Source organism: Gymnodraco acuticeps, unplaced genomic scaffold, assembly GCF_902827175.1.
Source record: "Gymnodraco acuticeps unplaced genomic scaffold, fGymAcu1.1, whole genome shotgun sequence".
NCBI classification, from domain to species: Eukaryota; Metazoa; Chordata; class Actinopteri; order Perciformes; family Bathydraconidae; genus Gymnodraco; species Gymnodraco acuticeps.
This window is the reverse complement of record NW_022989921.1, coordinates 8,214-296,571: the sequence shown is the minus strand read 5'-3', so window position 1 is coordinate 296,571 and position 288,358 is coordinate 8,214. Positions and strand designations below refer to the sequence as shown.

Here is a 288,358-nt window from a genome sequence, read left to right as displayed (position 1 = left end):
TGCCGTGAATACACCAAAATACATGTGTTGAAGCGGTTCGCTGCTGATTACTAACTTTAAATCTTCCATTTAAAGTGATGTTTTAAACTCAGTTAATGGGGCTAATTCACTGGAGCTTCCACAAACAACAATCAACTTAATTATTACATTCAAATGATGTACATTATTCAAGTTTACATTCACTTTGGATAATAACATGGGAGAAATTAGCGGAAGCGCTCTTTTCCTCTCTCCCTCTCTCTCTCTGTAGGTGTACTTTTACTCCACTACATGTATTTAATACCTTTTGTTACTAGATGTGGATGAATGAGGTGAAATATAATGAACTCTTAAATCAGACTTTAGTTCCACCTAGAGTAAATTCACAAGCTACCCTGCAGTATACAAAGTCATTCAAACTAGCTGCTAGTGATGTTACGTTCACGAACGATCCGATTCTTTTGAACGGCTCTTTGGTACGAATGAAGGGAACCAAGTCGTACTTGGTGAGAGCCATTATTTTTATCGTTGGTTCACTGCCTGCCATAAATCCACTCGACCCCTTAAAAAACGGCTCCTGGAAAGGAAACGGAGCCATAAGATCCGGGTCCCTTCAAAGAGCCGTAATTCCCATCACTACTAGCTGCACCTTTACCAGCTTTGAGAACACTTTCATGATCAATCATTATAAAACATATCATATATATTATTCTGAAATGGGACCAATCTGCACAACGACTACTTTTACTGTCGCTACTTTCACTATATTTTGATGATAATACTTTTCTACTTTTACTTGACGAACATTTTGAATGCAGGATTTTTCCTACACTCTGGTACTTCTACTTTTACTCAAGAACAAGATCTGAGTACTTCTACTTTTACTAAAGTACAAGATCTGAGTACTTCTACTTTTACTCGGAGTACAAGATCTGAGTACTTCTACTTTTACTCGGAGTACAAGATCTGAGTACTTCTACTTTTAATCTAGTACATGATCTATACTTATACTAGGGCTGCTTGATTATGGCAAAAATCATAATCACGATTATTTTGGTCAATAATTGATATCACGATTATTAAATACGATTATTTATTGACTTTGAAAACATCAATTTATTGAACTTTAAAACAAATACAAATAATAATTTGAACAGTATCTTTTTAACTGTTGATTCCCCTGAACGTATAATTCAACTGAAAAACCAATACGAACATAAATTAAATAAATGATACATTTATATAATAATATCAAAATAATAAATACCAATACAAGATCAACAAATATTTGAGCGCACTTCAACAAGCTACTAAACATATATAAATATGATAAATAAAAATAAATTGACTAAAATAAATTAGATCAAATATGTTGCACTGTCAAACCTAACAAAGGAAAATAAAATAATTGTTTCGATTATTTTGTTTTCATAATTGTGGCAGGCCAAAATTCTAATTGCGATTAAAATATGATTAATTGCACAGCCCTAACTTATACCACCTCTGTTTATAGCCTATGAAAAAAACTATTAGAAAACGAAGGCTAAAGCTAACGTTAGCAGATAGTAAAAATGTATGCTAGTTAGCTAGCTCAACGATACCTTAAATAATATTGCTCTCGCCCCCCCCCCCCCAAAAAAAAATATCTTTATTGCAGATCTACATGAATCACCCAAACGACCTATTTTGGAATCAAAACGGCGAATTTCGCCGAAAGGTGACAAGTTTGCACCCCTACTCACAGAATTGCCATGCACCCCACGGGACTCTGCACAGATTGCAATAAACCGGAAACCGACAAACACTGTGGGGAATCTGCTAGGGACATCAGAGGAAGTCTTTAAACTGCTGAAATAATTCTTAAAAACAACTGGAATAATAGAAAAAAAATGTAGGTTTACTTTTATAATTTTTTTGCATTTATTTTCTCTTTTTTTCAATCTACTGCTCCACACTCCAGTCCAGTAGGTGGCGGTAATGCACCCGTGTGTTGGTTGCCAACCGCCAATAAACCCATAGAAGAAGAAGAAGAAGAAGAAGAAGAAGAAGAAGAAGAAGAAGAAGAAGAAGAAGAAGAAGAAGAAGAAGAAGAAGAAGAAGAAGAAGAAGAAGAAGAAGAAGAAGAAGAAGAAGAAAGACCTCTGGATAAAAAGAGAGTTAATAGAAAGAGTGAATAAAGAGGGAACAGACCTGCTCTGTGGATCTGAGGCTGTAAAACAGTGTCCAGTAGATTCCGGTGTCTCTCGTTCTCCTGTTTTGAACGAGACAGTTCCTCCTCGTACTCTGATATCGTTCTTTCAAACAGAACAAAGATGTCTTCAGCAGCCGCAGTGAGTCGCTGCTTCACCAACGAGAGCAGCACAACACTCATGTTTACTAAATCACCACTTCCCGTTTCTCTCACTCTGTGTTGCTAGCGTGTTACCAGCTAGCATGCTAAGCTAACATGCTAAGCTAGCTTCTAGAGTCCGAGCTAAAGGCTTCAGAAGAAAGAGCACAACGTCAGAGGTTCATCCAGACACACAGACGATGGATCAGCTGCTCACACACACTGTCTCAGGAACACCGAGAGAGAACCATAGATGTAGATAGAGAACCCACAAGACGCGATCTGGTTCCCAGTTAGAAAGAGCGGGTCCATCACTTCCGGTGCAGAGGACTTCAAAATAAAAGTGGCTATGATTTCTCCTTCTTCTTCTCTTTTTTAATGGCAGATCGCAAAAAGCTTTTAGTTGTATACCGCCACCTACTGTACATGAGTGTGTATCATCATGTCATTCCAACTCTAATAAAACAAAATAAGGAAAAATAAAATAAACAAAACAACAATCCATGATCTATTCTAACCTAATGTTAAATTGTTTTCCTACCCCAGTTTCACTCAGAAAGGTAAACAGTGCCTTTCTGGTAGCTCCTTCTCCTTCTGTTCCCAGAATACCAAACACACTCCCTCTCTGCCTCTAAAACTTCATCTTTTAGTTTTTCTCATTCAGCTTTATAGATGTCACAATGTAATAAGATATGTTCTACATCTTCCTTGACTCCACAGTTCCCACACTTGTCACTGTCACTTTCCCCCATGACATACAGAGTACCATTCAATGCTGTGTGATCCAGTCTGAGTGTAGGTATCGTGATGTCCTCCCTTCTGTTTCTTTCTTTATACATATTAATTGTAATTGTCTTTTGAACTTTATGATACTCTTTCTCCGCCTCTGTGCAGTCTTAACAGACTATGATTAAGTTCTATGAGTATGTCTTCTCTGACAGTTGTTGTTGACTTTATGCTTTTTAATATGGACAATGAATCTGTGCATATCACCACCCTATCTGGTCTGACCTCTCCTCTGACCTCCCACTGTAATCCTATTATTACTGCCAGCATTTCTGCTGTGTACACTGATAATTGATCTGATGCTCTTTTTGAGATCAAAATGTTAAGGTCTGGGATATATCAATCAGAAACAGGTTTATTGCCAGGTAGGTTCACACATACGAGGAATTTGACTTGATGTCATGGTGCAGACATAAAATATAAAACAAGTCGCTTTGGATAAAAGCGTCTAACAAATGACATGTAATGTAATGTAATGTAAAAACAAGAAATCTCCATAAAAAACAAAAAATCTTTAAGGAGACCATAATAAAATATAGTTAAAGAGCAATAAAATAAATCAGTAATTTACATGGAAATAGAATGCTATGAATGAATTATAGGATATGAAATATGAAACAAGAAATATGTAAGCAGTATGAACATTGTGTGCATTAAAGGTACCATGTCATGCTTTTCCGGTTATTACCCGTCCCCTTGTATGTTATGAAGGTTTTATGCATGTAAACGGTCTGCAGAGTCAAAAACCCTCAAAGTACACCCTGTAGCGAGTAAAACACTAACACAGAAAATACCTCCCCAAAAAGCCTCGATGTAAGATTTCTCATTTTCTTCCTGGGTACTCTGACGTGTGAACACCCAGAGGCCACACCCTCTGCCAGCATTTCACGAAACAAAGCTTCACAAACCTTTCAGCGATTCATGCCGGATATGTACAGCATAGGGCACTGAAGAACGATGCTGTTCCTACTTTGTTTGGACCAGTAGGAGATTCGGGTACACAATCTGCAATATTCATTGTTGTTTGTGTATTTATGATGTTTAAAACAAACAAGGTATCTACCACGACTGTTTAAATGGGTAAACGTTTTTCGGGCTACTAAGTTGGGATCGCGGAGAAATGCTCTCCGCAGACCCATTCTCACAGCGTTATAAGCCTTTTTCTTACTCAATATCAAGCCACACTTATTGTTTTTACTACGGCTGTGAGTGTTTGTGTATGCTCAGGATGAGTTTCGCTTGTTCTCGCTGTATCGCGAGAGGCTCGTTGCTGCGATCTGCTGCGAGGAGCGGACAGGCTTCCGCTCCTCGCAGCTGATCACAGCAACGAGCCTCTCAACGTCCCGACCAATCAGAGCACACTGGGCTCACAGGGAGGTGGGGGGCAGGAGCTCCAACAAGCCGTTTAGGACAGAGAGTGAATACACATACTATACAGAGATGCTGGATGAGAAACCAATGTGAGTTTGGAAAATTGCACAGTATAAATCTATTTTAGTAGACCTCAACAATGGAATTATGATCAGTAGAAATGGCCATGACATGGGACTTTTAATGTAATGCATATAGAGACTACGTCGTGGCTGAGGTAAGTGTCAGTGGGGGGGCCGGGCCTTGTTTAAGAGGGGGTGGCGGAGCGGAAGAAACTGTTCAGGTGGCGAGAGGTTTTGGTCCTGATGGAGCGCAGCCTCCTGCCAGAGGGGAGGGGGGTGAACAGTTTGTGTCCAGGGTGGGAGGGGTCGCCACTATCTTCCCTGCCCGCCTCAGGGTCCTGGAGGCATGCAGGTCGTGGAGGGATGGCAGATTACAGCCTTCTCTGCAGAGCGAATGACACGCTGCAGCCTGCCCTTATCCTTGGCTGTGGCTGCAGCGTACCAGATGGTGATGGAGGAGGTGAGGATGAACTCGATGATGGAGGTGTAGAAGTTCACCATCATCATCTTTGGCAGGTTGAATTTCTTCAGCTGCCTTAGGAAGAACATCATCTGCTGGGCTTTTTTGGTGAGGGAGCCGATGTTCTGCTCCCATTTGAGGTCCTGGGCGATGATGGTGCCCAGGAAGCGGAAAGACTCCACAGCAGTTACTGGGGTGTCACACAGAGTGATGGGGGGTCACACAGAGTGATGGGGAGTCACACAGAGTGATGGGGGGTCACACAGAGTTATGGGGGGTCACACAGAGTTATGGGGGGTCACACAGAGTGATGGGGGGTCACACAGAGTTATGGGGGGTCACACAGAGTGATGGGGGGTCACACAGAGTGATAGGGGGGGGGGGGGCTGCGTTCTTCCTAAAGTCCACAACCATCTCCACTGTCTTGAGGGCGTTGAGCTCCAGGTAGTTTTCCCCACACCAGGTCACAAGATGGTCCATCTCCCACCTGTAGGCAGACTCGTCCCCACCAGAGATGAGTCCGATGAGGGTGGTGTCGTCTGAACTTCAGGAGCTTGACAGACTGGTGACTGGAGGTGCAGCTGTTGGTGTACATGGAGAAGAGCAGAGGGGAAAGAACGCAGCCTTGAGGGGAACCGGTGCTAATGGTCCGGTGGTCAGAGACGTGTTTCCCCAGCCTCACGTGGTGCTTCCTGTCAGACAGGAAGTCTGTGATCCACCTGCAGGTGGAGTCGGGCACGTGCAGCTGGAAGAGCTTGTCCTGCAGCAGAGCCGGGATGATCGTGTTGAAGGCGGAGCTGAAGTCCATAAACAGGATCCTGGCGTAGGTTCCTGCTGTGTCCAGGTGTTGGAGGAGGAGGAAGTGAAGGGCCATGTTGACAGCATCGTCCTCAGACCTGTTGGCTCTGTAGGCGAACTGCAGGGGGTCCAGGAGGGGGTCTGTGATGGATTTTAGGTGGGACAGGACAAGGCGCTCAAAGGACTTCATAACCACAGTGGTCAGAACGACGACTCTGTAGTCATTTAATCCTGTGATCCTGTAATACCAATATATACGGCCTATATACCCTCGAGGGTGGGGCCTTCCCCCCACCCTCGACCCACACCAGTTTGCCTACAGAGCAAATAGATCCACTGAAGATGCCATAGCCATAGCTCTCCACTCTGCACTGAGCCACCTGGAGCATCGTGGGAGCTACGTCAGATTGCTCTTTATTGACTACAGCTCAGCATTCAACACAATCATCCCGGACATTATAGTTTGCAAACTATCAAACCTAGGCCTTCCCCCACCCACCTTTTCCTGGATCAAAGATTTCCTCACTAATCGCCCCCAGCGTGTGAGACTTGGCCCCCATCACTCCTCCACCCGCACTCTCAGCACCGGCTCTCCTCAGGGCTGTGTGGATGAGGCTCCAGAGAGTTGTAAAACCAGCACAGAGGATCATCGTCTGCCCTCTCCCCTCCCTGATGGACATTTACACCTCCCGCTGCCTCAGTAGAGCCAAAAACATTGTCAAGGACAGTTCACACCCCGGCTTTCACCGGTTCAACCTGCTGCCCTCCGGCAGGCGCTACAGGTGTATCACATCCAAAACAAACAGACTCAAAGACAGTTTTTTCCCAAGAGCCATCGTTGCTTTTAACACCTGAAATAATACCTCTTAATCATCATAAATGTGACTCTGTACATATATATCATTACTATTATTATTATTATTATTATTATTATTATTATAACCCGGTACGGGTAGCGCCGTTTGATCATCAGATCAAGGGGGAGTTGGGGAACTCCAGTTCGAAACCCGCTCTCGCCCCACTGCGTCAGGCCGTTGTGTCCTTGGGCAAGACACTTTACCCGAATTTGCTCCTGTGGGTATTGTCCACAGTAGATGACCATTACATGTATGTGTAATGTGTATTTGTAAAGCGCTTTGAGAGTCATTGATAAAGCGCTATAATAAATATAAGGATTATTATTATAAATACATAATATTATTATTATTTATTACATTACAGATTTTATTTTTATACTCCTGGAAATAATTACTGCACTTTATTCCTTATTCCTTTATTCCTTATTCCTAAGTATGTATGCTGCTTGTATTTTGTTGTCTTATGTTGTGATGTTTTTGTTTTGATGGCACCCTTGATAGGGAGAAGCATTTATTATTATCTCATTGTACATGTATAATGACATTAAACGATTCTATCTATTCTATCTATTATCCAAGGGTAGTTTTCACTATAAGTAAAAAAAAATGTTTGGACGGACACTATAATTTAGAGTTTTTTACTATGTTCAATCTGAATTTTCTTTAAAATAAAAAACATTTATATTGATTCTGACTTTTCTACATCCAACTCACAGGTTTATCATTACTTTGAGAAAAAAGTGTATTAATTTAACCCTTTTAGAAGGGAAGATATGGTCATTTGTTCTGGGAATGTCATTTTTGAGCCTGAGACCTGAAAAACAGGCTCAGGGCTAAACAGGTTAACATCTATCACTGTGTATATCACCATTCAAACATGTTTAAATAGCAAAATTATGGGGACACGCTGGATAAAAGTACCACATTTTTTCCATTTGTTCTACATCACCATAGCTTTAAATCCACCATCTTGATGACATGGCTCTTCATCAAGATGGCGGATGGTGGCCATCTTGGATTTCCAAGATGAGCCGCCACGTACAAGCTATAAGTGCCAATATCTCGGCTTCCAAGCCACTTAGAAGGCCAATCTTGGGTCAGGGAATGTATTAAAGCTGTTGAGAATATCAAAATGTGACTATTGAATTATTTGGTCCATTCGAGCAATATATTAATTCAATTTGGCTCATTCATTAGGACCCAATTTCAATGAATAAATTACTGAGATTGAACAAATATATTTTCTAAATTCCGACTCCCTTTTCATCTCTACCCACTGCCACTGACACAGCTTACATAGCCGAGTAGTGGGCGGGTACTATTAATCTTGTCAATTTCCACTCTCACAAAGCTGTCGCACTGGAGAAAGTGGCAGGTGACTGGCAGGTGCTGATGCTGCAGATGCCTTGCTGTAAGTAATTTTGTTCAAAGTGCATCGACAAAGACAAAGTCTACCCATTTAAGGTTTAGAAACGGGGTTGTGCAAGTAAAAAAAACAATAAATTCAAGTAAATAACATAAAATAAATAAAAGAACAATCAATAGAAGACTAGCTAACATTAGCTGCTTGCATTTATAGGTGCTACCTAGCTAGCTAGCTCTAGCTCTAGCTAGCTAGCTCTAGCTCTAGCTCTAGCTAGCTAGCTGGCTTACTAGTTACAGTATATTGATCAGGTGTTTATTTTTGTTGAGCATGCTATTCTCACTATGTGTAGTGTTAATAATGATAAAGTGTTGATGTCCATGAAATTGTGAAATGAGTGAAATCAGAAAACAATTGTAACTGTATCTCTAAGTTGTGGATATCCGTGCCTGTTCAGCACAGTATATATATAGACTCATATATTTTGTTATGTTGCAGTGGCAGCAGTCTTTGACTGAAGTATTGTGCACATAATGGATTGGGCATTGTGTATTGCATGCCAACAGCCTTTTGGTGGCTCAATTTCCGGTTCAGTTTGAGTCGCCGAGAGGCTAAGATTGGCTATAAACTGTGACGCGTTTACAAAGAGAAAGTCCATACTGAAGCAAGATAGTTTTATGATATTTAATAAACAATATCAAAACACAGTAATTATGGACAAAACGGTCAACAGAAAAAATTACAGCACAAACTCACCCTCTGTCATCCCGCTCTACCTGAAGCAGGTGACTTATATAAACAAACCACACCCATGTGACAATTACCGGAAGTGCTCAACAAACATATAAAAGTGACGTAAACAAATAATAATAATACAAATAATGAACTTGGGCTAAGTACCATTATGGCACCTACAATAACGGCCCCTAATTATAATTTCACAAAATTATAATTACACTATAATAAATGACAATACACACACAATATAAGTCCAGATCTCTTTCTTGAATTATTATAGTTTGAGTTCATATATTGCAGTCTTTTTGGAAAAGTGATCTTTACTCACTAATCAGTATCAGTAAAATGCTTAATGTGGTTTGTGTGTGTGCAGGGGGCAGGAGACAACAAATTAAATTAAAAAGGCCAAATTAGTCCATTTAGATTTGGCAAAAGTCTTCTGCCTCCTGAAGAAGGCTAACTTATTTGGTCTGCTCAGAAAAACAGTCTTGGTCTTGATCCGAAGCATACGTACGAGTCCCTTTTTGTCAATGATGGTCTCAGAAACGTTTCCAGTAAGCCAGGAGTTCTGAGGCGCTGAGTCATCCATGATGATCACAATGTCTCCTGGCGTGAAGTTGCGTCTGATTTTAGACAATTTATGTCATTCTTGAAGTAGGGGAAGATATTCTTTAAGCCCAAGGCTGTTTTTCATGTCTCAGTCTCGAAAATGACATTCCCAGAACAAATGACTTTTCACTTCTAAAAGGGGTAAATTAATAATATTTTTTCTCAAAGCAATGATAAACCTGTGAGTTGGATGTAGAAAGGGGATAATCAATATAGAATTTTTTTATTTTAAAGTAAATTCAGATTGAACATAGTAAAACATTTTAAATTATAGTGTCCGTCCAAAAATAAACCATTACTTATAGTGAAAACCACCCTTGAATGATGGGATCGGAGACTAAAAGCTTTAGCAATCCAAACTATAACATATAATAAGTACCCTGTATCAAGATTGATGCAAAACAAGTGACATTTGACCTTTTTAGAGAGGTTTTAGAGACCACCTATTGGGTCATTTGGGTGGAAATGGGTGTATCTGCCGTTTCTCTGGAACCCATTGGTCGATGTTGATGATTGACATCTCTTTTGAACCGTTAGAGCCACAAGAATCAAAGGGGAATTTCCACAGACACACGTTACCATTGAGAAGTCAGAGCTATGCACGCAGTTTGCCCAAAGCGAAACCTATCTTACGCTCTGAAATCTGAAAACTAGTTTTATTGCTGATGGATTATCAGAAATAATTTCAAAGTGACACATACACATTGTATTAACCTTCAGCAGCGTTTTATCGTTTTAATGCCATTGAAGACAACTTTTGATCAGAAAACAACAAAGGTCAAACATATTGCAGTGTTGGCTACCTAATGTTACATGGTGTGATGTCTTTGTTAGCTTCTCATGTCACAAGTTTCGGATCGGTCAGTAACAGTGGCGAGCAGTGACTTTTATACCTAGGCCCTCGAGAAAAAAAAGAAGAGATATTACGTCACAGCGTATACTTCAGCGGAATATCAAAACCGCGGCCCGGGGTGCAAAACGCATCAATGACAGCGACCCTCTACCACACAAAACAACACCATTTATATAAACACCTATCATGACAGGGCATCAACAGCCAAGTAACAATTACAAATGAATTAAATCGGCACGGCGGCCCACATTGAAAATGACTTAGGCCTACCTTTGATGATCAAATCACTTAAACACAAAGTCCATCCTCCTGACCTTTTGGATGAAGCACTTGCGGGTCATTCAGCTGATCTTTTGCCACTCCAGTTTATCATTGTAACTCAATCTTGAAAATGACTCGGTTAATAATTTCGCAACGATGTCATCACTATCACTGAAGTGAGCCATCATGAATGCTAATTATAAATCTATCGATCATAAATCTATCGTTTAGATTTATGATTCGAAAATAATAAAAGTAGGGTAGACACGTGGATATTATCCGGCTGAACAAAACGTGCATTTATCTAACAGGTTTGTTTTCCACAGACCTTATTTCGAGCTATTTTACAAAATCCTATGGAGAAATCCCGTTGCTTTCTGTCGAGGGAATCCGAGCCAAGCTTACTTCCGGGTTTTAGGTGCGTCACTGCACCACTTGCATAGTCCTCACAGTGGACGGAACTTGTCATAAAGTCCGCGAAAATAAAGCCCGCCCATTTAGAGGGAAGATATGATTGGTCAATTGTACTGTCATTTGACATTACTCTCTCATTGAGTTACTATAGCGGGCCCTCTGTGAATGTAGAGAGGGACCAACAAGCTCTCCCGTCTTCACATAACTCGCAGAGACGGCATTTAACCCTTCACATTCCAACAGAAACTGAACAGGCAGATTCGAAGGATTTATTTCTTTGGAAATATTATTTTAAATACAATTAAATCAAGTTATTTTGGTAAAACTAATGAAAAATGTAACAACAAAAAAATATTTTTAAAAAAACGTTATTTTTTTTAATGTTTTCAAATATTATTTTTTTGAATATCTTAGGCCCTCACAGAGGGCCTAGAGGGCCCTGACGGCTCACCACTGGTCAGTAATGATACCAATACCTGTCGAATCTGTGCAATCTCAGCTTGCTAATCGATATCTTGTTTTTGCAGATACGATAAGTAATAAGGGTCCCTTCTTGGCTGGAGGTTCACACACTTTAACCTTTTTTCACCCTCCTTTGCCTTACACCTCCTCCCACACACTTGAGCACTGCTCACTCGGATTAAACCCATCCATAGAAACCCCTCATAGAAAGTCATCTATTGGCCCTTTCCTCTGGAGCATTGTGCCAAAAGTGTGGATAAATGGCTTCATTCGGCTGGAATCAGGCCGACTGGGGACACCCGGGACCGGATAGTGCCCCAGGTAGAAGGAACTGGGTCGAATGGCCCAAAAGTGAAGAAAAAAGAAAAAGAAATAGATCCAGGCCAAAAGGGTGAAAATGAAAAAAAGTATCCGAAAATAGTGCCTCATAATGCAGGTAGAGTCCCCTGTCAACTCCCCTTGCATTCCTCCAGAGGCACATTTGTCAGTCAACTTTTGTGAGAACCAGGCAAAAGGGGTGAAAATGAAAAAAAGTATCCGAAAATAGGTCCTCATAATGCGGGTAGAGTCCCCTGTAAACTCCCCTTGCATTCCTCCAGAGGCACATTTGTCAGAGTAAACTTTTGTGAGAACCAGGCTGGGGGGGCTTGAGGCACAAAATAAGGCCGACCCAAAGTGCATTGTGAGCGAACACTTCACCTCCATGTTTACAGACAGCCGTTTTTTTTCTGAGCGCACCCAAAAACCAGCTTTCCGATTTCATGCAGACAGTAGTCCAAAATGTATGGATGAATATTTTTGACGGAGAAGGGAAAATTAAGCCCCGGACACTTTTCCCCTTCTCCGTTGGCATCTAGTAATGTTTTCGACAATTTTTTAAAACTTCATTTTTGATTATTTTAATATATAATTAACCGTTTTCTTCACTTGTTTCTTCTTTCCACGAGTAGGTGCGCCTGGCAGGCCGCCTATGAGCACCCAGTTTTGGCCTGGAACCTCCAGCATTTGTGGGCTAAGCTCCATAAACTGACAAAATCACCCAGAAATGTCACTTTCCTAGCCCAAAAATATATAATACAAATACATTTAAATAGTAAAAGGTACAATTGTGCTCCGAATTACCCGGAATTGGATTTAGCCCCATGATAGTGATTTAAAATCATTTTCATGGAAAAAAGTGTTAAAACGCCTGATTAAAGCATATACAGGACCCCAGTGAGCTCCAGAGTATTTACATTATTTCAGGGAACCATATTAATGATAAAATGTGCATATAAATGCAAAAATAATGCAGGGATCGACAGTAACGGTTGCCAGGTTGCCATTGGCAACCATTCAGAAAAAATATCAACCACTTTTTGGCCTTTGGTTGCTATCAGTGGTAACCAGTTTTTAACATAAAGAAATAAGGAGAGCAAACAGCTAAATGTGCACCCCAAAAGAGATAAATGTGAATTTGTACACTTAATAAATACATGTGTCATTATTATTATTATAAAGAAGATCCACAATATTATTTACATAGCATTATTAGTTATTCATAGCCATCTGTTCATTGAACACAAGAACAACATGATAACTGTCCACAATAAATATAACTACATTCCCAACTAAGACAGAAACCCTTATGCCTATCGCGCCACTTGGTTCGTCCCGGAACCTTCTTTGTCAGTGTCTGTTCCCCCAGAAGACTTTTTGGCCAAACACACTGGAGCGGACACAGGACGAAACAACATGGGTGAATGATAGATGTAAACTTTACAGTGTCCACTTATACAATCAAAAGCAACTTTAACGTCATGTTATATACACACCAATACATATTATTTGCACACAATGATTAATCTCAACCGCTGTCAATCTTACACAATCATAAACACTTTCGGCGCTCTCTCTGACTCCCCTCTCTTTTCAGGTGGAGCCGAGGACCCGACCAGTATCTGCCAGACGACATTCCAATTAATACGGTTTAATCATTTCATAAATACTACCTCAATAATTAGTATAAAATATGTAAAAATGTGCAAATATGCAATGTCAAACTGGACTGTGCAATCATGCTAATAAAGTGCAAACTGTTCACTACTAAAGTGCTGAGTGACATTATTTCTGGGCAAAAGGAAGTTGTTATATAAAGTGCAAACCCACATGTGCAATATTACAAGGGCCCAAAGCCGTCAGTCCATAGTAACGAATTTACCTCGTTGTATTAAGAGTGATGTTTAATTATTGTTGTGACCAGTCGGAACCTGATACTTAAGTTGCACGTGCATTGGTGTGATTACGGAGCCAGAAAGCGATGCACGTTTACTCATGTGCGCGGTGCATTCTATTATAGGGCTCTGGGTGCGCCGTGTATTTTTTTTACAACAAATGGCAAAGCAAATTAAGTTGTTTGATCGTGGGGTAAAAAGTTCGGCCAACCCGTCAACATCTCAAACTAATGTTCAAAGTGATTTAACTGATAAAGCGCAAGGTGAACCTGAACGAAAAGCAAAGAGGACATTTGTAAAGTCTTGGGAGGCGAAATATATATGTCCATTCTGCTCCGTTGTCCATTCACTTCAAGTTCCTTCAAAATAAGAGTCCCGATCTTATTAATACCAAAATAAAAGTGCAAAACGAAACTTTACCACAGAACATGTTTTTATGAACCACACAGCTTCCGGTCTTCCAAGACCCAACCGGACAAAAATACATGGTGCAGGCACGAAACATACTACCAATAGAAATACATTGCTTTTAAAATCGTTCTGTGTGACACGAAAAAAGGGGAAAATCGTGTTGGTGAACACGAATCAATAGATTAAATGTCGTGACTATAACGCGAAATGCCGTGAGACTGGGTTGCACAGACACATTGGATTAACCTATGGATTAAACTTCAGCAGCGTTTTTATCGTTTTAATGCCATTGAACACAACTTTTGATCAGAATAAAAGTAACGTTTTTTTTGTGCGGGCCCACAGAGAACAAGAATTCCCCCTCTATGTGGAGTCACTGAAGGCCCTCGTCCCATGGTTCTTCGCGCTTGATCACCAGAACTATGCCCAATGGATTCCTGTCTACATCCGGGACATGGAAAGCTTGCCCACGTCCATTCACAAGGAATTTGAAGAACATGGTCATTGGGTTGTTCCCAAAACCACAAACAGATTCTCAAGCATACCAATAGACCATGCTCATGAGCAGTATAATGATCTGGTTAAGTGTTCTGGGGTGCTGTGGGACTCACCAAGAACCCCTCAGCCTTCAAAAAGTGGATGATCCCAGGGCCTGAACAAGCACGATTCCTAAAAGAGTTTGAGCAGGACTATATTTTAGAAAAAGGCAGTAAACAACACCACCATGAAGAAGGAATGTCTACACAGAAGACATTCAAAGAGAAAGCACTACCAATCTTCTAATGCTGGACATACGGAATGTCATTGACAAGTCTGCTGTTAACACAGCCTGCACTGTGGAATCAGTGGGCAGAGATCAGTACAACAAGTACCATAAGACAGTGATCAGGAACCACAAACACGCGATTCATGAGCCCATGAAAAATAACTCACTGCTTCTCTTTAGATGCCCAACACCCAGGACCAAGACCAAGCAGGCAGGGCAGATCTCAAATGTTGAGGGATGATGTGGCACTCTTTACCCAATTATACATAGCCATGCAACACAGAGAGGGGGATATGAGCACCTTCTTCCTGTTAAGCCCGTAAGGACCCTAATCCAGGTCTGGCGGGTAGTTCTTTCACGAAACTGTGTCTCAGGGCTTCTTAATATTTAAAAACCTATTAATGTGTCATACTCACTTAATGGTTAGAAACTCAGCTAACTGAAGATATGAAGCATTTTTACCGAAACAAAGCACAAGTCTCACAAGAAGCGTCTAAATGCGTCCTGAGCAAAAAAATGGCAATGCAGTTAGCACAGAACTCACGGTATAAATATACGTATTACTTATCGTAACTGCACATACAATCCAGCGATTAGAAAAGTGAGATTCCACAGATTGCAGAAATATCAGTATCATCTCTGAGCGATCATAACTCGCGACAGGGGAAGCAAACACATACATCACAACACGTAGCTTTACGGAGCATTCACGGGAGATCGTCTCACCTTAGCTGTTATTCTGATCAAAAGTCGTGTTCAATGGCATTAAAACGATAAAACCACTGCTGAAGGTTAATCCAATGTGTCTGTGTCACTTTGAAATGATTACTGATAATCCATCATTCCATTTTTAAGTCAAAAACGGAGATTTCATATTAGCTGCTAATGATAGCCACCAGAGTATGCAGCTTCCGGTTCCGGGGCATTCTGGCTGTGCATCACTCATTAACCAATGGGTAATGTTTAGATGGATTTTATGGAACTTCCCCTTGATTTTATTGGCTCTAACGGTTAAAAAGAGGTGTCAATCATCAAAATCGAGCGAGGGGGGCCAGAGATATGGAAAATGCACCCAAATGACCCCAGAAGTGGGTATTTTTTTCTAAATCTTTAAAAAAGGTCAAATTTCACTTATTTTGCATCAATCTTGATACAGGGTACTTATTATATGTTATCGTTTGGATTCATAAAGCTTTTAGTCTACTATCCCATCATTCAAGGGTGGTTTTCACTATAAGTAGTCTTTGCTTTTGGACGGACACTATAATATACATTTTTTTACTATGTTCAATCTGAATTTACTTTAAAATAAAAACTTCTATATTGATTCTGAGACTTCTCCATCCAACTCAACTGTAATCTTGCTTTGAGAAAAAATATTATTAATATATCCATTTTAGAAGCGAAGATATGGTCATTTGTTCTGGGAATGTCATTTTCAAGCCTGAGACCTGAAAAACAGGCTCAGGGCTTAACAGGTTAAGAATGACAACCATCCATACTCTCCCTCTCTATCTGACAGAGGGAAACTACGGCTGGCAAATAAGTTAGATCTGCTAATTATTCTGACACAGAAGACACAAAAGGAACATCCAGGTAATTTTGATGTGAAAGTACTCTACGGTGCAGCTGTTGTGCACTTCCTGTTCACTACTAACATTACCACATTTGATGAATGTGCCAGTTGTGTCTTTGGTCAGCATATCATGAAGCTCTTGAAGACATCAGAAAGAGTTGATGTGGTCTGGGATACTTACATCACCAGAAGCATAAAAGAGTCAACAAGGGAGAAGCGAGGCAAAGGGATATGGCGGAAGGTTGCTGGTCAGAAGAAGCTGCCAAGGAACTGGCCAGATGTCTTGCTTGATCCCATGAACAAGCAGGAGCTCTTCACCTTGCTCTCCAGTAAAATTGCATCCACTGCCTGGCCGGTTGGCAAGCAGGTCTTCATTACATCTGGCGTCAGAGTAGTTGGCACAGACACCAGCCACTTCATGCTGCCATGTAACCATGAAGAGGCACCAGGATTATGATTCATCTGCTTGATTCCCTGGAGCATGGCTCTTCTACTTGCTTGGTACGCACTATGGATACGGATGTTGTCGTTATCCTCATTGGCAAGTTCCATGCCCTGCTCACCAAGTATTCAGCTGCAGACATCTGGGTTGCTTTTGTCACCTGCAAAAACTACACTTATCATCACATCAATACCATCTGCCATACTTTGGACAAAGACAGGTCAACGGCACTTCCTGTGTTCCACTGTTGCACCGGCTGTGACACAACCTCAGCCTTCTGCTGGAAGGGGAAGAAGTCAGCATGGGATGCTTGGAATTCCTACCCTGAGGTCACCCAAGCCTTCAACTATATGGCAGCGAATCCGCACACTCCCTTGACCATAGATGCCGAACACTTTCAACTTCTAGAGCGCTACAGAGTAATCCTTAACGAGTGATTTGGAATCTGTAAAGGAAGCATGAAGAGAGATGTTCCGCCAGAAGAACAGAACGATGGAACACAGAAAATGTATAATTTGACACCAAGATTGACCTTCTAAGTGGCTTGGAAGCCGAGATATTGTAAACACTGAGAGACTTTATTTGAAAATGTCATTAAAAAAGTAACGTTCATATTTCTCCTTTTGATTATTATAGTGTTGAAGCTTCAAAATATGGCATTTTGGAAAGTTACCACATAAGTTGTAAAATGCTGAATAAGCAACGTAACTTTCATGGTATAATTTCTCGGTAACAATCGGTTGTTTCCGTGAACATTCAAATGTTGTGTCACGGTAAATGTGTGTTACAAAAACATGGCCGACAGATGCATCTTGACTCGGGCTGAAGACGAATGGTCCATTTAGCTTAGGAACGTTCCTAATGACCCGGAAGTCCTTCAGTGGCAGCCATGATAAGTGCCGTTCGAATTCTCGAGATGATAGGAAAGGAGGTTTCAAACTTCCTTTATAACCTCCTTTAGCTTAGGAACCACTGGGCCTCCCTTGACGAAAGGAGAGGAGAAAATGCTGCCCCACAATGCCTTGCAGCCGCAGCATTTGCCGTCACACAACAGTCGGCCGTTCACGGAAACAACCGATTATGACGGAGAAATGATATCATGAAAGTTATGGTGCTTACTAAGCTTTTTAAAACGTATGTGGTAAGTTGCCAAAGTGCTTTGTTTTGAACGTTCATACAATCATACGTATTGGGATCATTTGTATTAATGTGGACTGGAGGGAGAGGGTTTCACTTTCCTTTTTTATTTCAATTCCAACTTTGGTCATGAAGAATATGTTTCTCTGTTGTCCACGTTCATAAAGCATAAAGCAACAGCATCAGAGCACGGTGCAGAGTCTCTAGATGAGTTTACAGTAGTCCCTCGTTCTTATTGAACATCCATGTTGTAGTCCGCTATAGAAAACTGTAGTTTCCATAGTTTCCCCACAGCAGCAGACGCACATTTATGATGTCCGCTGGCGCATCATAAACACGTCGGATAGTGAAAGTGCAGTCGGATTCTCTAAAGTACCGCAGTCTCTTCTCCTAAGTCCTTTTGAATTCTCCTATCCACTATCCCTTAACCCCGTGACGTTTCACACGGAGGTCAAGGAATAGGAGATAGGGTTAGAATTTAGGAGCTGATTTTTGGATTATCCGACAGCAACCTCGGTGTGTCAGGGCATTAAAGTCTCTTTTTACCCATACTCCTCTTTTAGTATTTTATACTATCGACCATGATATCTTATTGCAAAGACTAGAGCACTTAGTTGGCATACAGGGAACTGCTTTAGGCTGGTTTAGGTCCTATCTATCTGAACACTCTCAGTTTGTACGTGTCAATGATGAATCTTCCACGCAAACCAAAGTTAGCCATGGATTGCCACAGGGCTCAGTGCTCGGACCTATTTTGTTCAAATTATATATGCTTCCGTTAGGCAATATTATAAGGAATCATTCTGTACATTTTCATTGTAATGCGGATGATACTTAACTATATTTATCAATCAAGCCTGATGAAATTAATCATCTAAATAAAATTCAAGACTGCCTCAAGGACTTAAAAACGTGGATGACCTTAAACTTTTTGATGTTAAACACGACCAAAACTGAAGTTATTGTACTTGGCCCGAAGACTCTACGAAACAAATTATCTAAAGATATACTAACTATGGATGGCATTAATTTGGCCTCCAGTGAGACTGTAAGGAATCTTGGTGTTATATTTGATCAGGATTTATCCTTTAACACCCACATAAAATCTATTTCAAGGACCGCCTACTTCCATCTACGTAACATTGCAAAAATCAAGCATATCTTGCCTCAAAACGATGCAGAGAAACTAGTCCATGCATTTGTTACTTCAAGGCTGGATTATTGTAACTCCTTATTATCAGGGTGTACCAAGAAGTCAGTCAGTCGCTTCAGCTGATTCAAAATGCTGCAGCTCGTGTACTAACTAGAGTTAGGAAAAGGGTCCACATTACTCCTGTTCTGGCTGCCTTACACTGGCTCCCTATAGAACACAGGATATAATTTAAAATTCTTCTTCTCGCCTACAAAGCCCTTAATGGGCAGGCGCCATCTTACCTTAAAGAACTCATTACACCCTACTGTCCTACTAGGGCATTGCGTTCCAAGAATGCATGGTTGTTGGTTGTTCCTAGAGTCTCTAAAAGTACAATGGGAGCCAGAGCCTTTTCTTATCAAGCTCCACATTTGTGGAATCAGCTTCCAGTTTGTGTTCGGGCGGCAGACACCCTATCCGTTTTTAAGAGTGCGCTTAAGACCTTCCTTTTTGATAAAGCTTATAGTTAGGGCTGATTAGATTCAGCCCCTAGTTTTGCTGATATAGGCTTAGTTTGTCGGGGGACATCTTATTTCTTCCTTCTCTCCGTCTGTGCCTGTGTACTCTCATGTTCCGATTAACCCAGCTTCCCCAAATGTATTTCTTTTTGGTGTCTATATAGGCTGGGATCCGGAGTCATGGATGATCCTGTTGCTGCGGTCCTGGATTATAAGTCCTGGATGGATATCCTCGTGGATTCCTCTTCTTATTACAGACACATGCATTTCCAAACATTTGGACTACCTATGTTGCAAATGCATTATCTTTTCAATTTACACACGGCATATATTGCACGTCTGTCCGTCCTGGGAGAGGGATCCCTCCTCTGTTGCTCTCCCTGAGGTTTCTCCCATTTTTCCCTTTAAATTGTGGGTTTTCTCCAGAAGTTTTTCCTTGTACGATGTGAGGGTCTAAGGACAGAGGATGTTGTATTGTCTGATATTCTGTACAAACTGTGAAGCCCACTGAGACAAATGTAAAGTTTGTGATATTGGGCTATATAAATAAACATTGATTGATTGATATCTTATTGTGTGTCTACCATAGAAACTATGGAGGTATATATATATTGTTGATGTTTATATGCCTATACTTATCGTTTCAACTTTAGTGCAATGCCTTGTTTATTACTCGTTCCTGCAGCTACAACTAAATATAAAAGTAAATCTAATCTCATCTAAATAAACCTTCAATAAAGAGCAGAAAGAATGAAACTTAAAAAAGGCTAATATAGATTAAGACAGGTATAAAAAATAATAATACGAGTTACAATTCAGCGTTTGATATGAACAAGTATTTTATTTCTGCTTCCACTCTGATTCAACGGAGGTGAAAGGACTTCAATTTTCATTTAACAGAACACCAACAATGAAACACATGAGCCCGTACTAGTTTCAAAAAGCAGGAATAATCCTAAAAATCCATTTTAACTCTGAACTCCAAATGAGCTGAATGTAATCTGTGAACACAAACAATATGCAGGGATTTGAGTCTGTTTCGAAGGCATTTCTCTTTTATTTAGAAATGTATTTATTAGGATAAACCCCTTGAGATGCACCATCTCGTTTTCAAGGGGGTCCCGACAGAAGCAACAACTTACAGACATGAACAAAATAACAGAAAGCAAAACATGACAAACCACGTACAGTCTGTTAAGTAAAATTCATGAAGTAATACTTACAATTTGATAGACAGTAGTGTCCAATAGATATAGATAACAAGAGCAGACCAGGTGAAAGTGAGATGATAACGCATGCTTAAACAAACTCAAATATGCAAGGGATCTAATAGTAGCAGGTTAGTTTGGTTTGATAATATAAGCAAAATAGAACAGAATAAAACTGAAAACATCGTACAGTTTCTCTATATCAATAAGTCATTGGTTCTTCTTTTAGACCAGAACAGACTGATAACTCAACAGGAACTATCAAAAACATCCCAATGGAAGTTACAAGTCACAACTTTTCATTAACCAAACAGATTACAGATTAATCAGTCAGTTGTTATAGTATAAATCAAAAACGTAGTATGACAAAACATTAAACATATTCAAAACTTCTGTTGAAAAAGAGTTTATATGAAGTCATATATAAATATTGTCAAACAGTTTATACAGCCAGACAGATGTTTTCATGTGAATTCTCGAAGGACTAATTAATTGTCCTCTTTTTTTGTTACACATGCAGATTTGACTTGGAAAATGTCAGGTTCTGAAGAGTCTCCAGGGTTGTCTTCAGTCTCTGGTTGTAAATGTCGCTCTGGATCTGAGTTCCTGGCTGGTTCTGGTCCTCCACAGTCCTCTCCATCAGCTTCTGTTTCCATGTGTTCAGCTGAGCTGCTGGCTGGAGGCTCTGCCTCTCTGTTCTCCTCAGTTTGAGTTTGATGAAGCTGTGAGGACTGACGACCAACACACTTATGTCTTTTGACATAATGACTCCAGGTAAATCTTTTGTCACAAACACTGCAGCTGTATGGTTTCTCTCCTGTGTGAATTCTAATGTGGTCCTTTAAACTTCCTCTCACTGCAAAAGATTTCTTACAAATTGAGCAGCTAAATGGTTTCTCTCGTGTATGGATACTCACATTATCTTTTACATTTCCTTTCTGTCCAACCCTTTTCTCACACAAAGAGCAGCCAAATGCTTTCTCTCCTGCACTACGTCTTGAATCACAGACAGGGTCTTTTTTAGGTTTCTGACAGTTTGAACCTGTTTCTCTGGTCTTCTTCCAATCAGCACTGTCTTCAGTGTCAGTTTCAGTAGAATCTGCAGTGTCAGTTTCAGAAGAGTCTCCAGTGTCAGTTTCAGAAGAGTCTCCAGGGTTGTCCTCAGTCTCTGGTTGTAAATGTCTCTCTGGATCTGAGTTCCTGGCTGGTTCTGGTCCTCCACAGTCCTCTCCATCAGCTTCTGTTTCCATGTGTTCAGCTGAGCTGCTGGCTGGAGGCTCTGCCTCTCTGTTCTCCTCAGTTTGAGTTTGATGAAGCTGTGAGGAATGACGACCAACACACTTATGGATTTTGACCGAACGACTCCGGGTGAATCTTTTGTCACAAACACTGCAGCTGAATGGTTTCTCTCCTGTGTGGATTCTCATGTGGCACTTTAAATGTCCTCTCTGTGCAAAAGATTTCGAACAGACTGAGCAGCTGAATGGTTTCGCTCCTGTGTGGATTCTTATGTGCCGATTTAGATTTCCTCTCTGTGTAAACGTTTTCTCACACGAAGAGCAGTCGAATGTTTTCTCTCCTGCACTACGTGTTGAATCACTGAAAGGGTCTTGTTTATTTCTCTGAGAGTTTGAACATGGTTCTCTGGTCTTCTTCCAATCAGCACTGTCTTCAGTGTCAGGTTCAGAAGAGTCTCCAGGATTGTCTTCAGTGTCAGTTTCAGAAGAGTCTCCAGGGTTGTCCTCAGTCTCTGGTTGTAAATGTTTCTCTGGATCTGAGTTCCTCGCTGGTTCTGGTCCTCCACAGTCATCTCCATCAGCTTCTCTTTCCAGGTGTTCAGTTTGTCTTTGATGAAGCTGAGAGGACTGAGGTTTCTCTTCATCATCTTCACTCTTCACAGGGACAGGAGTGAATATGGACTTGATGATATCAGCCTCCTCCAGCCATTGAAGCTGCTCTCCCTGCTGACTGATCCAGAGTTCCTCCTGTTCCTCTTTAATGTGTGGGGGGGGCTCTGGGTCCTCCGGGTTCAGACTGGAGCTCCACTCCTGCTGCTCAGGGGGAACCTCTTCTTTAACCACCACCAGCTGCTGGACGTCTGCAGGAAACAGGAAACACACAGAGACGTTAGAGAATAGCCGTTGTGTTCATTGCGTCACCGCTCAAATCCCCGTTTTGAACCCCTTATTTGTATATTCCTAATTAATATCATAAATACCTATGGCTAATATATTTTTACATTTATGCATCAACAATTATCGCAGAGAAAGGTACGTGTAATTATATTTTGAGTGGATACAGCTTGGGACCCGGATTGCCTTTTGTGTTTTTAAGGCAGCTCTAAATAGAGATATGAATGATTTAGAAGAGTAACTAGAGCTGTCAGTCATATGAAGTGAAGTCATGGGCTTACCCCCCATTACACTCAACGAGGTCTGGCCCTCTGTATTTCTTCTGAGGTGTATGTAATAAAATAAAACACTGAAATGAACAGGGCTCTATTAGACCAAGTCGTTTCTTACTTACACTGCAGAGCTTCAAGTTGGTTTCACTTGAGTGAATAAACTAGCAACATAGCTAAAGTTAAATACATTCATAAAATGTCTTGACATAAAAGTTGTCATCCTTACATGTCCAGATAAAAAAAGGATTGCAAGGTTTTACAGATCCTCATACATAACAACTTAACATATCATTTATGCTGCTGCCCTCCAGAGGGAGTTTTATAGGTTTTTGCATGCATTTCTAATTCAATGTGATCTGATCATCATGTAAGTCACAATTATAGACAAACACAATCCGTTTAATCTTGTAGAACACACATGTATTAGTTTCCATTTTGATTAAATCACTAAAAGTATGTGACCTCCTAGAATTTGACAAAAACTAATTGAGTTAGGAGTTAAAACACTTTGTTTTAATCAGTGAAATACGATAAGAAGTGCTGTTCCAGCGTTAACTTGTAAAAATCCCTCAAACATTAGTATTTGCTATTCACAAGTTTTAACTTCTGATGTGAACCATGCCTCGCAAAAAAAAGATATCGGAAGACCTACGAGGAAGAATTTTTGATTTCACCAAAAGTTAGGGATGCACCGTTAGGAGTACGAGTACATGAGGACAGTATCGGCCTGATACCCGTTAATGGGATCGGTATCGTTGCATCCCTGATAAAACACAGAGGGTTACAAGTGAATATCAAAGAGTTGAGATATTGATGAAGATGCAGGTTATGTATAATGGGTTACACGGTTAACCCTTGGTTGTGCAGCCTGATGGCTACAGGCACAAAAGATCGTCCGAGGCGCTTAGTGCTGTGCCGAGGGATGAGTCTGAGGCTCTTCATCTTCACTAGCTCTGCATGGAGGGATGAGTCTGAGGCTCCTCATCTTCACTAGCTCTGCATGGAGGGATGAGTCTGAGGCTCTTCATCTTCACTAGCTCTGCATTGAGAAGTTAGCCCTAACAGCGTTGTTTTTAAATCTGAAGGACAAAATATGAGGTCAAGGCATCATTTTAAAGGATTAGAACTGTCACTCTTCTGTAACTTTAAAGTCATTCAGAGGGGGGGAGAGGCGTCTCCTCTCCTCTGTGATGAGCTGCTGCTGAAGGGGGGGGGCATGATGAAGGGCTTCCGCCCCGTGTAGCGGGTGTCTGCAGGATCAGAAAATGAAATCCAACATTTAATGTTCTGGGGAGGACGTTGTTTACCCTGTCTGCACTGTGCAGCTCCTTCAGCGACAGGCTGCTGCACCCCCGCTGTCTCACGGAGAGATACCGCAGGTCCTTCCTTCCTGCAGCGATCAGACTATGTGCAAACTGTGCAATATACACCTGGCTGCTAAATCCTCAGAACTATTACAGGATGTGTATTTTGTAAATTGTGTCACTTTTTGTTGTTTTTTCTTTACTTATATTATTTATTTCATAACTTTAATACTTTTGCATGCAAGCTTCTACGTAACATTAAGCTGCCTTTGGCTCTTTTCTGTTGTAACAACGTATATTTCCCCTCTGAAAAGTATCCTGATTGATTTGACCTGGGGACACAACAACACGTTGTAAATGATAGGCTAAGGGGCAGAACATCTCTAAGTGGTCGACCAATCACAACAGCCGGCCAGTTAACCATTCAGAGCAGACTGGGCTCTGGTTTCAGACAGAGGCTGAAAAGAGGCAGTATGACAAAAATAAAGAGCTTTTTCAACATTAAAGCATGGAGACATGTCCCAGTGAAGACAATATACTAATACCAACCTGAAAATGAACAGAATATGTCATCCTTGTCGTTGTCCTTGGTCTCTGGTTGTAAATGTCTCTCTGGATCTGAGTTCCTGGCTGGTTCTGGTCCTCCACAGTCCTCTCCATCAGCTTCTGTTTCCATGTGTTCAGCTGAGCTGCTGGCTGGAGGCTCTGCCTCTCTGATCTCCTCACTTTGAGTTTGATGAAGCTGTGAGGACTGACGACCAACACACGTATGGCTTTTGACCTTATACCTCCAGGTGAATCTTTTGTCACAAATACTGCAGCTGAATGGTTTCTCTCCTGTGTGGATTCTAAAGTGGTCCTTTAAACTTCCTCTCACTGCAAAAGATTTCTTACAAATTGAGCAGCTGAATGGTTTCTCTCCTGTGTGGATTCTCATGTGGTCATTTAAATGTCCTCCCTGTTTAAAATATTTTTTACAAACTGAGCAGCTGAATTGTTTCTCTCCTGAATTACGTCTTGAATCACTGACAGAGTCTTGTTTATTTATCTGAGAGTTTGAACCTGGTTCTCTGGTCTCCTTCCAATCAGCACTGTATTCAGTGTCAGGTTCAGAAGAGTCTCCAGGGTTGTCCTCAGTCTCTGGTTGTAAATGTCTCTCTGGATCTGAGTTCCTGGCTGGTTCTGGTCCTCCACAGTCCTCTCCATCAGCTTCTGTTTCCAGGTGTTCAGTTTGTCTTTGATGAAGCTGAGAGGACTGAGGTTTCTCTTCATCATCTTCACTCTTCACAGGGACAGGAGTGAATGTGGACTTGGTGATATCAGCCTCCTCCAGCCCTTGAAGCTGCTCTCCCTCCTGACTGCTCCAGTGTTCCTCCTGTTCCTCTTTAATGTGTGGGGGAGGCTCTGGGTCCTTCTGGTCCAGACTGGAGCTCCACTCGTGCTGCTCAGCAGGAACCTCTTCTTTAACCACCACCAGCTGCTGGACGTCTGCAGGAAACAGGAAACACACACAGAGATGTTACAGAGAATAGCTGTTGTGTTCATTACGTCACTGCTCAAAGCCCCGTTTTGAACCCCCTTGTTATTTGTATATTCCTAATTAATATCATAAATACCTATGGCTAATATATTTTTACATTTATGCACCAACAACTATCGCAGAGAAAGGTAAGTGGAATTTGAGTGGTTTGTAGGGATGGGTATCGTTAAGGTTTTAACGGTACTACTACTTTTATCGATGCCACTTATCTGTCCGGTCTTTTAACGGTACTCTTATCGGTTCTTTTGAAATAAAATAAAAGGTAAACTAACTAAACACATTGTGAACAAAGCTAACATTGCTTTTTATTTAAATTAAATACATAATATTTCACATCAAAAGAAACAACGTTTTAACAGATCGTATTAAATAATCTGATGCCAGAATAGCTGAAACTTTAACAAAATAAATAACTAAGTTACCTCTAATTATAAATGTTTGTATAACTCCGTGTGTTGCTGCTAGCATACATAATACCTGACGTGGAAACGTTACTCGTGGATGGGGCTACAGAGCTACTAGAAAGACAGTCGAACCCGGTGCATTTCTCCGTCTGAATGTGGAGCACTTTTGTGAAATGTTTAGACAAATTGCTCGTGTTACCGCCCTTACATGCTCAACTCTTATTGCACTTTTGGTAACGAGCATTTTCGACATCGAGACGGGTAAAGTTTAACCACACCTCGGAGCGCGTTCTCTCCGCCATCTCCTCCGTGTGTGTGTGTTGCTGCATGTAGCAGCTGCGTGTGTGTAAACTGCCCCGCCCTCTCGCAAGCAGGCGAGGGAGAGAGATCGAAAATACTAAAAATAATCATAGAAGCATTTTGCAGTCTTTTTGCATGTTAGAAACGGAGTTGGCGACACTAAAACTGCAATGTAATGTTTGTGTAGCAATAATACACGACATATTTTTTACATTTCTCCAGTACCGATAAAAAGACCGCTAACGTCGGAGCATAACGGTACCACGGTCTTTAATAATTCAGCCCCGGGGCCCGTTTAATACCGGGGCTCGGGACCCATCCCTAGTGGTTTGGTACCCCTAAAATCACATGTGGATACAGCTTGGGACCCGGATTGCCTTTTGTGTTTTTAAGGCAGCTCTAAATAGAGATATGAATGATTTAGAAGAGTAACTAGAGCGGTCAGTCAATTGAAGTGCAGTCATGGCCTTACCCCCCATTAAACTCAACGAGGTCCGGCCCTCTGTATTTTTTCTGAGTTGTATATAATCAAATAAAAACACAAATGAACAGGGCTCTATTAGACTAAGTTGTTTCTTACTTACACTGCAGAGCTTCAAGTTGGTTTCACTTGAGTCAATAAACTAGCAACATAGCTAAAGTTAATTACATTCATCAAATGTCTTGACATTAACAATTTAATTAAACATTGTCAACATAAAGGTTTTCATCCTTACATGTCCAGATAAAAAAAGGATTGCAAGGTTTTACTGATTCTCATGCTTAACTTAATATAATTTGTAGAACACACATATATTCGTGTCCATTTTGATTAAATCACTAAAAGTATTTGACCTCCTAGAATTTAACAAAAACTAATTGAGTCAGGAGTTAAAACACTTTGTTTTAATCAGTGAAACACGATAAGAAGTGCTGTTCCAGCGTTAACTTGTAAAAATCCCTCAAACATTAGTATTTGCTATTAACAAGTTTTAACTTTTTTTTAACGCAAAAAAAAGATATCTGAAGACCTACGAGGAAGAATGTTTGATTTCACCAAAAGTTAGGGATGCACCGTTAGGAGTACGAGTACATGAGGACAGTATCGGCCTGATACCCGTTAATGGGATCGATCGTCGCATCCCTAATACAACACAGATGGTTAGTCGGAGTTTCACCGCGGCTGTCAGCTGTGTTTACTCCTGTCATTCAAACAGGATGCGCTGGAGAGGGGGCGGGGCTTATATCCATGTAAATACTGTGGTGGAAACCAACTACGACCAAATTAACCTATTTTACCGTGATTTCATTGTAAAACACGTTTCAAAATGATGCCGAAGTAACTAAATACTGATAATGGTTAGTAAAAACCATGCTTTAATGCTTTGACAAGTGTGCAGACAAGACGGCATGCGAAAAACCTTTTAAAATGCGCGTTTTGTGAATGGAGATTGGATCAATCAGGCTAAACTAACATTGTAGCTGCTCCGTCCAAACTCACAACAACGTCCTAAAGACAGAATTAAAGCAGCGACTGTATTCGTCATGACACAGACAGTCTGTGGTTTGTACTTGCTTAAAGGGATAGTGGAAATCCGCGAATTTTGGGTTTAACTTATGTATTTGTATTAAAAATAAGCATAATAAACAATTTTTTTTAATTTCATGCGCCTAGTTTCATTTTATTTTCAATTTTACTGCTCCCTCTCAATGAAACGAAATACTTCGGGAATCGTCGGGAATCTTCGAGTGATGACGAGAGCAGAGGAAGACGGGCACAAACAATGGCGGACATTCAATAGCATTTGCATGTGAATAGCCGACCTTTATTATGGTGAATAGATGTGTTTTGTATGGCTGTAGTGCGACAACAAATGCAGAGAATGGCGTATCGACTCATGCGTTTCCAAGAAACCCAGCCATTCGTCGTCAGTGGGTGAAATTTGTTCAGAAATTTTCACTATAGGTAATACTATAAGACTGTAAGACGGCAATACTTTATACCGAGTATATTGCCATAAATATGATGATTGATTATCAGTAAAAAATTCTACGTGACACAACGACATTGGATTAACCTTGAGATGCGTTTTTATTCCGTTGAACACAACTTTTGATCACAAATCAAAAAAGGTAAGACGTAATTATTGTAATATTTTTGGAACCGGATGTTGTTTACTTTCTCTTTTCTGGCTGATAGCTCCAGGAATTCGAGGTCTTACAGTGATGACATTACATCTGTGGAGTCTCAGCTTTAAATCGTATATCTTGTTTGTGCAGTTAAGATAGTAATAAGGGCATTTCCACCGTGTGTTGTGTGTAAAAAAGCGTTAGCATTAGTTAGCATTGTTTCGCTCAATGCTAATTCAAAGGCTTGGTATTACTCTTGTGTTTTTTCTAGCTAACAATTGTTCTTATTGTCAGTTAGCGGAGTTTCTTACCTTTAAAAGGGTATGAAACATTAATAGTTTCATAAATGTTAAGAAGCCCTGAGACATGTGAGAGAAAAAAAACTGTGGGAGGGGTCCACTGGGGGGACCTTCGGGCTTAACTGGTTAACAATGATTAATATTTGTAAAGGCTACAGGTGATCTTAAGATGCGTGAGCTATGCTTAGGGACCTACCAGTCAAGATTATTTGTGCGTAGGGGTGCATCATCTGGCGCCTGGTCCTGGTCATCCTCGCCATTGCCCATGCCGTGAACCATCACCTCGGGCTCGGGCTCGAACAAATAAGGACGTAATGGTCCATCGTCTGGCTCAATATTCTCACCATCGTCGCTTACTGAACCGGATTCAGATTCAGTTCCTAAAACGACATTTTCGTAGGAAAGCCGAGAGGATGTTTCTGACTCGCTATCATCACTGGATACCCCGTACAATCCTTCTTCTTTGTCTGGTATATTTGCCCTTCCACGTTCATTCTGCATAGACGCCATAGTTTGTTATCGTATCGTCTTCCTGAGTTTTCGTCACTTCCGGTTTGGCTGAGTCGAACATTTCGTTTCTAAAAAACTTCGGGGAAGCTGCAATAAAGTGCTTCTAACATGCGTAAGGCAATTATTATATTTTTTTATCAGGTGTGATTGTTTTGGTACGTAATTATGCTTGTATATAAGTTAAAACAAAACTATTTGAGGTTCCATTTCCACTATCCCTTTAACTTTTGTCCAGTTTCTGAACAGATATAAGGAGCTGTGAGGACACACACACGCTTTTGCATTTCAAAGTATTGCTTGTTCATACAGTTGGATGTTGGAGCTTCACTGTGTACTGCTGAATGATGTATGTGCAGAGTTTGACCCTTGAAGGTTGTTTCTTCAGCTCTGAAATGGATTATATTTGTTACATATTAATAGAATTTTTGATTTTTAGATTTCATTTCGGATTTGTGAATGGGAGAAGTAGTAGTTGGAAAACATACCAAACACTAATTATTCAAAGTAAAGTATTTCATTTTATATACGGTAATACTAAGGAGGCATAGGCCTATATGATGATACGATTATTGATATTAAAAAAGTGATTTGTTTTTTGTCAGTTATTTATTTGTAAGCTCCAAATCCTAATTTTTTCCTCAATGGCTTTTGTGCCCTGGCATGTTGCCTTTGCGCCCTGAAAAAATGTGTGACACCAAAGGCCAAATGGCATTGCCCCTAAAATGACGAAAATCCAAGCCTGTCGCTACGCATATCTAGGGTGCGGAGACGAACAAAAAAACCTCTTGGAGGGGTATAAAATAATGTACAGGAAGTCGGCCATTTTGAATTTGGCGTTGGGAAAAAACGCGATTTATCGCATTTTTAGTCCTCCGTACAAAATCTATCTTCTCCTAGGGACTTTATCCGTTCCACTCGAAATTCGTCGGGTAGCTTCTCGAGACATGGGCAATTAAAAGTTATCATGGAAAAACATTTATTTCGCACGACGTAGCCGTGATTTGGAGCCAAAGTTCGCGTTCACTCGATGCTAGGCGATCCCTCGCCATGGAACACGATGATGTCATAACTCAAACTGACATGCTCAGAACGCCACCAAACTTCACATGATGGTTAACACTGCAGCCCTGAACAGCTCTAGGTCAAATCTGATGTTACTTAATGTGGCGTTACCATGGCAACAGATCCTTCGCCATTAAACACGGTGTCGCTGTAACTCCAATGGACACGGTCCCATCGTCCCCCAATCTTCACTTTTATATCACCGGTCCATGCCTCAACAGCTCTACGTCAAATCTGAGATCTCACCATATGCCGTTTCCATGGCAACGCGTCCCTCGCCATAGGCAAGGCAAGGCAAGTTTATTTATATAGCACTTTTCAACACACGGCAATTCAAAGTGCTTTACAAAAAATGAAAGACATTAAGAAAATGGCATTTAAAATCAGTCATTAAAAAGAAAAGCGAATAAAATAAACATTAAAAGAAAAGATACATGGATAAAAGTTACAGTGCAGTCTAAGATATGAATAGTTCAATTAAAAGCAGCGACAAAAAGAAAAGTCTTCAGCCTGGATTTAAAAGTAGTAAGAGTTGCAGCGGACCTGCAGGTTTCTGGGAGTTTGTTCCAGATATTTGGAGCATAAAACACAATGTTGTCTTAAGTCAATGGAAAATGGTCCAAACTGCACCAAACTTCAGATGACAGTTAATGGTCCTCAACAGCTCTACGCCAATTAGGGGATTTCATCATATGTCGTTGCCATGGCGACAGATCCCTCACCATGAAACACGGTGTTGTCCTAACTCAATGTAAGGAATATGTCTGTCTTATGGACATAGTTAACATGGGACTTTTCCTTAAAATGTACTGAAGTCCGCACAATGTAAATGTGATGTCAACTACCAATGCAAATTCCCTGCCAAGGGCAAGACAAATGTTACCAACTATGCCTACACACATGCAACCCTTGGGGGTTCTATTTTGTTGTTATTCAGTGTTACCAGGGGCACGAACTTCTGACCGGTGTTCCCTCTTGGTTTAGTCCGTGGGGGAGTGCTTAAGTGTGGGTACACATGTTCACCTGGTGCACAAGGTTATGGAGGTGGGGGTCTTGCTGGTGCTCAAGTGCCCATATACATCACCCCATGTTCCCATGACTGTTACCCTGCTAAAGAGACACTATTTCGGGGTACAATGTATCCATGTTGACCCCTGGTTCTTGTTCCTTGTACACTGGATGCATGTAGATGGGCCTGGAAGAATGCAAGGTGTAGTTCCAATGCAAATTGGCTTAAGTCCTGTCACGGTCTGGACATGTTGCCATGACTGTTACCCTGCTAAAGAGACACTATTTCGGGGTAAAATGTATCCATGTTGACCCCTGGTTCTTCATCCTTGTACACTGGATGCATGCTGGTGTCCCTGGAAGAATGCAAGGTGTAGTTCCAATGCAAATTGGCTTAAGTCCAGTCAGGGTCTGGACATGTTGCCATGACTGGTACAAGAGACACTATTTCGGGGTAAAATGTATCCATGTTGACCCCTGGTTCTTCTCTCCTGGTGTCCATTTCATGTATATTTCCTCGTGTCCATTTCATGTACATTTCCTCGTGTCCATTTCATGTACATTTGATGGGGGAGTGACATGTGGATGAAATTGACCCAATTCCCGGAGGTTCCGGGCCGAATTTGGGAGCTCATATGCGGCCTGCCGTGCACCCCCACCCGTGGAAAGCAAACAAAAGTAAATAAAACGGTCAATTATATCTTAAATTCATCAAAAACTACGTTTTTAAAAATTGTCGAAAAACGGCTAAGTGCCAACGGGTGAGGGGACCAACCCTTCGGCGCTTCGGGCGGAAGCCCCGGAGACATTTCCACTGACCCGTTGCACTTTTCAACGTAGAGGGGAATTGAGACCTCCCCTCCTCCGTTAACAATTTTCATTCATCTTTTCCAAGCTACCTTCTGCACGAAATCGGAAACCCGGTTTTTGAGAGCACTTAGAAAAAAACGGCCTATTTCTCATGATGGGGAAATCATGGAGGAATGCGTCCGATGAGTGAGCACTTTGGATCGGACACAATTGTTGCCCGGAGGACCCCCAATCACGGTTCTTACAAAACTTTAAGTTTTTGAACTGGCCTCTGGAGGAATGCAAGGGGAGTTTCGACGGAATAACGAGACACTATTTTCGGACACATTGTTGCCTGGAGGACCCCCAATCACGGTTCTTACAAAACTTTAAGTTTTTGAACTGGCCTCTGGAGGAATGCAAGGGGAGTTTCGACGGAATAACGAGACACTATTTTCGGACACATTGTTGCCTGTAGGACCCCCAATCACGGTTCTTACAAAACTTTAAGTTTTTGAACTGGCCTCCGGACGAATGCAAGGGGAGTTTCGACGGAATAACGAGACACTATTTTCGGACACATTGTTGCCCGGAGGACCCCCAATCACGGTTCTTACAAAACTTTAAGTTTTTGAACTGGCCTCTGGAGGAATGCAAGGGGAGTTGCCAGGGGACTCTACCTGCATTATGAGGCACTATTTCCGGACACCTTTTCACCAATTTCACCCCTTTCTCTGGTTCTTCCAAAAGTTAACTTTAACTTTTTCTGACTCTGGAGGAATGCAAGGGGAGTTGCCAGGGGACTCTACCTGCATTATGATGCACTATTTCCGGACACCTTTTCACCAATTTCACCCCTTTCTCTGGTTCTCTCCAAAAGTTAACTTTAACTTTTTCTGACTCTGGAGGAATGCAAGGGGAGTTGCCAGGGGACTCTACCTGCATTATGAGGCACTATTTCCGGACACCTTTTCACCAATTTCACCCCTTTTCTGCGGTTCTTCCAAAAGTTAACTTTAACTTTTTCTGACTCTGGATGAATGTAGGGTGAGTTGTCAGGGGACTCTACCCGCCTTAGGAGGCACTATTCCCGGATACATTTTATCCATTTTAACCTCTTTCTCTGGTTCTCTGGTTGCATCCGTCTCTGGATCATGGAAGAATGCATCCGCTGCATGAGGACTTTGGATCGGATACAATTGTTGCCTGGATGACCCCCAATCATGGTTCTTACCAAACTTAACGTTTTGAACTGGTCTCCGGAAGAAAGTAAGGGGAGTTGCCAGGGGACTCGACCCGCCTTAGGAGGCACTATTTCACCCAGTTTTGGCTCCCGCCTTGCCTGGATGATAGGACCGATAGATGACAGGGATCTCTGCCCGCCTAACGAGTGCCTAAATGGGACACCTTTCGCACGATGATGCAAATTGGTTATTTATTGAAAATAAACCGGAGAGATTTGACATGGGGTCTTTCTAGTTCGCTGAGTGCAACTTTCTTATTTTCACCTATCCTTCTTTGTCCCCCCCGGTTCTATACATTATACTGGTGACACTTCCCGGTACCGAAATGCTCAGGCATACAAAAATGATGGCGATCGGTTGTCCTATCTGTAATAGTCCCTACCGTGCCCTGAGCAAGCACCTGCTGAGGAACCATAGTGTGCGTAATTTAGTGGAAAGAAGAATTCTGCTGTTGTTGGCGAAAGGACGGATAAACATTAGGCTCCATCCCTGCATTATTGCAGGATGCGAGTACAACGGGACAAGGCTGGACCGCCACTTGTACAGAAACCATGTTGAGCTGTCCCGGCAGGAATTACATGTGGTTTTAACTAAACTAAAAATGAAAGTGGCCACAAAGAAGCTTCATGAACTCAGTTTGACAAACCCCAGAGTAGCAATGATTACCTCTTGGGATGTTGACACTGTGGGTGATGATGTCCTGTCACAACCTCCACCCTTGTCCCCAGTGATTACATGTGACAACCCGGACTGTAAGGAATGGAGGATGGATGCAAACAGAATGAAGGCTCAGAGGGACATATATGCTGCTGAGGTGAAATCCCTGCGCTGCATGCTGCAGCAGAGGATTCAACGTAACCGAAAGAGGATGAACCAGAGGGCCGAGGACCAAGAGCGGGTGTTTCTAAGGAAACGATCCCGAACAGAGTCAACACCAAAGAGGCTGTCCAAGTCCAAAGGTCCCTCCTGCAGGAAGTCCCCCATTGCCTCTCACACACCTGTATCCAGCTCCTCAGAACCTGCATCCATAGATACCGAGGCCTCGTCATCCTCCCCTCCCATACATTCCCCCTGGTTCAGCGGCAGGGGCCGGGGGAATCGAATGCGGGACATTACATTCCCACGCATCATGGAGAAGTATCTGCAAGGCTACCGGGACCATTATGAGGGCATCGATCCAACAGTGAGGCTCCAAGAAAACGCAGTCTCCAAAATAAGCAGAGTCAAATCATTCCTAAGCTTCATGGCACACGGTTTCAATCGCCTGTCTGACTGGCTCTTTTTGAGGGATCTGAAGAGGATACGTGGGTGGTCCCGGAGCCTGATAAAGTCAAGCCTACAGGTCACGACATCTGACTTCTATATCAAAAATATATCACACTTTCTCAAGTACATGAATGAAACACCATGCAAGGGGAGCAGGCTCAACCAGAATGACATGATTTTAATCACACGGGAAGTTGCTGCCATCCTGAAGTCCATGAGAAAGAAGGTGTTTATCCACCAGATGCAGGTGAAGCGGGACAAGATGGAAGGTCTGCCAAGCCATAAAGACATCATGGCATGTTTGACTGCGGCCAAAACTCGCATCCCTCAGCTCCTGGACGTGATGACCAGCAACCCGACTCACACAACCCGGAGCCTGCTCTATGGGTACATGACCCTCAATTGGAGCTGCATTTATGGGCACCGTCCGGGGGTCTACTCCAACATGACCAACACGGAGGTCCTAAAGGCGGAGATAACTGGCACTGCCTTTGGCCACCTCATCCACGTGAGTGAGCTATTAAAACATGTGTTTATTCTGGCAGTGATACACATGTTGTGGATGATTGATACTTGTATTGACGCTCTCTAACTCTGTCATAACAGGTAAGCAACCACAAGACGGCCAACGCGTTCGGGGAAGCGCAGATGTATCTCACCATAGAAGAATTTGGATGGATGAAAAGGTGGCTGGAAATCAAGGGGACGCTGACCGGCACCAACAACCGCTATTTCCTCTGCACAGCGGGGAAGAACCCATCGAGGAACCTTGCCACCTTCCTGAGGTTAGCATGGGCTGATGTTGGACTAAAAGGTCCCATTAACTTCACCGACCTCCGCACAGTCCACGCCGATAATGCGAAGAGGTTTCAGGACATAAGCAACCGCCAAAGAGTGAGTGATTTCATGTGTCACAACACTGCAACTGCAGACACATTTTATGCCAAGAATCCTTCTTTGAAGGAGGCTGCGGACATACGAATGCTCTTCACAGAGTCACTGCAAGCAGCGGCCGCAGCAGCATCAGGGGTGAGTGAAGACAATTTGGGGGACATTGACATCCACAGTGACCGTGACAGCTCTGGAGAGGAGCATAGCCCTACTCCCTACCAAGACTCCACCGATACCGAGACGTCAGATGAATTATACAAAGACTTCAACGCTTGGAGAGCGGCGAAGAGGGAACAGTCAATGGCCGAACACAGTCCCTCAGACACGGGTGAAGAGAGGGTGCCAGCCTCTGCACCAACTTCACCCGATACGGACAATGTTGCCAGTGATCAACTTGTAAATATGCAATGTTTTGTTGTACTCAGTCCGCTTGTGCTGGATGAGTTAATAATGTTATAATGTTATAAAGTGTCAATGTATATATTTCTGTAAATAAAGTTTGTTAAAATTACTTAATTTGTCCTCTTTTTTATAACCCAATATGGGTGATTCCCCATTAAGATCCCCAGGGGCACGAGGTTCTGGTGGTGTGCATGAAGGGGTTTAGTCCACGTGAGGAGTGCTCAAATGTGGGAGGATGTGTAAGGCAGCGGAGGGTAAAATAAGTTAAAGTGTGAACCTCCAGCAGGGCAGGTGGTGCTGCTGTGAATAAGGCCGACTATGGAGTCCGATGGGCGGACTGTAAAGCACCGCAAAATACACCCCCTGATAGGTAACCAGGGCCATGAGAACATCCTCCACAGGAGGGTGGGTGGTGCTGCTGTGAATAAGTCCGACTATGGTGTCCGATGGGCGGACTGTAAAGCACCGCAAAATACACCCCCTGATAGGTTACCAGGGCCATGAGAATATCCTCCATAGGAGGGTGGGTGCTGCTGCTGTGAATAAGTCCGACTATGGTGTCCGATGGGCGGACTGTAAAGCACCGCAAAATAGACCCCCTGATAGGTTACCAGGGCCATGAGAACATCCTCCATAGGAGGGTGGGTGCTGCTGCTGTGAATAAGTCCGACTATGGTGTCCGATGGGCGGACTGTAAAGCACCGCAAAATAGACCCCCTGATAGGTTACCAGGGCCATGAGAACATCCTCCATAGGAGGGTGGGTGCTGCTGCTGTGAATAAGTCCGACTATGGTGTCCGATGGGCGGACTGTAAAGCACCGCAAAATAGACCCCCTTATAGGTTACATGGGGCACGAGTTTCTTGAGGGTGTAATCATCTGGGTTTAGTCCGTGGGGGAGTGCTTAAGTTCGGGGGCCCGGGGTCCCAAGGTGCGCGAGGTTATGGAAGTACGCATGTCAGGTAGATATGCTGGAGGTCTGTAGTCCGTGTTTTGGGTCTCTGTGAGGGGCCAAAGTGAGGTGGTTTTCCCGGTGTATGTCATGGAAGTCTGAAATAGCCTGTTTGCCCATGTCAAATCTTATGAGGCACTATTTTGGGATACATTTTATCCATTTTAACCCCTTTCTCTGGTTCTTCCAAAAGTGAACTTTAACTTATTTAGCCTCTGGAGGAATGCAAGGGGAGTTGCCAGGGGAGTCTACCTGCATTATGATGCACTATTTTGGGATACATTTTATCCATTTTAACCCCTTTCTCTGGTTCTTCCAAAAGTTCACTTATACTTATTTAGCCTGTGGAGGAATGCAAGGGTAGTTATCAGGGGAGTCTACCTGCATTATGAGGCACTATTCCCGGGTACATTTTATCCATTCTGTACATTTGGCTTACCGCGACTGGTAGTTAATGTCGCTACGGGGGACGCGTATATCCCTAAGGTATGGAAAAACGTCCAAACGGCACCAGATTTCAGATGATGGCTAATGGTCCTCAACACATCTAAGCATATTATGGGGTGTCATCAAATGCCGTTGCCATGGCGACAGATCACCCGCCATCAAACACAATGTTTGTGTTACTGCTGTAACTCAAAGACATTGTCCGATCGGCCTGAAACTTCCCACGTTTGCCAACGGCCAAGTCCTCGAGACACCTAGACACACACGTCGACGTGTGGACAACAGCCTGCGGAGCGTCGAAGACCCGCTCAATGCTGCTTGCAGCTTTAATTGTTATTATTATTATCTATTAATTATCTTTATATTACAGATACCACACCCAATTACTATTGCATGTTCAATTCACTACCATGGAGAGCCAATAAAGTTAGAACAGCCTGTGGAGAGCCGTTCTTCCTCGCAGAGAGTCACCGTCACCTTCTTACAGAGGACAGGACAATCTAGCTGCAGCACTACCCGTATATTTTCGCACGCCGTGTGCTCAACCCGGCTCTAGGGGCCGGAAAACTGGCTGCCCATTCACTCTCCTATCCCGCATGGGGTTCAGTTTCGGCATGTGTTCATGTGTGGGTACGAATAAAAGTTATTTCCCTGTTGGGGATAAATAAAAGTATATATTGTACCTTCAACAAACTTGGTACAGTGAAGGTAAAGAGTAATGAAAAGAATAAAGACTATAACAAAAAAAGTAGAGAAACAAGAGAACTGCTTAAACAGTCAGCCACTCACGGTGGCGTCAACACGTTGTAAAGGACAGGCTAAGGGACGGGACATCGCTAAGTGGTCGGCCAATCACAACAGAGTCGGCCAGCTAACCAATCAGAGCAGAATGGGCTCTGGTTTCAGATAGAGGGTGAAAAGTGGCAGTATGAGAAAAATAAAGATATTTTTTAACATTAAAGCATGGAGACATGTCCCAGTGAAGACAAAATACTAATACCAACCTGAAAATGAACAGAATATGTCATCTGTGTCATTGTCCTCAGTCTCTGGTTGTAAATGTCTCTCTGGATCCGAGTTCCTGGCTGGTTCTGGTCCTCCACAGTCCTCTCCATCAGCTTCTGTTTCCATGTGTTCAGCTGAGCTGCTGGCTGGAGGCTCTGCCTCTCTGTTCTCCTCAGTTTGAGTTTGATGAAGCTGTGAGGACTGACGACCAACACACTTATGGGTTTTGACCAGAGTACCCCGGATAAATCTTTTATCACAAAAACTACAATGGAATGGTTTCTCTCCTGTGTGGATTCTCATGTGTCTATTTAAATCTCCTCTATGTGTTAATGATTTCTCACAGACTGAGCAGCTGAATGGTTTCTCTCCTGTGTGGATTATCATGTGTCTCTTTAAACCTCCTTTCTGTGTAAAAGAATTGTTACAAACTGAGCAGCTGAATGGTTTCTCACCTGTGTGGATTTTCATGTGTGTCTGTAAACTTGATTTCTGAGTAAAAGAATTGTTACAAACTGAGCAGCTGAATGGTTTCCCTCTTGTGTGTGTGCTCATGGGTCTATTCAGATGTATCTTGCTGCAATTTTCTTTCCCGCACTGAGAGCATCTAAAGCGTTTCTCTCTAGCACTAGGTCTTGAATCACTGACAGGCTCTTGTTTGTTTTTCGCAGACTTTGAAGCTGACACAGGTTCTCTGGATTCCTTCCAATCAGCCCTGTCTTCAGTGTCAGGTTCAGAAGAGTCTCCTGGGTTGTCCTCAGTCTCTGGTTGTAAATTACTCTCTGGATCTGAGTTCCTGGCTGGTTCTGGTCCTCCACAGTCCTCTCCATCAGCTTCTGTTTCAAGGTGTTCAGTTTGTCTTTGATGAAGCTGAGAGGACTGAGGTTTCTCTTCATCATCTTCACTCTTCACAGGGACAGGAGTGAATGTGGACTTGGTGATATCAGCCTCCTCCAGCTCTTGAAGCTGCTCTCCCTCCCGACTGCTCCAGAGTTCCTCCTGTTCCTCTTTAATGTGTGGGGGAGGCTTTGGGTCCTCCTGGTCCAGACTGGAGCTCCACTCCTGCTGCTCAGGGGGAACCTCTTCTTTAACCACCACCAGCTGCTGGACGTCTGCAGGAAACAGGAAACACATATTCAGAAACTGTAGAATATTAGAATTGAAAATCTAACCACGATTAACACTTGATTAACTTTGCAGCCCTTATCCATTCCTTATTTTTAAATGCTTGCCTATTGTTTTGCTAAGTCCCGCACACTGTGTGTCTGTTGTGTTGATTGTCTGTCAATTACACCTTTTGTCCAGATGCTCTGGAGAGGTGAGCTTCAGTTAGTACTGTAGCTGATCTAAAACATAGTAACAGTGCTTAGTTTGGACAGGGCGAGCAAGGGGGCAAAGTTTCTACTTTTCTGTTTGCAGATATGAGTTGCTATATGTAGGTTTGAGTAATTCATGCTAATGTTAGTTAGCAGGGTTAGCTCTGTATTTACTGGCTGTATGAGGTGTTGGTCTTTTTTTAGTGATTGTTTTAGACAGTTGGAGGGGGCTCCTATTGAGGCACTGCTAGCTGTGCCCTTCATTTAACACTTAGAAAATAGGCAGGAGTAGTACTGTTGAGGAACCGGTGACCTACATTTGCATAGCATAACTACACCGTAGTTGTGAATATGATATGACAATATCACCAAGGGGGGTCCGGTGTGGGTGGCAGCTCTATCTCCAGTCCTCCAGAATTGTCCTAATCACAGAGTAAATGAGAAAAATAAAAATGTATCTAATTATACACAGGGGGGCAAAATTATGATTGCAAAATGTAACTCAGCATTACAGACAAAACAATATTAGCCATGACGTACTGATTTAGTTTAAAAAAAAGGAGAAGTGACAGTCACAGCTAGCATCCCTTTGACAGCACTCCAAAAACTTAAATCAAGCAAAAGTCTTCTGTCTATTTCTGATGGTCTTATTATTATTCTTATTATTATTATTCTTATTATTATGGGATAAGGATACATATTTCCTGGATTATTCGAACCACGCTCCGAAGCAGTACTTAAAGGTAGGGTAGGTAAGAAGGGAGAAACCAGCTCGAGTTAGCTAGAATTTGAAAGAACCCAACCAAAAAAAACTGCCCTTCCTTCAGACTTCCTCACAGAGCCCCTCCTCCAACACATACAAACGCACACATGACCAATGAGGGCACGAGATAAGTTTGTGCACAGAGGGAAGGCTGACAGGCAGGTAGGCCATCCAATCATCTGCCGTGGGCCGAGGCAGAATGGTCGTGCTTTTTACAGCGCCACAGCTTCCACAGATGAAATATTTGTATATATTTATTGTCAAAGCATTTAATATATTCATTGCTATCGATATGTTAAGAGCATTCCATGGGATATAACAAAAAGTGTTTCTGATGTGAATTACCTACCCCACCTTTAACATCACTACAGATTATGTTCCAAACCACATCAAGCATTATTTCTTTAACAGTATGGAGCTCAAACGCTTTCTCTCTTGCGGGTTTAGCACAAGGTGAGTTCCTTTTTGTCCGGCTTCTTTACACATACTCCCTCCAGTACAGCGTTAGCTCTGAGTATTAGCGATGCTTGCTAATGTAAACACAGACCATATTACTCCCAAAACACGTTGCACATTATTCTGATACAGCGATGTTTCTGATAGGTTGGGGCGGAACGTTTATTCAGTGTTTACCACTAGAACAATGCCATTGTATGTATTAGTATTGTCACGATACCAACATTTTTGTTTTGATACCGATAGCAAGTCTAGAATTGCGATTTCTTAAAAAAGGGGAAACTGTCTTAAATGTCTTTATTATGCTTTATTTCAAACCTGGAAAATGTTTTCAGTCATAACACAAACCTTTGAACAATGAGAATAATACATTAAAGCAATGGCATTCAAGGTAAAATGACAAGTGTTATGATATTAGGGTCATGCCGAGACAGATCGCTATCCCTTTAAGAGAGAGAGAGAGAGGTGTGTGTGTTTTGAAGCGAACGAAGCAGCAGCAAAATAGGTCTGTCGAGTGTCTTCAAAGTTAGATCTGTAAGAAAGACCTTAATAAATGCAACGGCCCCCAAAGAAGAGCTCGCTGTTCTGCCTTATTTCAAAGCGGGTTATTGAACGCGAAGTTTGTTGCTTCGGCCTTGGAAGACTGCAGAAAGTCAACCCCTGTTTTCCTGGACTACGGTCTGGGAGCCACAGGAAAGTTTAACACATTCATTTATATCAACTAAAATAGCAGCATCATCTGAAACAACAAACACAGTCTCTGAGAGGAGCTGACAGGCTGCGGGGAGTGGAAACAGAGCGCTGAACACACACAAGAAATACGGCTCTTATTAAAACAATGTCAGTCTTAAAATACCGATACTAATGAAATGGAGGAATCGCAACATTTTTAAAGGCAGGGTATCGCGATACCTTTCTAATATTGGTGCACCTTGCAACACTAGTATGTATTATATATTTAACAGCTTTACTCCAAGTCCCTCTCGTAAACATCCTGCTGAATACACAGACACACAGCTGAGGGAGGGGATTCAGCTAGCCGACTGTATATGGAGACGATAGTTTGGGAAGTGGGCGCAACGTTGCCAGGAGTTCAATGTAAAGCCAGCCCACTTTTTTAGTAATGTCATCATGACCGCAGCAAATCTGGATCAGCTCCGTTGTCTCCTCGTTTTTACAGATGTGGGTACGTTTTATTTTCTGACATTTGTGAGTCTCCTTACACACCGGGGGCACATATTTATGTCAAAAAGGGCATTTTGCATGATAGTTGACCTTCAAGATTAGATGATAAAATCAAATGGATATATTTCAAATATAATTTTGTAGCCCTACCTCCGAGCTGCATGAGCTGAAAGAAGAGGTTGTAATTTTTGCCCTAAGTTTAATAAACAATAAAACAATGCAACATGTCAGAGTCTAAAATAAAAAAGAGCAAACGGCAGCAACATGTCAGATTTATCATCACCCCGGACTGTGAGTTAAGCAGGTCTAATGTTTTCACTTTGATCTAGTTATGCACTTAATATAAAGGATAAGTTATCCATAACAGAGTCGAGATCTCTGTCTGACATTAGGAAGCTTCGGAGTTGATTTTAATATAAAATAGTAAACGGCAGCACGTGCAACTTCACTAACGTCACGTGTTTATCCGTATTATTTAAATGCAGTGGCGGCTGGCCCATAGGGGCGCTAGGGGCGCCGCCCCCCCCTCTTCCCACATGTTTGATTGTCATTAAAAAAAATATATATTTTTAATTTTTAATAAACAAGGTAAATATTATATAGTTGGTTGGTATCAGTAAAATGTATAATCTACAATAAAATCTCGTTTAAAATTGTTTTACGATGTCTAAAGTTACTGATAAGTCACATGTTTCCTGCCTGGCCGCAGCGTGTATCATTACCCTCTCTCGCCTGGGCGGTAAGAAAGGAGCCCTCAGCCAGAGCGGCAGCAGTCAAAAAACTGACTGTTGCTATCTGTAAACTATGCCGCCGAAACATAATTTCGGACAATCAGCGTTGTCAGATCTGATGCTCACAGGGCGGCAATTTCAGCGCCCGATGCAGTCTGTGAATTGTTTGGACTCGTATTGTAGAGTTAGATTTGTATTTATTCATGTTAGCAAACTATGGATAAGCTTAAAATGAGAATAATTTGGGTAAAACTGTGAGCTGCATTTGGGGCCTGTTGACATGTGTTTTTGAGGACAAAGGAAGATGGGGGAAGGTGAGAGCATGTCCTGATTTGCATTCAACTTAGAACAAGCTACAGTGGTTGTAATATTAAGAGAGGTCCCTTGGGTTTCTCTGGTGCTTATCAATAGTAGCAGTTAAGTGAATACTGTTCAAACAATACCTGTGTTTGTGTTTTATATTGATTTCTCTGTTTTATCCTTTCATAAATGTAAGGACTACAAATGGCTATAAACATTCTGGGCTGGTTGGAGTAAACAGGGTTTTATTGCTCTGTGGGGGAAGTGTAGGTATGCAGGCCTTGAGACCTTTTGTTGGAAAGTGAGCCTGTTTGGTTTCCTGCTGCGTTTCCTGCTGCGTTGCGTCTCCCAATGAGATGACCTGAAAAGATGACCAGCTGACCTAACACCAAACCCCTCCTTCTTACTCTGGTATATATCCGGTGGATCCCTGGCGTTCGGCCTCTTCTTCACATGCTGCCCTCGGGTGAAAGTAGCTCTGCAGTATGCGGACCAGAGCAGGAGTAAGCCGGCATTACTCCTTAAGCATTACAATATAACTGTAATATATCATGTTGTATTGTAATGATTGTATTGCATTGTCATATTGCCATTAAAGTAGATTATTGTTAACGGTTACTTTGTAGCTATGGATTCCTTCCTGTATTATAACCAGCTTCATAGGAACGCGCGGAGATTTGAAAAGCGGACCAGTTATCCCTCCAAATCTCTAACAAAATGGTGACCCGACGTCTAGAGATAACGAAGCTGAGGAAGAATTCAGACGCTTTCAAACATCTCAGACAATCAGCAGGACTCTGCAACTTTGCAAATAAGGTAAGCAGACGATGAAAGTCGCCTGTCTGTAATTGGATACGCTAAAACTTTAGGATTGTCTGTAGGCGTTTCAGTGTTTTTATAGTTTAAATGGAATATACAATGCATATTTTACTATGTTAGGAAAGTTATATACAAAACGTAAACGTTGATCGACAGGTAGACGAAAGTCCTGCGTGACGTAAAATAGAGCAGTTTGGCGCGGATCTGCAGGTAGAATATTCCTGAGTGGCGTAGAAATGGTGCAGTTTGTGTGAATGCGAGGTTTGAATCCTGCACGGCAAAACCTGGAAACTCGATAAATCAGATCGAGTCGCCGTTTAAAACTGGGGTTTAAATAACAGACCAATGCTAAAAGCTTAAAGCCAGAGGTCTGTTATATATTAAACCAAGGTAGAGCGTTTCCCTTTGTCTGGAAACTTCTGCTGCTGCCATCTAGTGGCTGAAAGGGGGTATCACACCCTTGAAACTTCTGCTGCTGCCATCTAGTGGCTGAAAGGGGGTATCACACCCTTGAAACTTCTGCTGCTGCCATCTAGTGGCTGAAAGGGGGTATCACACCCTTGAAACTTATGCGAGCTTAGAGTTTAATCATTACATTGCTGGCCGGTATTGAAGACGGGAAGCACGTTCCCAGTATATTAATTATAACTGATTTTGGTAAACTGGTACAAAACAATAAGGGATTGAACATTTTTTACAACGACAGCACCAGGAGATGAGTAAACTCAAGAATCTGTAGAGTGTAAATACATTGTGCAAAACACATTTTACACTCGAACTGTTTGCAAATGTAGACAATATAAATAAATGTTCAGAAAGAAGACATAGGCCTACACTTGATTCAAATTTCATTACTGTGATCCGATTGGTGTGCTCTGCAGGTTTACTATTGTTCGAAGTAACAGTGGGATTTAAAATGAGAGAAGATATGGAGATGTTCTTTCATAGTGTGTGGAATATGTGATGCTGGAAACATGTAAGTATTTCAGAGTTGTGTTGGGTAAATATGTAACAATGGATGAAACAATTTTTGGAGTGAGTTTTTGTAATATCATAAGTAGACATTAATTATGTTGTTTAGATGGCATTTAACAACTAAGACAGATAGTATGATTAGAAAGAGACAGAGTGGAAAGGGTTCGATTTATTTAACATCAGTGTGCTAGACTTCTTATAGGTAATGTGTACCGGGACCTGGACTCCCCCTCTGAGTTAGAAAGGCTTTGATCCCGACCCTCCAAGCAGACAACGAGACCTAACCCAACAGGAGACTCCTCCTTCTCCATCGTACAGACAGAGAACCAGAGCTGAACCAACAACAACAACAAGACTACATCAAGACTGCAGCCAGAACTATCTCCACCTGTGGCATCCAGAACCAAACCAGCATGCTGACATACAGAGAGATACTCTCATCGGTCCCTCAAACAGGACATGAAGTTCCAAACTGCGCTGCGAGATTTGGCACAATAGACATGAGAGCAGAATCCGCCCTCCATAAAAACAGCAGAGAGACTGTAAAGGAGGAGTGCAACAACAGTGGCATGATGGGGCTGCAGATGTGACTGGGCCAATGGCTGCCTACAAAAGTTACAGCGGATGGATTCAACAGCTGATGGACTGAAGAGAAGACAGAATCAGAGGAGTTGGCATGGTCGATTAGAAGTGAGGAGGCCGGGGTCACGGCTTGAGAAAACCAGGGGAGGAGGAAAGGAGAACGGGAATGAGTGAGTTACACATAAACACACTTATTCACGAAACGCACATTTAAATAACTTGAATTAACTTCATAAATACGTAAAGACAGAAAGATTTATTAATCATTTGGTAAATTAAAAATAGCAGTAAAGAGGAAACTATTAAAGTAAAATGATAATCATCCTAAAACACACTGACAGAGTAGAACCATATTCTTCAATATTTTCATCATGTTAACAATTCATTCTTTAAGAGATTTTTATTCACGTGTGAATAAAGTAGCGATCTCATTGGTTACAATATTGATCACCATTAAAAGGATAGTTTTAGGAACCACTCTATAGGACAAATCTTTGTTTGTATTAATGGCTAGTGCCAAGCCACATATTAAATTCCAATCTAAAGTGTTGATTTCACCATTGTGGCATAGTTATTACCAGACTTCGGTTTTAAATCCTTGATAAAGGAGGGAGTAATTGTTGCATGTTCGGACACCCAAAGTTCCACACACTGCTAAAGAGTTTAACATCGTTTTTTAAGTAGACCAGAACTATAGTGACCTATGAAATGCAGAGCGACACAGATCCTAGTAATGTTTTGACTCAAGATAATAGTTATTGTACAAAAGTTTCTGAAATAGATCATTAGACATTTTAATTAGTAGTGGTACTCGAAGGAAGTGAGTTTTGTACCAAGTTTCAGGAAAAGTGGGAGGCGGAAGTCCCAATGACAAGTGAGAATCATCTTGAAAATTATAGTTGAAATCGTGACATATTTTTGTAGACAAAGGATACTGGCCTATGCTGAAATGTCAAAGTCTCTGCAGAGCACGACACATGGCCAAAAAAGACGGAGACCAACTGACCTTTGACCCTGACCGACAGTGTAACTTGACAAGGCACTGTGGATGACTGACTCTGGGGTGAACCTGACCAAACTTGACATGACAACCAGACAGTGTGAGTGTGAATGAATGCCGGCATGTGATCAGTGTAACTGCATGATTCTAAAACAATAACTAACCAAGCATGTTTTTGGACTAACATATTATTTTGGAGCTCCAAGGGAAACGAGAGGTTTCCTAAAAATTCCACAAAAAGGGGAAACCGCACATGTGATATTTTACTCTCACATGAGTTGGCGGTTTGCAAATGTAAAACTACAATCTGAAGATTCTGTTTCTTTTAGGCCTGAAGGACGGAGAGGAACACTTCTTTTCACTGAAGTGTTCACTGTGGAAATAATGATAATAATGTTCGTTATGTCGCTAACCAATTACCTGACAGTTTTTGTTCCCCTCCCATTACAGGGTTTTGTTACACATGATTTCATGTGTAAAAGGGGGGAGTGAGTATAATGTATAAATGTTAACATGGCTGTAAAATTCACAATTTAAATTTTTCTTTTAAGGATTGACAGAAACCTTCCGCCCCAACCCAGATGTTCAAACTGAGCATTGAATGTAATTAACCTGCTCCATATCTGGGGATAAGATACTGTTTGATGAATGTTGAGATGTTTCTAAATATTGATTTGAATTATAACAGGTAACAAAGAAGCAGTGGCCAAGGGGCTACTGTGAAACCGAAGAAGTTGACCTGTGATAATGAAACAATTTTGTAATATTTTAACAGACATTAGAGCAACTGAGGTTTGAAATGTAGAAAGAACATATTACAGTTAAAGCTAAAACATAGTAGTGTATTGAGACAGAATTTAATTTAGACAACATCATGTAACTAGCCTGGTAAAGAAGTAAAAGCCATAGACTTTATTATTTAGGTCATTATGGGGATATACATTTCATCTAAATTTATAATAGAAAGACATTTGATGACAGTTTGTTGGAATTCTGTATTCATTTTTTCAGCGTGATAATATCTAAGCACTGACAGGTAGAAGCAGTATCACCAGGAAATCATTCACTTTGTTAGCATCGTGATTTTGGTTGTTTTTGAATCCATAACATTAGTGTGTTTCTTTACCAGAAACATTAGCAGTTCATATTAGATTTGGATTTTAAATAGGATTTCATTTAAAAATAAACACGGATGCTTGTCAGAAATTCAGAGCTATTGAAATATGTTATTTAGTTTACCTAAAGATGTTGAGGTTCTTATTTAGTTGGCACAGTCCAAGTATTAAGATTCTGAAGCTGCACTGGCAGATAGGAGGTCTACAATTAATTTGGAAAACCTGTTCACAGACGGCTGTTGTTTCAAGACACCCCACCAATAGGCTCCAAGTGGGTCAAAACAGCTGAGCGTAGGCTTGAGGGAGTTGTATCAGATTTCTCCACACAGGTCACTGGCGCCAAAAGGGGGACCCGAGAAGCACGAGGACAAAGTGGCTCAACCCCAGGCTCTCCGACCCCGACCGAGTGACCCAGCGGACCTCTTATGCCGTCTGCCTGGGAGAAAAGGGGGACAGCTCGTACCACGGGAGCCAATGTGCGGCGGGGAAACCACCTGCTAGGACCAGGGGACGACATCAGGACGGACGTGGCCCTGGCAGACGTGGATTACTCGGAAGCAGCAGACTGGAGGAGCAGGACCCTGGAGACATCCTTACAGCAGACGACCCGGGAGGCATCATCAGCGGGCCGGAGAAGGAGGACCCTGGAGACATCTCTACAGCATCGACCCGGAAGCCGCCATCAGCGGGCCGGAGGACGAGGAGGAGGAAGACATCTCTCTAGCAGGCAGCCCAGAAGCTGCCGTCAGCGGATTGGGGGACAAAGACACGGCAAGCCAGGACGGCACAGGGAACTTGTCGAGGCAGCAGAGGAGTCTACTTCGCTCTGATCAGTTCCACCCGTGAAGGGCAAGCTGCATCTCCCCCTCCCTATTAGCTGTCCTTGTGGGCTATTCCTCCGAGGGGGGGGGGCTGATGATTCTAGCACTCAGCTACCCCCTCATGGTTCCTTCACTGCCATGGAAAGTGGTGTTCGGTCTCCATGAAGGTTTCAAGTGCTCTGAATACCAGCTTCGGATGGATTTACGGACACAGTAGAAAATAATGACAGTGGGTATATTTCAAAATGCCTTGTCTAAGTTTATCTCTGGAGAAGGAGATAAAAAGGGGGATTTGTAGAGTTAGATTTGTATTTATTCATGTTAGCAAACTATGGATAAGCTTAAAATGAGAATAATTTGGGTAAAACTGTGAGCTGCATTTGGGGCCTGTTGACATGTGTTTTTGAGGACAAAGGAAGATGGGGGAAGGTGAGAGCATGTCCTGATTTGCATTCAACTTAGAACGAGCTACAGTGGTTGTGATATTAAGAGAGGTCCCTTGGGTTTCTCTGGTGCTTATCAATAGTAGCAGTTAAGTGAATACTGTTCAAACAATACCTGTGTTTGTGTTTTATATTGATTTCTCTGTTTTATCCTTTCATAAATGTAAGGACTACAAATGGCTATAAACATTCTGGGCTGGTTGGAGTAAACAGGGTTTTATGGCTCTTTGGGGGAGGTGTAGGTATGCAGGCCTTGAGACCTTTTGTTGGAAAGTGAGCCTGTTTGGTTTCCTGCTGCGTTTCCTGCTGCGTTGCGTCTCCCAATGAGATGACCTGAAAAGATGACCAGCTGACCTAACACCAAACCCCTCCTTCTTACTCTGGTATATATCCGGTGGATCCCTGGCGTTCGGCCTCTTCTTCACATGCTGCCCTCGGGTGAAAGTAGCTCTGCAGTATGCGGACCAGAGCAGGAGTAAGCCGGCATTACTCCTTAAGCATTGCAATATAACTGTAATATATCATGTTGTATTGTAATGATTGTATTGCATTGTCATATTGCCATTAAAGTAGATTATTGTTAACGGTTACTTTGTAGATATGGATTCCTTCCTGTATTATAACCAGCTTCATAGGAACGCGCGGAGATTTGAAAAGCGGACCAGTTATCCCTCCAAATCTCCAACAGTATCCAAGGTGACGCTACAGTCAGTAGTTAATGAGGATGGCTGCGTCTGCAGGTGGAGACTCCGGGTGCTAGTGGATTACCGGAGCTGTAGATTAACATTTACATGCTTATTGTAGTTGTAAGGGCAATGCCTGCAGCACCATGGAACATATGTGGGCTGGACCTGTATTTTACAGGAAAGGAGTGAGCAGAGGGTCGAGTTGTCGATTCTTGTTCAGTTTTCTGTGACTCCTCACCCTCTCAGACTTTGAGTTGTGCGCACTGCTAAAGAGACGCGCTACCATGGAAACCAAACAATGGTGTAGCTGTATTAAAGTCAGAGTGGAAACAGTCGTGAGTAAATCTGATTTTGTTAGAAATCGGGAGAAATATGACCCCGGGAGGAAACCGGGAGAGGGCAATGAAATCGGGAGTCTCCTGCGAAAATCGGGAGGGTTGGCAAGTAACACACACACACACACACTTCGTATTCAGTCTCCTGATTTTAAATGGGAATTAAATCATTTGAGTGTTTCCAAAGCACCAGTGTTCTGCAGTTTGTGTGGGCCTATTGTACTGTTGCACAGTTTATACTGTAGAAACTATGTCCAGGACAAGGTATTTGGAAGTTTTGGTTGATTCATAGCTAACCACACTGAAGATTATGGATTATCTCATATCCCATAGCCCCACCAAAAATATTTTCCACCAGCCGCCACTGTTTAAATGCAACAAGTTAATGCCCCTGGGTTTGACGTTAGTTATTAAAGTAAGTTAAACCCAATACTCACATGTGTAATTTAATAAAGTAAGTTAAACCCAATGTAATATTCCGACTGAATATGTGGATAGCACTGGTTAACAATAGGCTTGTTTGAGACGAGCGAGACCGACGCAGACATGCGCAATTGCGATCGCCGTCTTGCTAGTGCGTTGCATGATGGTTAGTCATTTTGTCCGACTTGCTCTGGAGTCTCGCCTATGGAGCTAATTTCCTGCCATAACTCCACAAACAAACTAAACAGGTTTTACAAATGCCTCATGATTCACTAACAAACACAATGTGGTTTGCAAATACAAAACACCATCTACAAACTAATGCATTTAGTTTTTTTCTAATAAATCATGTTTCAGAGACAAATTCAGCATAGGTGTTACGAGTACACAACTTTTTTTACAAGTACACAACTTTTTCTTCTCACTGCGGAATATTACTGCCAAAAGTCACGTGACTCACTCACGTGACTTTTGGCAGTAATATTCCGCAGCAGCTGGCTCATACACACTCACACATGCTCACTCACACATGCTCCACGGCAGCAGGGGGCACTACTGAGTCCATTGGGAAGGCGGGAGGTTGAGCAGAGAATGGAACAGCCCTTGCCAGTCTGATGGCAGGTGTATCTAGCGATCCAGCGATCTGGGTCAGTGTTATAGTGATAATATTATAAACAAGGGGAATTTAGCGATCACAACGAAAACAGCCAAGACACATATTGAGCCCAGAAAATGAATGTTATTAGAGCTGTAAATATAATAAGCCTATGGGTAAAACGGACAACATTGTAACTAAGGAGATTTAAACTATAAAGCGATTCTGCACTCGGTCAATCAGCTGCTCTTCATTTTCTTTCCTACTATATTCAATGAGTGATACAAATATGTTTTACCACAAGTTCTGAATAAAACTGACACTGTTGGACTCGGTACTAGTTGACTGCTACCAGAAATAAAATGAAGTATTTTACTGTGTACTTTGTGAGTAATCCTCTGCCAGAGTCCCCTCCATAGTACATAATGCATGTTTTCTGCTATCTTTGATGAATGATAAAAATAAAATGTTACCATTAGTTCTTAATGAAATTGATACTGTTTGACTTTGTATTGGTTAACATACTACTAACAATACATTGAAGTACTTTTACTGTGTATTTTTTTGAGGAATAGTCTGTCAAAGTCCCCTGCTGACAACAAAATCAAGCCACTTCTGCTAAATTTGATGAGGGAATTATTTTTTGTTGCCATTAGCTCTTCGTGAGATTGATCCTGTTGGACTCAGTACTAGTGAAACTACCCCCACAAGTACTATGAAGTACTTATTGTGTACTTTTCCAGTAATCCTCTGTCAATGTCCCCTCCTGAATACAAGAATGCATGTTTTCTTTTATTTTTCTTTAAAAACATTTCTTCATGAGACTGATATTGTTGGACGGAGTATTTTAAGAGGATGGTAGACATGATATCAGCAATATCTTCCAGTCAGTAATCCGGCAGCAGCATTTCTACCCCTTGGAAAGTCTTTAGAGTCTGGCCTGGATAGCTGGTCACAAATATCCTTCAGCAAAGTGACACACAAATATGTTCAACTGCTGTATTAATAAAGTTGCCACGTGTTTTCAAATTCAAGTTAAGGCACTATCTGTGCAGAACATTACAAATGTTCTTCATTTGCAGTATTTTAAAAGTGTTCAGAAAGACTGCATCAATTATATGATATCAATATTGTTATTAACTTCAACCAAAGTCAATTTAAATAGCAGGCAAAAATTGGTTAATTGCCATGGATGTGGTGTTTGATATAGTTTAAGTTTAACTATTTTAGGCAGCAAAACGTATATTGACTAAACCTTTTTTAATAATTTAGAAAGGTTTTTGTGAGAAATCATTTCAAAAGTAAACTTATTTTTTATTTTATATTTGAAATGTTTGCACACAACATTATTATTGTATACATTTTTTAAATTATGAATCCACTTATTTGATTGTATTTCCTTGAGGCTGGGGAACATATCCAGCATGTGGTTCAACATGTAATACAAGTAAGTATATGTACAACATGGAAAAGTAAATAAAATAAGTTTGATAGGAGGATGTGGATTTATTTTCTCTCACCTAGTAATTAATCAAACAATCTATAATTTAGCTCTGACCTTCACAAAAACATTTTGTTGAATTGGACATATTTTTCGAAGCTCTATTGACTGACATGCAATGACTGGGACTGATGGAAGAATCTGAGCCCCTTAAGAGGCCAACAAGAGTCACAAGGCAAGGCAAGTTTATTTATATAGCACCTTTCAACACAAGGCAATTCAAAGTGCTTTACAAAAAACGAAAGACATTCAGAAAATGGCATTTAAAATCAGTCATTAAAAAGAAAAGGAAAAAAAATAAACATTAAAAGAAAAAATACATGGATAAAAGTTACAGTGCAGTTTAAGATGTGAATAGTTCAATTAAAAGCAGCGACAAAAAGAAAAGTCTTCAGCCTGGATTTAAAAGTAGTCAGAGTTGCAGCGGACCTGCAGGTTTCTGGGAGTTTGTTCCAGATATTTGGAGCATAATAACTGAACGCTGCTTCTCCATGTTTAGTTCTGACTCTGGGGACAGAAAGCTGACCAGTCCCTGAAGACCTGAGAGATCTGGATGGTTCATCATTTAGCAGGAGGTCAGAAATGTATTTTGGGCCTAAACCATTCAAAGCTTTATAAACCAGCAGCAGTATTTTGAAATCTATTCTTTGACACACAGGAAGCCAGTGTAAAGACTTCAGAACAGGAGTGATGTGATCCACTTTCTTAGTGTTAGTGAGGACTCGAGCAGCGGCGTTCTGAATCAGCTGCAGCTTTCGAATAGATTTTTTAGTGAGACCTGTGAAGACACCATTGCAGTAGTCCAGTCTACTGAAGATAAAAGCATGGACAAGTTTTTCAAAATCCTGCTGTGACATTAGTCTTTTAATCCTAGATATATTCTTTAGGTGATAGTAGGCTGATTTAGTAACTGTTTTAATGTGACTGTTGAAACTCAGGTCAGAGTCCATGACTACACCTAGATTTCTGGCTTTATCTGTTGTTTTGAACATTGCAGACACAAGGGTGTGTCACTTTGCTGAAGGATATTTGTGACCAGCTATCCAGGCCAGACTCTAAAGACTTTCCAAGGGGTAAAAATGCTGCTGCTGGAGTACTGACTGGAAGTATTGCTGATATCATGTCTACCATCCTCTTAAAGTACTCTGTCCAAAAAGCAGTCTCATGAGAAAGGTGTTTCAACTAGTTGTGCACGATAATTATCGGCCCGATAATTATCGGTCCGATATTAGGAATTATGACGTCATCCCGATAAACCCGATAAAAGTATTAATAGCCCCGATAATATACAATATATTTTTTGGGTAAAAAAAAGAAGAAAAAAAATACTGCGGTGTGGGCGGATAGGGATGAGGGGCGCTTGTTTTCCCTCGGCTCCTCCCGTTTTGCCAGTACTGTGGTATTAGTGGTTTAGGAAGAGGGGAGTTTTTCACAAATCCAGCGCTCCCTAACTCGTGCCTGGCTGTGACGTAAATGGTGTGCGGCCGTGAAGCCAGGACAGTAAACAAACATGTCGTCGGTAGTATGGGACTATTTCAAAGTTTCAGAGTTAGATAGTTCGCTTGCTATTTGTATTAACAAATGCAGAAGTTCCACGAGGAGGGAAAAAGGCAACGAGCTATAATACTACCAACCTGATTAGTCACCTGAAACATCGCCAGCGCTACGATGGTGTGTTAAAAGCGTACGAAGACGCCTGTGCTACTAAACTAGCGGCGAATCCAAAGCCAGCTGCAAAGGCACCGGGGCTTTTACCGATCGACGAGGCTTTTGAAAAAGGTAAGAACTTTATTTGGGAAAATAAATATGGTCACTTTGAAGAGTCAAAACTGTTCTTGGCTTTGTTTTGTTCAAAGTAGTAATGCTCATGTAATTTGCTCACTACTAGTCTTTTTTTTTTACCACCAGGTGTGCAAAAACTACAGGTACATTTAATATATATATATATATTATATTATTATCGGTTATCGGTATCGGTCTTGAGAAGCAGGAAGTTATCGGTATCGGTTTCAAAAAACTAATATCGTGCATCCCTAGTTTCAACGCTTATTCAAAATAGCAGAGAAACATGCATTATTGTACTCAGGAGGGGACATTGACAGAGGATTACTCAAAAAGTACTTCATAGTACTTGTGGGAGTAGTTGCACTAGTACTGAGTCCCACTGTCAATCTCACAAAGAACTAATGGCAAAACATATTTTTTTCCCTCATCAAACTTAGCAGAAGAGGCTTGATTTTGTTCTCAGGATGGGACTTTGACAGAGGATTAAAAAAAAAAACACACACACAAGAAGTACTTCAATGTATTGTGATAGTAGGTGTAAGAAGGTTCAAAAGACCTCATGAAAGACGACACAGGAAGTGAGGATACCCGGCCCAGAGGAAGCCTGGGGTCCCCTTCTGGAGCCAGGCCCAGAAGTAGGACTCGTCGGCGAGGTGGCCGGGCTTGCCACGGAGCCCAGCACGGCACAGCCCGAAAAGGCAACGTGGGCAACACCTCCGCTTCACGGTCCCACCACCTACGGGAAACAGCGATGGGGTTGGGTGCGCTGCAAGAAGGGTGGCAGTGAAAGCAGAGGGTCTCGACGGACCAGAACCGGGCGACAGAAGCTGGCTTTGGGGACGTGGAACGTCACCTCTCTGGTGGGGAAGGAGCCGGAGCTTGTGCGGGAGGTGGAGCGTTACTAGTTGGATCTGGTTGGGCTCACCTCTACGCACAGCGTCGGCTCTGGAACCTTACTTCTGGATAGGGGTTGGACTCTATTCTTCTCCGGAGTTGCTCAAGGTGTGAGGAGCCGGGCGGGTGTGGGGATACTCTCAAGACCCCGGTTGGGTGCTTCGTTCTTGGAGTTTACCCCAGTGGACGAGAGGGTCGCCTCCCTACGCCTGCGGGTTATGGGGGGGAAAACTCTGACTGTTGTGTGTGCTTATGCACCAAACCGCAGTTCAGAGTATACGGCCTTCTTGGAGACCCTGGAAAGAGTCCTGTATGGGGCTCCTGAAGGGGACTCTTTAATCTTGCTGGGAGACTTCAACGCACATGTGGGCAATGATGGAGACACTTGGAGGGGCGTGATTGGGAGGAACGGCCCCCCTGATCTGAACCGGAGTGGTGGTTTGTTACTGGACTTCTGTGCTAGTCATGGATTGGCCATAACAAACACCATGTTCGAACATAAGGATGCTCATAAGTGTACATGGTAGGCAGAAGGTCCATGATCGATTTCGTTATCGTATCATCGGACCTGAGGCCGTATGTTTTGGACACTCGGGTAAAGAGAGGGGCGGAGTTGTCAACTGATCACCATCTGGTGGTGAGTTGGGTCGAGTGGCGGGGGAAGCCTCTGGATAGACCTGGTAAGCCCAAACGTGTAGTTCGGGTGAACTGGGAACGTCTGGAGGAGGCCCAAGTTCAGGAGGCCTTCAACCAGTGGCGTGCACAGACATTTATAGGGGCAGGTGCTCAAGAGAAAAAAAAGGGCACCTTCTGAGTCGTCGTGGCGGTCTGGCGTTCGTCCACGCGCAAAATTGTGCGCGGAAATTTGCCGGATAATGGCGGTTTCTTTTCGGTTTTTGGTTACTCCTTCCATCTCTCCCTCATTTTGGTCATCATCAGAGAGCACTGTTTCTGAACATGGTGCTGCTCTGGACTCTGACATTTCTGCTTCATCTGTGTCTGACTCAGAGATATTTTCTATGGATTTGTCTCCCTCATCTTAGATGGACTATTGCAGGACAGCAGGGGGCTGCTTCCCTGAGCCTGCTGTAGCAGCCTAGAATACTAACAATATAGAATATGATGTTTATTTCAATTATTTGGGTAAGGCAATGCAATGCATGATAACATTAAGACTCACCAGACTTTAACTGTCATGGCCAAAATTCAACACCCTACCACATAGTTGTTGTTTTTTTGTCATTTGGTAAGTAGCTTCATGTCTGATTTAGTATCACTTAGTGTGGTTAAAATAAATTATGGGCCTCTCAATACAATTATATTATTATTTAATATTATTATTATTATTATTATTATTATTATTACTACTATTATTATCACAGTTCAAATCTGAGCATGAAAGGGCTCTAGACAGACAGTGTGTCCCTTAACATGACTCTGGTATTGACTCTGACCTTTCTTCTTCATCTTCATCATTGATGATGGGTAAGGGTTCATCAGGCACATCTGCATCCTCAACTTCCTTGCTGGTAGGCTCAGGCTGCTTTACCCAGGAGAGCAGAGAGCTGCTTCCCCGGGCTGCCTGCTGTAGCTCTCTTTTCTTTTCTTATCCTGTCTCTTCTTGGCATTATTCTACAAGTGGTAAATGTAAATGAGCTAAATCAATGTACTGCTCTGCTGTGCATGATAATTAAGGGTTAATCTCCTAGAAACATTTAACAGCAGCATTAATGTAAACCTATAAGGTTACTACTACTTATATTGTAGGCCTACTTTATGAGGCATTTTTACTTTACTTGAGTATTTCCCATTTTCAATACATTTACTTCTACTCCACTACATCTCAGATGCAAATATTCTACTTTTACTCCACTACAATTATTTGAAAACTTTAGTTACTATGTAGATTTTGATTAAGATTAGTACAAAACATACATTTAATCACTTCAGCCCTAGCATAATGACGCATTGTGAGCGTGTAGATCTGCTATTTTCAAAAGTGCACAACGAGACTAAATGGATGGATGCAAGAAAAGAAGTAAAGTTATAGTTTAGTTTGGCATCTGATTTAGGGGACTAAACAATACACTCGTTGTATTTGTTACCTGGTGGTTACTTACTTGGTCGTCACTAGGGCACTTTTAATCGTGTTGCTGCACCACACACCCGCCGTGGCCTGTCTGACTGAGTGACTGACTGTCTGCTCTGCGCAATGCGCGTTCACGTTGAGAGCAGGGAGGGGCTGCAGCCAGGGCACGTACGGGAGTGCCGCGGGGCACGTGTGGGGATGTCTGACAAAATGACATCGCGCATTTGGGGCATTGTTGTATATATTAGAAGCTTTTAATCCAGAATTGATCGATGTTACCATGAGCCACATACAGTACACTGTAAACAAATTAAATAAAAAACTGTAAAAAACGAACTTTCAAAAAGAGCACATTGCTGTCCTGAGGGCAAAAATATCTATTTAAAAATCGATTTTATTTATATATATTTTTATTATTATTTATGTTTTTTTTTTGTTCTGGCTTAGTTTCAACCAAAATATAGACTAATGCTAATAATAGTAATAGTATTAATAATTGTAAATGGCCATTGGTCACACCACCAGTTTGTTTTACTGTAAACTTGGAGGAAGCCTGCGTGCAGAGCAGACTGCTGCTGCAGCACGCTACACACCGACCACACCCCCACCCCCCCTCTCCCTCACACGTGCGACTAAAGATGAACAAAGCGGCAGGTAAAAAGAGTTCCTCCTCGTGGAACTACTTCGAACTTACAAGTACAAAGGAAGTTAAATGCAAACTCTGCAAAAAGACGTTGGTCTATCACAGCTCAACCTCAACAATGCGTTCGCATTTGAGTGCGAAGCACGCCAAAGAGGTTACAGAGAAAAACGCAGCACAGCCGGCCATTACCAACTTCACTTCAAGGCCACGTCGTTGTGATGACATGCGTGCAGGTGAAATAACTGCACTAATCACCAATATGATGGTGAAGGACATGCTGCCAATACGTTTCGTGGAAGGAGGGGGTTTCCTTAAGCTTATGGCAAGCGTGGAACCAGAGTACAGGGTCCCGGGCCGTACTACAATAATCGCTTATTATTCGCCAGGGCTGCCGAATAATCGATTTTGATCATGGTCAGTTTCTGGCAACCCTAGATCAGAGGGTGTGTGCCAATTACAGAGGCATCACACTACTCAGCCTCACCGGGAAAGTTTACTCCAACTCGAAAGGAGGGTCAGGCCGATTGTCGAACCTCAGATTGAGGAGGAACAATGCGGATTCCGTCCTGGTCGTGGAACGATCAGCTTTTTACTCTCGCAAGGATCCTGGAGGGGGCCTGGGAGTGCGCTTCTCCGGTCTACATGTGTTTTGTAGACTTGGAGAAGGGTTTATGACCGAGTTCCCAGGGAGTTACTGTGGGAGGTGCTGCGGGAGTATGGGGTGAGGGGGTCTCTACTCAGGGCCATCCAATCTCTGTAATCCCAAAGCGAGAGCTGTGCTGTGTCCGGGTCCTCGGCAGTAAGTCGGACCCATTTCCGGTGAGGGTTGGCCTCCGCCAGGGCTGCGCTTTGTCACCAATCCTGTTTGTAATATACATGGATCGGATTTCGAGGCGTAGTCGTGGGGGAGGGGGTCTGCAGTTCGGTGGACTAAGGATTGCACCACTGCTTTTTGCAGATGATGTGGTTTTAATGACTTCATCGGTCTGCGACCTTCAGCACTCACTGGATCGGTTCACAACCGAGTGTGAAGCGGCTGGAATGAGGATCAGCACCTCCAAATCTGAGCCATGGTTCTCAGCAGGAAACCGATGGACTGTCCACTCCAAGTAGGGAATGAGTCCTTACCCCAAGTGAAGGAGTTCTAGTATCTCGGGGTCTTGTTCTTGAGTGAGGGAACAATGGAGCGTGAGATGGGCCGGAGAATCGGAGCAGCAGGAGCGGTACTGCAGTCGCTTTACCGCACCGGTGTGACGAAAAGAGAGCTGAGCTAGAAGGCAAAGCTCTCTGTCTACCGGGCCATTTTCGTTCCTACCCTCACCTATGGTCATGAAGGATGGGTCATGACCGAAAGAACAAAATCGCGGATACAAGCGGCCGAGATGGGTTTTCTCCGCAGGGTGGCTGGTGTCTCCCTTAGGGATAAGGTGAGAAGTTCAGTCATCCGGGAGGGACTCGGAGTTGAACCGCTCCTCCTTCGGGTCGAAAGGAGCCAGTTGAGGTGGTTCGGGCACCTAGTTAGGATGCCACCTGGGCGCCTCCCTCGGGAGATGTTCCAGGCACGTCCAGCTGGGAAGAGACCAAGGGGTAGACCTAGGACCAGGTGGAGGGATTATATCTCTTCGCTGGCCTGGGAGCGCCTTGGGATCCCCCAGTCAGAGCTGGTTGATGTGGCCAGGGAAAAGAAAGTTTGGGGCTCTCTACTGGAACTGCTACCCCTGCGACCCGACCACGGCAGGGTTTCCGTTAGCCGGTAATTACCGGTTTTTAGCTGGTAAAATTTAATAAAAACAGGTAAATTCTAAATCTGCCGGTCAAAATGTCCGCTAATAATTAGGGATGCTCCGATCCATTGGCCGCTGATCATTATCGGCCGATATTCACTCTTAATAGTTTGATCGGTGCTCTCTATAAAGGCCGATCAGGAGAGCTGGATCTGATCAATATGGACATAAACGCGAGTGAAGTATAACCGGACACGAGAGAGAAAAATCAGGTCAGCTGCTGCATAATCACCTGAAGCCCGCCCACTATTTAGCGCGCTGCATGAGAGACTGATGGGCTGTCAGGAGAGAGAGAGAGAGGGAGAGAGGAAAAGAGAAGATCCGTTTCTCCCGTGTTATTATTCAAAGTTAATGTAAACTTTTGAATAATGTACTTCATCTACAACAAGTAGTTTGTTTGAATGTAATAATGATGTTTGTTGTTTGTGGAATCATTTATTGAAAAATGAATCTGAAATGTTCGATCTGTAACGATTATAAACTGAAGCAATATAAAAATGACTCCCATTAACTGAGTTTTAAACATCAGCATATCCGGTCATAGTCCGGTAATTACCTGCCAACGGAAACTCTGATACACAATTCTTCTTATTATTATTGAAACATGACCGGTAAGTTTCAAATTTGTCCGGTAAAATCAATTCTGTCCGGACATTTGACCGGCGAGAAAAAAATCCTAGCGGAAACCCTGGACCACGGATAAGCGGGAGAAGATGGATGGTGCAAGAATACTGAGTCCAGCAATCTCAATATCATTAAGAACTTATGGTAAAATTGTCTTTTTAACGCTTATTCAAAATAGCAGAAAACATGCATTATGTACTATGGAGAGGCCTCTCACAAAGTACACAGTAAAAGTACTTCCTTTTATTTCTGGTAGCAGTCAACTAATACTGCTACAGTGCAACAGTATCAGTTTTATTCAGAACTTATGGTAACAAATATTTGTATCACTCATTGAATATAGCAGGAAAGAAAATGAAGAGCAGCTGATTTGAAAAGACAAACTCGAGAGACGGCTGAGTTGACCGCGGTGCAGAATCACTGTATAGTTTAAATCTCCTTACAATGTTGTCCATTTTACCCATAGGCTTATCATATTTACAGCTCTAATAACATTCATTTTCTGGGCTCAATATGTGTCTTGCTGTTTTCATTGTGATCACTAAATTCACCTTGTTTATAATATTATCACTATAACACTGACCTGGATCGCTAGAAACACCTGCCATCAGACTGGCAAGGGCTGTTCCATGCTCTGCTCAACCTCCCGCCTTCCCAATGGACTCAGTAGCGCCCCCTGCTGCCGTGGAGCATGTGTGAGTGAGCATGTGTGAGCCAGCCAAGGCGGAATATTACTGCCAAAAGTCACGTGACTTTTGTCAGTAATATTCCGTCATGAGAAGAAAAAGTGTTGTAATTGTAAAAAAAAAGTTGTGTACTTGAAAAAAAGTTGTGTACTTGTAAAACCTATACTGAATTTGTCTCTGAAACATGATTTATTAGAACAATGTTATGCATTTGTTTGATACGTTTTTTTTTGCAAAACTAAATGCATTAGTTTGTAGATGGTGTTTTGTATTTGCAAACCACATTGTGTTTGTTAGTGAATCATGAGGCATTTGTAAAAACCTGTTTAGTTTGTTTGTGGTGTTATGGAAGGAAATTAGCTCCACACTCGCCTACATGAGACGTTGAAATCTCGCGGGACAAAGACGCCCGCAGACTTGCGAGCGAGGCGCAGTTTCTCTCCACGGGCTGCGGAAGCGAAATGCTTGATGGGGAAACGACTCGCTGGTATCTCGAGCTGAGCGCTCATTGGTGGGTTTTACCCCGTGCTGGTGATGAAGCTCTCCCATTGGCTCGGCAAAAGTTTGTTGTTGTTTTGTGTCCGTTTTATGTCGCCACTTCCATTCACATTTGTCATCATTGTTCCACAATGTTTATCATCATGAAATTAATATCCATATATTTTATACTATACTTGCACTGCTTACCGTTTTCATACTTTATATATCTTAGCATATGCATACACACTGTTCATACTGCTCTCAAGCTGCTGTGTATATCTAGTGTATGCATACCCCTCACTGTTTATTCATCATTCAATTAATTCTATATGTTATTCTGTAGATTGTGTACATTACTTTTCACTTCACTGCTTGTTGCACCTGGTTAGAAGCTAAACTGCATTTCGTTGTCTCAGTACCTGTAATCTGTGCAATAACAATAAAGTTGAATCTAATCTTGAGCAGGAACAAATGTATTTACTTACTGTATCTGACATTAACAATTAAACACATTTGTGCATTCTTTATAAATGCAAACTGGTCAAGACCACTGACGGAAGTAGTTTTGAAAAGTAATAAGTGGTTCTGGTCTTTTACATGTAGGATTCAACCCCCCTTGTATTGATTTGTTTAAAAATGAACAGACACTTGAGTCATTCATTTGTAGTGATATAATAATTGTGGGATTTCTATTGCATCCACTTCATCTGCAACGAAGAACGGCAACGCTATTTCCGCCATTGCAAACAGAGTCAAGCCGACTCCGAGCTGTCCGACTTCAGGCGAGCATTTTGAGACCTCCCCCGGCTGCAATCGGCTATTCTCGTCTACTTTGGAGGCGAGACGCAGCTCATCTCAAACAAGCCTAATGTTTTTTTTTTATGATTGGCCCACGTGATGTGACCAGTATGCGTGCGCAGCCAGATAGTTGATTGAAGTTTACATTCCTACCAGACATGAATGTCTACGTCTCCGGTATAACAATAAACGTTGGATATAGCACGTCGTAGTCTGGAGTATTTCAGAGTGATACAGTACGAGAACAAAACACCCAATACTCACATTTATCAGTTATTAAAGTAAGTTAAACCCGATACTCACGTTTATCAGTTACTCCTCACGTGCTGCTTTCTCTCTGAGACCAACCGACATTTTGTTTGTTTCCTCGTCACCGGCGCGCATTGCATCCTGGGATACGGTGGGCTACGAGGAAGAGGACTCTTCGGGAAAAGAAGACGATCGCCCTCCCCCCCCTCTCTTCTGTCTGTCCGCAGAATCAGAAGTCCTTTATTGGTCCCACAGAGGGACATTAACATGGTTACAGCAACAGTGGAGATAGATGCTGCTCCCAGACCGTAGTGGAGGAATACAGGGGAGGACTCTCTGCAGTCTTCCCGGACTGAAGCACCAGGCTTCGGCTTCAATAACCCACTCTGAAATGAGGCAGACAGGCAGGCGGTTCCTTGGGAGGTCGCTGTGTTTCCTCAGGGCTTTGTTACACAGCTAACTGGAGACAGACTGATCACTGCTGCTACTCCCGCTCTCTTCCGGACATACACTACTCTCTCTCGCTCTACACATGCACGCGCCACACCTCCTTCTCTCTCTTAAAGGGATAGGCGAACCCATTCTGCATCACCCTGCTATTATTCGATTATTAGATAGATAGATAGATAGATAGATAGATAGATAGATAGATAGATGGATAGATGCATCACATTCATGAATTAGAGTGTTTGTATCAGACCTTAGGTAGAGGCTGTTCTGTAGAGCTGATGTTACTCTAGTTATCCTGAAGGTGGCAGCAGAGGGGGATATATATATATATATATTTGTAATCTCTCTAAATATTTATAGAAATAGAAATAAAGCAATGAAGTCAGTAAATAAATAAAATAACAAATAAAAAGATGTTATTTCACATGGAAGTTGGTCACCAAGAAGAAAGGACACAGGGAAAATGCCATTTGAGGGGGGGGCTCGCCAACTATTTGATATTTAAAATTATATTTTGAAACCTCTTTTCATACAACTTTATTTATATTTTGAGGACACGTTTATCCAGCAAAACAAATGCATGTATTATTTAAATTTTGGATTGTTTATTTCTAGCCTTTCAATTTCTCTAATGTTCAATGTCTTGTCTTTTTATGCTGCTGCCACACAAACATTTCCCTAGTTGGGATCAATAAAGTACTTCTTATCTCATCTTATGTTATCTTAATAACACGCAGGCCTGTTCCTCCTTGACTGCTATTCGGTGCTTTTATTAACATGCATTGTAGTTTTAGAGGTGACGGTGCTGGTATTTGTATGTTGCTATTTGCTTGTAGATGTGTCTTTACAACTGTTGATGTGTTGTTTATTTGTAATGGAGGTGCATCATGTTGTTCTCTCTTCTGAGGCTGAAAATATGTATACATTCTGGAAAACTTTAAGAAAGAGACCGGAGCTTCTGAGATCCACGTGTTTTAGAAATGGACATTTTCAAAAACCTCAAATAAACAGTTTGTGTATCTGTGAGTATTTTGTCCTTTATTTATTTATATAGCACATTTAAAACAACCTCAGTTGACCAAAGTATTCAACGCCAGTTCAAAGAGGTGGGTTTTTAGCTGAGATTTAAAAATGTCAATAGACTCAGCAGTCCGGATATGTACTGGGAGTCTGGGAGCTGCAACACTGAAAGCCCTGTCACCTCAGGTTTTTTTCCTGCACTGAGGAACCACCAACATATTTTGCTGAGCTGAGCGCAATGCTCTAGCTGGAGCATGGGGGTGCAACAACTCAGACAGGTAATGTGGTGCCAGTCCATGCAATTATTTAAAAACAACAAGTAAATACTTGAACTGGATCCTGTAACTGACAGGAAGCCAGTGAAGATCTGCCAAAACAGGTGTGATGTGGTCATATCGTCTCTTCCCTGTAAGAAGGCGTACAGCCGCATTTTGGACCAGCTGCAGGCGGCGGATCAAACACTTATCAACACCAATATACAGGGATTTACAATAGTCTAAACGAGACGTTATAAATAAGTGGATTAGCTGTTCAAATTCCTTACTAGGAAGATAGGCTTTTACCTTCCCCAGAAGCTGCAGCTGGAAGAAGCTTGTCTTGACAACTGAGCTTATCTGTTTGTCAAATTTAAAGTTGTCAAAGATGACTCCAAGATTTCTGTCAAAGTCTGTCAAGAGAGGGACGGCTGTAGGAGGCTAGTGGGCCGAGTACACTATTAAAGCCATCCAGGAGTAGAGACTGTCCAAATATTATAATCTCTGTCTTGTTTTCGTTGAGTCAAGAAGTTGATTTCCATCCATGATTTAATGTTTTTCAGACAGCTAAGCAAGGCACTCCTAGATTATTTATTTGCTTTTATAGGCAGGTAAACCTGCAAATCAACTGTAAAGCAATGGTACGAAATGTTATGCTTTTGAAAAATTGACCCCAGAGGTAGTAAATACAGACTGAACTAAATGGGGCCTAGGATAGAGCCTTGAGGGACCCCATATCCTAGTGGGGCTGCAGCTGAAGAATACTGGCCAAGATGCACAGAAAAAGTCCTTCCTGACGGATAGGATTGAAACAATTTTAGGACGTTACCTTTAATACCAACCCACAGTTCAAGGTATGATACAATAATTTGGTGGTCAATGGTATCAAAAGCAGCAGACAAATCTAAAAGCACAAGCACAGCAGAATTCCCAGAATCAGCAGTTAAAAGAAGATCATTACAAACTATTAGGAGAGCAGTTTATGTGCTGTGGCGTGATTTAAAACCAGACTGAAACTTTTCTGATATGCAGTTAAAATCAAGGTGTGACTGCAGTTGCACTAAAATACCTTTCTCTAGGACTTTAGACAGGAAGGGAAGCTTGGAAATAGGTCTAAAGTTGGAGAGAACAGAATGATCAAGGTTCTGTTTTTGATAAGAGGCTGCACTACAGCGTGTTTAAAAAAGGTTGGAACGCAGCCTGAGGTGAGAGAGATATTTATCAAAGTTAAAATATATGACCCAATAGTATTAAAAACGTCTTTCAGTAGTCTGGGAGGAATACTGTCCAAGGGCTATTGTGATGGCTTCAATTTTTTAACCACATCAGATAACTCGGACAGTGAAACCAGGTCAAACTGCTCGAAAACAGCTGAACACACAGGAGACACAGCTGGGTCTAAGGTGAGAGGAGGAGGTGAAGATCTGATAGCCAAGACTTTATCATTAGAAAGGAACTTATTACACATGGGGCTTTCACACCAACGCGGTTCCGGGGCCGGTTCGGAGCTAGAGCCTGAAAAGCACAGTTTTTTCCTGTTCACACCGCAGCGGAGCCGGTTTCAAACACCAAAAAATTGTTGGTCTTGAAGCAAGAATCGCTTACGTCGGAGGCGGGGGCGGGGGCAGGGGCGGGATCAACCTGAGCAATAACAGTTTATGGCGAGTACGGCAAATAAAAGTTGTAACAAGCAGCTGAGCAAAGTGACTAGAACGCAACCACCCGCTTTATAAAGTCAGGCAACACTAACCAGGCTTCGTGTGATTCTGTTTATTTGTACCTTACTTTGACCATCCGTTCACTGTTATTGATCATTGTGGAGAGAGGCAGACGTTTTGTTTTGTATTATAGCAGCTATCGGATGGAATCAATACATGGGCTGCACAGGTTGTCATTACTCATGTCCGACTATCACAAGTAGAATCATGATGAAAAATACGTCGGTAAAATGTGCCGGCTTATGCCACAATAGGATAGCAACAAGTAGTCAAGATAGTCAGTTTAGCTTCGGTTGCTATGCTAACATCACCCATTTTATACCAGAGACACTTTCATAACAGCGTTGTGATGCCAAACAGCGGGCAGAACTGCAGCTTTCGGTAAATTCCGCAGAACACCTTAATAAACAATGAACCACGGCACTCTGGAGAAAAGTATAAGGGTTGAGAAGTAGTTATTTAATTTAATCTGGCTTCGTATGATTAAAGCAACACGATCATCGACCCGACAGCGTTGTGGAGAAAATCAGCGACGTAAACGGTGACGTCATGACGCAGCAGCGGCAGCACCAGTCGGGCTCTGAGCGGTGTGAACAAAACGGGGGCTGAAAATAAAAACCGGTTCCGAACCAGAAAAGCTCTAGCATGGAGCTAGAACGGGAACCGCGTTGGTGTGAAATGGGCACTAGAGTAGATGATGGCACAACACAGGGAGAGTTAGAGGGATTTAAAAGACAATTAAGAGTGGTAAAAATGAACTGGGGCCTATTTCTGTTGTTGGACACAAGATTTGAAATAAAATGTGTTTTTGCACATTTATGCTCCCCAACGCTGAGTTATTTTAAGTCGAGGCTAAAAACACTACTTTTTACAGCTGCTTACCCAGAAGTCTTTTAACTTGTTTTAACACTTACTGTATTTACAAGGTTGTTTTTAAACTATTCTGTATCTCTTTTATGCATGTTTTTTATGAATCTGTTATTCCATTATGTTTTATTCATTTTATTGTGTTCCTTTCTTCTATGTGTTATTGTTGGGGAAATCCTGAATGTGCTCTTCCAATCTGAGAGTAACATGCTAACAAAGGTATCCCAACTGTAGCTGTGAACATGACAGGATGTGTGATTAGAAGAGCATCAGGACTGTTTGAGGCATATGATAGCTATGTGATTAACATGATGATTCAGCCTCTATGGAGATAGTAGACATATAACAAGCATGCTCATTTCTGACGTGGAGCTAATCTGAACTAAACATTGAATACTGCTTTCTATTCCTCCATCTTGTGACTGTAACTCCATCTAGTCAGATTTTTGACATTTTTGAGAAAAAGTCCGATTTTTGAGAAAAAATACCAACAAATTCCTTTTTTTTTATTTTGACTTCCATTCTTGAGAGGATAATAAATACATGGATCCTGAGATTGAAGCTCAAGCCGGTGACCAGTGATATTTTCCTAACACTTATTAAGTGTTAATGATGATGTAAAGCACTTTGAGTTGCCTCTGTGTCTGAAAATGTGTTATATAAATAAACGTACCTTACCTCTTTGAAGCGTCTTTGAGCACCTGATAAAGCGCTTGATAAATAATATGTATTTTTTTTTTTTTTTTTTAACAATGTTTTTATTAATATTTTATACAAAAAAAACACATAGTGTACAGTTCCACAGATACAGAGGTGCACTTCTCAAGGTCAAATTACACTGAGGTACAGGTGCAAAACAAAACACACTCCTTCATACAAAGACACATCTTACATTTCAAAATTGAATGACATTTCCAGCCACTTTGGTTCAATTCAAGGCAGTTTCATGGAACATAGTCTGAACTCAAAATAATCATATTATGAGGTTTACACTCTATTCAATCATCCTCACCATCTGCTAGCTCCATACCTTCCACAAACAGATGAAATGGTTTCAAGAATCTTGTCAAAAAAGTCTTGTTTGTCTTTTAGTATGTTATTCTGTCCAGAGGAAAAGTTGTTCACATTTGCCGGACCCAATATGTGACGCTTGGTCTGCTGGTCTTTTTCCAAAATAATGCAATAGATTTGTTTGCGTGCAAAAGACATATCTATGATTATTTGTTCGCCCTTGGTATACTTGTGACCTTTTGGGTAAAGTCCTAAAATAAAAAAAATCAGGATTCATCAAAAGCTATTTTGTGATCTTTTCTATTGTTTTTTTAAAAACGTTTTTCCAAAAAGCTTCGACCTTACTGCATTTTCACAAACAATGAAATAGAGTCCCCCTTTCCTCCATACATTGTATACATATATATGGAATATTACTATTATATTTATGTAATTTGGCTGGTGTGATATATGTTCTCATTATCCATCTGTAATGTAACATTTTTAATCTTGTGTTGACTGATTGGGATTGAGCCTTCTTGCATATTGATTCCCAGTCCTTTGAGGAGATCTCTGTTCCCAGATCTTTACTCCATGCATTTTGTTTATCTTCTGAGTTATCTCGTGAATTGGACATTATTAAATTGTATAGCTCTGATATAGCACCTTTGCTTAGCCTATCCTTAGTCATAATTTATTCCAATTCAGATGTTAAGGGTTTGGTTATAATACCGTTCTGACTTGTTCTTATGAAACTTCTTAGTTGGAGAAATGTAAAAAAATATTTTTGATCTACGTTATACTTATGTTTAATTTGTTCAAATGACATCATTCTATCTGAGTTGGGCAAATACAGATCCTGAATTGTTTCTATTCCCTTTGATGTCCATGTTCTAAATACAACATCTGCTCTCCCAGGAGTAAAGTGCTGGTTTCTCCATATCGGACTGTACTGAGACATTGTAGTAGTTCCTTTCAGACATTTTTTCACATCAGACCACACCTTGATCATATTTTTGACGATTGGATTATTAGTTATTTTCATCAAACTCGTGGAAGTATCTGAGTATAGGTAGAGGGGTAAAGGCAAACTTAAGCTCTCGGATTCCATTTCTTTCCATTGTGGAATGTCCTTCTTTGCTAAATGAAACTTGATGCTCCTTAGTTAGACTGCCCAATAATACCAGGTTATATTTGGAATGCTCAACCCCCCTTATTATACAGTATGGCAAGTATAGCAGGGACATGCAGTCTGGCTTGTTTATTTCCCCATATACATTCTGTAAATAATCTTCTAACTTTCTGAAAAAAGTCATTAAGTGGAGGTAAAGGAATATTCTGAAGTAAATAAAGTATCTTCTGTCCGTCTCATTAAGGAAAAGCATGGAGGATTTAGTGTGATTGATTGTATACCCTGATATGGCGCCGAACGAGCTTATTCATTCCAACACAGCAGGGATTGTTATATTTAGGTGCGAGATAAACAAAATGACGTCATCGCGTATAAGGAAAGCTTATGTTCTGTCTGCCAAATTGTTATTCCCACAATTTCTGTATGCATCCTTACAGCTAGTGCAAGTGGGTCGATTGCTAGAGTGAATAAAAGTGGGGACATGGGGCATCCCTGACGGCATCCTCTTTTAATTAGAAACCGTTCTGATATGTCTTTGTTAGTTAATATTTCTGCTGTAGGATTTAAATACAATAATCGAAACAATTAAAAAAAGATATTCTCATATCCAAATCTTTCCAAAGTGTTAAATAGGTAGGGTCATTCCACCTTATCAAAAGCCTTTTCTGTGTCTAAAGATAGGAGGGCCTTATCCCAAGTAACCTGCAAGCCTTGAATAATATTAAGGACCCTCCTAACGTTGTGGATACAAATTCTCACCAATTTTCTCAAATTCTGCCTTTTTCTCTCCAAATTCAGGCTTTTTTTCTGAAAAATGTCAGATGATAGAAAGGAAACAGTAACTCAAGTAACCACTTCTTACAAAAAAGGTATGCAGAAGACCATTTCTGCTGCGACATTCAGGCGGTAGGGTCAGAAGACAACATGAGAGCATGGATCCATCCTGCCTTGTATGGTTCAGGCTGGTGGGGCTGGTGTAACGGTGGGGGGGATATTTTCTTGGCATACTTTGGGCCCCTTAATACCAATTTATCATCATTTAAAAGCCACAGCCTACCTGAGTGTTGTTTCTGACCATGTCCATCCAAGCTCCCCCTAGGGGCGAGAGTTCTCCAATCATCCTATTTGTTATTTGTCTTATTATTTTGGTGGGGATTGCAAATTGAGTGTGTGTACAAATCAAGTTATACCTACTAAAAAAATATGATTGATTGGTTTGCTGAATGGTTTTATCATGACACGTGACACACATTACATTACATGTCACTTATTAGACGCTTTAATCCAAAGCGACTTACATACATTCAGTACTGTGGGCAATTTGGGGTGAAGTGTCCCATGGACACGACGACATGCTGACTGCAGTGGGACTCAAACTTGCTATCCCCTGATTCAAAGTTCAGCGCACTAAGTTCAGTGCATTATCCCACACAGTTCTATTTCGTATATATGGCTTCGCCCTCTAAGGCTATCGCTATTGGGTTATCCCCCTGCGCCCCCGCGCAGCACTGAAACACTTGTAGTCCACGCCCACCCGCTAGGTGGGCCCCACCCTCGGGCCTCCTTCCGGTATAAATAGGAAGGGGGCCCGGCAATCTGCTCCCTCTTTTCTTCAGCAACCAGCACAGTACTGAAGCAAAGCAATAGGCTACATGCACAGTCACTTCCGCATTCTACTCATAGCGGCCGATTCATTTCCTGTTTGAAAATGACGACCTTCTACACCCGCTGCCTACAAGAGCTTCCGAAATTAAAAATGTCAGATGTTCATCGGATTTGCCGGACGACTAAAGCCCCAGCCAGCAAACTCGATAAAGGCTTCAAATTATATGCTGCGTCATATATACACAACTATGAAGGTAAGAAGGTAACCGGTACTAACCAGCTAGCTTATGCTCCGGGTTACGCTAACATTAGCTGTCAAAAGCTAGGTAACGCCAGAGCCCTATAGTATAACTACTATTATTATTATTATTATTATACTACTACTATAGTAGACTACTATAGGGCTCTGGGTAACACTATGTACTGTTTCTGGTGTTAATTCTTTAAAACATTAGCCATTTTGCTAACAAATACTATCGTTTAATAGCCTTATAGCCTAGCCAAGGTTATCTTGTTGTTAGCCACACTGCATAATGGTATCAGCTTTTATAAAGCAATGTTGCCATAGATGTGTTGACGTGAGTATAGATCTAACGCTGTTGCTCTGTTTTTCTTCATTCAGTGTCCAATAAAGACAGGCTGACAGGGCAGGTCAGCGTGAGAGCCTTGTGCTACAGGTCAATGCGGAAGAGCGAGACAGCACACAGTTTTAGTGTAGGCAGGCAGCATTGACACTGTTCCCCCCTGTTTATTGAGTTTCAGTTCAGTTAAACATTAGTTTACCTTAAGGGAATCTCAACAGTGTCCTACTTCTCCCTGCTTTATCACAGCTGATTGGTCAGATATTATTACATTGATTATGGATGTGTAAGTTTGGGGGTTCAAATATATAGTAAAAAACTGCTTTAATACAATTTTCAAGGCATCTTAGTTTCCAAAGAAAGTTCATTGTGGTATTGTAGGGTAAGAGGGTAACACTAAGCATTCAGGAATACATGCTTCTTCTAGGATAATGGGTCAGTAAAAATAACCAATAATTCTACTCATAATAACCACTGCCACATCAACCAGCTCTGACTGGGGGATCCCAAGGCGCTCCCAGGCCAGCGAAGAGATATAATCCCTCCACCTGGTCCTAGGTCTACCCCTTGGTCTCTTCCCAGCTAGACGTGCCTGGAACACCTCCCTAGGGAGGCGCCCAGGTGGCATCCTAACTAGGTGCCCGAACCACCTCAACTGGCTCCTTTCGCCGCGAAGGAGGAGCGGCTCAACTCCGAGTCCCTCCCTGATGACCGAACTTCTCACCTTATCCCTAAGGGAGACACCAGCCACCCTGCGGAGAAAACCCATCTTGGCCGCTTGTATCCGCGATCTCGTTCTTTCGGTCATGACCCATCCTTCATGACCATAGGTGAGGGTAGGAACGAAAATGGCCCGGAAGACAGAGAGCTTTGCCTTCTAGCTCAGCTCTCTTTTCGTCACACCGGTGCGGTAAAGCGACTGCAGTACCGCTCCCGCTGCTCCGATTCTCCGGCCCATCTCACGCTCCATTGTTCCCTCACTCGAGAACAAGACCCCGAGATACTTGAACTCCTTCACTTGGGGTAAGGACTCATTCCCTACTTGGAGTGGACAGTCCATCGGTTTCCTGCTGAGAACCATGGCCTCAGATTTGGAGGTGCTGATCCTCATCCCAGCCGCTTCACACTCGGTTGCGAAACGATCCAGTGAGTGCTGAAGGTCGCAGACCGATGAAGCCATTAGAACCACATCATCTGCAAAAAGCAGTGGTGCAATCCTTAGTCCACCAAACTGCAGACCCCCTCCCCCATGACTACACCTCGAAATCCGATCCATGTATATTACAAACAGGATTGGTGACAAAGCGCAGCCCTGGCGGAGGCCAACCCTCACCGGAAATGGGTCCAACTTACTGCCGAGGACCCGGACACAGCTCTCGCTTTGGGAGTACAGAGATTGGATGGCCCTGAGTAGAGACCCCCTCACCCCATACTCCCGCAGCACCTCCCACAGTAACTCCCTGGGAACTCGGTCATACGCCTTCTCCAAGTCTACAAAACACATGTAGACCGGATAAGCGTACTCCCAGGCCCCCTCCATGATCCTTGTGAGAGTAAAAAGCTGATCCGTTGATTCCACGACCAGGACGGAATCCGCATTGTTCCTCCTCAATCTGAGGTTCGACAATCGGCCTGACCCTCCTTTCGAGTACCTTAGAGTAAACTTTCCCGGGGAGGCTGAGTAGTGTGATGCCTCTGTAATTGGCACACACCCTCTGATCCCCCTTTTTAAAAAGGGGAACCACCACCCCGTGTCTGCCACTCCTTCGGTACTGTTTCCGACTTCCACGCAACGTTGATGAGACGTGTCAACCATGACAGTCCCTCAACACCCAGAGCCTTCAGCATTTCCGGGTGGATCTCATCCACCCCCGGGGCTTTGCCACTGTGGAGTTGTTTGACGACCTCAGTGACCTCCCCCCGGGAGATTGGTGTTGATCCCCCGTCATACTCCAGCTCTGCCTCTAACATAGAGGGCGGAGTTGTCGGATTCAGGAGTTCCTCAAAGTGTTCCTTCCAACGCCCTAACACTCCATCAGTTGAGGTCAACAACGTCCCATCCTTACTGTACACAGCTTGGATGGTTCCCTGCTTCCCCCTCCTGAGATGTCGGACAGTTTTCCAGAACAACTTTGGTGCCGCCCGAAAGTCCTTCTCCATGTCTTCTCCGACCTTCTCCCACACCTGCTGCTTTGCCTCGGCCACGGATGAGGCTGCTGCCCTTCGGGCCTGTCGGTACCTTGCAACTGCCTCGGGAGTCCCCCGGGATAACAAATCCCTGAAGGCCTCCTTCAGTCGGACGGCTTCCCTGACCACCGGTGTCCACCAGGAGGTTCGAGGGTTACCGCCCCTTGAGGCACCTAGGACCTTGAGACCACAGCTCCCCGCCGCGGCTTCGGCAATAGAGGCTTTGAACACCGACCACTCTTGTTCAATGTCCCCAACCTCCACAGGAATGCCCGAAAAGCTCCGCCGGAGGTGTGAGTTGAAGGCCTCCTGAACTTGGGCCTCCTCCAGACGTTCCCAGTTCACCCGAACTATACGTTTGGGCTTACCAGGTCTATCCAGAGGCTTCACCCGCCACTCGACCCAACTCACCACCAGATGGTGATCAGTTGACAACTCTGCCCCTCTCTTTACCCGAGTGTCCAAAACATACGGCCTCAGGTCCGATGATACGATAACGAAATCGATCATGGACCTTCTGCCTAGGGTGCTCTGGTACCACGTACACTTATGAGCATCCTTATGTTCGAACATGGTGTTTGTTATGGCCAATCCATGACTAGCACAGAAGTCCAGTAACAAACCACCACTCCGGTTCAGATCAGGGGGGCCGTTCCTCCCAATCACGCCCCTCCAAGTGTCTCCATCATTGCCCACATGTGCGTTGAAGTCTCCCAGCAAGATTAAAGAGTCCCCTTCAGGGAGCCCCATACAGGACTCTCTCTCGTCGATCAAAAACATGTATCGTACGGTACTGGCGTTATCAGGAGTGTTGCTTGCGGCTGCAGAGATTAAGAAGCGGAAGCGAAAAATCAGGAGAAACCGCACCAAATGGGTGAACACATGGATACTACAGCGAGAAGCTCAGGGGGCTTTCCCGAACCTGTGTCGAGAGCTGGAGTTAAATCAAATCTCAGATTTCACACATTTTGCTTGGCTTTTTCCTGTTCAGTTTCACATATTGAAGGAACTCATCACTCTACTCATCCAGAGGCAAAACACAAATTACCGGGATTGTACAAAATAAAAAATGTGCCTACATAACTGTCAGTTGCAGCTGTACATTATTATTGGTTTAACTACTAACAGTATATTTTTTAAAACACATTTTAAAATGACCATCTTGAACAGCTACAACGTTAAAATACTTCTAGGCAGATTGTGGAGGATAATGGGAGAAAGAATAGAGGGGCAGACAGAAACACCCATCTGAATAATGGCCACTTCTTGCAAAATTTACATTTCCATGTGATGCTCACAATAGGTAAATGAACAATCAAATCAAGTTTTATTTATATAGCACATTTATAAACGATTTTTGGTCGAGCCAAAGTGCTGTACATATAATAAAAATAGCCTACAGTAGAGACACTTTACAGCAAATACAACAGCACAGATTGTTCAGAATATCAGTATTAGAAAAACGACACCCTCTATCCTTAGTCCCTCACATCGTACAAGGAAAAACTTCCAGAGAAAAACCCACAGTTTAAAGGGAAAAAATTAGAGAAACCTCAGGGAGAGCAACAGAGGAGGGATCCCTCTCCCAGGACGGACAGACGTGCAATAGATGCCGTGTGTAAATCGAAGAGATAATACATTTTACAGCATATAGACCGAATGAACAACAACAATGAACAGTGGTAGACAGTAGCTCATTTACTTGAGCACTGTACTGAAGGCCTTCTTAATCGTTTGTTTTGGTCCCTCACTTCCGCTTCGCTTCTCATGCACTGATTCGCTAAGCTGAACAGCCAATCAGAGTGATTTCTTTAGCCGACTTTCTTTGGCCAACTGTCTACCGATTCAATAAGTTGAATCGGCCGCGGGAGGTGTGAACATTTGCCGTAAAGAGACGACGGTGCGGGACACACCAACCTGAGTAGGGCGCCGCAAATGCCCGACTGCCTCCGACGGCCTCTGACTACCAAAATTGGGTTGGTGTGTCAGGGCCTTAAAGAGCCTGTGACACGAGTTTCCCCCATCATCCAAACCCATCAATTTGAGTAAATATTGTCCCCTTGAAAACCGTTACTGAACTGATTTTGGATATTTGTACTTTGATAACCATTAATCTGCCCTTCAATGTTGACCATTTTCTGGATCTTCTCGGGGATTCTTCAAGTCCCGCCAAATTATGTGTGACGTCATTGCGGGCACAGCGCTCCAGCTGCACCGTTCAGGATCCCAGCATCTGCATGTAAACGCACGATGGCGCACACAGCAGCAAGCTCAGACAGCGATGACAGTTTAATTTTTAACGTGTCTGAGAGCTCATATGAGGCTGAAGGATCGGTTTATGTTGTATCTGTTAGAAGTGTAGGAATTAGGTGCGTCAATATGGGCGATCATACGGTCATGTAGCCAGTGGGACTAAAAATCATCCCGGGACTCTCGACCGGCCCACTTCGGTACCGCTAGTAAGTTGTCAACGGGGGGAGTGGGGGATGTCAGGGGCGGCGGGTGCTGTAGATAGTAAATGTAAATATGTAAATATTTGTGTCACTGCATCCTGGTAAAATACAAATATAATGCAATGTCTGTGTCTTTGACATTAGCGCTGCTAGCCACCTGTGCCCTGTACTACGAAGCCAGTTCAACAGACCCTGGATATGTTTGAGTAACAAACAAACTAACAACAACAAACTAACAAACGAGATCTCGCTAAGCGGTCCTACGACGCTGGTTATCAACTCGGTAAATCAAGCCAGGGTTTCTCTCACCAGCTGAGAGCACGTTCACGTCTAAGACACGAGTGGATCTGACTTTAATTACATTTGACTCGAGTGTTTCGTCAACATAATGTGTTGCTTAAAATAATACTTCTCTTCTGCATACAGTATGTGACACTGTAAGTGTTGCACGGCCAGATACGGCTGGAGAAGCTGACTCAGATAAGGAAATATATGATACATTATATGATCGATGATCTGATTGATGATGTAATATGAATGATAAGTGCGACACGTCGGCGTCTTCTCTGCATACGGCAGTTTAAACTGTATTTCCTTTATCCTGTAATATGACTTGAGAGATTTAAACTCCGCACACTGAGTTGATCTCTTTTCTATAGACGACGGAGGCGGGCAGCGTCAGGTAAAAACAGTTATTTAGCCTTCCCAAACCTGAACCTCACGCGGCGCCTATGGGGGATGTGCTAGTGACTTATCCGACCGGCCCACTTCGGTACCGGCCCATCGGGATTCGTCCCGATGGCCAGTCCGCCACTGCACCCAGCCCATGTAAACTGTCAACGGGGGGAGCCTCGCTGCGGGGAAACGGTGGACCTGGTGTCCCGATCGGAGTGGGAATAATAATAATAATAATCATCCGTGCATTTTATCCATTAATTTCCCCAACATTGTGGTGAAAAAACCACACGTTTAATCCATGTTGGTGTACTACAACTACAAAAAGCATCGGGTGGTTTTCTCATCAGGAAATGCAGACCGGCACAAACAAACGATTTGTAATCATCATTCTCACGATCATTTAATGTATCATATGTTCGCCGAATTGACATGAAAGCACTAATAAATGTAGTTTCATCCACTTGAGTTTACAACTACAAAAATAATCGATTTGTTTTTATATCACATCCTACGGGAGGAAATTCAGCAGCTCTCACTACCGATTTTTAATCCTAATGTAATCATCATCTTCACCACGATCATTTCTGTTTATGTTCGCCGAATTGACATGACAGCACTGACACATATGAATATACTGTAGTCAACTTCATTAAAACGTTATTAACGTGCCTAAACTCAGTAATTCACCATTTCTACGCATGACAACACACTTTGTCCGTGTTTGGCTCTCTCGCCGCACAGTGAAGCGTTTCCGCATTGACGTCACTTCCGGCTTCCCCCAAAACTTCAAAATGAGTCCAAGGAATTTCCCCGCGATGTTCGAAATTATTGATATTTAACGGAACGGTATCGCTTTTTCTTTTTTAAACTGACGGTTCGAGATTACTAGTAGCCCAATATTTCATTGCACAACAGTTGTTGGGATGCTGTCACAGGCTCTTTAAGGGTGTCTTCCCTCTGCTGAATTGTGACACCTTTAGTGATAAACTATATCAGACCTTACACTCTTTCATATCAGTTTACCAAACCGTGTACATTTAGTATATAAGTATAGAGCTTTGTGACATATCATGCATTTTACATTGTGGATTCTACAAAATTATATTTGATTATATGAACTTTTGTTTTAATTATTTAACCAAATATGTGACCTGCTCCATCGAAATCAGTCCCATTGACCCGAAGACACATTTTGAGTTGTATACACTGTTGGAAAGAGGAGATTCCTAGCTTTCTAATGATATCAGGATTGTTGTTGTACTCCAAATATTAAGCGAAATATGTCACATTATATAATGACTGTCACTGAGTCATCATTTTGAGAAAAAAGGCCTTTAAAGTGTTCTCTTCTCTGGAATCCATCGATCTGATTGATTATTAGTGGAGCAAATGATCAAAATACTACGGAGGGAAGATATTTTCGTTTGGAGGGGAAGCTCGCTCGCTCGTGTGTGTGTGTGTGTGTATACGCGTGTGTGTGATTGTGTAATTTTGCGTTTGTGTGTATTGTGTTTGATTCCCGTGGAAAACACTCATGAGAAACACCGGCTGTTGTTATGCCTGCTGTGACGTTAAGTTACTCCGTTCTCAGCTTGTAATTATGCCGAAGCTTCAAAGTTGTATTTATCATCTGAATTTGCCGAAACAAGTTTAATATTCTGAAAGCCAAGACTTTGTTTAATTGAAATCAGATGAAAACAAACTGTAACGGACCCTGCCGTGTTATCTATGATTACTATACACCTTACATTCATAATTTCAGCCGGAGGGAGGGGGGGGGGCGGCGCTGCGGAAGAGCAGATTGCGAGTGAGAGCTGTCTTCGTCCATTTACAAGCTTCAAAAATGTATTTACCGTGTGATTTTGGAAATAAAAGTTTCATGTTCTGAAAGCCAAGACTTTGTTTGTTTAAAATCAAACAAAACACCCGAACCCTGAAAAAATAGTTTTTTACGTAAATCCACGTTTATTTTGAAATGAGCTGTTGCGACTTCGATAGAGCGGGTCACATATGGAAACCTCCTCGGTCTCTGGTTGTAAATGTTGCCGGTTCTGGTCCTCCACAGTCCTGTCTTTACTTTGACCAAACATGTTTTATCACAAACAGTCAAGTTAAAGCATTATATACGACTTCCTGGGACTTACCCAAACAATTTAAACCTAAGAATAATCACTGTCTTCAGTGTCAGGTTCAGAAGAGTCTCCAGGGTAGTCCTCAGTCTCTGGTTGTAAATGTCTCTCTGGATCTGAGTTCCTGGCTGGTTCTGGTCCTCCACAGTCCTCTCCATCAGCTTCTGTTTCCAGGTGTTCAGTTTGTCTTTGATGAAGCTGAGAGGACTGAGGTTTCTCTTCATCATCTTCACTCTTCACAGGGACAGGAGTGAATGTGGACTTGGAGATATCAGCCTCCTCCAGCCCTTGAAGCTGCTCTCCCTCCTGACTGCTCCAGAGTTCCTCCTGTTCCTCTTTAATGTGTGTGGGGGGGCTCTGGGTCCTCCTGGTCCAGACTGGAGCTCCACTCCTGCTGCTCAGGGGGAACCTCTTCTTTAACCACCACCAGCTGCTGGACGTCTGCAGGAAACAGGAAACACACACAGAGACGTTAGAGAATAGCTGTTGTGTTCATTACGTCACAGCTCAAAGCCCCGTTTTGAACCCCTTATTTGTATATTCCTAATTAATATCATACATACATATGGCTAATATCTTTTTACATCTATGCACCAACAATTATCGCAGAGAAAGATAATTACAATTTGAATGGTTTGGTACCCCTAAAATCACATGTGGATACAGCTTGGGACCCGGATTGCCTTTTGTGTTTTTAAGGCAGTCAATAAACTAGTAACATAGCTAAAGTTAATTACATTCATCAAATGTCTTGACATCAACAATTTAATTAAACATTGTCCGCGTAAACGTTTTCACCCTTACATGTCCAGATAAAAAAATTATTGCAAGGTTTTACTGATTCTCACGCTTAACTTAAAATATCATTTATGCTGCTGCCCTCCAGAGGGAGCTTTATAGGTTTTTGCAGGAATTGCTCATTCAATGTGATCTGATCTTCATGTAAGTCACAATTATAGAAAAACGCCATCTGTTTAATCTTGTAGAACACACATGTATTAGTTTCCATTTTGATTAAATCACTAAAAGTATTTGACCTCCTAGAAGTTGACAAAAACAAATTGAGTCAGGAGTTAAAACACTTTGTTTTAATCAGTGAAACACGATAAGAAGTGCTGTTCCAGCGTTAACTTGTAAAAATCCCTCAAACATTTTAATTTGCTATTCACAAGTTTTAACTTCTGATGTGAACCATGCCTCGCAAAAAAAAAATATCTGAAGACATACGAGGAAGAATTTTTGATTTCACCAAAAGTTAGGGATGCACCGTTAGGAGTACGAGTACATGAGGACAGTATCGGCCTGATACCCGTTAATGGGATCGGTATCGTTGCATCCCAAATAAAACACAGAGGGTTACAAATAAATATCAAAGAGTTGAGATATTGATGAAGATGCAGGTTATGTATAATGGGTTACAGCAGGGGTGCCCAACCTTTTTTGAACCGAGAGCTACTTTTAAAGTTGCCAGTCTGCCGAGATCTACCAGTCCAAATAGAGAGGCGTAGCCATTACTGACAGCCTACTACCAGGTAAATACACACTTCTACTTGTATAAAACTGACCTTTGTACGATGAATACTTCATAAAATACTGCAGATCCTTTATCGTACCTCTTTCTAATCTACACACATACACGTATTTAACTGAAGTTACACAACAGTGTTGTTGATACAGAGTTGGAGTTTATTCACACGTCACTACAGTGGGTAATGTTTTCAAGAAACATTGAACCGTGCTGCCACATATGACACAGGAAAAAAAGAAAAGACACTGAACCTTTTCTTTGCCATTATATAAAAATAGTGTTGCTACAAAAGTATAAATTAGGCTTACTAATAAGACAACTCAGATCTGAAGCTACACAGGAATCTGCTGCCAAAGTGCAATAAAAAATACAACATTAATAGAATCAAACCCATTTTTTGTTGCATTTTAGTAGATTATAAAAATAAATGGCTTTAAAATAGGATGCAAGCAACACTGGTTTCTTAACTGAATTGATAATAGACTATAATCAGGGGTGCACATAACTTTTTTGCCCTGGTTCTCAAAGGAGCACCTGGAAATGTTGCTTGGTGCTCATCCTTAAAATGAAATAAACCGTAACTTTTGAGGGGGTCTTGACTTTATTTGCCAGACACACGGCACTGAACACACATGCAGAGGTGAACACAGAACACACATGCATAGGTGAACACAGAACACACATGCAGAGGTGAACACAGAACACACATGCAGAGGTGAACACAGAACACACATGCAGAGGTGAACACAAGACACACATGCAGAGGTGAACACAGAACACACATGCAGAGGTGAACACAAGACAACATTAGCACGAGCAGTAATCCTACAAGCTGTCATCACTCCCTCCTGACTGTCCTCCTCACTGTCTTCCTCTCTGTCAGACATGGTAGCTGATGATGTAGGCCTACTTCTTTCTCTCTGAATGAGTCTGCGATTAGCTGCTTGCATCCACAAGTCAACAGCTGGGTTTGGGTCGAAAGTCTCTGTTGTCATCTTAGACAAGTGGGTTTAATGAAATAAGTATGTGAACATAACCAATAACCTACCATAGCCAATAACAAATTAATGTAACTTATTTTATTTATGTTGTTCATTCATATCTTATTTTACCTTAACATTTATTTATGCATTTTTTTTTATCTCTCCAGTTTTAAAGGATATTTTTGGTTACTGTCCTATAGTATATACATTGGAATGATTTCAAACCTGTTTATCCCAATAATTATAAAGGAGAGCCTTGGAAATATGTGTTTACATAAATTGTGACCAAACCGTTTGAACTTAGACTAAAGTTAACTATCTAAACACTCAGAGTCCTTTACCTCACTGAGCTGTAGTTATCAGCCTCTCAGTCTGACTGGAGAGGACTCTCCCTCCACATCATTGTAGAAACATCTTCTTCTTATATCCGTTAGAGCAGCTAGCACGAGATTCTAATAACAACAGCGCCGGTGCACCCTCCCTCTCTCCCTCCCTCGCTCACTCGCATTTTGGCTGTGAGCTGCGGGCGCCAGATAAGCCAACATCCCCCATTTTAATCACTTACAGCGCCCATCGTACAGGGCAAATGAAACGTGTAACCAGGGTGAAAAGGGTGTACATTTACTTAATTATGAATATTGTTACATCAAGGCCGAAAATTAGGATGAGCCCCAACGGTCAAAAATGTTTTTTTCCCTCCCAGAGCTGCCAGCGCAGCGCCTCCACAGATCTGGCGCCCTAGGCGAACATCTATTACGCCAGTGCTACGGGCCGGCCCTGAGTTCATATCATAGGTTCATATGCAACTCGCAAATATATTTCTCTCTCTCTCTCTTCTCTTTTCTCTCTTCTCTCTCCTCTCTATTCTCTCCCTTCTCTCTCTCTCTCTCTCTCTCTCTCTCTCTCTCTCAATGTTGGTATGCAAATGCACCTTTTTTCAAATGACAGGGTTGCTCTTTTTTTGGCGGAGGTGCGCACGCGCACCTGCGCACGCGCACCAGTTATGTGCAGCCCTGACTATAATCAATTTAAGTTTGCATTCTTATACCATTTTCTACAATAATTATAATGAATAAGTTCAAACAAACCAAAACTTACAGCTGATTAATAACGGTATCTAACTTGAGTTTTTATTATATCAAAAACCTGTTGAAATTCTACTGTTATTTTGACTGTCCCCAAAAAGCGTGTCGGCAGCCTCCAGGAATGCTTCTTTCACAACTTCGCCGTCTTTGAAAGACTTCATGCGTTTCACAAGAACGTGACTGACACGATAAGATGCTATGGTAGCAGCCTTGCTCTTTACTCCAGTTGACACGGACAACGTCAGCGAACTAGTACCCACCAGCCACGCCCCGACACATGGGGTCACGCCGGCCAATCACAAAGCTTTGATGCGTTCAAGTGCATTATTCTGGCACAGGAAGATTATGTTACAGGACATTAACGATAAAACAGAATATTGTTGTTCTATTTTTAGAAACATCTTGCGATCGACTGGGAATCTCCCCGCGATCGACTGGTTGGGCACCCCTGGGTTCATTTTAAACCTTTATTTAACCAGATTGGTCCCTTGAGATCATATACCTCTTTTTCAAGGGAGACCTGCAGCAAATAGGTTCCACATGAAACATAAAACAATAGAGGACATCATACAACATATTTACAAGCTACATTTACAAATACCCATAGTTTCAAAGAGCATTTCACTAAGACTAGCTTTAAAAACATTCAGAGGAATGAAATTGCTCAGTTTCAATTTTAGCTGTAGGCTGTTCCAAGCAAGTGGAGCTGCGCACATACAAGCTGTCTTACCTAAGACAGTCCTTGCTCTTGGCACATCTAACAAGACTACATCATGCGATCTCAGGCAATAGCTGCTTGCAACTTTCTGCGTTATCAGAGAGCAGATGTAATACGGGAGTTTACTCAACATGTCTTTATAAATAAACGTGTACCAATGACTGAGCCTCTTTACAGTAAGTGATGGCAAACCTGCCTTGGTATACAGTGTACAGTGATGTGTAAGTGCTTTACAATTAGTGACAAATCTCAGTGCGCTGTGATAGGCGGCATCTAACTTGTTCAGGCAATGGGCAGGTGCATTCATATAGACCAGATCACCATAGTCCAGCACAGGTAAAAAGGTCACAGTGATTAGCCTTTTCCTGGCCTCAAGTGAGAAACAAGACTTGTTCCTGTAAAAGAAACCTAGTCTAACCCTCAGCTTTTTAAGCAGGTTATTGACCTCAAGTTTAAAAGTGAGACAATCATCAAGCCAGATACCAAGGTATGTGTAACAGGCAACCACTTCAAGTATTTTTCCTTGCGCAGTTACAATATCCAAAGCAGTCTCTGGTGTCTTTTTAGCTTTTGAAAAGAGCATTACCTTGGTTTTATCAACATTTAAAAGAAGCTTTAGTTCAGAGAGCTGAGTCTGAATAATGTTAAAAACAGCCTGTCATTTAACAACAGCCTCCTTAATGGAGGGACCTACACAATACATCACGGTATCATCCGCATAAAAATATAAAGTTGCGCCATCGACATTTTCACCTAAACTATTAATATAGATGGAGAATAAAAGTGGACCTAAAACAGAACCTTGGGGAACACCATTTGTCATGTTTAACCACTCAGAAGTGAGCCCATCAAATTGAATACATTGGGACCTTTCAGCGAGGTGGTTCACCCTTGGTGGTTGGTAGTGCAGCCTGATGGCTACAGGCACAAAAGATTGTCCGAGGAGCTTAGTGCTGTGCCGAGGAGGGATGAGTCTGAGGCTCCTCATCTTCACTAGCTCTGCATGGAGGGATGAGTCCGAGGCTCCTCATCTTCACTAGCTCTGCATGGAGAAGTTAGCCCTAACATCATTGCTTTAAATCTGACGAACAAAATCTGAGGTCAAGGCATCATTTTGAAGGAATAGAACTGTCAGTCTTCCGTAACTTTAAAGTCATTCGGAGGGGGGGGAGGGGCGTCTCCTCTCCTCTGTGATGAGCTGCTGCTGAAGGGGGGACTCACATGCTGCAGGACTTCTGCCCCGTGTAGCGGATGTCTGCAGTATCAGTAAATGAAATCCAACATTCAATGTTCTGGGGAGGACGTTGTTTACCCTGTATGCACTGTGCAGCTCCTTCAGCGACAGGCTGCTGCACCCCCGCTGTCTTACGGAGAGATACCGTGGCTCAGTGAGATAGTGCGCTGAACTTAGAGTGCTGGACTTTGAATCAGGGGATAGCAAGTTCAAGTCCCACTGCAGTCAGCATGTCGTTGTGTCCCTGGGCAAGACACTTCACCCCAAATTGCTCCTGTGGGGATTGTCCACAGTACTGAATGTATGTAAAAGTCTCTTTGGATAAAAGCATCTAACAAGCAACATGTAATGTCATGTAATGTCTCTCCAAGCCCAAGAAACGTAAAGTTGATTCGGAAAATCGCCAATTCCAGAATGAATGGACTGACAAATATGTATTTACTTTGCCAGCCGCAACTAGTAATAAACCGGCGTGTTTATTGTGCAACGAAAGTATATCCGTGATGAAAGAATACAACGTAAAGCGACACTACAACTCAAATCACGGCTCATTTTCTGCCAGTTTTCCGGTGGACTCAGAGGAACGGAGAAGGAAAGTACAGGGACTGCTAGCATAATTTGAACGGAGTCAAGTGGCTTTTAGTCGCTTTTGTGCGGAACAAGAGAGAGCTACGATAGCATCCCTGCGAGTAGTCTGGACACTAGCCAGACAGAAGAGGCCCTGTACCGACGCAGAGACCGTTAAAGAGTGCATGCTTGCTGTCATTGATGAAGTGGTTATTGACCAAAAAGTAAAAGACAGTGTCACTTCAGCCATTACAAAAGTACCTCTCTCAGACACAACAAGACTTCGCTGAGTGGAACTACTTGCAAAGGATGTGTCGGGGGAAGCTTTTGGAAAACCTTCGAAAAGCAGAGTTTATATAAATCGCTGTGGACGAATCAACTGACTGTACTGACATGGCCCAGCTATGCATCTATGTGAGATTTTTCGATGGAGTTCACTTTAGGGAATAACTTCTGGGGCTTATTCCGTTGGAGGGACACACTACAGGTGAGGTTATCTTTCAAAAGATAGTCTAGTTTTTTAACGAACGTCAACTGGATTTAAAAAAAGTGTAAAAGTAAAAGAGGTAATATCTTGCATTAATGAGAGCCTCTTTCAGATGGAGCTGGTTGATGTGCAGTCTTCCTTTGCTTTAAAACAGCTCCTGCAGTCTGAGGGTGTAGTGGACTTTTGGTCTAACCATGTTAGCCAGTATCAGTACCCCACAATGAGGAAGGTACTACAGACGAAATCTAGCCTGTTGGCTAACTCTGGCGCATTTACAGAAATGTAAATCAATGTGTTTAAAAAAAAAAAAAAAAGGTGGCCTTGCTTATACTGACAATGTTTGGATCTACCTATACTTGTGAGTCTAGCTTTTCTCATATGAATGCCATCAAAACATCACGTTGCTCCATGACCAATGAGAAGTTGCATGAGTGTCTCAGGATTGCTCTTACCACTTATGAGCCAAACTATGCTGAAATAGCTAAATCAAGGCAGTGTCATTTCGCTCACTGACTCAAACAGGCTAAACATGACAGAAGTATAATGCATGGAATGTATGCAGATCTGTTTTTATGGTCATTCATTTTATGGTCATTCAAACACGCCTACTTACTGTTTTGAAAATTGTAAAAATGTTTCCAATATATGAATGTTATTGTGAGTCTGATGGCTATTGTTTTACTATGTTCTATTTGCATTTAGTATTACATTTTATGGACTTGTGTTGTCTTCAAAGCACCTTATGTATGCTTGGAAGTGTTCAGGATATTATACACAGGGCTACTTACTGTTAATGTGATGAATACTGTTTTATTATATTCATCTTGTTTTGTACATTAGTGGACATGGAACTGTTGGGGGAAAAAACCGCATGTCTCCTTAGTTTTAAAGATGCAAAATGTTGCACTTTTGTGTCAAGCCTTGTAACCAAAGCTTTCCTACTTTTGTATGGACTGGTTGCTTTCTGAAATGATTTATGTTGATACAATTAAAGTAAAAAAAAGGGATGCACTTGACTAGTTCATTTAATGTATTAGTATCTATTAACACTACTGTAAGCAAGAGTTATTTGTAGTGATTCCTTGACAAAGTATTGTGTGGCCCACAAACCCCCAGTGATTTTCCTATTTGGCCCACTTTCTAATGAAGTTGAATAGCCCTGTTGTACATGATAGAGATGTCCCGCCCCTTAGCCTAAGCGGTCGACCAATCACAACAGAGCCGGCCAGCTAACCATTCAGAGCAGACTGGGCTCTGGTTTCAGACAGAGGGTGAAAAGAGGCAGTATGACAAAAATAAAGCGCTTTTTCAACATTAAAGCATGGAGACATGTCCCAGTGAAGACAATATACTAATACCAACCTGAAAATGAACAGAATATGTCATCCTTGTTGTTGTCCTCGGTCTCTAGTTGTAAATGTCTCTCTGGATCTGAGTTCCTGGCTGGTTCTGGTCCTCCACAGTCCTCTCCATCAGCTTCTGTTTCCATGTGTTCAGCTGAGCTGCTGGCTGGAGGCTCTGCCTCCCTGTTCTCCTCAGTTTGAAGAAGCTGTGAAGACTGACGACCAACACACTTATGGCTTTTTACCATATGCCTCCAGGTGAATCTTTTGTCACAAATACTGCAGCTGTATGGTTTCTCTCCTGTATGGATTCTAAAGTGGTCCTTTAAACTTCCTCTCACTGAAAACGAGTTATTACAAATTGAGCAGCTGAATGGTTTCTCTCCTGTGTGGATTCTCATGTGCTCCTTTAAATATCCTCTCTGTGTAAAATACTTCTTACAGACGGAGCAGCTGAATGGTTTCTCTCCTGTGTGGATTCTCATGTGCTCCTTTAAATGTCCTCTTTGTTTAAAAGATTTCTTACAAACTGAGCAGCTGAATTGTTTCTCTCCTGTGTGGATTATCATGTGCTCCTTTAAATGTCCTCTTTGTTTAAAAGATTTCTTACAAACTGAGCAGCTGAATTGTTTCTCTCCTGCACTATGTCTTGAATCACTAACATGGTCTTGTTTATTTTTCTGAGAGTTTGAACCTGGTTCTCTGGTCTTCTTCCAATTAGCCCTGTCTTCAGTGTCAGGTTCAGAAGAGTCTCCAGGGTTGTCCTCTGGTTGTAAATGTCTCTCTGGATCTGACTTCCTGGCTGGTTCTGGTCCTCCACAGTCCTCTCCATCAGCTTCTGTTCCCAGGTGTTCAGTTTGTCTTTGATGAAGCTGAGAGAACTGATGTTTCTCTTCATCATCTTCAGTCTTCACAGGGACAGGAGTGAATGTGGACTTGGTGATATCAGCCTCCTCCAGCCCTTGAAGCTGCTCTCCCTCCTGACTGCTCCAGAGTTCCTCCTGTTCCTCTTTAATGTGTGGGGGGGGCTCTGGGTCCTCCTGGTCCAGACTGGAGCTCCACTCGTGCTGCTCAGGTGGAACCTCTTCTTTAACCACCACCAGCTGCTGGACGTCTGCAGGAAACACATATTCATCAGAATCGGTTATATTTACCAAGCAGGTTTACACATACGAGGAATTTGCTTTAGTATATGTGGTGCTTAAAAAGACACAGAAAGAAGCATCTTAGCAAAACTAAATAAAATATGATTGTTAGGACAGCTTTAAAAAAACAAACATGTGACAAATATTATACACTTTTTTTTAAATGGAGAACTGTGCTGATTTAAAAGAGGAAGTGTGCAGAAGTGATGTGCAGGATTTACAATGTTACAAATAACAAGGTGTTGTTGACATGCTGTGCATTAATGTAATGTTATTATGGGGTGGATAAAAGTCACTGGAAGAGGAAAGACTCCACAGCAGTGACTGGGGAGTCCCACAGATTGATGGGGGCGGGTGGGGCTGCGTTCTTGCTGAAGTCCACAACCATCTCACTGTCTTGAGAGCGTTGAGCTCCAGGTTTCAAGATTCAATATTCAAGGCTTTATCATGTGCTCAGCAACTACAGTGTTGATATGGTAATTAAAACTGAAGTCACAGGCTCCTCCAACAGTGCAACATGAATATTTATAGGACATAAAACAAATACAACGTTTTGAAATGTGCAAGTAAATACACATGAAATAGAAAATAGTGCAAGAAGAGTCTATATACAAGTTAATGGAATATGATGTATAGATAAATAATTTGCAAGATGCAATCTAAGCGGCAAACTCAGGGGCAGAGCCGTGAAGCCCAATGGAAGTGCCACAAACTGCAGTTCATCTATTGGCCAATAGGGGATGGATGCAAAAAGGAGCAATTTCCATAAACCCCCATTTCAAAATGCCTAACTTTACAGCAGAAATACACATGTTGCTAGCCTGGATCCAAAAACACCTATTCTGGATATAGTTAGATTCCACCTTCATGACAATAGTTCGGGGAGTGAGTTTTTTATAACTCACCCCTTTTAGTTACAGTACCAGTCAAAAGTTTGGACACACTTATTAATTCAATGGTTTTTGTTTATTTAAAATGTGTTCTACTTTGTAGATTTATACTGAAGACATCATAATTATGAAAGAACACATATGGAATTATCTAGTAAACCAAAAGGTGTTCAAAAATCCAGAATATGATTTTTAATTCAGATTCTTCAAAGTAGCCTCATTTTGCCTTGATGACAGCTTTGCTCACTCTGGGCTTCTCTCAGTCAGCTTCATGAGGTCGTCATCCGGAATGTTTTTCAATCAACAGTTGTCCCTTGTGAATAGTCAATTTGTGGAATTACTTGCCTTCTTAATATGTTTCAGACCATCCGTTGTGCAGAGGTAGGATTAGTGCACAGTGGAAAGCCCTATTTGACTACTGTTGTAATCAATATTATGGCAAGAGCCACTCAACTCGGTAAAGAGAAATGACCGTCCATCCTCACTTTAAGAAATGAAGGCCAGTCGATCTGGAACATTTCAAGAACTTTGAATGTATCCTCAAGTTCAGTCGCAAAAACCATCAAACGCTATGACCTTGCGACCTTGCTTTCTTACAGTGCAGACGCTTTTCTGCTTGCTCTTGCATATCTTTTTATGACGACCTCAGTCTTACAGTAGCGTGGCCTAGCAACAAGTAAAGCCTGGTACTGCATGCTATTTAGCTTAAGCTAGCTGGCAGCAAAATGCCTCCGTTCTCTACAGATGACTTCCACAAACTTCCACAGAAGATGGCCGTGTTGGAAATGAAAATGCAACGGTTGGAAGTTAACATGGAAGTGAATGGACTATGTGGGAATGACACCACATTACCAGTGTTGCAAAAGAATGGAACAGGGCATGCTAACTCACAGCTAGTTTACAAGGATTCCAAGGAACAGGAGGGCCGTGTACCGGGTAATACATCTACAAGTGGTAGTCCTCGCTGGAAATGTCTGGGTGCAAGGCCGAAGAGTAAATCATTTCCATGGGATTTAGGAGGACGAACAACAGGCAGAGCCCAGCGCTCTGAAATCTGTGATGCGACTGGCTGGCCTGCATTGTTATCACCCATCAATCCCTGTTCATACTAGGAAACAGCCGTGGACAGCTGCTAAAGGGAGAACTACAAACAATCCTCCTAAACCACAGAGTGGACAGATACGCTCAACTCACCCAGAACCGGAGATCTCTTTCTGATGACCTGGATAACCTGTCCTCTTCACACAGCAGGGTAAGGACCAATAGCTACTCCAAAAGTAAAAGGCTAGAGGGAAAGCTAACGACTGGGCCTGAAACTCTGATTGTGGGTGACTCTGCTGTAAGAGATGTAAAAAGTCTGTGTAGTAAGAACAACACCAAAGTACTCTGTTTTCAGGGTATGGTCTCTGACTTGGCTGAGAAGATCCTGAATATTGGGGCTGAACATCTGTCTGTGAAGAATGTGGTACTGCACATTGGAACAAATTATGTTGTGAAACAACAGTCAGAAGGGCTGAAAGAAGACTTTAAATGTTTGTTGGAAACTGTCAGCTCTTTAAATGCAGAGGTGTTCATCAGTGGCCCTCTACCGCCAGTCAGAAGAGGAGTATAGAGATTCAGCAGATTGTTTGCACTGAACACCTGGCTTTCAACGGCCTGTACTGACCATTCTGTCCATTTATTAACAATTGAAACTTTTTCTGGGACCGCAGATATCTTTTTAAGGCAGATGGAATTTGCCTGAACAAGTCAGGAGTAAAATTGTTTATCTCTAACATATTCAACTGCCTGCGTCATCAATCTGTTCCCTCTGCCAAGGACAAGCGGCAAGAGGAATCAAAATAGGAGAAAGACACAACAAATCAGACAGAACACCTTGAAGAAGTATCACTCTACCTGCCTGAGGAATGTTTTGATTATGGGAGACCTATGAGACAAATGGAGGAGTCTCCACCGCCCTTCGTCCCTCCTATCAACACCTTTGAGGATGCTCTTCCTTCACCCCTCTGCTCTCTCTACTCTCCGCTCAACCTTTTACCCTCGCCCACCTGACTGGAGTACAATGACCACAAGAAGGAGATACAGAGGGTTGGCACCAATTCCTTCCTGGAGTTCAATGACCACATTAAGGCGATACACAGAGTTGGCAGCATGTCCTTTACTCCCACCCTTCAACGACGCCCACCATTATCACCGAAGCAGAGACGCGCATCATCTCCCCAATCTTCATCACCAAGCCTACACGTCAACCATACATACCTATGGTTAATATATTTTTACATTCATGCACCAACAATTATCGCAGAGAAAGGTAAGTGTAATTATAATTTGAATGGTTCGGTACCCCTAAAATCACATGTGGATACAGCTTGGGACCCGGATTGGCTTTTGTGTTTTTAAGGCAGCTCTAAATAGAGATATTAATGATTTAGAAGAGTAACTAGAGCTGTCAGGCAATTGAAGTGCAGTCATGGCCTTACCCCCCATTAAACTCAACGAGGTCCGGCCCTCTGTATTTTTTCTGAGGTGTATGTAATAAAATAAAAACACTGAAATGAACAGGGTTCTATTAGACTAAGTCGTTTCTTACTTAAACTGCAGAGCTACACGTTGGTTTCACTTGAGTGAATAAACTAGCAACAAAGCTAAAGTTAATTACATTCATCAAATGTCTTGACATTAACAACTTAATTAAACCTTGTCAACATAAAAGTGTTCTCCCTTACGTGTCCAAATACAAAAATTATGCAAGGTTTTTCTGATTCTCATGCATAACAACTTAAAGGGGACCTATCATGCAAAATGCACTTTTGTACGTCTTTTATACATGAATATGTGTCTCCGGTGTGTCAGGGAACTCACCAAGTGTCAGAAAACACAACCCTCTCTTTTCCTCCATACCCACATTTTCCTGACGTCAGAAAAGGGGTGCTCTGCCTATATGGGTAACTCTCCACCTATCAGGGGAATGGGGGGTAGGGCCACGAACGTGTCCGTTCACACAAGACCGCTCGAAAGCACTGGAGACGCTGTAGTACATTATGCCAGGCCTGTAAGTGGCACTGTAGTCACAGAATCAGCCCTTGCTGGAATAGAGCAAATAGAGCGAAATGAAGCATGGCTAAAATGCATGATCCGTTTGGTATTTTGAAAAAAAAACTTCAAAGACATGTTTTATATAGGTATGGCCCTACAATATATTTTTCAAATATAGAATGATAGGTCCACTTTAAAATATCATTTATGCTGTTGCCCTCCAGAGGGAGTATTATAGGTTTTTGCATGAATTGCTAATTCAATGTGATCTGATCATCATGTAAGTCACAATTATAGACAAACACAATCCGTTTCATCTTGTAGAACACACATGTATTCGTGTCTATTTTGATGAAATCACTAAAAGTATTTGACCTCCTAGAATTTGACAAAAACGAATTGAGTTAGGAGTTAAAACACTTTGTTTTAATCAGTGAAATACGATAAGAAGTGCTGTTCCAGCGTTAACTTATAGAAATCCCTCAAACATTTGTATTTGCTATTCACAAGTTTTAACTTCTGATGTGAACCATGCCTCGCAAAAAAAAAAATCTGAAGACCTACGAGAAAGAATTTTTGATTTCACCAAAAGTTAGGGATGCACCGTTAGGAGTACGAGTACATGAGGACAGTATCGGCCTGATACCCGTTAATGGGATCGGTATCGTTGCATCCCTAATAAAACACAGAGGGTTACAAATTAATATCAAATAGTTGAGATATTGATTAAGGTGCAGGTTATGTATAATGGGTTACACGGTTAACCCTTGGTTGTGCAGCCTGATGGCTACAGTCAGAAAAGCTTGTCCGAGAAGCTTAGTGCTGTGCCGAGGAGGGATGAGTCTGAGGCTCCTCATCTTCACTAGCTCTGCATGGAGGGATGAGTCCAAGGCTCCTCATCTTCACTAGCTCTGCATGGAGGGATGAGTCCAAGGCTCCTCATCTTCACTAGCTCTGCATGGAGGGATGAGTCTGAGGCTCCTCATCTTCACTAGCTCTGCATGGAGGGATGAGTCCAAGGCTCCTCATCTTCACTAGCTCTGCATGGAGGGATGAGTCCAAGGCTCCTCATCTTCACTAGCTCTGCATTGAGAAGTTAGCCCTAACATCGTTGTTTTTAAATCTGACGGACAAAATCTGAAGTCAAGGCATAATTTTAAAGGATTAGAACTGTCACTCTTCTGTAACAATAAAGTCATTCGGAGGGGGGGGAGGGGCGTCTCCTCTCCTCTGTGATGAGCTGCTGCTGAAGGGGACACACACATGCTGCAGGACTTCTGCCCCGTGTAGCGGGTGTCTGCAGGATCAGAACATTAAATCCAACATTCAATGTTCTGGGGGGGACGTTGTTTACCCTGTCTGCACTGTGCAGCTCCTTAACCTGTTTAGCCCTGAGCCATTTGTTCAGGTCTCAGGCTCGAAAATGGCATTCCCAGAACAAATGACCATATCTTCCCTTCTAAAAGGGTTAAATTATTAATCTTTTTTCTAAAAGTAATGATAAACCTGTGAGTTGGATGTAGATGAGTCAGAATCAATATAGATGTTTTTTATTTTAAAGAAAATTCAGATTGAACAAAGTAAAAAACTGTAAATTATAGTGTCAGTCCAAATATTATTGTTTACTTATAGTGAAAACTACCCTTGGATGATGGTAAGGTAGACTAAAAGCTTTAGGGAAAGTACAACATATAAGTACCCTGTATCAAGATTGATGCAAAACAAGTGAAATTTGACCTTTTTAGAGAGGTTTAGCAAAAAACACTCCACCTCTGAGGTGATTTGGGTGGAAATGGGGGTTTTACCGTTTATCTGGAACCCATTGGTCGATTTTGGTGATTGACATCTCTTTCTGACCATTAGAGCCAATAGAATCGAAGGGGAATCTCCCCACTCACACACATGGTAAAACAAAAAGGTGGGGGCTTCGCGCACACAGTTTTGCATCAGAGTTAAGCTATCTCTAGCTCTGACATCTAAAAACGGAAAAGCAGGTTTATTGCTTATGGATGATCAGAAATCATTTCAAATTGACACAGACACATTGGATTAACCTATTGATTAACTTCAGCAGCGTTTTTATCATTTGAATGCCATTGTAGACCACTTTTGACCAGACTACGACACAGGTAAACCATGTTAGCATTTTTAGCTACCTAGCGCCACATGTTTTGATGTCTGTTTTTGTTTATAAAGTCGTGAGTTCGTATCATTGAGTGATAATGTATGTACCCATCGATTCTGTGTCATCTCATGATGTGAAACGATGTGTTGGATGTGCAGAAAAGATAAATAATAAGGTTTTGTGAGTGAATTTCGGTGCAGTAATCTGTTAGCATTTTTCGCTCGTTGCTAATTCAGAGGCTCAACGTTAGCATTGTGGGGTTTTTTTTGAAAAAAAAATTAAAATGATCAGTTAGATGAGTTTCTTCCCGTTACATGGATATAAAACATTCATAGTTTATTAAATGAATATGCCCTCAGACACTGTTTCCTGCAAGATGTTGCAGGAGGGCCCCGGTACCGGGGTCTCTCGGGCTTAACAGGTTAAGCGACAGGCTGCTGCACCCCCGCTGTCTCACGGAGAGAAACCGCAGGTCCTTCCTTTCTGCAGCGATCAGACTATGTGCAAACTGTGCAATATATACCTGGCTGCTAAATCCTCAGAACTGTTACAGGATGTGTATTTTGTAAATTGTGTCACTTTTTTTTGTTGTTTTTTAAATATTTTATCTATTCCTTTTTTTTGCTTTACTTTAATAATTTTGTATTCATGCTTCTACGTAACATTAAGCTGCCTTTGGCTCTTTTCTGTTGTAACAACGTACATTTCCCCTCTGAAAAGTATCCCGATTGATTTGACCTGGGGCACAACAACACGTTGTACATAATAGGCTAAGGGGCGAGACATATCTAAGTGGTCGACCAATCAAAACAGAACTGGCCAGCTAACCATTCAGAGCAGACTGGGCTCTGGTTTCAGACAGAGGGTGAAAAGAGGCAGTATGACAAAAATAAAGAGCTTTTTCAGCATTAAAGCATGGATACATGTCCCAGTGAAGAAAATATACTAATACCAACCTGAAAATGAACAGAATATGTCACCTTTGTTGTTGTCTTCAGTATCTGGTTGTAAATGTCTCTCTGGATCTGAGTTCCTGGCTGGTTCTGGTCCTCCACAGTCCTCTCCATCAGCTTCTGTTTCCATGTGTTCAGCTGAGCTGCTGGCTGGAGGCTCTGCCTCTCTGTTCTCCTCAGTTTGAATTTGATGAAGCTGTGAGGACTGACGACCAACACACTTATGGCTTTTGACCTTATGCCTCCAGGTGAATCTTTTGTCACAAATACTGCAGCTGTATGGTTTCTCTCCTGTATGGATTCTAATGTGGTCCTTTAAACTCCCTCTCACTGCAAAAGATTTCTTACAAACTGAGCAGCTGAATGGTTTCTCTCCTGTGTGGATTCTCATGTGCTCCTTTAAATATCCTCTCTGTGTTAAAGACTTCTTACAGACTGAGCAGCTGAATGGTTTGTCTCCTGCACTATGTCTTGAATCACTAACATCTTCTTGTTTATTTCTCTGAGAGTTTGAACCTGGTTCTCTGGTCTTCTTCCAATCAGCACTGTCTTCAGTGTCAGGTTCAGAAGAGTCTCCAGAGTTGTCCTCAGTCTCTGGTTGTAAATGTCTCTCTGGATCTGAGTTCCTGGCTGGTTCTGGTCCTGCACAGTCCTCTCCATCAGCTTCTGTTTCCAGGTGTTCAGTTTGTCTTTGATGAAGCTGAGAGGACTGAGGTTTCTCTTCATCATCTTCACTCTTCACAGGGACAGGAGTGAATGTGGACTTGGTGATATCAGCCTCCTCCAGCCCTTGAAGCTGCTCTCCCTCCTGACTGCTCCAGAGTTCCTCCTGTTCCTCTTTAATGTGTGGGGGGGGCTCTGGGTGCTCCTGGTCCAGACTGGAGATCCACTCGTGCTGCTCAGGGGGAACCTCTTCTTTAACCACCACCAGCTGCTGGACGTCTGCAGGAAACAGGAAACACATATTCATCAGAATCGGTTATATTTGCCAATTAGGTTTACACATACAAGGAATTTGCTTTAGTATATGTGGTGCATAAAAGGACATGGAAAGAAGCATCTTAGCAAAACAAAATAAAATACAAATGGGATTATGACAGCTATTTAAAACGAAACCATTTTAAAACTATAAAAACTAATTAACGATATTTAAATGTGACAAATACTATACACTTTATGTAAAGTGAAGAACTGTGCTGATTTAAAAGAGGAAGTGTGCAGAAGTGATGTGCAGCATGTGCAGGATTTACAATGTTAAAAAGAACAAGGTGTTGATGTGCATTAATGTAATGTTATTATGGGGTGGTGTGACGGCTGTCGCCTTTCCTGTCCTGTTAAACCTTTTTTGCTATCCTGTTATGTAAATAAGCTGTGTGGTTGCTTCAACGTCATTGGCTACCCACTCCTGGTTCCGCCTCCGAAGATGCTGATTGGAGCACGCCGGGCCCAACGCGCTCCAATCAATCTCGCGACCGACACATCACTAGTCTAGACATTGATCCTACGCTGTCATTGGAGGCAGTCGCAATTTCTACAGGCTCGCACTACCTGTTAGCATCTGGCATCTGTTAGCATATAGCTCTCCTGCTTACAAACTTTTAGCCATCCCTGCTTATACAAGTAGTAGTTTTAGTTGTCTGCGATCTGCCGAGGCCTACTCCCACCTGTCGAGTACGGCTGTACTGAGGTGTTTTTCCTCCGGAGACGTCGCGAAGAGACGGAACCACTCCACCTGTTGCTGCATGCGATCTGCGATTTACGGAGGCCTGCTCGTCGCGAAGAGACGGAGCGGCTCCACCTGTTGCTGCCTGCGATCTGCGATCTACGGAGGCCTGCTCCCACCTGTAGAATACGGCTGTACTGGAGAGGTTTTTACCCCGGAGTCATTGCGGAGAGACGGAGTGGATCCACGCTTCGGGCTTGGCCTGCTTCCACCGGGCGTGTGCTGCTGTGCGAAGGAGGATTTTACCACCGCTGGGGCCTGCTTTCCACCTGTCCTGGTTCTGCTGTTGCAGAGGCCTGCTTTAACCCCGGGGATACCACGGAGGGACCGGAGCGCTTCCACGCTGCCGTTTTCGCCTGTCCTTTGCTGCTGTGCTGATTTTGCTCCAGGAATATCGCGGATACTGTGTGCTGGTCTGGGAAAATGGCCCATATCGGGATTCTGCTGTGCCTGTTAACTGTTTTGGACTATGAGAAGATCTCTAGTCATTCTGAGAAGACTACTGGATTCAGGTCTGTTCTGCCACCCGCAGTGGGAATCCCCTGCAAAGGTTCGGATGTGTTGCTCAAACAATTACCGGTTGCCTTGTCACAGTCAATCTGCTCGACAAAATATGTTTGTCTTTTTTGTTTTCCTGCGATGATGGTTCTTCAGGACTGCTTCTTAAGCTCAAATCACACTCTCGCAGACTTTTCGGTGTTTCTAAATTAGATGACAATGTATGTGTGTCGTTTCAGAGGAAAAGATGCCTGGTTTTGTTGTTGTTATTACTGTCAGGAAATGTACAACCTAACCCTGGTCCGCCCAGTAGTAGTAGTCAGATCGCTACTCCTGCTGATTTTAAAGCTAGGTCTGGGTTGGGTTTCATCCACTTGAATGTGCGCAGTCTGTTAGGTAAACTAGATTTTGTCCGTATCTGGGCGAGCTCAACTGACGCTGACGTCATTGTTTTATCAGAAACATGGCTAAACAAATCTATTTTGGCCTCTGACATTGCCTTAAATGGTTTTAATATGTATCGTACCGACCGGCCTAATAAAGGTGGTGGCGTTGCCATTTATGTTAAGAATATGTTCAGTGTAACCACATTAGTTTCCAAATCGATCAGTAAGCAATTTGAATTTTTAGCCTTAAATATAGAAGTGGCAAAGGGTCAACAGGTCATGGTCGTGGGCTGTTGCAGACCCCCCTCAGCTGGCAAAGACTCCTTGTCTTCACTAGCAAATCTTTTATCACAACTAGACTACAAGGAAATAGTGCTGCTTGGAGATTTTAACTGGGACTGGTTAACTGCAGTGTCAGAGGATTTAAAAAACCTTTGTATCTCTTTAAATGTTACTCAGATTGTGGACAGTCCTACTCGCCCTAACATTAAGTCCCCTAATAAATCCTCCCTAATTGATCTAATTTTAACTAATGTTCCCCATAAATATTCATCTGTGGGAGTATTTGCAAATGATCTGAGTGATCACTGTGTTGTAGCCACAATTAGGGACACTAAGGTCCAAAAGGTTAAACCTTGCATTATCATAAAGAGAGACAAAAAACATTTGGTGGAGCAGGGTTTTGTGCATGATCTGTTTGATTGGGGAAAAATCGATCTGTGTGCTGATGTGGAAAACGCATGGTCTTATTTTTATCTTGGTTTTATGGAGATCATTGATAGACATGCACCCCTGCGTACATTTAGAGTAAAGGGACGAGACAATCCTTGGTTTTCTGCTAATCTGTCCAGTCTCCTTCATGAGAGAAACAAGGCCTGGGCAAAGGCTAGGCAATCAGGCTCAGAGGTAGAATGGCTGCGTTTTAGGCAGCTAAGGAATAGCTTCACATCGAAAATCAAAAGTGCTAAATCAAAGTACTATCTGTCAGTTACCACAAAGAATCTGAATAATCCTGGAAAATGTTGGAAAGCCATTAAATCGTTATCCACCGGCGATATCCGTAATGAGCTACCTCCGTGCATTACCACAGCATCTGGCACTATATCGGACAGGCCTACTATGCTAAATTGCTTTAATGAGCATTTTGTGCCCTGTGGTTCTCTATTTGATTCTGTCACTAACTCTGCTTCTGTGAACACTACAGTATGTGACTCTGAAAAACGTGTGTTGGAAAACCCTTTTAGTTTTACCCCTTTTACTGTTGATGTTGTTCGTGAAGCTTTAACCAAGTTAGATCCTAAGAAACCGGCTGGCCCGGACAACGTAGAACCTTTCTTTTTAAAGATAGCTGCAGATTGTATTGCTCCACCTCTCACTACTCTTTTTAACCTCTCCCTCAGCACTAACACAATTATAAAATTGTAGAAGTCAGCGTATGTCCTGCCTTTGCTAAAAGGAGGGGAGGCCACCTTATTAAATAACTATAGGCCAATCTCTAAGTTGTCAGTTCTGGCTAAGGTTCTTGAACGCTTAGTGAGTGAACAGGTAAAGGAGTTTTTATGTACAAATGACATCCTGTCTAAACATCAGTCAGGCTTCAGAAAGCAACACAGCACCATCACTGCCACAATGAAAGTGGTGAATGATGTGGCGAGTATTTTAGATAATAAGCAGAGTTGTGCAGCTCTATTTATTGACCTTTCAAAAGCGTTTGACACCGTCGATCATCACATTTTAAAGCAGAGGCTAGCCAGAATTGGCATATCCAGCCATGCAGTAGCGTGGTTTGTAAACTACCTCTCTGAAAGGTCCCAATGTGTTCACTTTGATGGGCTGTCTTCTGAGTGGTTAAACATTGCAAATGGTGTTCCCCAAGGTTCTGTTTTAGGTCCAATTGTATTCTCCATATCAACAGTTTAGGTGAAAATGTGGATGAAGCTACTTTACATTTTTATGCGGATGATACCGTGATGTACTGTGCAAGTCCCTCCATTAAGGAGGCTGGTGTTAAATTACAGGCTGTTTTTAACATTATTCAGACTCAGCTCTCTGAACTAAAGCTTCTTTTAAATGTTGATAAAACCAAGGTAATGCTCTTTTCTAAAGCTAAAAAGACACCAGAGCATGTTTTAGATATTGTAACTACGCAAGGAACAAAACTTGAAGTGGTTACCTGTTACAAATACCTAGGTATCTGGCTTGATGATTGTCTCACTTTTAAACTTCATGTCAATAACCTGCTTAAAAAGCTGAGGGTTAGGCTAGGTTTCTTCTACAGGAACAAGTCCTGTTTCTCTTTTGAGGCCAGGAAAAGGCTAGTCACTGTGACCTTTTGACCTGTGCTGGACTATGGTGATTTGATTTATATGAATGCACCTGCCAATTGCCTGGTCAAGTTAGATGCTGCGTATCACAGTGCACTAAGATTTGTGACAAAACTGTAAAGCATTAACCCATCACTGTACCCTGTATGCAAGGGCTGGTTTACTTTCACTAACTGTACGGAGGCTCAGTCACTGGTACATTTTTATATACAAAGCCATGTTAGGGAAACTTCCATCTTATATCTGCTCCCTGATCTCACGGAGAATTGTAAGTGGCTACTGCCTGAGATCGAATGCTGTGGTTTTATTAAATGTGCCAACTGCTAGGACTGTCTTAGGGAAGACAGCTTTTAGATGCGCAGCTCCTCTGTCTTGGAATAGTCTGCAAATTAAATGGAAACTGAACAATCTGGTGCCACTAAATGTTTTTAAAGCTCGGTTGGATGCGACTCAATCGGAAGCTATTGGTACCTGTTTATGTGGATAATTATGTAAATGATGCTGTATGATGTCCTTTGTTGTTCTATTTATGTTTTTATGTTTCATGTGGAACTACTTGAGCAGGTCTCCCTTGAAAAAGAGATCAATGATCTCAATGGGATTTATCTGTATAAATAAAGGTTTGAAATGAAAAATCCCTGTGCCATCCCAGCGCACACCTGCCAGAGATTACGCTACAAAGCCTGGGGACAGCTATCACTCGGGAGGCTCTGTTGCAATCAGACGCCTCACACATCTTGCTCCTGTGTGGACTTTACAGACTTAAGCTAGTAGATTATTTTGACTCTTCTGAAAATGTGTTTACATTACATTACATTGCATTTAGCTGACGCTTTTATCCAAAGCGACTTACAATAAGTACATTCGACCAGGAAGACACAACCTTGAAGAAAACAGAATCATATAAGTACATCAGGTTTCATAGAGCCAAACATTTCAAGTGCTACTCAACTGGCTTTAGGTAAGCCAGTCCTTTATTGGTATAAAAGTGCTTCGTTAATAGTTCTAACGCTCGAAGTGGAGTCGAAAGAGATGAGTTTTCAGTTTGCGCCGGAAGATGTGCAAGCTATCTGCCGTCCTGATGTCAATGGGGAGCTCATTCCACCATCTTGGAGCCAGGACAGCAAACCCACGTGTTTTCGCCGATGGGAACTTGGGTCCCCCTCGCAGCGAGGGCGCAACGAGTCGTTTGGCTGATGCAGAGCGTAGTGCACGCGCTGGGGTGTACGGTTTAAACCATGTCCTGGATGTAGGAAGGGCCAGATCCATTCGCAGCATGGTAAGCAAGTACCAGTGTCTTGAAGTGGATTCTAGCAGTTACCGGAAGCCAGTGAAGGGAGCGGAGGAGCGGAGTGGTGTGGGAGAATTTAGGAAGGTTGAAGACCAAACGAGCCGCTGCATTCTGGATGAGCTGCAGAGGTCGGATGGCACATGCAGGTAGACCAGCCAGGAGGGAGTTGCAGTAGTCTAGGCGTGAGATGACGAGAGCCTGGACCAGAACCTGAGTCGCTTTCTGAGTCAGCTGGGGACGTATCTTCCTGATGTTGTAAAGCGTGTATCTGCAGCAACGGGTTGTAGCAGCGATGTTTGCAGTGAAGGACAGGTTGTTATCTAGGGTCACACCCAGATTCCTTGCAGTCTGTTTAGTGTTGTGTGTTAGGGGTGTTTAGTTATGTTTAGAGTAGCGTGTGGTGATATGTGTTTAGAGTAGCGTGTTTTGTTTCCCCCGTGTTGGCTGCGTTTACCTGCATCCTCCTTCCATTTAGTGTTGATTGGAAGTGATCTCAGGTGTGTCAACTAGTCTCATTTTTAGAGTCCTCCTTCTGTTTTAGCAGTTTACCTGTGCCCTTTTGGCTCTTTAGTTTGGCTTAGGCTATATTTACCCTCTTTTTGTTGTACACCTGTTTGTTACTCATTAAACCCTATTATAATTATTACCAATTCCATTCTGGTGTGTTGTTTTACTCTACCCTAGAGGGGGACGTAACAGGTGGATAAAAGTCACTGGAAGAGGAAAGACTCCACAGCAGTGACTGGGGAGTCACACAGAGTGATGGGGGCGGGTGGGGCTGCGTTCTTCCTGAAGTCCACAACCATCTCACTGTCTTGAGAGCGTTGAGCTCCAGGTTACAAGATTCACTATTCAAGGCTTTATCATCATGTGCTCAGCAGCTACAGATGTAGCACATCATTTTGGACGCCCCTACCCATGTGGGCCCGTGATCGGCATGGGGTGGGCCCCTCCTGAAAGGAAAACCCCCCGCAGGACTTGATACGACCCCTTGATAAATACATTTAATTGTAATGAAACCTGTTGCAATGGATCATGGATCCACCAGGGGGAGCAGTGATTAAAAAGCTGCCACACTGGAACTCATGTGAAATAAAAAGCTGATAGATCTACAGGTATCTGATATAGCGGATATTTGTTAGGATCCATATGTCACAGATAGGATCCTATTCTGTGCTAAATAAGAGACATGTAATCATTTACAAAACATCACCATGCTTTTATTTAACAAAATAATGTTGTTTATTCCACGTTGGCGTACTACAACTACAAAAACCATCGGTTTGTTTTTTCATCAGGAAATGCAGACCGGCTCAAACAAACTATTTGTAATCATCATTCTCACGATCATTTAATGTATCATATGTTCGCCGAATTGACATGAAAGCACTAATAAATGTAGTTTCATCCACTTGAGTTTACAACTACAAAAATAATCTGTTTGTTTTTATATCACATCCGACGGGAGGAAATGCAGCACGGCTCTCACTACCGATTTGTAATCCTAATTTAATCATCATCTTCACGATCATTTATGTTTGTGTTACTGTGATGCCCCTGTGGGTTCATCAGTGGAGAGGGTGTGGCTGTCCTGTCTTGGCTGCATTGATTGCAGTGATTGCATTAACTCAGGGCACCTGGGTCTGGTGCTCTGCAGCTATTTTAAAGCCTCTCTGCTCTCGCTCTGTTTTCCTGCAGGCACCCGGCTCTGATGAGTATAACCAATGTGTTGAATTGACCAGTGTTTTGCAAATAAACACCTTTACCTACCCGTTGACATGTTGTGTCTCCTTTTTGTTGTGGCCTTTTGAGCCAGGTCGCAACAAATGGGGGCTCGTCCAACGGGTTATTTATTTAAAAAGTTTGTGTAGTGCTCATTGAGCAGCTGATTCATTGTTGTGGTCCAGCTGTGTGCTGGCTCTGCGCTGCTATTTGGGGGACACATCATGTCTTTTGGGTTTCAGGATGCTTTAGTGTTTGACATGGCATCAGGTTTTGTGTGCCAATCAGAAGGTAAGATATTGCTGTTTGTTACGCTTTTGTAAAAGAGATTTTCCCCGCTAGGCTTAAGTGGCGTTTCCCCTTGGGTTCTGTCTGTTTGTTTTTTTCATAGTGTTGTGGCGACGTGGTTGGTGTCAGCTGTTTTCGGACAGCTGTCTCGGGGGCACATCCGCGTGATTTCTTGGTGTTACCTGCGTGCAGGTCGCTCCATAAATCCGCCGGGTTCCAGTGCGTAGTTACCCGCCGCAAGCCACATGAAGACTAGGTGAGATTAGGAAGATTTTGGTAAGGCAGTTAGGGGGGAATTCTCTGTTGGGTTTTGTCTTTTCGCCCAGGCGTGTTGACAGTTGAGTACTTTGCTTTCTGATTGGGTATAGGCAATATATTATGGCTTCTTTGTCAGCGTTTGTGGATGCGCCCTCAGTATCTTTCTTGGATGGTTTCCAGAAGGCGCAGTTGATCGAAATAGCAGAGCATTATGAAATTGCTGTTGTAGGGAGCAAGCGGAAACATGACATTAAAGCTGTCATCGTGTCATCTTTGTTTGAGCGGGGAGTGTTACAGAAGAGTGAGTCTGGTGTGGCAGGGGTCGGGCCAGTAGTGGTTCAGACAGCTGGTTTGACATTCGAACAGCAAAAGGAGCTTTTGGCCATGCAGTTTAATCAGGAGAGATTGCAGTTGGAGTTGAAGTTGGAGCAGGAGAAGTTGCAGTTGGAGATGAGGGGTCAGCAGCAGGAGGTAGAGAAGCGTTTAGAGGTGGAGAAGGTGCTGGAGGTGGAAAAGATGAAATGTGAGGTGGAACATGCTAGATTACGGCTGATGGGAGAGGGCAAGTTTTCTCCAGGGGAGGATGGTGGTGCTAGGTTAGCATCAGGCAGTGGTGATATAATTTCTTACTTGCGATTAGTGCCAAAGTTCAATGAGCGTGACCCGGACATTTTTTTCACTCTATTTGAACACATAGCAGAGGCAAGAAACTGGTCAGATTCGGACAGAGTGCTGTTACTTCAGTGTGTACTCACTGGGCGAGCACAGGAAGCCTATTCAGCTATTTGTGGTGAAAATACTTTGGACTATGATAGAGTAAAATCAGCGGTGTTGAAATCTTACGAACTGGTTCCTGAAGCGTATCGTCAAAGGTTCAGAAGTGGGGTCAAGGGAGATAAGCAGACACATGTGGAGTTTATCCGTGATTTAACTTCTCATTTTCAGCGGTGGTGCGCGGCAGCAAAGGTTGCAAGTTTTGACGGTCTTTGTGAGCTCATTGTCTTGGAACAATTTAAAAACATTCTCCCTCAGCGTGTGGCCACGTATGTGAATGAACAGAAACCTCCCACCGCGTTTAGAGCTGCTGAATTAGCGGACGATTTTGTGTTGACACATAAGGGCAGTTTTGCGGAGAAATATTCTAGGGGTGATTGGAAACGTGGAGAAGACAATGGAGATGCCCGTGCAAAGTTTTCACCAGGCTCCTCCCGTAGATTTGCAGGTACAGGGCGACCCGAGGGGGCCAAAGTGGACCAATGTCACTATTGCAAAGGTGGGGGTCATTGGAAGGAGCAGTGTCCATTGCTGGAAACGAAGGGGAAGCCTCGTTTGTCACCACATGCTCCAGCCATGTGTTGTTCTGCCGTGGTGGATAAAAAACCGTTGGGTGTAGGCTCGGGCATGGTGCCTGATAAGAAGCCGGTTTGTGCCGACCCGGATGCGGGTTCTGGTTTTGAGCCGTTCATCACTGAAGCGGTAGTATCAGTAGTCGGTAGTGACAAATATGTGCCGATTAAGGTGTTGCGTGATACAGCGGCTAGATACTCATTCATTGTTGAGTCAGTGTTGCCTTTTTCGTCAGAGACAGAAACGGGGGATTTTGTGCTGATGAGGGGCATGGAGATGGGCTTGATCCCTGTGCCACGGCATACAATAGTGCTGGATTGCGAACTGGTGCGGGGAGTTGTGTCTATCGGGGTGCGTCCCGCGTTGCCACTCGATGGGATACATATGATTTTGGGCAACGATCTCGCTGGTAGTGCTGTGTGGGCTGGTGTGCCACCGCCTGTGGTGGTTTCCAGGCCGGTGGCATCTGGGGAGCCAGATGAGAGTGGTTTGCAGTTTCCAAGTGTGTTTCCAGTTTGTGCGGTGACACGTGCACAGAGCCGTAAAATGTCTGCTGACCCACATGTTTCGGAGTGTAGCAAAAGTAATGTGGTACATGTGGTCTCACTGCCTGATCTCCCTTCGTCGGTGTCAAAGGAGGACTGGGTCAGGAGTCAGAGGGACGATTCATCTCTTTCTGCTCTGTGGACTGAAGTGTTGCCGGCAGAGAAGGTCAGAGACATAGCCCAGGGTTACTTTGTTCAGGGGGACTTGCTGGTGCGTAAGTGGGTGCCCTGTGTTGGTGATGCTGTGGGGGAGGCAATTTTTCAGGTGGTGGTGCCGAGTAGCTTTCGTGATGTGATATTGCAAACTGCGCATGATAGTGGGGGACATTTGGGGATAAAAAAAACCTATGACCGTGTCCTACGCTATTTTTTCTGGCCTCGGTTAAAGCGCGATGTTGCAAGTTATATTAAAGCATGCCACATATGTCAGTTCACTGGTAAACCAAGTCAGGTGGTGAAGCCTGCACCCCTCAGTCCCATTCCAGCCCTTGGTCAACCTTTTGAGCATTTGATCATAGATTGTGTGGGGCCGTTGCCTCCTTCTAAGTCCGGTTGTGCGTACATGCTTACTATAATGTGCCAGACTACAAGGTATCCTGCAGCGTTTCCCTTGCGCTCCATTTCAGTGAAGCCAGTAGTTAGGGTTTTAACCCAGTTCATCTCCACATTTGGGATCCCACGTGTGATTCAAAGCGACCAGGGTACCAACTTTACTTCCCATATGTTCAAACAGATTCTACAGCAGCTGGGGGTCAGGCATAACCGTGCGTCGGCTTACCATGCCCAAAGCCAGGGGGCGCTAGAGCGGTTTCATCAAACATTGAAGTCCATGCTGCGTGCTTATTGTATGGAAATGGGGAAGGACTGGGAGGAGGGACTTCCATGGCTCATGTTGGCGTCCAGGGAAGTCATTCAGGAAAGTACAGGGTTCAGCCCTAATGATTTGGTCTTTGGGCATAAGGTGCGTGGGGTGTTATCTGTTCTCCAGGATGGTTTGGTTGAGGGTGAGCCACCTAAAAATGTAGTGGACTATATACAGGGCTTTCGTCATCGCCTGTATGTAGCGGTGGAAATGGCAAGGAAAAATTTAGCTGGTGCTCAGGCTAATATGAAGAGACTCTATGACCGTAAAGCCGAGTATCGTGAATTCAGCCCAGGGGATCAGGTGTTGGCTTTGATGCCACTGCAGGTTTCACCATTCAAAGCCAAGTTTGCCGGCCCGTACAATGTTGAGGGTAAAGTGTCAGATCAAAATTACCTGATTGCTACTCCAAATCGGAGGAAGTTGTCTCAACTGTGTCACGTCAACCTCCTGAAACCGTACTATGTTCGTGATACCGTTGGGGATAGCTTCATGGTTAAAAAGTTGGGTGTGGGCCCCATAATGATGGTTGATTCTGTGCTTTCAGATCGAGGGTTGGCTGAGGAGTGTGATGTTAAGGCACCAGATGAACCTGTTATGTCTGGTAGGCTGAGGAATTCGGAGTCGTTATGCCAATTGGATCGCTTGTTGAGTCACTTACCGGCAGCACAGAGAGATGAATTGGCGGCTTTAATCGGGAAGTTTGTGGTACTGTTCGGCGATACGCCATCGCGCACAACTCTCGTGGAGCATGATATCGACGTGGGGGACAGTCCTCCAATTAAGCAGCGATTTTACCATTGTCCTGCAGATAAGCGTAGGGTGCTGGAGGCTGAGGTCCAGTACATGTTGGACAATCAGATTGCAGTACAGTCGTTCTCCAGTTGGGCGGATGCTCTCTCTCGTGCCCCGGTGGGGTAGGGAGTCTCTCTGGCTCTGGATATTTGGTGTTGTTTCGGGGATCCCTTTGGGGCCTCCGTCTTAAGGGGGGGGCTGTGATGCCCCTGTGGGTTCATCAGTGGAGAGGGTGTGGCTGTCCTGTCTTGGCTGCATTGATTGCAGTGATTGCATTAACTCAGGGCACCTGGGTCTGGTGCTCTGCAGCTATTTTAAAGCCTCTCTGCTCCTGTCTGCTCTCGCTCTGTTTTCCTGCAGGCACCCGGCTCTGATGAGTATAACCAATGTGTTGAATTGACCAGTGTTGTGCAAATAAACACCTTTACCTACCCGTTGACATGTTGTGTCTCCTTTTTGTTGTGGCCTTTTGAGCCAGGTCGCAACAGTTACCGAATTGACATGAAAGCACTGACAAATAGGAATATACTGTAGTCAACTTAATTAAAACGTTATTAACTTGCCCAAACTCAGTAATTCACTAAAAAGAGGTTTATTTTTAATGAAGTCTCGTCATCTCCCCACGGGCAAACGGGCTATAATATTATACTATTGTTAATAGTTTACTCTATTATTAGTGTTTAATATTACTGCTATAACAATCACACATTGAGTTCATTGTTCAAATCAGACCATTTTTTTTATTTTTTAAATAGTCTGAATGAAATGGCAGCTCTCAGGTGATCAGCTGTGTGTTTACACACCTAATGGCCCATCAGCCACAGCTCCCCCACCCTGATCACTCTTCTCCAGCAGTAAAGTTAACTGTAGGTTTGCATATTTATGCAGTGATCTGTCTCTTCCTCTCTGAAATATGAACGTTCGTTTTTACTGAAATGATCAAATAAAGTCAACATTTGCTGGCGCATCATAAATAAATAAATAGCAGGACTCCCTTGAAAAAGAGATCAATGATCTCAAAGGATACACCTGGGAAAATAAAGGCTTGAAATTAAATGAATACCTTGATAGTGTAAGTGCAGTCGGATTCTCAAAGCACTGCAGTCTCTTCTCCTAAATCCTTTTGAATCCTCCTATCCACTATTCATTAACCCTGAAAGGGTCTGTCGGCCATCATCGGTGTGACAAAGCTCTACCTTCCCCCCTCTGTTACCAAGAGATAGTAGCCTATGTTGTGACCTCTCTTTGTTTAAAATTAGGGCTGTCAAACGATTACAATTTTTAATCAGATTAATCACAGCTTAAAAATGAATTAATCAGATTAATCACCATTCGAACTATGTCCAAAATATGCCATTTATTTATGTATATTGTTGTGGGAATGGAAAGATAAATGAAAGAAGGCGGATATATCCATTTAACATACAGTATGTATGTTTATTCTAAAAATGTTCTGTGTGTCAAAATGAAAGACAACCCACACACCTATCAATCATCAAACCGTGGGGTCTTAATTCATTACCTGTTGATTTCTATCAACGGGGGAGTACTTGAGGAAAGTCGACGGGGGGGGCGGCGGCTAGTGGAATACTTTGTGACCACAGAGTGTGAACGTTCTGATCAGCTGTTTTAGCGCAGTTCTCCAGTGAAGGGGGGGGGGGGGGGGGGGGAGGAGTCTCCCTCCGCAGCTGGTTGGTGTAGTTTTGGCACAATTCCGTTGAACAGACCGACGTTAACAGCAGCCCTGTCTGTGCACACGGAGACCGACTCTGTCGTCCGGTGATCTAACCGCCTTCTGGAAAAGCTTCACAAGTACGTCGGTACGCAAATGCGCTTTGTGACACAAGTGACGGTACGCATTTCGGATTACGCACATAACCTGCGTACCAGTTATGTGCACCCCTGTACTACAGCAAAAGTATTCTCCGTCGGGACTTCCTGCAACAACACCACGCCGTTATCTTGATTCTGATTGGCCAGAAGATATTATCAAAGATGTTCTAATAAGAAGACGATCACTACGTGACAAAAGTTTTCAAAACCATTTCTGGTCTTCGGTATTTCCAGACAAGTGGCTACTGAAATCCATACCCTGGCGCTGCCACTGGTATGATGTATGGGGCGGGCCATTCTGCACATGCGTTAAATGCGTTAAATATTTTAAGGCAATTAATTAAAAAAATTAATTACCGCCGTTAACGCGATAATTTTGACAGCATTATTTAAAAATATTTATGGATTATGTGGGAATGACACCACATTACCAGTGTTGCAAAATAATGGAAAAGGGCATGCTAACTCACAGCTAGTTAGAAGCTAAAAGGATTCCAAAGAACAGGAGGGCTGTGAACTGGGTAATAAATCTACAAGTGGTAGTCCTCCCTGGAAATGTCTGGGTGCAAGGCCTAAGAGTAAATCATTTCCATGGGATTTGGGAGGACAAATAACAGGCAGAGCCCAGCGCTCTGAAATCTGTGATGCGACCGGCTGGCCTGCATTGTTATCACCCATCAACCCCTGTTCATACTAGGAAACAGCCGTGGACAGCTGATAAAAGGGAGAACTACAAACAATCCTCCTAAACCACCAACTGTGCCAATCCTCAACAGATACGCTCCACTGACCCAGAACCGGAGATCTCTTTCTGATGACCTGGATAACCTGTCCTCTTCACACAGCAGGGTAAGGACCAATAGCTACTCCAAAAGTAAAAGGCTAGAGGGAAAGCTAACGACTGGGCCTGAAACTCTGATTGTGGGTGACTCTGCTGTAAGAGATGTAAAAAGTCTGTGTAGTAAGAACAACACCAAAGTACTCTGTTTTCCCAAGGATGTGGTCTCTGACTTGGCTGAGAAGATCCTGTATATTGGGGCTGAACATCCGTCTGTGAAGAATGTGGTACTGCATATTGAAACAAATGATGTTGTGAAACAACAGTCAGAAGGGCTGAAAAACGACTTTAAATGTTTGTTGGAAACTGTCAGCTCTCTAAATGCAGAGATCTTCATCAGTGGCCCTCTACCGCCAGTCAGAAGAGGAGTGGAGAGATTCAGCAGATTGTTTGCACTGAACACCTGGCTTTCAACCGTCTGTACTGACCATTCTGTCCATTTTATTGACAATTTAAACTTTTTCTGGGACCGCAGACATCTTTTCAAGGCAAATAGAGTTTGCCTGAACAAGTCAGGAGTAACATTGTTTATCTCCAACATATTCAACTGCCTGCGTCATCAATATGTTCCCTCTGCCAAGGACAAGAGACAATAGGAATCAAAACAGGAGAAAGACACAACACATCAGACAGAAAAGCTTGAAGTATCACTGTACCCGCCTGAGGAATGTTTTGATTATGAGAGACCTATGAGACAAATGGAGGAGTCTCCACCGCCCTCCTTCCCCCTATCAACACCTTTGAGGATACTCTTCCTTCACCCCCCAGCTCTCTACTCTCTGCACAATCTTTCACCCTCGCCCACCTGACTGGAGTACAATGACCACAAGAAGGAGATACAGAGGGTTGGCACCAAGTTCTTCCTGGAGTTCAATGACAGCATTAAGGCGATACACAGGGTTGGCAGCGTGTCCTTTACCCCCACCCCTCAATGACGCCCACCACTATCACCGAAGCAGAGAGGTGCATCATCTCCCCCGTCTTCATCACCATGCCTACGTCAACCACCTCCCCCCCTTCAAGACAGCATATGCTGCAACTATAACTGATATGTGCTGGTTCCAGGCTCAAGGGTATATGGCACTCTCAACTCTTTCCAGGAAAACGGAAACATGGATTGAACAAAATAAGAGAGCAGCTGTTCTTATTCAATCAACCCCTCCCAACTTTAGTTTTATGAGTCAGGAAAGAATGCATAAGAAATGAGGTGGAGTTGCTATTCTGTTCAATGATTCCCTTCAATGCAGGAAGACATCGTATGGGAACTTTGCTTCTTTTGAATATGTGGCCCTTCAGCTGAAATGCTCCTCTCGAGCTCTGTTCCTAAATATTTATAGACCACCCCAAAACTGTGCAAGATTTGTTGATGACCTTACTGAACTGCTGTCTATAGTGTGTATTGACTTTGACCGTCTAGTCATTGTTGGGGATTTTAACATCCATGTTGACAACCCCCAGGACAGAGGGGCTAAAGAACTGTTTTGTGTTCTTGATAACTATGGACTAACTCAGCATGTGACGGAGCCCACGCACAATAAGGGGCACACTCTGGACTTAATGATCTCAAAGGGTCTGAATATCTCTGAGGTTGTGGTGACTGATGTTGCACTCTCTGACCATTCCTGTGTTTTCTTTGAGAGCTCTATTTCTGTTCACACAAATGTACAAAAAGAGATAACCACAAAGCAATATTTAACTGAAAATACTAGGGAAATGTTTACTCAGAATGTTTCTTCCACACTTGCCCCTGCTAACATTTGAGTAAATGAGCTAGTAGATCTTTTTTTTTTTTAAATTAAAAATGTTATAGATGCCATGGCTACAACTCAGGTAAAAGAAGTGACTGGCAAGAAAATATCTCCATGGAGAAAGGCCATGACCGTGAGAACAGAAAAAAAGAGTGTTGGAAAGCTGAACGCAAGTGGCGAAAAACAAATCTCCAGGTTCACTTTGAAATCTATAAAGAGAGACTTGGCTTTTATAATTTGGAATTGAAATTTGCCCGACAGTCTTTCTTCTCTGACATCATTGCCAAAAACAAAAACAATGGACTAACAAACCCCCCAGTGTCAGTAGCCTCAGAACTTATATCCACCAGGGCCTGCAATGACTTTGCCTTCTTCACTAACATATTTCAGAAAATCAGACAAGCAGTCAGTGCCTCTGTATCAGGTACAGCAGATGTGTTTTCCCTGTGTCCACTTAAAATCAATTCAAACACCATGACACAATTCCATCAGATTAATGATAAAAACCTAGAGGACATTATACAACATCTGAAATCCTCCTCCTGCTGCCTTGATATTATTCCAACAGGATTTTTCAAAGATGTTTTTCCTTGCATGGCCTCAGATCTCCTTCACATAGTAATAAGTCTCTTCACTCAGGTGTTTTTCCACAGGCCCTGAAAACTGCAGTCATTAAACCGCTCTTAAAAAAGAATAATCTAGATGCTTCAGTAATGAACAATTACAGGCCCATATCAAACCTCCCATTTCTAGGTAAAATCATTGAAAAAGTTGTTTTTCAACAGCTGGGTAATTTCTTGAATTCAAATAACTGTTTGGATGTGTTCCAGTCAGGCTTTCGTCCAAACCACAGCACTGAGACTGCTCTTGGAAAAGTCTTCAATGACATCCACTTAAACACAGACAGTGGCAGATCTTCAGTGTTAGTATTGTTAGATCTCAGTGCTGCGTTTGACACTGTTGACCACAGCATATTACTAGACCGACTGGAAAACTGGGTGGGACTTTCGGGAACAGTTCTAAATTGGTTTGAATCCTACTTAAAGGAGAGAAACTACTTTGTTATATCTCTCACAGGCTCCGCCCTCCACTGGACTCTATGTGTACTACCTTATCATGCAAGCATTCACCTACTGAGACTTCTATAGGCAACAGTTCTAAATTGGGTTGAATCCTACTTAAAGGACATAAACTACTTTGTTTCTATAGGTAAATACACATCTGAGTTGACAAATATGACATGTGGGGTTCCTCAAGGCTCCATCTTGGGGCCTCTTCTCTTTAACATCTACATGCTACCACTGGCTCAGATAATGAAGAACAACAAAATAAGTTACCATAGCTATGCAGATGACACACACATTTACATAACTATTTCACCAGGAGACTAAGCTCCAATTCAAACACTGAGTAAGTGCATTGAACAAATCAATGACTGGATGTGTCAGAACTTTCTCCAATTAAACAAAGATAAAACTGAGGTAATGGTTTTTGGAGCCAAGGCAGAACGTATAAAAGTTAGCGCTGAGCTTCAGTCTGCAATGTTCAAAACAACTGATAAAGCCAGAAATCTAGGTGTAGTCATGGACTCTGACCTGAGTTTCAACAGTCACATTAAAACAGTTACTAAATCAGACTACTATCACCTAAAGAATATATCTAGGATTAAAAGACTAATGTCACAGCAGGATTTGGAAAAACTTGTCCATGCTTTTATCTTCAGTAGACTGGACTACTGTAATGGTGTTGTTGTGGCGATCCAGCATAACACAACAGGAACGAATGAAACAGAGAGGAATCAATAAAACACAAACACAGATATATCGCTGATCAATAATTATTATTTAGTAGTTGCAACAAACAAACAATAACAGCCACATCAGCCAATCGCAGAAATGCCCCACGTCAGTAGAAACAATCATACAGCATATATAGCCACTGCAATGAACACACACACGTTATCATGCAGCCTACCACACAAATGTCACATGTTTATCTCTCTGAAAGCTATACTTGTATATGTTTAAACGTCATCGTCTCCTGACATTTTTAGGATTAGTTAACTAACAAAGGTTAACTGTTTTTATAACCTGAAGCCTTCTGAACTTCCTCTACCCTCGGTGTCGGCTCACTTAAAATGAATACATCTATTGATAATTCAGAACGACCATTGTCTCTCCAACTGTGTGTGACCCAACTCAGTAACACACATCATATGGAATAGCATGTGATCTTTATTGAATATCAGAAATACGCTGTATTAAACATTCTGCTATAACAGTGTCTTCACAGGTCTCACTAAAAAATCCATTAGAAACCTGCAGTTAATTCAGAACGCTGCTGCTCGAGTCCTCACTAACACTAAGAAAGTGGATTACATCAGTCCAGCTCTGAAGTCTTTACACTGGCTTCCTGTGTGTCAAATAATTGATTTCAAAATACTGCTGCTGGTTTATAAAGCACTGAATGGTTTAGGCCCAAAATACATTTCTGACCTCCTGCTAAATGATGAACCATCCAGATCTCTCAGGTCTTCAGGGACTGGTCAGCTTTCTGTCCCCAGAGTCAGAACTAAACATGGAGAAGCAGCGTTCAGTTATTATGCTCCAAATATCTGGAACAAACTCCCAGAAACCTGCAGGTCCGCTGCAACTCTGACTACTTTTAAATCCAGATTGAAGACTTTTCTTTTTGCCGCTGCTTTTATTCGTGTATTTTTTTCTTTTAAGGTGTCTGTTATTATCTTTGATTTTTAATGACTGTTTTTAAATGCCATTTTCTTAATGTCTTTCATTTTTGTAAAGCACTTTGAATTGCCTTGTGTTGAAAGGTGCTATATAAACTTGCCTTGCCTATGATGAAACTGGCTCTCATGAGGACCCCCCGGGAGAGGAAGACCAAGAGTGCATTCACTCTAAAAAAGTGAAGGCACTCTTGGTCTGCCTTTTCCTTATTTACACATGTGCCATAAGATGCTTGTAAGGTGGTGATTAAGGCGATGTATTTACTATGTGGGCCATAATAATATGTGAGAAATTGTTGTTTTCTTGGACCTTGATGTGAAGTTAAGATTTTTGATAAGCTTTGGGTATTGCAATTTCCCACGTGTACAAAAGTAGCTTAATTCAACTGATGACTTTATGTGAATAAATGTAAGCGATGCGATGCAAGTAGCTCTTGACCACTTTCATGTTTTCAAAGTAGCTCTCAGATCGAGAAAGGTTGGAGACCCCTGCTCTATGTGATCCAGACAGGGGAATGAGAGACAGAAGTGGACTCAGCAGTGAACTTCAGCACGGACTCCAAGGTACAAAGACCCGTTTTTTTCATACTGTACAAAGAATCAAGAAAGCAATTGGTTTAAAAAGATGAAGTATTGACTATAACACACTGATATACATGCCATTAAACATTACCACATTCTAGATCACCTACACACCAGTGAAGTTGAGTGTTCTTTCCATGCAAAAGGTTACATTTAGATGTTAACAAGCAACATTACTTTTTTGTCAGCTTTCTTATTTCAATGTATTGAAGGCAAAGATTATTTAACACAAAGTGAGAACTGCTTCTATTTATCTCTTTATATTCTGTATATGTGGTAAAAGTGATGATTTCAGTGAGACAACCAAACAGAGCAAGCTTCTACAGTTGCACTTAGTTTTGATAACAGATACATATTATTTTGATAATAAAATATATTTGAATGTTGATGAACTTCATTCATAATCTGATTGTCTTTGTAGCTCACTGTTGAAAAATGGATTATATCTAAACACAATCACACCTCTTTCATAAATAACACACTTGCTCTGCAATAATGTCATGTTTTATGTTTCCTCTAATTTCTGTTAGGAAAGGACATGCCTGAAAGACACGACTCAGCATTTCTCCTTCTCCGAGGGTCAAGAAGAACATCCACGGGGAAAAAGAAGAGCTGATGTTTTGAGATTTAAGACCAATACAGGACATTCACAATAAATAAATAATAAAGTTAATAAAGAGAAACATGAAATGGTGTAAAATAGAGTGTCAGATGGCAGAGACAGCAATTAAGAGTCTAACGAGTTAATACAGAGTCTAAAGAGTGAGAGAGAGTGAATAAAGAGGGAACAGACCTGCTCTGTGGATCTGAAGCTGAGGCTGTAAAACAGCGTCCAGTAGTTTCCGGTGTCTCTCGTTCTCCTGTTTTGAACGAGACAGTTCCTCCTCGTAGTCTGCTATCGTTCTTTCAAACAGAACAAAGATGTCTTCAGCAGCCGCAGTGAGTCGCTGCTTCACCAACGAGAGCAGCACAACACTCATGTTTACTAAATCACCACTTCCTGTTAAACACACTGTTTCTCCGTGTGCTTCAGTCTCTGTTGAACACACTGTTTCTCTGAAGCTTCAGTCTCTGTTCAACACACTGTTTCTCTCTGAAGCTTCAGTCTCTGTTGAACACACTGTTTCTCTGAAGCTTCAGTCTCTGTTCAACACACTGTTTCTCTCTGAAGCTTCAGTCTCTGTTGAACACACTGTTTCTCTGAAGCTTCAGTCTCTGTTGAACACACTGTTTCTCTGAAGCTTCAGTCTCTGTTGAACACACTGTTTCTCTCTGAAGCTTCAGTCTCTGTTGAACACACTGTTTCTCTGAGCTTCAGTCTCTGTTGAACACACTGTTTCTCTCTGAAGCTTCAGTCTCTGTTGAACACACTGTTTCTCTGAAGCTTCAGTCTCTGTTGAACACACTGTTTCTCTCTGAAGCTTCAGTCTCTGTTGAACACACTGTTTCTCTGAAGCTTCAGTCTCTGTTGAACACACTGTTTCTCTCTGAAGCTTCAGTCTCTGTTAAACACACTGTTTCTCTGAAGCTTCAGTCTCTGTTGAACACACTGTTTATCTGAAGCTTCAGTCTCTGTTGAACACACTGTTTCTCTCTGAAGCTTCAGTCTCTGTTGAACACACTGTTTATCTGAAGCTTCAGTCTCTGTTGAACACACTGTTTCTCTCTGAAGCTTCAGTCTCTGTTGAACACACTGTTTCTCTGAAGCTTCAGTCTCTGTTCAACACACTGTTTCTCTCTGAAGCTTCAGTCTCTGTTGAACACACTGTTTCTCTCTGAAGCTTCAGTCTCTGTTGAACACACTGTTTCTCTCTGAAGCTTCAGTCTCTGTTAAACACACTGTTTCTCTGAAGCTTCAGTCTCTGTTGAACACACTGTTTCTCTGAAGCTTCAGTCTCTGTTAAACACACTGTTTCTCTGAAGCTTCAGTCTCTGTTGAACACACTGTTTCTCTCTGAAGCTTCAGTCTCTGTTGAACACACTGTTTCTCTGAAGCTTCAGTCTCTGTTGAACACACTGTTTATCTGAAGCTTCAGTCTCTGTTGAACACACTGTTTCTCTCTGAAGCTTCAGTCTCTGTTGAACACACTGTTTCTCTCTGAAGCTTCAGTCTCTGTTGAACACACTGTTTCTCTGAAGCTTCAGTCTCTGTTGAACACACTGTTTCTCTGAAGCTTCAGTCTCTGTTGAACACACTGTTTATCTGAAGCTTCAGTCTCTGTTAAACACACTGTTTCTCTCTGAAGCTTCAGTCTCTGTTCAACACACTGTTTCTCTCTGAAGCTTCAGTCTCTGTTAAACACACTGTTTCTCTGAAGCTTCAGTCTCTGTTGAACACACTGTTTATCTGAAGCTTCAGTCTCTGTTAAACACACTGTTTCTCTCTGAAGCTTCAGTCTCTGTTCAACACACTGTTTCTCTCTGAAGCTTCAGTCTCTGTTGAACACACTGTTTCTCTCTGAAGCTTCAGTCTCTGTTAAACACACTGTTTCTCTCTGAAGCTTCAGTCTCTGTTAAACACACTGTTTCTCTCTGAAGCTTCAGTCTCTGTTGAACACACTGTTTCTCTGAAGCTTCAGTCTCTGTTGAACACACTGTTTCTCTCTGAAGCTTCAGTCTCTGTTGAACACACTGTTTCTCTCTGAAGCTTCAGTCTCTGTTGAACACACTGTTTCTCTGAAGCTTCAGTCTCTGTTGAACACACTGTTTATCTGAAGCTTCAGTCTCTGTTGAACACACTGTTTCTCTCTGAAGCTTCAGTCTCTGTTGAACACACTGTTTCTCTGAAGCTTCAGTCTCTGTTAAACACACTGTTTCTCTGAAGCTTCAGTCTCTGTTGAACACACTGTTTATCTGAAGCTTCAGTCTCTGTTGAACACACTGTTTCTCTCTGAAGCTTCAGTCTCTGTTAAACACACTGTTTCTCTCTGAAGCTTCAGTCTCTGTTAAACACACTGTTTCTCTCTGAAGCTTCAGTCTCTGTTAAACACACTGTTTCTCTCTGAAGCTTCAGTCTCTGTTAAACACACTGTTTCTCTGAAGCTTCAGTCTCTGTTAAACACACTGTTTCTCTCTGAAGCTTCAGTCTCTGTTGAATACACTGTTTCTCTGAAGCTTCAGTCTCTGTTAAACACACTGTTTCTCTCTGAAGCTTCAGTCTCTGTTGAACACACTGTTTCTCTGAAGCTTCAGTCTCTGTTAAACACACTGTTTCTCTCTGAAGCTTCAGTCTCTGTTAAACACACTGTTTCTCTCTGAAGCTTCAGTCTCTGTTGAACACACTGTTTCTCTCTGAAGCTTCAGTCTCTGTTGAACACACTGTTTCTCTCTGAAGCTTCAGTCTCTGTTGAACACACTGTTTCTCTCTGAAGCTTCAGTCTCTGTTGAACACACTGTTTCTCTCTGAAGCTTCCTGAGCTGCTGTTCAGCTGGACAGCAGGAAGCAGAGGTTTGGGAGGATGATGTCCCTGATGCTGTTTAGATTTCTCCAGCACCACGGGGGGTCCTGTGTGGATGGCAGCTCCTTCCTCAGCAGATCCAGTTCTCCAGAATTGTCCTAGTCACAGATAAACAAGACGAACAATATCTTATAAACAAATGATGATTGCAAAATTATGACCATGACTAAAGGATTATTTAAAATTCCGTACTGTTTTGGTTTTAAAAATGTCTATATCTAAACAAAACATTTCTCCGAAGTGTTTGCTCAAAATATCAAACAGACCACCCTTTGTAGCCATGCCTCATACATTAGTTACACTGTACATGTTTTTACAGTTTTCCCCAAAAAAATTATTATTTTTTAAATTTTATTTCATGATGACAGGAAATCGAAGAATAAACGGTTTATTGAAATGTGTCATTTATTTTAACAAAAGAAAAACTGTATATATAGAATATATTATATATCTGTTTTTAGCATCTTTTAAAGTGCACCTATCATATCAGGGCTCAACGCTAACTTTTAAAAGTGGTTGCCAGGCATCAGCTTTTGGTTTCCAAAACTGAAAATACTGTTGCCATTTTTAGTCACCTTACATTTTAAATAATTAAGATACTATACAGTTATACATCAACTTAATAATGAACGTGTGACACAAAAGAATGTTCAAATGCTTTACAATAAGTAATTAACACAATTATTTGAAACTTAAGTGTTAGTAAACTTGTCCACCCTAAAAACACCAGTAGCTGTCATGTTCTTCACAGATCCCTCACAAAGGAATTGAGCAAGTCACTAGTTTCATCTCCCTTTCAAATGTTGTTTCAAGTTTATTTATACAGCACCTTTCAACACAAGGCAATTGAAAGTGCTTTACAAAAAATGAAAGACATTAAGAAAATCGCATTTAAAATCAGTCATTAAAAAGAAAACTAATAAAAGAAACATTAAAAGAAAAAATAAATGGATACAAGTTTCAGTGCAGTCTAAGATGTGAATAGTTCAATTAAAAGCAGCGACAAAAAGAAAAGTCTTCTTGCTGGATTTAAAAGTAGTCAGAGTTGCAGCGGACCTGCAGGTTTCTGGGAGTTTGTTCCAGATATTTGGAGCATAATAACTGAACGCTGCTTCTCCATGTTTAGTTCTGACTCTGGGGACAGAAAGCTGACCAGTCCCTGAAGACCTGAGAGATCTGGATGGTTCATCATTTAGCAGGAGGTCAGAAATGTATTTTGGGCCTAAACCATTAAAATCTTTATAAACGAGCAGCAGTATTTAGAAATCTATTCTTTGACACACAGGAAGCCAGTGTAAAGACTTCAGAACAGGAGTGATATTAAGTTAAACCCAAAAGTCACATTTATCATTATTAAAAGTAAGTTAAACCCGATACTTTAATAACTGATAAATGTGAGTATCGGGTTTAACTTACTTTTAATAATGATAAATGTGAGTATCGGGTTTATCTTACTTTAATAACTCACGTGCTGCTTTCTCTCTGAGACCGGACCGACATTTTCTTTGTTTCCTCGTCACCGGCGCGCATTGCATCCTGGGAGACGGTGGGCTGCGAGGAAGAGGACTCTTTAAATCTGGGAAAAGAAGAAGGCCGCTCTCCAACCCGCCCCTCCCCCCTCTCTTCTGTCTGTCCGCAGAATCAGAAGTCCTTTATTGGTCCCACAGAGGGACATTAACATGGTTACAGCAACAGTGGAGATAGATGCTGCTCCCAGACCGTAGTGGAGGAATACAGGGGAGGACTCTCTGCAGTCTTCCCGGACTGAAGCACCAGGCTTCGGCTTCAATAACCCACTCTGAAATGAGGCAGACAGGCAGGCTGTTCCTTGGGAGGTCGCTGTGTTTCCTCAGGACTTTGTTATACAGCTAACTGGAGACAGACTGATCACTGCTGCTACTCCCGCTCTCTTCCGGACACACACTACGCTCGCTCACTCTCGCTCTACACATGCACGCGCCACATGCACGCGCCACACCTCCCTCTCTCTCTTAAAGGGATAGGCGAACCCACTCTGCATCACCCTGCTGTTATAAGAGAGAGATAGATAGATAGATAGATAGATAGATAGATTATCTATCTATCTAGTGCTGGAATTGGGCCGGTACTCACCGGTACGCCGTACCGGCACTTCTGGTTCTGACCCATGGAGTACCGGCACTTCTTGCTCAGTACCGGCATGCTGGTGGTACTCCGGTACTCATGCACCGTGCCAGTACTCAACACTCTCCCGCCGTTCTTATTATCAGTGCTGGAATTGGGCCGGTACTCACCGGTACGCAGTACCGGCACTTCTGGTTCTGACCCATGGAGTACCGGCACTTCTTGCTCAGTACCGGCATGCTGGCGGTACTCCGGTACTCATGCACCGTGCCAGTACTCAACACTCTCCCGCCGTTCTTATTATACATCCATATATATATATACAGCCGCCCGGTACTCAGTAGATGCGTCATGAGGTGCCGAACGGACATTCTCATCGCTCTAACCGCTGGAGTTTCACAGCGGCTGTCAGCTGTTTACTCCTGTCATTCAAACAGAACGTGCTGGAGAGGGGGCGGGGCTTATCTTCTCCATGTAAATACTGTGGTGGAAACGACTATGTCAAAATTAACCTATTTGACCGTGATTTAATAGTAATACACGTTTCAAAATAATAATAATAATAATGCCGAAGTAACAACATACTGAAAACTGTTAGTAAAACCATGTTTTAATGCTTTACAATTGACATACCTAGATGCACGTGTGTTGTGTTTATGCAGTGCAACTCCCACCCAGTGGGTGGCTATGTAGAGTGATAGAACAGAGCAGGCACGCCCCCGAGAGAAGGAAAGCAAGTCACGTCACAAATTAGCATTTCTAAAATGTTAGCGTGGATTAATAAAAGTGCAAAAAGACAGCGGTTGTCGCCGGAAGAAACTTCAAATACAGAGAATGCTGTGCCTGTGTTGGAAATTGTGTCTGATGGGGAGCTTTCTTTGGTTGATCCTCCTGCTCCAAGTTCTAGTGCATTAGCACTAGCTCCGCCGCCTCCTCCAGAGCCTCTAACGTTAGCTGCTGCTGGCGCAACTGCCACCACCAACACCGGGCAAAGCGATGCACCTGACTGCTGGACAACGGACCAGGTGCAATATTTTTGCAAGACCAATGCATGGCTCCTTCTTAAAGATAAGAAGCTAGGATGTCGGATATGCAGAGATGTCAAATCTTTGGGAATACACACTGGACAAGGACTGAAACTGTCAACTGAATGGGGTGAGTGTGTAGTGTCTCATTTCGGTGTTGACAAGGGCAAACAACAAGCTAGCCTGAGAACAAAAATCAAAGAACATAAAGAATCACAAGCCCATGTAAAAGCTGCTGACATCCTTACATCTGCTTCACGTGAACCTATTCAACATCAAGTGCAGTCTATGCATAAATCTGAATTAGACACCACTATCAGAGTTTTTCGAACGGCATATAAAATTGGCAAACATAGCCGGCCATTCACAGACATGCCAATTGATTTGAATGTACAGAAACTGAATGGGCTGAACGTGGGCAGGGTTTTGCACTCCAATAAAACCTGTGGCGAAATCATCGACCACATAGCTCATGAGCTGAAGAAAAAAATGGCAAAAGACATTACAGAAAACCAAAGAAAACTGTGTTTTGGTCGATGAATCTACCACTATTAGTGGTAAAACGGTGCTTGTTGTGTGTCTACGCTCAGCATTAGCTGATGCTGAGCCCGAAACGTTTTTTTGGGAGCTGATCGAGTTGGATGGAACAACGGCTGATGACATCACAAAGGCGTTAATGGAGTGTCTTGGAAGAGATTTTAACGAGGACTTTTTAGGTCAGTGTTTCGTTTCTTTTGCATGTGATGGGGCTTCAGTCATGCTAGGGAAGAGAACAGGCGTTGCTACCCAGTTGTGTAGTAAATTCCCAAGCCTGTTTGTGTGGCACTGCTCCAATCATCGTCTAGAGCTGGCAGTTGGGGATGTGGTCAAGGAGGTCTCAGGGCTCAATCATTTCCAGATCTTTTTTGACAAACTCTATTCCTTGTTCCATGCCTCCCCCAAAAATCAGAGGCAGTTAGCGCAGTGTGCGCAAGCAGTCGGACAGCGTCTCCTGGTGATAGGGCGTGTTTTGTCCATCCGCTGGGTGGCTTCAAGTGAAAGGAGCGTCAGAGCAGTCTGGGAAAACTACCGAGTGCTTCATGATCACTTCACAAATGCTGCAAACGACACGAGCAGGGATTCCAGAGACAGAGCAAAGTACAAGGGCCTGGATGATGTGCTCACATCTGCAACGTTTGTCAGCAATCTGGGACTGATGTACGATGCACTCACAGAGCTCAGCGACCTCTCTCTGCAACTCCAAAAAAGAGAGATGACACTGCCTACAGCAGATAGGCTCTTAACTCGAGAAATACGAGTTTTTGAATCCATAGTCACCATGCCTGGCCCACACATGACTACAGTTCATACAGCTCTAGCTGAGAAGTCCTTCAAGGGTGTTGCCCTGCGTGAGAATGGCAGGCTTGTACAGATTCATGCAGGTCAGTTTTTCCGCAGTATGGTAGAGAATCTGAGACACAGAATGACTTCCACAACCTCCTCTCATGTCAGCACAAGAGAAATCCCATTACATGGCCGGGAGGCCCGGGACAATCAGCTAATCCAGGACATGAAAGTTATCCATCCTGGAAGTTGGCCTGAAGAGGAGTTAGACGTACAGTATGGGGACGTAGAGGTGCTACGTTTGTGCGAAGTGCTGAAAGTGGACAGAAGAGAGACTGTTCAGGGCTTTCGCGAATACAAGGAAACCAGGGCATCCCGTACACCTGCTGCCATGGAGCCTCTACTGAAAGCAGTCCGAACCATCGCTGTCTCCACTAGTGAGTGTGAGCGGGCATTCAGCTGCATGAACGATATCCTTACTGCAAAAAGGAATGCTCTCTCTGTCAACCGACTGTCCAGCCTGGTTTTCATTAAATGTAATGGACCATCACTAGGACAGTTCAATCCGGAACAGTATGTGAGGTCCTGGCTGGCAAAGGGAAGGAGAAGTGCTGATGAAAGAGCCTGTCCAGCTCCAGCCCCTGATACTGATGTCCCCAAGGCCTTCTGGAGCCTTTTCTAACAATGTGAAGTATATTGCAAAGCAGCTCACCCAGTGAGAAGACTTTTGGCATAATGTGCCGATTTGTACAGATCCTGGAGATAGAAGGACTTCAGACCAACCAGGGAGTTATCTGATCAGCTTGGTGTTCAATGTAACTCTTTACCATGGCTCAGACTTTGTTACTTGCAGTTACAGTTTCTCATTTTAGATTGTGTAAATTTTGCATTTGTTTTTACATGTTCTTTGTTCATGCTCTTTATCATTTTTCTGAGTTGGAAAGTTAGATTGCATCATAGTTTACTTTATACATATTTGTATTCTTCAGTGGTGAAGTATATTGCAAAGCAGCCTAGCCATGTGAGAAGACTTTTGGCACTTTTTCGTTTGTCGTTTTCTGAGTTGGAAAGTTAGATTGCATTCAAAATGTACAGAAATACTTAATTTTGTTAAAGCTTTTTATAAAAAATGCTTCTGACCAGAGCTTTGTTTCCTTGTCATTAATGTTGAACACCACCAGAGGGGCTCTCACCTGAAAGGTCTCTGCTTCATGTGTCTTCAGCAGAAGATCTAGACTTTGATTGCTATATTTTCAGTTAATATTGACCTTACTGAGCTTTAGCCATATCCGCTGCCTATCATAAAAAATGTTAAGTACAGTGAACCTTTCTAAAATATACAGTAGTAAAGAGACAAACCCACCAGCATTATAGTAGCCAAATTCTTGTTTGTGGGCTGTATATATAAAATTGACTTGAAAAAGTTGCTGATTTTAGAGTACTGGCACCTTTTTCATTCCAATTCAAGCACTGGATAGATAGATAGATAGATAGATAGTTAATTAGAGTGTTTGTATCAGACCTTAGGTAGAGGCTGTTCTGTAGAGCTGATGTTACTCTTGCTATCCTGAAGGTGGCAGCAGAGGAGGATATCTCCATCCATCTTCTCCCGCTTATCCGTGGTCGGGTCGCGGGGGTAGCAATTCCAGCAGAGAGCCCCAAACGTTCTTTTCCCTGGCGACATCAAAGGAGGATATATATTTTTTAAATCTCTCTAAATATTTATATAAATAGAAATAAAGCAATGAAGTCAGTCAATAAATAAAATAACAGATAAAATGATGTTGTTTCACATGGAAGATGGAAGAAAGAAGAAGAAGAAGAAAGGACACAGGGAAAATGCTATTTGAGGGTGGGGGGGGGGGGGGCTCGCCAACTATTTGATATTTAAAATAATTTTTTTATACCTCTTTTCATACAACTTTATTTTTATTTTGAGGACAAGTTTATCCAGCAAAACAAGTGCATGTATTATTTACATTTTAGATTATTTATTTCTAGTCTTTTTCTAGAAGCTGTGTGTGTGTGTTCAGCTACTGAAGCCTTCCGAGTAAATCGCCAGAACGCGGACACCTCCTCATCACTCCACCGCTCCCATGTTTTTGTTTGTGTTGCATAAGTTATTCTCTCTCCGTTGGTGAGCGGGGCTAATGCTAATAATGCTAATGCCAGCAAATACAATGGCAGCTTCAACAAACGAATTTAACAAACACATTTAAATAATTGGTTTAAACGGCATAATAATAAGGACGATCGTCCGTTCTGTGATTCTCCAGAGCACATATGTTATGATATTAGGGTCATGCAGAGTGAGATGAGATCACTGTCCCTTTAAGAGAGAGGCACAGGCTTGTGCATGTGTGTTTGTGGATGGTAGAGCGACAGTGAGGGAACGTGTGTATATTTCTGGAAGTGAAACGAGGAAGCAGAAAAACAGAGGTCTGTGATGTATTTTGTGAAACAGAAGAACAGCTAAATAAATGCAACGACCTCCCAAGAAGAGCTCGCCTCTCTCCAGTCATTTAAGCTAAAGTGGGTTATTGAACCTGAAGCTTGTTGCTTCTGCCCTGATCCCATCATTGGAATGGCTACATCATTGGATATAGACAATGAGGAGGAATACCCGGTGCACCCTCTACCCTTCTCCCCACATACAGAGTGTGACGAAGAGGACTGCAGGCAGGTGATGCTGGAAAATGTGGCATTGAGGGCTCAGAAGGATGCCCTCATTGATGAGGTGAAGACCCTGCGCTCCAGGCTGAAAAAGGGGCTAAAACCCAGGAAGCAGAGTGCCACTGCTGCTGTGCTTGAGGAAGAGGAAGAATGTATACGATTTAAGGGCCTGGCAATCTCAAGTACCTCCGGCATAAACACAGTAGCCTCCGGCAGCAATACCCCTCTCAAGACCCCGGTCAAGACTGTCATGCATTCACCAGCAGCCTCCGGCAGCAACACCCCTCTCAAGACCCCAGTCAAGACTCTCATGCGGTCCACAGAAGCCTCAAGTAGTGAGACCCCTCTCAAGACCCCGGTCAAGACTGTCATGCATTCACCAGCAGCCTCCGGCAGCAATACCCCTCTCAAGACCCCGGTCAAGACTGCCATGCGGTCCCCAGAAGCCTCCGGTAGTGAGACCCCTCTCAAGACCCCGGTCAAGACTCTCATGCGGTCCCCAGAAGCCTCCAGTAGTGAGAGCCATCTCAAGACCCCGGTCAAGACTGTCATGCGGTCCCCAGAAGCCTCCGGTAGTCAGACCCCTCTCAAGACCACGGTCAAGACTGTCATGCGGTCCCCAGAAGCCTCCGGTAGTGAGACCCCTGTATGCCAGAAGACCCGTGCGTCTGTCTACATTAAGCTGAAAGCTAATCTGGCTAAGGACTGGCCCTCTCCCCCAAATCACTGGTCCACTGGGAAGGGACGGGGGAATACCATGCGTGAAATCACGTTGCCTAAAAGCATGGAGACGTACATTCAGACATACAGGGATCATTGTGAGGGTGTCGCACCGATAGTAAAACGGAAAGAAAATTGTCTGTCCAAGGTCAGCTGGATAAAGAACTTCCTCGTATTCATGTCCCATGGTGTTAACCGGCTGTCAGATTGGCTGTTCCTAAAAGACACGAAGAGAGTCCGTGGCTGCAGCGAGTATATTTCAAAGTCGGGCCGGGCAGTCACAACATCGCTGTTGTTCCTGAAGAATGTGAACCATTTCCTGAGGTACTTGTCTGAGTCAAAGCTCTGGGGGTGCTGGCTCACCCAGTCTGATATGACCCACATCATCAGAGAGGTGACAGCCAACATGAACGACTTGAAAAAGTCTGTCACTGTCCACCAGTTTAAGGTGAAGAGGAACAATCTGGATCGTCTGCCGAGCCAGGCGGAGCTTCTCGCCGCCATGGCGGCCGCTGAGAAGCGCATCCCTGATCTCCATGACCTGATGGCTAGCAATCCGACCTCAATCACCCAGTACCTGCTATATGGCTATCTAACCCTCCATTGGAGCCTCCTGTGTGGCCACCGTCCGGGTGTGTACGCAAACATGACCAACACTGAGGTCTTGGAGGCGGACAGAAGGGGCACTGCTGAGGGCTACATCATCCACGTGCAGGATCACAAGACTGCCAAGACATTTGGCGAAGCACAGCTGGTGCTTACAGTAAAGGAGTTTAGCTGGGTCATGCGGTGGATGGGGATAAAAGAGGACTTGTCGGGTCCTCAGAATGAATTCTTCCTTTTCACAACGGGGACGTACGCCTCCAATAACCTGAACGCTCACTTGAAGAGGGCTTGGGCTGATGCTGGGCTAGAAACAGCCGTCACCTTCACAATACTGCGCACTGCCCTGGCTGCAGATTTGGCGTCATGGGCGGGCCCCATGGGGCCGGGCCCGCCCATCCAGGATTTGGGCCCGCTGTTTTAATCAGGGCTGAATACAACATTTTAATTGTTTTATTATTATATTTTTTGTTATTTGTAGGGCTTTGTCCTAATATTTATTTTTGTTTTAAACTATGTTGAAAGATTAGTTTAATATCATTTTTTTATTTTGCTATGAAATTCTGAATGAAAGGCTGCGCGCGAGACTGGTTTTTCGCTGGGTTGAGTCGTGTGGGTTTTTGAGTGAGATGCGGCACAGCAGCCTGTCAGTTTACTCTTGCTAGGTTAGTTTGGCTATTATCATTTATATTTATCTGCAACAATGGATATCAGGAAGTGGTTCATGAAAGGAATATGGCAACTCAGCGCCAGATGCAGGCACATTATAAGACATCAGTTACGTTACCAACGAGCTAGCAAGCCAGCCAGGGACAAGGGAGGCTGGCAATCAATTATATTTTGAAGAGAAATTTACTCTCAAGCCGGCTCTCTCATAAACTCCGGCTCTGTGCGCAAGCAGACCGCTGTACACGCTCTCTGCCTCGCTCAATATCGCTCTCTCTCTCCATGACTCAACCTCACTCCACCTCTCCACCCTGTGTGCGCTCCTCAGGTTTGCCTGCGTGCTTTCCCAAGTTGGGAAGCGTCTAACAGCCCTCCCCCCGTTGACAATTCAGATTTCCCGGGATATGTACGTTTCGGGGTGGGCCCGCCCTGGTGAATCAAATGCCCGCCCAGAGACGTATGTCTGCCGCCGGGTCTGCCTGGCTGACAATATCAAGCATCACCAAGATCCAGATAGCAGGTCGATTCTCGCCAGGTTTATATGTCACGACGTAAGCACTGCAGACCGGTTCTACGCAAATACGCCTGGAATAAAGGAGGGATTGAAGATCCGCTCCATGTTCAGGGCGGCAGCAGCTGCAGCAGCATCATCAGAAGGAGGTCTACCGCCATCAGATACCTCCGAAGAGGGCTCAGGGGTGGAGAGCAGCGATACCTCTTCTTCAGGGCCGGTTGATACTCCTGATGAGGGGGTAGGGGCCGTGGACTCAACCTTTTTTCCCCGGTGCACCGTGCAAGTTAGATGGCTAATATGGCCTCCGGGCCCCTGCTAATCATATTTGTATTATGTTTATTATGTATACTGTTTTTGTAAAAATCGTGTGATAATTAAATAAATAATAAAACATTAATATAACCTTGAAGGTTCCCAGGGGCAGATACAGTGCCAGGACTATTTAAACAATGTTTACCCAGCATTCAGACACCTTCCCTGGCTTGTAAAATACGGTGATGCGCCCTGGAGGTATCAGACTATTTTAAACAACTTTCCCCCGCCTTTCAAACACTTATTCCTGGGTTTTAGCCTGTCATTTTTTACGATATCATTTAACATTGACCCTCTCCTGAAAATGCACATATTCTGTGCATTTCCAGGAGAGGTTCAATGTAAAATGATATCGTGCAAAATGACAGGCTAAAACTCTCTTCCAGGCGTTTAAAAACACTTTTCCCGACAATTTAAACATTATTTCTGGCTTGTAAAGTGCAGTGATGAGCCCTGGTAGTACCAGACTATTTAAAGGGTTACCAGGAGCATGAGAATATCCTCCACAGAAGGGGTGGTGGTGCCGTGAAGAAGGCCGAATATGGATGCTGATGGGCTGACAGAAAAGCATCACAAAATCCACCACCTTTAAGTGTTACCAGGGGCATGAGAACTTCCTCCACAGGAGGGGGGGTGGTGGTGCCGTGAAGAAGGCAGAATATGGATGCCGATGGGCGGACGGTAAAGCACCGCAAAATCCATCCCCCTTTTAGCGTTACCAGGGGCATGAGGTTCTGGAGGGTGTGATCATCTGGGTTTAGTCCGTGGGGGAGTGCTTAAGTCTGGGGGCCCGGGGACTCACGGTGTGCAAGGTTATGGAAGTGCGCATGTGAGGAAGACATTAGTCATTAGTCATTAGGTCATTACGTCATTAGTCCGTCGTTTGGGGCTCTGTGAGGGGCCACAGAGAGGTGCAATTACTGGTCCCTCTCCTGGAGGTGTGAGATAAGCAGAGTGCCCATGTTAGGGACACATGCTGGAGGAGTTTAGTCCGTCTTTTGGGGATCTTGGAGCAGCCAAATTGGCCAATTGGCCATCATAAGATGCATCAACACATGGTGCAGCACATGTGCTGCAGAGTCAAGCTCATAAGCCTCACTCTGCAACATCTATGATGCACTATTTTCGGATACTTTTTGTTCATTTCCCCCCCTTTCTCCTGGTTCTCACTCCAAATGTGACTCTGGAGGAATGCAAGGGGAGTTTACAGGGGACTCTACCCGCGTTATGAGGCACTATTTTGGGATACATTTTCTCATTTTCACCCTTTTTCTCTGGTTCTCAAAAAAATGACTCTTACACATTTTTACTCTGGAGGAATGCAAGGGGAGTTGACAGGGGACTCTACCCGCATTATGAGGCACTATTTTTGGATACTTTTTTACATTTTCTGCACAGCCTGCTCTCTGGGTTCACGGGTTCACTCTGCCTCTATTTACACCACTTTTCCAAACATTTAAAACCCTTTTCCTGGGTAGAAAAGCTATGTTCTGCCTCCTGCTGTCTGGGTACACTCTCCCTCTATTCACACCACTTTTCCCCACGTTTCAAACACTTATTCCTGGGTAAAATTAGGTCCGTCACTTTGGGTAACCGCACCACTGTCGGACGTCTCCCGAGAGTGGACGTCCATTGCCTCTATATAGGGGTAGGGTTCTGTTTCTTACGCTTTGGCCTTGAAAGAAAGGTATTTTTTCGTTCCTTGGAATAAAGGTTTTTTATTAAAAATCTGCATTTGGGTCCTGCCTGCTTCACTCAACCCTGACAGAATGAACCAACCCCAAATGGACCCAGCAGATGATCCATTTGAGGTAGAATTACAACATTTTACCTTTTATTTGGCTTGCTGCTTTGATTGGTGGAAGGGAGCATCCAGTGTTCGGCAGAAGAGGGCCGCTCTGGTAGAGCCGCACCGGTTGGCAGGAGAGAAACCATGTTTTGAGTTCTTACCTGACTGGATTTGGACTTCCTTTCGACATGTGATTCCCGGCCTGCTAGCCCCAGGCATGCTAGCCCCCTGCTTCCCAATTCCCAACCTGACGCCATACGTCTCGGTGTGTTCCGTCTGGAGTCAACCCCTGCTTCTTCCCCATTTCCTGCTCCTGTCCAGGAGCCGTTCTCGGGTACTCGTCTGGCTTTTGGAGGTCCACGGAGCCTCCAAAAGGCTCCTAAGAGAAGGAGTCGCAGGTCCAGGCTAGCAGCCGAGCCCCAGAAGCCATGCTTTGGGCTCCAGTGCAGGCCCCAGCAGCCATGGTCCCGGCTCCAGTACCGGCCCACACAGCCATGGTTCCGTGCTCCATTGCCGGCCCACACAGCCATGATACCATGCTCCAGTACCATCCCACACAGCCATGGTTCCGTGTTCCGGTTCCCTGCCCAGCAGCCATGGTGCCTGCTCCAGAACCGGCCCACACAGCCATGGTTCCAGCCCCAGGTCTGGTCCCAGCAGCCATGGTTCCAGCCCCAGTTCTGGCCCCAGCAGCCATGGGTCCGGTCCCAGTTCTGTCCCCAGCAGCCATGGTTCTGGCTCCAGAACCGGCCCACAAAGCCATGGATCCGTGCACCAGTACCGGCCCACACAGCCATGCTTCCGTGCTCCATTACCTGGCTTACACAGCCAGGATCCAGGCTTCTGTTCCGTGCCCAACAGCCATGGTTCCGTCTCCAGTACTGGCTCTCCGGCCGACGCCAGCTCCCCGTGTCCTGTCGGCGTACCGGCCGACGCCAGCTCCCCGTGTCCTGTCGGCATTCCGACCGACTCCAGCCCCCCGTGTTCTGTCGGCTAACCGACCGTCTCAAGTCTCCTCTCAAGTTCCTTCTCAAGTCCCCTCTTGAATCCCCTCTCGAGACCCCTCTCGAGTCCCCTCTCCAGTCACCTCTCCAGTCAGCTCTCAAGTCTCCTCTCTCTCGAGTTCCCTCTCAGGTCCTCTCTCGAGTCACCTCTCGAGTCTCCTCTCGAGTTCCCTCTCGAGTCCCCTCTCGAGTTCCCTCTCAAGTCACCCCTCCAGTTCCCTCTCGAGTCTCCTCTCGAGTCCCCTCTCAAGTTCCTTCTCAAGTCCCCTTTCAAGTCATCTCTCGAGTTCCCTCTCAAGTCACCCCTCCAGTTCCCTCTCGAGTCTCCTCTCGAGTCCCCTCTCAAGTTCCTTCTCAAGTCCCCTTTCAAGTCATCTCTCGAGTTCCCTCTAAAGCCACCTCTCGAGTTCCCTCTCGAGTCACCTCTCGAGTCTCCTCTCGAGTCACCTCTCGAGTCTCCTCTCGAGTCACCTCTCGAGTATCCTCTCGAGTCTCCTCTCGAGTCACCTCTCGAGTATCCTCTCGAGTCACCTCTCGAGTCTCCTCTCGAGTCTCCTCTCGAGTCACCTCTCGAGTCTCCTCTCGAGTCACCTCTCGAGTCTCCTCTCGAGTCTCCTCTCGAGTCTCCTCTCGAGTTCCCTCTCAAGTCACCCCTCCAGTTCCCGCTCAAGTCACCCCTCCAGTTCCCTCTCCAGTTCCCTCTCGAGTCTCCTCTCGAGTCCCCTCTCAAGTTCCTTCTCAAGTCCCCTTTCAAGACATCTCTCGAGTTCCCTCTAAAGCCACCTCTCAAGTCACCTCTCGAGTTCCCTCTCGAGTTCCCTCTCAAGTCCCCTTTCAAGTCACCTCTCGAGTCCCCTCTCAAGTCCCTACCCCATGTCCTGTCCCGTTGGAGGTCCCGCCGACTACTCTCCTGCCGGGGGTCCTGCCAACCCTATGTCCTGTGCCGTTGGAGGTCCTGCCGACTACTCTTCTGCCGGGGATCCTGCTAACCCTATGTCCTGTGCCGTTGGAGGTTTCGCTGGGGGTCCTGCCAACTCCATGTCCTGTCCCGTTGGGGGTCCCGCCGACTACTCTTCTGCCGGGGGTCCTGCCAACCCTAGTCCGTCCTTCTGGGCTCTGTGAGCCGCCAAAGAGAGGGGATTTACCCGTCGTCTAACCTGGAAGTGTGAAATAAACAGAGTCCCAATTTCAGGGACACATGCTGGAGGTCATTAGTCTGTCCTTTGCGGGTCTTGGAAGGGCCACAGAGAGGTGATTTCCCCGGTCTCTGTCCTGGATGTGTGAAATAACCTGAGTCCCCATTTCAGGGACACATGCTGGAGGTCTCTCTCCCGAGAGTGGACCTTCATTGCCTCTAAATAGGGGTAAAATTAGGTCTGTCACTTTGGGTAACCGCACCACTGTCGGACGTCTCCCGAGAGTGGATGTCCATTGTCTCTAAATAGGGTTCCACCAGCTCCTGTCCGTCCTTGTGCCCGGCCCCCTGAGTTCCCCAGCCGCAGTCTTCGCCCTCGAGCCCGGCCCCCTGAGTGCCGCTGTCTTTGCCCTCGAGCCCGGCCCCCTGAATTTCCCAGCTGCGGCCCTCTCCCTCGGGCCCGGTCCCCTGACTCTTCCAGCTGCTGCCTTCGCCCTCATGCCTGTTCCCCTGAGTTCGCCCGCTGTGGCCTTCGCCCCTTTATGAACTCTGCCTTGCCCCCGGGCCATCTGCCTGAGACCCCCACTACGAACTTTGCCTTGCCCCTGGGCCATCCGCCCTCCACCCGTCCTCCGGACCCCCTCCACCCACCCTTTTCGAAGTTTGTTAGTGTGTTATGGACGCCTGGGATCCGTCCCTTGAGGGGGGGGGTTCTGTCACGATTCTTATGTCATGTCACGGTTTTAGTTTTGTGTGTCTGGTAATGGGTTTTGTTTTGCTGTTCTTTTCTCCCTGTGTTTTCCTCCCTGTCGTTAGTTTCCCTGGTGTGTCTGATTGTGTTCACCTGTTGCCCTTGTGTTTCTCCTTCCCTGCCCGGCTGTTTCTCGTCTCGTGATTACCCCTCCCTGTATTTAGTCTTGTCTCTTCCTGTGTTCGGTGTCGGTTCATTGTTTGTCTTTCCCTTCATGTCACGCTCCATGTTTGTCCTTGAAGTTTTGGTCCTGTTTTGGTAATGTTAAGTTTGTCTCTTGTTTTCTTTTGCCATCGGCTTTTTTTTTGTAAATTAATGCTCGCTTTTTGTTAATACTGCATTTGGGTCCTACCTTTTCCACGCACCCTGACAGAGACTTCCATTAAAAAAAACAGTTTGACTTCGATTCGTCAGGTAACTTTCTAACCACCTGAGCGTTTCAAAATTAAAACCATATTGTTCCAGCTTGTGTAACAACAAAGAATGGTCAATGACATCAAAATCAGAAGTAAAATCAAGTAGTACTGCACCCACTAACTTCCTATTATCTAGTTCGCCCTTCCAGTCATCTGTTATTTGTGTTAAAGCGGTGCATGTCGAATGGCCAGGTCTGTAAGCATGTTAATACACAGTGTTAAGTTTATTACTTTCAAAGTATTTTTGTATTTGATTGAAAATTATTCTCTCCATTATCTTTGCTAACGCTGGTAATAAACTTATTGGGTGGCTATTTGTACCAGAAAATGGTCCAGCTGGATTATTTGCAAGTGGAATAATTGTTGCTATTTTCCATGCCTGTGGGCAAATACATTTATCAATACACACATTTATAATATGACAGATAGGCTCTGCAACAAAATTAGCAACATATCTAAGAAATGTACCAACTAAATTATCCACTCCTGGTGGTTTATCATTACATTTATCTGGTGGATTGGGAGGGCTATGGTCCTGAGGAGAGGGAATGGGTATCTTCAAAGAACATTGTCGACCCAGACCTCATCCAGACGAGCCTGGACCGTCCGGTGCCGGTCATTGAGGGGGGGTACTGTCACATCCTGGCCCTGGCTGATCGCCTCACTCCCTCACCTGTGTATTTTCGCTCCCTGTTAATCACCTGCCTGGCCTCAATGAGCCTCAGCTGTCCCTAATGATTACTCCTCACCAGTGTATTTAGTCTGTGCTGTTTCCTTGGTCAGTGCCAGTTCGTCTTGTCTGTATAGCAGAAAGTGCTCCATGTTACTCTTCTGACGTAAGCTATTGTTCTAGCTGCTTAGCATTTGTACCAACCTAGTTGGTTGTTTTTCGTTGCTTCCAGTCAGTACATTTTTTGATCATTGCCTGTTTTATTTTTACCTTTTGGATTAAACGCTTGACTAAAGACCTTTTTGCCTGGTTGTGCTCTTGAGTCCTATTTTTTGCTCGTGCCCGTACTTGTGTCTGATAAGATTGCCATTTGCGGTTTCGAGTATAGCAACCCTACAATCCATGTCGGTCATCCCCTCCTCCATATCACCAAGCTGCTGACAACATTTAGCTTATGCTAGATTAATGTTCATGGACTTTAGCTCAGCTTTTAATACTATTCTTCCCCAAATTATGTTAAAGAAGCTCAAACAGATGGATGTGAACCCTTACTTAATCAGATGGTATCACTCCTTCCTAACTGAAAGACAGCAGCAGGTGAAAGTAAACTCGACCCTCTCTGACACACAGGTCATAAGCACAAGGGCACCACAAGGCTGCGTTAGCTCTCCTCTTCTCTTCACACTCTACACAAATGTGTGTACGAGTCAGCACACATACAACCACATTATAAAGTTTTCTGATGACACAGCCATACTTAGTCTACTGACTAGAGACTCAGACATTTCTATATATAAACTTGAGATTGAAGAGGTCGTGAAGTGGTGTGAGGCGCACAACCTGGTGTTAAATGTTAAAAAAACAAAGGAAATGATCTTTGACCCCAAGTCAGTAGGTGATCACAGCCCCGTCCTTATCAACAGGGAGGGAGTTGAGCAGGTTACACGTTTTAAATATTTGGGGATTTATTTTGATGCCCATCAGGTGGATCAGGTATGCTCAAAGATAAGCCTGCATTTTCTGCGTCGGCTCAGGGTTCATGGAGTGGATAAATGTATCATGTTAATGTTCTACAGGGCAGCAATTGAGTCTATTATTCGTTATGGTATCACAACATGGTTTGGTAACTTGTCAGTTAAATCTAAATCACAACTCCAGAGCTTGATAAAAAGGGCTGGAAAAATAATTGGCATGCTTCCACCATCCTCTCTTCAGGAAATATTTGAGGAGATGGTGAGAAAGCAAGGCCGTAAAATCACATGCGACCCCAAACACATCCTGTATAGAGAGTTTGAGTTGAGTTTGAGTTGCTGCTGAGTTGCTGCTGAGTTGCTTTGGTAATCTATACCTTCTGCCAGAAGGTATAGATTACCAAACTGTAAATTGAACAGGTATAAGTTTTCCTTTATTCCGCTGTCAATCAAGCTGCTGAACAGTCAGGAACAATTGTGATTATGCTGTTAGGAGTTGTTGGGAGGTAAAATATTTACAGAGTAGTTTGTGCAATCGAGAAGGTTAAATAGGGGAAGTGCATTATGTGTAAATAGGTATGGACACAATAGGGATATGTGCAATTTGACGGACACTATGCATAGGTGCAATAGGGAAAGTGCAATATTGATTTGTGTATGAATACAATAGGGGAAAGTGCAGTATTTGATTTATGTATAAATACAGTAGGGAAAGTGCAATTTGATTATGTAGGTGCAATAGGGAAAGTTCTGTACCTGTATGTTTCTTGTTTGTTTGTTTGCCATGTGATATGTAATCTCTGTTCTGTATCTATGACTGATTGACCTGAATATTTTATGTGTATTATCTCGATGCCCAAGACAAATTTCTCCTAAGGGAGACAATAAAGTTCTATCTTATCTTAACATGAGTCAAGTTCTCCCTTTAAAGCATCAAGCATTTGATCCCTGTGTATGTAGTGTTTCTTCTAGCCTTCTGGCTAAAACTTTACATAGATTTTTTATGTCAGAATTTAGTACACTTATCGGTCTCATATTTTCACATCTGTTGCTGGGCTTTCCTGGTTTTGGCAGTAGTGTTATTAACACACCTGAGGTTACCACTCAGGAATGCTTCCAAAGACATTTCCAACAGTGGTTTAAGTAATTTTGTTTTAAATTTTGTATACAAGTCTATTGGTATACCATCTGGTCCTGCTGATTTTCCAGCTTTCATGCTGTCAATAGCGATTCTTCCTCATTAAGATCTGCCTCTAGCATCTCTGCAAACTCCTTAGAAATAGATGGAATATTCAGCCTGTCAAGAAATGTTTTTTGGGTCTGGGGGTCATATTTGACTTGGGATTGATACAGATTTTCATAATATTTCCTAAATTCCCTGTTTATTTCAGTAGGGTCTATTCTTGTGTCATCGTTATTGTTAATAATGGAAGTGATGTTCTTCCTTGTTTCAAGCTGTTTGATCTGCCACGCTAAAAGTTTTCCAGGTATTCCCCATGCTCGTAGAATGTTTGGTTGAGCCTAAGCATACTGGATGCTGCCCTGGCTGCAGATGATTTATTATATTCGGCTAAGAGCAATAGTTATTTTTCTACTTCAGGGTTGTTTTTCCTAAATACCTGGTCTTGAAGAGTTTTTATTTTGGACTCTAGCTTCTGTCTTTTCTGGCATAACTCTCTGGATTTGGATGAAGTATAACTAATGATATGTCCTCTCAAAAAGCCTTGAAGACATCCCACTTGATACATGCCGTGTGTAGTATTATCCCTGAAATAAATATCTATCTCTGTCCCCACATATAGAGACATAGCCATTTCTGATTTAAATTCCATCTGGGTGGATCTCTAACAAGGTTCTCGTCCATGTTCACCATACAACATATTCCATGGTCTGATATGAATATACTGCCATAGTAACAGTCCTATATTTTTGAACATAACATTGCAGATATGAAAAAGTCATCTATCTGCGAATATGACTGAAAAGTACTTGAGTGACACGAGTTAGCAATATCGTTAGGTGTCGGGTGTCTCCAGATGTCTAACAAATGTAACTCTTGAATTAAATGTTGAATAGTTGTTCTACTTCTAGTGGGAGTTTGATCAACACCTGTAGATCGGTCCCTGGTTGGATCTAGTGTACAGTTCCAGTCCCCTGCAATTATATATTCTCCTGAAATACATTTGTAAGAAAGACAGGCTCATCTGTATTGGGGCCGTATATGTTAACCAAATTCAAAGTAACTGAGAGCAGTGATCCCTGGATAACCAAATGTATCCTTAATTACATTAGAAACTTGAAAGGGCACTGATTTGTGGATAAGAGTCATGACTCCCCTTGCTTGTGATGTAAATGACGATGCATAAAAGCTCCCCTGGTTGCTTCACTAGCGGCCTTCAGCTCGTCTGCATTGTTGGGTCTCGTGTGCCTCATCTTCCTCTCGACAATACATAGAATCTCTACAGGGTTCAGGTCAGGCGAGTTGAGTCTCCAAATTCTGACTATTATCTCAACATTTCTAACTTTTTTCTGCAAATCTCACAATTACTTTTTCCCCAAAATGCTGACTTTTTCCAAAAAGCAGAAATTTCAGAAAATCTCAAAAGTCAGGCCTTTTCAGAAGACCTCCACATTTGGACTTTTTCTTAAAATAAGAAATTCCAGACTTTTTTCCTCAAAATCTTGAGTTTTTCAGAAAATATCAAAATTCTGACTTTTCTGCAAATCTCACATTTACTTCTTTCTCCAAATTCGAACTATTTCTAAAATGTTGACTTTTTAAGATAACCTCAACATTTTGAATTTTTCCTAAAATAAAAACATTTTCTCTCCAAAATCTGACTTTTATTCTGGAAAATGTCAGATGATAGAAAGGCAACAGTAACTCAAATAACCACTTCTTACAACCAAGGAATACAGAAGACCATTTCTGCTGCGACATTCAGGCGGTAGGGTCAGAAGACAACATGAGAGCATGGATCCATCCTGCCTTGTATGGTTCAGGCTGGTGGGGGTGGTGTAACGGTGGGGGGGATATTTTTGGCATCCTTTGGGACGCTTAATACCAATTGATCATCATTTAAAAGCCACAGCCTACCTGAGTGTTGTTTCTGACCATGTCCATCCAATCCTGGATTAACGACCGGGCTGTCCAAGCTCCCCCTATGGGTGAGAGGCCTCCAATCATCCCATTTTTTATTTGTCTTATTATTATTTTGGTGGGGATTGAAAATTGAGTGTCTGTACAAATCAAGTTATACCTACTTAATTATTTACCGAATAAAAATATGATTGATTTGTTTGCTGAATGGTTGTATCATGACACGTGACACACAGTATCTCTCTCATCCTCCCTCTCTCCCTCATTACATTACATGTCATTTGTCATTTGTTCAGTACTGTGGACAATCCCCACAGGAGCAATTTGGGGTGAAGTGTCTTGCCCAGGGACACAACGACATGCTGACTGCATTGGGACTCACACTTGCTACTAGGGCTGTCCCGAATACAATTTTTCGGGCTCCGGATATTCAGTAGTAATCAGCAGCAAATATTCGGCCCGCGGGGGGCCGAAGAATAACGGAGAAAAGTAATATCTACATATAAAGACGGAGAAAGTAAACGATAACGTTTATGGTTAATTGTTAGCACCCCCCGAAGAGGCACAAGCTCTTACGTTGATATTGGAGATTTCAATCAATTGAATTTGAAGAAGAAAAAAAACAGGGAAAAAACAAACAAAACGAATATCCGAATAACGAAATTGAAACCCGAATAGTACTCCAACGAACGAATATTCGGATATTCGGGTACAGCCCTACTTGCTACCCCCTGATTCGAAGTCCAGCACTCTATCCACTGAGCCACAGTCTCCCTGACATCCTCTCTCTCTCATCCTCCCTCTGCCTCTTCCTCTAGTTGCTGTCCATATATCTGTTGTTGTTCTAGAAAGTTCTTACATGAAGCCTTTTTCTAGTGTTTACATCCTGATTGCTGAGTCAACAGTAAAGCAGTTTTGGTGTTTATGGTCATAAGGCATTTGTATTTGTTGATTGGTTCATGTGTGTAGCATTTCTAATGGCAGTGTTTTGAAAATGGCAATCAAGTGAATATATCAGATTTCTGTGTCTTACTTAGAGAACCGTGTGCAGTGTTTTGCAAAAAGTGCCAAGTTGAATTGCACATTTGGTGCAGAGCTGAAAATGTGTTTAGAGTTTGGGAGATTTGAGGTGAGGTTTTGCTCTTTGAGGGTGAGATTAAATCATTGTGCTCCATGTGAGATTTTAGTTTGTTAGCAACTGAAAAAAACTGTAATTGTGTTTTGGGGAATGATATGTAAGGAGATATGTCAAATAATAGGGTATAATGTTTCTAAAAGTAGTTTGGTACTCTATTTATGTAAATGTCCTGGAGATTATTGCAAGTGACAGATAGTTGATCCAAATCCTGCTAATATCCAGCAAGAAAGCTTTCACTAGGAAATTGGGGTAAGGCAGCACCACCAACGAAAAACCAATGGGTAACAATCATGGAAGAAATATTTTTGATGGAAAAAATGATTCATAAATTGAGATTACAAGAAACACAACTCAACAAAAAGTGGGAACATTGGACTCAAAACAAAGACATTTGACTGGAACAATAGCTAACAGATGTATTTTCAAGACTATAATAACATGAAGACATATCCCTAGTTTTTTTTTGTGATTGCCTTGCTGGCCTTTTGTTGCATGATTATTATGTTGTTTGTAAAGAGCATGTTAATGCCATGTATATTGGGACAATTAAGATATACGTTTAAAAATATATATTTTACGTTGTGAGTTTAAGTCCAGTTATCCGAAGAGAAGCCACATCAAAGAAGAGTGGCAACAATAGACTGGTAGAAGATCTCCATCAACAGACTGGTAGAAGATCTCCATCAACAGACTGGTAGAAGATCTCCAACAACAGACTGGTAGATGATCTCCAACAACAGACTGGTAGAAGATCTCCAACAACAGACTGGTAGAAGATCTCCAACAACAGACTGGTAGAAGATCTCCAACAACAGACTGGTAGAAGATCTCCAACAACAGACTGGTAGATGATCTCCAACAACAGACTGGTAGAAGATCTCCATCAACAGACTGGTAGATGATCTCCAACAACAGACTGGTAGAAGATCTCCAACAACAGACTGGTAGAAGATCTCCAACAACAGACTGGTAGAAAATCTCCAACAACAGACTGGTAGAAGATCTCCAACAACAGACTGGTAGAAGATCTCCAACATCTTGCTGCAGCGATCCCGTAGGATTCTAGTATCTGTAATGAGGTGTGACCCTACCTAAGTGTGAGTGTGGCAGTCGTGCAATCTTACCCTAAATCAGGAGAGGACAGCGCAGAATTCATTTAGGTTACCCAAGTCCAAATGGGTGGGATGGTTTTATTTGAAGAGATGGTCCACGCTCTAACACCATTTTTTATTTGATCTGGTTACAATGTGTTAGTTATACAATGTTTTACTCTTAATTTACCGGTTTACACGTTTGCCTTTTTGTTAACAAACCCTGCATATCTTCAGAGGCATTTCCTCATGATGACAGCGGGTAAATAACGTCTGGGGAGAGATTCCCAGTTAAGAACCCTAACGGTGTGTCCACACAGCAGCTTTGACCAAATCTTGAAAATCCTGGAGCTGGGCGTGTCTGACAGCTTGGGGATTTCGCGACCAACAACCAATCACATGAATATCACATGAATATCCCGCCCCCGACATACAAATTAAAAAAACCCGGTTCTTCTACACTATTGTCAAATAGGAAGGGCTATGATGAACATTTATTTTTTTAACATTTTGAACATTTATGAGATTAATGTTTATGGTGCTATTTTATGCTACATTCCATGCTGGCTAATGATACTGTCAATGCTTGCTAGCAACGAAGTAAACTAGCAACGAAGTAAACTGGATATAAAATCCCCAAATAAGCGAAAACCTACCAGTTTCACCCACTGCCTCTGCCACCTCCCTCCATGCCTGGTTCCTCCGGTTTGTATCCCGGTAAGTAAATAGGGACTGGTCATAAAGAACCGGGTGATTTGCTACCGCAATAACTAAGTTCTCCTCCATTTTTGTGGAATATAGAAAGGAACTGCGGGTCTGGTTCTCCCAGCTTGCACGCGGTTTGATTGGCTAGCGCTTGAACTGTCAGATTTGCATAAACGGATCTGATTGGCTGTCGCTTCCAGCTCAGCCTCAAAAGTTGAACATTGTTCAACTTTGGAATCCTGAACATCCTGGAAATCCTGGAAATCTTCGCCTCGCCCCCCCACAATGCAGTTCGGCGACAAGCGAGGGAAAGTGACGTCATCCCCATTCAAAGTCAATGGGCGGAGACGCGAGACAAATCGCCAAAAGCTGCTGTGTGGACGGGCCGTAAGACCTGTTTTCCTCTCTCAGCTGCTGCTTTTATATCATACCAACAGAAGCAGAAGTGAATACACACCAACAGACACATGTATGTGGAGAAGAGTCATTGCTTCCGGGTGTGAGTCAGGGGCCTTCTGCTGTGAGAGTAAGGGTGTCTTCCCTCTGCTGAATAATGACACCTTTAGTGATCAACTATATCAGACCTTACACTCTTTCATGTCAGTTTACCAAACATTACATTACATGTTACTTGTTAGACGCTTTTATCCAAAGCGACTTACATACTCAATACTGTGGGCAATCCCCACAGGAGCAATTTAGGATGAAGTGTCTTGCCCAGGGACACAACGACATGCTGACTGCAGTGGGTTTTGAAACCTGTGCTCCCTTGATCCGAACACCAACGCTCTATCCACTACGCCACACACCTCCGTGTACATTTAGTATATAAGTATAGAGCTTTGTGACATATCATGCATTTTAAATTGTGGATTCTAAAAATGTATATTTCATTATACTAACTTTCGTTTGAATATATAACCCAATATGGAAACCTCCTCGGTCTCTGGTTGTAAATGTTGCCGGTTCTGGTCCTCCACAGTCCTCTCTTTACTTGGACCAAACATTTTTTATCACAAACAGTCAAGTTATCGCAGTATATATGACATACTGGGACTTACCCAAATAATTTAAACCTAACAATCATCCTTGTCTTCAGTGTCAGGTTCAGAAGAGTCTCCAGGGTTGTCCTCAGTCTCTGGTTGTAAATGTCTCTCTGGATCTGAGTTCCTGGCTGGTTCTGGTCCTCCACAGTCCTCTCCATCAGCTTCTGTTTCCATGTGTTCAGCTGAGCTGCTGGCTGGAGGCTCTGCCTCTCTGTTCTCCTCAGTCTGAGTTTGATGAAGCTGTGGGGACTGACGACCAAAACACCTATGTCTTTCGACATGACTACTCAGGGTGAATCTTTTATCACAAACACTGCAGCTGAATGGTTTCTCTCCTGTGTGGATTCTCATGTGTTTCTTTAAATGTCCTCTCTGTGTAAAAGATTTATTACAGACTAAGCAGCTGAATGGTTTCTCTCCTGTGTGGATTCTCATGTGATCATGTAAATGTCCTCTCCGTTTACAAGATCGATTACAGACTGAGCAGCTGAATGGTTTCTCTCCTGCACTACGTCTTGAATCGATGACAGGGTCTTGTTTATTTCTCTGAGAGTTTGAACCTGGTTCTCTGGTCTCCTTCCAATCAGCCCTGTCTTCAGTGTCAGGTTCAGAAGAGCCTCCAGGGTTGTCCTCAGTCTCTGGTTGTAAATGTCTCTCTGGATCTGAGTTCCTGGCTGGTTCTGGTCCTCCAGAGTCCTCTCCACCAGCTTCTGTTTCCAGGTGTTCAGTTTGTCTTTGATGAAGCTGAGAGGACTGAGGTTTCTCGTCATCATCTTCACTCTTCACAGGGACAGGAGTGAATGTGAACTTGGTTATATCAGCCTCCTCCAGCCCTTGAAGCTGCTCTCCCTCCTGACTGCTCCATCGTTCCTCCTGTTCCTCTTTAATGTGTGGGGGGTGCTCTGGGTCCTCCTGGTCCAGACTGGAGCTCCACTCCTGCTGCTCAGGGGGAACCTCTTCTTTAACCACCACCAGCTGCTGGACGTCTGCAGGAAACAGGAAACAGATATTCAGAGAAACTGTAGAATATTAGAATTTAAAATCTAACCATAATTAACAATTCATTAACTTTGCAGCCCTTATCTATTCCTTATTTTTAAATGCTTGCCGATGGTTTTGCTAAGTTCCGCCCACTATGTTTATATAGAAGTGCTGGCCTTCTGACAAGTGTGTTCATGTGTATGCATTCAGTACTTGGTTGGACTACTTTAGCATGAATAACTGCATCAATGCGGTGTGGCATGGAGACTATCAGTCTGTGGCACTGCTGAGGTGTGATGGAAGCCCAGGTTGCTTCACTAGCGGCCTTCAGCTCTTCTGCATTGTTGGGTCTCGTGTGCCTCACCTTCCTCTCGACAATACATAGAATCTGTACAATAATAATTCTCCAAATGCTGACCTTTTTATAAAACGAAACCATTTTCAGAACATTTCTAAATTCTAGCTTTTGCAGAAAACCTCAGAGTTTTGACTTTTTTTTTTAATCAAAACTGACTTTTCTCTCCATATCTCATTACATGTTTTCTCAAAATTCTAACTTTTTCCCAAAATGCTGACTTTTTCAAAAGGTGGAGTTTTGAGGAAATGTGTCTGAATTTTGAGAAAATACGTCAGCATGTATTGATTTTAAGAAAATGTCAAAATGTTGAGGTTTTCTGCAAAGGCCAGAATTGAGAGATTTTCTGAAACATTTTGTACTTTAGAAAAAGGTCAGCATTTAGAGTAAAAATTATTTCTTACAGACTGAGAAGCTGAATGGTTTCTCTCCTGCACTACGTCTTGAATCACTGACAGGGTCTTGTTTATTTCAATGAGAGTTTGAACCTGGTTCTCTGGTCTCCTTCCAATCAGCCCTGTCTTCAGTGTCAGGTTCATGAAGAGTTTCCAGGGTTGTCCTCAGTCTCTGGTTGTAAATGTCTCTCTGGATCTGAGTTCCTGGCTGGTTCTGGTCCTCCACAGTCCTCTCCACCAGCTTCTGTTTCCAGGTATTCAGCTGAGCTGCTGGCTGGAGGCTCTGCCTCTCTGTTCTCCTCAGTTTGAGTTTGATGAAGCTGTGAGGACTGACGACCAACACACTTATGTCTTTTGACATGATGACTCCAGGTGAATCTTTTGTCACAAATACTGCAGCTGAATGGTTTCTCTCCCGTGTGTATTCTCATGTGGCCCTTTAAATGTCCTCTCACTGCAAAAGATTTCTTACAAATTGAGCAGATAAAAAGTTTCTCTCCTGTGTGGTTTCTCAAGTGCTGCTTTAAAGTTCCACTGTGTTTAAAAGATTTATTACAGACTGAGCAGCTGAATGGTTTCTGTCCTGTGTGGATTTTCATGTGTTGCTTTAAATGTCGTTCGTGTTTAAAAGATTTCTTACAGACGGAGCAGCTGAATAGTTTCCCTCCTGCACTACGTCTTGAATCATTGACAGAGTTTTGTTTATTTCTCTGAGAGTTTGAACCTGGTTCTCTGGTCTCCTTCCAATCAGCACTGTCTTCAGTGTCAGGTTCAGAAGAGTCTCCAGGGTTGTCCTCAGTCTCTGGTTGTAAATGTCTCTCTGGATCTGAGTTCCTGGCTAGTTCCGGTCCTCCACAGTCCTCTCCATCAGCTTCTGTTTCCAGGTGTTCAGTTTGTCTTTGATGAAGCTGAGAGGACTGAGGTTTCTCTTCATCATCTTCACTCTTCACAGGGACAGGAGTGAATGTGAACTTGATGATATCAGCCTCCTCCAGCGCTTGAAGCTGCTCTCCCTCCTGACTGCTCCAGAGTTCCTCCTGTTCCTCTTTAATGTGTGGGGGGGGCTCTGGGTCCTCCTGGTTCAGACTGGAGCTCCACTCCTGCTGCTCAGGGGGAACCTCTTCTTTAACCACCACCAGCTGCTGGACGTCTGCAGGAAACAGGAAACACATATTCAGAGAAACTGTAGAGTATTAGAATTTAAAATCTAACTATAATTAACAATTATTAACTTTGCAGCCTTTATCCAATCCTTATTTTAAATGCTTGCCTATGGTTTTGCTAAGTTCCGCCCACTTTGTTTATATAGAAGTGCTGGCCTTCTGACAAGTATATTAATGTTCCTGCTGTCAGTACTTGGTTGGACCTCCTTTAGCATGAATAACTGCATCAATGTTGCATGGAGACTATCAGTCTGTGGCACTGCTGAGGTGTGATGGAAGCACAGATTGCTTCACTAGCGGCCTTCAGCTCGTCTGCATCGTTGGGTCTCAAGTGCCTTATCTCCCTCTCGACAATATATAGAATCCCTACAATAATAATTCTCCAAATTCTGACTTTTTTCTAAGATGCTGAATTTTTAAGAAAATCTCAACATCCTGACTTTGTTTCTCAGATTTCTGACTTTTTTTCTGGAAAACTCAGAATAATGACTTTTTTCTCCAAATGCTGACCTTTTTCTAAAATGTAAAATGTTTCTGAAAATCTCTCATACTGGCATTGGCAGAAAACCTCAGAGTTTTGACTTTTTCTTAAAATCAAAACTGACTTTTTTCTCCATATCTCATAATACATTTTTCTCCAAATTATTTTCCCCAAAATTCAGCTTTTTCTAAAAGCTGAATTTTGAGAAAATAGGTCAAAATGTATTGATTTTAAGAAAAAGTCCAAATTCTGAGGTTTTCTGCAAAGGCCAGAATTTAGAGATTTTCTGAAACATTTTAGAAAAAGGTCAGCATTGGGAGCAAAAAGTATTTCTTACAGACTGAGAAGCTGAATGGTTTCTCTCCTGCACTACGTCTTGAATCACTGACAGGGTCTTGTTTATTTCTCTGAGAGTTTGAACCTGGTTCTCTGGTCTTCTTCCAATCAGCCCTGTCTTCAATCCGAGGTTCAGAAGAGTCTCCAGGGTTGTCCTCAGTCTCTGGTTGTAAATGTCTCTCTGGATCTGAGTTCCTGGCTGGTTCTGGTCCCCCACAGTCCTCTCCATCAGCTTCTGTTTCCATGTGTTCAGCTGAGCTGCTGGCTGGAGGCTCTGCCTCTCGGTTCTCCTCAGTTTGAGTTTGATGAAGCTGTGAGGACTGACGACCAATGCACTTATGTCTTTTGACCTTTTGACTCCAGGCGAACTTTTTGTCACAAATACTGCAGCTGAATGGTTTCTCTCCTGTGTGTATCCTCATGTGGCCCTTTAAACTGTCTCTCCGTTTAAAAGATGTATCACAGACTAAGCAACTGAACGGTTTCTCTCCTGTGTGTATTCTCATGTGGTCCTTTAAACTTCCTCTCACTGCAAAAGATTTCTTACAGACTGAACAGCTGAATGGTTTCTCTCCTGTGTGGCTTCTCATGTGCAGATTTAAATATCCTTTCCGTGCAAATGTATTCTCACAGACTGAGCAGCTGAATGGTTTCTCTCCTGTGTGGATTTTCATGTGCTCCTTTAAATGTGCTCTCTGTGTAAAAGCTTTCTTACAGACTGAGCAGATGAATGGTTTCTCTCCTGCACTACGTCTTGAATCACTGACAGTTTCTTGTTTATTTTTCTGAGACTTTGAACCTGGTTCTCTGGTCTTCTTCCAATCAGCCCTGTCTTCAGTGTCAGGTTCAGAAGTGTCTCCAGAGTTGTCCTCAGTCTCTGGTTGTAAATGTCTCTCTGGATCTGAGTTCCTGGCTGGTTCTGGTCCTCCACAGTCCTCTCCATCAGCTTCTGTTTCCAGGAGTTCAGTTTGTCTTTGATGAAGCTGAGAGGACTGAGGTTTCTCTTCTTCATCTTCACTCTTCACAGGGACAGGAGTGAATGTGAACTTGGTGATATCAGTCTCCTCCAGCCCTTGAAGCTGCTCTCCCTCCTGACTGCTCCAGAGTTCCTCCTGTTCCTCTTTAATGTGTGGGGGGGGCTCTGGGTCCTCCCGGTCCAGACTGGAGATCCACTCCTGCTGCTCAGGGGGAACCTCTTCTTTAACCACCACCAGCTGCTGGACGTCTGCAGGAAACAGGAAACACATATTCATCAGAATCGGTTATATTTACCAAGTAGGTTTACACATACGAGGAATTTGCTTTAGTGGTGCATTATATGTGGTGCATAAAAAGACACAGAAAGAAGCATCTTAGCAAAACAAAAATAAAATACAAATAGGATTATAACAGCTATGTAAAACAAAACTATTTTAAAACTATTAAAACCAATTAACAATATTTAAATGTGACAAATACTATACACTTTATTTAAAGTGGAGAACTGTGCTGATTTAAAAGAGTTAGTGTGCAGAAGAGATGAGCAGCATGTGCAGGGTTTACAATGTTAAAAAGAACAAGGTGTTGTTGATGTGCATTAATGTAAGGTTATTATGGGGTGGATAAAAGTCACTGGAAGAGGAAAGACTCCACAGAAGTGACTGGGGAGTCACACAGAGTGATGGGGGCGGGTGGGGCTGCGTTCTTCCTGAAGTCCACAACCATCTCACTGTCTTGAGAGCATTGAGCTACAGGTTTCAAGATTCAATATTCACGGCTTTATCATCATGTGCTCAGCAGCTACAGTGTTGATATGGTAATGAAAACTGAAGTCACAGGCTCCTCCAGTGCAATATAATTTGCAAGATGCAAACCAAGCGGCAATCTCCGGGGCAGAGCCGTGAAGCCCAAAAGGAAGTGCCACAAACTGCAGTTCATCTATTGGCCAATGGGACCCTCACTATTGCGGTAAGCGTGTTGTCACTTCCGGTTGTTGTTGTCATCTCCGGGTATCCTTTGTGCCTGTTCTGCTGCTGATAGCTTATATTATCTTAAATCGATCGTTTTAAAATTCTTGATCACGGCAGCTACCTGACGTTGTAATCACACGTTACTACATCTTTAGCTCTCACAACTCTCCTTCTCTTAGCGACTGTAACTCCACAGTTGCTTACACTCCTTTCAGGTTTGCTAACGGTAGCTACTTTAGCTTGATAGCTAGCCATGGCTCTTTCCCCACCCTCGGGTGCTATTTCCTGCTCTACCTGTCTCATGTTTGGTTACTTCCCTTCCTCCTTTACTAGTACCGATACATGTATTACATGTAGTATAGTTGTTAGGTTGGAGGTGGGAATCATAGACATAGAAGCACGGTTCCGCATCTTAGACCGGCAAGAGGTAGCTCCTATTAGCCGTCCCCCGGCAACTCCCGAGCAGCCAGGAGACTGGGTGACTGTTCAGAAGAGGCATTATGCAAAACCCACAGGTCCCCACCAACCCGTTCACGTATCTAACACATTTTCCCCACTCAGCGAGACACCCGCTGAGAAGCCAACTCTGGTTATTGGTAGCTCTATTATGAGATACGTGAAATTAGAGACCAAAGCCTACACAGTCAAAAGCATTCCGGGGGCCAGAGCGGGCGACGTTGAGGCGCATCTTAAACTGCTGGCTAAGAATAAACGTAAATACAGTAGGATTGTTATTCACGTCGGTGGTAATGATGTTCGTTTACGCCAATCAGAATGCACCAAACATAATGTGGAGTCGGTGTGTAGTTATGCAAAAACAATGTCGGACACCGTAATCTTCTCTGGTCCCCTCCCCAATCTGATCAATGACGACATGTATAGCCGCATGTCATCCTTTCAGCGCTGGTTGTCTTGGTGGTGCCCAGCAAACAATGTGGGCTTCGTAAAGAATTGGACAGCCTTCTGGGGAAAACCTGGTCTGATTAAGAGAGACGGCATTCATCCTACTTTGGAAGGTGCAAATCTCATTTCGGCAAACATTTCAGGGCTTTGTGGACTTAATCCATGACAAACTGGAGTTGAGACCAGGAGGCGGAGTCGCAGTCTTACACACTTCTCTGCGCTTTCTCCTGGGCAGTCATCCATAGGAATCCCAAACCCAATAAAATACCCAATACTAACGGTGTGTGTGTCTGCCCAAGGACAATTCAAAGTAAAACTAGTTGTCATACATAATAATCTAATCAAAGTAAATGTAACAACTACTACAGTGCAACAAAACAGGAAGATTAAATGTGGTCTCTTAAATATAAGATCCCTAGCATCTAAAGCAATATTGGTAAATGATTTAATATCAGATTATAATTTTGATATATGCTGTCTCACTGAAACGTGGTTGAGACATGAAGAATATGTCAGCATAAATGAGGCCACTCCACCCAGCCATATCAATACTCATATTGCCCTAGGCACAGGCCGAGGAGGTGGAGTTGCAGCAATCTTTGACTCAAGTTTACTCATCAATACTAAACCAAAATTAAATCATACCTCCTTTGAAAGCCTTGTTTTTAGTCTTACGCATCCGACATGGAAAACTTTGCAGCCAATCTTATTTGTTACAGTGTACCGTGCACCAGGTCCTTATTCAGAATTCTTATCTGAATTCTCTGAGTTTTGATCAACTTTGGTTCTTAAAACAGATAAAGTAATTATCGTAGGTGACTTTAATATTCATGTTGACGACGATAAAAATAGCCTTACTGTTGCATTTAACTCTATATTAGATTCTGTTGGTTTTTGTCAGAGTGTAAATAAACCAACCCACTGCTATAATCACACTCTCGACCTTGTTCTGACTTATGGTATTGAAATTGAGCAACTATTAGTCGAACCGCATAATCCTGCTTTATCTGAAAAAAATAGTAACTTTTGAAGTACTGTTAATAGATTACAAACCGTTAGTCAAAAGTTCCTGTAGCAGAAATCTATCCATTAAGGCTATAGCCACATTTAAGGAAGAGATTCCATCAATACTTAACTTGATAGCTTGTCTGCATGTAAGGGAGGAAACTTATAAAAAATGTAAACCACCCCAAATTGATCTTGTTGTTAATAGTGCTACAGATGCGCTGCAACCTATTTCTAATCTTCCGTTCCTCTCGAACATTCTTAACCCTTCTCTTGCGTTAGGTCATACCCCCCTTCCCATGCTATTTTCGGTCAAAATTGACCGTTGTGTTTTGCACAGTGATATCTCTGGAACCCCTTATCCAATTTTGATGGTTGACATCTCATTCGAACAGTCGAATCAAGGGATGACAGACAGAATGACACCAGGGGTGAATTTCACATTATTTTTGGCAGTCAGTTCAAAGATAGTGCTTATTTTACATTACTGTATATTATAAAAATGCTTGCCATGTAGGCTGTGTTTACTGGAGATGGAAATGATTTAGTTAGTGTTGTAGCTGAGATTTTTCCCGTTCCAATGATGTATGGGATGTATTGATTTGATACAAGCAAGCCAGTGTTTCATGTCATGGTCCGGACTCACCGGTGGGCCCATCAAGTTCAGCATTCACTGTGATGAATATAAAATAAGACACTGATACTGTTTTCTTCAATGAACATTTATTGAAAGAGAAATATACCATAACAGAACATGTGTGTGTTCACGCACATAGTTGGCTATGCAAAATTGTGGAATGTCACCTCAGGCTCCTCTCCCTCAGGGGCCTCTCCCTCAGGTGCCTCTTCCTGGTCTGTTGTAGGCTCATAGTCTGGATCGCTGTTGTCTTCCATTTCTGAGACATCTTCCTCTATGTCCTCTTCGTCTGGTTCAATCTCCTCTTCATCTGGTTAAAAAATGTGTCCAGAGCCCCTCGTACAGAAAATCGCCTGATCGGTCGCCTGCTCATTGTGTCAATGAGTCAAATGTGAGCAAGGCACAAATATAACTGCTTGAGAGCCAGTAAGGGAGGCGCATTTAGCGCGAGAAAGTGAGAGGTTTGTGTTTCTCGAGGGGCACAGAGCTTGCACCTGTGAGAAGGTATGATACATTGTATCATACAGCGCGAGAAAGGGAGAGGTTCCCGTAACATTTGTATGTGTGTGTGTGTGTGTGTGTGTGTGTGTGTGTGTGTGTGTGTGTGTGTGTGTGTGTGTGTGTGTGTGTGTGTGTGTGTGTGTGTGTGTAGATGTTTTCCATCTGCAGGATGAACATAATACACTCATACCCATTCATTTTCTATGGCGGTCAAATCTGACTGAAAACGTCAAGGGTGTTTCACTGTTGAATAAATCACCCAAAATTCAATGCAAGTGGTGATCATCAAGTGTATATGTTCAGAGGCCTAGTGTGGAGGATAACACAAGGTATTGAGGCAATTGGATGAAAAACACAATATTTATGATTCAAATAAGTCATTCGGTCACTTTTGACCCGAAACGCAAGAGAAGGGTTAAGAAAGCAGTCGCAAAACAGCTGTGTGATTACTTAAAAAACAATGATTTATTTGAAGATTTTCAGTCTGGCTTTAGAACACATCATAGCACAGAGACAGCTCTGGTTAAAGTCACAAATGACATTCTAATAGCCTCAGACAAGGGACGTGTCTCTATTCTTGTCTTGCTCGATCTCAGTGCTGCATTTTATACTATCGACAATGATATCCTATTGCAAAGACTAGAGCACTTAGTTGGCATACAGGGAACTGCTTTAGGCTGGTTTAGGTCCTATCTATCTGAACGCTCTCAGTTTGTGCGTGTCAACGATGAATCTTCCATGCAAACCAAAGTTAGCCATGGAGTGCCACAGGGCTCGGTGCTTGGACCTATTTTGTTCACATTATATATGCTTCCGTTAGGCAATATTATAAGGAATCATTCTGTAAACTTTCATTGTTATGCGGATGATACTCAACTATATTTATCCATTAAGCCTAATGAAACCAAACATCTAAATACAATTCAAGACTGCCTCAAGGACTTAAAAACGTGGATGACCTTAAACTTTTTAATGTAAAACACGGCCAAAACTGAAGTTATTGTACTTGGCCCAAAGACTCTACGAAACAAACTATCTAAAGATATATTAACTATGGATGGCATTAATTTGGCCTCCAGTGAGACTGTAAGGAATCTTGGTGTTATATTTGATCAGGATTTATCCTTTAACGCCAACATAAAATCAATCTCAAGGACTGCCTTTTTTCATTTACGTAACATTGCAAAAATCAGGCATATCTTGCCTCAAAACGATGCAGAGAAACTAGTCCATGCATTTGTTACTTCAAGGCGGGATTATTGTAACTCTCTATTATCAGGGTGTACTAAGAAGTCAGTCAAATCGCTTCAGCTGATTCAAAATGGTGCAGCTCGTGTACTAACCAGAGTTAGGAAAAGGGACCACATTACTTCTGTTCTGGCTGCCTTACACTGGCTCCCTATAGAACACAGGATATAATTTAAAATTATTCTTCTCGCCTACAAAGCCCTTAATGGGCAGGCGCCATCTTACATTAAAGAACTAATTATACCCTACTGTCCTACTAGGGCATTACGTTCCAAGAATGCAGGGTTGTTGGTTGTTCCTAGAGTCTCTAAAAGTACAATGGGAGCCAGAGCTTTTTCTTATCAAGGTCCACTTTTGTGGAATCAGCATCCAGTTTGTGTTCGGGAGGCAGACACCGTATCCGTTTTTAAGAGTGCGCTTAAGACCTTCCTTTTTGATAAAGCTTATAGTTAGGGCTGATTAGATTCAGCCCCTAGTTTTGCTGATATAGGCTTAGTTTGTCGGGGGACATCTTACTTCTTCCTTCTCTCTGTCTATACCTGTGTACTCTCATGTTCCCATTAACCCAGCTTCCCCAAATGTCTTTTTGGTGTCTATCGACGCTGGGATCCTGAGTTGTGGCTGATCCTGAGTCCTGATCTGAGTTCTGGATTTCGAGTCGTGACTGAACCTGTCACTGTGGTCCTGCCTGACTTTCATCATACTACTTCCCTGATAGATCCTTCAGGATTGTTGACATCCTCTTGGATTGATCTTCTTATTATAGACACATGCATTTCCAAACATTTGGTCTACCTATGTTGTAAATGTATTATCCTTTCGATTTGCACACGGCATCTATTGCACGTCTCTCCGTCCTGGTAGAGGAATCCCTCCTCTGTTGCTCTCCCTGAGGTTTCTCTCATGTTCCCCTTTAAACTGGGGTTTTTCCTTTTTTGGAAGTTTTTCCTTGAGGGTCTAAGGACAGAGGGTGTCGTATTGTCATACTGATATTCTGTAAAAACTGTGAAGTCCACTGAGACAAATGTTTAGAAACCGCTCTTAAAAAAGAATACTCTAGATGCGTCAGTAATCAGGGTTCTTAGACCTTTTCCAAAGTCAAATTCAAGCACTTTTCAAGCACTTTCAAGGTGCATTTTCAAGCTTTTCAAGCATCTTACAGCTGTTGTAAATTACATATTCATATACACATACTTATACTCAAATGATTATTTCCCTACCTCAGATTACATCAGATGTTCTTTATGCTATAAACAACCAAATGTGTGTTTCATAATAGCATTCAACATGAGGATGACAAATTAAAGAAAATAAAACTAAGTTTAATATTTCAAAATGAGTGAACCATCTGTACGTAGACTGGGCAACCCATCAGCCAAATAACTTTTCAATACATTATTGATTACTGTTTTTGAGGTACTTTTAGATTAGCAGTAAACATAAGTCAGAGGTAAATGGTGTACTTCTACTCCAGTACATGTATTTAATACCTTCAGTTACTTCACAGATGTGGATGAATGATGTGAAATATAACCAAGTGTTGAATCAGACTTTAGTTCCACTTGGAGTAAATCCACAAGCTACCCTGCAGTATACAAAGTCATTCAAACTAGCTGCACCTTTACCAGCTTTGAGAACACTTTCATGATCAATCATTATAAAACATATCATATATATTATTCTGAAATGGACCAATCTGCACAACGACTACTTTTACTGTCGCTACTTTCACTATATTTTGATGAGAATACTTTTCTACTTTGACTTGAGGAACATTTTGAATGCAGGACTTTTACTGTAACAGAGTATTCCTACACTCTGGTACTTCTACTTTGACTCAAGTACAAGATCTGAGTACTTCTACTTGGACTCAAGTACAACGGAGTTACTCGGAGTAATTTAACGCCACAGCAAGCATAACAACAGCCGGTGTTTCTTGTGAGTGTTTCCCCGGTAAACACAACACAACCACACACACACACACACACACACACACACACACACACACACACACACACACACACACACACACACACACACACACACACACACACACACACACACACACACACCACACACACACACACACACACACACACACACACACACACACACCACACACCACACACACACACACACACACACACACACACACACACACACACACACACACACACACACACACACACACACACACACACACACACACACACACACACACACACACACACACACACACACACACACACACACACACACACACACACACACACACACACACACACACACACACACACACACACACACACACACACACACACACACACACACACACACACACACACACACACACACACACACACACACACACACACACACACACACACACACACACACACACACACACACACACACACACACACACACACACACACACACACACACACACACACACACACACACACACACACACACACACACAGAAATGTGTCTTTGGGTCAATGTGACTGATTTCGATAGAGCAAGTCACATTTCAGGCATGAAAAAGGTGAGAAGGATATTATCCCTCTAGGGGGGTCCGGGGGCATGCTCCCCCGGAAGAACATTTGGAATATTCCATATTTTAAAGCATCAATCTGATGCATTTTGAGATGCATTTTTTTTGCCAACCTGGGGAGAGCTGGAGAAACTTAACTTCAGCCATGAGTCAAAAATATGATGGCCTCCTTACTAAGTATTATCAGGGATGCAAACTCATCAGGTATGGAAAGGGTGACAAGGACCCGAGCCCCCCGACCCCACGGAATATCGGCTTTAAAATTAGGAATAACAGGATTTTAGCAGTCAAAACAACTAAAGCAGCAGTGTTAATAATAACAGAAACGCTAAAGAGTCACATCTAATAGAAATATATAAAAGCATTTATTAGGGCCCGAGCACGAAGCGCTAGGACCCAACGGCGTCCTAGCACGAAGTGCGAGGAACCTATTGTTATTGGTGGAATTATTCTTATTAGGGCCCGAGCATGGAGCGCTAGGACCCAACGGCGTCCTAGCACGAAGTGCGAGGAACCTATTGTTATTGGTGGAATTATAATTTTTCTGCTGGCGTTTCCTGTTTTTGAGGCTTTTAGGACGCTGACAAAGTTGTATATTTTTGCACGGACGCCAGGACTGGTGAAAGATACAATATTCTGGAGTCAATGGGTTAAATATTCCAACGTGCGCCACCTTTGAAAAACCCATTTCGGAATAAATGTACAAAGTCGCACCGTAACTTCAAATAACCTGACATTTTGCACACATATCCGGAGTGGACCTGCTCTAAATTTAAATTAGCATAATGTTCAAAACAGTTAAATATTCACTTAAATTTCAATTTTCAGTTTTTCAACACCAAACTTCGTATATAGCATCGGTGGCGGGTCAGACACATTACCGTAGAAAATGAGCATGTTAGGAAGATACATTTTGCCACCGTCAATCAAAACGTACACGCAATAAGGCGGGGCTTAGAAAGAAATGCTCATAAATCATCAACAATGTATCCAAACATCACACATTTTGGTAGCTAGGTTCAATCTGTGTTGGGAAATAGACACACCAAATAATTTATATTTTGGACTATAGGGGGCGCCAAAAACACCACCAATTTATAACTCAAGAACGGATGGACGAATCTTTTTATTTATTTGTTACACATACTCTGGGGGTGACTACGAACTGAGATATAAAGTGTCACAACAAATCCAGAATGTGGGCGTGGCCTATATCTATTTTTTAAAATTGCGATAGCATAAAATGAGCTTCGGACGCAAAACTTGGAAAACACGTCAGAGCCCACAACCTTTTCGAGAATGTAAAAAAAAACGTAATCTTTCAAAAAAACTGCTCACTAGCGCCCCCTATTGTGTGGTAGTCACATATAGTTTCTCAGAACTTCACGAATTTTGGCACAGACATTCCTCATGGAATTGCGGACATATTTGTAGATAGATTCCATTAGCACCGCCCCCCAGGAAGTCGGCCATTTTGAAAGATGGGGCTTTTTCATGCATTTTAAGCACATTCTTGCGAACTCCTCCTAGGGGAATGATTGGAAAAATTCCACGCAAGTTCAGCCCCTATCCAATATGATGCTAAATTGAGAAGAACATTTTTGATAGCTCAATCGTGGAGGTCGTAAGCTAACAGTGAATACACAATTTTTGACGATTTACATGTCGCAAATTACTCCAAACTACTCGGATATAGTTATTCCGATATTCACGAAACGCTGTATACATATTGCTATTATGATTGCACACATATTTCAAATTGCCTTCCATTAGCCGGCTGGTCCGGACAACGTAGAACCTTTCTTTTTAAAGATAGCTGCAGATTTTATTGCTCCACCTCTTACTACTCTTTTTAACCTCCCCCTCAGCACGAACAAAATCCCAAAAGTATGGAAGTCAGCTTATGTCCTGCCACTACTACAAGGAGGGGAGGCCACCTTATTAAACAATTATAGACCCATCTCTAAGTTGTCAGTTCTGGCCAAGGTTCTCGAACGCTTAGTGAGTGAACAGGTAAAGGAGTTTTTATGTAACAATGACATCCTGTCTAAACATCAGTCAGGCTTCAGAAAGCAACATAGCACCATCACTGCCACAATGAAAGTGGTAAATGATATTACGAGTATTTTAGATAATAAGCAGAGTTGTGCAGCTCTATTTGTTGACCTATCCAAAGCTTTTGATACTGTCGATCATTGCATTTTGAAGCAAAGGCTGGTCAGTATAGGCATGTCCAGCCATGCAGTAGGGTGGTTTGTAAACTACCTCTCTGAAAGGTCCCAATGTGTTCACTTTGATGGGCTGTCTTCTGAGTGGTTAAACATCACTAATGGTGTACCACAAGGTTCAGTTTTAGGTCCGCTATTATTCTCTATCTATATTAATAGTTTAGGTGAAAATGTCGAAGGAGCAACCTTACATTTTTATGCGGACGATACCGTTATGTACTGTGCAGGTCCCTCGATTAACGAGGCTGTTGTTAAATTACAGGCTGTTTTTAACATTATTCAGGCTCAGCTCTCTGAGCTTAAGCTTCTTTTAAATGTGGATAAAACCAAGGTAACACTCTTTTCTAAAGCTAAAGCTAAAAATACACCAGAGACTGCTTTGGATATTGTAACTACGCAAGAAAGAAAACTTGAAGTGGTTACCTGTTACAAATACTTGGGTATCTGGCTTGATGACTGTCTCACTTTTAAACTTCATGTCAATAACCTGCTTAAAAAGCTGAGGGTTAGGCTAGGTTTCTTCTACAGAAATAAGTCCTGTTTCTCGCTTGAGGCCAGGAAAAGGCTAGTCACTGTGACCTTTTTACCTGTGCTGGATTATGGTGATTTGTTATATATGAATGCACCTGCCAATTACCTAAGCAAGTTAGATGCTGCGTATCACAGTGCACTGAGATTGTTGACAAATTGTAAAGCACTTACGCATCACTGTACCCTGTATACCAAGGCGGTTATGCCATCACTTACTGTACGGAGGCTCAGTCACTGGTACTTTTTCATTTACAAAGCCATGTTGGATAAACTACCATCTTATATCTGCTCCCTGATCTCTCTGCGAATTGAAAGTACTTATTGCCTGATTATGCTGTGGTTTTATTAAATGTGCCAAGTGCTAGGACTGACTTAGGGAAGAAAGCTTTTAGATGTGCAGCTCCACTAACATGGAACAGTCTGCAAAAAGAATGGAAAATTACCAAGCTAGTACCACTACATGTTTTTAAAGCTCGGTTGGATGCTACAAAATCAGATGCTGTTGGTACCTGTACTTGTGGTTAAATATGTAAATTGTAATCCCTGTACATTTTGCTGTATGATGTCCTTTTGTTGTTCTGTTGTTTATGTCTTCTTGTGGAACCTACTGCTGCAGGTCTCCCTTGAAAAAGAGATCATTGATCTCAATGGGATTTTACCTGGATAAATAAAGGTTTTGAATTGAATTGATTAGCCCCGCCCCCCAGAAAGTCGGGCCATTTTCAAAAATGTGCGTTTTTCAGCCGTTTTAAGCACATTCTTGTGAACTCCTCCTAGGGGAATGATCGGAAAAATTCCAATGCAGGACAGGTTCAGTCCCTGGCCAATGTCATGAAGAATTGCGGATTACATTTTTGATAAATCAATCGTGGAGGTCGTAAGTTAACAGCTAATACACCATTTTTGACGATTTACATGTCCCAAATTACTCCAAACTACTCGGATATAGTTATTCCGATATTCACGAAACACTGTATACACATTTCTCTTATGATTGCAGACATATTTCAAATGCTTTTATTAGCCCCGCCCCCGACAAAGTCGGCCATTTTGAAAAATGTGCGTTTTTCATCTATTTTAAGGACATTTCTGCAAACTCCTCATAGGGGAATGGTCGGAAAAATTCCAATCCAGGACAACTTCAGCGCATATCCAATGTCATGCTACATTGAGAAGGAATAGTCCTTCGCTCAAACGGGAAGCTCGTATGCTAACGGAGAATGTACCATTTTTGACCAATTATATGTCAGATAAGCTACTGAGGCCTGCCTGTCTGCCTGGCACATCAACTCTCTCACACACACACACACACACACAAACACACTTACTGTTAGTCCAACAACGCCCTTTGCTGGCGGCATATTCATTACAACAGACACCTATACACTCCCTAACCCTGTCCCTACTGTTTATTTGTAGATATCTCCTAAAGCCTACAAATAAAGTGTGAAATGTAGGCCTGCTACATTTATTATTGAGCGATATATATTATACACACTGTTCTGCTTTCTGCACTGACCTCAGCAGCTGTTCTCACTGTAAACATTGTGTCACAATGAAAGCAGTTGTATTGAAAAAAAAATAGCCTAACATCCAGGGGAGATGTGATTAGTGAGTAAACAAACGGTAAAGGGCAGAAAGTCTGATGCACATTGGATCATCTCAAATAACTTATAATCACAACAGGAACAGTTTGCAGAGCTGTGCTTTGTTGACAGAAGTCCAGCCAAGCGTCACACCTCTTTTAAACATCACTGTTGGCTGAAATCGTCTCAGGAGAATACTTCAGTGTACCCTCGGTTATAGCTCCTCTAGAGACACTCCTCTCTCCTCTAAATCAGTGTATCCTCGGTTACGGCTCCTCCAGACAGCCTCCTCGATAATCGATCCTCGACGAGCCTTTAGAGAAATTTGTTTTCCTTCGAGACGGCGCACCGACATCCGTTTCCGGGTCGCTGCCGGAGGACCTGGGAGTCTGGGACGCGAAAATTATAGTAATGAGAAACGGCTGATTTCCCAGGACTCGCGCACGTCTGCTTGACGCCGGGACGACCGGCTGCCCTCACTGCGCGCACAAGTGCGACCGCAGTTTTAATTGTAATGGTGTAGCAGTCAGTTTATAATTTTGGCAGCACTGTTGAGCATTTTGAAAATCTATTGTCATGCCTCTGTGCAAGGCTTAGTCTTTCTATCTTTATGGCATCTGGTGTAAAGTAACTAAATTCATAAACTCAAGTACTATACTTGGGTACAATTTTGAGATACTTGTACTTTATTTAAGTATTTCAATGTTTTGCTACTTTGTTCTTCTTCTCCTCTACAGTTCAGAGGTAAATGGTGTACTTTGACTCCACTACATGTATTAATACCTTTAGTTACTTCACAGATGTGGATGAATGATGTGAAATCTAATCAAGTGTTGAATCAGACTTTAGTTCCACCTGGAGTAAATCCACAAGCTACCCTGCAGTATACAAAGTCATTCAAACTAGCTGCACCTTCACCAGCTTTGAGAACACTTTCATGATCAATCATTATAAAACATATCATATATATTATTCTGAAATGGACCAATCTGCACAACGACTACTTTTACTGTCGCTACTTTCACTATATTTTGATGAGAATACTTTTCTACTTTTACTTGAGGAACATTTTGAATGCAGTACTTTTACTAACAGAGTATTCCTACACTCTGGTACTTCTACTTTTACTCAAGTACAAGATCTGAGTACTTCTACTTTTACTCAAGTACAAGATCTGAGTACTTCTACTTTCACTCAAGTACAAGACCTGAGTACTTCTACTTTTACTCAAGTACAAGATATAAGTATTTCTGCTTTTAATCAACTACAAGATTTGAGTACTTCTACTTTTAATCAAGTACAAGATCTGAGTACTTCTACTTTTACTCAAGTACAAGATCTGAGTATTTCTGCTTTTAATCAAGTACAATATCTGAGTGCTTCTACTTTTACTCAAGTACAAGATCTATACTTATACCACCTCCGTTTATAGCCTATGAAAAAAAAACTATTAGAAAACGAAGGCTAAAGCTAACGTTAGCAGATAGTGACAATGTATGATAGTTAGCCAGCTCAACGATAATATTGCTCCGACAGGGAGCTCTGCTCTGAACACCTGAACGGCCCATTCTAACAGCTGTTCACCAGCGGTCCAGTCTGTACCACAGTGACTCCGGACCGCACAGTTAATATTAACGAACGCACCCGTAGGTAATGTGGCTGCTGAAGCTAGACCATCATCGCGGAGCAGCAGAGCCGACAGGCAGGAAGACTCCAGCACACAGCTCGCGCTGCATTATAATATATAAAAAAAGAACACCATGCGTGTCATGATGGCACATAACAGCTCGCGGCCGCAGATTACTCCGGGTCCCAGACCCCCCCATACCCCAAAAATATTTTTATTGCAGATCTACATGAATCACACAAACGACCTATTTTGGATTCAAAACGGCGAATTTCGCCGAAAGGTGAGTGATTTTCATGCCTGACATTTGGTTTAGGCACAAAACAGTAGAAATACATTACTTTTAAAATCGCTCTGTGTCGAATCAATAGATTATATTTCATGACTATAAACACGAAATGCTGTGAGACTGGGTTGAATTACAACAGTGAGTGCTTCATCCTCTGAATACCACAGGATGGCGACTGTAACACACATAACATAGGTACGCTCCTCTGAAATGATTGTCCCCTGCAATTATTATTATCCCTCATTAAGTTCGCTATTCAGCTTGCTAACATTAGCTTGAAGAGCCTGTGACAGCCTCCCAACAACTGTTGTGCAATGACATATTGGGCTACTAGTAATCTCAAACCGTCAGCTTAAAAAAGAAGGTGCGATACCGCTCCGATAAATATCAATAATTTTGAACATCGCGGGGAAGCCGGAAGTGGTTGTCGTCTCCACTGTCTGACTCAGTTTGTTTAATCCGATTCAGACTCAGAGGCATACGGTTTGAATCTGTAGGGCACATAGCCAATATCCTCTACGATGTCATGACTATCACTTTCCGATCCTTCAGCCTCATATGATTGGAAAACTGGGTGGGACTTTTGGCAACAGTTCTAAACTGGTTTGAATCCTACTTAAAGGACAGAAATAACTTTTGTTTCTATACGTAAATACACATCTGAGTTGACAAATATGACATGTGTGGTTCCTCAAGGCTCCATCCTGGGGCCTCTTCTCTTTAACATCTACATGCTACCACTGGCTCAGATAATGAAGAACAACAAAATAAGTTACCATAGCTATGCGGATGACACACAAATTTACGTAACAATTTCACCAGGAGACTATGCTCCAATTCAAACACTGAGTAAGTGCATTGAACAAATCAATGACTGGATGTGTCAGAACTTTCTCCAATTAAACAAAGATAAAACTGAGGTAATGGTTTTCGGACATAGATAACAGATAACAAAAATTTAAAAGTTAGCGCTGGGCTTCAGTCTGCAATGTTCAAAACAACAGATAAAGCCAGAAATCTAGGTGTAGTCATGGACTCTGACCTGAGTTTCAACAGTCACATTAAAACAGTTACTAAATCAGCCTACTATCACCTAAAGAACATATCTAGGATTAAAAGACTAATGTCACAGCAGGATTTGGAAAAACTTGTCCATGCTTTTATCTTCCGTAGACTCGACTACTGCAATGGTGTCTTTACAGGTCTCACTAAAAAATCTATTAGAAAGCTGCAGCTAATTCAGAACGCCGCTGCTCGAGTCCTCACTGACACTAAGAAAGTGGATCACATCACTCCTGTTCTGAAGTCTTTACATCGGCTTCCTGTGTGTCTAAGATTTCAAAACACTGCTGCTGGTTTATAAAGCATTGAATGGTTTAGGCTAGGGATGCACGATATTGGTTTTTTGAAACCGATACCAATACCGATAACTTCCTGCTTCTCAAGACCGATACCGATACCGATAACCGATAATAATATAATATATATATATTAAATGTACCTGTAGTTTTTGCACACCTGGTCGTAAAAAAAAGACTAGTAGTGAGCAAATGACATGAGCATTACTACTATGAACAAAACAAAGCCAAGAACAGTTTTGACTCTTCAAAGTGACCATATTTATTTTCCCAAATAAAGTTCTTGCCTTTTTCAAAAGCCTCGTCGATAGGTAAAAGCCCCGTTGCCTTTGCAGCTGGCTTTGGATTCGCCGCTAGTTTAGCAGTGCAGGCGTCTTCGTACGCTTTTAACACACCATCGTAGCGATGGCGATGTTTCAGGTGACTAATCAGGTTGGAAGTATTATAGCTTGTTGCCTTTTTCCCTCCTCGTGGAACTTCTGCATTGCATTTGTTAATACAAATAGCAAGCGAACTATCTAACTCTGAAACTTTGAAATAGTCCCATACCACCGACGACATGTTTGTTTACTGTCCTGGCTTCACGGCCGCACACCATTTACGTCACAGCCAGGCATGAGTTAGGGAGCGCTGGATTTGTGAAAAACTCCCCTCTTCCTAAACCACTAATACCACAGTACTGGCAAAACGGGAGGAGCCGAGTGAAAAACAAGCGCCCCTCATCCCTATCCGCCCACACCGCAGTATTTTTTTCTTTTATTTTACCCAAAAAATATATTATCGGGGCTATTAATACTTTTATCGGGTTTATCGGGATGACGTCATAATTCCTAATATCGGACCGATAATTATGGGGCCGATAATTATCGTGCACCACTAGTTTAGGCACAAAATATATTTCTGATCTCCTGCTAAATTATGAACCATCCAGAACTCTCAGGTCTTCTGGTCTGCTTTCTGTCCCCAGAGTCAGAACCAAACATGGAGAAGTTCAGTTATTATGCTCCAAATATCTGGAACAAACTCCCAGAAACCTGCCGGTCCGCTGCAACTCTGACTACTTTTAGATCCCTCCTCTGTTGCTCTCCCAACAGAGGTTTCTCCCATATTTTCCCCTTTAAACTGTGGGTTTTTTCTCTGGAAGTTTTTCCTTGTACGATGTGAGGGTCTAAGGACAGAGGGTCTAAGGATGTTGGGTGTCGTTTTTCTCATACTGATATTATGAACAATCTGTGCTGTTGTATTTGCTGTAAAGTGTCTCTACTGTAGGCTATTTTTATTATATGTACAGCACTTTGGCTCGACCAAAAATCGTTTATAAATGTGCTATATAAATAAAACTTGATTTGATTTGAAATCCAGGCTGAAGACGTTTATTTTTTCCGCTGCTTTTAGTTGAACTATTCATATCTTAAACTGCACTGTAACTTTTATCCATGTATTTTTTCTTTTAATTTTTGTGTTGAAAGGTGAACATCTCTAACTGGTCGACCAATCAAAACAGAGCCGGCCAGCTAACCATTCAGTCCAGACTGGTCTCTGGTTTCAGACAAAGGGCAGTATGAAAAAAATAAAGAGCTTTTTCAACATTAAAGCATGGAGACATGTACCAGTGAAGAGAACATACTAATACTAACCTGAAAATGAACAGAATATGTCATTCTTTTCGATGTCCTCAGTCTCTGATTGTAAATATCTCTCTGGATCTGAGTTCCTGGCTGGTTCTGGTCCTCCACAGTCCTCTCCATCAGCTTCTGTTTCCATGTGTTCAGCTGAGCTGCTGGCTGGAGGCTCTGTCTCTCTGTTCTCCTCAGTTTGATGAAGCTGTGAGGACTGACGACCAACACACTTATGTCTTTTGACCTTTTGACTCCGGTTGAACTTTTTGTCACAAACACTGCAGCTGAATGGTTTTTCTCCTGTGTGGATTCTCATGTGGTCCTTTAAACTTCCTCTCACTGCAAAAGATTTCTTACAAATTGAGCAGATAAATGGTTTCTCTCCTGTGTGGTTTCTCAAGTGGTCCTTTAAAGTTCCACTGTGTTTAAAAGATTTTTTACAGACTGAGCAGCTGAATGTTTTCTCTTCTGTGTGGCTTCTCATGTGCAGATTTAAATATCCTTTCCGTGCAAACGTTTTCTCACAGACTGAGCAGTTAAATGGTTTCTCTCCCGTGTGTATTACCATGTGCATATTTAAAAGTCCTCTCCCCGCAAAAGTTTTCTTACAGACTGAGCAGCTGAATGGTTTCTCTCCTGTGTGTATTGCAATGTGTCGATTTAAACTTCCTCTCCCTGCAAACTTTTTCTCACAGACCGAGCAGATGAATGGTTTCTCTCCTGTGTGGATTTTCATGTGCTCCTTTAAATGTCTTCCTTGTTTAAAAGATTTCTTACAGACTGAGCAGATGAATGGTCTCTCTCCTGCACTACGTCTTAAATCACTGATAGAGTTTTGTTTATTTCTCTGAGAGTTTGAAACTGGTTGTCTGGTCTTCTTCCAATCAGCACTGTCTTCAGTGTCAGGTTCAGAAGAGTCTCCAGGGTTGTCCTCAGTCTCTGGTTGTAAATGTCTCTCTGGATCTGAGTTCCTGGCTGGTTCTGGTCCTCGACAGTCCTCTCCATCAGCTTCTGTTTCCAGGTGTTCAGTTTGTCTTTGATGAAGCTGAGAGGACTGAGGTTTCTCTTCATCATCTTCACTCTTCACAGGGACAGGAGTGAATGTGGACTTGTTGTTATCAGCCTCCTCCAGCCCTTGAAGCGGCTCTCCCTCCTGACTGCTCCAGAGTTCCTCCTGTTCCTCTTTAATGTGTGGGGGGGGCTCTGGGTCCTCCTGGTCCAGACTGGAGCTCCACTCCTGCTGCTCAGGGGGAACCTCTTCTTTAACCACCACCAGCTGCTGGAAGTCTGCAGGAAACAGAAAACACATATTCATCAGAATCGGTTATATTTACACATACGAGGAATTTGCTTTAGTATATGTGGTGCATAAAAAGACACGGAAAGAAGCATCTTAGCAAAACAAAATAAAATACAAATAGGATTATAACTATTGCTATTTACAACAAAACTATTTTAAAACTATTAAAACCAATTAACAATATTTAAATGTGACAAATACTATACACTTTATTTAAAGTGGAGAACTGTGCTGATTTAAAAGAGGAAGTGTGCAGAAGAGATATGCAGCATGTGCAGGATTTACAATGTTAAAAAGAACACGGTGTTGTTGACATGATGTTCATTAATGTAATGTTATTATGGGGTGGATAAAAGTCACTGGAAGAGGAAAGACTCCACAGCAGTGACTGGGGAGTCACACAGAGTGATGGGGCGGGTGGGTCTGCGTTCTTCCTGAAGTCCACAACCATCTCACTGTCTTAAGAGCGTTGAGCTCCAGGTTTCAAGATTCAATATTCAAGGCTTTATCATCATGTGCTCAGCAGCTACAGTGTTGATATGGTAATGAAAACTGAAGTCACAGGCTCCTCCAACAGTGCAACATGAATATATATATATATATATATATATATATATATGAATCATCCCGGGACTCTCGACCGGCCCACTTCGGTACCGCTAGTAAATTGTCAACGGGGGGAGTGGGGGATGTGCTAGTGACTTATCCGACCGGCCCACTTCGTTACAGGCCCATCGGGATTCGTCCCGATGGCCAGTCCGCCACTGCACCCAGCCCAGCCCACGGAAACTGTCAACGGGGGGAGCCTCGCTGCAGGGAAACGGTGGACCTAGTGTCCCTATCGGAGTGGGAATAATAATAATAATAATAATCATAATCTGTGCATTTTATCCATTAATTTCCCCAACATTGTGGTAAAAAAAACACACGTTTAATCCATGTTGGTGTACTACAACTACAAAAAGCATCGGTTTGTTTTCTCATCAGGAAATGCAGACCGGCTCAAACAAACGATTTTTAATCATCATTCTCACGATCATTTAATGTATCATATGTTCACCGAATTGACATGAAAGCACTAATACATGTAGTTTCATCCACTTGAGTTTACAACTACAAAAATAATCGATTTGTTTTTATCCGACGGGAGGAAATTCAGTATCTCTCACTACCGATTTTTAATCCTAATTTAATCATCATCTTCACCACGATCATTTATATTTATGTTCGCCGAATTGACATGAAAGCACTGACAAATATGAATATACTGTAGTCAACTTCATTAAAACGTTATTAACGTGCCTAAACTCAGTAATTCACCATTTATACGCATGACAACACACTTTGTCCGTGTTTGGCTCTCTCGCCGCCAGTGAATAACTTATTTCACGTATATACAGTGTTGGGTGTAACGCGTTACAAAAGTAACGGAGTTACAGTAATATATTACATTACTTCGTTACAGCAAAAAGTAACGCATTACGAATGAAATGTGGGTAATATATTACCCGTTACAATGCCCAGTAACGTAGTTACAACACATTTTAACCCGAAATGAAATGGTGTTTTGTTTTTTAACAATGTACTAACATAGCGAGACATTCCGACACCAGAGACAAATTGTGCGGGTAGATTAGTAAACCTGGTGTGTTTACCCTTCAGGCTTCGCGTCGGGATCTTCAGGGCAGTTGAATGTTATGCACCCTCTATTCAAAAAAGAGAACGGAGCAAAAAATACAAACAACAAATTGTGTCAGGTGCACGTGACCTTCTCCGCTGCGCGTGCATCATTTCCAAAGTGCTTCCAAAGCAGTGACACACATCTGTGGATAATCATTAATATGAAAATGGTTAAAGCAACCATCACTAAACGCCAGCAACACTGCATCTACTGCAGACAGTAGCAACTGGTCAGATGGGGACATCACGTTACCCTCCGTTGTGGACACTAGCTTACTCCCGCCTGACTCGCCCCCGGAGCAGCAGTCTTCGTCGCCCCCGCAGGTGCCAGGATACCACGGCAAAACAGAGCCTGCCCAGGTATATCTAAACAAGTACCCGCCTGTACAGTGGGGTTAGGCGGTCATTTTGCAGCTCGTGGTATAAAAATAGACAAGGGCTAGAATATTCATGTGAAAATAGTGCCATATTCTGCCATGCCTGTAGAAATGTTTGGTCACACATAATGCATACAATAGCACAGATGCCTTCACCACGAATGGCTACAAAACTATCTCATATCCCGAGCTTATCAACGAGCTAATGTTGCAGCTGAAATGTTCTCCAGGTCACAAAGTCAACCTCACATGATGATGTGATCCATTTTTCAAGCACAGTAAATATTCTCTTCCCAGAGTATATGATGGGACCGAAGTGATGATGTAGTACATGGTTTTAATAATACTTTTGCTTTTCAATGTTTGCCATTTCAAACCATGAGCTGGTTCAAATCATATTTGCCTTGATTTACAATATGTTCTCATTTGTGTTATCAGTCCAGTTTTGAAGCGGTTGTGCTTTTCTTTGCCACAGTCCACTTTGGACTATATGAAATATTTCAGGATTGCACTTTTAACACACTTCAAATGTTCTCACTTGCTTGGTTTCAAAACATAACAAATGCCATAATCTGTTCATTGGGACCATCAATGCTATTTTTCATTGCTGTTGCCACTATTGCTCATGTAAACCTACTGCTGCGCCCCCTGTAATCTCAGAGGCACCGTGAGTCATTTTGTTCTGGAGCCGGGCCTGTACACGGCCATATACTAAACACACTACAAAGCCCATTCCGTGTCCTGTTATTGTTTACTTCCTGTCTGCCTTCTTCTGGTGATTTATCTGACGTCCAGCGCTCCGTCTTTTAACCTAATTTCCTTTCTCTTTCTTGATCATCCTTAGCAACCTTCATTATAGTCCTTGACAGTGGTCTGTACTGCTGGATTAACAACGTGTCACGTGTTCTGAATTGACCAATCAGAATCGAGTTTTCAACTAAGCCGTGTAATACAAGTTGTTAGTAGCCTTAAGGGCCTACACAGTTGTTATGCTATACCACATTGCCCTTCACTGGATGTATAATGAGCTGCACTAAACTACATTTTAGCATTTCAAATACCTAGCCATTCTTTTGCGGTTATTTTGGTGAAAGTAACTCAAAAGTAGTGTAACTCATTAAATTTCAGAGACAGTAGTATTGTAATGTAACTTATTACTTTCAAAAGACAGTAATAAGTAATATGTAATATATTACATTTTGGAAGTAACTTGCCCAACACTGCTCGCCGCACAGTGAAGCATTCCCGCATTGACGTCACTTCCGGCTTCCCCCAAAACTTCAAAATGAGTCGAAGGAATTTCCCCGCGATGTTCGAAATTATTGATATTTATCGGAACGGTATCGCACCTTCTTTTTTAAGCTAACGGTTTGAGATTACTAGTAGCCCAATATGTCATTGCACAACAGTTGTTGGGAGGCTGTCACAGGCTCTTTAAGATAAGATAGGACTGTATTCATCCCGAAGGAAATTGTTGTGCGTTACAAAAATATATTTGATAAACTGAGTTTGGTGCGCTCACAACCCAAGTGAAATTGACCTGAGAATGTCTTTCAACACAAGAAAAAGCTGTGTCAATTTTTGACATCATTTAGCTTTTCACAGGTGATCAGCGACGTAAAGCTACCGCAAAGTCCCTTCTGCAGCTAACAAAGAGTGTATTCTCGTAGCGATTGCCACAACTGCACCGTGTTTGTTAGGAAAGTATCTTTTAGAAATGTATCAATAGACTCAAATATGTGACTTTATTGAGTGATTGGTGCACAGTATGCAATAAACATTATGAGTAACTGTAAGCGAAAAATGAAAGGATCTCGAAGTTAAACAACATTAGCATCTTCCCCTAGGCCTTATCACACTTGCATGTACAATTTGGCCCATAACACTGAACATGCTAGCAAGCACTAACAGCCAGACTCTGAATATCAAAACCTTGTTAGCAGTTAGTGCTACCACTATGCTAAATTGTTAGTAGCATTGCAATTACAGTAAAAAAAACAACCAATGTTGTCCTTTTAGACGTCTAATAATATCAAACTATTCAAATCCATCCTATTGAAAAAATAGGCCTTCACCAAAGCATGTAGACAAAGTGAAATACTTTTACAATCTAAGTCAATTTGCTTACATATGTATTGTGATAATGTCCCACACAGCTAGTTGGTTACAACAATCTACAGTGATGTCACAGGGATTTCAGGCAGCAAGTAGTTGAAGGTTAAGTACCTAAATGCTCTTGTTAATCCATATTCTATGGCTACAGTTGCCTCGTGGAAGAACAAAGATTTATTTTCTGTTAATTTCATTTTTTTTTCATTGAATAAATGAATGCATCTTTGTCTATCACACGTTGCTTCTGTAGAGCTCCCATCTGACTTTATTGTGAGCTTGTGTTTTCAAAAAGTAAATTGAGCATGTTTTATGAGACTGAACAGTCACATAGGGACTCTCTTAAAACCCAGGTAGGTGCAGAATAGGTTTCTCAAAAATAAAGAAATCAGGAAGGCAGTACTATGCATGACTAAAAGTGATAGTAGACTATATGTACTCTTTGATTAATACCTACTTAACTTGTACATGGGACAGGACTGCAAAGTACAGATGGGATATTCCTGATCATAATCAAACTTATATAAATGTGCACCAACATTAGTTATCAGAGTTCTCTATTCTCAATTTAAAAGAATAAACTGACAGTAAAGAAGTCTTATAACATATGTTGCTTGTGTCTTTGGTAGGCCTTCAATGTTTGTTTTATTATTTATCAACTAGTTACATAGTCATTTTGTAAATCAAGAAAATCCAATCCAAATAATTAAACAATTATAATTGCAATGTAAATAGTTTACACCCCATTGTATGTTTTACTTTTAAATGAATATTTATGGTGTGGTGTTGTCAATTCTTAAAATAATACAAGGATTGGAGCGGCCAGCAAACGATAAAAGACTTCTGTGTTGATAATAAAATAAACTAAAGCTCAAAGGCTTTTCAGGGCAATCGATTTGCAGTCAATCAGAGACGAGATTTCTGCACCCAGGCATGCAGAGACCACGCAGAAGCACGCTGGAGTTGAAGAGCAGTAGAAGTACCAGAGTGTAGGAATACTCTGTTACAGTAAAAGTCCTGCATTCAAAATGTTCCTCAAGTAAAAGTAGAAAAGTATTCTCATCAAAATATAGTTAAAGTAGCGACAGTAAAAGTAGTCGTTGTGCAGATTGGTCCATTTCAGAATAATATATATGATATGTTTTATAATGATTGATCATGAAAGTGTTCTCAAAGCTGGTGAAGGTGCAGCTAGTTTGAATGACTTTGTATACTGCAGGGTAGCTGGTGGATTTACTCCAGGTGGAACTAAAGTCTGTTCTATTTCCTCCTTACTGACCGCCAGAGGCAGTGTTTAGCACTGGATATCTTCTGTCTCGCGCATGCACAGGTCACGTATGGCCCCGGAAGGCATAAGTTCCGGTGTTGTCAACGAGTGCAGCCCTTTTTCATCTTCTCGCTGCACAGGTTACTACTTTATGAGTAGAAGCCAAGCTAGCATATTAAAATGTCGATTATTCAAGCTCATCACTACCTGTAGATATGCAAAAACAATGTTGGACACCGTAATCTTCTCTGGTCCCCTCCCCAATCTGATAAATGATGACATGTATAGCCGCATGTCATCATTTCAGCGCTGGTTGTCTTGGTGGTGCCCAGCAAACAATGTGGGCTTCGTAAATATTCGGACAGCCTTCTGGGGGAAACCTGGTCTGATTAAGAGAGACGGCATTCATCCTACTTTGGAAGGTGCACATCTCATTTCGGCAAACATTTCAGGGCTTTGTGGACTTAATCCATGACAAACTGGAGTTGAGACCAGGAGGAGGAGTCGCAGTCTTACACGCTTCTCTGCGCTCTTTCCAATAAAATACCCAATATTAGCGGTGTGTGTGTGTCTGCCCAAGGACAAGTTAAGGTAAAACCTAATAGAGGTGTCATACATAATAACCTAATCAAAGTAAATGTAACAACTACTACAGCGCAACAAAACAGGAAGATTAAATGTGGTCTCTTAAACATAAGATCTCTAGCATCTAAAGCAATATTGGTAAATGATTTAATATCAGATTATAATATTGATATATGCTGTCTCACTGAAACTTGGTTGAGACATGAAGAATATGTCAGCATAAATGAGGCCACTCCACCCAGCCATATCAATACTCATATTGCCCGAGGCACGGGCCGAGGAGGTGGAGTTGCAGCCATCTTTGACTCAAGTTTACTTATCAATACTAAACCAAAATTAAATTATACCTCCTTTGAAAGTCTCGTTTTTAGTCTTACGCATCCGACCTGGAAAACTTTGCAGCCAATCTTATTTGTTACAGTGTACCGTGCACCAGGTCCTTATTCAGAATTCTTATCTGAATTCTCTGAGTTTTTATCAACTTTGGTTCTTAAAACAGATAAAGTAATTATCGTAGGTGACTTTAATATTCATGTTGATGATGATAAAAAATAGCCTTACTGTTGCATTTAACTCTATATTAGATTCTATTGGTTTCCGTCAGAGTGTAAATAAACCAACCCACTGCTATAATCACACTCTCGACCTTGTTCTGACTTATGGTATTGAAATTGAGCAACTATTAGTTGAACCGCATAATCCTGCTTTATCCGACCATTTCTTAGTAACTTTTGAAGTACTGTTACAAGACTACAAAGCATTAGTCAAAAGCTCCTGCAGCAGAAACCTATCTGTTAATGCTATAGCCAAATTTAAGGAAGAGATTCCATCAATACTTAACTCGATAGCATGTCTGCATGTAAGGGAGGAAACTTATACAAAATGTACACCAACCCAAATTGATCATGTTGTTGATAGTGCTACAGATGCGTTGCGAATAAAATTGGACGCTGTTGCTCCTTTGAAAAAGAAGAAAATAAAACAACATAGATTAGCTCCATGGCATAATGCCCAAACCCGCAAAATAAAGCAAAAGTCGAGACAACTTGAAAGGATATGGTGTTCCACTAAACTTGAAGAATCTCGTTTAATTTGGCATATTACTCTCAATGAATATAAGAAAGCACTGCGTAAAGCAAGGGCAGCCTACTACTCTTCATTGATAGATGAGAATAAGAATAATGCAAGATATCTTTTCAGCACTGTAGCAAGGCTGACAGAGAGCCATAGCTTGATTGAGCCTTCTATTCCCATAGCACTCAGTAGCAATGATTTTATGTGCTTTTTTAATGATAAAATTGTTACTCTTAGAAACAAAATTAATGACCTCTTGCCTTTGACCAGTATAGTGTCATCAACAGCTCCCGGAAACGTAAGTTCTAATATTACACTAGATAGTAAACGAGAATGCTTTTCAGCCATAAACCTTGAACAATTAAATTCAATGATTCTCTCTTCTAAACCATCAACGTGTATGTTAGACCCAATTCCAACTAAGCTGTTGATGGAAGTTTTTCCATTAATTAGCACTTCTTTATTAAATATTATGAATATGTCTTTATTATCAGGCTATGTTCCACAATCATTCAAAGTAGCAGTGATAAAACCGCTTCTTAAAAAGCACAACCTAGATCCAGAGGTTTTAGCCAATTATAGACCTATTTCTAATCTCCCGTTCTTCTCAAACATTCTTAAGAAAGCAGTCGCAAAACAGCTGATTACTTAAAAAACAATGATTTATTTGAAGTTTTTCAGCCTAGCTTTAGAACACATCATAGCACAGACAGCTCTGGTTAAAGTCACAAATGACATTCTAATAGCCTCAGAGGGACTTGTCTCTATTCTTTTTTAGCTCGATCTCAGTGCTGCATTTGATACTATCGACCATGATATCCTATTGCAAAGACTAGAGCACTTAGTTGGCATACAGGGAACTGCTTTAGACTGGTTTAGGTCCTATCTATCTGAACGCTCTCAGTTTGTACGTGTCAACGATGAATCTTCCACGCAGACCAAAGTTAGCCATGGAGTGCCACAGGGCTCAGTGCTTGGACCTATTTTGTTCACACTATATATGCTTCCGTTAGGCAATATTATAAGGAATCATTCTGTAAATTTCCATTGTTATGCGGATGATACTCAACTATATTTATCAATCAAGCCTGATGAAACCAATTACCTAAATAAAATTCAATACTGCCTTAAGGACTTAAAAAACGTGGATGACCTTAAACTTTTTGATGTTAAAGGGGACCTATCGTGCAAAATGCACTTTTGTACATCTTGTATACATGAATATGTGTCCCTGGTGTGTCAGGGAACTCCCCAAGTGTCAGAAAACACAACCCTCTCTCTTTTCCTCCGTACCCAAATCTCTAAAAACGGGGCTGCAACGGAGCTGATACAGATTTGAATTTTCCTGACGTCAGAAAAGGGCTGCTCCGCCTATATGGGCAACTCTCCACCTATCAGGGGAATGGAGGGTCACGAACGTGTCCGTTCACACCGCTCGAAAGCGCTGGAGACGCTGTAGTACATATGCCAGGCCTGTAAGTGACGCTGTAGTCACAGAATCAGCCCTTGCAAAAACAGTGCTGGAATAGAGCGAAATGAGACATGGCTAAAATGCATGATCTGTTTGGTATTTTGAAAAAAAAAAAACTTCACTGACATGTTTTATATAGGTATGGCCCTACAATATATATTTCAAATATAGCATGATAGGTCCACTTTAAACACGGCTAAAACTGAAGTTATTGTACTTGGCCTGAAGAATCTACGAAACAAATTATCTAAAGATATACTAACTATGGATGGCATTAATTTGGCCTCCAGTGAGACTGTAAGGAATCTTGGTGTTATATTTGATCAGGATTTATCCTTTAACGCCCACATAACATCTATTTCAAGGACCGCCTACTTCCATCTACTTCCATTGCAAAAATCAGGCATATCTTGCCTCAAAACGATGCAGAGAAACTAGTCCTTGCATTTGTTACTTCAAGGCTGGATTATTGTAACTCCTTATTATCAGGGTGTACCAAGAAGTCAGTCAAGTCGCTTCAGCTGATTCAAAATGCTGCAGCTCGTGTACTAACCAAAGTTAGGAAAAGGGACCACATTACTCCTGTTCTGGCTGCCTTACACTGGCTCCCTATAGAACACAGGATATCATTTAAAATTCTTCTTCTCGCCTACAAAGCCCTTAATGGGCAGGCGCCATCTTACCTTAAAGAACTCATTATACCCTACTGTCCTACTAGGGCATTGCGTTCCAAGAATGCAGGGTTGTTGGTTGTGCCTAGAGTCTCTAAAAGCACAATGGGAGCCAGAGCCTTTTCTTATCAAGCTCCACATTTGTGGAATCAGCTTCCAGTTTGTGTTCGGGCGGCAGACACCCTATCCGTTTTTACACAAGATAGAATTGCAGTGGAGTTTGAAGCCGTGCACCCTGATCCGAACACCAACACACAAGTCCACACGCCTCTATATAATTGCATTTGTTGTTTGTTGTTAAATTATGCCAATTTAGAATTTAATTGCTATTGTAAGCTTTATTTGCTGATTTTTAAACTTCATTTAAGATTTACATTCGAAGTTTAAGACTAATTTAAGACTAATTGGCTTTAATTGTATCAATTAAAGCCAATGATTCTTATTGTAAGCTTTCTTTGCTGATTATAAATCTTAATTTAATAAATACATTCTTAGTCGACTCAACCAAAACACTCATTTTGAGTTATTCTTTCTTAAATAATTCAGGAATCATTGCTTGTAATAAGCATTTCTTTCTAGTTTTAAGTCCCATCACGGTCTTTCAGTAGCTAGATTTCATTAATTAATTATATTAAGAAATCCAGCCAAGCAAATTTGGCTCACCATTGGCAGATTTGTTTTGCTTGATAAAAGAACATCCGACTTGATTCAAGAATATTTTTCCTTGTTTTTGGAAGGGCTGTTTTTGCAGTGTGGTCATTTTAAACTGTTTTAAATGTTGATCAATGAGTTCCGTGCAATACTTCTACTTATATTTTTGTTGTGTGTGTGTTGTGTATACCACACCACAGTTGTCTCAATGGCAATGTGAAAAGGGAATAGACAGCTCTCGACAATGAATAAATATATATGAAATATCATTTCATCAGATTCTTAAATTGAGAAGTTGTTTGATGGTTTATTTCTTAAAATAAGAAAAAATAAATCTGTTCCATGCCGGGAATGTAAACCAATGCTTTAACTTGTTACTGGTTAATTCTAGCTCAATATAAGATAGCATTTTTTAATAAACAAAAGTAAGATATATTTTCTCAAAGTAAGAATACTTTTCTTAAACAAAACATTCTTAACAAGATAATTTGACTTTTTAGACGAAAAATAATAATTGTTTCCCAGAAACAAGTTTTTTTCACTTTCTTAAATTACTTTGTTGCAGTGTACTCTCTCTCCTCTCAATCAGTGATCGGGGCGTCACTCCCAGCTAAACCTACCACTTATCCTCTGTTCCCACAAGCCTATCATAGAGCATTGCTAACCCTTTAAATCTGCTCTCTCCCCTTCTGACAGCTGTCATTTCAGGAGACTGGACGCAGCCCTCCTCCACCCCTTCCACCTCCCAAATCCAGGGTCAAGCTTAAACCAGTCCTCTCCAGACCTCCATCAATCCCTTCATGCCTTCACCACCACCAGTGTCTAGACCCCAGGGGGGCTTCATCGGTTCGGTTTCCGCCCCGAATGATATTCCAGCACAACGGGGTCTAATCGGCAAACACCATTACATTCATCCGTGTATACCCGGCAATACATATATATTGTTACATCAAAACTGCCTCTCCTGATTGAAATTACAATAAACCCTAAAGTGATACTCACATGCATCAGTTATTAAAGTAAGTTAAACCCAATACTCACATGTATCAGTTATTAAAGTTAGTTAAACCCGATACTCACATGTATCAGTTACTGCTGGCGTTCTGCTTTCTCTTTGAGACCGGACCGACATTTTCTTTGTTTCTTCGTCACCGGCGCGCATTGCATCCTGGGATACGGTGGGCTGCGAGGAAGAGGACTCTTCAAATCCGGGAAAAGAAGAAGTCCGCTCTCCAACCCGCCCCTCCCCCCTCTCTTCTGTCTGTCCGCAGAATCAGAAGTCCTTTATTGATCCCACAGAGGGACATTAACATGGTTACAGCAACAGTGGAGATAGATGCTGCTCCCAGACCGTAGTGGACGAATACAGGGGAGGACTCTCTGCAGTCTTCCCGGACTGAAGCACCAGGCTTCGGCTTCAATAACCCACTCTGAAATGAAGCAGACAGGCAGGCTGTTCCTTGGGAGGCCGCTGTGTTTCCTCAGGACTTTGTTACACAGCTAACTGGAGACAGACTGATCACTGCTGCTACTCCCGGCCTCTTCCGGACACACACTACTCTCGCTCACTCTCGCTCTACACATGCACGCGCCACAAGCACACGCTACCCCCCCCCCCCCCCCCCCCTCTCTCTCTTAAAGGGATAGGCAACCCCACTCTGCATGACCCTGCTATTATTAGATAGATAGATAGATAGATAGATAGATAGATAGATAGATAGATAGATAGATAGATAGATAGATGGATAGATAGATAGATAGATAGATAGATAGATAGATAGATAGATAGATAGATAGATAGATAGATAGATAGATAGATAGATAGATAGATAGATAGATGGATAGATAGATACACTGAACAAATTAATACGTTGGATCAACTTAAAACAATTTCGCTAATTTGTTACAGCTATTTTTTTTAGTTTATTCCAAATAAATGTTTTGACCTCAAAAAATGTATTTGAATTAAGCAAAAGATATTGCTTCCGTCTAAGATATATATTTACATTCACACAAAGTAATAAGATGATTCATTCTGAAGACCGCACAACATTTATTACTTTGTTATAACTTAAGTTTTCCTTTTGGACTAACTTCATATTTATATTAGATCTAAGTAGAGTTTTTAAGTTTGAGAAAACTAATTGAAAAAAATACTTCATTTTGTTGCTGGCAATATTTTTTATTATAGCTTAATATATTTTATTGTATTACAAAGCAAACACTTTAATGTACATCAATACAATACGGTGTTTTGTTTACTGTAAACAAATTACATTTTGACTTAACACTTTGTTTAGCTCAGTTCACATAAAGACAGGAATATTCTCTTCAAAAGACCTTAACATTTATTGGGATGTCTTTAAAATGTATATCACCTATTCTGTTTTATAATCAAATACAATAGTTGCTTGATTAAAAATAAATACATAAATTAATTAATACAATTAATAGAGTAAATTATGCAAGCAATTTGCACTTATGTAAAAATTGAAGATGACTTTGAATTGTTTTTTTCAACAACAAAAAACATTTACAAAGCTCCCCTGACGCCTTAACCATACTTTGTAAAAATGTACCAGCATTTCACAACATTTAAAGGCCCTGACACACCAGGCCGAAATCGGACGTTTTCGTTAGTCAGACGACGAAGCGTGCCCTGTCGCCCAAACTCAATTTGGTGTGTCCTGCACCGTCGGCCGTGACACGCCTTATTTGGCCTTTATTACAGATCGGGCAGGGGGACGGATCGGGTAGTGACACTTGGTATCACCGGAAATTGATCTGTCTGCGCCATCTTGAGTAGCATCTCATGGCTCTTATTTCTGCCGGAGGACCGAGGATCGAGGAGCGATAATAGAGGAGCGATAACCGAGGAACAACCAGACCATCCTCTGATGAAATCCTCAGATACTCGCTCCGCCCCCTTACTGTGTATCGTTCACTGATTGGACGATGCAGGGCATGCACTGATCTGATGCTTCTTGACCTATGTTCTTGACATGAAAGCAGTTTCCCAGCGGAGTGAAGAAAATACATGAAACTCACAAGAGTCACTCCTCAGTTTATATTGTGTTTTGTTTAAATGAATGTATCATTTAGTTACAAATATGTGATATATCTGAACAACAAAGTGGTCAAAAATCATTTTATTCATTTATAGGAAACATTTTCATGATCGCTTTTTTCGTTTTAAGAATGGCGTTTATCTTTTTTCAGAATGAGTTCTTATTTTATGTAGGCTAATTTGGGTCTACAACAGATGATACAAATGTTTGTGTCAGTAAATGTGTGGCGGGGGTGTTTGTGAAAATAACGGGGACAGAGCTGGCTGCTGTCAGACGATCAGCTGTGCCGCGTCATCACAAACGGACGTCACTTCACGTGACGCTCCGGAGGAAAGGACGTCCCATTGCTCTTAAAACTCATTTCCCTGCTTCTCGTGGTTTCCTTGCATCTCTCCATGCTTACCTGGTGGGAGGGACTAAACGCAGGGAAACGACGCAAGTGAGGGACGCAAGGATTCCATTTAATCGACCTGAGATGCAGCCTCTGTGGTGTGTTCCATGGCCAAGACCCAGGAGAACACGGCGACGCAACAGTCGGCGTCGGCGAGTTCTCTGGTGACTGCTTGGTGTGTCAGGGACGTAACATTATTTTACAGTGACATATTGTAATCAACAAATACATGTAAAAAGGACTGTATCCTTGGATTTCACAGCATTTAACTATTATTTCACAATAAAATACTGCAATCAAAATCCTCTGTAATATCACAACAACATTGTAAAAATTGCAAGGATTTCACAGCATTTAAGAGTATCATATTACAGAGAAATATTGTAATCAAAAGCCCCTGTAATATCACAACAAAATATCTATAAAACTACAGTAAAATTGGATTTGACATTATTTAACTATTATTTCACAGTAAAGCACTGTACTCAAAATCATCTGTAATAGCACAACCCATTACTGTAAAATTTGAATTGTGCAGCATTGCACATGTGCAGAATAAACTATTCTAACCGGCGTGTGTCCGGAAGATTTGAACTGAGACATTCTATACACTGTAAAAAAAGATCCTAATTTTACAGAAAATAATTATTTTTTTATAGTAATTATCATGATTTTTTAAATAACTTGCAAAATCCTGTAAAATTACAGATATGAACTATAAATTAATATGAAGCCCCTAAAGGGACATGGAAAACGGAGAGAAAAAAAGTCAGGATAACGGGTTTGTATCTTGTGTGCACGAGAAACTAACCCGTTATCCTTACTTTATTTGTATTTTTGGAGAACGTTACCGATGCACCAAGGAGGAAGTGGAACACACAGGAGACAGCCATTTCACTGCAGACTGTTAGGCTATGTTTACGTGGGGAAATGACAGTGCATACATTATTTGAGAGATATTTCAAACTCAGACTTAATTGTATGGACATGTCGGCCAGGGGTGTAGAGCTATTTGTTTAAGCATCGGATTGGCAAAACAGGAGAGTCTGTAAACCAGTCTGCTTTGATGAATTAATGTCTGTGACTCTCAGAGTGCTGCACGCAGCTGGTTTAAAGGGAAACAAACACTCAGAACACACACACACAGAGCCAGTCTGAGTACGAAATATATCTCAAATAATGTATGCAATGTCATTTCCCCACGTAAACATAACAGTCTGCAATGAAATGGTTGTTTCCTGTGCTCACGAGAAAGTATCTCATGCGCATGAGTTAGTATCTCGTGCGCATGCGAAACTTTCTCGTGCGCACGAGATACAAACCCGTTATCCTGACTTTTTTTTTTCCTCTGTTTTAAAAAAAAAAATGTATCTCCCCTTAGGGCAGGGGTTCTCAAAGTGCGGCCCGCGGGCCAATGGCGGCCCTCGGAAATGTTTCTGGTGGCCCGCGATAGTTAATGTGACACGCTGAAATGCATGCGTTATATTTTAATCCTCCATGGTTGTATCTAGTAAGAATTAGAATGGAATTTAAGAATGGTAAAACTGCGCCGCCTGGGTTGTCATTCCTAAATTATGAATGACAGCTTGTGGAAAGTCTGCTAGACTACTGGTTGCATGGCAACTAGGCATCTCGCGAGTTGCGGTAATTGGTTAGTACAATAAAGAAAGGATTTGTTTTGGAGTTATTTTGTTTTCCGTTTTTTCTTGGGCGGCCCTCAATCCAATATTGGGTACCTAAATTGGCCCTCACTCGTCAAAACTTTGAGAACCCCTGCCTTAGGGGCTCCATAAATTAACAACCCAAAACATTATTTTAAGTATTTTGACAATAACAACAAATAATATTTATTTAATTTTTTTAATGTAAATGTACTATATAATATTTACAGTATTTTTGCACTTTCAGAAAATACATGCAGATGTACGTAAAATAAAAATTATTGGCTGCAATTAAATATGTAACTCGTGATATGAAAGTGTATTACTATTATAAGACTTTAAGATATTTCTTTTTAATTTTAAGGTGAACATTAAACTGTAAAAAAAAGTGTCAAATAAAAAAAACGTAAAATGTAAGTATAACATTTTTTTACATAAATCATTTTCTCAATATTCGATTGAATCCACCACAAACACAAAATATCCAATGTTGAAACAAAAGTAAATAAATATGTTTTCATTAAATTCCTAACTTACTATATTGTAAACATCTACAATTGACAATATAATTTAAACAAATACAAATCATAGAAAGTGGAGAAATCTCTGCAGGGAGGACCAAGGTTTAAAACACACACTGTTATTTACTCAACAATAAGTCACAGTTATCCTTGTTTTATTTATGTGTTATGTTGCTGAGTTTTTTTTTCTTCCATTGGTCAATATACAGTAATAAGCCTTATAGTCTTACATGCAGTAGGCTTATAATGTATGGTTTTCGGATTCTGGCCGACAGCCAGAGCTACGGCACTTGAAATAGAATTCAGCCAAAACACGGCAGACAAGTTAGGCATGTTTGGAATGAGTCCACAACACTCCTGATTGGTTAAAATAAACGTCATCGAAGAAACCTGCCAATGAGAACTGTCAGCGCCTGTCGTTCACATTTGAAACATCCACATCAGTTTGAGCGGGTCTCCTCCTGCGAGATACTGCTGTCTGTATTTCTGCTGCAGGAGTTTATGGATTAATATCGGGATTGTTTTACATCTACACGTTAAATATGAGCATCGGGACGTCAACAAAGAACAGAAGACTTGAGATCTGGTGAGTCCTGCAACTGTAATGGAGTTAAACATGTATTTAGATAATCCTCAGTTTGTGAATGTTTTATTTTTTATTTAAGGTTACGTTTCTTCTAGTTAGCTGAGTTTCTTCCCGTTAAGTGGGTATGCATCATGAATAGGTTGTTAAATGTTAAGAAGCCCTGAGATCTCCTCTCTGGTAAACAAAAACACCCTGAAAACTCTGGCAGGAGCACTCATTCAAGGGTACTATGACTATGCTTGCACGTCATGGTACCATAGCACCTCCAAGGCGCTAAAAATAAAACTTCAAACATCGATACAGCGATACACAGCCAAACACAGCCAAACACTGCTGAGCACACACAAAGTCACAGCCAAAGTAAAAACAATAAGTGTGGCTTGATATTGAGTAAGAAAAAGGTTGATAAACGCTGTGAGAATGGGTCTGCAGAGAGAATGGGTCTGCAGAGAGAATGGGTCTGCAGAGAGAATGGGTCTGCAGAGAGAACGGGTCTGCAGTGAGAATGGGTCTGCAGTGAGAATGAGTCTGCAGAGAGAATGGGTCTGCAGAGAGAATGGATCTGCAGTGAGAATGGGTCTGCAGAGAGAATGGGTCTGCAGAGAGAATGGGTCTGCAGAGAGAATGGGTCTACAGAGAGAATGGGTCTGCAGAGAGAATGGGTCTACAGAGAGAATGGGTCTGCAGAGAGAATGGGTCTGCAGAGAGAATGGGTCTACAGAGAGAATGGGTCTGCAGAGAGAATGGGTCTGCGGAGAGAATGGGTCTGCGGAGAGAACGGGTCTGCAGAGAGAATGGGTCTGCAGAGAGAATGGGTCTGCAGAGAGAATGGGTCTGCAGAGAGAATGGGTCTGCGGAGAGAATGGGTCTGCGGAGAGAACGGGTCTGCAGAGAGAATGGGTCTGCAGAGAGAATGGGTCTGCAGAGAGAATGGGTCTGCAGTGAGAATGGGTCTGCAGAGAGAATGGGTCTGCAGAGAGAATGAGTCTGCAGAGAGAACGGGTCTGCAGAGAGAATGGGTCTACAGAGAGAATGGGTCTGCAGTGAGAATTTCGCAGCGATCCCAACTGTCTGTTATCAGCCTGCAGCCCGGGAGGAGAAATCAGCAGAGCTGCCTGCACTGAGTGTGTGAGGAAGTCCGTGGATTGGTCAATTTGGACCAATCAGCGGGGGCTTAACGTAACGGCTCCGCGGACGTAACGTAACGGCTCCACGGATTGGTCCATTTCGTTCCGGGGGACGACATGACATCATGATGTACCCGGAAGAATCAAATGGACAGTGACGTATCTCCAACGAGGCGTTTTGGGGAGGTATTTTCTGTTTTAGAGTTTTACTCGCTACAGGGTGTACTTTGAGGGTTTTGACTCTGCACACCGTTTACATGCATAAAAACCTTCATAACACACAAGGGGACGGGTAATAACCGGAAAAGCATGACATGTCACCTTTAAGGTATTTGAATGTAACATTTTAAGACAATGGATTTTGAAAAGAGAAGAACCATCTGTAACATTACAGTGTTTTCCTGTAAAATCTTTAAGGACAATTCCTGTTTATTAATTGCTTTTGCACTTTATTTCAGTTAAAGTGTTTTACTTTAATTTAAGGGTTTTTGTTTGGGGTTAAGTATATTGTCAGAATAAGTGAGAAATGGATTTAACTTCTGTTAGACAGCTATCATACTGAATACATATTTACTGTGAATGTATGCAAAAATGTATGGCATATGGCTGTCTAACAGAAGTTAAATCCATTTCTCACTTATTCTGACAATGTACGTAACCCCAAATAAAAGAACCCAATAAAAAGAGTTGTTAAATAATAGTGAAGTCACGTTGTAATAACAATAATTAATCTCTCAAGTTTTATTTTTCAGCTTTGCCAAAAGCCACTGTGTCAAGTGTCCTACTTGGGTTGCCGTCCGGAGTTGTCCAATATGGACCATCTCGCACATGCGCAGTACAGATCGGGCAGGGGGACGGATCAGCTCCCGACTTCCGCGGCTCTGAGTCCCCATGAGTCTGCAGGAAGTTTCACTGAGCCAAACGATAACTTCTGGAAGCTATCCTACTTGCTAAAGGGTAGGCAGATGGACTGGGGTACGTTGTAATGTGATTTTACATGTTATAAGGAGAGTAGCGAGTGACGCAATTTATAGTTTTAATTTGTACGTCACACCAGGTGTAGGACTCAAAGGACTCGGGTTAATGGAGAGGGGAGACTCGTCACGACCAGCTCATTTCTAGGATCCGGGTTAATGATCCGGATGAATCAGGACTTGCCCATCTCTATTGTGCATCAGTGTTTAATAAACGAGAGCAAGTCAACCTACACGTTGGTCCAATCCTTTCCTATACTAGAGCCTCTATATAAGTTATAGTGAACACTTATAACAATAGAACATGGTGTCAGAAGTGAAAACGAGACATTAACAAGTCAATGTTAGTGTCCAGCGGACCAAAAAGTACCTCAGGTTTAGTGCCGTCTATTATTTTTTCCGTGGAACGCCGAGGGAGAGGCTAAAGCTAGCTAGCGCACCACGATGAACCAGTTTCAAGTCTCACCACCGGATAAGTTCACTTTCAAGGCAGATGACTGGCCTAGGTGGATAAAACGCTTTGAAAGATTCCGCATTGCGTCTGGATTAGAGACACAACCGAACGAGAATCAAGTGAATGCCCTCATCTACACTATGGGAGAGGAGGCAGAGGACATACTGACTTCTCTGCACTCAAGCCCCGAGTAAGCGAGTGAGTACGTGACAGTTACTGGAAGACTGGATGGACACTTTGTGGCCCGAAGAAACATCATTTTCGAGAGGGCAAAGTTGAATCAGAGACAGCAGGAGCTGGGCAAGTCGGCTGACAGCTTCCAGCGCTGCATTGCCTGGCGGAGCACTGTGGATATGGCGCTCTTCATGATGAAATGGCGAGAGACAGAATTGTGGTCGGTTTGAAAGATAAAAGACTATCAGAACAATTACAAATGGATCCTGAACTGACGCTATAGAGAGAGCAATACATAAAGCTAGACAAAGTGAGCTGGTAAAGAGGCAACAATAAATGCTCAAAGTTAATTTCAGGACAGACATCGCCAGCACACAGCTCGACAGCGTGCACGCGCGGCAACAGTTTTGGCGCACGTCCGAAGCACGTTAAAACACACAAAGAGAAAAGAGCACCGCAGGATAAACAAACACAATGCAGAAGATGTGGAGATGCAAGAGGGCACAGTTTGCAGCAGTGTCCAGCAAAGGATGCAATGTGCAACCTCTGCAGAAAACAAGGCCATTACGCCAGAGTGTGCAGGAATAAAAAAAGGCAAGAGTGGAACGTTGCAACAGTGACTGGGGAAACAGATGATGATGTTGCATTCCTGGGCTCAATATCAGATGACATAAGGAGCAATCCTTGGATGACAGACACCAATGTGGACAGCTACAATGCAGTGTTTCAAATCGACACTGGAGCAGATGTTACTGCAGTTCCTCATACACTGTACACTCAGAGCCAGTTCAACAGGCTGATGAGCCCAACAAGGGTTCTGAAGGGGCCAGGAAAGGAGCTTTTGAAGGTAAAGGGTAAAGGAAAGTTTGAAGCCACTCTGAGTAAAAATGATAAAAGCATAAATGAGGATGTATATGTGGTTGAAGGGCTGGCCATGCCACTGTTAAGCGGGTCAGCTGCTCTAGCACTACACTTAATAAACATTAACATTGTTCTGGAGTCGGGGGCACAGCCGTTTTCCCTTGCAACCCCTAGGCGCATTTCTCTCCCACTCTTTGCTAAGGTTAAAGAGGAGTTAGACCGCATGGAGCAGCAGGGTGTTATCTAAAAGGTGGAGAAGCCCACAGAATGGTGTGCACCCATGGTCGTGGTGCCCAAGCGCACGGGCAGGGTGAGAATATGCACTGACCTCACTGAGCTGAACAAATCAGTGTTGAGAGAAAAACATCCCCTCCCCTCAGTTGAGCACACCCTAGGACAGATCGCTGGAGCTAAAGTGTTTTCAAAGCTTGATGCAAATGCAGGATTTTTGCAGATTCCACTGTCCAAGGAATGATCTCTGCTAACAACTTTCATAACTCCATTTGGGCGATACTGCTACAACCGTCTGTGCTTCGGAATATCATCAGCACCAGAACACTTCCAAAAACGAATGTCACGTATCCTGGAGGGCCTGGGAGGTGTTGTGTGTCAGATGGACGACGTGCTCATCTGGGGAGCCACACAAAAAGAGCACGATGAGAGGCTGAAGAGGACGCTATCACGACTGCAGGAAGCAGGAGTGACACTTAACGACAAGTGTGAGTTCTCAAAAAGCAGAATAAAGTTTCTGGGGCAAGTTATATAGGCATCTGGAGTCAGCGCAGACCCAGACAAGATTACCGCTGTGAAAGCCATGACAGAGCCCAGTAATGTCAGTGAGGTGAAACGCTTTCTGGGGATGACAAATCACCTTGGGAAACACCTACCCCACCTGGCTGAAAAAACTCATCCTCTCAGAGACTTGTTAAAGAAAACAAACATGTGGGCCTGGGGGCAACAACAGCAACAGGCCTTTGACAGCATCAAAAAGGATCTGACGACACCCCCGGGACTAGCACTGTATGACCCAAATGCTGAAACTCTTGTCTCTGCGGATTCATCTTCATACGGGATGGGTGCCGTGCTTCTGCAGCGACAAACAGGCATCGAATTGCGACCTGTAGCATATGCTTCAAGATCTCTCAGCAGCACTGAACAGAGATATGCCCAGATTGAAAAGGAGGCTCTGGCATCAACTTGGGCCTGCGAGAGGTTTGCAGAGTTCCTCATCTGGAAAAGTTTCCACATTGAGACTGATCACAAGCCTTTGGTTCCTCTGCTAGGCTCAAACAGCTTGGATGAACTCCCACCACGCATACAGCGTCTTCGCAGGCGACTGATGCGATTCTCCTACACCATATCACATGTGGCAGGCAAAGACATATGTACTATCCAGGGCTCCTGTCAGCAACATAAATGAGGGGCTTCATGAAAATGAAACCAATCTGTACGTGGACTCAGTCATAGCAAGCCTGCCAGCTACAGAAAAGAGACTCAGGGAAATACAGACACACCAAGACAAGAACACCATACTCCAACAGTTAAAAAGGTACTGTGTAGAGCAGGTGTCTCAGACTCCAGGCCCGCGGGCCAGACGCGGCCCGCGAGACAGTTTCTCGTGGCCCCGTTGTTGATATCATGTAATAGTGTTAATATGGCCCTCGCGTTTACGTTTTAATTACATTTTTGGATTGATCCCGCTGCTGGCAGGGAACTGCTGCGCGCAGTTCCCTCGCCCCTCCCCCCTCCGAGGGAACTCCGCCACGTCAATCAAATGCGTGCAGCGAGTGATCCAAAAGTGACACAGAGTGGAAGGAAAATATATCGCCCAGTCATGTCTACATCAAAACTTTCAGGGAAAAGAAAAGTCGATGATGACCACAGAAGATTTCAGGAGAAGTGGGAGACTGAATATTTTTTTGTCGAGTACAGGGGAAACGCAACGTGCCTTATATGCACAGAGAAAATCGCTGTATACAAGGAGTATAACGTCAAACGTCACTACTCAACTAAACATGCAGAGTATGCAAAATACCTGGGAGACAAGAGAGAGAAAAGAGTCACAGAGCTAAAACAAATTCTATGGAAGCAACAAAATCTCTTCAAGAAAGAAAGAAAGCAATGAGGCTGATTTAGCAGTCGAAGCTAACTATGTGGTGAGTGAGATGATTGCTAAGGCGGGAAAGCCGTTTACGGAAGGCGAGTTTATAAAAAAGTGCATGTTGCAGGTATAGTCTGTCCGGAAAAGAAGGGTCAGTTTAACAACATCAGCCTGTCAGCTAACACAGTGGCAGAGCGCATTTCTGACTTATCAAGTGACATATATGATCAGCTGTGCGACAAAGCCAAACTTTTCCGTGCATACTCTGTGGCTCTTGATGAGAGCACGGACATCACTGACACCGCTCAGCTCGCAATGTATGTCCGTGGTGTTGATGACAAGTTTGAAGTGACAGAGGAGTTGCTTACAGTGAAACCAATGCATGGCCAGACCACCGCTCAGGAGATATTCCAGCAACTGTGTGATGCCATTGCGGATATTGGTCTGCCATGGAAGAGGTTTGTTGGAATTACGACCGACGGAGCGCCATCAATGACAGGGAGGAAAAATGGGCCGGTGGCACTTGTTCAAAGAAAACTGGAGGAGGAGGGTGTGGAGGAGGCTATTGCTCTGCACTGCATTATCCATCAGCAGGCCCTTTGCAGCAAATGCTTGAAGTTTGACAATGTGATGTCTGTTGTTGTGAAATGCATCAACCATATCAGATCCAGGGGCTTAAAGCACCGCCAGTTCCGTGCTTTTTTGGAGGAAATTGAGTCAGAATATGAGGATGTGCTCTACTTCACAGAGGTGCGTTGGCTCAGCAGGGGAAACGTCCTGAAGAGGTTTTTTGAGTTGAGAACAGAACTGGAAGTATTCATGCTGGAGAAGGGTGGGATGGCTGTTCCCGAGCTGAGTGATCCCAAATGGCTCATGGACTTAGCTTTTCTTGTTGACATCACACAGGAGCTGAATGCACTGAATAAGAAGTTGCAGGGCCAGGGCCAGCTTGTCAGTGCAGCATATGACAATGTCAAAGCATTCTCTACAAAACTGGTGTTATGGAAAGCCCAGCTCCCTCAGAAAAACCTCTGCCATTTCCCAGCATGCAAGGCTCTCATGGACAAGGGCACAGCATTCAGTGGTGAGAAGTATGTTGATGCCATTGTGAAGCTACAGGAGGAATTTGATCAGCGGTTTCCAGACTTCAAGACACACAGAGCCACTTTCCAAATGTTTGCAGACCCCTTCTCCTTTTATGTGGAAAATGCCCCTGGTGTGCTTCAAATGGAGCTCATTGACCTGCAGTGCAATTCTGAGCTCACAGCCAAGTTCAGGGAAGTGAATGGGAAAGCAGACAAGCTTGGACAGTTCATGAGAGAATTGCCCCCCTCCTTCCCTGAGCTTTCCAGGATGTTCAAGCGGACCATGTGCCTTTTTGGGAGCACATATATGTGTGAACAGCTCTTCTCCACCATGAACTTCAATAAGTCAAAGTACAGGTCCAGACTTACTGATGAACATCTTCAAGCCATACTAAGGGTTTCAACTGCTTCCTCCCTCAAACCAAATGTGGCTCAGCTGTGTGAGAGGAAGCGCTGCCAGGTCTCTACCAGCAAGGAGTAGGCAAGAGCAACTGTAAATAGTTATGTTGTGAAGAACCGTTCATGTTAAGAAGATGTTGAAGAACTGTTAATGTTGTATTTTTTAATAAATATTTTGTGGAATACTTGAAGTTGCCCAGACTCTACGTCCAGCGGCCCCCAGGTAAATGGAGTCTGAGACCCCTGGTGTAGAGGGATGACCGGACAAGTTTTCTATTGAGAGTGTTTCAACCCTATCTGCCACTCTCAGGTGAGCTCACAGTTCAAAATGGTCTCCTACTTTATGGTAGCAGGATAGTGATCCCTACATCGCTCAGAGCCGACATGCTCACCAAGCTGCATGAAGGTCACATGGGCATAACCAAATGCAGAGAAAGAGCCAAACAGTCTGTGTGGTGGCCAGGACTCAGCAAGGAGTTAACAAAAGTGATAGAGAACTGTGACACATGTAACCGGGAGAGAACAAACCTCAGAGAGACATTGATGCCTACTGAGTTCCCACCGAGACCATGGTCTACAGTGGGAGCAGATCTGTTTCAATTAGACAACAAACATTATTTGGTCATTGTTGACTATTTTTCAAGATTTTTTGAAGTGGCAAAATTAACTTCCACAACATCAGAGGCAGTTATCACACACTTCAAGTCTATCTTTGCACGACATGGGTGCCAAAAATAGTGCGCTCAGACAATGGACCACAGTTTGCATCCGAGCCATTCAGGACGTTTGCCCAGGACTGGAACTTCAGTCATGTGACATCCAGTCCCCACTTCCCTCAGACCAATGGAGAAGCGGAGCGGGCTGTGAGGACAATCAAAGGTCTCCTTAAGAAATCAAGTGATCCATATCTTGCCCTCGTGGCCTACCGTGCTACTCCTCTGGCAAATGGATACAGTCCCACAGAGCTTCTCATGGGGAGGAAGATAAGGACACTCGTTCCTGTCATTCCATCACAGCTCAACCCAGGATGTGCTGATATGATACATTTGAAATTGACAGAACAAAGTTACAGACAAAAACAGAGACAAAACTATGATCGCAGACACAGAGCACATGATATGCTGCACCTGCAAGCCGGCGAACATGTGTTGATCAAAGATACACATGAGAAGGGCACAGTGTGTGTCAACAGCAGGCCCACCATCGTTGAGACACCCAGGGGCACTGTCCGTAGAAACAGATACCACCTCTCTTCAACCCCTGAGGGTCCTCGATTATCTGATAACACCACACCTGTAAACACCACTACTGAGGCAGCATGCACTCCTGCCACACCAGAAGTCCAGCATGACTCGAGTCAGCAAAGCACAGTGTGTGAGAGACGTTTTCCTGCCAGAGTCAGGGCGCCTCCTGCACATCTAACAGACTTTGTGCGTTCATAGCCAGGACACTGAGTGGTCAATGGGGCAGAATAATCCCCACACTCAACTGGAGGGTTTAGGTAGTCCACCCCATCCCTCCATAGTTAAAACTAAATACATGAATAAAAAGAAGTGCAGAAGTTGAATGTATTAATAAGAATTCTGCAGTTAGACAGAACTATATGTTGCAGTGTTTTCAGAAATACACGTTGATAAAGTGTTTCATATTTTGCACTATGTTAAGACCTAGAAAAAGCCTTTAGTGTCTGTTACGTTCCCTATTTAGGCTAGGGGCAAGTTTAAATGGGCAACCAAACTAAGGGAGGACTGTAAAAAGTGAGTCTAAACGCATACAGGCAAAATAAATACTATTATACTAAATAAAGAACGAAACAACCCTCACTTTAACAGTGGTACAACTAACCAAATAATCTATACACAACACAGCTAAACTAAGGGCAACAGTCACAACATCAGAAACTATACTCTAAACACTAACTAAGCTACTCTACACACGAGTTTTACCACAGTTAACAGAATTCTCTAAGAGCAAGTAGCGAGAGGCGTCTGTTCCTCAACAGAGCCTCCAGAGTGGTGATAGTCCGCGGCCTTTGTACTCCTCCCCAGCAGGTGTGCGCCGGCTGTGCGCTGCGATTGGACGACGTCAATCCAATCACCATCTTCAGAGGCGGACCAGGAGATGGGCAGCCAATGATGTTGGAGCAACCACACAGCTCATTTACATAAACACACACACAGCTGAAAACACTCACAGACAGATTAATGAGCAGACAAACAGCAACCGTAACAGTGTCTTTAATAATATCCATCTTGGTAAACTTGAGATGTAATGCTGTTATACATGTATTGTTCATTAGAATGAATACAAGTTAAGAAATGGTTTAATATCAGCTTCAGAGGCTTGTGTTGTCCATACACATCCTCTCCACAGGTAAGGTCTCCTATTTAGAAAGGGGGATGTAGTATGAGGCATAATAGGGTAGGAACCTTTATGATGTAACGTGTTGTGCATCGGTGATTAAGAAACGAGAGCAAGTCAACCTACACGTTGGTCCAATCCTTTCCTATACTAGAGCCTCTATACAAGTTATAGTGAACACTTATAACAATAGAACATATACCGCACTCTCAATGAATCAAAGTAAATACTGTATATAAGTGGTCATGAACACATCTGTCCATCAGACAGAGGGCTGCTGTGCCTCCTGTCATCATTAATGGACGTCTCTTTAAAATGACCGCTCAGAGGAGAGGACGACGTCAATCCAATCACCTCATGCTGCTTCCCCTCCTCTCTCCTCGGCTCCCCCCCTCAGTCCTCCGCTCGCATCTCCTGTGGGCGGGACTAACTCACGAGGATAGGAGTCGAGGAGGGGAAATTTAAGAATTGAGAAGCCTCTCATGTATCCTTAAATATCCTTGCGTCAGCGTATCACGTGTTGGGCGCGCTCTCTTCTGACCATATTTGGAAGTACAGCTTCCGACAGGTTCAACCTCCACCGACTGGCTGCGACTGCAGATGGACCCTTCTCGGACTCTGAGGAAAATATTAGTTGTGGCCAAATGGCGGTACTACACTTCCGTTGCTGGGCCCGGAAACACTTTTCCCCATTGACTTACATTGGGAAAGAGTAATCTGTAAATCATTTGATCATTTTTTTAAAACTAAATAAACTACCCAGTATGAACGTTTGTATAGCCCTTATTAAAAACATTCGGTCCTCAAGTTGTAAAATGTGCTAATAACGTTATACTGAGAGTTATTTCCCTCGGCATTATGAACGCGCATCTAACCCATGGGACCGCGCTGCCCGGCACGTTCATGTTACGTGTTCAGCACTAAATGAGTTTCTCTTTACCCATGGATGCACAATAACAACGGACCATATCGCCTTACTGCCCACGGAGCTGTAATAATGGATATATTGCACATGTTTGCTGTAATTCATCATTTGTAAAATATTATACTACATGGGCTGTATGATGTAAATCTTGTACCGTAAATGTTGTATTAAATAAAGTTAATATTACCGACGTAGATTAAAGTCCATGTAGCTTCTTATTGCACTGTGTATATATATATATATATATATATATATATATATATATACACACACACATACACAACACGTTCTCACTCCCAACCCGTCACATGTTGACGGTCGGTCAAGGCCCCTTCCCGTCACCCTATTACGCACAGGGCGACTGTTTGGCCAAGACGCAGGAGACGTGAGGCGACACAACAATCGGGTCCGTCTGGACGTGTTCTTTGGTGTCAGTTTGGTGTGTAGGGGCCTTTATACACACTTACTGGGACTAACGCAAATAGTTTAAACCCAACAATAATCACCGTCTTCATTGTCAGGTTCTGAAGAGTCTCCAGGATTGTCCTCAGTCTCTGGTTGTAAATGTCTCTCTGGGTTTGAGTTCCTAGCTGTTTCAGGTCCTCCACAGCAGTGGTTCTCAAACTTTTTTCAATAATGTACCCCCTTTGAAAAAGAAATTCAGCCTAGTACCCCCTGATCAGTGCAGACACAATGTGTTAGGGAAGAAAAGCCTATATAAAGAGGGAGAGTACAGCGCTGAGAAACACTTAAATGCTAAATTTCAAATGTTTACAATCCATCACTAAATTCATGGCAAACCAATTCCAACATAATAACACTAAGACGACATTGAACTGATCTTTTTAATAAGTTGTACTTATAATTTAGTGAGAAACATGGGCTTGTGCTTCACTGAGGATCATGAGGCAGACTGCAGTTATTACACTTTGCGTTTTGAAATATGTGTAACTCTGTAAATATAATACCCACAATGCTCAAACTTCGTTACTTTTCCTACAATTGGTATATTTATTTATTTATTTTGAGGCGTGGGGAATGAAGAGAAACAAATATATGAGCATTTTATGGGATTTTGACCCCTCATATAAACATATGCATAATAGAGTGCCACAGTGACGCATCCTAAAACCCGGAAGGAAGCTGCGCATGGGTTCCTTCGACAAAAAAGCAATTGGATTTCTCCATAGAATTTTGAAAAATAGCTCAAAATAAGGTCTGTGGTTGACACACATTTAAGAGACGGATCAAGTTTTGTTCAGTCGGATAATCTCCACATGTATACTTTTATAATTTTCAAATCATAAATGTAATCGATAGATTTATGATTGTGGCACTCTATGCTGCGCTATACTTTGCGGCCACACGCCATTGCTAAGCAAGGCTTATTGTTTAGGTCCTTTGATAAGCAGGCAGTCATTAACTAGAACTAGATCTGATAGATTTGGACATAAACGCGAGTGAAGTCTAACCGGACGCGAGAGAGGGATCAGAGATCAGATCAGCTGCTGCTGCTGACGGAAAACATGCAGCTCGGCATGATCACAGCTCCGCCGCTGTGATGGACCGTTGAGCGGAGCAAAATACACTAAGAGTTAGACCTAACACACTTAGCTAGTTTATCTACTCTGGAACTAGCTAAACTAGTTATAAATATATTTATTCTTTACTGTCGGCTTATTACAGGTTCAGCGAGCTGCACGAGACTGACGGGCTGTCAGGAGAGGGAGAGGAAAAGAGAGCACCCCGTTTATTTTTCCCATTTTATTATCCAGAATTACTGTAAACTTTTGAATGAAGTAGTTACTATTAGTAGTTTGTTTAAAAGCATTACTTTTTTTTCATTAACATAAAAGAAATCTCACGAAATCCCTGCAGTACTCCAACGTAACCCTAGAGGTCCGCGTACCCCAATTTGAGAACCAATGCTCCACAGTCCTCTCCATCAGCTTGTTTCCAGGTGTTCAGCTGATCTGCTGGCTGGAGGCTCTGCCTCTCTGTTCTCCTCAGTTTGAGTTTGATGAAGCTGTGGGGACTGACGACCAACACACTTATGGATTTTGAGCTGACTACTCCAGGTAAATCTTTTGTCACAAACACTGCAGCTGTATGGTTTCTCTCCTGTGTGGATTCTCATGTGTTTCTTTACATCTCCTCTCTCTGCAAAATATTTCTTACAAATTGAGCAGCTGAATGGTTTCCCTCTTGTGTGGATTCTCATGTGGGTCTTTAAATGTCTTCTCTGTGTAAAAGCTTTCTCACAGACTGAGCAGCCAAATATTTTCTCTCCTGTGTGGAGTCTCATGTGTGTCTTTAAATGTCCTCTCTGTGAAAAATATTTCTTACAAACTGAGCACCCAAATTTTCTCTCTCCTGTGTGGATTCTCATGTGCCGATTTACATTTCCTCTCTGTTTAAATGTTTTCTTACACAAAGAGCAGCCGAATGTTTTCTCTCCGGCACTACGTCTTGAATCACTAACGGGGTCTTGAGTATTTTCCTGAGAGTTTGAACCTGGTTCTCTGGTCTCCTTCCAATCAGCACTGTCTTCAGTGTCAGGTTCAGAAGAGTCTCCAGGGTTGTCCTCAGTCTCTGGTTGTAAATGTCTCTCTGGATCTGAGTTCCTGGCTGGTTCTGGTCCTCCACAGTCCTCTCCATCAGCTTCTGTTTCCAGGTGTTCAGTTTGTCTTTGATGAAGCTGAGAGGACTGAGGTTTCTCCTCATCATCTTCACTCTTCACAGGGACAGGAGTGAATGTGGACTTGATGATATCAGCCTCCTCCAGCCCTTGAAGCTGCTCTCCCTCCTGACTGCTCCAGAGTTCCTCCTGTTCCTCTTTAATGTGTGGGGGGGGCTCTGGGTCCTCCTGGTCCAGACTGGAGCTCCACTCCTGCTGCTCAGGGAGAACCTCTTCTTTAACCACCAGCAGCTGCTGGACGTCTGCAGGAAACAGGGAACACATATTCAGAGAAACTGTAAAGTATTAGGATTTAAAATCTTACCACGATTAACACTTCTTTAACTTTGCAGCCCTTATCCATTCCTTATTTTAAATGCTTTACCAGATGCCCTGGAGAGTTTCAGGACAACAGGTGAGTTAGTACTCTAGCTGACCTAAAATGTAGTTTCACTGCCGGTTAGCAAGGCGTCGGCCGTTCACGGAGTGTGAGGCCTTAGCCTTATAGTTTGTGACCTGTCTGCAGAGTCGTTAGCTGATGTTGGAGTTTCTCAGAGTAGTCGTTTAAAATCTCTCACCGCCTCGCTAAACCTGTACTTGGATTCAAACAGGTGCATCTTAATAAATTGAATATCATGGAAAAGTGAGTTAATATCAGTAATTCAATTTATAAAGTTTAAACTTATACATCATATATATTCATCAGACACAAAGGGATTACTTCCAGCGTTTTAATCTTGATGATTGCGGTTTACAGCTAATGAAAGCCAAAATTCAGCATCTCAGAAAATTTGGTAACACTTTATATTAAGGTACACAAATTAACCATCAACTAGTTGTTAATTAACATGCTTATTAGCAGTATATTGGCTCTATTAGTCATTATAAAACACTTATTAATGCCTTATTCTACATGACCATATTCTACAAGTAATAAGCCATTAGTTGAGAGTTTTTCCTCAATAACCCTCTAATTAGTGCTGATTTGTTGCAAGTAAGGAAGTTGTTGTACATGAGTTTTGGTCTTAATATGCTCTGCTCAATATGGGCCTAATAAGGCAGTAGTACCACAAGAATATTAATTCTCCCATAATAACACTTAACAAATATGATATATTCTTATGTAACAAGACATGAAACTATTTCAAGTGTTAATTGTGTCTAAATAATTCAAAATTAGGTATTTCTATCTAAGACTATGTTCCCTATTTTAAAATGAAGTCTTGTTCATAACCAATAAGCTATTAGTTTGACTCTAATTGACCTGAACATGTTCCCTATTCTAAAGTTGCCTCCTCTTCACACTTTGTAAATACATTATAGCACACAACTACTGAAATTAACCTCAACAGTACATGAACAAAGTAGGCACACGTTGAAATATCTGTTTTATTAATTAACCACTGAAGAGAGGTTCAGACACATCCCAAAACATGTCAACTTTATCCAAGGCAAAAACAGATATTTTTTTGTGACCTGCTTGTATGTACTTACACCATAGGTGTACTGTTCTCTCTATGTGTTGTACTGTCTCAGTGTGAACATAGATTAACCAGCCAGCCAAACTCTTTTGAGAGCCAGGGAATCAGCAGCCATACTCCTGTATTGACTTATTTGCAGTCCACTGACATTCAAACGGAGTGAAACTATACAAAAATAACTTACAAGGCACTTAATGATCTCATACATGCAAGTGTAACATACACATATTAACACATAGGAGCACTAAGTGTAAACAAGGTAAATATAGCTAATAATAGCTGTGCAATAAGCATGCAGGCTAGTATGGCTAACGCTAGCATGTATGCTAACGCTAGCGCGAATGCTAACGCAAATGCTAGCGCGAATGCTAACGCATTTTCTCATTGTGTTTAAACATCTCTGACTTTGTTTCTCAGAATTCTGACTTTTTTCTACAAAGTCAGAATTTTTCAGAAAATCTCAAAAGTCTGACATTGTTTCTCAAAATTCTGACCTTATCTGGAAATCTCTCACATTTCTGGCTTTTCTCAAAATTCTGACTTTATCTAAAATGCTGAATATTTCAGAAAACCTCAGAATTTTGACTTTCTTCAAATCAAAACATCCTGACTTTTTTTCTCAAAATTCTGACCTTGTGAAATGCTGAATTTTTCATAAATCTATACAATCTGGCCTTTTCAGAAAACCTACAAATGTTGACTTTTCATTGAAATAATTTTTTTTTTTTTTTAATCCTTACTTTTTTCTCTCAAAATCTTCACTTTTTCAAAAAACATCAACATTTAGACTTTTTTTCCGCATATCTCATAACTTGTTAGTCAAAATCCTGACTTTTTCTAAAATGCTGAATTTTTCAGATAACCTCAACATTTTGACTTTTTCCTAAAATAAAAGATTCTGACCAATTTTCTCAAATTCTGACTTTTTTTCTGAAAAATGTCCGATGATAGAAAGGCAACAGTAACTCAAATAACCACTAGACCATTTCTGCTGCGACATTCAGGCGGTAGGGTCAGAAGACAAGACTAGGAGACTCCTCCTCCTCCATCGAACAGACAGAGAACCAGAGCTGAACCAACAACAAGGATGCATCCACACTGTAAAACCCGATTAGTTCGGAGTACTCAAAACTTTTGTGGAAACTGATAACCACAAAAGTTTTAAGTAAACTAACTTAAGACTATAGAGTAAATTATTGATCAAAAATGATAAGTTACTTAAACTTCAAACTTTAATTATTATTTGTGTATTATTTAAGTATACTGTACTCATAAACATTGTTTGACACATTTAAAAAATTTAATTTCTCCATAATGAATTAGTTTGATGCAAAAGTACTTTATTGCATGAATATTGAAATCAAAAAATATATTTCTAGATAACTCATTGGCCAATATTTTCTTATTTATTTAAGTACAAAATACTCAAAGAACTTCAACAACTTCTGTAGACTTTATTTTTTTTATTTATTCAGTCTTAAATTGTTCATCCAATCAAAACGTGAATTCTAAAACATGTAATTTCTTACTGCAACACTTTTTTTTTTAAAAGACCATCAAACTGTAAGTCACATTTCAAAATAAAAGAATTAGAAATTAAAATACATTTTTCAAAAGGTACTTATTGTTCACAAAAAAGGAAATTTAATACAAATTAGTTATATTTTCTATTTGTAAAAAGAAACATTTCAAGGAGTTTTGCAAGCCGTTTGAGTATGTATTCCATATCCTTGATATCAGACGGCAGCTACCTACACTAGTTGGCTCTTTGATTTCACTTGTTAGATATATGGTCACACTAGTTTGACATTCTGCTTTACTAGTTGAATAACACATTATACTAGTCACTCTTTTTCAGCCACTAGTGGCACTTTTGTCTGACTAGTTACTACATAAGCCTTACTAGTGACGCCATGAGCAGCACTAGTAGCACTAAAGTCCCAACTTGAGTTTTTGCAGTGCTGTTAACTTTTAGTGTTACTAGTACGGTCAGAGGGTCACTAGTTCATCAAAAAAGCTTACAAGTTGGGACTTTGGTGCTGCTAGTGCTGCTCCTGGCGTCACTAGTAAGGCTTATGTAGTAACTAGTCAGACAAAAGTGCCACTAGTGGCTGAAAAAGAGTGACTAGTATAATGTGTTATTCAACTAGTAAAGCAAAATGTCAAACTAGTGTGACCATATATCTAACAAGTGCAATCAAAGAGCCAGTTAGTGTAGGTAATTGCTGTCTGATATCAAGGATATGAAATAAATACTCAAACAGCGTGCCATAGCAGTTAAAGTGCAAACATGAACAACTGTAGGCACAGGGTTTCAGTGGTTTACCACCATCAAGGATGGGGTTGGTAATTTTGAAGAAACCAGCTCGAGTGCGCTAGAATTTGAAAATACACAGCCGGAAAAAATCTGCCACTTCCTTACAGAGCCCCTCCTCCAACACACACGAACGCGCACATGACCAATGAGGGCACGAGATAAGTTTGTGCACAGATGGAAGGCTGACAGGCAGGTAGGCCATCCAGTTATTTTAGCCGGCTCAGATGATTGGTCGTGCTTTTTACAGTACTACGGCTTCCACAGATGACACTTCTTTATGGATTTATTGTCAAAGCACTTCAGATATTCATTGCTATCGGGATGTTTAGAGCATTCCATGGAATATAACAACAAGTGTATCTCGAGCCGGTTTCTCAAACTTACCTACCCCACCTTTAACTGTGCAAAACAAACATTGGCATGTGCAAAGTTTCAACCTGTAACACGGCCTACTTTTTTAGTAACAGGTCATTTTTTTTAGATTGAGTATGCAGGGCTTCAGTGGTTTACCATCATCAAGGCCCATCAGCACTTTCTGTATGAAAGTGAAAGTGTTTCTTGGGGTAGTCCAAATGTAACACGTACATCAAGCCAAACAACAATGCAAAGGAATCCACCATCCTGCGGATATTGCTGATGACGAAATCACCTTCCACCAGAATAGCAGTACTTGCCGGACTGAGATCAACTTGACTTGGAGTGCCCTCGGTGACCATGCTGACAATAGCAACCGGTGTGTTGGTGATGTCTGGCCGGTCCACCTCCTCTGCCTGGAAATGCATAGAGTCCAACTGTAAGGTTGACTTGAAGTAACTAAACAATCTCATTCACATATTCCTCAACAGGTAAGTAGCCTATATAGGAAGGCATTTAAAAAATGTGTTTAGGTGAACCTTTCTTTCATATATCTGAAAATATTTTTGATTGCTCCCATCCGTTTGTTTTTTTAACTGGAAGGGTAAAATAGCGAAACAGTTTCTTACAAGCACACATTCTGACCTCACTAGCAGTACTTTGAGTGCACTAAATACTTACGCTCCAAGACTTGAAGAACTGTGGGTCCTCCTCACGCAGGTATAATGGGAGGGCTCGAAGGGCTGCATTGCGTTTCATGTGGACATCCTGTACTTCCTGGAAAGACAAGCAAAAACTAGCATAATTAAAAAGCAATGGCTTTTTTAATTAATATATACATATTTATTTGTGATTGTTGTCAAATTAAATTAATAATTTTAAATATTTCCCCCCCCCCCCCTATTTGTTATTGTTATATTTGTGAAACTCTTCTGAAAAATACAATCCAGTATCTTTTACATTATCTGTTTATTATTTGTGAATTTTAATGAATGTGGTTATGTGTAAAAGTAAATAAGCATTGATACTATGGTGTGTTCCAATCAAGTAATTTAGCCTCGGCTGTCTTTGGAAACACTTGATTTGGACCAAACTTCTATTAAACTCACCTGGAGATCACAAATCCTTAGGATTTCACACAGGGCCTCAGGGTGTGTCCGTCTAGTTCAGAAAATAACTGGTTCCGTAGGTTGACGTTTGTGATTCGGTGAAACTCGGCACAAACCTACAGGAACACACAAATGTATAAAGATCATTAATGGATATGCAACTGTAAAATGATTAGTGATGCAACCTGTTTTGTTGTTTCCGTAAAAATATATTGCAACATGATCATATTCAAAGTATTCATTTAATTTGTATTATTATTTATATTATAAAAATAAATATTGTTTTATAATTAACATTGAACAACAACACTGTTCCATTGTGTGCAAAGTAGGCAGTTTTTGCAAGCAAAATTGGGAAACGGTGTGCAGACTAAGAGACAGATTAAAACTTCTGAGAGCATCTGTGTTTTACCTGTGATTCCATCCGGAGGGCCAGCCATTTCTCTAAAAAGTCCCCGACCAAGGGATTTTCCTGAACGATCTCCTGGCAACGAAGGGCAAAAGTCGTCTGCATGAGCTTTTCTATCAAGATGAGGTTCTTCTCACTTTTCTCAACTTCCTGCAATGATAAATGATTGAAATGTAAAAAATGAAAGAGTCATAGACAAATGGCAAAGGGTTAACTATTGAGTACTGGCTATGCTTCAAACAATAGTGCCTAAATAACTGAGCCCGGGTGTCTGACGAGACAGCACACACTTTGCACTTCCATGCCATTGAACCATTTCAACCATGCAACTTCAACAAAGCATGATGATCAGATCTGTAGAAAGGCCAGTTCTGTTCAAGTTACCTTGAATCTTGAGTCTCACTGCTATGCACCAGCTTCACCCTACGACAAAAAGAAATGTGCAGAGTTTTAATACAAGTTTGCAGTTTTCATTAGCTTACTGTCACTAGCAAACATGCCTGTGTGTAAGCCTCAACGTAATTGTGGAAAACAGCTCTAGCTAGCTACTAGCTTAATTCAGGAATAACATCACATTTACCAGATAATAGCGGATAACATTAAGCACCAGCAACACACTTAGAAACAGTGGGGCTGCCGTTGACTGATATGAGTTACTAGCTAAAGTTAACATGCTGCTGCTCTGACGTTAACGTCCTTACACTCCATTGAACCATTTCAACCATGAAACTTCAACAAAGCATGATGATCGGATTACTGTAGAAAGGCCAGTTCTGTTTAATGTTCTGAATACCTAATTAATTAAATAAACCTACTGGAAAAAAGTTCTAAAATAATTTAAATTAAAAAACAGAACACAGTAGCTATGGGTTAGCAATAAGTTACCTTGAATATTGAGGAGTCTCACTGCTATGCACCAGCTTCACCCTACGGCAAAAATAAATGTGCAGAGTTTTAATACAAGCTTGCCGTTTTCATTTTTATTTGTTTTACTAGCATCAACGTAATTGTGCAAAACAGCTCTAGCTAGCTACTAGCTTAATTTAAGAATATTCAGGAATTACATCACATTTACCAGATAATGGCGTTAATAAGCACCAGTAAGAAACACACTTTTAAACAGTAGGGCTGCCGTTGACTAATAGGAGTTTCTAGCTAAAGTTAACATGCTGCTGCTCTAACGTTAACGTCCTTACTTAACCGGCAGTCCGAAATTCAAAAAATAGCGCGAAGCAGCCGGTAACTGCGGCGCTCAGCACGTAACTCTGAATTAAACAATGGGGTCTAACGATCACATATAATCTTCGGGTGGTATATCCTTACAATATTATAACAAGAAAAACAATTTTAACGACTTATTTAGGTACTTACAAGTTAAACCATGCGTGGAATCCCTTCGCTTGCAAGAGCCGCCATGTTGGATGGATTTTTCTCGATTCGTCGCAACGTCATGACGTAATGACGTCAGACGCTGCGTGACTGTTCACTCAGAAGTTTTAATTCAAATATTCACTCATAAACTATGATTCACATAAAATTAAACAGCACTTTTCGTTAAAAGAACGTATAAGTTTATTGTTCGGTTGACTTGATATTTGGTTTTGATTGCAGTACCCATAATACTTATGAGTTAGTAGTACTGTTGGGGTTTACAGTGCAGAACTGCAGCCAGAACTAGTAGTCCTGATAGTCCTCCCTCGAACTCTCTGGGTGCAAAGCCGAAGAGTAAATCATGTCCATGGGATTTGGGAGGACGAACAACAGGCAGAGCCCAGCGCTCTGAAATCTGTGATGTGACCGGCTGGTCTGCATTGTTATCACCCAGGAAGAGCGCATCTTCAACCCCTATTCCTACTAGGAAACAGCCGTGGACAGCTGCTAAAGGGAGAACTACAAACAATCCTCCTAAACCACGAGTGTGCCAATCCAGAACAGATACGCTCCACTGACCCAGAACCGGAGATCTCTTTCTGATGACCTGGATAACCTGTCCTCTTCACACAGCAGGGTAAGGACCAATAGCTACTCCAAAAGTAAAAGGCTAGAGGGAAAGCTAACGACTGGGCCTGAAACTCTGATTGTGGGTGACTCTGCTGTAAGAGATGTAAAAAGTCTGTGTAGTAAGAACAACACCAAAGTACTCTGTTTTCCCAAGGATGTGGTCTCTGACTTGGCTGAGAAGATCCTGCATATTGGGGCTGAACATCTGACTGTGAAGAATGTGGTACTGCACATTGGAACAAATGATGTTGTGAAACAACAGTCAGAAGTGCTGAAAAAAGACTTTAAATGTTTGTTGGAAACTGTCAGCTCTCTAAATGCAGAGGTGTTCATCAGTGGCCCTCTACCGCCAGTCAGAAGAGGAGTGGAGAGATTCAGCAGATTGTTTGCACTGAACACCTGGCTTTCAACTGTCTGTACTGACCATTCTGTTCATTTTATTGACAACTTTAACTTTTTCTGGGACCGCAGACATCTTTTCAAGGCAAATGGAGTTTGCCTGAACAAGTCAGGAGTGAAATTGTTTATCTCTAACGTATTCAACTGCCTGCGTCATCAATCTGTTCCCTCTGCCAAGGCCAAGCAACAAGAGGAATCAAAACAAGAGAAAGACACAACACATCGCTCAGAAAACTGCACACGCCTGAGGAATGTCTTGATCATGGGAGACAAATGGAGGAGTCTCCACCGCCCTTCACCCCCCCTATCACCTCTGAGGATACTCTTCCTTCACCCCACAGCTCTCTCTACTCTCTGTTTACCCTTTCACCCTCGCCCACCCTCCTGGAGATCGCTGAACACATGAAGGAGATACAGAGGGTTGGCACCAATTCCTTCCTGGAGTTCAAAGACCAAACTAAGGCGATACGCAGGGTTGGCAGCATGTCCTTTACCCCCGCTACTCAACGACGCCCACCAAAATCACAGCAGAGACGCGCACCATCTCCCCGTCTTCATCACCGTGCCTATGTCAACTACCTCCCCCCCTGGCAGCATGTCCTTTACCCCCGCCCTTCAACAACGCCCACCAAAATCACGGCAGAGACGCACACCATCTCCCCCATCCATCACCGTGCCTACGTCAACCACCTCCCCTCCCTTCAAGAAAGCATCAGCAGTCTCCGAAGCCTGATAAGGATGTGTGTGCACAAAACGCAACAAACTTTTACTGATATGTGATGGGTCCAGGCTCAAGGGTGTATGGCACTCTCAACTCTTTCCGGGACATGCCGGGGCCCTGCCTGCCTGTAGCTTTGCCGATATCTGTGTTGATAGGTAATAGATTAAGAGCGGTGAATCAGCTTAGAAACAGGAAGTGCTCAAACGTTTGTGTGAGTGTATCTAATTTAGCAGTGATTCCATGTCAGCCAAGGCTTGTCACAAACAATCTTACCGATAGTGTATTCAACAAACTTAAACTAGCTTTATTAAATGTCAGGTCTTTGGCAGGAAAAACATTTGTAATCAATGATTTTATCACTGAGCACAATCTCAATTTTATGTTTTTAACAGAAACTTGGATTGAACAAAATAACAGTGCAGCTGTTCTTATCGAATCAACCCCTCCCAACTTTAGTTTTATGAGTCAGGAAAGAATGCATAAGAAAGGAGGTGGAGTTGCTATTTTGTACAATGATTCCCTTCAATGCAGGAAGACATCTTATGGGAACTTTGCTTCTTTTGAATATGTGGCCCTTCAGCTGAAATGCTCCTCTCGAGCTCTGTTCCTAAATATCTATAGACCACCCAAATACTGTGCAAGCTTTTTGATGACTTTACTGAACTGCTGTCTATAGTGTGTATTGACTTTGACCGTCTAGTCATTGTTGGTGATTTTAACATCCATGTTGACAACCCCCAGGACAGAGGGGCTAAAGAACTGTTTTGTGTTCTTGATAGCTATGGACTGACTCAGCATGTGACGGAGCCCACGAGTGTGACTGTGCTGTTAGGAATCGTGGAAAAAGGTAGGACCCAAAAGCAGACTACAAAAAATGGCAAAAGGTCTTGAAACAAAAAAGCGAGCTTTATTTAAAAGCTGAGTAACAAAACATGGCATAACTTGAAACGGTAACAGAAAACAACTACACAAAAACTGACCGTGAGAAACATGGAGACCGGAGAGACAACCAAGAAACATGACGTGAAGGGAGGACAAACAAACAATGAACCGACAGGGGCACACAGGAAGAGACAAGACTAAATACAGGGAGGGGTAATCACGAGACAAGAAACAGCCGGGCAGGGGAGGCAGAAACACAAGGGCAACAGGTGAACACAATTAGACAATCAGACACACCAGGGAAACTAACGACAGGATAACAAGACACAGGTGGGAACAGAACAGCAAAATAACACCCAAAACAAGACAGACTAAACTAAAAACATGACATGACATTAGGATTGTGACATGTGCTCCTGAATCAGCCTCTCCTCCTCTCCCTCCTGCTCCTCTTTGAGGCAGCAGCAAAGACTAGTTTTAGCTCTCAACAAGTTTTAAAACTGTATCTTACCTTTTTTCACCTAGTTAACTTTTTATTTATTTATTCATGCATATTTTACTAATCACTACCCTCTCAAATGGAAATATGTGTTTACATAAATGGTGACCAAACTGTTTGAGACCCACTGAGAACTTAGACCAAGTTCACTATCTAAACACTCAGAGAGTCCTTAACCTCACCTGAGCTGAGGTTATCCCGAGCTTGAATGACACACAGAGACCAATCAAGGGCTTTATTTATGATCTGTATGACAGTGGCCATGTCGGCAGGCCACATCATGTGGACAGCCAGTAACCCTGTGTGAGGCAGGCCACATCATGTGGACAGCCAGTCACCCTGTGTGAGGCAGGCCACTTAACAGGCCAGACCATCGGGGAATCCCCCGGTCCTCCCGATGGCCAGTCCGGGACTGGGTAGGGGAGGCGTAGAGCGAGGGATCATTGTCCACAAGTGAATCGATCGCAGATGGCATCGTGGTCACGGACGAATACAAAAAAACAAATAAAATAAATGGGTCGCGAAATATACTTGGGCGGCCCGCCCAATTATAGTCTATGTGTGGGAAACCCTGCATCACCAAAACAGATTATTGATCTAATATATAATATTCCATTTACTTGTGTATATACTCTTTGTGCACCATTTGTATTCTATTCTATTTTATTTGTTTTTACTTGCACACTTGTATCTGTTTTATTTGTTCTATGTCCTATATGTTGCTCTGTTGGATGAGCCTGTGACCTAAGTTTTTCGTTGGCATATCTACACTGTAGGTAATGTACAAATGAAGCTTAGCGCAAGTTCAACCAGGAAGACCGTCTTTAGTCATTCATTCACATATTTCCAGCTTACACACACTGCAAAAACAGCCCTTCCAAAAACAGGCAAAAATATTCTTGAATGAAGTCAGATTTTCCTTTATCAAGTAAAAACATCTGCCAATGGAGTGAGCCAAATTTGCTTGGCTAGAATTCTTAAAACTATAATTAAAATCTAGCTACTGAAAGACCGTAATGGGCCTTAAAACTAGAAATAAATGCTTATTACAAGTAATGATTCCTGAATTATTTAAGAAAGAATAATTTATATTACATTACATGTTAGATGCTTTTATCTAAAGCGACTTACATACTCAATACTGTGGCCAATCCCCACAGGAGCACTTTGGGGTGAAGTGTCTTCCCAGGGACACAACGACATGCTGACTGCAGTGGAGTTTGAACCTGTGCTTAATTCTTATTGTAAGCTTTATTTGCTGATTTTTAAACTTAATTTAAGATTTACATTCTAAGTTTAAGACCGCCAATGATTCTTATTGTAAGCTTTCTTTGCTAATTATAAATCTTAATTTAATAAATACATTCTTAGTCAACTCAACCAAAGCACTCATTTTGAGTTATTCTTTCTTAAATAATTCAGGAATCATTGCTTGTAATAAGCATTTATTTCTAGTTTCAAGGCCCATTACGGTCTTTCAGTAGCTAGATTTTATTATATGTTGGTGTGTGTGTGTTGTGTATACCACACCACAGTTCTCTCAATGGCAATGTGAAAAGGGAATAGACAGCTCTCTGCAATGAATACATATATGAAATGTCATTTAATCAGATTCTTAAATTGAGAAGTTGTTTGATGGTTTATTTCTTAATTCTAGCTCAATATAAGATAGCATTTTTTAATAAACAAAAGTAAGTATTTATTCTCAAAGCAAGAATACTTTTCTTAAAAAAAACATTCTTAACAAGATAATTTGACTTTTTAGACGAAAAATAAAAATTGTTTCCCAGAAACAAGTTTTTTTCACTTTCTTAAATTACTTTGTTGCAGTGTACTCTCTCTCCTCTCAATCAGTGATCGAGGCTTCACTCCCAGCTAAACCTATCACTTATCCTCTGTTCCCACAAGCCTATCATAGAGCATTGCTAACCCTTTAAATCTGCTCTCTCCCCTTCTGACGGCTGTCATTTCAGGAGACTGGACGCAGCCCTCCTCCACCCCTTCCACCTCCCAAATCCAGTCCTCTCCAGACCTCCATCAATCCCTTCATGCCTTCACCACCACCAGTGTCTAGACCCCAGGGGGGGCTTAATCGGTTCGGTTTCCCCCCCGAATGATATTCCAGCACAACGGGGTCTAATCGGCAAACACCATCACATTCATCCGTGTATACCCGGCAATAGAGTGGCAAAGTCACGCCCATCTACTTCCGGTCCATGGGACCTTATTTCGGAAAAATAATGTATTGAAATTAGGGCTGTCAAACGATTAACATTTTTAATCAGATTAATCATAGCTTAAAAATTAATTAATCATGACTAATCACCATTCGAACTATGTCCAAAATATGCCATTTATTTATGTATATTGTTGTGGGAATGGAAAGATAAATGAAAGAAGGCGGATATATCCATTTAACATACAGTATCTATGTTTATTATAACATTTTTCTGCGTGTCAAAATGAAAGACAACCCACACACCTATCAATCATCAAACCGTGGGGTCTTAATTCATTACCTGTTGATTTCTATAAACGGGGGAGTACTTCAGGAAAGTCGACAGAGGGGGGAGGGGGCGGCGGCGGCTAGTGGAGTACTTCGTGACCACAGAGTGTGAACGTTGTGATCAGCTGTTTTAGCGCAGTTCTCCAGTGAAGTGGGGGGGGGAAGAGTCTCCCTCCGCCGCCGGTTGGCGTAGTGTTGGCACAATTCCGTTGTACAGACCGACGTTAACAGCAGCCCTGTCTGTGCACACGGAGACCGACTCTGTCGTCCAGTGATCTAACCGCCTTCTGGAAAAGCTTCACAAGTACGTCGGTACGCAAATGCGCTTTGTGACACAAGTGACGGTGCGCATTTCAGATTACGCACATAACCTGCGTACCAGTTATGTGCACCCCTGTACTACAGCAAAAGTATTCTCCGTCGGGACTTCCTGCAACAACACCACGCCGTTATCAAAGATGTTCTATTGAGAAGACGATCACTACGTGACAAAAGTTTTCAAAACCGTGGCTACTGAAATCAATCTTACTAACTGCTGTCTGTGCAATTTACTCCGCGTGAGTTGGCAGACTTTATTTTGCTTACTTTAACATCATTTTTCATGGTGGGGCTAAGCCATTTCTTGGTATGGGTGTAGCCTACCCCAGCCATACCCTGGCGCTGCCACTGGTGGCACGTATGGGGCGGGCCATTCTGCACATGCGTTAAATATTTTAACGCAATTAATTCAAAAAATTAATTACCGCCGTTAACGCGATAATTTTGACAGCGCTAATTGAAATCAATGAAGAGAGAAAGCATATCTTTCGATCCAGTTTGAATTGTGCCACGAATTACACATATGATGTTTGTCAATCATAAAAAATAATTTCCATGTCAAAAAAGTCACAGTTTGCCATAAAACTGTTGAAATACAAGACTATGAAAAATAAGCAACTAGAAAGACTACAAATCCCAGAGTCGCGTAAGTGATGTCATAACTGTTTTCCTCCACTAAGAGATAGCTAAGATAAGATAACTTTAACAAGATGCCTATGTGCTTTGTACCAGGCTGTTATCATACCAGCAATGGGTCTTGCTCGTTCTTTCGCTTCCTGTCTGATGAAAGGACTAGGAGTGGCTGGATCAAGTTAGCTACCTAGCTAGTAGCAAGCACGTTAGTTAGCATTATAGCCTTAGCCTTGTCATTTTTATTAGCCTTAATATGAAGTAACATCAAGTAACCCAAAATGTTAAACAGTAAGAATAGTAGTCATATTTCGTGAACCCTTTGAAGAGTGCTGTCACACCGGTGTGATCATTCTATAATACACCATTTAAGCCCGGGGGAGAAATGCTAACGCTACATTAGCATCGGCGATCTGTTCTACTTCATGCTATCTGCACTAATGGTTGACATTAAACATTAAAAAGACCAGGCAGTTCAGAGAGAATCAAAGGAAGGCAGGCAGGCAGCTTTGCATGACATTCTTCTGGACGTGTTTCATTGTGGTGATAGTGAGGGTAGTCAATCGTTTTGTTGACAAGAAAGTAGTGACGGCCATCTTGGTGACGTGTGTTGTTCTGCTAGGAGATGTAGTTCATTGAGCGTTTCACACAAACAAATGTGTTACTTCACATTTTTACGACACATTTTTTTTTTTGACTTGCAAAATTTACTTTTAAATTGACAAACATCATATGTGTAATTCGTGGCACAATTCAAACGGGATCGAAAGATAATCTTTCTCTCTCCATTGACTTCAATACATACTTTTTTCGAAAAAACATCCCATGGAGGGACTTCACCACTCTATACATATATATTGTTACATCAAAACAGACTCTCCTGATTGAAATTACAATAAACCCTAAAGTGATACTATAGTGCATCAGTTATTAAAGTTAGTTAAACCCGATACTAGTGATGTTACGTATTGCGCCGAGGCTTCGGAGCGTGTGTCGAGTAATCCCCGAAGCTTTTTGTGAAGCCTGTATCGAGGCTTGTATCGTTTTGGGCCAGTGACGTCATCGACGACAAACGAAGCCTCGCTGCCTGTCGATACCACGTGACTGCTTCAGGAAGCGATTCAGATCGGTTGAACCGTTGAACCACAGCGCTCATAATACCTATGGATGTCATAATAAGAACCATATTACCCCTCCTGTACCCGGGCCCGGTGACACGATGGAATTAAGAGAGCTCAGACTCTCACTTATATAGAGGTCAGAACATGTCATAAGTATAAATAGATACAAGCATAAATAAATGTAGGAATAAAAACATGAATAAATACAGGAATAAATATGTCAGTGTCAGGGAGATTCAGTGTGTGTGCTGTGGCTCAGCTGGAAAGCAGTTGACTCATGACCGCAGGGTCCCTGGTTCAACGACTGAACAATACGTCTTTTTTGTTGTTTATAAAAGCTACAGCTAAATGAGATAATGTAGTTAATAAATATATTCTTTGATATGGTTTAGCCTTTCTCCGGCTACAACATGGTTAAGTTTATGAATATTATTAAGGAATACAAATCCCTCTTTGCAATGTTTACCAGCCTCCTTAGGCTTTTCAATCACAATCATTAAACTGCAATAAATACAATATTGTTAACATGAAAATATGATTTAATGTTCGTTGTTTAGAGTTATTCTAAGGCTTTACTCATTGGGAACTCGGTATGAGATAGAGCACACTGTTGAGATGTCCAATCTGCCTATTTTACACACTTTGACCAACAGGGGGTTTGTGTTCAAATGATGCCCATGATGAAGCCTCATATATAGACATTTTTATTGATTGGGATAAACCCCTTGAGATGCACCATCTCGTTTTCAAGGGGGTCCCGACAATAGCAACAACTTAAAGACATACATAAACAAAAAGACAAAATGCAAAACATGACACACAAGACAAACCACATACAGTCTGTTAAGTAAAATTCAAGCAATGCATACAAGCATTACAATTTGAGACGGTCAAGCAAATCAGTTTCATCAATATCAGTTTCATTAATAACAAGTACAGACCAGTTGAAAGTGAGATGATAATGCATGTTTAAATAAACCCAATGATGCAAGAGATCTAATGGCAGCAGGTAAAGTATTCCAGTCAGTTGGGGCTTTGAACATGAACGCTCTTCTGACAATCAATTTTTTTGCAGAGGGGACAGAGAAATAAATCTGAACAGAATGTCTAACTTGATGATTTGGTGAGTAGGGTACAAAATACTGCTTTAAATAAGGGGGATAATTAAGATAAATACATTTAAATATCAGCTGGAGCCAATGCATGTGTCTTCTTACATTTAAAGAAGGCCATTTAAGTTGGTTATACATTGTGCAGTGATGTGTACGAACAGGACAACCAAGAACACATCTGCATAGTCTATTGTAGGCTATGTTGAGTGGAGCAAGATCTGATTTATGTGCATTTTGGTAGACAACATCACAATAGTCCATAATCGGAAGAATAAGTTGAGAAGCAATTATCTTTCGGACACTGAGCGTAAAACAATTGCGAGAGCGATGTAAAACACCGATTCCGTAATTGACTTTTTGTATTACATGATTTATATGTAGTTTAAATGAAAGTTCAGAGTCTAGCCATACACCGAGATATTTAAAGCTATCAACTTTATGCAGATAAGTGCCATCCTTACATGTTATTACTACATTAGGTTTGGATTTGAGCTTCTGCCTGGTACCAAAGGCCATGGTATAAGATTTTGATTTGTTAAGCAGTAGTTTATTGTGTGATAACCAGTCCTGTAAGATATTAACATCCGATTGAAGAGAGATCTGAATTTGTGAAAAATCTGATTTGGATGTATATATAACAGTGTCATCAGCATAAAGGTGAGTACAACAATTAATGAGACAAGAAGATAAATCATTTATGTAAATAGAGAACAGAAGTGGGCCCAGAGTTGATCCTTGGGGTACACCCTTTTGTTGGATCAACAGGTCAGACTGTTTTCCATTAACAACCACACATTGCTTTCTACTGTGAAGGTACGAGTTAAACCATAACACTGTGTTATTAGAAAGGCCAATTCCGTGAAGTTTATCCAAGAGCAGATATCGATCAACGAAATCAAAGGCTTTTGTCAAGTCAATAAAAATGGCACCTGTGAGTTCACCATCATCTGCTGCAGAGTACAAGTCATTCGTAAATGTAAGTAGGGCCGTTGTTGTGGAGTGATTAGGCCTGAAACCAGATTGAACCGGAGATAAAATATTATAAGTATTGAGATAATGTGACAGTTGATTATAAATTATTTTCTCCAAAACTTTGGAAATAGAGTAGATTATAGAGATTGGTCTATAATTATTTGTATCAAGTAAATCACCACCTTTATGTAGTGGAATGATGCGTGCACATTTCCAAATAGTCGGCAACTCACAGGTGGACAAAGACAGGTTGAACAAATCAGCAAGTGGGTAAATGAGAATATGGGACGCCAGTTTTATGAACCTGTTTTCTATACCATCGAGTCCTGCACTGCCATCCACTTTTAATTCTGTGATAGCATTATGAACGTGTGGTAGAATTTTCTTAAAAGAAAAATAACTGTTGCAGTATGAGTTACTATTAGAAATACCAGTCGACAAATAGGAGTCAGATAGTAGTGTGGAACATACATTAGCGAAATGCTGATTAAATATTTGGGCAATGGATAATGGGTCATGAATTATTGTATCAGCAGTTCTTATTTTATTAATAGAATGTTTACCTGATTTATTTAAAATAGATGTAATGCTTGGGATTCTTAAAGTCCGATGTGAGAGATTCTTTATAGTAGTTGGATTTAGCATTTCGGGTTTTGGTTTTACTCAGATTTCAAAGATGCCTGTATACTTCCCAATTGGCTATAGTTCTTAAATAACGATATATCGAGCTTGCTTTATCCCTTTCCCTAAAGAGACTGATGAGTTCAGAATTGATCCAAGGGAGATGTTGACCTTTGACCTTAACCGTTCTCACAGGTGCATGTTTGTTCATGACATCAGTGAACTCTTTATGCAGAAAATCCCAAGCATCTTGTACAAAAGGTATTAGTTGAAATCTGTCCCAATTAAGGGCAACAACATCATTAATAAATAAATCAACATTCAATTTTTTATATTGTCTGATTTTGACTAGTTTTGGAGGCAGTTTAATTAATTTGATTTTCCATACGCAATAAACAATTGAATGATCGCTGAAGCAATCCGACATGACACCAGCTTTTAAGATTCTGTCAGGGTGTGACACTTGACAGTATCCAGTCAAGCAGAGATTGGGTTCTAAGAGTGATACGAGTTGGCTCATTAATTAGCTGTTTAACATTTAGACTACTGAAAAGTTTTTTCTCTCTATCAGATGATTTATCCAACCAATTTTTGTTGAAATCACCAAGCAAGATTATTTCATTGCCGCAGGAAATGGAGTTGATAGTGTCAATGATATGGTTAAAAGACTCTGCAGGTGAAGAAGGTGGCCTATAGATGCTACCAATAGTTAAGCATTTATTTTCATGAAAAATTATTTTAAGAAAAATGCATTCAAAATGTGGAGGCTCTATAGAAGTAGCAATTAGCTCAGTCACAAGGTCAGAGGAGACATAAATAGCCACACCTCCACCCCTGCTGCATCTATCGGATCTGTAAAGCAAATAATTTGTGATTTGTAGTTCACTATCGGAAATGTTACTATTAAGCCAAGTTTCAGAGAGTGTGATGATTTTAGGTTTATGTAGAACAACCCATATCCAAAGTAAATCAATTTTGGGCAATAGGCTCCTGATATTCAAATGAATTATTTTTATACCCTTTAATTCATCCAGTCTGGAAATAATAGCAGATAATGTTCCAGTCACTTGTTACGCATACATGCGATTCATGATTGTAAAGATTGCTAGATTCAACCATTAATGTAAAACAGACATACAAAACATTCAAACACAAAAAGAAAAATACAGAAAAACACAAAACAACCTTTAAGAAGGCCCAGCAGCCCTGGGCACCAAATCCCAGAGCATTACCATGAGTAAACTTAAACATAATAAATAATTACACAGAGCTCAGTCTGCATTACGAAGAGGATAAAGAAGTCATAGCTCAAAGAAATTCGAACGAACACAAACATTATTTAACAATAACAGCCACTCGGGGCAGTATTGCAATAGTAGTAGTGGGCTCTAACGTGCCAAAGAAGAAGAAGTGACGTCAACGTCACTGTAAAATGTAAACAAACAACACAACTGAAAGAGCCAGGCGGGTGCCCACTTGTTATATAAAGTTATAATAAACACAAAAGAGAGTGTCAACAACATCTCAGCAGTCATGACACGTCACGTGAACAGGTCTCTGTTTTTAGAGAAGATGAGAAAAATAAAGAACAAGAGAAGAGAAGAGAGGAAACCGAGGAGAAAGTCACTTAGCTGCACCATCGAAGTGGATCAACATGCTACCATTAGCAGCAGCCTCATCTCTAGGGATGTTCGTCACCCAGGAGAGTTTGAGGTAGACATGAAGACTGCCTCCGCGTCTTTGTGGGTAGAAAATAACCTTTTGCGAACCAATTGGCTGGAAAGCTTCAAAGCTTCATCTCGCCATCACTACCCGATACTCACATTTATCAGTTACTCCTGACGTGCTGCTTTCTCTCTGAGACCGGACCGACATTTTCTTTGTTTCCTCGTCACCGGCGCGCATTGCATCCTGGGATACGGTAGGCTGCGAGGAAGAGGACTCTTCAAATCCGGGAAAAGAAGAAGTCCGCATTCAAACCCGCCCCTCCCCCCTCTCTTCTGTCTGTCCCAGAATCAGAAGTCCTTTATTGGTCCCACAGAGGGACATTAACATGGTTACAGCAACAGTGGAGATAGATGCTGCTCCCAGACCGTAGTGGAGGAATACAGGGGAGGACTCTCTGCAGTCTTCCCGGACTGAAGCACCAGGCTTCGGCTTCAATAACCCACTCTGAAATGAGGCAGACAGGCAGGCTGTTCCTTGGGAGGTCCGCTGTGTTTCCTCAGGACTTTGTTATACAGCTAACTGGAGACAGACTGATCACTGCTGCTACTCCTGCTCTCTTCCGGACACACACTACGCTCGCTCTACACATGCACGCGCCACACACCCCTCTCTCTCTTAAAGGGAAAGGCGACCCCACTCTGCTATTATTGGACAGAGAGAGAGAGAGAGAGAGAGAGAGAGAGAGAGAGAGAGAGAGAGAGAGATAGAGAGAGAGATAGAGAGAGAGATAGAGAGAGAGAGAGATAGATAGAGAGAGAGAGAGATAGAGAGAGAGAGAGATAGAGAGAGAGATAGAGAGAGATAGATAGAGAGAGAGAGAGAGAGAGAGAGAGACTTAACAAATTGATACGTTGGATCAACTCAAAACAATTTTGCTAATTTGTTACAGCTAAAAATATATATATTTACATTCACACAAAGCAAACATTGTTAAATAAATACAAATTAATACTTCCAGTGGAGTGGACTGAGGAGGAAGGGTGATCATTTATGTTATTATAAAATGTGTTTATTTGGCATATAATACTATAATAACTGATATTAAATACACTGATAATTATACACCCGTCAATGGCAAAAATAGGTAATTAATAAAGAAATAATTTCAAGCAGACTTCCATATTTGCCTTGGTACTTCCTGTTTAAATGTAATTGGGCTGTTACAGACCCCCCTCAGCTGTCAAGGACTCCTTGTCTTCGTTGGCAAATATTTTATCTCAACTAGACTACAAGGAAATAGTGCTATTTGGTGATTTTAACTGGGACTGGTTAACTGCAGTATCAGAGGATTTTAAAAACCATTGTATCTCATTGAATGTTACTCAGATTGTTGACAGTCCTACTCACCCTAACATTAAGTCCCCAAATAAATCCTCCTTACTTGATCTCATTCTAACTAATGTTCCCCATAAATACTCGTCTGTGGGAGTATTTGCTAACCACTGTGTTGTAGCCACAATTAGGGACACAAAGGTCCAAAAGGGTAAACCTCACATTATAATAAAGAGAGACACAAAACATTTTGTGGATCAGGGTTTTGTACATGATCGTTCGGTTTTGATTTGGGAACAATTGATGTGTGTGCTGATGTTGAAACTGCCTGGTCTTATTTGTATCTTGGTTTTATGGAAATTATTGATAGACATGCAACCCTGCGTACATTTAGAGTGAAGGGACAATCCTTGGTTTTCTGCTGAATTATCTAGTCTCCTACATGAGAGAAACAAGGCCTGGGCAAAGGCTAGAAAATCAGGCTCAGAGGTAGAATGGCTACGCTTTAGGCAGCTAAGAAATAGCTTCACATCACAAATAAAAAGTGCTAAGTCTAACGGCCCGTCCACACAGCGGCGTGCGTTGAAGCTTCCAACGCTTCTGCCCATTCACTTTGAATGGGGTGACGTCACTTTTAGCCACACTGCATTTTGGGAAGCAACGTGGAGCGTTGCTGGCTTCAAAAGTTGAGCAATGTTCAACTTTTGACGCCTCGATGGAGGCGTCAGCCAATCGAATCATATGCCAGTACAAGCTCGAGCCAATCTAACCGCGTGCTTGTGTGTCTGGGGCGGGAGATTCATGTGATTGGTTGTTGGTCGAATGTCAGACACGCCCGCTGGCAAGCGTCAACGCACACCGCTGTGTGGACGGGCCGTAAGTATTATCTGTCAGTTACCACAAAGAACCTAAATAATCCTAGAACATTTTGGAAAGCCATAACATCGATATCCACCGGTGAAATCCGTAATGAGCTACCTCCGTGCATTACCACAGCATCTGGCACTATATCGGACAGAGCCACCATGTTAAATTGTTTTAATAAGCATTTTGTGTCCTGTGGCTCTCTGTTCGATTATAATATAATAATATTGGGAGGGATGAAACCCTCTTTAATGGTCACACATGCAGAGCACACAGCACACACAGTGAAATGTGTTCTCTGCTTTTAACCCATCCTAGTACCAGGAGTCTAGTACTAGGAGCAGTGGGCATTATGTTACTAACTCTGCTTCTGTGATCACCACAGTCGGTGACTCTGAACAATGTGATCTGTAAAACCCTTTCAGTTTGACTCCTTTTACTGTTGATGTTGTTCATGAAGCCTTATCCAAGTTAGATCCTAAGAAACCGGCTGGCCCGGACAACGTAGAACCTTTCTTCTTAAAGATAGCTGCAGATTGTATTGCTCCTCCTCTCACTACTCTTTTTAACCTCTCCCTCAGCACAAACACAATTCCAAAAATATGGAAGTCAGCGTTTGTCCTGCCTTTACTAAAAGGAGGGGAGGTCACTTTATTAAATAATTATAGGCCAATCTCTAAGTTGTCAGTTCTGGCTAAGGTTCTTGAACGCTTAGTGAGTGAACAGGTAAAGGTGTTTTTATGTACAAATGATATCCTGTCTAAACATCAGTCAGGCTTCAGAAAGCAACACAGCACCATCACTGCCACAATGAAAGTGGTGAATGATGTGGCGAGTATTTTAGATAATAAGCAGAGTTGTGCAGCTCTATTTATTGACCTTTCAAAAGCGTTTGATACCGTCGATCATCGCATCTTAAAGCAGAGGCTACTCAGTATTGCTTTTTTTTTTTATAAAACTTTATTTTATATTATTTGGGCAGTACATGATATACACAAGTTACATTAATAATGCACATAAAACACAATGAATAAATATATAAATAACATAAAGAGAGCACGTTTATATTCCAATGAGACTCAGCTCGGTCACAGACTCAAAACGCCCCATGGCTGAGTCTGGGATTTGTCCAGGGTTTTTCTTCTCCTTAGTTCAGTAAGTATTTGTGTCACGATGGTGCCACTGTTTATGATCGTCTGATTTCGTACCATTTTGCACCTTGTCTTCCAGATCTTCATACATGTGATACAAATTACCAGCTGATTAGTCCCTGTGTTTATTGTCCATCCCCTCATCCAGAATACAATACATGATTGAGATATAATTTACATTGAACTCTAACCCGATGCCCCGTAGGAGCGACCACACATCCTGGGCTCTGTAGCAGTCCATGAGGAGGTGCTGTAGAGTCTCGTCCTCCTCACAGTTAATCATGTAGGCCGCAAGGTGAACCTCGGAAAGTCCTTTAGAAAAAGAAATCCCGCTCCACAGAAGTGGAACTACATAATCTTTAGTTCATAAAAAAGAACGAGTCATGCTTATCCACCAAAGAAAAGTTCGTCGCTAAAATTCCTGTCAATTCTTCTAGGCACGTAATTATTGGCTGAACTAGTCCCTTCAAATCGTAATAATATCTTGGTCAATTTCCTCGTCCCCGCTACTCGATGAAACCATGGCGGTCGCCATTTTTTCCAAATCTGTTTGTTGATACCGGTATATGCAGCTACCCAATTGGTGTAGCACGATCACGTGACGGACCGTGGCACTACTTTTGACCAAGATATTATTACGCTTTGAAGGGACTAGTTCAGCCAATAATTACGTGCCTAGAAGAATTTACAGGAATTTTAGCGACGAACTTTTTTTTGGTGGATAAGCATGACTTGTTCTTTTTTATGAACTAAAGATTGTGTAGTTCCACTTCTGTGGAGCGGGATGAAACGATAACAGGGTTCACCTTATGGCCTAATGGGGCATTTTCTAGTTTTCACATAGCAGCTCCATGAAACCACAGCTCTGACCGCAAGTCTGTTGACTGATATCAGCCACCTCACGTTGTAACAACCGGTGTTTATGTGACCGGTAGTCACTCAAGGTAACGCCCACCCAGCCAGTGATTCGCTGTTGGTTGGCGCCTCATTTCCTTTCCCCCTATTTAGTTAGACGGAGCCGGAAGGAAAATGTGTGTGCAGCAAGCAAGAGGGATCGGCGGAGCAACACGCTCATCTGTTCAACCAGCAGTTAGGTCGTTTACAGTCCGTACCGTTTGTCTGGTCCACCGTCATCCGTCATCATACCTTTGCTTCACGTTCCTGGATTATTGCATACAAAACTGAAAGGAGCCGCTCATCTCACAAAACCTTAAAAACCAGGACTGGATTACTCAAACCGACTGACATTCTCCTGTGGTAATTGACTGTTTTATTTATTTTGAAGGACACCCAGAGTGGAACGTTTTGGATTTACATTTTGAACTGTGGGAAGACGAATTTGTTTGTATTCAAAAATACACTTACTACTTGTGATTATGATTTTGAGTTGTGTCTTTTCTTATATTTTAATGTCATTCAATGTGGGGTGTTTATAGAGAGATATATACACCTTTGTGCAGATTTACAAAAACTGACTGACCAAGCCAAATCTGAAACGTCAGGAGAGAGACCTGACTGGCACCCCAAATAAGTAAACTGTTACAACGTCTCATGCTCTCCGATAACCGTTTACTTTTTTACTAATTTTAAGACTTAAAAATTACTCTATTCGGTAGTCCGATCCAATCAATCTCTAAATGCTGAACTTCAGTTGTGAAGTCACTATAAACTAACTTGTGATATGGTCCATTTCTAGCTCTGCCTCTTCTTTTCTTCCATCCCATTCCTCAACCCAAGGTGCTTTCCTATCGATTGCAGCCGAGATGTTTTTTACAAAGGTAATTTTTATTTTAATGCCTAGGTCTATGGCTCCCAGGCCTCCATATTCCCTACTCTTAAATAACACATTACGTTTAGCAACCTCCCTTGTTGTACCCCACACCAAATTGACACACTGTTTGTTTAATTGCATAATTATTTGGGCTGGTGGGGGGAAGATGTTTGCTAGAAAAAGGATCTTGCTGAGTATGAATGATTTTATTATGTTTATTCTTGATTTATAATTTGTATTTTTATTCCCAGTGTTTAACTTGTTCTTTGACTTCACTTAGTTTATTCTCCCAATTGAGTTCAGCACAGTTGTCGCTACAAATAGTTATTTTAATTTCTTTTTTCACTTGAATGTTAATGTCACATTTGGCATCGTCGGTGCTGATCCAAACACCTTCAGTTTTGCTGTGGTTTAATTTAGCTCCTGATGCCAATTCATATAGGTTTAGGTGGTTTGTTAGAACATCCATTTCCTGTTGGTTTTTATTATAACAGTGACATCGTCTGCAGGCGATGGCAGTTATTTTGGGCGCATAGCCAACTGGTGTTCCTGATATGAACCTGTCATTGTTTATTATTTTTAATGAATGGACTTATGGCTAGCATGTACAGAGCTGCGCTTAGAGGGCACCCCTGCTGCTTAACCCCTCTCTCAACATTGAATGCATTTGTTAACACACCGGTTACATTTACACAGACACAAGATTTAAAATACAGACACTTAATCATGTTTATGAAGGCTTCAGGAAATCCTTCATCACCGACCATAAGTAATCCCTGGATAAATAGTCGAAGGCTTTTTTTTTGATCAAGTCCAATAATAAAAAGGACCTTTTTCTTCTTTTGGCTTATTTATGATTTCTCTTAAAATTGATAAGTTGTCCCATAAGGCGACCTTTTATAGCACATGTTTGCTCCTTATCTAATATATCTGTTAATCTATTCATTATTATTTTTGCTAGTATCTTATAATCAGTATTCATTATAGTTAAATGTCTGTAATTATCTATATCAGTTTCATCGTTTATTTTATATAGTAGAGTCAAGACACCTTCATAAAATGAGTCCCCCATACAACCACTGCTGAGTCCTTCATTAAACAAAGAGGTCAGTAAGTTCAAAACATCATCAGATAACAGTTGATAAAACTCAGTGGGCAGGCCATCAGGACCGGGGCTCTTACCGACATTCAGCTCTTTCACCGCCTGGATCACCTCATCTTTTCTAATCTCACCGAGAAGGAAGTCAAATTCTTGGATGTTGTACGGAGGGATTGTTCCCAACAGAGTTTTAACACAGTCCGTTTCAATGTCTGTTTTTTTATATGCTTCAGAACATAAATCTCTTATCACTTCTCGTTTCTGTTTTTCATTATACACAATACAACCTTCTTGATTTTTTTTTATAGATCTGATGAATTTACTTTGAATTTGCTTTTGGTTGGTTTTAATGGCTCGAGCCAAGTTGCCTCTCTGATCTATTTCAGATGTTGTATAAATATTATAATGATTCCTGGTTTAATTGATCAATTTCAGTTTTTAATTTAGATATATTTTTCTTCTACCGTTTTAGTTTTAACTTTAATCTGCTTTAAATTAATATATTGTTTGATTAATGATTCATATTTAATATGTTTTGCTTTATTTAATTCTCTACATTTAAATTTGAAAAAACGTTTTAACCTAATTTTTAATGTTTTCCCATAATTTGATGTCAGAGTTTGTTAAATATCTCAATTGTATTATTTTTTGTATATCCAGTTTTAGTTCTGTTGAGACACAAGTATTTTTTAGGCACTGTGTGTTCAGTTTCCAGAAGCCTCCAGTGGAAGGGGCTCCGGAGGATAATGACGTTTGGACCAAAAGATGATCCGAAAAGTTATTAAAGATTGTTTTATAGTTGGTTACAGAGAAGTGATTCGATACATAAATCCTGTCTATATGGGTTTTAGTTGTTTTGTCATATCTCAGTATTGCCATATCCAGCCATGCAGTGGGGTGGTTTGTGAACCACCTTGCTGAAACGTCCCAATGTGTTCAGTTTGATGGGCTCACTTCTGAGTGGTTAAACATTACAAATGGTGTTCCTTAAGGTTTTGTTTTAGGTCCACTTTTATTCTCCATCTATATCAACAGTTTAGGTGAAAATGTCGATGGAGCAACTTTACATTTTTTATGCGGATGATACCATGATGTATTGTGTAGGTCCCTCCATTAAGGAGGCTGTTGTTGAATTACAGGCTGTTTTTAACATTATTCAGACTCAGCTCTCTGAACTAAAGCTTCTTTTAAATGTTGATAAAACCAGGGTAATGCTTTTTTCAAAAGCTAAAAAGATACCAGAGACTGCTTTGGATATTGTAACTGCGCAAGGAATAATACTTGACGTGGTTGCCTGTTACAAATACCTAGGTATCTGGCTTGATGATTGTCTTACTTTTAAACTTCATGTCAATAACCTGCTTAAAAAGCTGAGGGTTAGACTAGGTTTCTTTTGCAGGAACAAGTCCTGTTTCTCGCTTGAGGCCAGGAAAAGGCTCTGTGACCTTTTTACCTGTGCTGGACTATGGTGATTTGTTGTATATGAATGCACCTGCCCATTGCCTGAACAAGTTAGATGCTGCCTAGATTTGTCACTAATTGTAAAGCACTTACACATCACTGTACACCAAGGCAGGTTTGCCATCACTTACTGTACGGAGGCTCAGTCATTGGTACACGTTTATTTATAAAGCTATGTTGGGTAAACTCCCGTATTATATCTGCTCTCTGATAACACAGAGAGTTGAAAGCAGCTATTGTCTGAGATCGCATGATGTAGTATTGTTAGATGTGCCAAGAGCAAGGACTGTCTTAGGTAAGACAGCTTTTTTTTCTTTTCATAAATAACATTAATACAATACATGGAGATGCTTACGTAACTGCAGCTGTTGTACACCAGGATTAATCATTCATGCCCTCCTTGGGCACCAAAAGGATATGCCGCTTCTTAATGTTATCAATTTCTATATTGTGCAAACATCAACATGTTACAGACATTATCACTCCCCCTCATCGGAAACATGATCGCACAATACCTGAACCATTATGATAGTAAGAACCAGTGCTTTACCATCCAGATGAAACAAGTACAAGTGCAGTAGATACAAATAAATGAAAAAAATAAATACAAATAAATAAGTAAAGAGGTGCTGCTAGAGATCTGGTGTTGTTTGTATTAATGGGGAACATTTTTCTTCGAATTTGTCAGTTTTCAGCTGTAGTCTTGCTGAGATTTTCTCCATTAAATAAATATTTTTTACCCTGTTTCTCCAGTGGACTATAGTGGGGGGCTGCGGATTATGCCTAGCACCCATTTAATCTCCCTTTGAACATCCTTCCTGAAGCCCTGAATGTTTGGATAGTCCCAAAATATATGTGGGAAGTCTCCCACCCGTCCACAGACCCTCCAGCACAAATTAGAGGTATTGCTATATTTTGAAGTGATAGATGGGGTGTTAAAATATCTAATTTTCACCTTCCAATCAAATTCCCTCCATGTTAGACTGTTTGTTATTGTATGTCCCACCTTGAATGTTTCTTCCCAATCCTCGTCGCATATTATAATATTCGCTTCCAACTCCCATTTTTCTTTGACATCCTTATTGTTGCCGTTACATTCATAATGTAGTACCTTGTAAAGTTTTGATATAGCCCCTTTTTTTGTCTCGTCCCCTGTATATGTCATTAACAGTTCCTCTAGTTCAGGGATGGGCAAATGGCGGCCCGGGGGCTGCATGCAGCCCCCACCTCCTCTTTTTGCGGCCCTCAGATTAATTTATAAACAACTTAATTAATACAAAAAAATATATATATTTTAAATTGTTTTACTTGTAGTACTGATCATAGTTATATCGCGAGCTGCGTACATGATTTAAAATACCGCGAAATAATCTGTGACACATTTGTGTGTATTGTGTTTGTTTCCCGGGGAAACCCTCACAAGAAACACCGGCTGTTGTTATGCCTGCTGTGACGTTGAATTGCCTCTTGTAATTATGCCTTTACAAGCTTAAAAGTTGTTTATTAACTTTATTTATCATCTGAATTTAGCGAAACAAGTTTAATATTCTAAAAACCAAGACTTTGTTTATTTGAAATCAGATGAAAACAAACTGTCACGGACCCTGCCGTGTTATCTATGATTACTACGCTTTTCATTCATAATTTCAGCGGGAGGGAGGGGGGGCGGTGCTGAGGAACGCTGAGAAACAGCAGAGTGCGGGCTGATAGGTGTTGACATTCCCCTTATTGTGCGTCAGCAGAGACAGGCTACAAGTGTTTTAGGTTCAAGTTAGACAACTAATGTCTGGGTTAGTGTTCATGACTTCATGTTTATCTCATTTTAATGGTTAATCTCAATACACACACATTTTTCGTGCTTTCCAATAGTTTAAAATAGTTGTATTCCACTGTTTAATAACCTGTTCAATACAAACATGCCACTTGTAAAAATGAAATAACATTTCTGTGAACTGATATTTGTTTTGTGAGTTTATTAGAGGATGTTCCCATTTTTGGGGATGTTCCCTTTGATAGTAAAATGTCAATGAAGATGTCAGACTTAGTATATTTGTTAATAATTAAATACAACACATGGAATTTTTGTGTGCGTGTGTCCCAAGTGAATCTGCGGCCCCCTGGCGGCCAGTACATCAATTATGTGGCCCCCACCACCATCAAAGTTGCCCATCCCTGCAAGTTAGATGCTTTGCGAATGTTTTCCCATTCCTTATGCTTCTGAAGGTAATGTCTCAGTTGCAGGAATCTATAAAAGTCACAGGGTGGTAGGTTAAATTCCTGTTTCAGTTGTTCAAATTATGTAATGGTTTGTCCAGTAAAGAGTTGTGTAATATATATTAACCCCTTATTTTCCCATGTTTTAAATCCTGAGTCCATAATAGATGGTAAAAAGTCTGGGTTTGTAGCTAGTTTAGTGGCCCTGCTTATAGAGTTTGACAGTTTGAATTCCTTTCGTACCTCTGACCATATCTTCATCGTAGCCCTGATCCACTCATTGCAAGTCCCCAACCCTTTGTGCCTTTTCTGTCAAAAATGGAAGTGCTCCCACAGGTACATTTTTACATGATTTGTTCCATATCAACCCAAATTGTTTCCGTAATTTGTGCTGCCCAATAGTAATATTTTAAATTAGGTAGATTCAACCCTCCATTCTCTTTTGTACATAGAAGTGTCTTATATTTAATTCTCGGTTTTTGATTTTGCCACAGGAATGTTGATATAATTTTGTTCAGTAATTAAAAATAGATTTAGGGATCACGATAGGCAATGACTGGAACAAGAATACAAGTCTAATATTATTAGCCCCTTGCCTATGGGATAAAACCTGTTTGATAAGTTTGGTTATACATCTTTGCATTCTCTGAGCCAGTATGTTCGTCAATATTTTTAGATCGTTACAAAGCAAGCTAATTGGCCTATATCCCTCACATGAAGTCGGACCTTTGCCCTCCTTATGTAGGACAGATATAATGGCTTCAGACCAAGTTTTCTGTGGATTACCTGAAGATAGAGCATAATTAAAAACTTTAAATAATATTGGTGTAATCTCTTCTTTTAGACATTTATACAATTCACCTGGAAACCCGTCTGTACCAGGGGATTTGTTATATTTCAAAGTGTTTATAGTGTCAGATATTTCCTGCAATGAAATTGGCTGTATCATTTTAGATGCCTCCTCCTTTGTTGATGATGTCAAATGTAATCTATGAAGAAATGGTTGTGTTTTGGATTCTGTAAACTTAGAGTCTAATAATAATCTGCAAATGCTCCTGCTATCTGTAATGGGTTTTACCAACATTTGTTTAGAATTAGGGTGTCTTATTTTAGAAATTATCCTATTTGTCTGGGCCTTTCTGAGTTGGAATGCGAGAAGGCGACTTGCTCTGTTGCCCATTTCATATCTCTGTTTAGTAAAACGTAGAGCTCCTTCTGCTTTGTATGTCAGAAGTTCATCCAATTTACATCTGTTTCTTTTTAGTTCAAGTAAGGTGCTATTGTTGGATGTTCTTTTATATTCTCCCTCCAATTCTCTAATTTTACTCTCCTAACTTTTTGGCTGTTCCAGACGAGCCATTCTCAGCCTAGATGTTATTTCAATTATTTTCCCTCTAATAACTGCTTTTCCAGCCTCCCATAAAGTTGATGGAGATACCTCTCCATTATCATTCATTTGAAAGTATTCCATTAGATTTTATTTTATCTCCTTCACCACTTTCTGGTCCGATAGAATTGACACATTAAGCCACCAATATTTGAAAAAAGATTCTCTTCCCATGTCTATAGTTAATGTTATAGGAGCATGGTCACTTATGGTTATAGTCTCTATGTCACAATTCAAGACTTTGTCTATATGTTGTTGTGACACACAAAAAAAGTCTAACCGTGAATAGCTACCATGTGGGTTAGAATAGAAAGTCAAATCCTTCCCTCTGGGGTTGGTGTTTCTCCATGGATCTATGAGACCCCGGTCTTTAAACAACATTATTCAACACTTTAGATTTTTTGGAAGTTGGTACTTCTGGTGGCAACCTGTCTAATTTGCCATTCTGTACAGTATTAAAATCCCCTCCAACTATTATCATGCCTTTTCCATTAGTAGTAATAATCTTAGGTATGTTTAAAAAGAAATCCTCGTTCTCTTCATTTGGAAATAGCCATGTCTCCAATAGAGCCAATTACCATTACAAATCTTCCCATGTGATCTTTTATCACTTTCTCTACTGAAAATGGCAAAGATCTATTAGTTAGTATGGCCACGTCCCTTCTCTTGCCATATGAAGCATGAAATACTTGGTTTACCCACTCTCTTTTTAGCTTTCAACCTCGACAAGATGGGTTTCTTGAAGCAACGCAATTGAACATTTTAGTTTCTTTAGTTGGCTCATTATCTTTTTCCTTTTTATGGGGTGATTCAAACCGTGGACATTATAGGATACAATATTAAACCTACTTATATTGAATTATGTTGAAACCCCTCAGCTTTGCACCTCATGTAAATCAAAACAACTGTGCAAAACGACACACAGCGAAAAAGGTAAACAATAAACATCTCCATCAGAACAAATAAACAATGACAAAACAACATATTTATGTTTCCATAAATACCAATATCACACACTACAACACCCCTTTTTGTCAAATACCAACCATATATATATACAGTTGCAAGAAAAAGTATGTGAACCCTTTGGAATTACCTGGATTTCTGCATAAGTTGGTCATAAAATGTGTTCTGATCTTCATCTAAGTCACAACAATAGACAAACACAGTCTGCTTAAACTAATACCACACAAACAATATGTTTTTATTGAACACACCATGTAAACATTCACAGTGCAGGGTGGGGAAAGTATGTGAACCCCTAGGCTAAAGACTTCTTCAAGAGCTAATTGGAGTCAGGAGTCAGCCAACCTGGAGTCCAATCAATGAGACGAGATTGGAGGTGTTGGTTAAAGCTGCCCTGCCCTATAAAAAATACACAGCAGTTTTGAATTTGCTATTCTTAAGAAGCATTGCCAGATGTGAACCATGCCTCGCACTAAAGAGCTCTCAGAAGATCTACCATTAAGAATGGTTGACTTGCATAAAGCTGGAAAGGGTTACAAAAGTATCTCTGAAAGCCTTGATGTTCATCAGTCCACGGTAAGACTAGTGCTGGGGGGAAACGATTATTTTGAAAACGATTAATCGGGCGATTATTTGATCGATTAGTCGACTAATCTAACGATTATTTTTCTGTTGTTCAATTCATAAAAAACGTAATGTAAAAAAAATGTTTTTCACGATACTGTGTCTCAGGGGATCTTAATATTTAAGAACCTATTAATGTGTTATACCAGATTAACGGAAATAATCTCAGCTAATTGACGATACAAACCATGTTTACCAAAACAAAACACAAGTCTCATAAGAAGCATCTAAATGACCCCTGAGTTAAAAATGCTAACGGACATTGGCACAGAACTCAAGATAAAAGTACCCTTATTACTTATCGTAGCTGCACATACAATATATCCGATTAAAGCTGAGACTCCACAGATTATGTAGGTATATAGTATCATCACTGAGTGATCCGGACTCGCGACAGGAGAAGCAAATACAGTCATCACAACACGTACCTTCACAGAGCTTCTAGGGAGATCGTCTCACCACCGTAGCTGTCAATCTGATCAAAAGACGTGTTCAATGGCATTACAATGAGAAAAAACGCGGCTGAATCGGTTAATCCATAGGTTTTTAACGTCTATGTATAAAAAAATGATTGAATTTATAATCCATAATATGTAAAAAATCGGAGAGCAAATGCTAGCTGCTAATGGTAGCCACCACAGCTAGCTGCTGCTTCTGCTAGGCTATGCAGCAGTCTCAGTGAGATATAAATATCTTTGCGTTTTGGACTAACTTTAAAATATTCCCATGCTTTTGAAGACCTAGGGCGAGATGTTTTCGTTTGGGGGCTTCGTGCGCAATCCTGTGAGGAGGAGGTGGTAGCCGTTTCAGTCTCCATTGTGTTTGAAGTGCGATTGCGAACTGCTTGTTGCTTTGGGTGACCCACGTGTGTGTAGCGACGCGTCGACGCGGAAATATGTCGTCGACGATATTTTGAAGTCGACGTGTCGCTACAGCACTAGGTAAGACACATTGTCTATCAATGGAGAAAGTTCAGCACTGTTGCTACTCTCCCTAGGAGTGGCCGTCCTGTAAAGATGACTGCAAGAGCACAGCGCAGAATGCTCAATGAGGTGAAGAAGAATCCTAGAGTGTCAGCTAGAGACTTAGAGAAATCTCTGGCACATGCTAACATCTCTGTTGACGAATCTACGATACGTAAAACACTGAACAAGAATGGAGTTCATGGGAGGACACCACGGAGGACACCACGGAGGAAGCCACTGCTGTCCAGAAAAAACATTGCTGCTCGTTTGAAGTTTGCAAAAGAGCACCTGGATGTTCCACAGCACTACTGGCAACATATTCTGTGGACAGATGAAACCAAAGTTGAGTTGTTTGGAAGGAACACACAACGCTATGTGTGGAGAATCCAAAGGGTTCACATACTTTTTCTTGCAACTGTATGTGGTCTTTTGTTTCCATGCCTGCTGTATGACCTGCTCTTTCACCCTGTAGTCTATAAAGCGAACAAATATCGCCCTCGGAGGAGCCGTGTTCCCCTTCGGTTTGGCGAGCAGCGAGTGGTACGCTCTTTCGATGCGAATATCCACCTCCGCCGGGATTTGCAGTGATGAACGAATAAAGCCAGATATAAACCCCGTGTCATTTTTCTCAGAGCCCTCGGGTATGCCATGTATCCGCACATTGTTGCGTCTCGACCTTGATTCCAAATCGTCACATTTGGCATCTAACTTTGCCTCTTGGTGAAGCAGGAAGGCAACCGATCGTTCCAGCCGCGCCGTCCTGTCTTCCGTGTCCCCTAGCCTCTCTTCAGTATTCACCATTCGCTTCTCTAACAAGGCTGTTATTTCCACCAGTTCTTTAAAGACATTGTCTAGTCGTGCCAGAGCCTCTTTTTTGTCGTTAGCCGCTTCTGTGTGCTCGTTTCTCAGCTTGCGTATCTCCGCCAGTATCACAGAGTCCTCTTCTCCGCTCACACACTTCATCTCCAGCCTCGTTGTGTCGGTGTGTCTGTCACTCGCAATATTTTTCTTAGCAGGTTTTCAGTTTTCTTTCCATCCTTTTAAAAATTACTTGTATATACGTCGAGCAATTTCATTCCTCTGCATGTTTTTAAAGCTAGTCTAAGTAAAATGCTCTTTGAAACTATGGGTATTTGTAAATGTCGATAAGTTTGTAAATGTAGCTTGTAAATATGTTGTATGATGTCCATTTATTGTTTTATGTTGTTTTATGTGGAACCTATTTGCTGCAGGTCTCCCTTGAAAAAGAGATATATGATCTCAAGGGACCAATCTGGTTAAATAAAGGTTTGAAATGAAATAAAAATAGATAGATAGATAGCAGGGTTTCCGCTAGCCTATAATTACCGGTTTTTAGCTGGTAAAAAACAAAAATAATATTTACTCTTAATAGTTTGATCGGTGATCTCTATAAAGGCCGATCATGAGAGCTGGATCTGATCGATATGGGCATAAACGCGAGTGAAGTAAAGTACTTCTTATCTCATCTTATGTTATCTCAATAACACGCAGGCCTGTTCCTCTTTGACTGCTATTCGGTGCTTTTATTAACATGTATTGTAGTGTTAGAGGTGAATGTGCTGGTATTTGTATGTTGCTATTTGTTTGTAGATGTGTCTTTAAAACTGTTGATGTGTTGTTTATTTGTAATGGTGGTGCATGTTGTTCTCTCTTCTGAGGCTGAAACTATGTATAAATTCTGGAAAACGTTAAGAAAGAGACAGGACCTTCTGAGATACACGTGTTTTAGAAATGGACATTTTCTGGCCTGTGACATGTCTTGTGAATTCTCCGGCCGAAGCTCCAAATAAATCCTCAGTGTTTGCCATCAAAGCACCAGCTCTCCTCGTGTCTCTTTTGAGTCATGACTCCTCATTGCTACAGAAGTTTCGCCCACATGCTCTAAATAATAAAGTTCCCCCGCCCAAGCGAATACCCAGACAGAGTCAGTATGGCATCACAAAGACAGTTTAATAGCCCACAACCATTCACCACCTCCAACACAAGTACAAATTATATCTGGAGTAATTCTCAGGCAATGTCCAACTTAAAATGCAGTCTTCTTTTTAAGGCTGGATAATCCAAACTAAAGCAAAAATAATAAATTCAAAGTCACTTCACAAAAAAAAGGTAATCCAGTTCAAACGAGAACACTGCCAGTTGAGGAAAAAACTCCAAAAAGAAGAGACTCACCGACTGCTGAAAAGGGAAATAATATTCCTTTTCATTCTGGGCATGTGATGTCAGTCTTTGCTGGTCCTCAGGCTCCTTGGGTGTCAATCTTCCTAAAGCGCCATACAGTATCCCAAACCTCCTCCTTTCCACCTCTTCTCAAACCTTTTCTTTTCCCCTTTTAAACAAACAATTCCCTCCCTCTTTGTTCCCTTTGGGCCCCGCCCCCTTTTCCTCACCTGTATCCAATACACCCCTTGATTAGCACACTTATTCCCCTGTCACTCCCTGAGTGAAAGCAGAAAGGGAGAGAGGGACAGCAGTAAATGTCTACACTACAGTGATGGCTCTGTCACACCTTGAATAATATTAAGGCAAGGCAATTTTATTTATATAGCACTTTTCAGCACGTGGCGATTCAAAGTGCTTTACAGATTAAAAGCAAACGACATAAGGACCCTCCTAATGTTGTGGACTCCTTGGCGACCCAGAATAAACCCATTTGATCCCTGTGTATGACACTGTGGGTAGTGCGTCTTGTAACCTTCTCGCTAAAACTTTACAGAGATTTTTGAGGTCAGAATTGAGTAGACTTATCGGTCTCATATTTTCACATCTGTTGCTGGGCTTTCCTGGTTTTGGCAGTAGTGTTATTAACGCACCTGACACTGGGTAGGTTACCACTAAGGAATGCTTCCAAAAACATATCCAACAGTGGTTTAAGTAATTTTGTTTTACATTTTTTATACAAGTCTATTGGTATACCATCTGGTCCTGCTAATGTTCCTGCTTTCATGCCATCAATAGCGATTCTTATTTCTTCCTCATTAAGATCTGCCTCTAGCATCTCTGCAAACTCCTTAGAAATAGATGGAATATTCAGCCTGAAATGTTTTTTGGGTCTGGGGGTCATATTTGACTTGGGATTGATACAGATTTTCATAATATTTCCTAAATTCCCTGTTTATTTCAGTAGGGTCTATTCTTGTGTCATCGTTATTGTTAATAATGGAAGTGATGTTCTTCCTTGTTTCAAGCTGTTTGATCTGCCACGCTAAAAGTTTGCCAGGTTTTCCCCATGCTCGTAGAATGTTTGGTTGAGCCTAAGCATACTGGATGCTGCCCTGGCTGCCGAACATTTATTATATTCGGTTAAGAGCAATAGTTATTTTTCTACTTCAGGGTTTTTTTCCCCTATACCTGGTCTTGAAGAGTTTTAATTTTGGACTCTAGCTTCTGTCTTTTCTGGCGTAACTCTCTGGATTTGGATGAAGTATAACTAATTATGTCCTCTCAAAAAGCCTTGAAGGCATCCTACTTGATACATGCCGTGTGTAATATTATCCCCGAAATAATTATCTATCTCTGTCCCCACATACTTATTGAATTCTTCATTTTGTAGCCATTTCTGATTTAAATTCCATCTGGGTGGATCTCTAACAAGGTTCTTGTCCATGTATACCATACAACATATTCCATGGTCTGATATGAATATACTGCCATAGTAACAGTCCTGTATTTTTGAACATAACGTTGCAGAGATTAAAAAGTAATCTATCCTCGAATATGACTGAAAAGTACTAGAGTGACACGATTAAGCAATATCGTTAGGTTTCAGGTGTCTCCAGATGTCTAACAAATGTATCTCTTGAATGAAATGTTGAATAGTTGTTCTACTTCTAGTGGGAGTTTGATCAACACCTGTAGATCGGTCCCTGGTTGGATCTAGTGTACAGTTCCAGTCCCCTGCAATTATATATTCTCCTGGGAGAGATGCAAGTATATGTTAACCAAATTCAAAGTAACTGAGAGCAGTGATCCCTGGATAACCAAATATCTACCAAATGTATCCTTCATTACATTAGAAACTTGAAAGGGCACTGATTTGTGGATAAGAGTCATGACCAGGGGCGGACTGGCCATTGGGAATACCGGGAGTTTCCCCGGTGGGCCGGTGCTGTGTGTGGGCTAGAGGGCCAAAAAAAAAGAAGAAAGAAATGTATTAAAAACAAACAAAAAAACCGTTTTCTTTTGCCTAAATCCTACCGGCCCACATTTGTAAGTGTTCCGGCCCAGCCCAGCCCAGTGGGGTGTGGCCAGGGTTGGGTTGTAACGGAATACATGTAACGGTGTTACGTAATCAGAATACAAAAATCAAGTAACTGTATTCAGCTCGCGTTACATTTGAAAAACGAGTAATCTGATTACAGTTACTTTCGTAAACCTGAAGTGAATTTGGATTACTTATTGGAATTATTGGTGGAAAGATTTCCTCACAACATTTAATATTCATTACTAAAGGTACAGCCGAATCATCACAGCGCACAAAACCGCGCAGATGGACCAAAAAGGGGAGCGTTTGAAAAAAATGTGCGGGTCCGCTCAGTGAAACAATAACAACGTAACATGGAGGAACAAAAGTCTGCGTTTAAATCGTGTGTGTGTGTGTGTGTGTGTGTGTGTGTGTGTGTGTGTGGTGTGTGTGTGTGTGTGTGTGTGTGTGTGTGTGTGTGTGTGTGTGTGTGGTGGGTTAAAACACATCAGCCACACCGCTCTTTAGCCTTTCTAATGATTCTGAAGGTAAACACAGTGAAGGCGGTTCGTGAAAGGCACGGCGCACTCGTCTTCTCAGAGGCTGAGTTAACCCTCCCGCTGCCTCCTGGTGCTGCAGAGATTTCATGAAGTGAAGGAGGTTTTCCTTCTATAAAACAGCTGTGGGCAGCAGATACTGTGAGAGTCACATACATGAATACATAGATCAAGGCAGACTGGTGCACACACTCTCCTGTTTTGCCAATCCGGTGCTTAAACAAATAGCTCTACACCCCTGGCCGAAATGTCCTTAAAATGAAGTCCGAGTTCGACATTTTAATTAATGTCCTGCCAACACTGGCAGGACAGAAGGCGACACGCCCTTTCTAAGCCATGTCCTCACATCCCAAGCTGCATCCCCAAAAAGTGTATTATGTTGTTACAACAGGGTTCAGGGGGAGAGGCTGTACGGCTGTACCCGTAGGATAGAAAAGGGGGAAGTGATGTCTGACTCAGAGGTCGCGCGGCTGTGGAGAAGAACGTGTTGCCCACATTCTGTTACTGAGTTTAGGCTAGTTAGCTAGCAGGTTTATTGTTTTGGGTGCAGTCACTTTTGCCTCCACTTGCTGTTCAATTAAATGTTGAAAGAAAAAGTTAATCTGTTTACAGTTCTGTTTTATATGGGTGTTGAAGAAGAAGAAGAAGAAGAATTGGGAGGGATGAAACCCTCTTTAATGGTCACACATGCAGAGCACACAGCACACACAGTGAAATGTGTTCTCTGCTTTTAACCCATCCTAGTACCAGGAGTCTAGTACTAGGAGCAGTGGGCAGCTATTGTACAGCGCCCGGGGAGCAATGGGAGTGAGGGGGGAAGGGGGATGTCTGGTGCCTTGCTCAAGGGCACCACGGCAGGAGGTGAACTGGGACCTCTCCAAGTAGAAGTCCACACTCCAAATAGGTCTGGTCGTGGACTTGAACCGGCGACCCTACGGCTCACAGTCCAAGCCCCTACTGACTGCCATAGATTTAGTCCCTAATTTTGCTCTCAAAATGGACCAGATTGATGCATTTAACTTCAACATTTAAAAAAAAATCTTCCCGGGGGAGCGTGCCCCCGGACCCCCCTAGAGGAGGTGAGGTCCACCACCTGCCCACACCCCCTGTTAAATTGTCTCACCTACATTGAGGATGTTTCCTACGCCCATGTTTTATTCCATGTGTCAAGTCAGGCAAATTGGGTCCAAATGTTATTGCAACAATGATCTGTTAACATTAAAATCACTAAATATATGCTGTAACTATTTTGCTCTAGGCAACTCAATGTTAAGATCTCAGGCACTTAGGATGTTGGACCCAATTGCAGACAGGGAGACAGAGGTAAAGTATTGGTAAGATACTTTATTTTTCCAAAAAAAACACGATGAACAAAAAAAGGTCACTAACTAATCTCAGGATGAGATGACAAAAAATGAGACCAAAAGGAAAATCGCTCACGTAGTGAGGAACAAAACTATTCTCGAGCACAAAAGAGCATAGACCTGACCATGGCAAGAGACAAGACGAACTGACACTGAACACTGGGAGACAGGGGAATTTAAACACAGGGTAACTAGACACAGGTGGGAACAATCAGGGGCGGGGCTGACACTGATGAGCACAGGAGAGACAGGTGAAAACAATCAGGAAATTAGACACACCAGGGAAACTAACGACAGACATGAAAACACAGGGAAAAGAGACCAGACAATATACAGGGAGGAAAACATGACAAGGAGAACGGAAAAACACCCACACCTAGACATAGAAACATGACATGACATAAAAATCCTGACAGAACCCCCCCCTCAAGGGACGGATACTAGACGTCCCTAAACACAAAAAAAAAAAAATCCAAAACGTCCAGCAGGGTGGGTGGAGGGGGTCCGGAGGACGGGCCTTGACTGACAGCCCAGGGCACGGCAGAGGACCAGGAAGGGGTCTCGGGTGGACGGCCCGGGGGTAAGGCAGAGACCATGGATGGGGTCTCGGGCGGACGGCCCGGGGGCAAGGCAGAGTTCAAAAAGGGGAACTCGGGCGGACGACCCGGGGGCAAGGCAGAGTTCGAGGAGGGGGTCTCGAGCGGACGGCCCGGAGTTCGAGGAGGGGCGAAGACCACAGCTCTCAGGGGACCGGGCAGGAGCTGGTGTTGACCGGACAGTAACCAGAGCCGGTGGAACAGGTGTCAGCAAGATTCCCCACGGAAGAGGACAAGGAGTTGGCAGGAACGCCGACAGGAGAGTAGTCGGTGGGGCCTCCAACGGCACAGGACATAGGATTGGCAGGACCCCCGGCAGGAGAGTAGACGGCGGGACCTCCAACGAGACAGGACAAAGGGTTGGCAGGACCCCCGGCAGGAGAGTAGTCGGCGGGGCCTCCAACGGGACAGGACACAGGGTTGGCAGGACCCCCGGCAGAAGAGTAGTCGGCGGGGCTTCCAACGGGACAGGACACAGGGTTGGCAGGACCCCCGGCAGAAGAGTAGTCGGCGGGGCTTCCAACAGCACAGGACACAGGGTTGGCAGGACCCCCGGCAGAAGAGTAGTCGGCGGGGCTTCCAACGGCACAGGACATAGAGTTGGCAGGACCCCCAGCGGAACCTCCAACGACACTTGAGTAGGGACTTGAGTGGGAACTCGAGAGAGGGCTTGAGAGGGAACTCGAGAGGAAACTTGAGAGTTGACTTGAGCGGAGACTCGAGAGGTGACTCGATAGGGAACTCGAGAGGGGACTCGAGAGATGGCTCGAGAGGAGACTCGAGAGATGGCTCGAGAGGAGACTGGAGAGGAAACTCGAGAGGGAACTCGAGAGGGGACCCGAGAAGGAACTGGAGAGGGGACCCGAGAGGAAACTGGAGAGGGAACTTGAGAGGTGACTCGAGAGGGAACTCGAGAGGTGACTCGAGAGGGGACTTGAGAAAGAACTGGAGAGGGGACTGGAGAGGGGACCCGAGAGGAGACTCGAGAGGGGACCTGAGAGGGAACTGGAGAGGGAACCGGAGAGGGAACTGGAGAGGAGACTCGAGAAGGGACTTGAGAGGAGACTGGAGAGGGGACTCGAGAGGAGACTTGAGAGGGGACTGGAGAAGAGACTAAAGAGGGGACTCGAGAGGGAACTCGGGAGGTGACTTGAGAGGAGACTCGAGAGGGGACTTGAGAGGGAAGTCGAGAGGGGACTTGAGAGGGGACTTGAGAGGGAACTTGTGTCGGTCGGTACGCCGACAGGACACGGGGAGCTGGCGTCGGCTGGAGAGCCAGCAGGAGACGAGGTGCTGGAGTCGGCCGGTACGCCGACAAGACTTGGGAAGCCGGCGTCGGCTGGGGAGCCAGCAGGAGACGAGGTGCTGGAGTCGGCCGGTATGCCGACAGGACTCGGGGAGCTGGCGTCGGCCGATGAGTCAACAGGTGACGAGGAGCTGGAGTCGGGACCATGACTGCTGGGGCCGGTACTTGAGCCGGAACCATGGCTGGAACTGGGGCCGGAACCATGGCTGCCGGGCCCGGTACTTGAGCCGGAATCATGGCTGGAACTGGGGCCGGAACCATGGCTGCCGGGCCCGGTACTTGAGCCGGAATCATGGCTGGAACTGGGGCCGGAACCATGGCTATATGGGCCATCTCTGGTGCAGGGACCATGGCTGCATGGGCCAATTCTGGAGCCGGAAACATGGCTGTAAGATCCAGTTCTGGAGCCGGAAACATGGCTGTAAGGTCCGGAGCTGAAGCCTGGATCATGGCTGTGTGGGCCGGTTTTGGAGCCGGAAACATGGCTGTAAGGTCCGGTTCTGGAGCAGGGACCATGGCTGCTGGGGCCGGCACTGGAGCCGGAACCATGACTGCTGGGCAAGGAACCGGAACACGGATCCATGGCTGTGTGGGATGGTACTGGAGCACGGTACCATGGCTATGTGGGATGGTACTGGAGCACGGAACCATGGCTGCTGGGTCCGGCACTGGAGCCGGAAACATGGCTGTTGGGGACGGAGCAGAAGCCTGGACCCTGGCTGTGTAAGCCAGGTAATGGAGTATGGACGCAAAGCTGCGTGGGCCGGTACTGGTGCACGGATCCATGGCCTTGTAGGCAGGTTCTGGAGCCGGAACTGGGGCTGGAACCCTGGCCTTGCGTCTCTTAGGAGTCTTTTGGAAGCTTCGTGGACTTCCAAACGCCAGACCAGACCCCAAGAAAGGGTCAGAACATGAAGACTGGCACTCAGGGCTACGTGAGACAACCCTAAGCCACTCGGGCAACAAGCTCCAGAGCCAGGGCTTGCGAGCAACCTCCTGACGTGCCTCCTTCAACGCAGCCTCTCTACCCCGTCTAGATGAGGCGTTTTTCCACGTATAAATGTACTCCAGAGAGTATCCAAGATGTTCCGCCTGTAGCCTCAAAAGGGCTGAGTCTGCTGGGTCCATAATGGTCAGTTCGTTCTGTTACGATCTCAGGCACTTAGGATGTTGGACCCAATTGCAGACAGGGAGACAGAGGTAAAGTATTGGTAAGATACTTTATTTTTCCAAAAAAAACACGATGAACAAAAAAAGGTCACTAACTAATCTCAGGATGAGATGACAAAAAATGAGACCAAAAGGAAAATCGCTCACGTAGTGAGGAACAAAACTATTCTTGAGCACAAAAGAGCATAGACCTGACCATGGCAAGAGACAAGACGAACTGACACTGAACACTGGGAGACAGGGGAATTTAAACACAGGGTAACTAGACACAGGTGGGGAACAATCAGGGGCGGGGCTGACACTGATGAGCACAGGAGACACACAAGGAGTGACAGGTGAAAACAATCAGGAAATTAGACACACCAGGGAAACTAACGACAGACATGAAAACACAGGGAAAAGAGACCAGACAATATACAGGGAGGAAAACATGATAAGGAGAACGGAAAAACACCCACACCTAGACATAGAAACGTGACATGACATAATAATCCTGACACTAATAAAATGGCTAGGCCCCCAGTTTTCAGCACACATTAAGAAGATTTGAGGCTTATTTATGACATGGTCTCGTCTTCAGGACTGTTGCGGGCAGTGTGCGAAATAAGGGAGGGTCCGGGGGGAGCTCGACCCCCCTGATTAACACCTGAGCCCCCCTGAAAGCCTCAACAGCTAATTTGAGGGGGGTCTCAAATTATAATATTTATTTGTCACTTGCAATGGTCACTAACATGTTTTTAAGCTTACTATGTCCAGTATTCACAATTCAAAACATGTATTCACAAATATCTTCTATTTTGGCTGGCAAAAGCATTTCCTTGCATAGAATCGAAAACAGACGGCTCTTTAACGGTCGCGTATTCATTCATTCATATGAACGTCAGAATATAGAATTATTTGACGGCACCCCTGAAGAAGCCAGACGGCGCCCGGGTTGAGAAACGCTGCTATAGTATAGACTACTGATTGTCTTGGCTTGCATCCATGGAATATTGTATAGGAGGCCTACTGCATATTGAGAAATCTTCGACCGGTATATTGCGCAATAAACGGGAGATGGGGACCCCCCCCCCGATTATTGACGGGTATTTCGCACATTGGTTACGGGTCACCAGAAGTGATCGAGAAGGCTCTCTTCGACAGAGTGGAGCAGTTCCTAAGATCAACAGAGATCCTTTGAAGCTCAGAGAGCTTGGCGATCTGCTACATGAGCTAGTATCAGCACAGCAAGAAGGCAACCTACCTGGGCAAAAACTGAGTAGCCAATGGGGACGCACCCCTGAAAGTCCCGCCCACCTGGGAGGTTTGTGTCAGAATCTCAAACAAAAAGTGAAGGAGCGCAAATGAGAAAGCTGCAGTGAGACCAAAAGTGTGATCATTGAGAAACAAGAAACAAGAACTGCAAACAAAAATATAAAGAAAAAATACTTATAGTTTATATGATTACACAAATGATTTCTTTGCAACTTATAGTTTTATTTTTGAAATGTATTTTATTTTGCTTGACTCAGTTTTTTTTCTTCTTTAAACTCATAGTTTTGCTTTATTCTGAGAAAGTGTTGCTTTATCTTTATGATACAAAACTAATCCCATAGTTTTGAACGTTCATCAGTATTATAATCAAAAAGAGAAATATGAACGTTAGTTTTTACTCAAATTATCAAATAAAGTCAACATCTCACAGTCTTTACTGAGCTGTGTGGGGTTTGTTCAACTTTTAAAAGATGTTTGAATGGTGATATACACAGTGATAGATGTTAAGGACTAACGTTTATAATAAATACATTTGTTTTATTTATTTAAAGATCTTTTCATCAATCATATTAATGTATTAATGTGGACCGGAGGGAGAGGGTGACGAGCATAAGTTTCACTTTCCTTTTTTATTTCAATTCCAACTTTGGTCCTGAAGAATATGTTTCTCTGTTGTCCCCGTTCATAAAGCATAAAGCATAAAGCAACAGCATCGGAGCACAGAGTCTCTAGATGAGTTTACAGTAGTCCCTCGTTCTTATTGAACATCCATGTTGTAGTCCGCTGTATAGAAAACTGTAGTTTCCATACTTTCCCCACAGCAGCAGCAGCAACGTCATTCATGACGTCCGCTGGCGCATCATAAACACGTCGGATAGTGAAAGTGCAGTCGGATTCTCTAAAGCAGTGGTTCCCAAACGGTGTGCCGCGACACACTAGTGTGCCGTGACGCAAGTCCGGGTGTGCCGTGGGATTTTGTGACAACCATACATTATTATTGCAATATACAACTACACAAAAATAATTATTGAATTTTTTATTTACTATATCAGTACTTTGTAGGTTTATATGTACGTAATCTGCGCGACCACATCTCTACGTGCAGTGTTGCATAAACATGGCTGAGTCAGCGATAACTTTCGAGGGGTGGAGGTATGCCCATTATTTTGAGTTCGTCCGAAGAATAGACAGGAATGTGACGGTGAGGTGCAAACTGTGTCCAGGCCAGAAGCTGTTATCCACTGCTGGAAACACCACGTGGTCAAACCTCAACAAGCACCTGCAAAGAACACATGCTAAGGTGAAGCTGCCGCACACGCTATTTGTTGTTTGTTTATATCACGTAGTCTGTTCTTCTTCTCTGTCTTCAGGTTGTTGCCTGTTTTGAATGACAAATACACACTACCGCCGCCTGCTGGTAAGGAAAGTTATTGCCACTCACTCATGCGCAGTTCGTACGTGCTCGAGTAAAGTAACGAGTTACTTTATGTAGATAGTAACGAAGTAGTGTAATATATTACATTGTTTTTAGTAACGACCCCATCTCTGGAGTTGGCGTTCTCTGGTTTACATGAAGAACAACAGGAGGTCACGGCTCTCTGTTGAACAGAACTTGCGAGTGGCCCTCTCCTCAGTGCCACCAAGGATTAAAAAAATCTTCTCGCCCCGACAGGCACATGTATCTCACTAATTTGTAAATCGGCAAAATATTTACAATAGCACATGTTTCAATGCTGATTGCTGAAATGTTACATTTATAATTTGTAGTTCAGGACCATGGACAATGCAGCTTCCTTGCATTGACAGTTCTCTGTGCCTCATTTTTTATTTCGTGACCTGTCTGGTTTAAATGAGTGTGTTGCTGCTTTGATGAAGCCTAATTTGATAACGTTTCAAATTAATTTCTGAAATATTTCGTTAATAAATATTTCATGAGTAATATAGTTGTCTTTGTCACATTTTATTTGGCATTAGTAAATAATTATGCACATTTACAGATATTTTACATGATATGAGTGATAACACGTGTTATAAGGGCTATTTTGCACAATAGGTGTGCCTTGAGATTTTTACTTGTCCTTTGGTGTGCCTTGGGCACAAAAAGTTTTGGGAACCACTGCTCTAAAGTACCGCAGTCTCTTCTCCTTTTGAATTCTCCTATCCACTATCCCTTAACCCCGTGACGTTTCACTCAGAGGTCAAGGAATAGACGATAGGGTTAGAACTTAGGAGCTGATTTTTGGACTATTCGACTGCAGCCATACAGTCTATGGGACAGACTGATATCCAGATTTGTTTGGGGGGGGAGAGGCCAATAGTTAGGTACAGAACTCTCCAGCCACCCAAAGAAAGAGGCGGTATGGGTTTGCTCAAATTGATGGAGTACTGCTATGCTGCTCAACTAAGACCTATTTACTGTTGGTGTGAAACGGAATTTAGAGCAAAGTGGAAGGATATGGAAAATGAAGTAAACCAGATTCCAATTCAAAATATGATTGGGGATTATAAACTATATAAAGAACTGAAAACTAAAATGGGTCCAATAACAGTGCACACATTGGATCTATGGATTCAACTATTGAACAAATATAAGATTCAAAATGATGCAAATATAATAAAATGGGTAGCTTAAGATGGAAACTTCAAACCTGCAAAATAAGATCAAGGTTTTAAACAATGGGTAGAAAGAAATAACAGCTTGGAAAATGAAGTAAACCAGATTCCAATTCAAAATAGGCTGGAGGGTTTTGATCATCTGAGAAGAAAACACACATTGGGAACAAATGAATTCTATAGATACCTTCAACTAAGGGACTGTTACAAGAGGGAAGTCGGATCAGATTCTTCCAAGGAGTTGAATAATATCATCCAAATAATAACTAAAGCATATCAGGAAAGTAACATAAGAATAATTTTGGCATTATATCAAGGATTTATCAAAACATGACAAACAGTCAACTAAATATATCAAGGTTAGATGGGAGGAAGAACTCCATATAGAAACACCAGATGAAGATTGGCATGATAGGATCATCATTCATCCCCCAGTTCACGTGGAAGAGTCTGATTGGTCTCTTCATAACACCAAAGGTGAAGAGTAAACAGATGCACAGTCCACAGAAGCGTTGGCGACAATGTGGTTCTTATGATGCTTACCATATGTTTTGGCAATGTCAGAAAATAATTGTATTTTGGGAAATTATATGTAAGAAATACGTCAAATAGGGTATGACGTTTCTAAAAGTAGTGGAGGAGCCATATGTTACAATTTATAATTGGATATATTATGTGTGTATATGTCATCCTCGTGGAATCATCTTCCTATTATACACACATGCATTTCCAAACATTTGGACTACCTATGTTGCAAATGTATTATCTTTTCAATTTACACACGGCATCTATTGCACGTCTGTCCGTCCTGGGAGAGGGATCCCTCCTCTGTTGCTCTCCCTGAGGTTTCTCCCATTTTCCTTTTAAACTGTGGGTTTTCTATGGAAGTTTTTCCTTGTACGATGTGAGGGTCAAAGGACAGAGGGTGTCGTCATTGATGTCATAGACGACTGCAGCTGCCGGTAATGAGAAGGAGAAAAGAATCACGGAGCATTATAGTTTTTTGACCTTTGAAAATATGTTTTTGTATTGATATATTTTGTTTTAGTAAAGAGTCAATCAAACTTACCTGAGACATATTTTTGTTGGAGTCAAGCTTATTGCTACTTGTGGATATATTCATTTTTGGATTAGACGGAATTACATTTAGTTTGGAACTATATTTCTAGCATCCGGACTAATACCACCAGACACAGAGACAGCTTCATCCCGCAGGCAATAAGACTGTTAAACACCTGAACTGCTGAAACACTTTCCTAACATTCATCTGCTACTTAGTAATTATCAATCTATTATCTAATATATCATTCCAATCACTTGTATATAGACCACTTATATTCCACTTATTTTTAGAACTATTTTTATTTTGTATTACTTTTAATATAATACACTTTAATATTGCTTGAATATTGTCTGCTTATCTGTATTATTGTGTTGCATTGTTGGAGAAGCCTGTGACCTAAGATTTGCAACGACATACTTACTCTGTAGCTATGTGAGTTTGACAATAAAGAACCGTGAACCTATTTATGTAAATTCACTGAGGAAATTATTGAAAGTTACAGATAGTTATTATTATATTTAGTCGCGTTGAGCGATGTGGGGCAAGCTCCAGGCTGCCCCTCTCTCTCGCTGTAGAAATGTGTACTGTGAAAATAAACACAAGTGGGGCAAAGCGCTCGCAGCCCCACTAAAACGTCATCTCATAATTCAGAGCTGAAAGTGCAGTTGAGAAGAGCAGACGAGAGAGCTAAGAAAGAATACATCACCAGCGATAAATAATAAAACTAGAAAATGAATGAAGTTGACCATCTCCTGGAGCCTTGGTGCCCAACATCCAAAGTGACTGATACCTTTTCTCAGAGGAAGAACCGCCGTGCCGCTTTTCTTTTCAAGTGAGCCTGCAGCTTTGGTTAGCGAAAGTATATTTGATGTCATATTTTTCGTTGATTGTCTGTGTTTTGCCTATAGACTATTGTTCTGCTGGATCGATTGATATTGTAACCACGGTGACGAGTGTCAGTGTTTTCCTTTTCAAGCTGAATTATTAAGGTTGTTGTTATTGTTAAGTAATGCTTTGTGATAGCACCCTATACTTCATGTATTAAGGTACATATATTTGAGGTACATTACAATATCACGTCACCACACTGTGCGTAAATGTACACGTTGACAGTGTTGCTCTGTGTTAATTCACTGCTTCTGACAGTAGTAATGTGTTGCTCCCCTCTCTCTATCCCTCTCACACAATCACACACCCCTCTCTCTCTATCCCTCTCTCTCACACACACACACCCCCCTCTCTCTCACACAATCACACACACCCCTCCCTATCACTCTCTCTCTCACACACACTCCCCCGCCCTCTCTCTCTTTTTGCATGTGATGTTTAGCTTGCCGTTTCCTCTGAACTATGGATAGCCTACAGCTATGTGTTATGTTGAAAAGCACAATAAGCCCATATATACATATCTAATTTGTTTGTGCGCCACTGGACTGTATCTTCAAGAATATAATAACATTAAGACATATCCCTATCCTTTTATTTTTTGTTATTGCCTTGCTGGCCTTTGGTTGCATATTTATTATGTTGTTTGTAAAGAGCCTGTTAATGCCATGTATATTGTGACGATTAAGATATACATTTAAAACATATATATTTTACATTGTGAGTTTAAGTGCAGTTATCCAAAGAGAAGCCACATCAAAGAAGAGTGCACTGGCAACAACAGACTGGTAGAAGATCTCCAACATCTTACTGCAGCGATCCCGTAGGATTCTAGTATCTGTAATGAGGCCCTACCTAAGTGTGAGTGTGACAGTTGTGCAATCTTACCCTAAATCAGGAGAAGACAGCGCATAATTAGTTTAGGTTACCACAGTCCAAATGGGTGAGATGGTTTTATTTGAAGAGATGGTCCACACTCTAACACCATTCGTTACTTTATCTGGTTACAATGTGACAGTTAAACAATGTCTTACTCTCTGGTATTAATGATTAATTTACCGGTTAACATGTTTTCCTTTTTGTTAAAACTCCCTGCACATCTCCAGAGAAATGTCCTCATGATGGCAGCGGGTATATAAAATCTAGGGAGAGATTCCCAGTTAAGAACCCCAAGACCTTTTTTCCTCTCTCAGCTGCTGCTTTTAAATCATACCAACAGAAGCAGAAGCGAATGCACACCAACAGACCCATGTATGTGGAGAAGAGTAATTGCTTCCAGGTGTGAGACTGGACATGTCCAGACTTGCCTCAAAGACTAAACTAAAGCTTACAGTAATATCCCATTGAGTCAGGGGCCTCCTGCTGTGAGAGTAAGGGTGTCTTCCCTCTGCTGAATAGTGACACCTTTAGTGATAAACTATATCAGACCTTACACTCTTTCATGTCAGTTTACCAAACCATGTACATTTAGTATATAATTATAGAGCTTCGTGAAATATCATGCATTTTACCTTGTGGATTCTACAAAATTATATTTGATTATATTAACTTTTGTTTTAATTATATAACCCAATATGGAAAACTCCTCAGTCTCTGGTTGTACATGTTGCCAGTTCTGGCCCTCCACAGTCCTCTCTTTACTTGGACCAACAGTATTTAACACAAACAGTCAAGTTATCGCATTATATACGAGTGACTGGGACTTACTCAAAGAGTTTAAACCTAACAATAATCCTTGTCTTCAGTGTCAGGTTCAGAAAAGTCTCCAAGGTTGTCCTCAGTCTCTGGTTGTACATGTCTCTCTGGATCTGAATTCCTGGCTGGTTGTGGTCCTCCACAGTCCTCTCCATCAGCTTCTGTTTCCATGTGTTCAGCTGAGCTGCTGGCTGGAGGCTCTGCCTCTCTGTTCTCCTCAGTTTGAGTTTGATGAAGCTGTGAGGAATGACGACCAACACACTTATGGCTTTTGACGTTTTGACTCCAGCTGAACTTTTTGTCACAAATACTGCAGCTGAATGGTTTCTCTCCTGTGTGTATCCTCATGTGGCCCTTTAAACTTTCTCTCCGTTTAAAAGATGTATCACAGACTAAGCAACTGAATGGTTTCTCTCCTGTGTGTATCCTCATGTGGCCCTTTAAATTTTCACTCCGTTTAAAAGATCTATCACAGACTGAGCAACTGAATGGTTTCTCTCCTGTGTGTATTCTCATGTGGTCATTTAAACTTCCTCTCACTGCAAAAGATTTCTTACAGACTGAGCAGGTGAATGGTTTCTCTCCTGTATGGCTTCTCATGTGCACATTTAAATACCCTTTTCGTGCAAATGTATTCTCACAGACCGAGCAGCTGAATGGTTTCTCTCCTGTGTGGTTTCTCATGTGCTCCTTTAAATGTGCTCTCTGTGTAAAACCTTTCTTACAGACTGAGCAGCTGAATGGTTTGTCTCCTGCACTACGTCTTGAATCACAGACAGGGTCTTGTTTATTTCTCTGAGAGTTTGAACCTGGTTCTCTCGTCTCCTTCCAATCAGCCCTGTCTTCAGTGTCAGGTTGAGAAGAGTCTCCAGGGTTGTCCTCAGTCTCTGGTTGTAAATGTCTCTCTGGATCTGAGCTCCTGGCTGGTTCTGGTCCTCCACAGTCCTCTCCATCAGCTTCTGTTTCCAGGTGTTCAGGTTGTCTTTGTTGCAGCTGAGAAGACTGAGGTTTCTCTTCATCATCTTCACTCTTCACAGGGTCAGGAGTGAATGTGAACTTGGTGATATCAGCCTCCTCCAGCCCTTGAAGCTGCTCTCCCTCCTGACTGCTCCAGAGTTCCTCCTGTTCCTCTTTAATGTGTGGGGGGGGCTCTGGGTCCTCCTGGTCCAGACTGGAGCTCCACTCCTGCTGCTCAGGGGGAACCTCTTCTTTAACCACCACCAGCCGCTGGACGTCTGCAGGACACAGGAAACACACACAGAGACATTACAGAGAACAGCTGTTGTGTTCATTATGTCACCGCTCAAAGCCCCGTTTTGAACCCCTTATTTTTATATTCCTAATTAATATCATCTGTGGCTAATCATACCTATGGCTAATATCTTTTTACATTCATGCACCAACATGTTATGTTTTGTACCCCTAAAATCACATGTGGATACAACTTGGGACCCGGACTGCCTTTTGTGTTTTTAAGGCAGCTCTAAATAGAGATATGAATGATTTAGAAGAGTAACTAGAGCGGTCAGTCAAATTAAGTGCCGTCATGGCCTTTCCCCCCATTAAACTCAACGAGTTCCAGCCCTCTGTATTTTTTCTGAGGTGTATATAATAAAATAAAAACACTAAAATGAACAGGGCTCTATTAGACCAAGTCGTTTCTTACTTACACTGCAGCGCTACAAGTTGGTTTCACTTGAGTGAATAAACTAGCAACATAGCTAAAGTTAATTACATTCATCAAATGTCTCGACATTAACAATTTAATCAAACATTGTCAACGTAAACGTTTTCAACCTTACACGTCAAGATAACAAAATGATTGCTAATAAATCTGAAGTCAAGGCATCATTTTAGCAGCATAAATGATATTTTAAAGTGGACCTAGCATGCTATATTTGAAAAATATATTGTAGGGCCATACCTATATAAAACATGTCTGTGAAGATTTTTTCAAAATACCAAACAGATCATGCATTTTAGCCGTGCCTCATTTCGCTCTATTTGCTCTTTTCCTGCCCTGTATTTGTAAGGGCTGATTCTGTGACATAGCTCTAATGCAAATGATTTGCAGCTGACCACGCCCCCCTGCAGGAGAAGAGATTAGGCTTGTTTGAGACAAGCGAGACCTGCGCAGACCTGCGCAATTTCGATCAACGTCTTGCTCGTGCGTTGCATGATGGTTAGTCATTTTGTCCGACTTGCTCTGGAGGCTCGCCAACATGAGACGTTGAAATCTCGCGGGACAAAGACGCCCGCAGCCTTGAGAGCGAGGCGCGGCGAGGCGGCGCAGTTCCTCTCCACGGGCTGCGGAAGCGAAATGCTTGATGGGAAACGACTCGCTGGTATCTCGAGCTGAGCGCTCATTGGTGGGTTTTACCACGTGCTGGTGATGAAACTCTCCAATTGGCTCGGCAAAAGTTTGTTGTTGTTTGGTCAGTTTTACGTCGCCACATCCATTCCCATTTTTTATCATTGTTCCACAATGTTTATCATCATGAAATTAATATCTATGTTATACTATACTTGCACTGCTTACCGTTTTCATACTTTATATATATCTTAGCATATTCATACACACTGTTCAGACTGCTCTCAGGCTGCTGTGTATATCTAGTGTATTCACACACACTGTTCATACTGCTCACAGGCTGATATCTAGTGTATTCATACCCCTCACTGTTTATTCATCATTCAATTCATTCTATATTTTATTCTAGATTGTGTACATTACTTTTCACTTTACTGCTTGTTGGACCTGGTTAGAAGCTAAACTGCATTTCGTTGTCTCAGTACCTGTAATATGTGCAATAACAATAAAGTTGAATCTAATCTTGAGCAGGAACAAATGTATTTACTTAGTACATATCTGACATTAACTATTAAACACATGTGTGCATTCTTTATAAATGCAAACCGAGTCAAGCCGACTCCGGAGGTGGCGGTATGCACCTTAAAGTGGTTTGCAATCCGCCAAAAAACCGAGAGAAGAAGAAGAAGAAGAAGAAGACGAAGCCGACTCCGAGCTGTCCGACTTCAGGCGAGCTTTTTGAGACCTCCCCCGGCTGCGATCGGCTACTCTCGTCTACTTTCGAGGCGAGCCGCAACGCGTCTCAAACAAGCCTAGTGTGCTCTGAGATCAGCTGCTGGGCTCTCAGAAGAGGGGGAGGAAAAGAGAGGCTCCGCCCCCCGTGTTTTATTCTTATATGATTATTTAGAGTCATTATTCATTTGTTTTAAAGCTCAATAAATAACAAAGAAGACCTTTGACCGGCACTTTTCTAATTTTGTCCGGAAGATTTCAACTTTAACGGACATGTTGACCGGCAAAAAAAAAATCTAACTGAAACTCTGCCGCACGGTCCCCTCGTCCATTGGAAGAGGCGGACAGGTGGGTGTTTGTCATTTGCTGGTGGCAAACCGGAGAGAATTACAGCGCTTGCCTCGACGGGGAGGGATTGCATTGAATTACAGCAGCAGGAGCAAACGCTTGCCTCGGGGAGGGAGAAAAAGAGCCACAGCGGAGAATAAACAGAAGGGCAACCATGAGCGGGAAGTCTTCTTCACTGCTTTTGTGGCAGACTACAGCGCCACTTACAGGCCTATGTACTACAGCGTCTCCAGTGCTTTCGAGCGGCAATGGCCGTGGCCCAACCCCACATTCCCCTGATAGGTGGAGAGTTGCCCATATAGGCGGAGCACCCCTTTAATGACGTCAGAAAAATTCAAATCTGTATCAGTGTGTATCAGCTCCGTTGCAGCCCCATTTTTAGAGATTTGGGTAAGGAGGAAAAGAGAGAGGGTTGTGTTTTCTGACACTTGGTGAGTTCCCTGACACACCGGGGACACATATTCATGTATAAAAGACGTACAAAAGTGCATTTTGCATGATAGGTCCCCTTTGAAGGAATAGAACTGTCCCTCTTCCGTAACTTTAAAGTCATTTGGAGCGGGGGGGGGGAGCGTCTCCTCTCCTCTGTGATGAGCTGCTGCTGAAGGGGGGACTCACATGCTGCAGGACTTCCGCCCCGTGTAGCGGGTGTCTGCAGGATCAGAAAATGAAATCCAACATTCAATGTTCTGGGGAGGACGTTGTTTACCCTGTCTGCACTGTGCAGCTCCTTCAGCGACAGGCTGCTGCACCCCCGCTGTCTCACGGAGAGATACCGCAGGTCCTTCCTTCCTGCAGCGATCAGACTATGTGCAAACTGTGCAATATATACCTGGCTGCTAAATCCTCAGAACTATTACAGGACGTGTATTTTGTAAGTTGTGTAACTTTTTTTTATTTGTTACTTTAATACTTTTGTATGCATGCTTCTATGTAACATTAAGCTGCCTTTGGCTCTTTTCTGTTGTAACAACGTACATTTCCCCTCTGAAAAGTATCCTGATTGATTTGACCAGGGGGCACAACAACACGTTGTCCATGATAGGCTAAGGGGCGGGACATCTCAAATCGGTCAACCAATCACAACAGAGCCAGCCAGCTAACCATTCAGAGCAGACTGGGCTCTGGTTTCAGACAGAGGGTGAAAAGAGGCAGTATGACAAAAATAAAGGTATTTTTCAACATTAAAGCATGGAGACATGTCCCAGTGAAGACAAAATGCTAATACCAACCTGAAAATGAACAGAATATGTCATCCTTGTCATTGTCCTCAGTCTCTGGTTGTAAATGTCTCTCTGGATCTGAGTTCCTGGCTGGTTCTGGTCCTCCACAGTCCTCTCCATCAGCTTCTGTTTCCAGGTGTTTAGTTTGTCTTTGATGAAGCTGAGAGGACTGAGGTTTCTCTTCATCATCTTCACTCTTCACAGGGACAGGAGTGAATGTGAACTTGGTGATATCAGCCTCCTCCAGCCCTTGAAGCTGCTCTCCCTCCTGACTGCTCCAGAGTTCCGCCTGTTCCTCTTTAATGTGTGGGGGGGGCTCTGGGTCCTCCTGGTCCAGACTGGAGCTCCACTCCTGCTGCTCAGGGGAAACCTCTTCTTTAACCACCAGCTGCTGGACGTCTGCAGGAAACAGGAAACACATATTCAGAGAAACTGTAGAGTATTAGAATTTAAAATCTAACCACTTCTTTAACTTTGCAGCCCCTATCCATTCCTTATTTTAAATGCTTGCCTATGGTTTTGCTAAGTTCCGCCCAATTTGTTTATATAGAAGTGCTGGCCTTCTGAAAAGTATGTTAATGTTCCTGCTGTCAGTACTTGGTTGGACCTCCTTTAGCATGAATAGCTGCATCAATAAGGCGTGGCATGGAGACTATCAGTCTGTGGCACTGCTGAGGTGTGATGGAAGCCCAGGTTGCTTCACTAGCGGCCTTCAGCTTGTCTGCATTGTTGGGTCTCGTGTGCCTCATCTTCCTCTTGACAATACATAGAATCTCTACAATAATAATTCTCCAAATTCTGACTTTAATGATAATCTCAACATCCTGACTTTGTTTCTCAGAATTCTGACTTTTTTTTATGGAAAACTCAGAATAATGACCTTTTTCTAAAATGCAAAAATTTTTCAGAAAATCTCTAAATTCTGGCATTTGCAGAAAACCTCAGTTTTGACTTTTTCTTAAGATCAAAACTGACTTTTTTCTCCATATCTCATAATACATTTTGCTCCAAATAATTTTTCACAAAATGCTGACTTTTTCTAAAAGCTGGATTTTGAGGAAATGTGTCTGAATTTTTAGAAAATAATGTCAGAATGTATTGATTTTAAGAAAGACTCAAAATTCTGAGGTTTTCTGCAAAGGCCAGAATTGAGAGATTTTAGAGAAAAAAAAAATTGCATTTTAGAAAAAGCTCAGCATTTGGAGTAAAAAGTATTTCTTACAGACTGAGCAGCTGAATGGTTTCTCTCCTGCACTACGTCTTGAATCACTGACAGTTTCTTGTTTATTTCTCTGAGAGTTTAAACCTGGTTCTCTGGTCTTCTTCCAATCAGCCCTGTCTTCAGTCCCAGGTTCAGAAGAGTCTCCAGGGTTGTCCTCAGTCACTGGTTGCAATTGTCTCTCTGGATCTGAGTTCCTGGCTGGTTCTGGTCCTCCACAGTCCTCTCCATCAGCTTCTATTTCCAGGTGCTCAGCTGAGCTGCTGGCTTGAGGCTCTGCCTCTCTGTTCTCCTCAGTTTGATGAAGCTGTGAGGACTGATGACCAATACACTTATGTCTTTTGACCTGTTGACTCAAGGTGAACTTTTTGTCACAAATACTGCAGCTGAATGGTTTCTCTCCTGTGTGTATCCTCATGTGGCCCTTTAAACTGTCCCTCCGCTTAAAAACTGTATCACAGAATAAGCAGCTAAATGGTTTCTCTCCTGTGTGTATCCTCAAGTGGGCGTTTAAACTTTCTCTCCGTTTAAAAGAGGTATCACAGACCAAGCAACTGAATGGTTTCTCTCCTGTGTGTATTCTCATGTGGGCCTTTAAACTTCCTCTCACTGCAAAAGATTTCTTACAGACTGAGCAGCTGAATGGTTTCTCTCCTGTATGGCTTCTCATGTGCACATTTAAATATCCTTTCCGTGCAAATGTATTCTCACAGACTGAGCAGCTGAATGGTTTCTCTCCTGTGTGGTTTCTCATGTGCTCCTTTAAATGTGCTCTCTGTGTAAAAGCTTTCTTACAGACTGAGCAGATTAATGGTTTCTCTCCTGCACTACGTCTTGAATCACTGACAGTTTCTTGTTTATTTCTCAAAGAGTGTGAACCTGGTTCTCTGGTCTTCTTCCAATCAGCCCTGTCTTCAGTGTCAGGTTCAGAAGAGTCTCCAGGGTTGTCCTCCGTCTCAGGTTGTAAATGTCTCTCTGGATCTGAGTTCCTGGCTGGTTCTGTTCCTCCACAGTCCTCTCCATCAGCTTCTGTTTCCAGGTGTTCAGCTGAGCTGCTGGCAGGAGGCTCTGCCTCTCTGTTCTCCTCAGTTTGATGAATCTGTGATGACTGACGGCCAACACACTTATGTGTTTTGACCTCATAACGCCAGGTGAACTTTCTGTCACAAATACTGCAGCTGAATGGTTTCTCTCCTGTGTGTATCCTCATGTGGCCCTTTAAACTTTCTCTCCGTTTAAAAGATGTTTCACAGACTAAGCAATTGAATGGTTTCTCTCCTGTGTGTATTCTCATGTGGGACTTTAAACGTCCTCTCACTGCAAAAGATTTCTTACATACTGAGCAACTGAATGGTTTCTCTCCTGTATGGCTTCTCATGTGCACAGTTAAATATCTTTTCCGTGCAAATGTATTTTCACAGACGGCGCAGCTGAATGGTTTCTCTCCTGTGTGGTTTCTCAAGTGCTCCTTTAAATTTGCTCTCTTTGTAAAAGCTTTCTTACAGACTGAGCAGACGAATGGTTTCTCTCCTGCACTACGTCTTGAATCACTGACAGGGTCTTGTTTATTTCTCTGAGAGTTTGAACCTGGTTCTCTGGTCTTCTTCCAATCAGCACTGTCTTCAGTGTCAGGTTCAGAAGTGTCTCCAGAGTTGTCCTCAGTCTCTGGTTGTAAATGTCTCTCTGGATCTGAGCTCCTGGCTGGTTCTGGTCCTCCACAGTCCTCTCCATCAGCTTCTGTTTCCAGGTGTTCAGTTTGTCTTTGATGAAGCTGAGAGGACTGAGGTTTCTCTTCATCATCTTCACTCTTCACAGGGACAGGAGTGAATGTGGGCTTGGTAACATCAACCTCCTCCAGCGCTTGAAGCTGCTCTCCCTCCTGACTGCTCCAGAGTTCCTCCTGTTCCTCTTTAATGTGTGGGGGGGGCTCTGGGTCCTCCTGGTCCAGACTGGAACTCCACTCCTGCTGCTGAGGGGAAACCTCTTCTTTAACCACCACCAGCTGCTGGATGTCTGCAGGAAACAGAAAACACATATTCATCAGAATCGGTTATATTTACCAAATAGGTTTACACATACGAGGAATTTGCTTTAGTATATTTGGAGCATAAAAAGACACAGAAAGAAGCATCTTAGCAAAACAAAATAAATTACAAATAGGATTATGACAGCTATTTAAAACAAAACTATTTTAAAACTATTAAAACCAATTAACAATATTTACATTACATTACATTACATTACATTGCATTTAGCTGACGCTTTTGTCCAAAGCGACTTACAATAATTTAAATGTGACAAATACTATACACTTTATTTAAAGTGGAGAACTGCTGATTTAAAAGAGAAATTGTGCAGAAGAGATGTTCAGCATGTGCAGGATTTACCATGTTAAAAAGAACACAGTGTTGTTGCCATGGTGTGCATTAATGTAATGTTATTATGGGGTGGATAAAAGTAACTGGAAGAGGAAAGACATATTCCTTCACCCACACACCCAGACCCACTAGCAGAGGAGGTGGCACTGGTCTCCTGCTCTCTCCCATCTGGAGCTTTTCCCTCTTCAAGCTACCTAACTTCACTCCGTCCACCTTTGAATTCCATGCCGTCACAGTAACCCATCCTATACAATTAACCATTGTTGTTCTCTACCGTCCACCAGGCGCCTTGGGGGACTTCTTGGAGGAGTTAGATAATCTCCTCTCACACATCCCAGAAACTGGCCCTCCCGCTGTACTTCTCGGAGACTTCAACCTCCAGACGGCGAAGATATCTGAACTAACATCTCTTTTAACCACCTTTGCTTTCTCACTGTCTCCGTCCCCACCAACTCATAAAGCTGGCAATGTCCTTGATCTCATATTCTCAAGGAACTGCACTACTTCTAACCTCTCTGTAAACCCGCTCCACACATCCGACCACTTCTTCATTTCATTCTCTCTACCCCTTTCCAAACAGATCAAACTAATCTCTTCTAACTCTGCACCTGTCCGCTGCAACCTTCGTTCCCTCTCCCCCATCGGTGCTCTCAGCCCTCCCTTCCTCTGACTCGTTCCAACTTCTGCCTCCAAACACTGCTGCAGAAACTCTCCTCTCTATGCTTTCATCCTCTCTGGACTCTCTCGGTCCTCTCACATCTCGGCAGGCTCTTCAGTCCCCTCCTGCTCCCTGGCTAAATGATGCACTGCGTGCTAATAGAACCGTCCTTCGGGCAGCAGAGCGGAAACGGTGGAAATCCAAACACCATGATGACCTCCTAACCTAAAAGGCTCTCCTCTCCTCTTTCTCTGCTTCGATCTCTCGGGCAAAGATCATTTTTCTTTCAAGATAAAATCCAATCTTCCTATTCCAATCCCAAAAAACTATTTTCCATCTTCTCCTCCCTCCTGGACCCCACCAAAGCCCCTTCCCCCTCCTCACTTCTGTCAAGCGACTTTGTTAACCACTTTGAAAAAAAGGTTGATGATATTCGCTCTTCTTTTTCTGACTCACCTTTACTCACCGCTGGGTCACCAGACCCTCCTTCCACCAACACACTAACCTCCTTTTCCCCTCTCTCTCCAAGTGAGGTTCTTACCCTCATTACCTCTGCCCGCCCTACCACCTGTCCTCTGGACCCTATCCCTTCAAACCTCCTTCAGACTATCGCTCCTGATATTCTACCGTTTCTCACCCATTTCATCAACACTTCTCTAACTTCTGGTCACTTTCCAAACAGTCTCAAGGAGGCAAGAGTAAACCCTCTCCTAAAGAAACCCACTCTCAACCCGTCTGATGTTATAAACTACAGGCCTGTCTCTCTCCTCCCGTTCCTGTCTAAATCACTTGAACGCGCTGTCTTTAAACAACTCTCCTGTTATCTCCATCAGAACAACCTGCTGGATCCGCACCAGTCTGGTTTCAAGGCAGGTCACTCAACAGAAACTGCTCTCCTTGCTGTCACTGAGGAACTGCACACTGCTAAAGCAGCCTCCCTCTCCTCTGTCATCATCCTTCTGGACCTGTCTGCTGCATTCGACACGGTGAATCATCAGATCCTCCTTCGCACTCTCCAAGAACTTGGAGTTTCAGGCTCTGCACTTTCCCTCCTCACCTCATACCTCAAAGACCACACCTACAGGGTTACTTGGAGAGGGTCGGAGTCCGACCCTTGTCAATTAACTACAGGGGTCCCTCAGGGCTCTGTTCTCGGTCCCCTCCTCTTCTCCCTGTACACAAACTCGCTAATTAGCCCGCATGGTTTTTCATACCACTGCTACGCTGACGACACCCAACTAATTCTGTCCTTTCCCCGCTCAGAGACCCAGGTCGTCGCACGCATCTCTGCTTGTCTAGCTGACATATCTCAGTGGATGTCTGCTCACCACCTCAAGCTCAACCTTGACAAGACTGAACTGCTTTTCCTTCCGGGAAAAGATTGTCCCACTCTTGACCTAACAATCAACATCGGCAACTCTGTTGTTTCCCCGACTCAGACTGCAAGGAATCTGGGTGTGACCCTAGATAACAAACTGTCCTTCACTGCAAACATCGCTGCTACAACCCGCTGCTGCAGATACACGCTTTACAACATCAGGAGGATACGTCCCCAGCTGACCCAGAAAGCCACGCAGGTTCTGGTCCAGGCTCTCGTCATCTCACGCCTAGACTACTGCAACTCCCTCCTGGCTGGTCTACCTGCATGTGCCATCCGACCTCTGCAGCTCATCCAGAATGCAGCAGCTCGTCTGGTCTTCAACCTTCCTAAATTCTCCAACACCACACCGCTCCTCCACTCCCTCCACTGGCTTCCGGTAACTGCTAGAATCCACTTCAAGACACTGGTACTTGCGTACCATGCTGCGAATGGATCTGGCCCTTCCTACATCCAGGACATGGTTAAAGGGATAGTGGAAATGGAACCTCAAATAGTTTCGTTTTAACTTATATACAAGCATAATTACGTACCAAAACAATCACACCTGATTAAAAAAATATAATAATTGCCTTACGCATGTTAGAAGCACTTTATTGCAGCTTCCCCGAAGTTTTTTAGAAACGAAATGTTCGACTCAGCCAAACCGGAAGTGACGAAAACTTAGGAAGACGATACGATAACAAACCATGGCGTCTATGCAGAATGAACGTGGAAGGGCAAATATACCAGACAAAGAAGAAGGATTGTACGAGGTATCCAGTGATGATAGCGAGTCAGAAACATCCTCTCGGCTTTCCTACGAAAATGTCGTTTTAGGAACTGAATCTGAATCCGGTTCAGTAAGCGACGATGGTGACAATATTGAGCCAGACGATGGACCATTACGTCCTTATTTGTTCGAGCCCGAGCCCGAGGTGATGGTTCACGGCATGGGCAATGGCGAGGATGACCAGGACCAGGCGCCAGATGATGCACCCCTACACACAAATAATCTTGACTGGTAGGTCCCTAAGCATAGCTCACGCATCTTAAGATCACCTATAGCCTTTACAAATATTAATCATTGTTAACCAGTTAATCCCGAAGGTCCCCCCAGTGGACCCCTCCCACAGTTTTTTTTCTCTCACATGTCTCAGGGCTTCTTAACATTTATGAAACTATTAATGTTTCATACCCTTTTAAAAAGGTAAGAAACTCCGCTAACTGACAATAAGAACAATTGTTAGCTAGAAAAAACACAAGCGTAATACCAAGCCTTTGAATTAGCATTGAGCGAAACAATGCTAACTAATGCTAACGCTTTTTTACACACAACACGCGGTAGAAATGCCCTTATTACTATCTTAACTGCACAAACAAGATATACGATTTAAAGCTGAGACTCCACAGATGTAATGTCATCACTGTAAGACCTCGAATTCCTGGAGCTATCAGCCAGAAAAGAGAAAGTAAACAACATCCGGTTCCAAAAATATTACAATAATTACGTCTTACCTTTTTTGATTTGTGATCAAAAGTTGTGTTCAACGGAATAAAAACGCATCTCAAGGTTAATCCAATGTCGTTGTGTCACGTAGAATTTTTTACTGATAATCAATCATCATATTTATGGCAATATACTCGGCTATTCACATGCAAATGCTATTGAATGTCCGCCATTGTTTGTGCCCGTCTTCCTATGCTCTCGTCATCTCCCGACGATTCCCGAAGTATTTCGTTTCATTGAGAGGGCGCAGTAAAATTGAAAATAAAATGAAACTAGGCGCATGAAATTAAAAAAAATTGTTTATTATGCTTATTTTTAATAAAAATACATAAGTTAAACCCAAAATTCGCGGATTTCCACTATCCCTTTAAACCGTACACCCCAACGCGTGCACTCCGCTCTGCATCAGCCAAACGGCTCGCTGCACCCTCACTGCGAGGGGGACCCAAGTTCCCATCAGAAAAAACACGTCGGTTTGCTATCCTGGCTCCAAAATGGTGGAATGAGCTCCCCATTGAAATCAGGACAGCAGATAGCTTACACATCTTCCGGCGCAGACTGAAAACTCATCTCTTTCGACTCCACTTCGAGTGATAGAATTATTAACAAAGAACTTATATACTAATAAAGGGCTGGCTTATCTAAAGCCAGTTGAGTAGCACTTGAAATGTTTTAGCTCTATGAAACCTGATGTACTTATATGATTCTGTTTTCTTCAAGTTTGTATATTGTTGGTCGAACGCACTTATTGTAAGTCGCTTTGGATAAAAGCGTCAGCTAAATGTAATGTAATGTTGATGTAGAAGAGACATGAAGAAGAGGCGACACATGTAATGTGATGTAATAATGTAATGTTTTATGAGACTGAACAGTCACATAGGGTATTGGACTCTCTTAAAACCCAGGTAGGTGCAGAATAGGTTGATATGGTAAAACAAATTGTCACAGGCTCCTCCAACAGAGCAACATGAATATATATATAGGAAGAAAAAAAATAAAACAAATGAAATAGTGCAAAATAATGTTTTGAGATGTGACTTTTTTACAGTTTTCCCCTCAAACATTTTTTATATTGTATTTTATAATGACAGGAAATGTGTCATTTATTTTTAACAAAAGAAAAAACTGTATAAATGGAATACATTATATATCTGTTTTTTTAGCAGCCTTTAAACTTATAATGATATTTTTGTATTATGGGTCTTAGATATATACGAATATATAAAAACATGTCTATGATGTGTTTTGCTCAAATACAAACAGATCATGCATTTTAGAAATCCCTCATATCCCTCTATTCTATTCTATTTTTTTCATAAAGATAAAGCAACAGAATCAAGCAAAACTAAGAGTTTAAGAGAAAACAAAACTGAGTCAAGCTAAATAAATGTAATTTCAAAAATGAAACTATAAGTTGCAAACAAATCATTTGTGTAATCATGTGAACTATAAGTCTTTTTTCTTTGTTTTAACATAGGTTTTTGTTTGCAGTTCTCTTTGCTCAATGATCAGACTTTTGCTCTCGCTGCAGCTCTTTTCAATTCTGACACAAACGTCCCAGGTGGGCGGGACTTTCAGGGGTGCGTCCCCATTGGCTACTCAGTTTTTGAGTTACAGTGCAGCTGCGGTGCGGTAGCTGAGCGTGGACACCCCAAGAAGAACCAGCATTTTAATTATTATAATACTACAAGTGAAAATATATGTAAGTATTGATCATTTGTGTTGTTTGTGCTGTACTATACGGTCTGTTTCTTTATTGTGTTAAGTGAGAAGTAAAGCTGTGCTATGAAAGTTAGCTTTTGCTACCTTTAGATCCATAACAATGCAAGCTAAGTAGCACGGAAGCGTGTGGCACAGTGGATAGAGCCTTGGTATTGGGATCAGGGGGTCAGGTTCAAACCCCAATGCAGTCAGCATGTCGTTGTGTCCCTGGGCAAGACACTTCACCTCAAATTGCTCCTGTGGGGATTGCCCGTATTGCCCGTATTGAGTATGTAAGTCGCTTTGGATAAAAGCGTCTAATAAGTAACATGTAATGTAATGTAACAGCAGGGACTGTTAGCTACATAGCTAGCAGTGAGTGAGCGTTCAGACACTGGCGCACACACTCAAACGGACTTGTGTTCCTGACTCTACCAACAGGCTTTCAATATTCTGTTTAGATATGCAAGTATAAGCAGGGGCGCACATAACTTTCTCAGATGAGTACCTGGAGTCAGTGTTTTGGTACAACTTCTGGCTCCACTCAAAGTTATTTGATGAAGCCCTCTGTATCGCGAACGTCAACGGGGGCGGTGGGGGGTTAACTTTGTAGGAAAACCTACCGTCCATGTCCTTGAGCTGTGTATTATTTGTTAACTTCATATTTTTCATTTCCTAAAACATTTATGTTCCTCTCATTGAGACAGCGTGGTGTCCAGAGGTCTTATCCCGTTTCCCCACTTCCTCTGAGGGGACAGCGCGGAGGGAAGGGGGCATGAAGAAAGACCTGCACCAGCTTCATCCACGCTGGGCGTTGTTGTTATCACTGGCTCAGTGTCATTTCATTTGAACAAATGTCTTTACATATACAATTAATAGATTTAATTATTATCCACCTTTTTGTTTTATATCCTTCTATTTAAAACATTCTTTGAGACTTCATCTTCTGGTTCAAATTTCAATAAATGTAATTTGTATAATCACTCTTGTCTTTATTCTACATGAACATGTTAGAGATTCCATTAAAATCTGTTGATTATTCAGATCTTCCTCAGGCTAGGAATAGTATGTAGAGTTTTTAATGCTAAATGTATATCATTTTCTCACAGGATATAGAATGAAACAACACAGTTTGTATCCATTGTGTATGAATGCTTCAGCTCTTCAGACCAACATAGTAAGATGTGAGCATGTTCCTAATTGTGTTGGTATGCAGCCTAGGTCTGGTCTGTTTAATAAAGCAAATCTGCCACTTTTATATTGTAGAATTTGTTAAATTAAAGCAGTCTTTAATTGTTTGACCTAAACATAGCAATATATGCTTTTGAAATGTAACATGTCTCTGAAAAAATAACAGTATACAGTTTATATTGTGTATTACCTTTAGCTTGCAAATTCATAGATGTGTTTTTTTTTATATCTATAAAATAAATAGACAGACACTTTATCAATTCAAAATTGGGAAATAATTTAACAGCAGCAGTGTGTTCAGGTATTAAAATATTTAAAGTTGGAATAAAGTATAAACTACACAACACAAGTTGAGTTGCACTGTATGATCTGTGTTGTAGTGGGCTGTCACTCAAAAACTGAGTAGCCAATGGGGACACACCCCTGAAAGTCCCGCCCACCTGGGACGTTTGTGTCAAAATCGAAAACAAAAAATGAAGGAGCGCAAACGAGAAGAGCTGCAGCGAGAGCAAAAGTCTGATCATTGAGAAAGAAGCAAAGAGAACTGCAAATAAAAACCTATGTTAAAACAAAGAAAAATACTTATAGTTTACATGATTACACAAATGATTTTTTTACGACTTCTAGTTTTATTTTTGAAATTAAATTAATTTAGCTTGACTCGGTTTTTTTCTCTCTCTTAAACTCTTAATTTTGCTTGATTCTGAGAAAGTGTTGCTTTATCTTTATGAAACAAAACTACTCCCATACATGTCCCAGTGAAGAGAACATACTAATACTAACCTGAAAATGAACAGAATATGTCATCCTTTTTGTTGTCCTCAGTCTCTGGTTGTAAATATCTCTCTGGATCTGAGTTCCTGGCTGGTTCTGGTCCTCCACAGTCCTCTCCATCAGCTTCTGTTTCCATGTGTTCAGCTGAGCTGCTGGCTGGAGGCTCTAATTCTCTGTTCTCGTCAGTCTGAGTTTGATGAAGCTGTAAGGACTGACGACCAACACACGCATGGGTTTTGACCTGACGACTCCAGGTGAATCTTGTGCCACAAACACTGCAGCTGTATGGTTTCTCTCTTGTGTGGATTCTAATGTGGCACTTTAAAGTTCCTCTCCCTGCAAAAGATTTCTTACAGACTGAACAGCTGAATGGTTTCTCTCCTGTGTGTATTAACATGTGCATATTTAAACTTCCTCTCCCTGCAAAAGATTTCTTACAGACTGAGCAGCTGAATGGTTTCTCTCCTGTGTGGATTCTCATGTGCCGATTTAAACTTCCTCTCCCTGCAAAAGATTTCTTACAGACTGAGCAGCTGAATGGTTTCTCTCCTGTGTGTATTAACATGTGCATATTTAAACTTCCTCTCCCTGCAAAATATTTCTTACAGACTGAGCAGCTGAATGGTTTCTCTCCTGTGTGGATTCTCATGTGCCGATTTAAACTTCCTCTCCCCGCAAAAGATTTCTTACAGACTGAGCAGCTGAATGGTTTCTCTCCTGTGTGTATTAACATGTGCATATTTAAACCTCCTCTCGCTGCAAAAGATTTCTTACAAATTGAGCAGCTGAATGAATTATCTCCTATGTGGCTTCCCATGTGCCGATTTAAACTTCCTCTCCCTGGAAACATTTTCTCACAGACTGAGCAGCTGAATGGTTTCTCTCTGTGTATTGCAATGTGCCGATTGAAACTTCCTCTCCCTGCAAACATTTTCTCACAGACTGAGCAGCTGAATGGCTTCTCTCCTGTGTGGATTTGAATGTGCTCCTTTAAATGTCTTCCTTGTTTAAAAGATGGAATGGAGCTCCACTCCTGCTGCTGAGGGGGAACCTCTTCTTTAACCACCACCAGCTGCTGGATGTCTGCAGGAAACAGGAAACACATATTCATCAGAATCAGAATCGGTTATATTTACCAAGTAGGTTTACACATACGAGGAATTTGCTTCAGTATATGTGGAGCATAAAAAGACAGAAAGAAGCATCTTAGCAAAACAAAAATAAAATAGGATTATGACAACTATTTAAAACAAAACTCTTTTAAAACTATTAAAACCAATTAACAATATTTAAATGTGACATACTATACACTTTGCTCAACATACAAACAGATCATGCATTTTAGACATCCCTCATATCCCTCTATTCCAGCTGTTAGAGAAACGCGGATTTTGGGTCCTTAGCTTGAAAAAACAAACAAAGAGGAGGCAGAGCTTATGCCTGGTCAGAATTCTACCGGAGATCAATTTAAATTCTGCTGTGATAAAATGCCATCCTGTTCTAAACAACTGTAGGGGCCAATTAACACTGGGTATAAAGGCATATTTTCATTTGTGTATCATCGCATCAACTTTTAATTAAATGCTGTTACACTTTTAAGAAAGCTTCCATGGGGGAGCCACGTGATCAGCTGGACAAGATGGCAGCATAGGTTAAACTCGCTCAACCCAGTGATGCTAATTCTGTAAATGTATACCGTTGAGACAACTCTTTTTTAATATATTTTAGCCTCTATGAGTGTCTGATCGAAGGCAATGTCTAAATCGCCGCCTAAACATGGTCCCGAGACGAGGGGGAAGTCTGACATGGAGGCGTTAGCCAACACAGTGCTTGAGAAGCAATGAGGCTATCTGGATTCGCGCTTCGACCAACTCCAACAGATGGGGAGGGAGACGGAGGAGAAATTGACTTCTATCCAAATGGACTTGGTGGTACAGAGTGAAAGCATCGGCACCATTAAGGCAGAGATGGGCAAGATACGGTTAGATGTGGTGAACAATTCGGTATGCTAGCCACCCACGTGGCTACGCTGGACATGGAGGACCGGAGCAGAAGATGCAACGTCCGTATAACTGGGCTAGCAGAATGACTTGAAGGGTCTAACGCCATATAATTTCTGACACACTCGCTTCCAAAGTGGTTCCCCTCCTTAAGTAATCTAAAGGGCGAGTTAATGCGAGCTCATCGTATCTACAGCGACGACAGGAAGAAGCAGGTAGGCGCTACGCGCACTCTGATTTTCAACGTTCTCCGTTATACCACCCGCCAAGACATACTCCGTGCCGCAAAGAAAGCCCCACTCACGATTGATGGACGGAGGATTTGCTTCTCCCCTGACTACTGCAGCTACACTGTTAAACGTGGTCAGGCTTTCTCCTGGGCAATGGGGTGGAATGTTTCCTCCTTTACCCCGCTACACTGAAAGTCAAGGGAGCTGGTCAAGTTAAGACATTTACATGCCGAAGACTTCATCGTCTCCCTACCAGGAGTGCAGGATGCACCAACCGGCAGGGACAGGGACCCGGGAGCTCGTCGAACTTGTTGGACTACATAGCGTCGCTGTTTTGGACTAAATGCACACTGCTTTGCATGGACTGGAATCTCTTACAGAGTTTTGGATTATTTCTGCAGGCTTCTTTTTATTTGTTTGTGTCTGACGCTGGACTCATCTGGGGACGGATAGTTGTTTATCATTGTTTGGCTGATCAAACTAACTTGCGAGACTACTGCTTGATTTTTGGATCCCACACCACGTAATAAATTTGCTCTCATTTCTTCTAATACCTAAGCTCACTGTTAACAACGGTTTAGTAAGCTTTAAGTACTGGGTTGAAGGGTATGTATAATCCTTTTGCAGCCCCATATCCAATCAGGTCACGGATCAATTTAGGAATATCCGTTTAATGTACTGTTTAGTTATTTTAAGTATCGTCTTTAATATTTATTTTTCTTTATCATCTTGTTTTTGTTACCGGGGAAATGTATGGGGGATTGTATTGTTTTTGTCTTTGTCCAGTTATGGGAAACGCTTACATGTTCTCGGATTGCTTATGTGGGGAGGGACTTCATTTTATTTTGGTCTCGTTTACAGGTTTAGTAAATATGGTTGTTTATCATCTGACATTCCACTCAGCTTATTGTTGACATCTTCCAGAACAGTGCAGCCCAATGGGTGACTTATCTATTCTTGTGTGGAAATGTGATGGGTTGAATGCACCTCACAAGCGAGCTAGTGTTTTGACTATGTTACATCGCTGTAACATTTTCTGGCTTTCCTACAAGAGACTTGTTGGCCGTATTGCTAATAAATTCTATCAAACTATTGCATCCTCTTCAGCTAACTCCAAAACCAAAGGAGTAGCCATTGTATCGTAATTTGAACGTTAAGGTGCTGGACATGTGGGCAGACACTGCAGGGAGGATAACGATTGCCAGGGTGGAAGTTTATGGGAGAAAGGTGGCTCTTATTTCTGCTTATGCCCCAAATACATTTCATAAGGATTTTTACGATACCTTAACTCAAAAAATGCTAGAATTAACCGAGTATGCTATCATGGTGGGTGCGGACATGAACGCAGTATGGAATTCAAATGAACGGTCAAGTTCAAACAGTCTCTAGAGAACAGAAGTCGGCTACTGCCGCGCTGCAGTCTTGGGCCGGGAGTTTGGGACTAGTGGACATGTGGCAAGCTTTTAACCCACAGGTTAAAGATTATTCATTTTTCTCAGCCAGACACAAATCTTTTTCTAGGATAGATTATCTTTTTACCTCTCCACAACTTTTCCAGAAAGTCGATAATGTAATGTTGCTTCCTATTGCCCTCTCAGACCACACTTTACTAGGAAATGGAAAATATAAAGAACAATTCCTGACACAATCGGAAGAATTTCTTGACTTAAATATAGGTTCAGTCGAGGACCCAACAATATTATGGGATGCAGTCAAAGGCTTTATAAGAAGCAACACCATATTGCTCTCTTCAAATGTATGTAAGGAAAGATCCGCCAGATTACAGGCTTTGGAAGCAGAATTTGCTAGTCTTGACTCCATTTTGTAGAATAATTACTCTAAACAAACAGCATCTAAACGTAAACTTGTCAAAAAGGAGATAAATGATATCTTGAAACAACGATCATAATTTCTAATACATAGGGTTAGGCAGCGCTATTACTTCCACGGGTCTCAGCCCAGTCACATCTTGGCTTCAAAAATCAGGGCTTGTGAGCACTTTGTAGATATTCCCTCCATTAAATCTTTGAATGGTAATGTCACAACTGAGCCAAAGCAAATAAATGAGACTTTTCAAACCTTTTATTCCAATTTATATAAGTCAGAGGTTCAGTTGGACAAGAATAGATGTGACGCCTTTCTCGGTCAGCTAGACTTACCACAGCTTGCAGTCACTGATTCCACCCATCTTGATGATCCCATTTCCTTAGAGGAATGAACAGATGCAGTATGCAACATGCAACGAAACAAATCACCAGGTTTAGATGACCTCCCGAATTTTATGTAGCATTTTGGAATAAACTGGGTCCACTACTTTTGGATATGATAATATATTCGATGGATAAAGGCAGTTTTTTGAGGGACGTGAACATAGCCCTAATTTCCTTGCTCTTAAAGTGGACCTATCATGCTATATTTGAATAATATATTGTAGGGTCATACCTATATAAAAACATGTATGTGACGTTTTTTTTTCAAAATACCAAACAGATCATGCATTTTAGCCATGCATTTCGCTCTAGTTTATGTTTCTGTAAAATGATGTGGAAAGCTAAAATAAAACGGCTGTTTATTTTTGAAAGAAAACCCTTTCTCCATGTATTGTTTTTTCACCTGCACCTCACATTGCAACACAACAGTTAATGAAAAGTACAATTAAGAGTAGAATTGCCCTTTGACTTCAAGCTGTATACGTGTAAAGACAATTAATGGCTGTATCATCCACATAATTCTTTATTATAAAAACTATTGTTTGTAGCCCTAAATGTTAGGGCACTTTTCCACTGCAGGACCTAGCACGGCTTAGTACGGTATGGTTAGGCCTTGTTAGGCCAGGCTCAGCCGATCGCCGGGGCAGGCCTAGACCTGACATGGACTCATCACTGAGGATCTGACTCATCACTGAGGACCTGACTCATCACTGAGGATCTGACTCATCACTGAGGACCTGACTCATCACTGAGGATCTGACTCATCACTGAGGATCTGACTCATCACTGAGGATCTGACTCATCACTGAGGACCTGACTCATCACTGAGGATCTGACATGGACTCATCACTGAGGATCTGATGTGGACTCATCACTGAAGACCTGACATGGACTCATCACTGAGGACCTGACTCATCCCTGAGGATCTGATGTTGACTTAGGGGTGGGCGATATGACGATATATATCGTCGAGACGATATTAGGTCTCCACAATATGCCTTTTCAGAGATATCATATCTATCGTGATAGTGCACCAGGGTAGGATTTTCACCTTTCACGACGTGAATAATTGTACGTCCTACGGCCACCTGCGTGCTAAAATCTCGAAGTTGCTTTAAAAGCGTCAGAACAGTGGTTTCTGAACTGCATTATGCTGCGTTCACAACGGACGCAATGCGAATATTCTCACCCTAGCCGCTGGAGTTTCACCGCGGCTGTCAGCTGTGTCTGTTTACTCCTCTCATTCAAACAGGACGCGCTGGAGAGGGACGGGGCTTATATCCATGTAAATACTATGGTGGAAACCAACTACGACAAAATTAACCTATTTTACCGTGATTTAATTGTAATACACGTTTCAAAATGATGCCGAAGTAACTAAATACTGATAACGGTTAGTAAAAACCAAGCTGACAGTATTGCACTTCATTTATTGTCTTGGTTGATTCTGTCGGCTTATATTTTATTTTATCAATAAGGTATTTATATTGTTTTTCCCTTTTGAAACAGATGTTCAGTTATGTTAAAGTCTAAAGTTTACATTTTAATTGTTTGGCACTGACTTTTCCTCATTGATGTTTTACTTAGTTATGTTTTACTCTCCTTTTCATGCTTATTGATGTTACATCACTGCTAGTGCTGCCTAAAACAGAAAGTGATTTTTTATACTTAGAAACTGTGCCTTGAATATTTTATTTAGCAAGAGAGTGCACTTTTTTACTTGGTGAAGAAACCAGTGTTAACGTTTGTTGTGTAGGGTGTAGGCCTACCTACTTGAACACTGAGGAAGCCAAAATTCCTGTTGAATTGTTCACTCAGGGATTCATTGCAGAATTAAAACCAGCTTGAAATGGTATTTTGGTCTGTTACTCCTTTTTATTTTAGTTTGTGTTACCTTGTAGGTGCTTGTACTGTTAAGTAACTTGAAAAATAACCATAATAACCAACATGAAAAAATATCGTGATAAATATCGTCTATCGTGATACTGCTTGAAAAATATCGTGATATTATATTTTTCAATATCGCCCACCCCTATGTGGACTCATCACTGAGGATCTGATGCGGACTCATCCCTGAGGATCTGATGTGGACTCATCAGTGAGGATCTGACACGGACTCATCACTGAGGATCTGACGCGGACTCATCCCTGAGGATCTGATGTGGACTCATCAGTGAGGATCTGACACGGACTCATCACTGAGGATCTGACGCGGACTCATCACTGAGGATCTGACGCGGACTCATCACTGAGGATCTGACGTGGACCTGAAGTGGACTCATCATATTAACACCATAACCAAAACAGATTATTGATCTAATATATCATATTCCATTTACTTGTGTGTGTGTGTATGTATATATATATATATATATATATATATATATATACATATATACTCTTCTTGCACCATTTCTATTCTATTCTATTTCATTTGTGTTTACTTGCACACCTGTATCTGTTGTATATGTTGCTCTGTTGGAGGAGCCTGTGACCTAAGTTTTTCGTTAGCATATCTACACTGTAGGTAATGTACAAATGAAGCTTAGCGCAAGTTCAACCAGGAAGACCGTCTTTAGTCATTCATTCACATATTTCCAGCTACACTGCAAAAACAGCCCTTCCAAAAACAGGCAAAATAGGCTTGAATGAAGTCAGATTTTCCTTTATCAAGTAAAAACATCTGCCAATGGGGTGAGCCAAATTTGCTTGGCTAGAATTCTTAAAACTATAATTAAAATCTAGCTACTGAAAGACCGTAATGGGCCTTTAAACTAGAAATAAATGCTTATTACAAGTAATGATTCCTGAATTATTTAAGAAAGAATTTTTTTAAACCTTCATTTAGCCAGGTGGTCCCATTGAGATCATCGATCTCTTTTTCAAGGGAGACCTGTCCAACATGGCAGCAAGTAGGTTACAACATGAACATAAAACAACAGATAACCCAAAAGGACATCGTATTTACAGGGCGACATGGACATACCTAGAGACATTGACAAGTACCAACAGTATATTTATATCTCGCCCTGTCAATAAGCCTCACCTTTTTGGCAAAAACTGTATTGTGTTTGAAGTGGTGGAGAGACAATGCACAGTTTTACCCACTGCTGTCACCCATGGCCAAAGCATATCTCTCTGTCCCAGCAACATCAGTACCAAGCAAGAGAGTTTTTTTCCACAGCAGGGGATTTTGCAAACGCCCAAACATCCCATCTTCTACCTGGAAATGTGGACATGCTCATATTCCTAAAGGATAACCTTGATGATGCTGAGTGAGTGAGTTAGAGTTGAGTTACTTGAAAAACTAAAGTGAAACTTGATTTATTCTATTGCAGGGTCTGATTATTATATTGTTGACACTTTAAAATACTACCATCCTACTAAACTGCTGAACAAATCAGATTTATTATTTAATAAAGAAAAAAAAATTCAAGTGAAAAAAATAATAAATTCACTTTTTTCTTTCAATATAAAGATAAATATCGTACCGTGGACTTTTTAAAATCGCGATATTATCGTACCATGAGTTTTTAGTATCGTTACATAGTGTATACCACACCACAGTTGTCTCAATGGCAATGTGAAAAGGGAATAGACAGCTCTCTGCGATGAATACATATATATGAAATGTCATTTAATCAGATTCTTAAATTGAGAAGTTGTTTGATGGTTTATTTCTTGAAATAAGAAAAAATGTATGTAAACCAATGCTGTAACTTGTTACTAGTTAATTCTAGCTCAATATAAGATAGCGTTTTTAATAAACAAAAGTAAGATATATTTTCTCAAAGTAAGAATACTTTTCTTAAACAAAACATTCTTAACAAGATAATTTGACTTTTTAGACGAAAAATAAGAATTGTTTCCCAGAAACAAGTTTTTTTCACTTTCTTAAATTACTTTGTTGCAGTGTACTCTCTCTCCTCTCAATCAGTGATCGGGGCGTCACTCCCAGCTAAACCTATCACTGCTCCTCTATTCCCACAAGCCTATCATAGAGCATTGCTAACCCTTTCAATCTGCTCTCTCCCCTTCTGACAGCTGTCATTTCAGGAGACTGGACGCAGCCCTCCTCCACCCCTTCCACCTCCCAAATCCAGGGTCAAGCTTAAACCAGTCCTCTCCAGACCTCCATCAATCCCTTCATGCCTTCACCACCACCAGTGTCTAGACCCCAGTGGGGGCTTCATCGGTTCGGTTTCCCCCCCGAATGATATTCCAGCACAACGGGGTCTAATCAGCAAACACCATTACATTCATCCGTGTATACCCGGCAATGCATATATATTGTTAGATCAAAACTCTCTCTCCTGATTGAAATGACAATAAACCCTAAAGTGATACTCACATCACATGGACAGCCATTATATGAGGGTGGGACAAGTCCCCCCCACCTTTTAAAATGATTAGTTTAGACCCCCCCACTTTTACTATGCGGAAAGTCCGCAAATCGGTCTATCCACTCTCCGCTCTTTGTAGAGCGCTGTGTCAGTGCTTCATTAACAAATCCATTCCACTTGCTTATTGTGAGAATGCCCAAATCAATGAAACTCCGTACCATGTTTTCACTGCTACTTTGTACCAAGGCAGATTCTCAGAGCCTTACGTACACATGCTGCGTTTTTTGTGTAGCTTTGTCTGTAGTTCTAAAATGATGCACGCCACAGTTTCCATGCTGCGAGGCTCCATCGCTAACAGTTCAAGAGCATGCTCCACTAGCACATCACATAAGGCGCTGTTATTAAAGAGGTGGAGGGAGAGTCCTCTCCTGTCAGACTGAGAGGCTGATAACTACAGCTCAGTGAGGTAAAGGACTGAGTGTTTAGATAGTTCACTTTAGTCTAAGTAGTGGGTCTCAAACGGTTTGGTAATCATTTATGTAAACAAGTATTTCCAAGGCACACCTTTATATGATCATTATAGTTATACAAAATAAGAGAATGACAGGTATGAAATAATTCCAACTCCTACTATAGGACAGTAACACAAACATACAGTTTAAAAGGAGAGTGATTTGTAAAATATGCAAAAATCTGTTTACAGTTCTGTTTCACATGGGTGTTGAGAGATGTATCCATAGATTTAGTCCCCAAATTTGCTCTCAAAGTGCACCAGATTGATGCATTTTTTTTTTTTTTTAAATCGTCTCGGGGGAGCATGCCTCCGGATCCCCCTGTCAAATTGTCCCACTCACATTGAGGATGCTTCCTACACCCATGCTCACATGTATCAGATATTAAAGTAAGTTAAACCAAATACTCACATTTATCAGTTATTAAAAAGTTTGCAGTGGCATGTGGAGGAAGATGTTTTCAAGTTTCAAGTCTGCTTAAAATCTCAACCAGCCACAAGGAGAGGCATCCTTTCAACAGTCTGCTCTGTGTATGACCCACTTGGATTTCTTTCACCATTTATCTTCACTCCAAAACATGTCCTACAAGAGTTGTGCAAACTCAATTGTAGATGGGACGAAGAAATCCCGGAGGCTCTCAAGAAACGGTGGTAAAGATGGCTCATGGGATTAAAGCAGATAGAAAGCTTCAAGATTCATCGATGTATCAAACCAAAGAATTATGGACAAATTAAATCTGCACAATTGCACCATTTCAGTGATGCAAGCGAGATTGGATACGGTGTTGTCACCTACCTTAAGATGACAAATGAAGATGAAGACGTTCACATATCCTTCATGTCAGGAAAGTCACATGTCGTGCCTCTGAAAAAAGTCACTGTCCCAAGATTAGAGCTCACAGCAGCAGTACTGGCAGTACGCATGGACAAGATGATCAGAACCGAGCTGCAAATCCCATTATGCAAATCTGTCTTAAGGTTTCAGACATTTGTAGCCAACAGAATAAGTCTGATCAGAGAAGCAACAGCAACATCACAGTGGAAATACATCAACAATAAACTGAACCCAGCAGATGATGCATCTCGGGGATTGGCAGCAGAATCGTTCTTGAAATGTGAGACTTGGATAAATGGTCCATTGTTTCTGAAAAAACCTGAAGACAAATGGCCTGAGTTTCCGGACGCACTTAAACTGGTCAATGACAGCTATCCTGATGATCCAGAGGTGAAGAAGGACAAATTCAACGTGAACCCAACCATTGCAACTGACCTAAATGCCACAAGCAAGCTAGTGCATCACTACTCTGACTGGAGGAAACTGAAAAGAGCAGTTGCATGGTTCCTTTAAGTAAAACATCTCGTGCTGCTTTTAAGAAAGAAGAGGAATTAAGTTCTTACTTCTACTCAAGCAAAATAACCAAATCGAATAAAGCTGATTGAGAAGGAGATGAGTGTTTAAAGACTATATGAGAGGTCTCACACTCTCTAAGGATAACTTGGATAAGGCTGAAGCAGCAGTGTTGTGTTTCTGTCAAAAAGAGTCTTTTCCAGAGGAAGTGGAAACTTTTAAAAAGGGGAAAACCTACCAAAGGAAGTAGTACACTGTATACATTGGATCCAGTGTACGAGAATGAACTGGTAAAGGTTGGAGGAAGGCTAAATAAAATGGCAATGGAAGCAAAGCACCCAACCACCATGTCTCTAAAACCATACTTCGAGATATTCATCAACAAGTTGATCACAGTGGAAGGTATCATATGTTATCCAGGTTAAGACAACAATACTGGATACCATGTGCCAATGCATTAGCCTGAAAAATAATATCTGAATGTACTGTGTGCAGGCTAGGGATGGGAACGATTAATAGAATATTCGAAATTATTCAGGTATTCGAATATGAGTTATGAATATTTTTATTGTAATGTTTTTATTTTTTTTGGGAGGGGTGCCTAAGTTGATTACATATTATCAAATGTAATAATTCAATGTATACGACAGTGCCATAGCTAAATGTGTTAGGTCTAAAGGTGTGTTTTGCTCCGCTCACCGGTCCCTCACCGCGGGCAGAGCTGCAGGTGCTGATCTCTCTCTCTCTCTCTCGCGTCCGGTTATACTTCACTCGCGTTTATGTCCAAATCCATTAGAAAACCAAGTTATGTTTTAAGCATGAAAGCTGTAGGCCGATAGCTGTTAACTGTTCAAACTGTGATCACCAGTTCAATACATCTTTACAAATTCGACTTGGTTTCCATACTTATTTGAACATGTATTTATTTATTTTTCAAAATTAATTAATTACTTTTCGGTTAATCGGTTAAACGTTTTTTGGGGGGTCGAATATTCGAATATACATTTGCTTTCAAATTCCCATCCCTAGTGCAGACGTATGCATGGAAATGCAGGAGAACAAAAAATGTCAGATCTGCCCAAAGACAGAATTACACCAGACCTACCAACATTCACATATGTTGGAGTGGATTACTTTGGCCCACTGGAAGTGAAAAGAGGACGAAGCATTGTGAAACGATGGAGTTATCTTTACCTGTCTAACAACCAGAGCGGTGCACTTGGAAGAAGCTCATTCGTTAGATACAGATTCATGCATTAATGCCTACAGACGTTTCATCAGCAGAAGAGAACAAGTATTGGAGATGAGGTCAGACAATGGGACTAATTTCATTGCCACTGAAAGAGAGCTGAAGGAATCTATAAAAGAGTGGAATCTGAGCAAAATAGAACAAGCCCTCCAGCAAAAGGATGTGAAATGGACCTTCAATCCTCCTTATGGCGGGAAAGACTAATCCGGCTTGTAAAGAAAATTCTAGGGATGCTCCGATCGCCAATTTTAGGGCCGATCGCCGGAATCAGTATCGGCCGATACCGATCCGATCGAGTGGGCGGGGCCTAAATGGAAGATTTAAACATCACTTTAAATCTTCCATTTAAAGTGATGTTTAAAACTCAGTTAATGGGGCTAATTCACTGGAACTTCCTCAAACAACAATCAACTTAATTATTACATTCAAATGATGTACATTATTCAAGTTTACATTCACTTTGGATAATAACACGGGAGAAATGAGCGGAAGCACTCTCTTCTCTCTCTCCCTCCCTCCCCCCCTCTCTCCCTCTCCTGACAGCCTGTCAGTATCTCACGCAGCTCACTGAAAATGAAGAATAAATATATGTATAACTAGTTTAGCTTGTTCCAGAGGTAGATAAAATAGCTAAGTGTGATAGGTCTAACTCTTGTGTGTTTCGCTCCGCTCACCGGTCCGGCGGGCGGAGCTGCAGGATTTCTGCTTCACACACGTTGCATACCGCTATTTTACTGTCTTTTTCAGACACGTTAAAATAATGCCAGACCGATGAAGCCATTTTGGCGAGCTTGTTTTGCCGCGCACAGAGAAAAGTGTCATGTATTTTACGTCATGCCATCGGCTCTCGCGATTGGCATGTTTAGAGAGCACCGATCGATCGGTGGAGAGTGAGTATCGGCCGATCTCGATCGGAACATCCCTAGAAAATTCTGCCATCCATCACAAAACAACAAACACTTGATGACGAAAGCCTTTCAACAGTTCTGTGTGAAGTTGAAGGAATTCTCAACAGCCGACCAATAACTAGTGTCAAATGATCCAAATGACTTTGAACCTCTCACACCAAACCATTTGCTGCAGCTCAAGGTCAAACCTTCGTTGCCCCCAGGCTTATTCCATCAGCAAGATACATACTCAAGACGCCGCTGGCGACAAGTGCAGTACATAGCTAATTTGTTTTGGACCAGATGGATCAAAGAATATCTACCACTTTTGCAAGATAGACAGCAATGGAATCGCATTAAAAGGAACTTCATACCTGACATCATAATAATCATGGATTCAAATGCACCTCGTGGATCCTGGTTAATGGCAAGAGTTATGGAGACGCGTCCTGGATCTGGAGGACTGATTCAGAGTGTTCTTCTTAAGACAAAAACCAACACGCTGGAAAGACCAATAAGCAAAATATGCCTACTTGTGCCTGCCTTAGAATAAGGAAATAACTGAAGATGGATAATTAAGACACCCTGTCTATCTCAAATAGAATATGAAGACTGACTTTTGTCTGGCTCTTTTTGAATTTTTGTTTATTGTTATTAAAGATGCCCATAACAATAGGGGCCGATATGTTAGAGCCAGTATTTAGATTGTATAAGAAAGGCCACCTAATTGTGACGTCTGTAGTCAGCGCACTATAAAGGACTACATTTCCCATGGCGCCTGGGCTAAAGCCACAGTGATGGGCAACCTGTTGAGACGCCGTCGAGGAACAGTTTTTAACGGTACACGTACATACAAATCGTACAAGTACCCTTTAAGTTATGAAGTTATATAAGCATTATCAAGAAAGAATACCTAAGTTGTTTGTTATTTTATTTGAGTTTTGCCTATTTCTTTTGAATATTGTAAAGGCCTAATTTCTTTGTTGCATGTGCAAAAGTTTGTTATGTTATTTTGAGCAAACACGTCGCAACATTATCTAAACCACCAGAGGCCAAGCAACGCTTCAAACTGTGAGTAATTTAAAGGAAAGAAACGAGTTAGAACTGTCTGTTTAAGGCGTCTAGTGGCTTGATGGAAAGACAAGAAAGGAAGCCACGACATTGTTAAAAACTCTCGTGACGGACAAATCCGTGTGGAATTAAATGGTTGCCACCATATTATACAGGGTTCGTACGGTCATTGAAAACCTGGAAAAGTCATGGAAATTCAAAATGCAAATTCCAGGCCCTGGAAAAGTTATGGAAATCAATATTTTTCCCAAAGTTTGATGAAAAGACAAGGAAGGAAGCCACGACTAGGCTAATTTTCAAAATGGAAGGTTGGCTCTTCATAGGGAACTTAAATATAGTTGGGGAAAGTATATTTTAGCATAATCTTGACTAAAACAAACGGATGCCATTCAAGTACACTTGAATATCCATGCCATAGCACATTGCTTACTGCATGGCTATTGAGAGCACACAAAGGTTTGCAACAGGCTCACACATGTGAGAGTGGGAAAAACTGGTTGGCATTCGGGCAAACCTAAGGCTCTTTGAGCCGGCACAGAGCCATCCTCAACAAGGATGGACAGTGACACTGAAGAGGAAGACTCGGAGAGTGATGTTGATGAGGCCCAGGAAGAGCCCATTGGCTGAAAGGGTTTAGTCAAAATGCAGAGGATTGCTTGAAGGAAGATATTGCATGTTTTAAATGGGACTTTTTGGAGAGAGAAGGGCCCTTTTCATTTAACATTTTGAATGGGACTTTGTGGGGATTTTTGGATGGGGGGTGCATTTTTGAATGAGTAGGTTCGGGGGGATGAGTAATATTTAACTCAACATTCCTGTTTCTTCAATGAAAACAAATAATTGTTCAATAAAATAATTAAAACTTGTTCTGTTCTACTTTTTTTTTTAAAAATCTGTTGAAATGTCATGTTTTTTGTTTAATTTTGCAATCGAATATTTCCAAAATTCTCCAGCTTAACTTCCCATGGAAACTTTCCGGAAATGTTTCGCCCCTTTGCAACCCTAGCCACGACACATGTTTTAATAATACTTTTGCTTTTCAAACCATTACAATATGTTCTCATTTGTTTTATCAGTACAGTTTTGAAGCTTTTGTGCTTCATAGCATTTGCCTTGCCATAGTATGAAATATTTCAGGATTGCACTTTTAAAGGTCCCATGTCATGCTTTTCCGGTTATTACCCGTCCCCTTGTGTGTTATGAAGGTTTGTATGCATGTGTAAACGGGTCTGCAGAGTCAAAAACCCTCAAAGTACACCATGTAGCGAGTAAAACTCTAACACAGAAAAGACCTCCCCAAAACGCCTCGTTGGAGATTTCTCATTTTCCATTGTTTTCTTCCTGGGTATTGCTACGTAGGGATACCCAGTAGCCACGCACAGAGCTATGGCCGCACCCTCTGCCAGCCTTTCACAAAACAAGCTTCCCAAACCTTTTCAGCGACTCATGCCGGATCTGTCAGCGTAGGGCACTGAAGAACGATGCTGTTCCTACTTTGTTTGGACGAGCGGGGAGTTCATTGTTGTTTGTGTATTTATATGTTTAAAACAAACAAGGTATATCTACCACGACGTTTAAATGGGTTATAACGGTTTTTTCGGGCTGCTAAGCCATTGACTCAGTGCTAAGTAGCTAGCGCTTCCATATATCAACTCCAATGTTAGCAGATGGCCTTTCTGTATCTCATTAGCTGGAGAATGTCTGCATTCACACACCAAAATACTCAGACAGTATACTCCGGGTGATGGTGATTACCGTACGGTCCAGTACATTATAGTTGGCGTTCCTAGCGTGTATGTCACCGAGCTACCGTTCATAGCGTGCCTACCGAGCTAAACAAGAAGGCTACCTAGAGCTAGACATGCTAGGGAAAACATGTTTTCATGCCAGCTACAATGAATGGACCGACGTAGCAGGACTACCCGTATAAGATTGCAATTGTAAACATGTTCTTGCTAGCCTAGACTAGCTGTTGTTCATAATAGGTTGGCATAGTACACTGAACAACTAGCAAACGTAGGTTAGCATATTAGCTGGCAAGCTAACTGTGTTGATTATATAGATAGATACACCTTTGATAGATACACACTCCTACCACAACTACTACTGACAAATCTAAAACAACTAAGTTTCTCTAATATTTTGTGATTTGCATTTGATTTCCTCCAGCCAGATCAAGAAACTCCTGGCGTATCTGGCGGACAACACATGACGGGATGACCACTGATGCCTCGTCCTAAAAAGCCCAGGCAGCAGCTTACAAAGCTGCGATAGGCAAGATGCCGAAAACGCCTATAAGGGGAGGAATGGATGATATACAGTGTATGTATATTTACACATGTTCGTTTTGTACATTTCAAAAAATAAAGTTTGATGGAAATACTTAGTAGCCTTTCTTCCCTGAATTATTTGCTCCTATAACATATCATTCATGTATATAGCCAGTGTTGCTACTAACGCGTTACAAACTAACGCGTTACTGTAACGCAACTACCTTTTGCGGTAACTAATAACGTTACTAGTGACCTATTCCCATTCAGTAACGCCGTTATAGTTACTGTGATTTAAATGGGTGCGTTACTTCGTTACATTATGTGATCCTAACTGAACGAATCTCCCTGCGGATGTAACTTACAGCGATTGTCCTCTCACAGTACCATGGAAAAGTGAAAGTGACCAGAGAGGAGTGATGATTGGTTAACGCGGGGTAACAATTTCAGGGTAAGCCAATCAGAGACAGAGTTGGGCGGGGTCTTGCCTTATGGGGAAAATACACAGACACAAACACGGCAACGCCCACCACCAGCACACACACACACACACTATGGCAGATGCAAGTATCAGCGAGAGCAGCAGCGGCAATTACAACTTGGATGATATAACCACTATTTAAATAGTATAGTTGTTGTTAATGTGTACACTGCCAAAAGAGTGGGAGTTGTTTTTATTTCATATTGCACTACACGTGCACTACTTAGACTTGATTGTTGAGGCTACAATAAAGATGCCTGTCAAAATGTCTAAACATATCTTTTGTGTTTTATTGTTCACTACATTTCATAATGATAATTGCTACAATGATGGGGAGTTGTATTTCTCTACTGTGCCACAGAACAACACAAACACTTGTATTGTATTGTTATTATTTTTAAAGTAAAGTAAAGGTAACTTTTATAAATTTAGTAACTCGTTACTTTTTGAGAGCAGTAACTATAACCATTACTAGTTACTTTTTAAAAGTAACTTGCCCAACACTGTATAGCAAACCATGATTTGATTTTTCATCAAACAGTAGGTAGTTTATTACAGGTAAAATTTGAACTTTACTCTTCTATAACAACATAGTAGGTACAGTTCGGTTAGTTAGCGTTATAGCATATACGGCTTGTAATGACGCCATTGTAAGACTAGAGGGATTCGCTCAGAGCGAAGCCGAAAAAAGCACTGTTAGACATGGGGGGAGCCTCTCTGGTGGTTGACTAATCAGAACAGAGTGGCCGAGCTGACCAATCGGAGCACACTGGGCTCACAGAGAGGGGGGGCAAGAGCTACCACGTGCCGTTAGTGGAGAGAGTGAATACACATACTTTACAGAGATGCTGTATAAGAAACCAATGTGAGTTTGGAAAATTGCACAATGTAAATCTATTTTAGTAGGACCTCACAATGGAATTATGGTCAGTGGAAATAGCCATGACATGGGACCTTTAACACACTTGAAATGTTCTCACTTGCTTGGTTTCAAAACATAACAAATGCCATAATCTGTTTCATTGGGGACCATCAATGCTATTTTTCGTTTCTTGCTGGCCACTATTGCTCATGTAAACCTACTACTGCTGCGCCCCCCTGTAATCTCAGATGCACCCCGAGTCATTTTGTTCTGGAGCCGGGCCTGTACACGGCCATATACTAAACACACCTACAGAGCCCATTCCGTGTCCTGTTATTGTTTACTTCCTGTCTGCCTTCTTCGGGTGATTTATCTGACGTCCAGCGCTCCGTCTTTTAACCTATTTTCCTTTCTCTTTTCGTGATCCTCCTTAGCAACCTTCATTATAGTCCTTGACAGTGGTCTGTACTGGATTAACAACGTGTCAACATGTTAAGAAGTTACAATCAGAATCGAGTTTTCATCTAAGCCGTGTAATACAAGTTGTTAGTAGCCTTAAGGGCCTACACAGTTGTTATGCTACACCACATCGCCCTTCACTGGATGTATGATGAGCTGCACTAAACTACATTTCAAATACCTAGCCATTCTTTTGAGGTTATTTTGGTAAAGTAACTCAAAAGTAATATAAAAGTAATGTAACTTATTACTTTAAAAAGACAGTAATAAGTTAAATGTAATGTATTACATTTTGGAAGTAACTTGCCCAACACTGGTTATTAAAGTAAGTTAAACCCCAATACTCACATTCATCAGTTATTAAAGTAAGTTAAACCCAACACTCATATTATCAGTTACTCCTCACGTGCTGCCCTTCTCTCTGAGACCGGACCGACATTTTCTTTGTTTCCTCGTCACAGGCGCGCATTGCATCCTGGGATAACGGTGGACTGTGAGGAAAGAGGACTCTTTAATCCAGGAAAAGAAGAAGGCCGCTCTCCAACCCGCCCCCTCCCTCCTCTCTTCTATCTGTCCGCAGAATCAAGAAGTCCTTTATTGGTCCCACAGAGGGACATTAACATGGTTACAGCAACAGTGGAGATAGATGCTGCTCCCAGACCGTAGTGGAGGAATACAGGGGAGGACTCTCTGCAGTTTTCCCGGACTCAAGCACAGGCTTCGGCTTCAATAAACCCACTCTGAAATGAGGCAGACAGGCAGGCTGTTTCCTTGGGAGGCCGCTGTGTTTCCTCAGGACTTTGTTTATACAGCTAACTGGAGACAGACTGATCACTGCTGCTGACTCCCGCTCTCTTCCGGACACACCACTACGCTCTACACATGCACGCGCCACATGCACGCGCCACACCGCTCCTCTCTCTTAAAGGGATAGCGACCCCACTCTGCATGACCCTGCTATTATAGATAGAATTATAGAGAGAGAGAGAGAGAGAGAGAGAGAGAGAGAGAGAGAGAGAGATACACTGAACAAATTGATACGTGGATCAACTTAAACATTTCCGCTAATTTGTTACAGCAATTTTTTTTTCATTTATTCCAAATTAATTTTTTGACGTCAAAATATTAATTTGAGTTAAGTAACAAATATTGCTTCCTTCTAAGATATATATATTTACATTCACACAAAGTAATGAGATGATTCATTCTGAAGACCGCACAACATGTATTACTTTATTATAACTTAATTTTCCTTTTGGACTAACCTCATATTTATAATAGATCTAAGTAGAGTTTTTAAGTTTGAGAAAACCAATTAAAAAATATTTCATTTTGTTGCAGGCAATATTTTTTATGATAGCTTAATATATTTTATTTTATTACAAAGCAAAAACTTTAATGTACAATCAATACAATACTGTTGGTGTTGGAGCTATGTATCTCTTTATATTATTTAATAGTTCCAATGTATTGTCTTGCTGTTTATTAGGGTTTATTGTAAATGTATTATTAGTTAGTGTCATAAGTTAAAGTAGTTTTCTATGCTTTTATTTTGAATGCATGTTTGGGCACTGTGATTAGAGCACCTGGTGTAATTGTATATTATTGGAGACAGGTGGGTGGTGGGAGCCAGAGCACTAGTAGGCAAACGGTTTTTTACCTGGTGTTTCAAGCCACCAAAGGAAAGCCAAAGGAACGGCTTAAGGAAAAGAGATATAGGAAACCTGTTCGTTGTACTTTGTTATTGGAATAAAATGCACAAATGGAGGTTCTTGTCTGGACTTGGATGATGATTGCCCTGCGTAAGATCCGCTAACTAGTGCCAGCTCAGTGGCTGTATTATTTAAAATTAATTATCTGTTTTATTTCTATATGATTTTGGCCGCTACAAAGTAGAAAACTGTGCCGTTGAAGCAGACATGTTTTCTGAAGTTATTTTTTGTGGATATTTTGGATCGCCCGTGTTTGAAGTGGAGTATTGGATTTCACTTTAAAAGACACATCGGGCCCTGGACGGACTTCAACAACGGCACAGGAACATGGGCGGTATGTGAACATTTTCTCCAGTGGCTGTATAGGAAAACGGCCTCACTAGTGGAGCGCTGGAGTCATTGTTTTTCCGCATAGGCCTGTGAATGAACAATGGAAAAAGTTCAAAGAATAGTCGGATCTTGGGAATGGGTGTGTACAGTGATTACACACTCTGACGCATCAGCGTTTTCTCCTGTGGATTAAAATAACATATTGGATATTTTAATTAACGCCAATCAAAGAAAATGATGCAAGACGCCGCATCAAAGGACAGAAGTGGATCTTCTGACGAGGTAAATCCTAAGGACATTGCACCACACATGTTTAAAGGACAATAATTCCAGACCACAGAAAGTATTCAGATTATCATACAGATCATCTGCAAAATCCAAGCTGAAGCTGATTTAGCAGTACTTAAAGAACCCATGTCTACATTGAAGAGGAAGCATGCATTGGAGATCCAAGTGATTAGAAAAGAAAAGGAAAAACTTGCTTTTGACCTAAAACTGTCTGCACTCAATGACAAACTTGACATCCTGAAAATCCACTCAAGGCGTGAATCCAAAGGATCTGTTGAAAAAGGTAACAAACAGAAATATGAGAAGATAAAGTTTTGTTCTGCCCCGACCGACAACTGTTTTTCTCTCCAACACAACCATCACTCACAGGATACATGTTCAAGCTTCAAGATAAAAATACATCATGAGAAAACAAATTCCATAAAGGTAGATGGATCTAGATGTTTTTGCCCTGCTGGTCACATAAACAAAGACTATTGGAGTCATTTGAAGTGCAGTGTGTGTCACCAGAAGCAACTGTCAGCCCTTCACATTGAAGATGAGGACACAGACACATCCTTCAACAAAGCACATGTTTCACCTGGACAGTCAGAGACAAGTGTTTATACTGGGGCCTGGACCTGGAGAGGACAATGGATTCAGCTCTGGTTGCCCTGTTGTAGTAACCTCTCAGCTTGCATTGGAACAACAAGAAAATATGCTCATCAAACATCAAACCCAGGATTTACAAGAAAAAACATTAGCAGTGCCATGTGAAAAGCACACAGAGTGAGGAGCAGGAAATAAATCACAAAGAGGAGACCAGCTCCATCACAGCCTCACCAAAGTCATAAACATCAGACTGAAACACAGGATGAAGAAATATAATCCGACCTCCAGATAGATGGTGTGAACCAGTGGCGTAGCCACCATTTTACTCATTGGCCCACCCTGAGAAAGCTTTGGTGTAATTTTAAATAATAAAACAAATGTATTCACCCATTGAAATATCCAAGCATTCAAATTGAAATTCAAGTGAACAAATATCGAGTTGAATTAATGTTGTATGTGTTTTATCCTCTGAACCAAACAAATGTACGGTAAAAACTGGTTGTTGTTGTTGTTCCGGCGCGCGCCATAGTAAGAGAGAGGCAGATGATGGCTCAAAGTTCATTAGTGAACTTTGAGCCATCATCTGCCTCTCTGAGTCTGGCTTTTTTTTTAAAAGCCAGACTCCAAAAAAAAGAGCCCCCACTGCCCTCATCTAGCAGCGATCCGGGGCCAGGCTCTCCGACTAATCCGGAGACTGTGCTCCCTCCCGCTCCAGGTCGTCAGCATGAAGCAGGTGTAGGCCTACCCGCTGGTCTGTCTGTAATTGATGAACCGCTTTCACAGCCAACATTGAAGAAGTTCCCTTACACTCTAAATCATGGGAAAGCAAGGTGCTTCTCATCGAGGTGGTATGGAGATTTTCCCTGGGTGGAATACAGCGCAAGTAGGGACGCGCTTTTCTGCAAAATGTGCAGACATTTCCCCAGCCCAGGAGCAGAAGGTGCATTTACGAGGGATGGATATGTAGACTGGAAGCACCTGCGTAACTCGTTGGAGAGACATAAAAAAAGTGAGGACCACTGCAAGTCCATGAGCAGGTTTGAATGCTACAACCTATTGTTGCCGCTACCTAGTGCAATACAAGAGTAAATAACCCAATTTGTGTTCTGTGAAACTGAAAAGGATATTACATTGTTTTTATTACTTCCGTTGCAGTAAATGTCTTAAATGTAATTTAGGTTAACTTCCTGTGTTATTTAGATGCTTTTATTTTGAAGGCGAGTTTACGCTGTTGACAGGAAGTTGTTGTTGCTATGGAAACAACTTGACGGAGAAAAGGAGAATAATCTACATACAAAGATGGAGAAAGTAAGGTAAAGTTTATGTTTAAGTTTAGCACCCCCCGAAGAGGCACAAAGTTGGTATTAACTATAATTTAAAAAATGTAGGTTGTTTCCTAATTTGTTTGCATGCTGTTGTGTAGCTTCGCTGTCTGTTTACAGTTAACATTTGGTAGTATGCTAAAGTGATTCTAATACGAATGGAGCCTAAATGTATTTGTTATTTTTGTGTCTTTAGCTCTTACGTTGATATTGGAGATTTCAATTAATTCATATCATCAGTGAAGTCTTGGACCATTATTCGGAGGGAAATGCTACAACGATGCTTGGCAATGGGCATTATGATAAGTTATTATCATAGGCCAGGCCTACCTTGAAGTCATTTTCCCCCAAGAAAAAGATGGCCCACCCTATTTTATACTGGCCCGCCCTAAAGTAAATGTCTGCCTACGCTACTGGTGTGAACAGTGATGGAGACACAGAGGAGGCTCTATATGAAGAGGATTTGGATGACAGAGCGAATGGAATAAGCCCAGAAAAGGATTTTCAACAGGAGATATTTTCTTTATTGCAAATCTTTTTTTCATTTATGTTCATATTTTGTAACATGTCATTGTATTGATTATAATGCTTTGTACTTTCAGTTTCAAAAGATTACTACAATAACATATTGAACTATCTGGCGAAGTGTACATCATTGCTACGTGCCCAGGGGCCAGTATAGTGAAAAAACAGCATCACAGCGGGTTCTACACAGCAGACGCCTTCGTCAACAAGAGAGGTTTTCTTCAAAGCAACTTTAGCTGCGCCAGACTGACATTCCCATAAAGCTACATGATGGATGCTACACCTCACGCAGAAGAGCAACACAGGCGGGTTCATCATCAGACAGGGGTCTTCTTATCAGGTCTGTAGCCAATTGCTCCAGCTCAAGTTCCAAAACATCATCAGCTAGCTTAGCTGCAGCTAAAGCACGAGCTAAAGTTCTAGCTGCACGAGCCTGTGCAGCTTTCGTTCAGAAAGAAAATGAGCTTTTAATGGAAAAGGCTTGGAAATAAATCTCAAACCTTGGATCTCTTCCACATCAATCTCCTCACGAAAGAACTAGCGAGTATGTTGAGTGTCATTCTAAAGCTGCCTTGCAGCATACACCCGTAGATCTCGCACAGCATCAGCCTCAGCCACATGATCCAACTGCTCTCAATAACGTCGCCTTTGATCACTCTGAGAGCGCCCTTAACATGTTACCATCCAGCTAATAAAGCCGGATTATGATGCTTACCCTGATGGCTCCTACCCATGGGCTCACATCAGCCACTCTCGTCCACTCTCCACAATCCAGCTCCTCAAACTCTCTCTGTTGACCGCTCAGGGTTCGGTGATGTAGCTAGATTCTTTGCTCGACGAGAACTGCTTACCTCCAGTCTCACCATTTTCGACGACCGACCTGAAAGCTACTGGTCATGGAAGTCAAGCTTCCTGAACTGCACTAGAGGTACAGATCTTAATGCAGCGGAGAGAGAGATCTACTAACACAATGGCTAGGCCCCCAGTCTTCAGCACATGTTAAGAAGATTCAAGGCCTAATTATGGCATGGTCTTGTCTTCAGGACTATTACGGGTCACCAGAAATGATCGAGAAGGCTCTCTTCGACAGAGTGGAGCAGTTCCCTAAGATCAACAACAGAGATCCTGTGAAGCTCAGAGAGCTTGGCGATCTGCTACATGAGCTAGTATCAGCACAGCAAGAAGGCAACCTACCTGGGCTATCTTGCTTAGACACCTCAAGAGGCCTGAACCCTATTGTGGAGAAGTTGCCATTCAACCGTCAGGATAAATGGATGTCTCATGGGAGTATGTACAAAGAGAACCATGTGCATTTCCCCCCATTCCTACTTTGCTGACTTCTTCTACAGAGAGGCCTACATCCGTAACGACCCAAGTTTATTTCTGTCTTCTTCAACTGTTGCAATAGTGAAGCAGGATAACACAGTTAAGAAGATGGACAGCTCTAAGAACTTCATCTCCTCACACATGCAGAGGTCTCTTCTACGTCTGACTCTGACAATACAGAGACTCCAGTGCCAAGCCGATGTCGAAAAGCAATGTCCTATCCACAAAAAGCCTCACCCTCTTAAATATTGCAAAGGCTTTAGGACCAAGACACTAGAAGAGCGCAAGGCATTTCTTAGGGAGGGTGGCATATGTTTTAGATGTTGTTCTTCTAGCAAACATCTTGCAAAAGACTGTAAGATTGCAGTTCAATAAAGAGTGCAACAGCAACAAGCATATAGCAGCTCTTCTCCTGGGCCAGCTCCATGGCATAACCAGAACCCTGAGTCAGAGAACGGGGAGGATGACACGAGTCATCTCCGACAGTGAACTCTAAGTGTACGGAGGTCTGTGGAGAAAACAACGGGCCACGCTTGCTCAAAGATCTGTCTCATCACAGTGCATCTTAAGGGACAACCTGACAGGCTAGTGAGACTCTACGCTATCCTTGATGACCAGAGCAATCGATCACTCGCCAGATCAGAGTTCTTTGACCTCTTTGGCGTTGAAGGCACAGATACTCCCTCCACACTACAGACATGCGCTGGTCTCACTGAGATTTCTTGAAGGAGAGCCACAAGCTTCATTGCACAACCTTTAGATGGAAGTCTCAGCATGAATCTCCCGACTCTCATAGAATGCAACTACATCCCGAAAGAGGTCAGAGATACCTACACCAGAGGTGGCTGAATGTCACACTCACCTCCACTCCATTGCTCAGCACATTCCACAACTTGATCCAGAGGCTCAGATCCTTCTCTCCTTGGTGGGACGTCCTACAGGTCCACAAGGTGAGAGACCAGCACATTGGACCTTGGCTGGGTCATCATCGGTGAAGCCTGTCTAGGCTCAGCTCACAAACCCAAAGGTGCAAGTGTGTTCCACACTCACATCCTCGAGAACGGGCATCACTCTCACTTAATGCCCTGTCTGAACCATCTTACTCCGAAAGAGAAAATCGCTGAGAATAAACATCGGGTCCGCAGTTCTTTTGATGAGGAAGGTTCACAGCTCGCTAGTGGTTCAGCTTGGCGCACCGAAGATGACTCACTGGGTAGTAAGACCTTCCAACGTACAGAGGACAATGTTTTTGTGGAAAATCGTATGACTTCATAGAGCCAGACTCTGACGCAGAAGTTCAAACTCAATTCACAGAATGCAGCAACAGAAACCGAGGCTCTCAGCAATTTGAGAGGTCTTCAACTTGGCTTCATCCCTCAACTCTTCAGGGTTGCTCAAAGTGGCAAAAGAGCCATCACAACATTAAGCAAGGAGACCTGGTGCTTCTTCGCGATACTCAGGAGAAAAGAAACCAGTGGCCCATGGCACTGGTTACAAAAACGTTTCCTGCAAACGATGGTAAGGTCATGAAGTTGGAATTTAAAGTTGACAGAGGGGGGGCCTCAAAGACCTTCATCCGTCCCATCACAGAGGTGGTGGCGCTGTGGAGAATTGAAGATTATATTCATCTTAATGTCACCCATATATAAGAGGTGTGTTGCATCATGTTATCACTAATATAGGTGTAGTTTTATACATTCCTGTGGGAAATAAGGAGCAGGGTTGCAGGACAGGAGACTAGAAATTATGGGGGAGGGGAGCAGAGAGGGAAGTCTGAAGAATGTGTGTGTGTGTGAAAGCAACAGAATGAGACAGCGAACACCAGATGTGGTTGTTTTGCTTCAAACTAAGGGACTGTTTCCGGATCATCTCGGCTGGCGTGCGCTGATACGCTACGACACGCCACGCCATCTTTTTGCATCCCCCAATGAGATAACCTAAAAGGAGGAGCATCTGACCACAGCTCCTCCTGTTTTGTTTTTGTATGTAAGCCTGTTCTATCCTTGTGTCTGGTCTTTTTTCTCCTGCCGTCAAGATGATGAGGTTCTCCCGGCATTTGGACCAGAGCAGGGGGTGGGCCTACCCCTTTGAGAAGTGTATTTGTATTCTTATCTTTTGCCATTAAATCAGCATATTTGTTATAACCTTACCAATGGTTGCTGTGAATTCTTCCTCTGTTAATCTGACCCATTCACAAAAGGACGCGCGGAGGCAGAGGGGGGCCTTAGAGCCCCCGCCAAAGAATGACGTCTGCTACAACAGCGCTTATGTCCCCCTAGGGGTCACACAGACTGTTACTTACCTCTCAGTAGTTTGTTCTCCAATAGTGCTATTGCGTTCAATTCCAGGCGGGGAGTGTCACGTTACATGTAAGTTTCGGTTTTGCTGTTATAGCACCTCCTACTTGGCTTGATTGCAGCATATTCATGCTATTTTGGCTATTTGTATTTTCATTGGCCAGTAGAGGTCACATTACAGAGTCACATGACAGAGTTGAAAGGTCAGCGGCCATGTTTTTCTGACAGACAAGCTAGAGAGCTACATGTTTTACCTCCTCTTACATCCGGCTCCATCTGCTCATGTAGACCTTGGAGAGGCATTGCTTGTAAGTATAATTATTCATCGTTTATAGATTTAATTAATGTTTATATTTTGTAACATGTCATTGTATTGATTGTAATGCTTTGTACTTTTTAATTTCAGTTTCACAAGATTACTACAATAAAATGTTTAACTATCTGACAATGTATACATCATTGCTACATTTTCTCAAATGTTGGACTTTTTCTCTCAGCGACTTACAATAAGTGCATTCGACCAGGAAGATACAAACTTGAAGAAAACAGAATCATATAAGTAGCCTACCTAAGGTTTCATAGAGCCACAACATTTCAAGTGCTACTCAACTGGCTTTAGATAAGCCAGTCCTTTATTAGTATATAAGTGCTTTGTTAGTAATTATATCGCTCGAGGTGGAGTCGAAAGAGATGAGTTTTCAGTCTGCGCCGGAAGATGTGTAAGCTTTCTGCTGTCCTGATTTCAATGGGGAGCTCATTCCACCATTTTGGAGCCAGGATAGCAAACCCACGTGTTTTCGCGATGGGAACTTGGGTCCCCTCGCAGTGAGGGTGCAGCGAGCTGTTTGGCTGATGCAGAGCGGAGTGCACGTGCTGGGGTGTACGGTTTAACCATGTCCTGGATGTAGGAAGGGCCAGATCCATTCGCAGCATGGTACGCAAGTACCATTGTCTTGAAGTGGATTCTAGCAGTTACCGGAAGCCAGTGAAGGGAGCGGAGGAGCGGTGTGGTGTTGGAGAATTTAGGAAGGTTGAAGACCAGACGAGGCGCTGCATTTTGGATGAGCTGCAGAGGTCGGATGGCACATGCAGGTAGACCAGCCAGGAGGGAGTTGCAGTAGTCTAGGCGTGAGATGACGAGAGCCTGGACCAGAACCTGCGTGGCTTTTTGGGTCAGCTGGGGACGTATCCTCCTGATGTTGTAAAGCGTGTATCTGCAGCAGCGGGTTGTAGCAGCGATGTTTGCAGTGAAGGACAGTTTGTTATCTAGGGTCACACCCAGATTCCTTGCAGTCTGAGTCGGGGAAACAACTGAGGTGCCGATGTTGATTGTCAGGTCAAGAGTGGGACAATCTTTTCCCGGAAGGAAAAGCAGTTCAGTCTTGTCAAGGTTGAGCTTGAGGTGATGAGCAGACATCCACTGAGAGATGTCAGCTAGACAAGCAGAGATGCGTGCGACGACCTGGGTCTCTGAGCGGGAAAGGACAGAATTAATTGGGTGTCGTCAGCGTAGCAGTGGTATGAAAAACCATGCGGGCTAATGACTGATCCAAGCGAGTTTGTGTACAGAGAGAAGAGGAGGGGACCAAGAACAGCCCTGAGGGACCCCTGTAGTTAATTGACAAGGGCCGGACTCGGACCCTCTCCAAGTTACCCTGCAGGTGCGGTCTTTGAGGTATTAGGTGAGGAGGGAAAGTGCAGAGCCTGAAACTCCAAGTTTTTGGAGAGTGCGAAGGAGGATCTGATGGTTCACCGTGTCGAATGCAGCAGACAGGTCCAACAGGATGATGACAGAGGAGAGGGATGCAGTTTTGTCAGTGTGCAGTTCCTCAGTGACAGCAATGAGAGCAGTTTCTGTGGAGTGACCTGCCTTGAAACCAGACTGGTGCGGATCCAGAAGGTTGTTCTGATTGAGATAACAGGAGAGTTGTTAAAGACAGCGTGTTCAAGTGTTTTAGACAGGAACGGGAGGAGAGAGACAGGCCTGTAGTTTATAACATCAGACGGGTTGAGAGTGGGTTTCTTTAGGAGAGGGTTTACTCTTGCCTCCTTGAGACTGTTTGGAAAGTGACCAGAAGTTAGAGAAGTGTTGATGAAATGGGTGAGAAATGGTAGAATATCAGGAGCGATAGTCTGAAGGAGGTTTGAGGGGATAGGGTCCAGAGGACAAGTGGTAGGACGGGCAGAGATAATGAGGGTAAGAACCTCACTTGGAGAGAGAGGGGAGAAGGAAGTTAGTGTGTGGGTGAAAGGTGGCTCTGGTGACACAGCGGTGAGTAAAGGTGAGTCAGAAAAAGAAGAGCGAATACATCAACCTTTTTTTCAAAGTGTTTAACAAAGTCGCTTGACAGAAGGGAGGAGGGGGAAGGGGCTTTTGGAGGGTCCAGGAGGAGGAGAAGATGGAGAATAGTTTTTTGGGATGGAATGGAAGATTGGATTTTATCTTGAAAGAAAATGCTTTTTGCCGAGAGATCGAAGTAGAGAAAGAGGAGAGGAGAGCCTTTTAGGTTAGGAGGTTGTCATGGTGTTTGGATTTCCACCGTTTCCGCTCTGCTGCCCGAAGGACGGTTCTATTAGCACGCAGTGCATCAGTTAGCCAGGGAGCAGGAGGGGACTGACGAGCCTGCCGAGATGTGAGAGGACCGAGAGAGTCCAGAGAGGATGAAAGCTCCATTTGGGAGAGAGCAGGAGACCAGTGCCACCTCCTCTGCCAGGGGTCTGGGTGTATGGGTGAAGGAATATGCAGTGGAGAGAGCTGCTGGGGTGGATGT

General features: G+C 42.2%; 6 protein-coding genes and 1 long non-coding RNA gene across 11 annotated transcripts in view; 1 reads left to right on the top strand and 6 right to left on the bottom strand.

Moving 5' to 3' along the window:
- The window catches only part of LOC117542284 (zinc finger protein 189-like), a 6,722-nt gene extending 4,099 nt beyond the window's left edge, over positions 1-2,623 (bottom strand). Inside the window, exon 1 of the mRNA XM_034209853.1 lies at positions 2,170-2,623. Coding sequence (XP_034065744.1) covers positions 2,170-2,350 — 181 coding nt within the window. The 5' untranslated portion in view covers positions 2,351-2,623. The remainder of the gene's footprint in view (positions 1-2,169) is intronic.
- A 17,735-nt stretch (positions 2,624-20,358) lies between these two features.
- Positions 20,359-63,259, bottom strand: LOC117542280 (zinc finger protein 845-like). The gene is made up of 5 exons (XM_034209848.1): positions 62,814-63,259; positions 40,315-40,419; positions 38,681-39,793; positions 25,003-25,941; positions 20,359-22,843 (listed from the first exon to the last, which is right to left on the bottom strand). Exons 2-5 carry the CDS (start codon positions 40,325-40,327, stop codon positions 21,234-21,236), a joined length of 3,675 nt encoding a protein of 1,224 aa, XP_034065739.1. The 5' UTR covers positions 40,328-40,419; positions 62,814-63,259; the 3' UTR covers positions 20,359-21,233.
- Positions 33,541-36,386, top strand: LOC117542282. The gene is made up of 2 exons (XM_034209851.1): positions 33,541-35,492; positions 35,591-36,386. Exons 1-2 carry the CDS (start codon positions 34,044-34,046, stop codon positions 36,332-36,334), a joined length of 2,193 nt encoding a protein of 730 aa, XP_034065742.1. The 5' UTR covers positions 33,541-34,043; the 3' UTR covers positions 36,335-36,386.
- A 14,161-nt stretch (positions 63,260-77,420) lies between the features above and the next one.
- Positions 77,421-115,876, bottom strand: LOC117542281 (zinc finger and SCAN domain-containing protein 12-like). Of its 2 annotated transcripts, none has more exons than XM_034209849.1 (4): positions 115,494-115,876; positions 94,921-95,859; positions 86,788-87,882; positions 77,421-79,264 (listed from the first exon to the last, which is right to left on the bottom strand). In XM_034209849.1, the coding sequence occupies exons 1-4, from the start codon at positions 115,678-115,680 to the stop codon at positions 79,161-79,163; spliced, it is 2,325 nt and encodes a 774-aa protein (XP_034065740.1). In that variant the 5' UTR covers positions 115,681-115,876; the 3' UTR covers positions 77,421-79,160. The 2 variants fall into 2 exon arrangements, with proteins under 2 accessions (XP_034065740.1, XP_034065741.1); XM_034209850.1 differs by having other exon boundaries at positions 77,424-79,264; positions 94,945-95,859; positions 115,494-115,871.
- A 26,966-nt stretch (positions 115,877-142,842) lies between these two features.
- LOC117542279 (zinc finger protein Xfin-like) lies at positions 142,843-277,733 on the bottom strand. Of its 4 annotated transcripts, none has more exons than XM_034209843.1 (7): positions 277,545-277,733; positions 259,285-260,358; positions 249,710-251,719; positions 248,497-248,886; positions 145,710-146,849; positions 143,738-144,794; positions 142,843-142,899 (listed from the first exon to the last, which is right to left on the bottom strand). In XM_034209843.1, the coding sequence occupies exons 2-6, from the start codon at positions 260,204-260,206 to the stop codon at positions 143,785-143,787; spliced, it is 5,472 nt and encodes a 1,823-aa protein (XP_034065734.1). In that variant the 5' UTR covers positions 260,207-260,358; positions 277,545-277,733; the 3' UTR covers positions 142,843-142,899; positions 143,738-143,784. The 4 variants fall into 4 exon arrangements, with proteins under 4 accessions (XP_034065734.1, XP_034065735.1, XP_034065738.1 ...); XM_034209844.1 differs by having other exon boundaries at positions 249,794-251,719; XM_034209847.1 differs by lacking the exons at positions 248,497-248,886; positions 249,710-251,719; positions 259,285-260,358; positions 277,545-277,733 and adding exons at positions 163,681-163,783; positions 164,660-164,949; positions 175,928-176,068.
- LOC117542285 (zinc finger and SCAN domain-containing protein 12-like) lies at positions 193,301-213,870 on the bottom strand. The gene is made up of 2 exons (XM_034209854.1): positions 213,488-213,870; positions 193,301-194,475 (listed from the first exon to the last, which is right to left on the bottom strand). Exons 1-2 carry the CDS (start codon positions 213,636-213,638, stop codon positions 193,481-193,483), a joined length of 1,146 nt encoding a protein of 381 aa, XP_034065745.1. The 5' UTR covers positions 213,639-213,870; the 3' UTR covers positions 193,301-193,480.
- LOC117542288 lies at positions 198,026-201,352 on the bottom strand. The gene is made up of 7 exons (XR_004568408.1): positions 201,254-201,352; positions 200,768-200,809; positions 200,267-200,305; positions 199,886-200,032; positions 199,474-199,589; positions 199,046-199,141; positions 198,026-198,780 (listed from the first exon to the last, which is right to left on the bottom strand). It is a non-coding gene; the product is annotated as an uncharacterized LOC117542288 (long non-coding RNA).
- Positions 277,734-288,358: the final 10,625 nt, after the last annotated feature.

Coding starts and splice junctions, on each gene's coding strand:
- LOC117542282 (XM_034209851.1), top strand. CDS start 34,044: ATGCTCAGGCATACAAAAATGATGGCGATCGGTTGTCCTATCTGTAAT. Junction 35,493..35,590: donor CCTTTGGCCACCTCATCCAC/GTGAGTGAGCTA, acceptor CTGTCATAACAG/GTAAGCAACCACAAGACGGC.
- LOC117542280 (XM_034209848.1), bottom strand. Junction 25,942..38,680: donor CATATTCTGTTCATTTTCAG/GTTGGTATTAGT, acceptor TGTTTCCTGCAG/ACGTCCAGCAGCTGGTGGTG. Junction 22,844..25,002: donor CATATTCTGTTCATTTTCAG/GTTGGTATTAGT, acceptor TGTTTCCTGCAG/ACGTCCAGCAGCTGGTGGTG.
- LOC117542281 (XM_034209849.1), bottom strand. CDS start 115,680: ATGAGTGTTGTGCTGCTCTCGTTGGTGAAGCAGCGACTCACTGCGGCT. Junction 95,860..115,493: donor GCTTCAGATCCACAGAGCAG/GTCTGTTCCCTC, acceptor TGTTTCCTGCAG/ACGTCCAGCAGCTGGTGGTG. Junction 79,265..86,787: donor CATATTCTGTTCATTTTCAG/GTTGGTATTAGT, acceptor TGTTTCCTGCAG/ACGTCCAGCAGCTGGTGGTG.
- LOC117542285 (XM_034209854.1), bottom strand. CDS start 213,638: ATGCGGACTTCTTCTTTTCCCGGATTTGAAGAGTCCTCTTCCTCGCAG. Junction 194,476..213,487: donor GTCAGGAGTAACTGATAAAT/GTGAGTATCGGG, acceptor TGTTTCCTGCAG/ACGTCCAGCAGCTGCTGGTG.
- LOC117542279 (XM_034209843.1), bottom strand. CDS start 260,206: ATGTTTGCAGGGAGAGGAAGTTTCAATCGGCACATTGCAATACACAGA. Junction 251,720..259,284: donor CATATTCTGTTCATTTTCAG/GTTAGTATTAGT, acceptor TGTTTCCTGCAG/ACATCCAGCAGCTGGTGGTG. Junction 146,850..248,496: donor CATATTCTGTTCATTTTCAG/GTTGGTATTAGC, acceptor TGTTTCCTGCAG/ACGTCCAGCAGCTGGTGGTG.